This window comes from Cryptomeria japonica, chromosome 9 (assembly GCF_030272615.1).
Source record: "Cryptomeria japonica chromosome 9, Sugi_1.0, whole genome shotgun sequence".
In the NCBI taxonomy this organism is placed as follows: Eukaryota; Viridiplantae; Streptophyta; class Pinopsida; order Cupressales; family Cupressaceae; genus Cryptomeria; species Cryptomeria japonica.
In genome coordinates this window covers 323,587,697-323,876,054 of record NC_081413.1, presented here as the reverse complement: position 1 = coordinate 323,876,054, position 288,358 = coordinate 323,587,697, and the positions used below count along the sequence as shown (strand labels likewise).

The window sequence follows — 288,358 nt, the reverse complement described above, 5'->3', positions numbered from 1 at the left end:
ACACATATATAATCACTAGAGGGTGCCAAATCACATAACAAGACCTGATATCATAATAGCAATGAAATGACATAATAAAAAGTCCTATATATAATCACATAACAATTCTTGATGACATAATAACAAGTCTTGAAAAAATAATAATAAGGAAATGACATTAAAACAAGTCCAAATAACATAATAACAAAACAACATCACATATATAATCACTAGAGTGTACCAAATCACATAACACGACCTTATATCATAATAGCAACGAAATGACGTAATAAAAAGTCCTATATATAATCAAATAACAAGAAGTCCTATATATAATCACATAATAACAAGTCCCGGGATAACATAACAAGTGTCATCATAAACAGTCCATAATACAATAACATGACATGATCTAAAATATATAATCTAAGAACTCGCGTGCATCTCATCTGTAGTCCTCTTCACTCCACGTGAAGGTGGCTGAGATGAATCATCATGTTGCACATGGTCCTGAGATGCACCATCATGTGTGTGTGCAGTATCGGTGTCTCCACCCTCCTGTACATTATTAAAAGATTTTACATGAGAAGATTTAACATGAGAAGAAGTTACTTGCATAATTCACTTATAAAGTAATTAAATACTAAACATTTAAAATAAATTACCATACGACCATGCTCTACAATGCCCTCACTGGTACATGGAGGTCCACTATCATGAACAAGAAAAGTGGTTGTAGTCAAGTCCTGCAAAAAAAACATTGTACATCAATTTTGATAATCCCTATAAAAGCCAAGTACACAGTATAAAAAAATTAGAAATTATTTTTCTAATCATCACCACAAATGACAATGTCGATGGTTGCATCTGGCTCAATCCCATAGCCATACCAATACTGGTAGTGGTATCGACCTAAACAACATATATAAAGCATGAATCAAACTTGTATATATACATACATTATGAAGTATATACATAGACTACAAGTTTATCATAGAAAAGCATACATATGGTGTGTCATGTGCAGGCAAAGTAACTGATGGGTGAAGGCGTACATGTGATGCACCATCAAACAATCCAGAAGCCTACAATTGCAAAAAATAACGAACATGAATCAAAGTTGTACATAAATTAGTAAGCATATAAATACTTCAAATTAATGGATGAAAAACATACTAGTGGTATATGAGGTTGAGCCTCAGCGGTCGACGGGTCACGTGAAGAACTACCCACCTCGGTGCTACACGAAGCACCCTACAAAATTGAAAAAACATATCATACACATCATTACATTAAAAAATTTATTGTTTATTTTAAATGTACATATCAATACAATGTATCTAGATGAAAGTGCATACTGTAAATGGGGCACCAACATCTCTAGGTATCGAGGTAACACAGTGTCAGTTCCTCAATGACATGGTATGATCCACCCTCTGTTAAGAAAAAATTGACTCATGTTATGGTTCATATGTGTATATATAAGGAATTTAATATTGGACTGTAAATTATAAAAATAAATTTGTACCTCTATAAGATGATCATCGTCTGCCCACACGAGATCAACATATGAAGAGACGACATCAGCATGTGCAGCCCCCTGGACATCATCATAACCACCATGGGCAGCATCAGCATCATCAAAATCACCATCTCCTCCAGGGGTAGCCTCACTCTGTGGACCCGTACATACATTCTCGCAGCTCGTGCAAACATGTGCTAAGCTGGGGGCAGCCCTCACCTCGCGCAACTGTTGTACCAAATTGCCCAACAAGGCACTCAATGAACCAAGAGTAGAATCCACTGCTCGATGATGGGCAGGTGCTGGAACAACTGGTGCAGGAAGAGGAACCAAGGGATCATCGCGCACACGGTTTCTGACTCTGTTGCTCAATTTGGCCCCCGACCTATCCTAGGGCATGCCTCTCCCGACCCTCTGAAATGATCTAATATCAAAGTAATTGGGCTTTTTACCCAATTCAAATTCGGCCCATATTTTTTTCAAAAAATACATCGAGAACTCATGATTGGAGTGTGGAGTGTCTAGCTATGCATGGGTGCCTACACCATTGAATTGAGATTCGTGGCTTCTTCGGATCTATCTCTTCTCTCGTCTTAGGGTTCACAAAATATTGTTTCAAATCCATTTTTGTTATTTTTAATTCATTGACTTGTTTGTATGTTAGGCCATCAGCGTAAAATGCACGCAATCCCTCCTGCCAACTACGATAGCTATCCAGCTCACTATCTAAAGCCTGTACAAACTGTACAATCCCTTGCATACTATCTGCAAGGCGTAATGGCTGCAGAGGTGGATGAGGCTCACGTCTAATGGTATGGATATCTCTAATCAAAGAATCAATATTCCTCCTAATGGTCTGCCTCAACTGATCGGGTGGAAGTGGAGGTGGAGGTGGAGGTGGTGCTAGACCTAATAGCTCATCTATCTCAAACTCATCCATTCTGTGAAAATAATCTACATATATATACAAACATGAAAATTTACAATTACTATTTAATTTACATTTCACCTTCCAAAAAAACTTATAATTAAATACAATTTACCAACTTAAATATAAAAAAAGAAAACTCACATAGATCTATAATATTATTAATAGGTGGGTCTATTTTAATAATAAGCATCATTTAAGAAATATTATCCACTTAAATCAAAGTATAAGAATTATTCTACAAAATAAAACATCATAATGCCCATGCAACTCAAACAATATTTTTTAACATCTAAAGATGCATTAGTATAAGTTTCATAAAAATCATAAAAATAATCATGAGAGAGAGAGAGAGAGAGAGAGAGTTAATAGATAATGAATAAAATGACTCCACTGATTTAGATAATGAATAATCATCTCCTCTAGACTCCACTGAGGGCTCATTCTCGATTAAGATTTTTTTTCAGTTGGCATTTTGGGCCATCATGGTGCATTTGTATGTTTGTTATAGAGAGACGGATGATTACAATACCTATGATACTTGTACTTTGGGACCCATAATAGTTGACCATCTTGTCATGAGAGGCTTCTAATCATAGTTTAATGGTAGCGTTGTGTAGTTCATATTTTCAAAGAAGGTAACTTCCATGGAATTACAATTTAGTACCCTTGTAATATTTAACCATTATCGTCAATTAGGCTACCTCTTTGTATTTTCAACTTGATAGGAATCAATTCAACTACTCTCTTTTGGTTTTAACTAAATTCATTAAAGTCATAAGTTATATCTATGAACTTGTCAATACATGTACTGCTTTGTTGTGTTCTTTGCTAGAATCATGGGATGATTTAGTGATCACAACTAGTAGTACTACACTAAGTTGAAGCTTGAATAAATACTAGGTTCTCTACTCTTGGAGGAGTTAAAACAAAAAAAAAATCTATTTTTTTTAAAGGAGGCATTGGTTATTAGAGGAAGATAAAAGGATAAAGCAAAGAGAAAAAATAAGAAAAAGGACAAAGCTCCAAATCTAAAGTGAGATCTAAGTCTCTCAATAAAACCTATGTTAAGCTTTATAATTATGTCAAGAAAATCCACATAAAAATGAATGCAAGAAAAATATTACAAGAATGAATTAAATGATGATTTAGATTCAATAAATTATTAGGATGACAATAGTGATATAATTGTTATATATTTGGAATGCATATATGTGAGGATACATGGATGATTAAATATAGAGATTCTTTCCAAATGACATTCTATTTCTCATTGAGGCATAATTTTACATTTAGTGTAATATTTTTTACGTTTAAAAACATCTTTAGATGCACATTGTGACATTGGTAGAAGGTGGACTTTAGGAGTAGTTGAAATTTAGTATAATAATGTCATTTTAGAAACAATTGGGATACTTCACCAATAATGTCACTTTGATGACAAGTTGAATATTTGACAACTTTTTATGACACTTTAACAACACTTAATGTTATTTCAATAAGAGCTAACATTTAGTGGAAATCTATCACTTTGGTAGACATTGGACTTTATGGACATACTGCCTGTAGGTTGGAATTTAATATCTAGCATCTCAATGACTCAAATTTAGAAAAAATGCTTTCAACAACCATGTTTTCAAAGCAAAATAGGAATGGCTACAATTTTTTCTTTGCTGAGAAGTATAAACAATTGTTGCGTCTTGGCAAGGATAGGGAAATAACTAAAATGATTGGTGATTCGTGGAATAATCTAAAAGAAGAAGAAAAATCCATGTTTTCAACAACCATGTTTTCAAAGCGCAAAGTTTGGAAAGAAGAAAGTTTAGTAGTAGGATTGTTCCACATGTTATTAAAAATATAGGGACTTGCAAACTCAAATTGGATATGGGATGTTGACATTAGGAAGTCTAACATTGACTATGTATTTAGTCTATGTAGTGGTGCAATTAATTGGATGAGTAGGTGACAGGTTGTGGTTTCTCTTTCCACTATTAAGTCAAAGTATATGACATGTTATCATATTTGTAAATATATAGTATATCTTTAGAGATTGGGCTAAGTTAGGAAGTAGTGAGGATTAATTGTGATAGTTAGAGTATTATCAAATTTAAGAACCCTATTTTTCACACACGCAAAAAAGAACATTCATATTCATTATCATTTTAAAGTTCAATTTAAACATAAATTAAAGATCAAAACATAAATTAAACATCCAACTTTTACAAAAGAATACTATAATTAAATACAACATTTAGAAATATAAATTTAAACATTCAAACTTTACGCATGATTAAAATACAAAGAGAGAGAGGGGAAGAGTAGGTAATTTGAGATACACCGAGTTAGAGAGAGAATAGATAATTTGAGAGATAGAGAGTAGGTAATGATAGAGAGAGGGTAACGTGTGAAAGAGAGAGGGGGGTAATGTGTGTGTGTGAGAGAGAGAGAGAGAGGGGGGGAGGGTAATGTGTGTGTGAGAGAGAGAGGGGGATAATGAGAGAGAGAGAGAGAGTGTGTGTAATGACAAAGATGGCAACGTGTACGTGTGTGTGGGAGAGGGAAAGGGGGTTTATTATTGATTTTCATCTAGGGTTTATTGTTTGTTAATTTTTTAGGGTTTGTTGTTCGTTTATTTTCTAGGGTTTATTGTTCATTTTTTTCTATCTAGGGTTTAGTGTTCGTTTTTTTGTTAAGGGTTTATTGTTTGTTTTTTGTGTCTAATGTTTATTGTTCGTTTACGTTTTTGTTTTTTGTTTTTTTCCTATGGTTTTTACTATTCATGTTTTTTGCAATATTTAAAAACTAAAAACTATTTTAAACATGAAATAAAATAAAACAAAAAATGTTTTTCAAACTTTAAAACACTAAAATTAAAAAATTACAATAAATTAACCTTTTTTTATGAAAAATAATAACAATAAATTAACACTTTTTTATGAAAAATAATATAAATAAATAAAACAGAATATAAAAAATAAAACTACGTACCTAGAAAGAGATAAACAGTTGGGATGAAAAAAAGGGTGCCCGTGCTCCTCTGAAACGTTTACCCGTTTTTGAAATAGTGAAAATGATGGGAAATGGTTTTTAAAAAAAAAAATACATTCAAGAAACAGGCGCTCGTTTTTTAATGGCTCGGGCACCCAAAGCGAAACGGGTGCCCGATTTGCACCCGTTTCTAGCGAGCTCTTTTCCCAACCCGCGGACTTGCGCGGGATTGGGACCCAACTTTGTGCATTTACCCAAAAGATTAAATCAATGTACTTGTCCACTTTGCTGAAAAAGGATGGATTAATCAAACCAAAATTTCAAATTCTGAAGGATCAGGATTTCACTGATATTCTGGAGATGCCCGAGTTCGAGGATGATATGATTCGGTATGTGTTGAGCCGAGTCCATGGCAAGTTCTTGTGGCTTGACCGACCCTTCAAAATCACCAAGGAGGCTATTTGTTCTATTATCGGCTTACCCCAGGTCGGAGAGACACCGTGTAGGAGGAAGATTCCTAACAATGAAGTGAACAGGATAATCGGTGCCACCTTTGACAACCGGTCAATGCGGATTAGCACCATCAGGGATAAAGATGTTCAATTTGCAAGCATGGTAATCGGATACAAGATACCGAGATTCGATAAGATGCAAAGGGCCTTTGATATACCAGTAGGAAAACAAATTAAGGATGTCTTGAGGAATTTGGGATAGGATAGAGACTCCATTATGTGGGGTTATTTCAAAGCATTTCAAAAAGCAATGAAGAAGAGGGAAAGGATACCTAAGAATATAGTTGACAAATACTCTACCGACATATGCTTCATGGTGAAAAGGGATGAAACTTTAATGGAGGCAGTACAACCTAGAACTATTTGGGTTATTGAAATGGTCTATGAAGTTGATACACAGATCTTGGATCTTTATGCCAAGATGTTTATAGATGCCCTGATTTATGAGAAGGAGAAAACTTTTGGTACTGTAAAATAGAAGGAATCCGAAGTAAAGATAGGTTTCAATAAGAAGAAAAGGGAAGGACAAATAAAGAAGGTTGGACAGGTTGTCCAGAAGATGTCCTCTCAGATCAAACAAATCATTGGTTTAGCAGAGACATCTCCTTCGGCAACTATATAGGCTTCTCTGGAAGCAAGAACCGGCAAGGGTATATCAAAGAGAAAGAAACTGGAGACCTTTATTTCTCCTATTGAATCTAGTTCTCAGACTGAGGAAGAAACCCCAAAGATTCCTAAGATCTACATGAGGATTCAGAGGAAGAAGCCCGAGGAAACCAGAGTCCCTCCTTCGGAAGCTCAAAAGAAAATTTTGAAGGAGAGGAAGCCTACTGAGAAAAGGAAACCGACCAAGGCGTCTGCTCCCACCCTTGGTAAGAAGAAGAAATTAGATCTAGATAAAACTCTTGAATATGGTAAAAGTGTTAAGGTTATTGGTCCTCTTTCTGTTGCTGAATTAATTGATCAAATTAGAAAGGATGGTATTTTGAGTAACATACAACATTATTATGGTGATATGGATGATAAAGAGCAAAAGGAAACAGAGGAATCAATTTTGTTATACTTAGTCATATATAAGAAAGCTTTACTTGAGATTGAGAAGTAAATACCAGCAGATTTGCATAAAAAGTTAGATGCTAGGAGATTGTCTGCTATTGAGGAAGACAAACGCATAAAGGTTCAGGAATTATTAACTTTTTGTGGTGCTATAACTAAAGAAGAGATGCGACAGTGTCTAGATTTTGCTAACAAAACAATTTTCAGGAGTAGACACCGACATAGAAGTCTTATGGTGGGCAGAGTAAATGAGATTGTCAAGGATACTCATGAGGCTTGGGTTAAGTTCTTTGTTGATAAGCCAGGTTTCTTTATATCACCGAATACACCACCTAAGTCTGACATTCCAGACATCCCGGTTGATGCTAAGGGTTAAGGTATACTAGGTGGAGATCCATCGGTTTTAGAATAGAAAATAACTGAGGACAGTCCTCCGGCAGTAACACATGTAGAAAATGTAGAGATCAACATACCGATAGAAGATAATCCTCCTCCGATAATTAATGTTGACAGGATTGAAATTCATTAGGTAGAGGCTGCAGAAATAACTTCACCAAGGGGCGAAGCCACCAGTGCTGAGGAAAAGGTAAAGGATGCAGTTGATCAGAAGGTAGAGGAGAAAGGCCAGGATGAACAAACTGAAGTCAAGGTATCGACACCCTCACCGGCTGTTGGTCCCTCATTGTTGGCACTTGACTCATCCAGTCGAGAAGATTTTGGTCATTTTGGGAATAAGAATATTGAGCAACTGAGCAGTTTTGAATTGATGTTTGTTGCGGCTCATAAATTGAGGAAGGAAGGATCAGAGGATAAGTAGGTTATTGAGCAGGCTATTCCAATTTTATAGTAGCTTACACCGGAATGCAAGATAGATCAAGTTGCGATTCCATCCGGTAAATTGAAAGGTTTGACTGAGCACATTGCAAAAGAGTATAAAATGCTTCAACAAGTGTCAAACCAGCAGTTGGTGGAAAGGTATAATACAGCTAGAAAGGTCACCTGTGATAATATGATCACATTCGACAAAGCTAAGCTAACAGAAGAGATGACAAGCATTGGTGAAGCTCTTCATCAATGTAGTCGCATATACCGATCTTGCACTAACACAACAAAACTTACAACAAACCTGGATAATAAAGTTAAGGCGGATAAGGACAAGTTGGAACAACTTGTAGTCATTTTTTATGGTACTGAATCATTGACTAGCTCTGTTGATGGTCAAATTTTTCTTTTTTAGTCAGAAATTTCAGCCTTGGAGAAGGAAAAGGACAAAATAATCCGACGGGCCAGAGAATTGAGAGGTTTGGTAAGTCCCCAGCTTAATACTTTGTTACTTCATAAGTGGGAATGTATGGACCAGATGAATATGCCCACATCGACAACCCTAACAGAAGAAGAATTGCACGCTTACATTCTAAACAAGTTTGTATCAATTTTGGGAACTTTAAAATATGACTGGGATACTTATTTGGCATTTTTGAAGGGTGCTTATCCGGATATTTTCAAGTACATTTAGATCCAGTAATCACAATTTTGCTTTGTATAGAATTTCATTCATTTCTTATTTTTTGCCCCGACCTTTGGCATTGTTGTCAAAGGAGGAGAGGTGGATGTAAAAAATGTCAAGGGACATAAGAAGTAATGTTTAGCTCAGGGGGAGCAGCCTTCTGAGATTAGTTTTGGGAGATCAGTTTTTGGATAGAAACCGGTAGAACACTTTAACAATCAATTTTTCACATGAGTGTTGCCATCAATGCCAAAGTGGGAGATTGTTGGCAATTGACACTCATCCGAGTTATAGGTGTTGTCATTGATGGCAACACACTTCATGGGAGATCTAACAATCGATATAACTGACATTCACTTCATCGGCATTCAGGGAACCGACAGGCATGTAACCGGAAAACTTGGAACCGGTATTCTAAGGCCAACATAGGAGATTGATCCGAAAAGCGTGGTAACGGCAATGGTCATATTGTTTCATGTTTATATTTTTTTGGGGCCAACATATGTCTTATCATTTGTAATATGATTGTAAGCCGACATAAGGCATTTGTGTTTATTCATGTAAATGGGTATATAAATCAGTCTGGGTTAGGTCATTTTGTGGATATGATAGATAAGAGATGCAATAGGTTATGTGATGGTATGCGAGCAAAATCTTGATCGATATAATTCGAATGTAAAGAACTATAATCGGTCTTGATTATTTATGTAGAGGTTTGGGAAACGATCTAAGCTACCAGTAAGGGAGGTTATAGCATAACCGATACAGACAGTGCTTAAACCGGAACTCATCTAGCATAGCAGATGCACATTCTGAGTTCAATTTTTGTTTGCAATCTAATACTTTGGATCTGTAGTCAGTGAGGCTCTTTTTGTGATGAGCAGTGTGCTCTAGGCAGTGTGTCTTCCTGCATGTGCAGGCCCCTCTTGTAATATTTATTCAGTTGGCTAGTGGATAGATATTGTGGGTCACCAATACCACTGTGGTATTTCCTTTTTGAGTTTTTCCACGTATAAATCTTTGTGTTATGGTGTTGATTCATGTGGTTGCATTAATATTACTTGTTACTTTCTTTTATGTATATTGGTTAATAAGTGGATTTGTTAATAAGGCTAAAAATAATATAACTAGCAAAACACCGATTCACCCATTCCCTCTCAGTGTTCTTGGATTAAAACATCAACGAGATCTCCTATGTGGACAAATGAAACCCCCAATCAAACCTACCAAAACTAAGGGTAAAGGCTTGTAATATTGGATCATGTCAACCCATCTAACCTCTACACCAACAATTCTCTCATCATCAAATACTCTGCACAATATTGTTGTGCCTCCCATCTCATGATGATCATACTGCACTAACTCGCCACTAATCGGAATGCACAAAATCCTATAAACATCCTCGAGTGTAACGTTGATCTCACCAGTGGGCAAGTGAAAAGTGAACATTGTGGTCACTATGCCACCTCTCTGTGAGTGTTGTCAATAACCCCCTATTTATGTAATGTCTACCAAAATACCCTATAGAAAATAACTAATCTAACTAGCAGATAGAGAAAAAAATTTAAAACATCTACTATTGCAACATATTATTCTATAAGTACTCATAACATTAATCATATTACATGAATGCATAAACATCTTAAACGTAGTCATATTCTTAACAACATAATATGCAAGTGGAATAACATTACAGAACTATTATTTCCCTACGATACCTCAATGCCATTACTTAACTAACATTAACACATAAACACATCCATATATTATAATACCATTAACGTTCATTACATTTGTTCTCTAGTCCTTTTATTTCCCATTTAACCTTTAAGTTCATTTTAAAGCACCAAATCAAGTGTCCCTAATCCCATTAGAAATCCATCTAACATGATAATAATCTTTCCACACTAAGTATCACCTAATGCATTTCTAATTCATTTCCTTTAAGAATAACCATATAACCTACAAGCTACTTGTTCTTATCCATATTCTAAAGATTTTCATTAAGAACTTACTTCTTATTACCAACATAAATCTTTAACACTTTCACCACAATCATAGATGCACATAGGATAATCTAATAACAATACTCATTCATCTGATATTCTTTCCAATCTAGATTCACATACATAATGAATATCCAATTACAACATTATACTCCATTACAATACATCATGATCTCATCCTACTACAAGTCCAATTACATATGTTTACAAGGTACTAATTATATATATTCTTTTTTTACAATTACATTTATCTCATGATATAAAGTATGTAATTTCAATCTCAATTACATAGTTTATGCTCCAAAGATCCATCCACATGAATAAGAGATATGAATCCACATCCATGGACGCTAGCAACCAATGAAGAACATCCCAATGGAAGAAGACATCAAACCACCTGACCATGTGGAACCAATAAGGAACCACCCCCTGTGCTCAGAGATGACACAAGGTTCCAACTAACACTCTAGATCTAGATTGAAACTTAACATCCAAAGGACAAGAACTCACAATCATAGAAAGCAATCACATAATATTGCACCAAAACACAACACAAGGCTAATTCGAAATGCAATAAACTCCCCAAGGCATACCAAACATTCATAACATATGGGTCATGGACACCTGTAGGGAAAGAGTGTCATCACATGCTATCCTCACAAAAAAGGGGCCAAGCCACAACTTGATAGACATGTGCAGCCATCTCAACCTTAGAGCCAATCAAGGGAGTTTGGTTTACAATTGCAGTGGTCTTCCTATGCTCATCTTGAGTTACTACTCAAGGGATATGAGGTGGGGCCACAAACTATTACATTATCTTGATTATGTGAATTTTAATTACCCAACCCACTAATAAATTTATTTTAGTTATCACTTGCAAATTAAAGAAAAACTCTCCATGTGGCTCCATGATAGGTCTAGACCCTAAGCATCCTCTCAAGGAACCTCTTAGAATCCTATTGCTCATGACAACGGTCCTCCACATGAAAGAGCCCACTCCCCCTATCCATAGACCAAGACCTTAGGTTGAAACATGAATCACAATAACATCATGAAGGCTCTTAATGAGAATAAAATCACAACAACAACATTACTGATATAAATCTAAAACATAACAGGAGTTATAATGCCAACTTTCAAAACAAGAGCCTCCACAATCAAAAGCACAACAATAACAAGAGTAAGGCATACACCATTTTACTCAAAAATACACAAATATAATCATCAACAATGAGGTACATCCATCCCACTGGTGCTCATATACAATCAACCTCAACAACAAGGCATTCACCTTCTTGCTGAGATAATCAACATATGTGCACAATCCTCAACGACAAGGCACAAACCATCTTGTTGGAGCACAAATCAACAATAAAATGAATGATACTAAATAATAAACATCTCAAAGAAACTCAACACAATCACAAAAAGCCTTTAGTACAAGCTCGAATCCGAATAAGTGACCTCAGAAGGCAACACTAACAAAACTTGCAAAACAAAACAGTCTGGCACATCCAAAATGCATTTTAGTGCATGCATGGTATAGAATGGCACATCTAACCCTTTCTGTAGCGAATTGGATGCATTTTGTAGCACATCCACTCCATATGCCAAAAATAATGAAAAACGGAAGGATAAGGTGACGAAACCACCTAGAATTGACCATAGACTCACATAAGGACCCAAATTCACTTCCAGAAGATGTGGAAGGATAAAATAAAGCTAAATCAAAACACAAAAGATAAATGATTATACAAAAGAATTTAACTTCATTTCCCTACACCTCCTTTACATAGACATACTCAAATTTGCCCATAATTCAAAAGACAACTCCAAAAGATAAAATGAGGTAGGGAGAAGATTCATAATTTGTTCATCTGAATATCCACTCATGCTCAAGAGAAACTCGTGACCTCTCTCATCAATACATTCAAATCTATTTCTTCTGGTTCTAACCAATTAGGCAATAAAATGGCCCTCTTCATTTCATTTTCATATTGTGGATGCGTATGATCCTTGTCATCTAACACTTGATCAGGAATGAGGAAAATTTCACACTTCCTCATGAAATCCACTGACATTCTAGACCACATTCGTCTCTTTATTGCTTGCTCATCCATCAAGTCGGCCCAATAATCTTCTATGTCTACCTTGTGGATGAACTTTTCTCCCCTGATCCTTCCAACTTTCTTATCTGGATCAAACCTTTCTTTTGTATGTTGCAAATCAATAGAATGCAAGCTCCTCACTTGTTGTGTTAGCTGCTAAGGCGAATTGGCAAACCTTCAATGTCTTCCCAACTAAAATAGGAAATGACATGCCTGTTCTATGCTTTTCCTTCTGGATAGAATCAAACTCTAGAAGCTGTCTCACCACTTCCAACAAGATCACTCTATCAGAAGGATACCTAGAAAGCCTATAGGGTTTGGATTGAAATCTGTGAATCCTAAGGTATGTGAAAGTGGGAAACCTGTATATACCACGATCCATATTTCTCTATTAGCTCTATTGCCTCCTTGGACAACCTCCTATGAATTCCACCTTGCAACATTCGCATTATGTACATTGTGAATACATCGTTCGCTCTCTTATAATCTTCAATTCGATACATGTTCAACTATGGATAACACTCATAACTCCTAAATTGTCCTTGTCCATTCCCGACTTCACCGCTGAATATCAATCCCTTGTAAGTAACAAATCGTGCAAGCAAGTACGCCAAATAGGAAGTCATGGTGAATGATCTGGACCGTTTCACATTCCTCAACCGAAAATCCAAATTGTCACTTATGATTCTAGACCAATTAATCAGCATTCCTTTCAGACAATCTTGGATGAAATAGAATATCCATCCATCGTATATTGCACCCTACGGCATCCCCATCACTCGGTTAAGCAGGAATACTAAATCACTATATTCATCTTTGAAGTTTGTGCACATGAGTGTCTTGGGAGCCTTAGAATGATGAGTCCTAGGCTCAATCATCCACTCCTTGTTTACTATGGTCTTGCACGCATCCATCTTCTTCTTATACCGGTCTTCATATTCATCCTTAGTTATATCTTCCATGTCTGCTCCACGTGGAATTCCAAACACCTCAACAATCGCATCCTCAGCGAGGTAGGCAATGATGGCACCCTTGGGAATCTTGATCATTCAAGAGCGAGGATCATACCATCATGCACACTCCAGGATAAGCTAACTGCATTGTATGGATTGCGGAAATCCAGTGGCCTAATAAATACCACTCTTCATAATGTTCACATAAGCTAGGGAAGGAATCTAGCTTGCAATTTTGAACATATGCTGTCGCATTTGGCTGATGTTCAGGAAATGCATGTTCGTGTCTGTAACATCCTTCCATATGGATGACATCTTGGATTCTGGATAGAATCTCGTCTCAACAATCCTCTATTGTTCTCTCATTTCCTTGAGTCCGGACTTCGACATCGTACCTGTACGAAGCTACAAGTTAGAACTTCGAAAAATATTCTTGACAAAATTTTTGATTTCCTAATGATTTAGACAAATTTGGATATAGAAATCAGGAAACTAATCCACACTCTTAATAGATTTCAACAATAGAATGCAAAATGTGACAAGGTTAGGGTATAAAACCCTCATAAAATTTATTAAAATCAACAATTTTCAAACCAAAGTCTGAAGACATCTCCTTATACTTAGAAAATTTACCAAAATAGAGTGCAAAGGAGTCTACTGGATCAAACAATGACTACGAAATGGTGTGAAAGGTTATGTTTTCACACAAAATTATGTCTGAAGACACCTTCCGAGGTCAACAATGGCTACCAGCAAGTCTGAAGACAACCTGCAACTCACAAATTAATCCCTAAAAAACATGTTGCAATTACCCTAATGTGCACAAATTTGATGAAAATTGATTTTCCAAGGCAAACATGAGAAAATCTGAGTATGTATGTAGGGCTGGAAATGAAAACTTAGTCTGAAGGCAAGTCTGAAAGACTGAAAATGGAGTTTTCAGACTTACCAACACCCTTAGGAATGATAATAAACTCAGCAAATGGCCCCGGAATTAAGCAAAAATGTTTTCCAAATGAAATCGCCAAGTTAGGTAGGTGGCTGGAAATGATAGTTTTCTTAAGACAACCCCCCTAAAATGAAGTTTCAGACTTGCAACAACGTGTAAATGGTCTGAAAAATGCACAGAAAACTTCACAAAACTCCTCCAAATGCAAATTGCCTAGGTTGGAGTTGGTTGGTCAATGAAAAATTGTCTGAAAATTAATTACCATCCAACAATGGAGGTCACACAAGCTGCAATAATGACATCAAACTCAAATCTGGAAATTATCACAGCAAAGAATGATAATGGTAGCCACCAAGAATGAAGGATATCCACCACAAACAGCGCCAAATAATTTTTAACATAAAATCGCCCTCCTCCAACTATGGCGCCATCTCACCAAATTCACACAACGCTAGAAAAATCTGCAAGAATCTCCCTCCAATGGCAGCCAATACAAATCGCCTAAGGCTAGGAATGATAGAAACAAACAATGGCAACAACTTCAACCTTCAATGTGTCAACTTGACTCTTCAAAAAAAATCACTAGCTAGAGAAAAAGAATTGCCTTAACAAGCTCACACTTGGCAAATATAATAATATAATAATGTTGGCCTCTCTCTTTAAACTTGATTTTGCTTTTTACTTTCACCACACAAGCAATGTGGGATAAGACACTTGTACTTGTACTTATACTTGCCTGGCAAAAGTTGATTTGCTTCTAGAAGGTGAAAATTATTAAACGCTCATTGTAAATAATTTATTAATTGTTTTTATTTTTTAAATAATTGTTGCACTTTGTAAAAACAATTAAATTTGGGGCCCATTCATTTAAAATATTCCAAACTTTGAATCAAAATGGCCACTTGGGGAAAATCGATTTTAGTTGGGACAAAATGCCAATAAAAATCATTAAAAAATTATTAAATACCCCTTCAAGGGAAAATCGCACTATTTAGGGATAAAAATCCCATCAAAAATCTTCATCAACTTTGCACAATTGGGTCCAGGGGAAAATCGACCTCTATTGGGATAAAATTCCACCTAAAAATTCATCACTTCGCACAAAAAAACATCGTAGGGGAAAATCGACCCCAATTTGGACAGTCATCCAGACACAAAAATCATCAAAACATCTCTAGTGGAAATTCGCCTAGGGTCTGGAATGAATATCCGCATAAAAATCCACAAAGTCTCATCACAAAAGTCCTGGTGGAAAATCAATCCATGTCAGGAATCATCATAAAAGTCATCCACAACCTTATCAGCACTCCCAGTGGAAAAACATGAGCTATCAAGAAAATCTCCAACACAAACAAATTTTCAGTCATCTGGTGGAAAATCGCCTCCAGTATGGATTTTGAATGTTGGAAAAACAAGGCATGTCTGGATTCTAAAGGATATTCATGTCCAGTCTGGATTTTGAGTGGGGAAAATCATGGGTGTTCAGAAATATGAGGGGAAAAGCACCTCTAGTGTAGAATTTTGACCTTTTGACAATTAGAATATGGATTTTCATCTAAAAAATGATGACTTTTCCACTCAAAATCACTAGGAAACTTCAAAATTCAATAAAACTCACCTAGACTTAGACAAATTTACCAAAAATTTGAGTGAAACACAAGGAAACCTATAGGGTAAAGTGCAAAATCAACTTGAATATCTTCCTAGAAGTGAGTAAACAACTCCAAAAGGCCTTAGGACACCTTAGCATTTAAAAATCACCGACGTGGATGTTCAAAAACACGTTAACGCTCAAAAGGTCTACACAGAGACAAAATTAGGATCATTTAAAATCTCAACTTTACATGCTTGATCCTACAACTTCAAAAACCCTAAACAACAATTAGGCATGATCAAAAACTCCGAGACTTGGGCACGAGAACTCAAAATTGCCCACTATGCTGCCAAAACCCTAAACTAAACAATGCAGGAAACATGAGAAGAGGGGGTCCTCGTTTGCAATGGGGTGATGTGTGAAAAGGTCACAACAGGTTTGGGAGCTACTTGTTGTTGTTATTAGGTGTACTTGGACATGCATCTTCAGTTTGTGAAATTCATGGCTTTAGGGTGATATTGGAGAGTGGCATATCCAACTTTGTCATCACCAATTTGAAGATTTTAGTAATAAATCAGACTTTCATAATGTTGTAGTTAATGGGTATTGTTGCAATATATTTGTAATGTCATTTCATGAACTAGGTTGTTCATATTTTTGAAATATATTGTATCTACAATTCTAAAACTAAATATGAGTTATTTCAGTCATGTGGGTTTCCTGACCATTGTCATTTTCAGAGTTATTTAATTACTGCAAGTATTCTATTATCAAACATATATTCTCCACAGAAAATAAAACAAAAAAAACAAGGGTGCATATTACATGAGCAACATTTAGAACCAAGTTAAAACATTAGCGCTAGTTCATTACTTTAAGGATACCTTAAGCTCTATACAAATTCTTGACACACTTCAAGGTCCTATAAACTCAAAAAGAGGTAACCTTAACATGCGTAAACACTTTGTGATACAACACCAAACAAAGCGAGCGTACAGATGACAATAGTATCGAAAGAGAGATCACAACGTTCTCTGAAGAGTATCTTACTTATCATAGTGTTCTATGAAGAACCATGGATATGATAGTCATCAAGTTGTATCTATCAAATGTCATTCATAGTCTATTGAGACTACAGTCAATAGCACCAATAATTACAAATGATTGTCATGTCAAGTAAACCCAAGTCAAACAACCTATAGGAAGATAGTCATCTAATATGAATGGTGATGACAGTTTTAATGACCCATATGATATTTGATCAATGATAGTTGATTGTTGACACTTGGCATTATTATTATTTAACTTTAAAGTTTAATATATATCATGACATTCAAGTTTGACTAATATTTGGCTATTAATATGGTGGTGTATTTTGAACTTAATTACTACTACAAATATGTATATATTTCTAAATTTTATACGTTTTTGTATTGAGGAACCCAACCCCCAAAAATATTTTGACCAAACCTTCAAACTGAATCATCGAACACAAACCCAAATCAGTAACTTAGTCAAACAGATCTTCAAGCTCTGGTGCACAATAATTATGTAATGTCCCCTCTTTGAATACTAAAGAAAAAAAATAAGATCAAAATTAAAATATAATAAAAATTTAATTAAGTTTAATGAATGGTCAAAAGGTATGAAATGAAAAGTTGTGACTCCCTCAAACATGAGTTATAAAAGGAAGAAGAGAAATGTAATGTCCCCTTCTAGCCAGTGATCACTCCTAGTGGAGAATAGCCTATTCTAGAGGCTCATAGGCTATTTTTGGCAGAATTAGGGTTTCCATCTTCCAGAACGATATTGAGTGGGAAGTGGTTGGAGTTTGGGACTTCTGATTGTGGAGTTTTTTGGGGTTTTTAGAGAGCTTCGTAGTGATGATACATGCATTGTGTTCAGTTGAGGTTTGCATACTTACTATTTTTAGTAAATAAAATCAGAATAGCACATTTTTCTAGGTTTTTCAAGAGTTTTTCGGCAGTATGACATGCAACTTCATCTAACTAGTCTTTAGTGGACTTACTATCTTTAGTAAGTAGCAGTTGGTCTCAGTTTGTGCCCTAACAGAGTTGTGAGACACTTACTATTTTTAGCATGTTTTTCTTAGGATTTCAGTTGAGCCAGGCAGCATCGACTATTTTTGGCAGGTTTGGGATGACTCAGTGACTCAGTTCTATTTCTGGCAAGCAGAGTTGAGTTCAGAGTGCATTTTAATGGACTTAGTCATTTATCATTTAAATGACTTAGGTTAATATTAAATTTTTGGCATCACATATTATTGTTGAAATAATTGTTTAATTCTGGCATCCCTTTTGGGAAATATTTAGCAGAACTTTAGCCTAAGGTTGAATATTTTGATGCCACTAAGGGGAAAAATATGATTTTTGCCAAGTTAAAGATATTTTGGTTTGGACGCCCAAGTGTAATGCCATTTCATTTCATGGCAATTTGGAGGGAGTTGAATTTGAATTTGGGGCTCCAAAAAGTTATAAATAAGTGTACTGGGCTCTTGTTTTGATATCTTGAAGAAATCATATTGTTATGTTGCCGGAATGGTGAGTGAGTTGAGCTTCAGAGTTGTGTCTCCCTAGTTTAGCTAGTTTCGTACTTGAAACATAGTACCTAGCTGAGTGTTGGATTGTGGTGAAGTTTTTTGTGTACATTTTCAGATTTTGTTATGATATCTTGAAGAAATCATATTGTTATGTTGTCGGAATGGTGAGTGAACTTGAGCTTCGGAGTTGTGGCTCCCTAGTTTAGCCGGTTTCGTACTTGAAACGTAGTACCTAGCTGAGTGTTGGATTGTGGTGAAGTTTTATGTGTGCATTTTCAAATTTTTAGTGTGGTGTGGATTTCAGTGTTGCTGGTTTTTGGTGTGGTTGAAGTGAAGATTTGATCGTACCTGCCTATGCAATCGATCATTCTGGGTAATAGCTTGTTGGAAGCATGTCTAGAGAGCGACCATTCTTCTACCTTGGTGTTTTTGTTGGTGTACCTTCTAATTTTTTGCAGCAAATAGAACTTTCCAGCTGGGTCGTACCATCTCTTGGTTGTCTTGGGTTGCGTGTTGGTCGTTTGTGGTGTTTGTGGTGCAGGTTTGAGTCTTTGGTTGCATCGTCTTAGTCATAGCTTTCATTTGCTTCCATTTTTTTATCATTTTGAGTTGTTTTGGATTAGTTATGAGCATAATAGTGAATTTGGTAGTGGTTGTTTTCTGCGTGTTATGTGGACAGTAGATTGTAATTTCAGTTTAGTGATTATTGGTGTGTTATTTCTTTGTGGGTGGGTTTGAGTTTGTTAGTTGCGATAAGTTTGGATATATTCAGCAGTATTAGACAGCATAATCTCTCTTTCCTATGCATTGCATCTCTTATTTGTGCTTCATTGGTGGCCAAAGGCCAACTTGCTAGGTTCGGATTTGAGGAAGACTTGGAAACCTTTGGAGGTCGTAGAACCCATTGTTAAGGAGTTGATTACTCATACCTCATATCTGAAGCCAATCACATCGACCTTCAGATTTACATCAGTTGGGAGATGAGCCACGATTTGGCTCCCTTTGCCCTACATTAGCATCGGCATTTTGAGGAAAGGAAGGTGATCTCATCTAATGATGAATGGAGGTGTTTTGTAGTTGTTGTTGTAAGACTCCAGGTCTGAGACAGAGTCCGTACTCAGCCCCCAAACCCACAATATTGCTCACCTTGCACCATCTAGGCAACAATTTACATCTTGGAGAGCAGCGATAGCTAAAGAAAGGAAGGTCAATTCATTGGGAAAGTATTTTGAAGAGTTTTTGGGTGCATTCTATTGCATATCATTTTGAAGTAAACTTGTACCAGACCCTCATTGCCACGATTTTGCTCATAACCTTTGGTTTATGCATCGAACTTCCCATTTGATGGCAGCACTTTGTTTGGAGGGAGGTAACGAAGATGTCTAATGGTTAAGAGAGGGCTCTACTGCTGGTAATCTATTATTATTTGTCACATTTCAGTCTGAAGCAAGACTGTCCAATCTACCTACGATTTGCACATATCATCACTTAGAAGCAACGATCTCTTTCCCTACTTGGAGCGCTCCACTCCTAAGGTGACAGCGATAATCCTTGAAGCAAGGAAGGTTGTTGGAAGGACTAGAAACTATTAATTTCAGGTCCGAGCATACAAGAACAGGGGCGATTTTAATAAGGCACAATTCTGGCACAGGGAGGACTCCATTATTTGGATATTATTTGCTTCATCATTTCAGCACTGGATGAACACGACCTGATATTATTTGGTTTGAGTTTTTCTACTCCACTTGGCTTAATTCATGATTGTTTGTACGGCTGTGTTGTGACCATTTCACACATCGCCCCATTTAAATGGGGACCCCCTCTTTTCGCTTTTGTTTTGCCTGTTCTTCTCTCTGCTTTTAGGGTTTTGAGTGAGTGAGTGGTCTGTCTGGGCTAAGGCTAAACCTTAGGGGTTTCTTCCGAATATTTTTCAAGCTAAGTCCAGTCAAATTTTGGAAGTTATTTAAGCGTCCTCCCGAGGATTGAGATTGAGTTGAAGTAAGGTGAGTTTGTCAGGAAAGTCAGATAGGTCTCAGGTTAGGTCTAGTCAGGGTTTTTTGGGGTAAAATTCAAATTTTGTCTAAGTGTTAGCATTTTGAAAATGAAATTGTGTATTCTTGCCTAGGTAAATTTTGATCATTTTTCGGAGGCAAGATGATGCCTGAAACAGGAAAAGTGCTTCTGTCCCTCTCCAAGGGACCAGGGCGAATTTCATTCTAAGTGCAATTTCTTATTTTGCGAGAGCTTGCTAACTGATTCTTGACCTTGATGATGACCTAACTCTGCTTTGTGAAATGTTTGGAGACTTAAATTTTGAATGGATTAGCCAGAAAGGACAAAAGTGCTCCTGTCCCTCTCCAAGGGACCAGGGCGAAAATGTTATTTTACGCATATTTGTCACTGACTTTTCTATTTTGTTTTATGCAGGGTCTCCCGGAGTGATAATTGGACGTGACTTGATACTTTTGAAGATTTTGAAGGCACAAAAATGATGAATTTTTGAAGGTTAAAGGGAAAAGGCGCTCCTGTCCCTCACTAAGGGACTAGGGCGAAAAGACTTATTTGAGTCATTCCTGGCCTTGTTTGGTCAAAATTGAAACATCAAAGGCATGGTGGACGGCAAAATGAACGTGATAGAACATCCAGACTTGGTTAAAAACAAAGAAATGATGAAGTTTTTGCCTAGAAGGTCAAAAGTGCTCCTGTCCCTCACTGAAGGACCAGAGCGATTTTCTTTATATGCACAATTTTAGACCTTTATTGGACATTAACTTTTATTCATAGCATGAAGTAAGATGAAATCTTCCCTGGCAAAGGAATTTCGAGATAAAAAGTGAGACAATTTGGCTTAGAGGGCAAAAAGTGCTCCTGTCCCTCACTGAAGGACCGGAGCTTGATTTTCAAATTTGCACTGTTCTTGCAAGATCAAGACAATTTTATGATTTGAAGAGGTCAAGGGAAACATGATTTATCCATTGAATATAATTTAAGTGGTCCACAAAGGAGTAAATCAACCAAAGTGACAAAAAGTGCTCCTGTCCCTCACTAAAGGACCATGGCGTTGTTTCAAGTTTCTCCTCTTTGTTTGATATTTTATGGCAAAACTTGACTTGGATGGGAAGGACGAATGATGTTTTATGCCTTAGACGCAATTGAGGGTTTAAAGGACAAAGAAATACACCAAGATGTAAAAAAGTGCTCCTGTCCCTCTCCAAGGGTCCGGAGCGATTTTCCAAAAAGTGCAAATTTCTTGCAAAGCCAAGGTAAGTTTGTGATTGAAATGAATGGAAGAAGACATGATTAGACCATTGAAGATAATTTGGAAAGCTAGCAAAGGACGGATAAGCTTGAAATTGCAAAAGTGCTCCTGTCCCTCTCCAAGGGACCAGGGCGAAAAACATGTTATCTTGCTCTCCTCTCCAATTTTGGGCAAACCTAGGCCAAGGCGCAAGTTTGAAATGATGTTTAAAATGCTTCGAGGTGGAATTGAGATGCAAGAGTTGCAAATTTTGACGACAATTGGCAAAAGTGCTCCTGTCCCTCTCCAAGGGACCAGGGCGAAATTTCCAAATATGCCCATTTGCCTTACATTTTGAAATGCTATTTTTGTTTCCAGGACTCAAGAAGGAATGGGAAATGATGTTCTACGCCTTGAGGGTAATTTGAAGATTAATGTGATCAAGAATTTGCACAAGGACTCAAAAGTGCTCATGTCCCTCACTGAAGGACCAGAGCGATTTTTATAAAATCAACAATTTCCCTCTGAGATTATGCTAAGGCAAGGTTGTGCGAGATGGGAAGGATCTTCTAAAGCATGGTGAACAAAGATTTGACTTCAAAATTTGAGAATCCTAGCCTAAAAATGAAAAAGTGCTCCTGTCCTTCACTGGAGGACCAAGGCGAAAATCTTGGGAGAGCTTATTTTGCCTTGCAAAAACGAGTTAAGCATGCATGGAACAAGTGAAATAGATCATTGCTCACTCCACAACGAGAAATCGACAAATGAAGGACGAAGAAATAAGAGCAAAAGTGAAAGGCGCTCCTGTCCCTCACCCAGGGTCCAGGGCGAAAATGTTATAAGGCACGTCCTTTCTAAAAAATCAAGTGAATTAAACTCAAGACTCCAATTGAAAATGCCATTTTAAAATGCCTAGATGAAGTTTGAGCGTGAAAATGAGGAATGCAAGGCCTAGATTGAGAAAAGTGCTCCTATCCCTCTCCAAGGGACCAGAGCGAAGTCATTGGCATTTATTATTTTTTTGCCATATCCCAACATTGACATCCTCCAAATCACATTATATGCCAAAATCATCAACTTCGAAATATTTGAAAAAATTAATTTAATTGGCATTTAATAAAAGGCGCATGGCATTTAATAAATTAATTTTGAGCCTCAAAAAATCGATTTTTTATTATTAAGGCATTTAAAATTAATTTTTATTAAATTAAAATTGAAAATAGAGCGCTTGAGGTATTATTTTTATCTATTTTATTAAGTCGACCTCTTGTTTTTTGCAATTTTATTTATTTTTTGGCCTATTTTGCCAAGTCGGCCTATGGGGAGATGAAGTGACGAACGCCCTATATAATAGGGGTATTTTGAGCAATTTAATCCATCATTCATTCATTATTTCAAGTGCGAACTTGGAGAACAAGGAAGGAAGTGTGAAAGCTAGTCTATTTGGAGCGAATTATCTCAAGTGTTGAAGGCTAGAGGTGGTGGAGTTGATGCTTGTGAAGACTAAAGGAGGTGCATTTTGCTAAAGGAAGGACTTCGATCTACATTTTGCCAAGCGAATTCTCCTTATTTTTTTGAATCATTTTTTATAATTAATTCTGAAGTGGAGGTATGGTGAGATCATCCTAGTCCCAATGTTGAAATTTTGAATTTTGAACTTTAAGTTTTTGAAAATTGCGTAGTTAATTAGGAAATGATAACTCAAGATTTATCATGAAGTTTCCTAATTAATATCTTTTGTCTTCCTTTTTAATCTTCATTGCTACTCTCTTAAATATTTTACTCATTATGAAATGTTGTGTAGGTGTCAAGATGGGGACCCCAAAGGCAGGAGCATCCACGAGTCGTCCAGCTCTCATGAAGGAAGATCAGAGGAATGAAGAATTGGAGACCAAGATCATGTCAAAGTGGAGCTACATTGGAGATACCAACTTGGGAAACTTCAGTGTGAAGAAGTTTTGAGAGGTCCCTTACATTGGCAAGCCATCACCTGTCACAAAGAGAATAATTGAAAGTGGCATCATCAAGGCGGTCGGTTTCCCTCCAGCAGTCCAGTGCCATGAGCTGATGATCGAGTGTGCTCACCATTACGACCCACAATCAAGATCGATCGTATCCAAGGAAGGGAACACTTTGGCATACCTTTCAGAGGAGGCTATAAGTGAGGCTCTCCATCTTCCAGAGCATAAAGATATGATTTACAAAAGCCTAGAAGGAGCCAGGTCGATGTATGAAGATGATCCAGACTCTTGCTTGAGCATCATCAATAAGAATTGGTTACTCAAAAGTCGTCCTCGCCTGAGCAAGATTCCCAATACACCACATAGGATCGACTTCCAGGAGGAGTACAAAGATTTGATAACTTTGCTCAATCGAGTTACAGGGGCTCCTCAGGCCTTCTACTTTGAGAAGTGGATGTTCTACTTCATCCAAGTGATAGTTCAAGGAAAAGGAACGATTCATTGGGCTAGAATTATTAGCCATTGCTTGGATGTGCAGTTAAGAAGACTAAAGCCTACCAAGTCATTTCACATGAGCTCATATGTCATATATGCCTTGATCAGGAGTTTCGAATATGCAGGACTACCTCACAGAGGAGTGATCGGAAGAGGACCCGGAGAGGTGAAAGTTTGTGACTCTTAGTTCATTTTCATCATCCAACAGGAAGTGACTACAAGTTAGTCAATGATACCTTCACGATGAACATCACTAGGATATTGCAAGGCGAGATTCACAACCAACTATCTCAAGATGCACAAGAACTTATAAAGAGGTATGGTGCTTGGTTCATCCAGTTTCAAAAGTTTACTTATATCAGAGTTCATGGGTGTCCTTCACCTCCCTACATGTTGCCGAGGTATCCGACAGACAAGATAGTGCTACTTGAGGTGACTAGGCAGTTGGCAGACTATGCGAAGGCATTCAGACACAGGCATAGAAATGGAGTTGCCGTGCCCATCATATTGGGGAATTCAGTTGAGGTATGTCCTAATGCTCTAGCCTTGGATGATGTAGAGAGGGAGTTGGCCTCATATTCATTCACATCCTTTGCCTTGAGGGAGAATTTTGATCCTTGTGGGTATATAGAGGAGACATATGGTAGGAAGTACAAGCACGAATTTCAGGTAGAAGACTTTTGGATGAATCTCTCAAGTGATTTAGAAGTGAAAAGAAAGATGCATTCCAGATTACCTTTAGATTTTATCAGGAAATGCAAAGTTTACAGAGTGGCCGATCAAGCTCAGGACAGTGGCAGGCATCTCTAGTCATCCTATGACCGAGAGGACAAGGCAGTGAAGATAGATTGGAACGAGCCTAAGATTACAGACTTGAGAGCTTTGATGGCTCCAGTTTTGTCATGTACTCGCAGATGGGTGGATGTACAACATCAAAAGTTAAGAGAGCAGAACGTACCAATGACTTATACTTTGGAGGAAAGACCAGAAGAAAGAGGAGCAAGCGCAAGTGAAGACAATTCTCATCCTAGAGGCGCAAAGAGGAAAGAAAGACCCGAGAAAAGGGAACCCTCCAAGAAGAAGCAAGAGGCTAATCGAGATCGCTCATCAGGTACATCATCTCGACATGAGAAAAGGACAAGTCAAGTTGAAGGACAAGAGATGACGATGCCTGAGGTGGATGAATCTATGGAGTCAATAGTACAAAATGATAGACCTGAAAAGGGGAAGGCACCTCAGCATTCGTCAAGTCGATCTCCCCAAGCCAATGAGCTACATGAAGATAAGAATGATTATGAAGTGACATCTCCTCTCCGAGAAGACGAACCATTGCCTAAAGAAATACAAGTTAGAGAGACGAGATCCGCCATTCCAGATTCGTTGAAGGAGAGACTGACAAGGGTGATTGTGATCGAGGATGAAGATAATGTAATTGACTTAGAAAGCCTTGTAGGAAGTTCTCAGGAAGTAGCGGAGAAGAAGAAGGCCCCCAAGATGTCCAAGATGATCAGAGATGAGACAAGGTCTAGGAAGTTGCAGATAGCTACACCGGCAGTGGACAAGTATGAAGGTGAAATCCTTGCAGAAGAGTATGATGTAGAAACATTTGAACTTGGTCCACTCACTGCTGAGCAGGCACTGGATGAGGCAACCGATTCATTTGAAGTACTTAAAGACAAGCTTAAGGAAGAAATGGAAAAGAATAGAAAGTTTGAGAGAGAGAGAGGTGCTTGGAGAGGCTACTTTAGCCATCTCAATCAGCCCTTGGGACGTCAGGATCCGGCAGTGTCTCCTGTGCAAGCACTTCCCCTTGAATCAGTTGGCGAGGCAGAGAGGGTCAAGAGCTTGGTTCAGCTTATGAGCTCTTGGATTGACAAATCCCACACAGTTGCCGTTGAATTTGCAACAAGAATGATGCAGACAATCCACCGAGCTATCCAGGTCCTTGAGATCGTCCACAACCTAATGATAACAGTAGCCACTTTTACTCACACTAGAGATGTTATCATTCATGTTCTGCAAGTGATCAGGCAAACACCAAGGAAGATCCTAGCACAAGAAAAGATAATGGATGGAGGAGCTCATAATTTACTTCAGTGGTCAACTCTACTTCAGATGAAGGAGGTTCTTTTCAAGGACATCAGCACCAAATGCAATCAAGTTGAGGGCGTCATCCATCCAATTCAGGACAAGGTGTTTGAGGTGTTATGTACCATTCTTGGCAGAAGGATCGAAGTTGAGACAGATGTGGACCTTCAAGAGTTGGAAGAAAGGGTCAAGGTCATCTTTTGCAAGGATGAGAATGTCATCATAGATGAGCATCGAGATCTAATGTTCGCTACTATGCTCCTAATTGAGAAGATCAAAGAACTCGAACCTGGATGGGATGCGGCTCTTCTCAAGGCCTTTGATCAAGTTATCCACTTGGAGGAACGAATGAGGAATCTTCCCGAGATTCCTATTGCTAAGATTGAAGAAATTGTGTCCATATTCATTGCATATGCTAAGAAGGAACATTGGGAAGGAAATAAGGTTCTAGAAGAGAGGTTGTTGTAGATGATGTGGCACCTTAATTATCATTGGTCTATGTTTCCTAGATTTTTGTGCCAATTAAATATTTGGCAATGCATTTAATATTGTTCAACTAAAAAGGGAACTTTTTGTAATAAACCCTAATTAGGGTTTAGGTGTCAAAATCTCAGCCGTTCATCTTCTTTTGATCTGGGCCGTTCATTGTAATTGAGGATGCTATATATACCCTCACCCATTTTCATTTTGTCATTAGATATTAGAAATCAGATTTTAGATATTAGAGAGAAGAAAGTTATTTTGTAGCAAGATTGAGCATTGAAGAAAGAATTTCAAGCAATTGTTGTCTATTTTGGCTTTGAGATCAATAAAATATTGAAGTTATGATGTTTTATTGCAATTCTTGTGGCTATCTTCATGGTTGTTTACTTTCTTGAATCATTCTCAGTCGAAGTAGTATTTAAGTTTGAAGGACTAAGTGTTGAGCTTGATCTTTGGTGAGATTCACATTCCAAACCACTAGCTTCTTACTGATTGTAAGGACGCCTTGTGTGGTCAACTGGAGATATATAGATTGCTTGAACCTTCGATCATTATTGAACTATTGATATGTACCTTCATGGTAGTGTCTATAATTCTTGATGATTCGAAAAATCACTAATCACCTTAGAAGATCGCATCAATTCCAGTAAAGTTGTAATTCCTTGGCAATACTGAAATTGGTAGAATCTTACCAAGTCTAGCCTACATTGAGTCATTCTTAGGATTAGATTAGAATTCATCTCTTGCAAACCCTATCTTTTGATCTTTTTGAGAACTTGTTAGTTTTAGGAAATTTTGTTCCTAAAATTCGGAAACGTAAGGCCCCTTGATGAAACAACATTCACAACGACCACTGGTGCTTATCCACACGTAGAGACCCTACATCGAAGAACCTTGGAGTCATCCTGATTGATCCTTTTTTGCGACATCTTCAGCAATCAGAGGCTTTATTCAAGAGAGGATAAGGTACCCTTGGGTATTTTATTCTGTGTTTGATAGTGTACAAAATACACGTCAACAGGCTGTAACCTCAAAAACACCATGTCCCCTTCTTCAAATGATCTCTCCACACAGTTCTTATTAGCGTATGGTTTTTGTTGATTTTGGGCTTGCCGGATGTTCTCCTTCAAGGTCCTCATGATGTCAATATTCTGCTGCACAAAGTCTTTAGCTCCGGGTACTCTACTATCTTGGACAAGGTCACCAAATGGTGTGGCTTCATATCTATACAATGCTTTGAAGGGATTCATCCCCATGGACATGTGATGTGCATTATTATAATAGCAATATTCCCCAAGATGCAGCTACTTAGGCCATGCTTTCTGCTGCCCTATGACGTAGTTCCTTAGATACCCTTCTATCCATTTATTGACAATCTCGATTTGACCATCCGTTTGTGGGTGATAGCTGGTACTAGGTGTAAGTTCTATGCTTGCCAATCTGAAAAGTTCTTGGCAAAATTGGCTAAGAAATCAGCTGTCCCTGTCACTAACTATATTCCTTGGTAAACCATGAAGTCTAAAAACTTCATTAAAGAACATTTTTGCTGTTTGAACTCCGTTGTAGTTGGTAGAGATGGCAAAGAAGTGAGCAAATTTTGTAAGTCTATCTACTATGACATAAATACAATCCTTACCCTGCACCTTTGGTAGTCCGGTTATAAAATCCATGGAGATACTTTCCCACTTCTGGTTGGGAATGGGTAGCAGTTGTAGTAAGCCGACTGGGTGTCCTTGTTCCACCTTGTTTTGTTGGCAAGTAATACATTCTTGCACATGTTTGAGGACATTTTTCTTAAGTCCTTTCCATGAGTATCTTTCACGAATTTGCTTATACGTTTTGTGGTAACCTTGATGTCCTGCTAGGGGGTTATCATGGTACTCTCTCAAAATCTTCTCCTTCATCCTTGAATTAGTCAGAAGGTATACCCTGTTCTTGTATAGGATGATGTCTTCATTTACCTTGTATTCATCATTTGGCATTCTCTCTTCTAGGATTTCGTTGCCAAGGGAGTCTTTAGCATACTCTGTGAGGATGTCATTCTTCCATTCTTTCATGATGCTTGTAATGGTGTTCAAACATGGCCATCTTGATAATGCATCTGCTACTACATTTTGGGTGCCTTTAACATATTCAATGTCAAAGTCATAGGCTTGTATCCTACTTATCCACTTCTGTTGTCGGTCATTTAAATCCCTTTGATTCATAAAGTAGCGTAGACTATTGTGGTTAGTTTTAACAAGAAATTTTCCACATACAAGATATTGTCAAAATTTAGCTAAGGCGTGCATAATAGCTAACATCTCTTTGTCATAAATTGAATAGTGCTTTTCTATTTCAGTCAACTTCCTACTTTCAATTGCTATTGGGTGTCTTCTTTGCATGAGGACTGCTCCAATCCCCTCTCCCGATGCATCACATTGCATTTCAAATGGTAGGGTGAAATCGAGAATAGCTAGAACTGGACATGAACTCATAGTTTCCTTCAATTGGTCAAATGCTTCTTGTGCTATAACATTCCATGAGAAGGCTTCTCTCTTGGTTAGGTCTGTGAGGGGTGCTGCTATTTTGGAAAATCCTTTGACAAAACGTTGGTAATAGCTACATAAACCAATAAACCCCCTGAGTTGGGTCAAGGTTTTGGGTGTATAGCTTTGATCTTCTCCTCATCCACACTCACCCCTTCTTCATTGATCTTATGACCCAAGTAGAGTATCTCTTTCATACCAAATTTGCATTTTGACTCTTTGGCGTACAAAGATTCTTTCTCTAAGATGCTTAGGACTACCTCGACTTGTTGAAGGTGTTCTTCCCAAGTTTTGTTGTAAATGAGGATGTCATCAAAGAATACAAGTGAGAATTTCCTTAATGTTGGCCCAGTTTGCCGTTGCGTCAAAAGACTGATCTATCAACGCCCGAAACAAACTGTAGAGATATGGATCGCACAGGAGGCGATTAGTCCCTTGTCACGAATCCCGAGGGTAGCGCTGACCATTTTGCCAACAAGCTCCCCCTCAGCGTTACCCGAGGGGATTCGAACTCGTGACCCAACGCTCTAATACCATTTGTTGGCCCAGTTTGCCATTGCATCAAAAGACCGATCTATAAACACCCAATACAAACTGTAGAGATATGGATCGCATGAGAGGCGGTTAGTCCCTTGTCACGAATCCCGAGGGGAGCGTTGACCATTTTGCCAACACTTAATTGCTGACAGAAAACATGGTTCATACATGATTGGAAAGTAGCTAGTGCATTCGTAAGGCCACAGGGCATGACCAAAAATTCAAAGTGCCCATAGTGGCATCGGAAGGTTGTCTTGGGTACATCTTCCTTCCTCATTCTTATTTGGTGATAACCCGTTCATAGATAAATCTTGGTGAAATATTTTGCTCCATGAAGCTCATCGATCAATTCATCAACTCTTGGTATGGGGTACCTATTCTTGATGGTTCTTTTGTTGAGGGCGCGGTAGTCTATGCACATTCTCATGGTTCCGTCCTTTATCTTGACAAAGACAACGGATGATGCAAAGGAGTTGCAGCTCGGTTGAATGTATCCCATCTTAAGGAGTTCATTAATGGTCTTTTCAATCTCCTCTTTGAACCTTCGTGGATGTCTATAGGGAGTGGTAATCACTGGTTTGGCCCCTTCTTCGAGTTCTATGGAGTGTTCGAATCCTCTCCTTGGCAGAATCCCATCTGGAATGTCTTTAAAAACTCCCTTATGTCTTTTCAAGATGGGCTGGATGTCTATATGAACCAAAAGTGAGTTTGGACCAGATTTGTCTAAGGCCAAACATTGAGCAATCCATTCTCCTTGCCCATGTCGGATGATCATTTCTATATTTTTGCAAGAAACTCCATTTGGATCTCCATTAGGTAGGCCTTTTGATATTACTTCTTGTCCATCCTGCTGGAAACAAATCTCAAGATTTGGAAGGTCCATAGTGAAGCGACCCAACAAGCGGATCCAAGGTCTCCCTAGTATTATATCATTCTCCAAGGAAATTACGTAGAAGTCTCCTTTAACAATATGTTCTCCCACCTTATTTTCTAGTTGAGGCATAACCTTGGTGCAATGATTGATGGTTCCATCTGCCAAGGCCACCTTAAACCCCTCGAACTCTTCAGCTTTCAGCTTCCTTCTTACTACCAAGTTTCTGATAATGAAGTTGTGGGAAGGCCCACTATCCACCAAGGAGATTACCTTTTGTCCCTTGAGGGTTCCTTTGAATTTGAATGGTCTATCTTCACATTCGCTTAAAATTGCAGCTAATGTTCCATGTCCTTGCTCTTCCAACCTTGGTCTTTTGTATGAGTTCCCTTCTTCTTCGTCTTTTGACTCTTCCACTTGATGTAATTGCCCTCTCTTACACTGATGATCAGGTCTCCATGGTTGTTTGCACTTAGAATATAAGTTCTTTCTCCTCAATTCTTCCCTTTGCCCAACACTTTCCTTGTTTTGACATCTATGTCCAGATCTCCATGTCTCTTTGCAGAAATGGCATGGTATTCCTTTCTCCCCATGAGGTTCATCCTACGATCCCTTCTAGAATACGTCTTGGCAGGGCATGTATCTTGGTCTTTCTTTTGAGAAATTATCTTCAACCTTGATGGCCCTTTGTATTGCCTCACTTAAATTTTGAGGTTCCAACGGATTGACAATCTTCTTGATGGATTCTTTGAGCCCTTCTACAAATAACTAGGTGATCCTTCCTCGAGAGAGATTGGGGACCAAGACTGCCAAATTCTGAAATTCATTTGCATATTCTTCCACTGTCCCTCGTGTGAGTAACGTTAGCTCTTTGAAGTACCACTTTGGATGTCTTTGATCGAATCTTAAGATAAGCCTTTGAGTGAATTCGCCATATGTAGTAATCTTTCGGTGATCTTGAGTGACAAGACCATGGTGCCACCAATAATGTGCTATCCCTGTTAGATGAAGGGTAGCATTTGATGGCGTCCTCCTCCATCATTGGGTTGAGAGATAAATATGTATCCAATTTTTTAACCCACGATTGCGCTGACGGTTTTCTGGTCCCATCAAAGTGTGGTAATGTCATTTTACTCAACTTAGCGTTGAGATCTTTGTCGCAATGCTTCTTCCTCCTATTCAGGTTGGCTTGGGTCCTAACATCGTAATATTCTTTAAAAAAGGATGCACTCTTGTACTTTGGGGTCTAGCCTTGTATACATTGCTGCTATCTCATCAACATTTTCAGTTATTGGTGCCTCCACTTCTATCATAGGCTCTTCTCTTGGCAAGAATGTTGGCATAGTAGGTCTAAGGATGGACCCTTGGGATGATTGCTCATTTCCAGATTGGTTGGAGTGTGTGTCTCTTCCCAAGTTGGGATTGACCCTAGTATTGTTATCGCTCATGTTTTGAATGGCTCGGAGGATTAACTGATTTGTCTTCTCAAACTTGTCATTAGTTTGCTCCATGAATGTCTTCATTTCCTTTGCCAACTGCCCCGCCATAGCTGCTTGACCCTTCCTTCGCTGATATGTTTGCATTCACTAAATTTCCACAGGCTGGCAGGGTACTTTGCTCTGATACCACTATAATGTCCCTCTTCGGATTCTAACCTTTAATTGTCTACAATATGATGGGTCTGAATTCTGCAATAAATATTGGTTCCCGATACAATGGTTGGTCTAATAGATATCAATATGCAAATATAGAAATTCTTGAGGGAGAGGTTGCTGTCACAAGTCTGCAACTCGATAATGTCTATATGTATAGTGTCCCCAATGGATATGAATTAATAATATTTTAAGTCTATTTCATCATATACTACTGTTCTGATCATGTGTGCACATCTGATTATATTTTGTACTAAGCTTGTTCTGGATATTGGACTAACGTCGAATTATATCTCACCGTTGCTTTGCTGGGCTATGCAAATTGCCTCCGTGACAATAGAATATGAACATATAGTAACCCAGTGTTGTGCCAACCCTGGATGAGCAGGCTCTCGACTAATATTGTCTGTCCCACAATCACTGTGGCTGGAATGCTTTCTGAGCCTATGCCTTCAGCAGTAAGTCTACGTAAGTCTACGTTGATCTATGATGCCACATCTATGTTCTTAAATCCCGCTATATTCCTTGCTCAGTTTGGTAGCAATTTCCTCTTATTCTCCTTCCTCCTCCTTCCAACGATATTACTCCTCTTAAGTATTTGGGGATCCGAATGGTTGCATCCTTTCGTTATATCCCTGAATCGCATCTTTTGGTTTACGGAGTCATTAATCTTGTTGCATTCGTATTTCCTCATGACTACGTATGATCTAGACAAATTGTGTCTTTCATCCATAATCGTTGTTGCTAATTAATTGTTGCTAATCCGTCCCTATTTGACCCTGTCTACATTCTACGATCATGAATCCCGACAGCAAGGACTTGCGTGATTTGGTCTTCCGTAGGTTGTGATTGCCGATGACATCGTGGTTGATTCTACGTAGTGATTGATTTCGCATCGCATATTGTCTTTATTAGCGATGATCATGGTTAGGAAGTTAAGGGTAGTGTCGATGCAATGTATATATTTATGTCTGTGTGCTATGTCTTCTTCAACTTTGTCTCTTCTCAAAGACTTCACGAAGTTGATCAATTGCTTGTGGAGTGGGGACATGACATGAAGGGCGAAATCAAAATGCGTAAGTTTAAAAGACACGAACTATATTTCATGGCTTCGCATTTGAATGCTACGTGGGCACCCTCCTTATCAGAGTCCTCTTTTGTGATCACAGAAACTATCGGCAAAAAGACTTCGTTTTGTCGAACTTAGACTTTGCCTCAACTCCCTAAAGACGCCTGACTTTTCGCGGGATATTTTCGGCTTTCAAAGGCTTCGCGACTCGTCCCATTGCTCCTTACATTTTATGAAACAAAATGAACTCTTATCATTTGTTTAGATTTTTCAATTTATAAATGCGTTTTAGCCTCTTCGGCGTATTTATTGGGGGGTTTAGAAGGCGTTTCGATTTTACATACGAACTTTTATATTCGCATTTTGACCCCCTAAGCCAAATTCGGGATATTTCTGAGTGATTGCAAGGGTGGAGATGGCAAATTGTTTCGATTCAGAATGCCACAAACAATTTTTGGGAGCTTCAAATTAAATCGCGACCTCATTTCGGGATTCTGACAGCTTATGCAAAGGTTCAAGACAGACAAACAAACGGCCTCGCTCCTTTTTTTACCTCTGCGATTTTGCTTTGAAGCCCAAACTTTTCATATATTTCGACTCACCATTGTTGGCACTTTGGCGTTTTGGTTTTGTTGGCATAATCTTTGGGTTTTGCGAGGACGATATCAAAATGTCTTTGCTATAAAAAACGCAAACTTTACCTATGCATTTCACTTTAAACTGTGACTCTTTCAGGATTTCGTTCAACATGGCAGAGCATAATGGCAAGGAGAATGCATACATAAAAAAAATGTCGAACTTTATTTGCCTTGGCTTTCAACACTTTACCCTGGCCCTATTTTGGCATTTAGTTCGGCATTTGTGAAGGATTGATAAAGAAATTCTGACAGATTTCACTTTCCCTTAAACCTTTGACTTTCTCTTTGATTTTCCCAAAATGAGATTTCGGGGGTTTGCACTTTGAAAAGGTTTGATATTTCTTCGGGATGATTCTCGAGTTTTGCAAGCTACTGGGAGGCACCAAAAAGTTTAGTCCTGTATACAGAGCATTTCTTCTCTTGCACGGAAGCAAACTAGATGGGGGTCCCTATTGGAAAAGACAGGGTGGTGTGTGCATCGTGTTGTGCGTTCTGCACACACACCCCTGTTTCAGGAGACCCCGTCTTTTTTCTAGTCTGCCAGCCCCGAGTTTGGTGGACAGAGAGGGCAAGCAATGAAATCGCAAAATGACTTCTTAACCCGAAAATGAGAGCCTAGCTCACACAAATGCATCCAAAATCCCGACTTTCAAATCGAGCAAAACTCTCCAAATCGGCCAAAAGGGGACGAAATGAAGGAAAGGTGAATCTCGCAAAAGGCCCAGTTAGGCCGAAAAACCTCTGAATCTCGCGTTTTTTAACTTCCGTAAGCTAACGGAAAGAAGGCATCTAGGTTCCCCAAAATCCTTAATTTAGCCGAAAAGGAAGAGAGAAAGACTAAAATCGGTATTTTCGGGGCATTTGGCCAAAAATGAAAGAAACCCAAAGCGCACAATATCCTCCAAAGGGCCCGAAAAGGTAAAATCGCGCCATTCTACCCAAAAATGCCGAAAATAAATAAGGAGATTAAAGCTCTCAGAATCGAACAAAAGCTAAAACTTGCAAAACGGCTTATCAAGCCGAAAAGAACAGAACAAAGGTAAAACTCTTACATCGCCAAAATCCCCTTGCAAGCCGAAAAGGGGTGAAAATCTTTAAGTTCGCAATTCTCCTCGTTGAGCCGAAAAAGCACAAAGGCCCACAAATCGGCTTAAGGACCCAAAAATAGCCAAAAATTAAAAAAATCGTGAAGTTCAAAATTATGCAATTTGCCCTATTTGCTCGAAAAGTGGTAAGGGAGGGGAAAATTCGCATAAAGAGCCCTTAAGGCCGAAAAGACTTCAACAAATCACATTCACGTGAAATCTCCAAAAGAGCCGAAAAGGAGGTAAAGCACACAAAAAAGAAGAATAAGTCGAAAGTAATCAATGGATTCACATCGCGCAAAACAGCTTATTAGGCTGAAAAGGGTGAAACTGGCTTTAAACTCCGAAATGAACAAAGTTAAAAAGAGAGCTCTCAAACCAACTGATCAGGCCGAAAAATCTTAAGGCTTTCAAAATTCACAAAATCGGCTAACAAGCCGAAAAGGGAAAACAAGAAATGAAACAAAAAAAAACTCGCAAACCTCATAGAAGGTCGCTCAAAGATAAAATCGCCCAATAGGCCCAAAATTTGACTAAGTGTTTGCCACATATGGGTAAACGATTAAATGCAGAAAGTAAATTCACAGAACATAATGGAAATATATTAAATAACCAGTCTCTGTATTAATTCAACAGTCCATGTACATCAAGTGCTTATAACATTAAACCTAGATACGACTATCATAATGCCACTACGAAGGAACGGTATGCAATATATAATGCCCGAAGGGATGTGACCAACCGTCGCGTCCAACTGCCCTTCGAGACGACTAACTAACTGACTGCCGTAACTCATTATTACCGACGACAACATAAACATAATATGACAACATAACATAATGATTATTCCCGGCAACATCATCCCCCCCAAGAAAAGAAGAAGTCTCCAGACAACTAATACAAAATAGAGATGACATTAAACAGAACCAAGGTAGAGAACTACAGGAACTGCTAACGCTAGTCAAGCGTGGAACTCATACACCTGCTGCGTCCTCGCCTGAAAACCCTTTTTTGCTACCATCCGATGCTCAAGTGCGGATTTCACCATTAGTGCTTCCTTTGACATCACAGTCCTCCTGTGCCTAAACCAAACTTGTTTGCAAAACACGCTTTTCAGTCTCAGCCTCCACCAACTGCTACTCAAATGATATTGTCTCCCTAGCCAATTTGTCCTCGATAGCCACCCTGCCCTCTCGGCATCCAACTCCTAGGTACGTTGAGCTAAGTGTCACGCTACTACTGCCTCCAACCTAGTGGTCAGCTCCTCTCGAGCCCTCTGTGCATCCACCAAGGCAACCTCACGTCCAGCCAAGACATACTCCAAGTTCCTCAAAGCATACCATTCATGCCTGGAAGTGGCCACAACCCTCTGGCACAAAGGCTAGGAGACGCCTCAAATCCTCCATCACACTCCCCAAAGGCTGATAACTGAACTGAATAACTCCCTGGTGCGCTACGACTTCGCGTTCTTGCAATGCCTTCCTTCAAACTTTGTTTGTTTGCAACCTCCAAATCTGTCTCCCTCTTCGGCTTATGGCTTCCCCGCCAATTCTTAGCTTCAGGCTTCTTTCTCACTGTATGGAACAACCCCAACACTTACCGTGACTTCTCGGATGCCCTTCCCCCAACTCCAAAAACTGTATTGTAGCTCAAAAATAAACTGGGGTCTGGGGGCAATGCCCCCAGCGGGATCTGAGGCAGCGCCCCAGCGGGGTCAAGGGGCAACACCCCTCGCGGGGTCCATATGAAAGTCCATGGCGCACATTATTTATGTGATATTTTAAGATGCCAAAACCCTTCTTCTCCACTCTAATATTTTCAGCGTCCTGGCTCCAGACGTCATCGAATGATTTTTTCAATCTGGTCGTCGTTTTTTTTTTTTCCCTGTAATGTCCCCAATGGCACCCCAGCCATACAACCTTCCCGTACGGTCAACAACAGCACTGACACCTCCAATCGTACAACCACCTTCCCGTGCGGTCAACACCCTCCTTACCGTACAATCACCCCTCCATCGTACGGATCACACCGTATGGACAACATGACCAACCGTCCACACCGTACGGTCCTCCTTCCGCACACCCAACGCAGTTCAACCGTATGGGGGGTCCACCGTACGGTGGTATTCCATTGCAGGTGTCCTCCATCGCCAGTGGTCCATCGTACAGTGGTTCCACCGCACGTGGTCCAACATACGATGGTTCCACCGCACGGTAGTCTCACTTTGCGGTGGTTCCATCGTACGCTGGTCCCACCGCCACTTTCAAAGATTTTATTTTTTTAAATCCCTAATCTAGTCTTCGACTCAGGTCCATGCCTCTGGGATTGCCCTTTCTCGGTTTGCCTCGCCCGAGAGTCTCTCGCTTTGGTCTCATGCCGATCGAGTCACCTGCCCAGCCTCTCAGGTCCCCTTCCATCCTCTCGGGTCCCCCTCCGGACTCTCAAGTGTCCTTCCAGCCTCTCGGGTCCCCTGCGCGCTTCTCGTGGTAGTGTTTCAATTTGGACCCGTTGATGGCAAGTCTATTTTCAATGGCTATCCGAAGACCTGGAACCATAAATTCTATAAGAACCACGGTCGCCTTCCCATACATAAGAAGAAGAAGAATAATAAAGATTTTGAAGGTTGTGGCCTTCCACTCAGGGTTCCAATCGTTGCCGACACGAATGATCTTGGGATTATCTATGTCACCGAGGTTTGGGGCATCTCCCTTCCAATATTCTCTGTATTTCGGCAGGTACACATCCTTTGTTGCTTGCTCTGGTTCCTCTACTTCGAGCCTGAAGCTCTGGAACATTTCGTAATCCTCCATCTGCCAGTGGAAGAGCCCGTTCAATGACCCCATCTCATCCTTGGAACACTCTCCTAGTTTGAGAATCCCTTCATCGTTGGGCTCCCTGCAGCCCCGTCCTTCGTCCCTCAGGTCGCCTTCTCCTTCACCCTCCGATTTCGAAGATGATGCCAATTCCTCACTAACCAATTGCGTCCCAAGGTCTATGATAAACTTCCTTCCTCCATTCTCCATAGACAGAGTGTTCTTCTTCCAGTTGTGGGTGGCCTTGACTGCCACCAACCACCCTCTCCCTAAGATCGCATCATACCCTTTTTTCTTTAGTGGGATTACCACGAAGTCCAGTATGAAGGGTTGCATCCCGATGATAACTTGCTGGCCCATTAGTGTCCCGATGGGTTTGATTCCATGTTGATCTGCTCCCAGCCGATTGAATGTAGATGGCCACAACGTCGACTTCCCCAGCTTCCGCCAGGTTTCTTCTGGAAGAACATTCACTCCTGATCCACCATCGACGATGGTATTGGTTAGAATGGTGCCAAGGATACCCATCTCCACAATGGTCGGGTTCCTTCTAGTGTTAACTGCCAGCAGCATGGGGTCTATTGCAGACCCCCCAGAAACATCTGTGAGGTGGTTGGAATTGGTGTGTGGTTGGGAGAGATTATTCAGCAACGCCATTCATAATTGAGGCATCGTCTGGAGGAGGTCGTGTACCTTCACAAGCACCTCTAGTTTTAAAATTTGATTTAGTATAGCCTCCTCCGCCTCCGGTCGGCTGGAAGTACCCGTCATACCCTTTGCCTTCGCCCTTTCTCGTATCTCTTTCTCAATTTCTTCTCGTGCTTCCCGTACCATTCGCTTCTCCGTCTCCAGGTTTGGGCACATTGCGTGTCTGGCTTGGGCGCGGGTTATGGCCAACACTTCCTCTTCTTTGGTTTCCTCGATATTGAGCAAGTTGACGCCGGACTTCGAGCAGGTGGCGTCTTCGTGGTCTCCCGGTCCGCACCATTTGCACAAGTATTGTGTGGCCTCTCCCTTCGGACAGTCTCAGGCGAAGTGCCCCCACTGGTTGCACGCTCTGCATTGTACCATCGGTCAGCCTTTGGAGTCGTATTGGATCTGGCCCCTTGTATTGTTATTGTTGTTTCGTCCTCGCCACTGGTTATCTTAGTAGCCTCCCGATGTTGCATTGTTGTTTGCTTGCGAGCTGCCGGTACCGCCCAATGTAGTTGGTTGTTCTTGCGTAAGCAATACTTGTTGGTTTCGTGTTTTCATGTTGTAGGGGCATTCCCTGGTGGGATGCCCCATCAACTGGCACATATCACAATAGGCCTTTTGGCAGGAGCCTTTCGTGTGGCCGTCTGTCTTACATTCGGTGTACCAAAGCTCCCCTTCGTCGGTCTTGCTCAGACCTCCCTTCATAACCTTCAGCTCTTTCATCATCGTCAGCATGTCCTTCTGCAGGGCTTGCACCTTTTTGCCGAACTCGCCATCGCTGCTGCTTCCCTCGAAAGAGTCATCATCCTCGGACGAGCTATCCTTCTTCTTTTTCTTCTTGGATGTCTTGGTCTCGCTCTCGAGATCCATCGCTCTATTATATGCATCTTCGTACGAGGTTGGTGGAACAATTTTCATCTTCTTCCGAATGGAGTGTTTCAGTCCCTCAACGAACCATCTCTTTTTCAACCCATCCGTTGGTTGACTCCATTTTCCCCAACAGTTCCTTGAGTCGCCAACTATAGGCTCGGACAGTCTCGTTCTTGTTCTGCTTTGTGCCATAGATTTCGGCTACTATTTCATTGTCGTCTCTGAGGAGGCGAAACTCTATCCCAAACTCCTTCTTCAGGTTGGGCCATGTGCCAACTTTGGTCTTATCCATATCGGAGTACCAGTCGATGGCCACTCCCCTTAAAGTTGCTGGAAATTGTGTTACCTATTCGTCCTCGTCGGTAACACCGTTCGCTGACCATATGGTTTCGCAAGTACGGCAATGGCGGACGGGATCTTCCTTCCCTTCGCCATTGAACTTCGACAGCTTCTGCTTACTTGCCATCCCACCGCTGGGTCTCGCTCCTCTGGTGGCTTGTGTGCTTGTACGTGGTGATCCTCCGCCTCCACCTTCTATACCTGACCCTCCACTTGTGGGTCCTCCGAAGAAGGTTGTTGACCCCGAACCGAACAAATTGCCTCCCATATAGTACCCTTGTGCTCTCTCGGCACCGTAGGCCGTACCGTCACCTTTGGTCGTCTCCCTCCGGTTGTCCTCCGAAATGGACAAGTTCTTTAGTAGGTCTCTAGTAGCTTCGATCAGGTTTAGACTTCGCCTTGTTTGTTCCACCAACTCTTCACGACGTCTTACCCTACGGTGGTATTCTGGCGAACTGTAGAGTTCTCCTTCGGCACCCTCCGTGACTCCTAGGTTCCCTTCGGGCAACCCTACAACAGTGTAGAGAGTGTAATTCTCTCTGTCTATCTCTGCCTCCGCAACCTCCGTGATACCTCCTGGGTTCCCTTCGAGCAACCCCTCAGCCGGTCGTCCCTCGGCAAGCTGCCTTAGCCTACGCCTTCGTTCTATTTGTTGTCTAAGATTCAACACTCTTTGTGCCACTTCCCATTCGTCACTTTGTATCTTTTTATTTTTGTCCTTATTTAGTATATTTGGCATAAATCACTTCCATACATAGCAAGCACACACCATGTACACAAAAAAAAAACTTTTTTATTATTTTCCCTTTCGGCGACAATTTATCTCAACATTGTGCTGGGATTATTTCCCCTTCGCCTCTTGCCATCACGCTCTACGTCCCACGACGATTGTTCCGTTTGCGCGGCGTCGGCCTCTGGGTTAATCTCACCGACGGGTAGGCCCATCGTGTCCGTATGCCATCCGCTCCTTCCTTTCTCGAGTATGTCTAGGCAACGGCGCCAAATGTTTGCCACATACGGGTAAACGATTAAATGCAGAAAGTAAATCCACAGAACATAATGGAAATATATTAAATAACCAATCTCTGTATTAATTCAACAGTCCATGTACATCAAGTGCTTATAACATTAAACCCAGATACGACTATCATGATGCCACTACGAAGGAACGGTATGCAATATATAATACCCGAAGGGGTGCGACCAACCGTCACGTCCAACTGCCCTTCGGGATGACTAACTAACTGACTGTCGTAACTCATTATTACCGACGACAACATAAACATAATATGACAACATAACATAATGATTATTCCTGGCAACACTAAGGAGACAAGAAAACATTGAAATAAAGTCTCTCAAAAGGCCCCTTAAACCCGAAATTGCAAAGGAGGCCCTTTTTCACTTAAAATTTTTAAATCACTTAAAGCATGTAGAAGTCCCGAATTTCGTCTAAGAGAGCGAATCAAAATAAAGGAGCCCAACATCGTTTAAAATTTAATATGATTGTTAAATTAATTTATTTAATTTTTCAAAGTGATTATTAATTCAAGGTGAAATTGATTGCTTCCAGAATCAACGACGTCAAGGAAGAGCTAGAGCGTCAGCTCAGATTGGAGACCTGATCGCAATCTGCACCAAGGAGCAAAGATGCAAGAGCGCGAGATTGAAACCAAGCATTGGGAAGCGTGTCGCTGGACCCCAAATTGAACTCCACCACTGAGACCAAAGATCGAAGAACATTCAAAATGCAGCAAATGTGCATTCCCAGAAGGATACACTACTGGAAGAAATTCCCGAAATTCAGTTTAAAAGACTGAAACTATTTTATTGTAAAGAGTTGCTTGTGGATCCCACTCAAGATATTTTAAAACAAAGGGACACAGACCGGTTATGTCTAACTGCCAAATTGACCAAATTGAAGCCAAATAGTGGTAGGCAGTTGAGATAGTGGTTGGGGGGATAATTGAGAATTGAGTAGGCATGGATTAAAGTTGCCATGCTTCTAGAAGGCAGATTGCAACCCATGGATGCAGTCAATCCTGGCCTCTGGCTCAGTTTGCAAAATCTATAAAAGGCAGAGGCCTTTCTTTGGTAAGGGGTTAGAAAGTGAGATTATTGTTAGATTTTTAGATAGTTAGAATAGGTCAAATTGTAGAAGGTTAAATTTTAGGAGTAGCATAGAAATGTTGCAGAAATTGTTGTAATAGGCAGCTAGAATCAATATAATGGACATTGATTTGGTGTTTATCATCTCGGTTTTAGTCTGTTTTTATGGTTTCTTTCAGCAATTTAGATAGATCTTTCTTTTTGGGTGTGCAGGTATCTGATGGATTCAGGCTCATACCATTGAGGATATGTTGATTGCGTATCCTTGTGTATGGTTAGCATAAGCCTTAAATTGCATTTAGTTCAATTGCAGGTGTCTGTCTAAGCTGCGCCCGAATTGGGTGCTTAGCCATGCATTTGCAGTCTGAAAATCTTCCAAGTCCCCTTAAAGATTCCACCGTTCTTGCGAGGTTGTGAGCCATTCGGACCAAGCAAGGATTGGTTATGTTGAATCCATCTATCCACATACCAGTCTTGTTAATCTTAGGTCTCCTAAACCCTTCTCTTTTGCTTTTATTTCCCTGTCCAAGAATCGCAGCAGACCATCTTGTTGCAAAACGTAAGTCCCCTTGTGCTCCCAACAAAACACATCGACTGTTGAGTTATCCCGCAGTCAAGAACTGACAATTGGAACCTTGAGGTTGTCCCCTTTGATCGATTAAAAGCAGTATTAGGCCTTCCTTATATAAGAGAGGATAGGATACTCGGCGAGATCATTCTATTCTGTGTTGGCCGGATAGAGTGCTAGCAATGCAACTTTAGCCACGTCAACACATCGCACAACACCTTCCTCAACACTATCCTTCTTACAATCACTTGTTTCTCATGCATAATAGATAATGCTTAAGTGTATGTTCCTATAGAATATAAGATATGCTTGATTGTTTGAATCCCATCTTGTAGGAGGGCCTGGGGTGTAAGCGAAAGGGGTTTACAAGGGCTATTTAAGTCGTCCTAAAGTTGACCATAATGGCTCCCAAGACTAGAGGACACTTACGTAGAAGAGCCAAGGAACCCACTTACGACCTCCACCCAACTCCGCAAGATGGCACTTATCTTTAGGGAGATGAGACGTTGATGGGGAAAGCAGGTACAAGCAACCCACTAGGTAGGCCACCTTCGTGGATGTCCTTATTGACTGTCCACCGAGGCCAAGAGAGCTCTAGCATTCACTCCGCTCTTGGGCTTAGTGCAGAAATGGCTTTGGGTAGAACTATCATGTCTCTTCCTCTAAACCCTAATATGCTTGCATAATATTATTGATAGTATATGAATATGATGTGATCTTGTCTAACCCTAATGATTGAGTGTGTATATATATATGTTGCTTATGTTATGATTGTAGGATTCAAATCCAAGATCACACATTATTTAAAGAAATATTTGTTTGGTAAGATGTAACCCCGACCTTAATTTGTTGCAATTGTGATTCTAGCGCAAATTCTTGGTCAAATTAAGAAGGGGACATTACAGATTATTATGTCAAGTAGAAATGAATTCAATCATGGTGAATGTAAGTGTTGAATCATAGTTGATTGGATGGGGAAAACCTTCCATTCATCACCACTTGTGCAGCTTTCTTCAATTTATGGGATGGTGAGAACTCTCTTAAAATACACATCTCAAAGTCACTATCTATCTACATTCAATGTATGATGGAGTCAACATTGCTGTTGGGAGCCACAGTGCAGCAGATGGCATTCAAGAGAGAAGTAATAACTGGAATGCAGAAAGTATGTTCTTACCAAAAGGAGGTATTAGAAGCCATTGTGTAAATCTTGGAGAAAAAGATTTTGTTGAGGAGGCAGCTAGGTATAGGGTTGATTTGGAGATCTCCTCAATGTTTGTCGAGAACTTACTCAACAAGGGATAAGGAGATCAATAGAGTTCTAGGGAAGTACCTTATCTGGAAAACATTTAGAGCTGGACTGGATTCAGCAATAGACAATGCCATTATAGAAAGGTTTTACTGCCTTCCAATAACAGGATTTGAATTTCACCAGCTTGCTTCAGTCAATACTGTGAGGAGCATCAAAAAGCATCTAGAGGAACTCATACAAGAGGTGGCAGCAATGCAGAAGCATCTCTCTGTGGATGTTGGTAGATTCTTCCTATCAACTTGAACTCAATAGTCTTAAGCTTTTTCATCTAGAGAAATCTTCATTTCAACAAGAGTGCTTTAAAATCACATTAGTGAAAAAGACCATTAAGTTTTTAGCAAGGAGGGCAGCACTAGTGAAGAATAAGGATGGGTCTTATGGACCTGATTGCAGTAGTCTTCTTCAATTTCATCTGGAATCTCTAGTATGGGAGTTATGTTATAATTTATATACAAGTTTCTTCATTGGTGTATGGTCTGATAGATTATAATGTATGTGCCATAAAAATTGGCAGAGTTCAAGTCAGGGTCTGGGCATTTTGTCAATAGCTCGCCCAAGAGCATTGTGTAGAAATTTAGTATGTATGCTACAGGCAATATTTCATACATGCTACTGATCTTCTATGTATTTCTGCAGAATCGAATATTGCATTCCATACTTTGGAAGGATTTCTGATGTAATCTTTTTTATCTTTTGATATATAGATACAAAAGGAGAGGGCCCTGGTTCCTCATTTGATTGGATAAACAAAAATGTAGGTCTGCAATGTTTTGCCAATAAAGTGTAATTCAATGCATTGCAGAAATAATAGACATGACAGAATACATCATGACAGAATATAAAGGAACTCAGATCTTCATTGATTCATAATAATGTCAGTACAATGACAATGACCATACTAACTCTCTCCCCATGACCAAGGACTCGCTAATATATAAAGGTGACCGGTTAGTTACCCGGTGTCAACTGTCGACAACCGACGGGTTAACTGCCGTCATTAAGTCTAATTACATTAAATGTCTTATTGCTTAATTACCCGACAACATCATCCCCCCCAAAAAGAAATGTCGTCTCCGGACGATAGACAACAAAATGGGAATGATATGCCTACAACAGATAACAACTACGAACCCCACAAAATAACAACTACACACAAACTACTGAGGGGGTAAGGGAGGCGTCCCTGATGGTGGAGGGGCTGGGGCTGCTACTGCCAACTGCTCCCGAAGCTGTACCACCTGGTCGGTCCAGTATCGGAGGTCCTGCTCAGCCTACAACTGCCACTCCCGGGAACTCCTCACTCGAAACACTGCCTCCATCAATTCCTGATGCTTCGCCTCCAACTTGGCTGCCAGGGTAGCAACTCTCGATTCTGCTGAGGCTCTCTCATTTGACTGCACTGCCAACTCTGCCCTCACGGCACTCAATTCTCCTCTCACGGTGGCAAGGATCTCATCTGTACTCCTAGCATGGGTGCGCTGCTGCTCTAACTCTGTCTCCAATGCAGGGATGCGAGTGGCCAACTCCTTCTAAGCCCTATCCGCCCTGAGCTGAGTCTCTCGAAGCTCGAGATACCTATCTCGTACAGCCTGCTCAATCCGTCTGACCACAGACTGTGTCTGACTCCCTCCGGCCACCTCCTGGCTCTGCCACTCTGCTCGCATCTCTAGAAGATCAAGCGTCAGCCATCCATGCTGCTCAAACCACTGTTGAAATGCCACTGCTACTCCAGATGTAGCAAATGCAAGGAGTCTCCACAAAGTGAGCTGTCCGACAGACTCCTCTACTGTCGAGGCAACCAGTAACTGAACCTCCTCCTCCATCCTGGCTAAGAACTGCACCATGGCAGTAGGTCTCCCCTCTCCAATCCGTCCAACCTGATGCTGCTACTGCGGTGATACCGCCCCCTCCTCCACCAGCGGTGTCTTTCTATCGCTCTGCTTTCTAGTGCCACTGTCCAAGTCGATAACCCTTGGAGGTGAAGGAATACAAGGGTAGGAAGGTGTGGGTGGTGCCTGCCTGCGTGGGGATGAAGGTAGAGCCGCATATCTGTCTAGCCATGAATCAACATCGTCCCCCGCCGACCTCTCCTCAACCGTCCTCTGGGCCTCCTCTGTCCTAGGTTCCGTCAGGATGACAAGCATGCGTACTGGTGCACTCGCTGGTGTCGTCATCTTGGCTGTGACTGGCGATGGCTGGACTAGTGGAGGCCGAGGATGCATTTGACCAAACCCAGGTATGGGGATGGTAGAGATGGTACCCACTGTGACTCCAGATGATGCCAATGGTCCTCCCTCTCCTCCGACGGTCAGGAATGTTGGAGTAAATACCACCTGGTCGGTCCTGCCAGCTCCCCCTCCAGGCATTCCACGATGCCCCCTCGGTACACTTGCCAACGATACTGTCTGAGTGGTGGGGGTCTCCTGCGGCGGTACTGGCTACTCGATCTGTGAAAGCCTGAAGGTGCTATCTTCCTCTGAATCATCCGACCCCTCACTTTCGTCCTCACTAGTGCTATGTCGTCCTGAATCTGTGTCACTGGCCAACACCACTACGTGGACCGGTCTCCTCCTCTTCCTGCTAGTCTGTCCCTCGGCGGTAGTCAAAATATCCAGCTCTGACCAATAAAATATAGCTGGCTTAAGGGAGTCGATGCTATCCCGCGGCTGCCATCCTCTACGGTGTGGTGGCACCTGTACCCGCACGGAATCTAAAAATAATTCAATAGCATGATGTGACATATAAAATACTTTATGTTTCAGCATCATACAATTGTGGGCTCTGTCTGACAGTAAACTGGCCCAATCATACATCATGCCCTTTCTGAGTCCTGCCATCAATGCGATTATAGGTACTGCCGCGTCCGACACTCTACTGGCGCCAGTCAGCCTGCTCTGTACTACGTCAAGTAAACATTGCCAGATGCCATATTTTAAAAATGTCTTCTTCAGACCTCTTCCCTTCGGATCCAGAATGCGACTCCATTCTTCTGTAGTCAAGTTGTCCCTACACATTTCTTTTAATAGCTGGGTTCTTCTTTCCTTGGACAACTTTGTTACCTTTTTGTCAATCTTTTTACCCTTGTCAAGAATGCCAAATACTCTCTCAAAATCATCAGAGTTAAATGAAACAATGATGTCAGTGTGCTGGAAATTGAATGACGATGTGCGAAGTTCAGGATCATATGTTTTAATCATTTGTCGTAGGCAGGGTTTGAATTCCTTAATATTAAAAATGGGCATCTGAATAGCATCATGGACCCTAGCTCTTGCTAATTCAATTTTTACCTCAATATCTGACGGGCTCGTGGCATTTTCCCACCATTGCCTGCACACCGTTCCAACCAAACCCTCGAATAGAATTGTATCTGCGGTGACCTGCGTAACTCTTCCCTTTCCTGCATCCTGTGCAATTGCTTTGCCCTTGTCTTGGTCGCCCATTGCTACAGCAGGTTTCTTTCTGGCTTCCTTCTTGGTTTGCTCTTCTCTTTCTTGCAATTTCTTCCTCCAGTCTAGCTTTTTCAATCCCCTAGGTTCAGTCACCATTAATCAAAATAAAATAAAAATTCCTTGTCTGGGGTTCGATTTGTAATTGTTTCGAGTCTTAACTGTCTTTCGTTTTGTACGGATTGGCCTTGCTAATGTGGTACGGCTGATTTGATTGTACGGCTATCACCCGACAATTTTCTAACTGGCAAGTAGCTGATTTGTCCGTACGGACGTTTTTATAACCTGACAATTTTCTAACTTGGCAATTTCCTAAGTATTCATGCCATATAAAACACTTAATGACAAAAAAATAACTTTAACTTTTTTCTGTACGTCCCTTTTTTCTTTTTTTTTACTCAATTCCGTACGTCTGTACGGCCTTTCTGTACGACTGTACAGATTATTTTTTAAAAAAAAAAAATTAAAAAAAAATCAATTCTGTACGTCCGTACGGCCTTTTCTGTACGACCGTACGGATTTTTTTTTATTTTTAATCTTTTTAAATTTCTAATTTTTTTATAAAAAAAAAAATTCCATACCGCACGGCCGTACGGACCTACTGTACTATTATTTCCGTACGACAGCATTTTTATATTTTTTAATTTTCCGTTTTTTTTCCTACGGCACCATACGGGGTCATACGGACCTACCGTATGGTCATTTCCATACGACCGCACTTACTTGTCCGCCTGGGCGGACCTCGTCTCTTGCCTCCATTGGTGATAGATTTTCAACTTGGAGCCATTTACAGCATCAGGCACCTCCATCCCATCAATCGTCCACAGCTTGATGGCTTCGTTCGCGCCAACTTCGCGAATCTTAAAGGGACCTAGCCATTTTACCCTGAACTTGCTTGGCTTAATTTCGTTTCGACCATTAAACTTCAATACCAATTGCCCTGGGGTGAACTGTATCCTTCTTAAATGTTTGTCGTGCCAGGCTTTCCGTCGTTGCTGAGCTGTCTCCGTCGCCCACTGTGCCATCGTTCGTCTTTCATCTTGCTTATTCAGGGCGTATAGTCTCTCTCGGAGGCTTTCCATGTCGCCTAACCTATTGTCAATGGCAATTCTAAGACTTGGCACCATGAATTCCACTGGCACCACAACCTCCTGGCCGTACATTAATTGGAATGGTGTCTACCCAGTGGTTACCTTGTAAGTTGTTCGGTACGCCCAAAGTACCGACGGTAGATGCTCCTCCCAGTCTTCCTTCTCAACCCCGCAGGACTTATAAATTACTGACACCATGATTTTGTTGGTCGCCTCAGCCTGGCCGTTTGCCCGAGGATAGTACGGACTTGATAGAGAATGGAAAATTTTGAATTCGGTTGTCAACAACCGGATAATGTGGTTTACGAAGTCCCCTCCTCTTTCACTTGTCAACTGTATAGGTATTTCGTACCAGGTGATAATCTGTTCATAAATGAATCTCGTCGTACTAACGGCAGAATTGTCTGCCAAGGCCCTCGCTTCGACCCATTTGGTCAAGTATTCGGTCGCCACAACAATGTATCTACATCGTCGGGCCCAGCTTGGTTTCAACGGACCAATGAAGTCTAACCCCCATCTTTCGAACAGCTCTTGAGCATTTGACGAGTTGAGTGGCATAAAATCCCTCTTTAACGGTCGTCCAACACGTTGACATGTATCACAACTTGTCACCCATTCTCTGGCGTCATTATGCACTGTCGGCCACCATAAGCCTGCTAGTAAGACTTTCCTTGCCGTCGTGTCCGGTCCCATGTGTCCTCCTGCGACCCCTTCATGTGCTTATCTCAGGACTCTTGGGATTTCCTCTTCCAAGACGCATCGTCGTAAGATCTGGTCAGGTCCCATCTTGTAGAGAAGGCCATTTATAAGTTGGAACGTTCTGCTTCTTAGTACAAGTTTTCGTCTTTCCCCTGACGACATTTCCTTAGGAAATTTTGAAGTTGACAGGTATTCGCCCACACTCGTGTACCAGGCAGGAAGGACGGCAATGCGGAAGAGATGGGCGTCCGGAAAATCCTCGTTAACACCTTCAGCCGGCTCTCCAGACTTGATCCGTGATAGCTAGTCGGCGATGACATGGCTCTTGCCAGGTCTGACAATGATGTTGAATGTAAATTCTTGTAACAGCAACAGCCATCAGTTAATCCACCCCTGGATGATTGGCTTATTCACCAGGTACATCAATGCTTGGTGATCCACATAAAATGTGAATGGTGCCGCCAATAGGTAATGTCGGAATTTCTGGACGGAGTATACATCCCGAGGGCTTCTCTCTCCGTCGTGCTGTAATTCTTCTCTACTTTTGACAAGAGTCGGCTTGCAAAATACACTGGGTGGTCCAGCCCGTGGCTGCCAACCTGCGCCAGTGTGGCCCCTATGGCAAAGTTGGATGCGTCAACATGTACATGGAACTCTTTGTCCCAGTCTGGATATGTCAGGATTGGTGGACCTACCAACCATGACTTTAACTCCTAGAAAGCCTCTCCTTGGGCCGTCCCCCAGATGTACGGCTCCCCCCTTCGTGTCAGCATATCAAGTGGGTATGATACTTGGGCAAAGTTCTTAATAAACCGCCTATAATACCCAATGTGTCCAAGAAATGACTTGACGCCAGTGACATCGTCGGGCGCCTCCATCTCCACAATGACCCATACCTTGTCAAGGTCAGTCTTCAGTCCGGCCTTGCAGACGATGTGCCCTAGTAACTTGCCTTGAGGCACCATAAATCTGCATTTCTTGGGATTTAGGGTGAGGCGGGCTCGTCGGCATCTTTCCATGCATTCGCCAAGTGCGGCGAGATGTGCCTCTTCTGTGTTGTAAATGGACCAGTCGTCCAAGAATGCTTTGAAGTTTCCTACGGACATTTTGTCAAAAATATGGAGGATTATCCGTTGGAAGGTAGCTGGCGCGTTGCACAACCCGAATGGCATCCGGTTGTATGCATAGACGCCATCTTCTACGACAAAGGTGGTCTTCAATTTGTCCTCCTCTGCAATGGAAATTTGATTATATCCGGAGAATCCATCCATAAATGAATAAATTTCATGGCCCGCTACTTCCTCGAGGATGGTGTCTGTGAATGGTATGGGAAATGGATCTTTAATTGTGACAGCATTCAAACACCTGAAGTCTACACAGATTCTTATCTGATCGGCCTCCTTTTTCAAGGATATCACAATGGGTGATACCCATTCACTGGTCTGGACCTTGAAGATGATTCCTACTTCGAGCATGCGGTCAATTTCGTCATTTACCCTAGCGGCATAATTTTTGTTCATCCTGTATGGCCGCTTCCGTACAAGCATGGCTCCGGGAACCAAAGGGATCCGGTGTACACAAAGTTCTTGTGGTACCCCTTTGAGGTCTTTATACGTCCAAGCGAACACATCCTTGTACTCTAAAAATTTTGAACGTCACCGTCTTCAAGACCGGATTCCAGTCGTCGCCAACCAAAATATTTTTTTGTTCTGAAGTTTCTCCAAGATTTGTAATTTTAAGTGCGGATTCCTCGTACCTTATGGGCTTACTCTTGTCGAACTGGTGCGCTGGTGCGTCATCCATAGGGGCATCCCCTTCCTTGTATTGTCTGTACTCTGGCAGGAACTCGTTCTCGTCAAGTTCTTCTTCGATCTCCAACATATTGCACCCGTACAATAATTCATAGTCTTCCATTTGCCAATGGAAGAGCCCTCTCAAAGAATCCATCTCGTCCTCAGAACAGGCTTGAATTCCTAAGATGCCTTCGTCATTTGGTTCCCTGCCATCCTTCCCTTCGTCCGTACCGTCGTCCCCGTCGGACTCTGACTCTGATGCCAACTTTTCACTGACAAGTTGGGTTTTGAGGTCAATGATATATCTTCTGCCGGCCTTTTCCATGGACAAGGTGTTCTTTTTCCAATTGAGGTTTGCTTTTGCCACCACCAGCCAGCCTCTGCCAAGGATGGCATCATATCCCTTCTTCTTCAATGGGATGACCACAAAGTTCAAGATGAACGGCTATGTTCCGATCATTACTGGCTGCGCCATGAGTGTGCCAAGCGGCTTGATGCCGTGTTGGTCTGCTCCCAATAAATTAAAGGTGAACAGCCAGAGAGTAGGTTTGCCCAATTTTTTCCATGTTTCCTCTGGCAAAACATTTACTCCCGACCCGCCGTCGACAATGGTGTCGGTCAAGATGGTGCCCAGTATACCCATTTCCACCACTGCTAGGTGTCTACCATTGTTGATCGTCAGGGCTAATGGGTCTGTAGCTGTCTCGCCAAGGTTGTCCCTTCCATGTGTTGGTCGGCCGACTAGGGTTATCAGTACGGATTGCAGAAGTGTCGTCCACAAGTGTGACATACTTTCCAGGAGATCCTTCATTTTGACAGGTATCTCGACCTGTAGCAGTTGGTTTATAATATTTGTTTCTGCTTCAGAGCGAGAAGTACCTGCAAGCCTATGTGCATCCTTGTTCGTCGACATCTCCTTCTCCAGTTCCGCTTGTGCCTCCAGTGCCTTTCGTTTTTCCGTACGAGGATTTGGGTAAGTGGCCGCTTTCGTCTTGGATCTTGTTATGGCAAGCACATCCTCCGTTTCTACATTCAACAAATTCACTCCAGATTTCGGACAATTGCCATCATCATGGTCCCCCGGACCGCACCACTTGCAAAGTTTTTGTGGCACTTCCTTCGCCGTACAGTCCCTGGCAAAATGCCCCCATTGGTTGCAAGCCCGGCATTGTATCATCGGCCGCCCTTTAGCGTCGTATTGGATTGGGCTTCTATTATTAGTATTATTATTATTGCCTCTTCCTCCTCGCCTGTTGTTCCAATAGCCGCCAGACGACGCGTTGTTGATCGCAGGCTGGGACGTGTCGGCTGGCACAGACGGTTCCGTAAAGAGAACCTGTTGGTTACGGGTCCTCATATTGTACAGACACTCCTTGGTAAGGTGTCCGGCAATCTGACAAATATCACAAAATGCTTTCTTCAGACAAGACCCCTTGGTGTGTCCGTCGCTGCGGCAGTCCGTGCACCATAAATCCCCTTCGTCGGCTTTGCTTGTGCTTCCTTTGGTCGCCTTCATCTCTCTCATCATTCGCTCCATATCTTTCTGGAGAGCCCATACCTTCCGATTAGACTTGTCATCACTGCTACTGCTTTTGTCAGAAGAGGAATAGTCGTCTGACGAGGATTTCTTTTTCTTTTTCTTGGAGGTCTTCTACTCGCTTTCTAAATCCATTGCCCTATTATAGGCTTCAATATATGAAGAGGGAGGTACAATCTTCATTTTCCGTCTTCAGACCTTCCACAAACCACTGTTTTTTCAATCCGTCTGCGAGCTAGTTCTCCATTTTTCCTAGCAGCTCTTTGAGCTGCTGGCTGTAGGTTCGAACCGTCTCGTTCTTCCTCTGTTTCGTGCCGTAAATTTCGGCTATGATCTCATTATCGTCTCTTAGGAGACAAAACTCCGCTGGAAATTCCTTCTTCAAGTCAAGCCATGTGCTAATTTTAGCCTTCTCCGTATCGGAGAACCAGTCGATGGCCACACCCCTTAGGGTTGCGGGAAACTGTGTTACCCACTCGTCCTGATCGGTAACACCATTCGCTCCCCAAATTGTTTCACAAGTGCGATAGTGGCGGACAGGGTCTTCTTTCCCGTCCCCATGGAACTTTGGAAGTTTTTGTTTTTGCGCCATGCCTTGTCTTTTTACTACTGGTGGCTGTTGTCCTACTCCGGATGGGTTAGATCCTGTAAGAGGTGCGTGACCGTCGTGCCCCGGTGTCCCTCCAACACTCCTGGCAGCCTCGGTGTCTTCTCCCTCCCTTGCCTCCTCCCCACTCCGTGGAGTTTCCCTAGCCTCTGGTGTGCGTGACAAGTCCCTCAAGTCCCTCAACTGAGTTTTAGTACACTCTATCCTACGGCGGGTTTCCGCAAGTAACTCCTCCCAACTCCGTGGGTGGCCGTCGGCCTCACCGTCCCCTTCGAAGCGTTCCTCCTCCCTTCGCTTATACCTCTGTCGCCTTTCTGCTTGTTGTTCAAGGATCAAGGCACGTCGGGCTACTACACGTTCATCTATATACTCTTGCTTATTTTTGTCTTTATTCAATGTATTGGGCATTAATTCCCGTACGGCTTTATATATAACAACGACATATAAAAAGTAGAACACTTTTATTCATTCATCCTGTGGGATACAAGTCTATGTCAACAATATGACATAATTATTACAATTAGTGTTCTTTATTCCACCCCGTACGGCTCAAGGTTCAAGTGTCCCGTCGCATGGCATCCTGTTGCGCTTCCCAACGACGGTTGTTTTCTTCATACTGTAGGAGGATCTGTTGGCGTCGTTCTTCGCAAGCAATTTCCTCCAGGCGAGCCCGCTGTGCGAGTGAAGCTTGTGTGAGCAATCGGGGGAGGTGGTTCATCAATTGATTCACCACAGGGCTAACTTCCAATGTGGTCCACACAGCACTTGTTGGAACTTCCGCCTCCGTGGCCTCTCTTCGGACATAGGTTTCGATGGCCACCTAAAGCAGGATTGAAAATTCCCTCGTTGTAGTATCTTCTCCGTCGTAGAGCTCTGTTCGTGCGTCGTTCGCCTCAGGGCTAATCTCGCTCGCGGGTAGGCCCATCGCGTCCGTACGCCATCCGCTCCTTTTCCCGAGTCTGTCTAGGCAATGGCGCCAAATGTTTTGCCAATAAAGTGTAATTCAATGCATTGTAGAAATAATAGACATGACAGAATATAAAGGAACTCAGATCTTCATTGATTCATAATAATGTCAGTAAAATGACAATGACCATACTAACTCTCTCCCCATGACCAAGGACTCGCTAATATATAAAGGTGACCGGTCAGTTACCCGGTGTCAACTGTCGACAACCGACAGGTTAACTGCCGTCATTAACTCTAATTACATTAAATGTCTTATTGCTTAATTACCCGACAACATGCAACTTGAACTACATACATGAAATAGATTGGAACTAAATTTTGCCAAAGAGAAAATTATATTTGTTGACCTTCCAAATTAATGCAACATAGCATAACCATTAGCATTTATTGTAGATGCTGTCCCAGTAGAAATTACTCTCAAACTAGAAATTGCCCCTATTGTTTTTCTGATTCTGGAAAATAAAATAAAATAAGGGACTATCAAGAGCTCATGGTGGTAGGAGATCTAAACCTTGCTTGTATTTCTTGAAAAATAAAGTTAAGTGAGTATCAAGATTTGTAGTGCTTTGAGTTAGTCCATGCATATGTAGCCTAGCAGTAGGAGGTTTGTCTACATAGAGAAAGCACAGCTTCCATTCCCACTATGGTGCTCTTATGATGCTGTAATCAAATTAAATATGTATAAATCAGGGGAAATACTCTCCCTTGAATAAAAAGGGTCTTTCAATCGTGCTATTTGAAGTAGAAAGCAGTACAGTTCCATTACTGCCTTCACTTAGGTTTGTAGTAGGTGCATATTTTCATAGATTATAATGCAATCACATAAAGAGACAAATATGTAGCCAGGAAACCTTTTGACAGGCCAAATCCATTCTGAGGAACTTAAGGATACTTTCAAATACAATAATCTCAATGGCTACTTGAGTTTTGATCAATTGAATGATTTATTGTATAACTTCTTGGGCTTGATTGATGAGATAGGCTAATGAATTAGTTGTGTGCTTTGAGGGAATATCCATGTCAGCCAATTCAGAAAGACCAAAATAATTTTTAATTTTTTTTTGTTATTGCATTTAGAATTAAAAAAAGCAGCCTGGTTGCAGAGCCCTTATAACATTTTTAATTTGTCTTCGTCCCATTGATTTAGACAGTCTTTGTGTGATTCTAAGACATGAAAAAATCAATTATTATAGTAGTCAAATTTCATATCAATCAAAGACACTCGACTGTTGCGGTAGTCAAAGACAATAGTAAACCTGGTAAGCAAATTCATGCAAAGAATACCAGATGTGTACTCAGAAAGATGCAACTGAGTTGAACCACCAGATACATAAACAGCATTAACCTGCTTGAAGCAGTGACCAGCAATTTCAAGTTTGTCAATTACTGCTCTGTGAACCTGTAAACAAGAAAAGCCATTGAAATTTTTATAACAGGCATAAAAAATGATACAATTTCAAGTGCAAGAGTATTACTTGTTGATCTGCTAGGAAATTAAAATTATGTTGATATGAATACCGTATTTGCTTCTCCTGTTGAACTTATTCCTCTAATGTTTGTTTGCCCATCAGTCTGCAAATTTCCATACTTTTCTGCTTTTGAATGAAAGATGACATCAACTCCACTGCCTCCAGTATCAAGAAGTAATATTAACTGTTTTCCGTTGATCTTAGCAGATATATTTGGTACATTCTTAAGGAAGAAGATTCTCTGCAAAATATGTGGGAGAATTTATGACTATGGAAGCTATTGTTAAATTTGATTTTATGAATGTTCAGAACTTCAGACAGTAAAGCTGCTACCTTTCCAGAACAAAAATACAAGAGGAGCACAGTACTTATTAGAATACATATGGATGCGAGTTTAAATATTGAAATCATGCATACCTCCCATTTTAGAGGCTCCTGGCATTTGTCTTCATAGTGAGAAGTATCCAACAAAAAAAATTTGTCTTCTTTGCATGATATCTGTGATCACCATTTTGGTAAGAAATGAACTCTTCTTCTATCACAAACAAATTTTTTAATTACGGCATATGATATTTGTCATTTAAAAAACGGTCACATAAATAATGCCTACATACAAAATAAGCAATGTACTACTTAAAACTCACAATTTCTAATAAGTTTAGAAAATAAAGAAGCTGATATGGCAGACAATATAAATTGTAAGATCCACTTCAATACTGCATAAGCTTTCTTTCAAGTTCCATTTGGTAACAGAATTCTATATATTTTTCAGCATCTTGCTCATGTTCACAATTTGGTTACCATGTATGTTGAAAAAGGATGTCCCCTATAAAAGCTGAGCATGAACTCTTGGAAAGTTGCATCAGAACACACACACATACATATATATCTGAGCCAAACTGAGAGGTGTAACTGTTGATGTTGTGAAATAATATAAAATATGTCCAAGAGGCAGCACTGTCAGTTGTATTGCAGACTGTTATCAACATAAAAGTCTCACATCATGTTCTTGATCTAATGTACCTTCACTTTTGCACCTTGGCTAAGACAGACGAGACTTTTCTCATTAATATCTGCACTAAATGAGTAACATTCATCCGTATCTTTTTTTTGTAAATCAATTTCTACATATTGTAGCTGTTCCTTTCAGAAATCATATGCATTTGTGACACTACTTATGTGAACCTAACCACTATTCTGTACCATTTACATTATGTTTGCAGACAGAAAATTCAAAAAGAGGTGCATTGTGCAGACAAAAAGCCACATGAAAAAAGAAAAGAAAGTTGTGCTTTAATCACAACCAAGAGGGCCTTTTTGGAGCATTGAATTAAAAACTGCTACTGTGATTAGAGAAATAGAAATGATTTGCCTTTATTAGTCAGGTGAAAATTTCCATCAGCATGTTTTCGTGGCATCTATCATGATGTGCCTTTGGCATTTGTTGATTGCAAGATATCTTCCCAAGTAGTGAAACTGTGAATAAAAATAATATCATATTGATCTACCATCAGAAAAGACATCAAACATGTAGCTTGGAACTCATTTTTTCACTCTTTCCTTTCTCTTTTATTGTTCTTCTTGTCCATACAAACTGGTTGCAAATATGAGCGTCACCAAGAAGAGTTTAATCTTTCTTTAATGATTAGTTTTACTAATTTAGCTATTAATAGAATGTGTAAGTACTAGTGATGCTAGTAATGTTGATGACTAGAATGAAAGAACCTCAAAATATTTCTTTAATGATTAGTTCTTCTTGTTGTTTACCCCGTGGGGTGTGTTATTAATATTGCATATCAACAGTCAGATGATAACCATAGGATAGAATAGTAACCAGAAACTCAGAGCAATGCTTTTATTAATGCCAAAATGTCTAGTACAATAATCATTCTCTGCATCAGTGTCCCCAACAACAAGTACAAGAGCATATATAAAGACACGGTCGAGGGTTGCGGTTACCACCTGTGGGTAACCGTCGTGCAACGGACAACTACCCTCGACGACACTAACATACTTAACCAACGTAGCTTAACAAGTAGTACAAAGCCCATTTTACGACCAACACTTGTTATTCTACATTCACAAATGCTAGTAATGCTGATGACTAGAATGAAGGAACCTCGAAATATAATCAAACACAAACTTTGGAAAGAATATATGGATATGCAATATGAAGTGCAAGATAAGAGTGCACAGCCAATATAGAGGTAATAAAAATATTCTTAAGAAACTCAATGAAGAACAAAGAGATGAATCCTATTGGTATATCAAGAAAGAAGACTTATTAGGCAGCCATTAACTAAAAAGGCCAGGTATGTTAAAGAAACCAAATTCCATTAATGATGATAAAGAATAATGTTCTACTTATATGACTTGGGCTTTGTTGAAGCTATGGAGCAGTGCAGCTACCCTCAGTTGGAGGAGTTCACACAAGGTCGGCCCCAGCAATTTGAGTTAGCAATTTTTCTTAGGGCAGAAGATATTTCCACTTTCTGGAGGAAAGAGGACTGGATCATAGGTGACTTGTTGACAAGGCCAAGGAACTACAAAGCTATAACTATGCAGCAGAACTATCAACTGCAACACCATTCACCAGTCTGAGTGAAGAGATTTGCACTAGCTGTTTTATTTTGCATCTGGGAAACCTGAATCATGGAAATCCCCACATCCAACAATTGTTTTACACTACGGGGGAGTCTCTACAAAAGTGTAATACCCCTCCTCGGTTGAACTTATTAGACTCATATTTTACTATTGTTTACTTTCAGTGGATACATTACCATTATGTGTTATTCAGACTTATATGACATTATTTCATGCTTTATCTGGATAGGAGATGCATAATTTATTTACAGTATTTCAGTACTTGTGATTTGTGGTATTTTATGGATTAGTGTTATGTACTGACAATTTACTTTATCTATGCAAGGTGTAATTATATGTTGCGTGTCTATGAGTGTATTGGATGCGAGGGGACGATTTTCCTTCACTCACTCCGGTGAGACAGGGAACGTCGCGATTCTCTTTCATCGGTGTGCGTGCCGTGTATTCTATATTTGTATATATGCATATGTGGTTCAATGATGTAGGTCATTGCAGGTACAAGTACCGAGTAGGTATGGGGTATCGTCTCCACCTGGCTTCAGAGGTCTGAGCGTACCATATATTTGTCCGATGGAAGTGGAGGAGATAGTGGTTGACCCTAATCATACATCAATTACACTCTGTGAGTGTTGTCAGTTAGTCGTTCCTTCTGTTTTGTTCAGCAGTCGAGTTGGTTGGTCTAACTTTTTCAGAGTCCTTGTTTGGGTGTTCTCAGTTTGCCTGCCCTAGTAGATGTGATTTAATTATTTGAGTTCATGACGTCACGTTATAGTTAGCACATTTAATTTATGAAGTATAAATGCTTTAACGACGATGAATTTCATTAATTAAATAAAGTGCTTAAATCTAGTAGCAATTTGCATTAATTTAGAAATATAGTTTTATTTAAACTTTAGGGGTAAATAAATAAAATTAAATGTATTTATTGTACTCTAGATTTTTTTAAAATAAATTGGAAATAAATAAAATAAGTTAAATTACTTTCCTAAATATTGTTTTTAGAAAGTTATTTGATTGGGCATGAGAAAAGAATAAAAGAAAAGGCAAAGTGTTGTTCTTAGAATAATGCATTTTTACTTGCCTTTTTGGAAAATTAGAAAATAAACTGAAATGATTTTTAGTTTGAAAGAGGATTATTATTATTTTGGGGAGAGGAAAATATTTTTGGGGAAACCTAAAATGTTTAGGTGAAATAAAATCTTTATTTTTCATTAAGGGAGTTGGGGGGAAGGAAGCGGTTGTGTGTGAAAGAAATTGTTTTGAGATTTCTGAAATGCATGTTCTTGGAGAAGGCCAAGATTTTGGAGATTGTTTGGGAAGGAGGTTCTGATTTCAGGTTGGAAGCTTGATGCAGGATAGAAGCTCTCCAACAAATTTCTTCTTGGAAAGCTCTATAGGTTGGACAGCCTCTTCTTGTTGTTTTAAGAAAATCCATTTATTTCTACCCTTCTTCTGAATGTTGTTTGTTTAAAAAATAAAATAGATGATTAAATGCATGCAATATTGTTGGAATATTGGTTATGAAGTTATTGAAGATTTCAATCCATTTGGTTTTAAAAATAAAATGCAACTCCAGACCATTCCTTTTCATTTCATGTTCTTGGTTAGAATCTATTCCTGTTATATTTTTGGTTTATGAAAAGAATTCATTTCCTTGGTTATGGTAGATTAAAATTTGTGAAATTTGGGGAAAGTTATGCTGGCAAAATTTTGCCAAAATTCCCTGTGCATGAAAGTTTTCAAATTTGGAAGAAAAATTGGGTTTGCCAAAATATTTAGTTTCCAGCTATTTTGGTTTTGTTTTCGAATGAGATTGTCTAGATTTGGGTTTTCTCCTCTCTGTATTGTCTCAAAGATTGAGCCAGAGATTTAAATTATCTCTGTTATTTAATATAGTTGTTCATTTAATTTTATATATCTTTGTGTATTTAGTTGTTAATTTATTTAATTTACCTTGAGTTCTAAATTTAATTGTAAATTAAATTTAATTGGGTTAATGTTTTGAAATGGTTTCTTTTTTATTAAAATCATTTAATTTTTTTTAATTACTTTGGGGGAGGCGGAGCCTGCTACCCCACGGCAGCTACTACCGTAAGGTAGCAGCACTACCCCAAGGTAGCGACTGCTACCTACGGTAACAGTGCTACCGTAAGGTAGCCACTGCTACCGCAGGGTAGCACTCGCTACCATATGGTAGCAGGCTACCTTGCGGTTAGCCTTTAATTTATAATGTTTTTTTTTTTTTTTTTTAAATTGATTAAAAAAAATATATTTATATATGAATTTTAATATAAAGCATGTTTATGCTTTGGCAAGAATATTACTTTGTGTAATTTATTAAATGTTGGTAATGAAAAATTAAATCTTCATTTAGCATGTAGATTTTATTTATTGGAAAGTAAATCTTCATTTTTAGTATGTAAAATTTTATTATTGAAAATTAAATATTCATTTTAGTATGTATATTTTAAATATGATATAACTATATGGTGTATATTCAAAGAATATATATTTATGTAATTATATTATATTATTATATATTTTTCTAATTTGGAATATGATCTATGTTATGAAAACCATTAAATTAGGATATTTGGTAATTATTCTTAAACATATGACTAGGGGAAAATTATTTTAATGTGGTAAAATTTAGCTTTTTGGACAAATGACAATATGGAATTTCCTTTATTATATAGTTGTATTTTCATATTCTCTGAAGTAACTTTAATTGCAAGTTATTTATGCCTTGGCTGTTTAAGGAAAAGATTGCCTGGTTTAGAATCTCAGTGTAAATGTTAGTTGCAGTCAAAACTTTATTTCGTTGCAATTTTAGTTGTGTTGTCGTCTTGTCATAAATGGATATACCCCTTGGTCAGAGGTTGTTGAGTAAACCTGTCGATGTGAGCCATTGTGTATTTTATTCCATATGGTCAATCCTGGTTTATTGATAGTGTACCTTTCACCTCCTTTTGGTCAGGATTAATTATGGCGGTCAGTTTCGCCATAGTGTTCTCATATAGAGAAACCTTTCCTGTTAGTGTCCTATGAGAGAGAGTGGCTTTCGAGCAGGGGCCGCGCCCAAAGAGGATGGCAGGATAACCCCTCAAAAGTCAGTTTAAAAGTGATAACCTAATAATTGATTAGGGGGTGGGTAGCTAAAATATTAAATTAAGATAATGTGTCTCGCACATGGTTGAGTGATTGTATAGGCTCAGAATGTGGTGAGAAGGCCTGGAATGGCAAACCTACCACCTTGTCTTCACGAAGGGATTGGTAGGATCCGCATGATGCTTAAATGGAGCCAAGGGTTCGGGAGAGGTTACCAGGATAACCCAGGATGGGGGTTAGGACCTATGGAGGCCTACCTAGGGTAACCACCTTAAGCCATGCGATGAGATTCTCTCCTTAGAGTCACTAGTGTTTATGAGTTGAGTCACATGGGTTTGCGGAGTCATGTTATACTGTTGTACTTGTCTTGTTTTGCTTGCTTGAGGGTCTTCTGCTATCTCCTAGCACGGTGGGGTGGTTCCACTTTGGGATCACATGGTCGAGTGGTAGTGCCACTTCCCATCGGATATCCTTGATTGTATTTTCAGGCGAGGAAAGGCTTCGATGGTGTTTCTTGGTTCGTGGTTCATGTACCAGCTCATGTTCGTGATCATTTTTCAGTTGAGACCTTGCAGTCATTGTATCAAACATTTATGTAACCTTGGCATTGTAGCTTTTGTATTCCGTGGTATTTTTGGAAGCCATGTATTTATGGATATTGTAATATTATATCAGTGGAATGTATGTTAATTCAGTTGCTTTAATCTTTTGTATAAATGATCTATGGAAAAATAAATGCATTGGAATACTTTGATTCTTTCATTATGGAATTTAGATGTATGAGTATGTTTTTAATTTAAGCATTTAATTTTCCTAATTAGATGGACAATTGGATTAACCATGGTGTTAATATAATCTGCGAATTAATCTTCGTTGGTAACCCTTAAGAAATCATGTGTTAGACTTCCATTGTGTTATTAAACGTACAATTGTTATTATTAATGCACTTATTGTTTAAAAAAAAAATATTTCACCCTTTAGTTGCCTAGTTGTGTTGTTTTCCTTTAGGGTTTCTGGTGGGGCATTACATTTGGTATCATAGCCAAAGTTTCAACATTGGGTACTCTGGGTTGGTAGTGAGCCCATTCAGCTTGACCTTTTTGCTTAGGTCTTAATGTTTGTGTTTCCCTTGTTTTATCCTTGCCGTAGATCTGAACCGTTCTCTCTTTTGTAGTGCTAGGTCATGGCTAGGAAAGCTAGGGGAGGTGGTCGTACGAGTGGTCGCAATAGAGGCAGAGGTGGAGGACGGGGCCGTGGTTCTAACCATCACAATCCTTCACCACCACCCACTCATGTGAGTGTCGCGCCAGAACAGTCTGTTCATCAGGATTCACAGCATGCAGGAGAGCAGGTTCTCGAAAGGGAAGAGCTGAGACAGATTTTCCAGGAGGTTCTGGCCAAGTTAGGCCCCAGGCCTGAGGTTGATCAGCCTATTCATGCTCAGGTTGAGGAGTCGCATCAGCAGGTTCCAGAGGAGAGAGAGAGAGAGAGAGAGATCACCTAGGAGGAGGGAGATCCCAGCTGACCGAGATCCAGCTTCCTTGGGTCACATAAAGGACTTGATGAGGTCCAACCCTCCCTTCTTTGATGGTAAGGGTACCGGTCTCGAGGCAGAGACCTGGCTTATCAGTTTGGATCGGTGTTTCGCTATGTTCCCATACAGTAGCAACACCAAGGCGAGATGTGCTATTATGCGTCTCGATAGTTTTGCTTCGATCTGGTGGAGGTTAGAGGAGGAGAAGATCAGTGTGTGCATTAACACCGTATCATGGGAGATATTTCTGGAGATATTTCGGGCACGATTTCTCTCACCCCAGTGGAGGCAGACTCGGGCTGATGAGTTCTACGCTCTACATCAGTATGGTTTGTCAGTGGATCAGTTTGAGCACAGGTTCTATGAGCTTAAACAATATGCCGGAATTGGTAACGATGAGGCTATGCTTGTCCAGCACTTCTTGAGGGGTTTGAATGACCTCATCAGCAGAGGAGTGAGGGTGTTTGAGCCAGCTTCAGTTGAGATAGTCATGGCGAAAGCCAGATTGGTTGAGCAGAACCTTAGCCGTGCACTTGGTGGTCAGTCTGGTGTGCAGATAGGGAGTTCACCTTTCAGTGGGAACAGAGCTCGTGGGAATCAGTCCTAGTCACCAGCACCGTTTAGGACTCCTCAGGCACCCGCTAAGGGTGGATAGCAGCAGCAGCAGCAACCGTCGAGACCGAAACAGTTTCAGGGCCGACAGGGTGGCAACTCTCAGTATAGGAAGAACAGGAACTGGCAGAGGAGCAGATAGGGCCCTTCAGGGCAGTCCTAGCAGAGTGCATCTCACGCCCCTAGCCGAGGAAGTTTCCCGTAGTCTAGTGGGCCATCAGGTAGTAGAGGACCAGGTAGGGGAGCTTGCTTCTCTTGTGGGCAATTTGGTCACATAGCCGCGCAGTGCCCTCAGCGTTCCCACCATACAGGTAGTCAAAGGCCAGCAACATCAGAGCCTACAGTGGGAGATGCAGGTAGATCCCATAGAGTGTTTGCAGCGGTGGATGACCGCCAGGCTAATCATCAGGGTACAGTTATTGAGGCAGCAAGTGTGTTGTGTGGATTTCCTATCTCTGTACTTTTTGATTCCGGTGCTTTGGATTCTTTCATTTCTTCATCCATTGTGGAGCGGTGCGGACTCGCGTCTGCTAAGGAGGCGGATAGGTGGCAAGTAGAGTTGGCTACGGGTGTGCGTGTTTCCGTAGATGCCTTTATTCCCAATTGTGAGTTGAACCTTGGAACCGTAGTTACTTCAGTTGACCTTCAGGTCATTCCTTTGGGTTCTTATGGAGTTGTGCTAGGGATGGATTGGCTTTCATCTCACAGTGCTCGTGTGGACTGTCGCAAGAAGACAGTGGAGTGTTTAGATGACCTTGGCAGGGAAGTGGAGATTGTTGGAGTTCAGAGACCAATATCCCTATGTATGATTTCCGCTATTTAACTTAAGCGGTGCATGCAGAGAGGGTGTCATCTTTTTGCAGTTACTCTTGAGGATGTGGATGAAAAAGAGAGTCGAGAAATCACTCTTGTTGGTCACCCTATTCTTCAAGAGTATGCTGATGTGTTTCCGTTGGATATTCCTAGCATGCCTCCAAAGCAAGACATAGATTTTCGCATTGACTTGGTTCCTGGTGCAGAACCTATTTCAAGAGCTCCATATCGGATGACTACTCAGGAGTTGAGTGAGTTGAAGTTGCAGATAGAAGAATTGTTGGCCAAGGGATTCATTCGTCCTATTGTTTCCCCTTGGGGTGCGCCTGTTATCTTTGTTAAGAAGAAGGATGGTTCTCTTCGGTTATGCATTGATTACCGACAGCTGAATAAGGTAACCATCCGGAATCGATATCCATTGCCTCGTATAGATGATCTTTTCGATCAGGTAAAGGGAGCCAAGGTGTTCTCTAAGATTGATCTGAAATCTGGGTATCATCAGTTGCGCATTCAGGATGCAGACATTCATAAGACGGTGTTTCGTACTCGTTATGGTCACTGAGTTCACAATGGTGCCATTTGGGTTGACAAACGCGCCTTCAGTTTTCATGTGCCTCATGAATGGGGTTTTTCGCACCTACCTTGATTATTTTGTCCTTGTGTTCTTGGATGACATACTAATTTATTCTAGATCTATGGAAGATCATGAGGGTCACTTACATCAGGTGTTGCAATGCTTGAGAGAGAATCAACTTTATGCCAACTTGGCGAAGTGTGACTTCTTCCAGTCAGAGGTGAACTATCTTGGTCATGTGGTTTCGGGAGAAGGTGCATCCGTGGATCCTTCAAAGATCCAAGCCATTGTTGATTGGCCAGCGCCAACCAACGTTTCAGAAGTTCGGAGCTTTATGGGTTTAACCGGATATTACCGTCGCTTTCTTCAGGGCTTTTCCCGGATAGGACACCCGATTACTTCTCTTCAGAGGAAAGGCAAGAAATTTGTTTGGTCAGAGCAGTGTGAGTCAGCGTTTCGTACCTTGAAGGAACTCCTTGTCAGTGCTCCGATTTTGGCAGTCCCTGATCCATCCAGAGATTTTATGGTATGCACAGATGCCTCTTTGGAAGGTATAGGTGCAGTGCTTATGCAGGATGGACTTGTGGTTGCCTATGAGTCTCGCAAACTCAAGAACCACGAGTTGAACTATCCCGTTCATGATTTGGAGTTGGCAGCTGTAGTGCATGCTTTGGTTAGATGGCGGCATTTTCTGTTAGGGCGTCGGTTTGAGCTACATAGTGATCACCGCAGTTTGCAGTATATCTTCACGCAGCCGAACTTGAATGCTCGACAGCGGAGATGGATGGAATTCCTCTGCGAGTATGATTTTGAGGTGCGTTATATTCAGGGGAAAGAGAACATGGTGGCAGATGCTTTCAGTCGCAGGTGGCATGAAGTTTCAGCATTATCCCTTGGAGTAGACTTGAGAGGGAGAATTCTTGGAGTTCTTCCTCAGGATTCTTGGTATCAGGATGTTAGAGCCATGATAGAGTCCGGAAGGCCTTTAGAGGGTAGGTTTCCGGGATATAACCTTGAGGCAGATGGACTTCTTTGTCACCTTGGACGGATCTATGTACCTCCTTTGGAGGGTCTTCGCGTTTTGATCATGACTGAGGCCCATCGTGCACCTTATTCGGCACATCCAGGTGTCAAGAAGATGCACGCAGATCTTAGACAGATTTATCACTGGGCTGGTATGAAATGCGACATTGCTGATTTTGTGTCAAAGTGTTTAGAGTGTCAGCGGGTGAAGCCGGAGCATTAGCACCCGACAGGGCTTTTACAACCTAATTTGGTACCGGATTGGAAATGGGATATCATTTCCATGGATTTCATTGTTGGGTTGCCTGTCTCTTCGCGTCGTCATGATGCTATCATGGTCATTGTTGACAGATTGACAAAGGTTGCTCATTTTGTTCCTATTCGAGCTTCCTATACAGCAACTGTGGTGGCACGAGTCTTCTTGGAAGAAGTGGTGAGATTGCATGGGATTCCGAGGTGGATCATCTCTGATAGAGATCCTGTCTTTACCTCAGCATTGTGGACCTCACTTCAGCATGCTTTGGGGACTAAGTTGAACTTTAGTTCAGCGTATCACCCAGAGACAGATGGTCAAACCGAGCGAGTGAATCAGGTATTGGAGGACATGCTTCACATGTAAGTTATGGACCAGCAGTCGCGATGGGAGGATTATATTTATCTAGTGGAGTTTGCTTATAACAATGGATATCATAGCTCCATAGGTATGTCCCCCTTTTAGGCATTGTATGGTCGTCCTTGCCGCACTCCTTTGAGTTGGAATCGGCTAGAGGACAGGGTGCTTATAGGACCGGATATTCTTCGAGAGATGGAGCAGCAAGTCGAGCGGATTCGTGAGCATTGGGTAACTGCACAGGATAGGCAGAAGAAGTATGCAGATGCTCATAGGATAGATCGTCAGTTTTCTGTTGGCGACCGTGTGTTCTTTAGAGTGCATCCGCAGAAGAGTCCGATCCGTTATGGAAAGGGTTCTAAGTTGGCGCCTCGGTTTGTTGGCCGTTTTGAGATCCTTGAGAGGATAGGACCTGTTGCCTACCGTCTTGCCTTGCCACCGAGTCTATCCCGCATCCACGATGTCTTTCATGTTTCAATTCTTCGACCTTATCATCCTGATGTGACACATGTTCTTGATTGGAACTCTTTGCAGGTCGAGGACGGGCAGCCTTCCATGGAGCCCGTGCGCATTCTTCTGCGTCGGGATTTGACCCTCAGTGGTCGTACCATCGACTAGGTAAGGGTCAAATGGGACCCAAATGATGAGACCTCGGCGACTTGGGAGGATGCAACGAAGATGAGAGAGCTCTATCCTTATCTGTTTTAGGCTTCCAGGAGTAAGCCTAGTTTTGGGGGGGAGAATGTAATACCCCTCCTCGGTTGAACTTATTAGACTCATATTTTACTATTGTTTACTTTCAGTGGATACATTACCATTATGTGTTATTCAGACTTATATGACATTAATTCATGCTTTATCTGGATAGGAGATGCATAATTTATTTACAGTATTTCAGTACTTGTGATTTGTGGTATTTTATGGATTAGTGTTATGTACTGACACTTTACTTTATCTATGCAATGTGTAATTATATGTTGCGTGTATGCGAGTGTATTGAATGCGAGGGGTCGATTTTCCTTCACTCACTCTTGTGAGACATGGAACGTCGCGATTCTCCTTCACCGGTGTGCGTGTCATGTATTCTATATTTGTATATATGCATATGTGGTTCGATGATGCAGGTCATTGCAAGTACAAGTACTGGGTAGGTACGGGGTATCGTCTCCACTTGGCTTCACAGGTCTGAGCGTGCCTTATATTTGTCCAATGGAAGTGGAGGAGATAGTGGTTAACCCTAATCATACCTCAGTTACACTCTGTGAGTGTTGTCAGTTAGTCGTTCCTTCTATTTTGTTCAGCCGTCGAGTTGGTTGGTCTGACTTTTTCAGAGTCCTTGTTTGGGTGATCTCGGTTTTTGTGCCCTAGTAGATGTGATTTAATTATTTGAGTTCATGACGTCACGTTATAGTTAGCATATTTAATTTATGAAGTATAAATGCTTTAGCGACAATGAATTTCATTAATTAAATAAAGTGTTTAAATCTAGTAGCAATTTGCATTAATTTAGAAATATAGTTCTATTTAAACTTTAGGGGTAAATAAATAAAATTAAATGTATTTATTGTACTCTAGATTTTTTTTAAATAAACTGGAAATAAATAAAATAAATTAAATTACTTTCCTAAATATTCTTTTTAGAAAGTTATTTAATTGGACATGAGAAAAGAATAAAAGAAAAGGGAAAGTGTTGTTTTTAGAATAATGCAATTTTACTTGCCTTTTTGGAAAATTAGAAAATAAACTGAAATGATTTTTAGTTTGAAAGAGGATTATTATTATTTTGGGGAGAGGAAAATATTTTTGGGGAAACCTAAAAAGTTTAGGTGAAATAAAATCTTTATTTTTCATTCTGGGAGTTGAGGGGAAGGAGGCGACTGTGTGTGAAAGAAATTGTTTTGAGATTTCTGGAATGCATGTTCTTGGAGAAGGCCAAGATTTGGAGATTGTTTGGGAAGGAGGTTTTGATTTCAAGTTGGAAGCTTGTTGCAGGATAGAAGCTCTCCAACAAATTTCTTCCTAGAAAGCTCTACAGGTTGGACAGCCCCTTCTTGTTGTTTTAAGAGAATCCATTTATTTCTTCCCTTCTTCTGAATGTTGTTTGTTTATAAAATAAAAAAGAGGATTAAATGCGTGCAGTATTGTTGGAGTATCGGTTATGAAGTTATTGAAGATTTCAGTCCATTTGGTTTTAAAAATAAAATGCAACTCCAAACCATTCCTTTTCATTTCATGTTCTTGGCTAAAATCTATTCTGGTTATATTTTTGGTTTATGAAAATTATTTATTTCCTTGGTTATGGTAGATTAAAATTTCTGAAATTTGGGGAAAGTTATGCTGGCAAAATTTTGCCAAAATTCCCTGTGCATGAAAGTCTTCATATTTGGGAGATTAATTGGGTTTGCCAAAATATTTAGTTTCTAGCTATTTTGGTTTTGTTTTCGAATGAGATTGTCTAGATTTGGGTTTTCTCCTCTCTGTATTGTCTCAGAGATTGAGCCTGAGATTTAAATTATCTCTGTTATTTAATATAGCTGTTCATTAAATTTTATATATCTCTGTGTATTTAGTTGTTAATTTATTTAATTTACCTTGAGTTCTAAATTTAATTGGGTTAATGTTTTGAAATGGTTTTTTTTTTATTAAAATCATTTAATTTTTTTTTAATTACTTTGGGGGAGGCGGAACTTGCTACCCCACGGCAGCAGATGCTACCCATGGTAGCAGCTACTACCGTAAGGTAGCAGCGCTACCCCAAGGTAGTGACTGCTACCTACGGTAACAGTGCTACTGTAAGGTAGCTACTGCTACTATATGGTAGCAGTGCTACCGCAAGGTAGCACTCGCTACCATATGGTAGTAGGCTACCTTGCGGTTACCCTTTAATTTATAAAATTTTTTTCTTTTCTAAAAAATTTGATTAAAAAAAATATATTTATATATGAATTTTTATATAAAGCATGTTTATGCTTTGCCAAGAATATTATTTTGTGTAATTTATTAAGTGTTGGTAATGGAAAATTAAATCTTCATTTAGTATGTAGATTTTATTTATTGGAAAGTAAATCTTCATTTTTAGTATGTAAAATTTTATTATTGAAAATTAAATATTCATTTTAGTATGTATATTTTAAAAAAGATATAACTATATGGTGTATATTCGAAGAATATATATTCATGTAATTATATTATATTATTATATATATTTCTAATTGGGAATATGATCTACGTTATGAAAACCATTAAATTAGGATATTTGGTAATTATTCTTAAACATATGACTAGGGGAAAATTATTTTAATGTGGTAAAATTTAGCTTTTTGGACAAATGACAATATGGAATTTCCTTTATTATATAGTTGTATTTTCATATTCTCTGAAGTAACTTTAATTGCAAGTTATTTATGCCTTGGCTGTTTAAAGAAAAGATTGTCTGGTTTAGAATCTCAGTGTAAATGTTAGTTGTAGTCAAAACTTTATTTCGTTGCAATTTTAGTTGTGTTGTCGTCTTGTCGTAAATGGATATACCCCTTGGTCAGAGGTTGTTGAGTAAACCTGTCGATGTGAGCCATTGTGTATTTTATTCCATATGGTCAATCCTGGTTTATTGATAGTGTACCTTTCACCTCCTTTTGGTTAGGATTAGTTATGGCGGTCAGTTTCGCCATAGTGTTCTCATATAGAGAAACCTTTCCTGTTAGTGTCCTATGAGAGAGAGTGGCTTTCGAGCGGGGGCCGCGCCCAAAGAGGATGGCAGGATTACCCCTCAAAAGTCAGTTAAAAAGTGATAACCTAATAATTGATTAGGGGGTGGGTAGCTAAAATATTAAATTAAGATAATGTGCCTCGCACATGGTTGAGTGATTGTATAGGCTCAGAATGTGGTGAGAAGCCCTGGAATGGCAAACCTACCACCTTGTCTTCACGAAGGGATTGGTAGGATCCGCATGATGCTTAAATGGAGCCAAGGGTTCGGGAGAGGTTACCAGGATAACCCAGGATGGGGGTTAGGACCTATGGAGGCCTACCTAGGGTAACCACCTTAAGCCATGCGATGAGATTCTCTCCTTAGAGTCACTAGTGTTTATGAGTTGAGTCACATGGGTTTGCGGAGTCATGTTATACTGTTGTACTTGTCTTGTTTTGCTTGCTTGAGGGTCTTCTGCTATCTCCTAGCACAGTGGGGTGGTTCCACTTTGGGATCACATGGTCGAGTGGTAGTGCCACTTCCCATCGGATATCCTTGATTGTATCTTCAGGCGAGGAAAGGCTTCGATGGTGTTTCTTGGTTCGTGGTTCATGTACTAGCTCATGTTCGTGATCATTTTTCAGTTGAGACCTTGCGGTCATTATATCAGACATTTATGTAACCTTGGCATTGTAACTTTTGTATTCCGTGGTATTTTTGGAAGCCATGTATTTATGGATATTGTAATATTATATCAATGGAATGTATGTTAATCCAGTTGCTTTAATCTTTTGTATAAATGATCTATGGAAAAATAAATGCATTGGAATACTTTGATTCTTTCATTATGGAATTTAGATGTATGAGTATTTTTTTAATTTAAGCATTTAATTTTCCTAATTAGATGGACAATTGGATTAACCATGGTGTTAATATAATCTGCGAATTAATCTTCGTTGGTAACCCTTAGGAAATCATGTGTTAGACTTCCGTTGTGTTATTAAACGTGCAATTGTTATAATTAATGCACTTATCATTTAAAAAAAAATTATTTCACCCTTTAGTTGCCTAGTTGTGCTGTTTTCCTTTAGGGTTTCTGGTGGGGCATTACAAGAAAGATAATTCCTTTTTGGAGATAGCTGTGAACTGCTACTGCTACTACTAATGCTATGATAAATGCATGAAACAAACTAATTCTAGTGCCAATCTATTTCTTAACATGTCAGGGAAAAGAGTTCAGAGGATATAGTTTAAAGAGATAAAATAGAAGGGAGTACACTTCAAAGAATCATAATGAGGAGGCAATGCACTAGAAAAACTTGATCAATTGACTTTCTTTTCAATGTTTAACTTTCTATTCACTTTTAGGTGTAATAGGTAACCAATTGTAATGTCCCCTTCCTAATTTGTCCTAGAATCGCAATTGCAACAAATTAGGGTTAGGGTTACATATTACCAAGTAAAATATCTCTTTAAATAATGTGATTCTGAATTTGAATCTTGCAAGAAACATATACAATATATTTATAATTAATTACTAAGGTTAGACAAGATCACATTGCATATTATTATGCATGCATATTAGGTTTTGGAGGAAGAGACATGATAGGTCTGCCCGAAGCCATTTCTACATTAAGCCCAAGAGTGGATGTCTACTAGAGCCCTCTTTGCTTGTTTAACGGCTTGTACCTTCTTTCACCATCAATGTCTCATCTTCCTAAAGACAAGGGCCATCTTGCAGGGTTGGGTGGAGGTCGTAAAGGGCTTGCTTGCCTCTTCTATGTAAGTGCCCTCTTGTCCTAGGAGCCATTATGGTCAACTCTAGTATGGCCTACTTGCTTAGCCCTCTCATACCCTTTTTGCTTACACCCCAGGCCCTTCCTACAAGATGGGTTTCAGACAATCAGGCATATCTTATATTCTAGCATATAATCTTACACTTAAGCATTATCTATTACGCATAAGCAACATGTATATGTATACCCCAATTGATTATAAGAAGGAAACTGCTGAGGAGGGCAGATCTGATATAATATCAGTCTGTCGTATTATGCCCGATCTGAAAAATAAATTCGTTTGGTGTATATGTTGTTCAACTGCTATGAATCAATCTTAGACTTATGCACTCTTATGCTGAATGTTTTGATCTTTCTTGGTAATTGTATTTGTTTACTGAATGTGCTTTGATCTGATTGTACTTGAGTGATTCGATGATCCTAATTGATCTTCCTTGATGTAGGTATATTGCTTTCTGATTGTTTTTGATCTGTAGAATGTCTTAAGGAATGAATGTTCTTGACCGATTGCCTGATCATTACAGTGGTTGATGAGGTGTCAAACTATTGTTGGGGACTGCAGGTGGTATGGAACAATATATATTCTGAATCAGAGATCTTGTTTTTTATTTATGCTAATGATTCACCCCCCTTTCTCCAAGGAAGACCCAGCCTATATAGCCACTAGGGTTCCCTTGCTCATGGCAATGTTCCTTTAAAAGTACATAACTTTGTTAACACTAATTAATCCTTGTCTTTTGATAATAACAATTGATGCCTTAATCGCTGCATTTTATTGATCTTTGTCTTGTTAAGCACTGCACCTCCATCTAAACTCTATCGCTGCTCCGTATTGAATAATCCCATTCCTTCTGGAGGTAATCGTACCTGTCTATCTTAAATACACACCCTTTGTTATTATTCAAAGGAGAGTCAGCCCTGAGAATATACATATATATAGTTTTCAATTCAGTTACCAAGCAGGTCGGCCCTAATACCAATTAGTGTGATTTTGTTTATCTTATTATTGAGTCATCCTTTTATTAAATAATTGCTGTTGTTTTATTATTTATATATTATTTTTCTTATGCCTTTACTCCTGGTCGGCCCTATGTCTCCAGTCGCCTAGGGTTTATTAATTATAGGTCCAATTTTTGTGATCTGAATTGGCAGGGACATGACACCAAGGCCGGTTCAACCGCTTTTCACAATCTAACTAACAAGTGTACTTGCATTCAATCAAACAAAATTGACAAGATTGAGAGTATATGTTTACATAGATTAGCTTACTTCCACCTGAGGACTTGAGCATGCATTGAACACACAAATGCTTAAGGTCCGAGGACTCTCTTCAAGATGAGGTGGTGAGCAACAAAATATAGAGACATTGATGAAATGAATCAAAGATATATACAAAAGAATAAAGCCCATATTTATAAAAAGCAAACCATTCAATCACACCATTTGTAGTGATCCAAGCTGTAGAAGAAGTATAAGACATAAAGAAGATAGGGAATGGATAGCTGTGCTATGAATATCAAAAGAACAATTGAGATGTGACATAGAGGTAATTAGCAATTCCTCAACTTCAACTGATTTTTGTTGCTTGAATGCTTAGTGAAGATTTTTCTAAGTGAAAATGGTAAGCCGATAAGATAAAGCAAAGGAAAATTGTTAGATGAACTTGTGGATTCTAATTGGCTGCAATGATTGTTATCATCGTAATAAGATATTATTTTGTTGTGTGCTCGATAAGCATGGAATTCGAGATGCAGTGGGCATTTGGCATTTTTACTAGAAAACTTGAGTAGGCATACTTGAGCAGTAAGGAATTGTAAGCACACGAGTGGGAATGCAAACATGAGCAGATTGAAAGAGAACTTGTTAGGAGACTGTGCTTGAATGTTCTTTTCAAAATTTCTGCATCCTTGAAGATGTGTGTTAGTGGTGGGACCGCACACCATTGAATCTAGATTGGAGGAATGCACCCACCCCATAGGATTGAGAAGATTGATATTTGGCAGATTTTCTATCTAACAAGGTCCTTACGTGCCACTAGAATTTCCACTATTGTAATGTCCCAGATTGGGATTAACACGGAAATATTTAATTATGTATATTCTTTTATGATTTTGAAACAAATATTAAACTAAAATAGCAATAGTTGAACTAACAACTGATCACAAATGGTTGGAATTCACATAATTAAGCCTCATAATGTTAGATTACATCATTAAAATGCAATATGAATAGTAGATTCAAATAGCATGTTTCAAAATACACCAAATTAAATTACTAATTTATGATTGATTACATATGAATAGTAGATATAGCCCTAAGATGGCAAACAAGCTCAAATCTAAATTATGAAGAGCTTGAAATAATTATGACAGCAAGATTCCAAATGAAAATATCAATAGGAAACCCTCTGAAACTGATTTTTATTCACTTGCATCTGCTGAACAAATGGCAAATATTGATAACATAATGTTGGAAACACAGACTCAAAATTACCAATGACAAATATGCACTCACAAGATGTCAAAACAACTTATCTAATTTATTGATTAGTGGCTGGAAATAATCATAAATGCAATTGATATGGCCGCCCCTCACAGCTGAAACACTTCTATGACTGACTGGTACAGAAGCAATCAACAAGGTAGACCACTGGAAAATGAAGGTAACCATGCTGGACAGAAGCAATAATCCATCCTCAATGCAACCACCCCATGATGACAATAATAACAACAATAAATGTTGTTGTATAACGACAAAATATGTAGGTACACTCAAAACTCTAGCAATATTAATGACTTGTTTGCAAATAATAATCACTCCAAATCTGAAAAGTCAAATGATGCTCACAAATTCAGCTCAAATGCAATCCTCCAATGGACTCATCCAAAATGGAGATGAAGGTTTTCCTCCTCAAGTTTATAATAGAAATCCAAGCATCCTCCAAGATCTCCAATGTGCCAAGGGCTTTTGTCCTCAGATGAGAAAGATGAACACAATGCTCAAATTCCTAAAAGGTTGAAAGTGAAAATGATAAAATCCTCATCTTTGAATCCAAGCTCCCATTTTAAAAAGCTTTCCACTTGAGGATCATGAATTCAAATATTCAAATGTATTAAAAAATATTTTTTATTATTAGGCATTTGAACTTTTCTTAATTAATTGTAATAATATTATTAATCCATTTCTCTTTTCTAAATAGAAATACCAGGCCTGACTTAAAATAACATTATTATTTTCCTTGCTTTACCCTTTAGCCTACAAGAAATGTAGGATAAGCCAAAGGTCTACTTCATCGATCTAATTCTAAAAAAGGGACATGACAGTCCGCCTTCCTAAAACTTCTTTGCCCTCAAGAAACTATAAATTTAGATGATCAAGTATCTCCACAATATTGATGTGGCTAAAATCGTATTTCTACAACTCTATCCGGCCAAAGTAGAATAGAATGTTCTCGCTGAGTATCCTATCCTCTCTTGAATAAGGAATCCCTAATGTTGTTTTAGTTGATCAAAGGGGACAACCTCAAGGTTCCAAATGTGAGTTCATGACTGCGGGATAGCTCAACGATTTGATGTGTTGGGACTTACGTTTGCAACAAGTTGGTCTGCATCCTAAGATGCAGCGGGAAAAATAAATGCAAAAGGATAGGGTTAAGAGACCTAAAATTAACAAGACTGGTGTGTAAGTAAACGGATTCGACATAACCAATCCCTGCTTGGCCAAAATAACTCACAACCTCGCAAGAACAGTGCAATCTAGTGCATGCCTAAACACCCAATTTTGGCACAGCTCAGACGGACACCTACAATTGAACTAAGCATGATTTTAAAGGCTCAGACTAACCATACACAGGGATACACAATCAGCATATCCCTAATGGTATGAACCCAAATCCATCAAATACCTGCACACAAGAAAGGATCTATCTAAACCTGCTGAAGGAAACCATGCAAACAAAAGAAAACCAAAATAACAAACACCATACTTCAATGTTCATATATTGATTTTGGCTGTCATTACAACAATTTTTGCAGCAGTTCAACTCTATTCCTAGTAATCTAAATTCTAACCTTGTAACAATCTAACTAGAATCTAACCTTCTATAAAATCTCTAACCCTTTACAATGAGAGGCATCCTGCTTTTTATAGATTTTACAAATTGAACCAGAGGCCAAGATTGACCGCATCCAATAGTCTTGATCTGCCTTCTAGAACTTGGCAGCTTTAACCCATGCCCATTCAATCCTCAATTATCCCCCCAACCACCTTTTCAACTACCTAAAATTGTTTGGCATCAATTCAGGTCAATCCAGTAGTTGGAAATAATTGACTTGTGTCCCTTTGTTTTAAATTCATTAGACGGAGCCCATAGGTAGTCATGTACAATAAAACATTTCAATTTTGCAACTGATTTTCTAGAATTAATTCCAGCTGTGTTTCTGAGAATGCATATTTGTAGCATTTTGTGTGCTTTTTGTCTTCAATCTTGCTGGTTCAGGTGGTGGCGTGCTTCTCCGTGCTTCATTTTACGCTCTGCGATGCGTTCCTCATTGGCAAAGCTTTCGGCTTTTATCACGACCAGGTCCTCGATTTGCATTTCAGGCCTTCTCCTGGCTCTTTCAACGACGTCGTTGCCCTGCAAACCATCAATTCCAAAAGATCAATTATTTTTACAAATATTAAACTTTTTTGGCGATGTCGGGTTTAGCTTCGGCGAAAATGAAAAATGTTTGCCTTTAAAACAATATAACTTCCCCTTTTCAAAATTAGGGTTTTAAAATGCGACTTTTAAAACAAATACGCCAAGATTTGTTTTAAACGCCTCCTCTCTGATAGTGAAATTCGGCCATTGAGGGAAAAATGCGAACTTTCACTTGCAAACTCGGCCTGTTCAGAAGAAATGCGCGATTTTCACTTCCAAATGTCTCCCATTAATTTCACTTTTACCCTTCATCCTTTGGCTAGGAGGGAGATCGGCCATTTAAAGGAAAATGTGTGATTTAACTTGTTTTTTAGTTTTCGGCCTAATGAGCCTTAATGTGCGATTTGGCACCTATAGTTGAAGTCGTGCGATCTTACTCTTTTATGACTTTTTCGCTCTATGATCCCCTTTTGCACAACTTTTGACTTTTAGTCATCTTTGGCTAAATGAAGTTAATTTGTGCGATGTTCACTTCTTTACATTTCCGGCTTATGAGCTATATGGCGCAATTTTAGTCTTTTTAAGATTTTCGGCTAAGAGGATCTTTCAGCGAATTTAGAAACTTTTGAATGATATTCGGCCAACAAGAAAACCCTCCTGTGGGATTTGGAAGTTGTTGATCATTTTCGGCTTATGAGTGCCATTTGCACAATCTGGAGCTGAATGTTGCGATTTAGACTCTTCTTATTGTCGGCTTATGAGATGATATTGTGCACTTTAGAGTTTTGAATGCTTTTCTGACCATTGATCTTCTTGGCGCGATTTTGAAATTTGGCGTCTTTTTATTCTTTTCAACCTTTTAGATGTTGTTGCGCGACTTAGCTATTTGAAGTTTTTCGACTTATGAAGCCTTTGCGCAAATTTGAAGTTCTTTGTCATTTTCGGCATATTGAGCTGTTTTGCATGATTTTGAACTTTCTATCATTTTCGATTCAATGAAGATCCCTTTGCGCGATTTGAACTTTTCCGGCTAATAGCCTATATTCGCGCGATTCTGGCTTATTGCTCATTTTCATGAAAGGCTTATATTTTACTTTCCTTAGCCCTTGGACGCCTTCAGGTGAAACACAAGCATTGCCATTAAAATGCACGATCATTTTTTTCTGCAAAATTGCTTAGACACAGGCCAAATTTTGAACACCCCTCGAATCTCTTATTTCTCTCACGTGAGGGCTACAGGAGAGGGGGTCCCCTATCAAAGACAGGGAGGGTGTGCGATTCGCACAACACACACCTTCCCAACTGACATCCTCTATTGGGAGACTATTCCAACACACCAAGTACTCTATTATGCTCCTGTTTCTCAACATTTTCTTCTCCACATCCATGATAGCTTCAAGCACAAAAACCAACTTACCCTCATCATCAAGAGGAGGTAAGTTTGCTAAAGGAATGATATGCTTCCCAAGTGCCCTTTTGAGACATGAAACATGAATTACATTGTAGATCCTACCTTGTTCCAACAACTCAAGCTCATAAGAAAACTCTCCAATCCTCCTCAAGATCTTGTAAGGTCCATAGAAATGTGAATTCAGCTTTTTAGCTCCACTCCTTTTGGGGGAAAATTGTCTATAAGGCTGCAACCTCAAGAAAACTATATCCCCAACCTCAAAATCTCTCTCCAAAAGGTAGTGATTTGCATACATCTTTTACTGATTTTGTGCTTGTTGGAGATTCTCCTTAAATGCTCTCAAAATTTCTCGGCTTTGCTAAACCAAGTCTCTTTCCCCAAGCACTTGGCTATATAAGATAATCAATTTAGGAAAAATAAAGCGTCATATGCATACAAAGCTTTAAAATGGAGTCATACCTATAGACATGTGCTGTGAGGCGTTGTAGCAATTCTCTCCAAGATAGGGCCATTTGATTCATGCTAGTTGTTGTGTTGCTACATAATTCCTCAAATACCCTCAATCCATCTGTTAACAATTTTTATTTGCCCATTCAATTGAGGGTGATAGCTAGTTCTAGAAGTCAACTCTATATTTATTATTTATCGACAAAAGAGCTCATTGCAAAAAGCATTATGGAATCTACACAAACCAAGGCACTCAAGTATCATCATGCCAACATTATGAATCATGATGTAATGCCCATAGAATCTAGATCTTGTACATGTCAAATGAAACAACTCTTGCTAAAAATACCTATGGGATGTACTACCTCTCTCACCCATAATTTTATTCAATCCATGCAAATTGCAAAAGCCATCATCAGTAGTCCAGATGCTAGATGGATCCCATTTCATTCTGAAATTGCCACCTTTTTTTTTTTACACCACTTCGTTATTGCTATGAATGAAAGAATCAGGAACCTCTACTCAAGCATCATAGTAATATTTCGTGAATTCAAAAGGACCTTACAACTGTACTGTAGGCTGAAACCCTCAGAAAGTGGCATAAATCATATTGTATGCAGGCTGAAATGAAGTTCTAGCAGTCATAAATTATTTGAAAGCCTTTACAATTAGCACTATGCAAAATAAACCTTTTTAAATTTAAAATCCTCTAGTTGTAGATAACCAATAACAGCAATCCAAAGTCTGAAACTCTGTAAATCAGCAATATGAAGATGGTACACTGGCAGCAATATTGAAAATCTTTTACAAAAATCAATAACAATAGCAATAGGGAGGTCGAAAATAGCCAGTCGAGGATAAAAAACCCTTTAACAACAATAACAACATATCTACCTTAAAAATCAATAATCCTATAACTGATAACACTTGTATGGTTGCAAATGGTGAAATGTGTCGGTTGGAAACAACGATGACAACCCCAAAGATGGAACTGATGATGACAACAATCTCGGATATGTTTCTTTTACAACATAATTGCAATACACCATCACTAGTTTTCCCCATTATGTTTTGTTTGTAATCTTTTGCAAGAATAATCCATATTTGAAGTTATTCCACCAAGCCTATGCTATGCTACTCTGATATTATTGAAAACTCCTAAACCTGTTTTTGGTGACAATTACTTCTTCAATTGAAAAGATATCTCCAACATGTCTCTTCTCTATATCATGATGAAGTCCTCTACTCAATGGCAATCCTAGAGGCATAACATCAAACCCCATACTATACTGATCCAAATTTGACCAAATATTATCATGATAAAGTGTCTAACCTATGGATGAAATCATTGGTGTCACCAACTGATGAGTGTTCCAAGCTATTTGTTCTATACTCTTAGCTATGATGACTCTTGGGCCTCAAGATTGCAAAATCTATGGGAAACATCTCAGAAACTTGGAGACGGCAGTGATTCTCAAAAGGGGCGTCCCCCCATCCCCAATATGGTTGGGGACGTTTGTGATGTCCCCTAACCATCCCGGGGATGGCCAGCCATCCCCCTTTTCCCAACACATTTTTTAAAAAAAGACTCAAACGCTAAAAAAAACATTTTTTAATTTTATTAAAGGTCTGTAAAACTGGATTTTCACCAATATGATGGGTAAACATGTCCGAATCACTTCCAAAAGCACTTAGAAATAATGAGCAGCAGCCTAGTGATAAATTTCACAAACACTTAGAACTCGGTAGTGCGTAAAAAAGTGACTGCAGGACTACAATATTGGACTTCTCGCTGATATGAAAGGTTTACAGGTCTGAATCATAGCCAAAAGCACTCAGAAATATGAATAATAGCTTGGTAATGAATTTCACAAGCACCCAAAACTTTGTAGTACGTAAAGAAGCGGTTGTAGGTCATAATAGTAATGGAAGACTATCAAAATATCGTCCAACCAGAAAGAAACAATGAACTATATGCAAACAAGTGGTGGCATATTGACAATGAATTCTAAATTATGAATGCATATTGAGTATTGACAATGAATTCTGAACACAAATGTGCTATGTTAATGTTGTCTAATGTACATATACCTGCTTTATCCATGTTTTCATATGAATATAATGTGTATATACATGCTTTATCTATTTTTCATATGAACATTCAAAAATTTCCCTATATATTTTAAATTTTCCATATATTTTATATAGTCGTCCCCTTTGCCATCCCCCCATCGTCCCCGAAATTGGCAAAAAAATTTGCCATCCCGAAAAACTCGTCTAGTCATCCCCTATCATCCTTGTCCAGGAAACTCGAGGTAACATAGATTTTTCTTTGAATTTCAACTCTATATTGAGCTCTCCAATAGAATATAACCATTGCATGCCCAACACCATATTTGTCTCTCCTAGGTCCATGACATAGAATTCATCGCACAACTTGTAGTATCATTATGACAACAAGCTATTGTACTACAAATGGTGAAGTCATCTTGTAGTATCTCATCCTAAATGAATTCATCCAAGGGTCACAAACCTTTTTGTAGCTTGATTTAAAATACATCACTATGCCTAGTTAAAAAATCTCAAATAGCAAAATGACATCTATTTTGCTTACCACCTTCCAACATCAAGTATCTCATAGTTCACTATCCCTGCAATGCATCATAACTTCATCTTCAATTGCAGAATTAAGCTCTAAGGAGTGACCCATGAACTACAAGCATTGAACATTCATAACTCCATTAGAATTCACAACGTATTCTATATGATTCCCCATGAACTTTCTGTCATGTTCCTTTTTTCACGCAAAATTAATTAGAAGACCCTTAGCCAATTATTTTATTTCCCATAGGCTATTGGGGTATAAGGGAAATGATTTAATAATTAAACTTAAATTGTTCAAAAAGTAACTTTATGTTATATTCCTAGAAAGATAACTTATACTTTATTATTTGAAAACAGTTATAAAATGCTTCTAAGACAGGAGTTTGAAAGTTATATCAATTAAAAAGATTTTCTAGAAACTTTTCAAAAAAAATTTGGAGGGATAGAAAATAATACTATATTTCCTCAATGAGACTTCAAAAGAAGAAGATCATCCATTGTTATTGATATCAAACTCTATTTCAAAGCTTGGGTAATTTGCTCATTTTGACACTCAGGATGAAAACCCTCTTATTTATTCTTGGTGATTCCACTTAGGGGTCCTAGTTGTGCTAAAGATTGCAATTTATATTAACTTACAAATTATTATTTGAAGATCTTGAAGATATCCAATTTGTAATTCTTTTCTAATTCAGGTTTGATGTTTGTAGATTTATGTGAATTTGAAGATTTCATATTTGTCAAGTTTTGAATATTTTGAAATATTATGTGTTAGTGGCAAATCTTTTATTTTTGTCCAGCTATAATATTTTATTAATAAGTTAGAAAGGAGCCGTGCTTTTCATATTACTTATTTTGTTGGCCATACCTTTTTTTCTTGGAATGTCATACAAATTTTGAATGATATATATACTTGTGGCACCATACATGTTTAAGGCTGAAGGTAATTATAAATAAATATGTCTACCGGTCCTACCCTTTCAATGATAGAGTATGTCATACATAATGATAAGATTATAATATTTGTATGGAAGGCACCATACAAAGAGGGTCGATACTTTATAAAGGGGGAATCACAGCTATCAATATATTCTTGATAAGAAGTTTTAATATATTCCTACTAAAAGTTTCTGTAGCATACTTTCCCACCTATCATTCTATTCAAAAAGGGAGTTAATAGCATTTGTTTGGTTGTCGTAGAAATTTCATATTGTCATTTTTGTATTTAGTAGTTTCTGAAAACAATGAGATCGTAGCCTTCCAAGAATTAAATAATACTCTCCAAAGTTGTACAATATTTCTTATGCTATTGTACCACGGCCAGCATCATTAATAATCATCTAATATTTATGAAATATTATTTTTTGTTATTTTGCATCAGCCATACAAAGGTTTTATGATAGCAACCATCATTTGGCATTTACCTACTTCCAATCCTATTCATTGAAATTAGTTTGGACTCATTCTATGCCAGTTATTTTATGATTTATAGTAGTCATATTGTTGTCCTCATTTTTGTTTTCAAAAATATGGACTATTACATAGAAATTTTTATCAAAAAATGAAAATTTTACTCTAAGGCACGCTTCCCGAGGCAGAAGTTTGCTTCGCCCTTGGACTGGCTTAATCCTCAATCCATCCTCGAACCACGTTTCAAATTTCATCGCATTCTGGGTTCATTTGCTATGTTTTTCCCTCAATTTCGGGTTTTTTTCTCCCTAACTGCAGGTGGGAAATTTTCCTAAGTTGCAAGTTTATGTTTTCCTTTGTTTTAGTGTTTGTAGGGAAATTTTAAGTTAATTACAAGTGCACTTTATGAAAAATAGAACTTGTAACTTACTTTTTATTTCCCCCTTGTTGCTTTTTGGCTTTTTAAGTCATTGTAGGAACATTTTAAACATATTACAAGTGAACTTTAAATTATAAAGTTTAAATAAACTTGTAATTTATTTAAAAAGTTCCACTTAAGTGATTTTAAGTTATGGTAGGGGTTATTCTCCTCCATTACAAGTTTTATAAAGTCACTTTAAGTTGTAATAGGGATTTTTCATTTTATTTCCCTATTACAAGTTATTTTTGTGACTTGTAAAAGGAATTTTATTTTCCCTTTACTAGTCTTTTGTTGAGTTGTTTAAAACTTGTAGAGGGAGTTTTATTTCCCTTTTACATGTATTTTAAACTTGTAGTTTGCTCTCACAAACCCGATTTTGCCTTAATGCATGAAAAGTAAACATTTTTAAACTTGCAAATGGGTTTTAGAAACCTGATTTCATGTGTTCTTTGCAATTTTAAACTTGTTCTTCTTCCTCAAGAACCCGACCAGCTATAGAAGTTAATTTTGTTGAAGATTTCAAACGATTTTTGTGGAGAAATCTTAGGAGGAGGAAGGTGTTTTGGTTTTATACCTATTTTTATGCATCTTCAAACTCTTTTCATGCCATTTGGAAGACGTTTTGCTGGTTCAAAAGCATTCTAACAGCAAACACGTGTTTCATGAAATGCCACGATTTTCTTCTTGAAGTGCCACGAATCTTGGTTCTCCTAAGTCGTTTTGGCTTCTAGAACCTAGGTGTGGAGACTGAATTCATTATTTGACGGATTATTCATGCATTTGATAGGCGTTTTGCTGCATATGGCGTTTTGTTTTCAAAAACGTGACTAGGGTTTGGAGTTTAGTTTGTTGTCTTTTTTAAAGATTCTTTCTCTTCTCTCAAGGATTGCTTCTTGTTCTTAGGAGGTCGTTTTGTTGATCAAGGTATGTTTTCTTTCCTTGTTCTTGTTTTCTTTTCTTGTTTTAGTTTGTTTTGGTTTCCTTGATCAATTTGTATATATGTTAGTTTTGTGAGTTCTTGCCTAAAATCGGTTTTGTGAGAGATTTTCCCCTTTGTTCCAAGTTTGCAAAGCAATTTGCAAATTGCATTGTCTTTCCCCATTTTCCCTTTTTCCTTGCATTCGGGATTTAAAAACCCGATTGCAAGTGAGATGAAAATAGTTAATCTACCCCTTTGGTTGAAAAATCTTAACCATCTTTTGTTGAAATTTCAAGTTTCAAAGTTGGAAAAATGCTCATCTTTTCAAAATCGGGTTTTTAAAACCTAATTACAAGTTGAAAGTTTTTCCCATTTTCATCAAGATGATCTTCCCAAAATCTTTTCCTTGTTCACAAGCTTCATTCCCATCATTTCCCACATATCAAGATCCCTATTCCCACCATTTCATCCACTCATTTCACACCTTCATTCATTTTTCCTATTTAAAGTCTACTTGTAGCCAGCCATCCAGAACCCGAAATTGGTCCAAAATGCTCAAAAAACACTTGAAAATAAGTCTTAAAGGTCCAATTACAAGTGCAAACCTGTAGTTGCCCAGTACACATATGAAGTTGCATGTTTGTTCTCCACAATTACAAGTTAATGCTCTTGTTTTTCCCACACATGTAATGCAGCTTCCAAAACCCGAAATTCACTTGTGAGCCCATTTTTGCATCAATTTATCCCTTCCCTTGTCAATTCGGTTTGCACACACGATCTATCAAATCAATGGATTAAGGCATGAGCCTTATTTTGCAAACAGATTTCAATATTGGAGGATGATACAAAGAAGACATACAACAACAATTCATGGTTGAAAGCATAGAATGCTTTCAAGACAGAGATGGTCATGACATGAAAAGAGGAAGGCAGCCCTTTCCCTCCTGAAAAGCCAGTACTACCCTAAGCAAGAAGATAAGGTTGAAGTTCGTTGGCCAAGGACACAAAGATCATTAAGGATGAAAGTTCCCGTTCCGGTTCAAGATGTCTTCACTGATCCAGAATACTTCAAGTTCTAGCATCCTGAAGCAACATGAAGATCATCACAGACAAAAGATGTTGCAATTAGAGTCGTGTCTTTGGACACATAGAATAGTTTCAATTATGCATTTGTAGTTTTGTTTTGACAAATTACATGTAATGTCAAATTTGTAATTGCAAGTGTCACTTTCACTTGCACTTTTGTAAGAATGTAATTACATGTAAGGCAACTACAAGTTGAGTTAGATTAGGACTATAGTTGGAATAAGTCATAGTTAGTTATTGGATAAGTCTTGGTAGTTGAGAGAATTTCTCAAATTAGTTAGGATCCTCCCACCTTTTTTTCAAAACTCCTCTCCTATAAATACTTGAGGGAGTCTATTGTAATGGATATCTTTTGGCAATGCAACAAAATTCTGCCAGTTTGTATGTGCACTCTAAGACTTTGAGCTTAGATGTAAATCAGATTGTTTTCAATAAAAGAGACAAGTTGTGTTGAGACTTTGTGCCAATTCAAGTTGTTATGTGACAACATTTTCTGGAGTTGATTGTGATTTTTGTTCTATTGTTCAAGAGAGATTTAAATTCAATCTTGTAGACTTTGAGCTGCTAATTGTATTTAGAGTTATATGTTTGGTTTTTAGATTTGGTCTTGCAGACTTTGAGTTGCTTATCATATTTGAAGCTAGCGTAGAAAATTCAAAAGGGAAGATAGCTTGTAGACTTTGTGTTGCTTCTATTTTTAAGACTTGTGCATATAAGGTGAAGTGCAGCATGTAGTTAGACTTTGAGCTGCTACATATTGTGTTTGGTTACTAGAAAATCATCTACAAAGGTTGATAGGACAATAGAAGTGTTGAAGACTTTGTGTTTTCGTTTCTGATTTCCCGTCCCATGGAAGTGACGGAAGTCTTTGTGCCTTCATGGAAACTTTGCTTCCCTTTAAATTCCAAAAATCCTACAAAAAAGTCTCATTTCAATATTTGTTGTTATTTATTTCCAATTGCTATTACTTTTATGTGAAGAGAAAAGAGTATAGTTTTTCTTGAAAGAACAAGAAAGACTGTTGTCTCATCCATATTAGATTGGTTTAGTTTGTAGATAGGGGGAGTCTTCCTTAAATTAAGAGAATCATACTCACACACTGTGGCTGAAACCACAATTTTGCACATCCCCCAGGTGTACAAAATTTTCAACCAATACATATATTCAAATATTCAAATATTTTGAATATTAAATCAGCATTAACTAGCATTGCTTCATAATATCATTTTGTGTCATTCTCCACCAAATTTAAGTTTAGATTTGTAATTATTCTAGAACTTCCAAAATCAATTCCCACTCATTTTTAGTTATAGAATTTATTTTTCATTCTAAAAGGCTTGTCGCTTGTAACAGTTTTAGATTATATTTACATACACTGTAAGTTGTACAGCTTACCGGCAAAAAGCACATTAATATGATGTAATAAACACCCCTACTTTTTTAAAATTTTCCCACTAAAAATGAAATACAATGCAATGTCCTTATCACATTCTGATCACCCAGTTACTGAGAAGGGCAAGGTGAGAGCATACGGTGTATGGGACCACACCAACTATCTAGAATGCAGCAACTTGAAAGAAAACACACTAGGCGACAGCCCTGTTCTGCCCAAAAAAAATTTCTGTTTTTCCCTTAAGCATATTCTGAAACATTTGGCATGAAGATATAGTTACAGATTTTCAAGTTTGTGCTTGTTTTGAACATGATATATTTGCAAAATTGAAGAGTTTGTATTGGAGAAAACGAACAGATTCATATTGATAAATACTGGAAGGACAGATCTTTAAATGAATAACTCAAATAGATTGCAAGGTAAGTTCCACATCTCTGACCTTTAATTGCAGAACATTCCTTGCTCAGAACAGAAATGTAGTAGAAGTAAATTCAGAAGGGATAGCAGTCTTCACCATAATCCACACATAAGACCACATTGTAGCAGCAGCAATATTTATAGTTCAAGATGTGTTTATCTTCAGACCCATGTCTTAATCTGCAACTCAGGCAGCTACCAGCAGGGTGTTCTCAAATGCTAACTCCCTTTAATATTGTCACCGATGAAATTGTCTTGTCAATACAGATTTTTATCTGCCAAACATATACTTACATAGATTTGACACCAGCTGTAGCCGTATACAAATATAGCGTAATTTCCCCATTTTTACACCTTCCAATTCTGATAGGATTGGCCTGTTCCTGGAGGTTTCTAGTTTCTCCGAGAATGTTTTGGAGTTGTCTGACACTTTCTAGGGGGATTGTGGGCAACTGGTCCGAGACTTACTATTTTTATAAGTGCCAGTTTCAACACCATTTGGTCAGTTAGGAGTCTAATCTGACTTACTATTTTTAGAAGTTACTATTTATAGTAACTACTATTTCCAGTAGCTGATCATAGTTCAGTCTCCTCCCACCTTCAACATGCAACATCTTCAGTCAACAGGTTTTGTGTGTACCTTCCAGAGTTTTTTTAGGTCACTTTTGTTCATACTTACTAGTTATAGTAAGTCACAAGATGATCAATGAGTATCATGGCTATTTCTGGATAGTCAATTATTGCAGGAGTTGATAGCATCATGGTGACTAGAGTTTTATGAATATTATATTAAACAACATTTGAATTATAAAGTTCAATTAAATATTTAACTTTGTGTTATTTAATATAACAAAGTGACTTTACAAAGTAATGTAATAAAGTGACTTTATAAAAGTTATTTTAATGTAATAAAGTGACTCTATAAAAGTCATTTTATAGAGTGACTTTTAATGGTGCTTTGGGAGACATGGATATTATAAAGTATTAAAAGGAATTTTTATTTTAAAACATGCAAACCCTAATTAGGGTGTTGGGATAAAAGCATTGTAAAAAGCACTTGAGAGCTCATTTGACATATACTTGGGGTATTTTTTTTCTCTCTAAGAAGCTTGCAAGCTTTGGCTTTGATTTACGGGAAATTTGAGGATGGAAAGTCTTGGAGTTTCTCAATGGATTGGACAAAAACCCAACTCCATATTGAGAGGTGAATCCACCCAGGGTTCATCATTGAGTATATTTGCAGGTTTACATCATTCTGGAGCTTCAACCAGCTAGGTTTTGAAGTTTATTTGAAAGTGGAAGACATATTGCTTCAAATTTGGAGGTTTATTTGCCATATTTTCATAATAGCTTGGATGGCTAGAGTTTGGAGGCGAACGCCATGTTTTGGAAGGGTTTTATGTGATTGTTGGCATCTATCATCATTCAAATTTGTGTTTCAGAACTGGCAAAATTTATATCAGACCTGGGTGTGTGTAGAGTTGCTTGTAGACTGGCTCTTGAAGTTTCTTTAGCACTTTTTCATGTGTGTCTTAGTTTAGCTACTGCAGTAGTTATTTCTTTGGGCATAAACTCCAATGGATTCATTCATATAATTCATCTCTGAATTATGGTTTACTGGTGCAACTCAAACTCACTACTGTTATGAATTTCTGAGTATTGACTTCTAGTTTCAGACCTCATGATGTATTGAAAACTGCCATTATGATCTTTCAATGCAATCAAATTTATGCAGGAAGGTCAGCTATTGAACTTTGTTATGTTTATTTCAATTGGCACAAGTAATTAAGTTAATTTCAAATCTGATTTATTGAAGAAGGAAGCAAAATAGATTACATGCAAACAGTTTGTCAAAATTACAGTGAGTGGAAAGGCAAAAAATTATACCAAACAGGGGTAGGACATTACATTGGTATCAAAGCTTAAAAACCTGCCATCCTATGGAGTTTGTGAATGGTATAACAGATAGGAAAGATGAATACTTCTGGTAAGGCAATTTCTGAGCTGATAGAAGGACTCTTCGAACTTATGAAACACCCAGATATCAAGGGGTATGGTAAGACAGCGTATAAAAGAAAGTCTGAAAATAAAACATTAGAACCCAAGGCAAATGAAAAGTGTTCTTCCAATGAAAAAATTTAGAAGGGGAGCAAGAATGAGTTAAGGAGGCAAAATCTCTATTTCACCTGCAAAAGGGCCTAGGAGCCTAATCATTTGTACACAAGTGAAATGGTTAGAAGAGGGGAACAGGAAGATTTCCTATCTACTTCCAGAAACCTCTTGCCGTCATTTCAAAAGGTCCACCAAGAAATACATGAATCCAATACACATTTATTGCAGCAGAATGATCAATTGTTTAGAAAGCTGATCTTGAGGATAAAGTTGATTCTTCATGTATTCAAGCATGCACCATAAGAGAAGAGAACACTGTTGAGGGAGATAGGTTGCAGCAAACTGACATAATGATCTCTAAAGAGCAGGAATCAATTATTTTAGGTAATGATTGCACGAGTTTCTTGGTAGGAAACTTGGAGGTTGTGCTTGACAAAATCAGTGAAATGAAGGTTTTCATGGATGATGTTGTGTGTGCTTCTAACGCTGCCCCATCCTTTCTTCACGAGGAATGCATGTCATCATCAAGTGTGACATTTGAATATGAAACAATAGAGTCTACGTATGCTTTGATACAAAATGATGATGATGATGATGATGATTTTGTATTTGGAACTAATGCTGCCCTCAGCAAGTGTATAAAGAAGGTGGCATAGTAGATAGTCAAGTTCTTCAAGGACAACCAACCACATCATCATACAAATCTGATTTTGCTCATAAACCTGTTGGCTCGCATAATTTGGAGAATCAATTGAAAGCCACCGAAGAAAAGAAAGTTGCAGCTCTAAGACACTTTGGTGACACATATGGGATGTTTGAAGAGCACCTTTGGGAGGTCTAATTAGAGAAGAGACAAATGGGATTCAAAGAGGAATTTTAACATTTGCAAGTGATCAAGGGATGAAAACAATGAAATTAGATTATCTACATCTTCTTTCAGATTAAGATCATCTCCTCAATCTTACATTTATTCAGAGGCATTGGTGAAAAGGAAGAAATAGATACCCTTACCTTTGAGCTCTTGAAAACTAAGGACACCCTGGAGACTACCCAAGTGGAACTACGCAAAGCAGAAAATCAGGTAGATCAGCTCGGTTTAGAATTGATTTTGTCACATTCTCCTTTAGCCCAATCAGAAATCTCATCTTCTATGGCATCATCAACTAAGATGCAACACTCAAATACAACGAATTTGGAGGACCAACAGGTGATAGGAGTAGTTGATGAACTTCATGTTGGAGAGCTAGTACATGAAGATTCTGATTTCAGCCATGAGATTGTTGCCTTAACACATACGGCAGGTGAGCATGATACTGATTGTAAATCAGCAGTGGAGGAGGAAACTTCATATGTCATTGGCAATTAATGGTGGGGAAGCACATCAAGAGTTTTAACTCTTGAAAGTGAAGGAGAAAAATTCACAAGGAAGTTCAACTTGCAGCCATGAGGAAAAGGCTTTGATAGGGAATACATATGATTTTCGGCAAGTTACACCTCTTGGAGCATCTCTAGTTGCACAAACCTTAGCTCGTTTTGATATTGCAGATAAATCCATTGAGTACCTCATCTAGATATTTCGCTTTGATGAGGGATGAAACGGGCCAAGGGATGGGGTCTCAGCATCGAGTTTGCAAACACTTAGATGGGCACTAGAAGTGATAAAATCAAATTACTTGCAATTGCTTTTAGGTAGAGAATGTGCCATCATGTTTGCAAGGCAGCTATATAGAGCATTTGCAAGGAAAGAGGCACACGAAGCTACCTCAAGGGCTATAAAGATTGAACAAATTAATGGAGTTTATGATGTTGGGAGTAATGAAAAATCTGAGGGCAGCAGTGATTCCATTATCACTACAGAGTATACAAGATGATAATACAAGGGTAGAGCAGGATGAGTGTGTTTAAGATGGGCTTAGTAGGCAGATTGTGCATGATGATACAATCTTTTTTCTCAATGCTCTACATGGTGAGATTTCTAGCTCATGCAATGAGGTATGGAATCCTAGTATTGATTCCTAACTCAATGCTCTACATTCCGAATTGTCAAAGGAATCACCATCTTTCTCGCCTACATATTCCAACCACTACATTTTGATGCTTTCCCTGCACTCTCAGCCACACATGTGTCCTCTACACATCTGCCTCCAGAGTCTCCAACTCTCTAGATACTTTCAGGCTCTAACCCGTTCCTATGCTCCCTCCATCCGAGGGTTTGCGGTTTGGATCCCCTAATTCTTGGTTCCCTTGAGATGGATAAACGACGAAATATGTCTATGAGTTCAAGATTTCCCTCTTTGTACTCCTCATCCGACATTGACTGTACAGACAGATGGTCTAATCATCCAAATAGATTTTCCTCAAATGTTTCTCGTAATCTTCTTCTTCACTCTCTCTGTTCTACAATCCTAAAAGATCACTTGGTCTTGACCACCTTGTGGCCTCTTCTCGCCTTTGTCGAGATCTAAGGGCATGAATCACTCAAAGGTGACCCTATTTCTTTTAAGGCAATGGCACCAAATGTCAATTGCTATATGTGATAGATTAAATAAAGAAAGTAACAATAAAGATGCCAATGCATACCAAAATCAAGAGTAAAATATATCTTTACTCGCACATGGAATTATTACAAAGAAGAAGACCAGAGATGGTCAGCCAAGGATTACAGTTGATCCGACTCTACCATACTACCTTCCTCGACATACATAATATATTTAAAGGAACCGACGATTGCCAATAGGAACAAAAATATCAACTGATCGACGTTATAACTAACCAAGAATGACAAACAATTAAGACATTGTCGAATAACCAATATTATCAAACATAACAATAAATACTATAGGCTAACTACATTATTATTAAAACAATGAAATTTCCACAGTCCATGATGTTGCTAGCTTTGCTTTTTTGGATAAAATTGTGTAGAATTTTGATGCCCAACGTTTTGGATCAAACTCTATGATCCATCATCAGCGGAAAAAGCATGAGAAGAGAGAAGAAGTGAGATTTTTAGCAGACCTAGATCTCTAAATAAATGGAGGGGTTAGGAATCCCAACACCTTTTGAACTCTATGATCCATCATCAAGGGAAAAAGCATGAGAAGAGAGAAGTGATATTTTTGGCAGACCCAGATCTATCTAAAAAGGAGTCGGGATTTCTAACCCCCTCCATCTATTTAGAGATCTGGGTTTGTCAAAATTCTCGCTTCTTCTCTCTTCTCATGCTTTTTCGCTTAATGATGGATCATAGAGTTTGATCCGAAACAATGGGCGTCAAAATTCTACACAGTTTTATCCAGAAAAGCAAGCTAGCTACTGTATTATTGTCGAGCCGTAGGGGATTGCTAGCTGTCCCAAGGACAAAAGATGTTTAGTGCATATGCTTAGACTTCCCAAAGACATTTCTTGTTTTCAATTGATTTTGGGGATAGCAGGGGATGTTTCCAACCTGTTCCTGCACCCCTAGGATGTTTCTAAGTAGGGATGGCCCCAATTTGGTCTGGGATGTAAAGTCCCACCCCAAATGTGATCCAAACGTTTTTCCCTTTCAACAAAGTGTTTGGTTTCATAAATGCATAGTTTCAAGTAAATGATGTTGATTTACTAAATACCAAATATGTATTTCAATCACTTGTTTATTGCACGTCTGAGTTGTAGATCTTTTTCATGAACAAATCTATACTTGCAGATAATAATACTTTATTTGCAAAAGTTCATTCAATAAATGTATAGCTTGAAAGACCAACTCATTCAAATTCAAACAATTGCTACTCACATAGAGTTTCTGATCATTGCTTGTTGTAGCAGAAATATACTCTATCTAAAAATATGCTTGTCTTCAATAACAAAAACTTCAGCACATACAATGAATAATACAATATGTTATTCCAGTTGTTCTATAATGCATAAGAGAACATTACAATGAAAGAGAGACCACACACAACAAATAGGGAATGACACTTCCAACACCTTAATCTTCATCCACGTCCAAGCAAGAGAAGGGTCGACCAATGATAAATGTGCAGAGAAAGTCTCTACTTGCACAATTTGCAGACTCAAAAATCAATCGTAAGCTCAAAAACGTAGTAATATTGTTCCATGACCTCCAGTAGCCAAACACGACCCTGTTAATGCTCTTGCATCCAAGGGCAACGCCCACAACCTACTCAAATTTCTTCCAATAGCCCCAAATCCCAATGCACCTAAGGAAGAATGAAGAGATAGTTCAAATTGTCCCCAAATGGGGTCTCGACCTAAGTATCTATGCATTTGAAATCTTCTAGTTTCCTCCACGCTCCAACCAACATAATAGCTTTTGCATCCAACCACTCAAAAAACTCTCAATGGGTATGAATAATCATCCCCAAAAACTATTATTCAATCAACTTAAGCAAAAAAATTTAATTTTCATAACTTTGGCATCCAACACAAAGGCTCAATGAAAGAAATAGTCTTTAACCCTTTCTAACACTTAGCAAATAGCATTAAGAATGGCATCCCATATTTTCATCACTTGACTTGTCCACCCTTGTTGCCGAGTCCACGATAGATATTCTTGAGTGGATAATTAGTATTTACTTAATCACCCTTCCTTGCATAAGGCATGATTTTCAATGCACAAGACATAAGTGATTCAAAAAGAGATTTATTCCATAGATGATTCAACCTCACTTATTTAAATTTGAACATAATAATTCTTTCACTCCAATAAAACCAAAAAACCGTCACACCTTAGGCTAGAAGAAATCCTTCGCACAAACTCTTGAATTTGTCTTGATCAAAAGACTTCACAAGTTTCTAAAATCTTAACCAATCAATCCAAACCTAAAAATCCTCTTAATGCTCAATTGTGAATCCTAGCTGAGTTCATCTCTGAATCTATACCAAGAACAAGGATTTTCCATCCCCACTCCAACTTTAAATGCCTTGTCGATGCCTCTGTGGAACTACTCTAGTGAAGCACAAGGGTTTCCATCCTCGGCTCCAAAAACCTGAGGTTTTAGTCCCATAGGAAAAAGGCTCACAAACACAAACATTTAAATCTCAACAAAGAAAACAACAAGCTTCTAAATCTCCTATACATCTCCAAATGAGATCCCCAACCCTCTTTAATAACCTTCCCAAGAAACTTTTGGAAATAATAAATTGAAATCACTTTATAATTTAATTTATCTTTATTGCTCCCAAAAACTACTTTTTTTAAATATTAAACATTTTGACACTTTGTCACTTAAACCTTCACTTTATAAATAATTGATTAAAGTTGTGTTTTAATGTGCTTTATCGAACAACTTAAAATTAATTATTTTCCCGCACAACCATTGAGAGCATGGAAAAATGAAGAAACAATCCAAAACTAAAATCCGGGGGTGCCAACATACTTAGGAGTTCATTGAGAACCCAAAAATGGGGATATTACAACAGATGCATCCTCAAGCAACATAGGTTTTAACTTTTGAAACCAAACTCGCCTAGACTCGATGAGTTGTGAGCTAAGTCAAGCCTGGTGAGTCTTAGGGGCTCAGACTCAAGCTCAACCGAGTTTGGGACGGAATCAACAAGTCTGGGCGGGTCCAATCATGTAGACTCAGCTAGACTCAAAAAAGAAATTAAATGTCTCAAAATTTCAATGCTTCTTTGGTTTATGACATGCCCCCAGACTATACATAAAATATAACACTTAACTCCTGATCTTTTGTAATGTCCCCTTTTGAAATTTGCAATAATTTAGTCCAAAAACAACAATTCCAGCTTATAATGAGAAATGTAATATATTTATGAATAAAATTTAGTCAAACTAGAAATATTATATAATAATATTTGATTTATAATTCTAAGAACAGTTCAGGATGGAGAACTTATCTTGATAGTTTTCTGATTTGTATTGTGAATTATAGCAACTCCAAGGCATTGTGTAATAATACTTTGTCACTGCTAGGTTAATATAATTGCTGCTCTTATTAATGTCGCTGCCACTGCTGTATTTGGCGTTGATCTTTTTATCGCTGATGTTGGTCACTACTTTGCTATCCTGAGCGATTGCTTTCTTACTTTCCCGTAGATGTCTGAATACTATCCCCATATATTTCCTTCAATCCCCTAGCCATTACCTTTGAATCACGTAAGCATATCTTTTGATAGACATTACCATTTCATAATGAATCGCTGCCCGTGTCGATAAGAATTATTGATGACTAATATTAACCATTGCTGTCTTCAATAATTGTATTAATGCCTTGTGGACTAATCACATCCCATCAGAATCCCCATCTTATCTTTGGCGCTGCTTAATTTGTGTGATAATATCCAAATATTGTTGTCTATGATCCCTGTCCATGTTTTGTTGTTGACCGCTGTAATGGGAGTCTATAGAAGTGATTGTCTTTGTATTTATACTATTTTTTAATGAAGATGGAACAATACAAAAATAGCTTCAAACCCTCTAATGGTGGAATCAGAACTCTCGATAATTAGCTGCCTCCGTATTTACAATGATTGTCTAAGTCTTTCTTTATCAATTGTCCTTTGACAGCGTGTCATGTTATTTGCTCTAAGTATGATCAGTATGCAGTGAGGGTCGACTTTGTCCAATTGTGTTAAGCATGATGAGCTCTAATCATTTACTTAATCCCTCACAATGACTTCATTGTTCTTATCGATCAGTTGGTATGATAATTTGTTTGTTTATAGATTAAGCCTGGGCAATAAAGGTAAGATCGTGATAGATTAAATTCCCAAGGTGTTATTCCTGATATTTATTGCTGGATACTACACGTCCAGAACCACTGCCTTTTTTTCCTCCATGCTGTGGTAAATTCCCTTGCAAATGGATTCCAGATGTATTAATAAAATTTCATGCCTCCTTCGAACATGTGGAACTCTTCATTCCAAAGGTCGTACCTCTTCTTCTTGACAAGTCCGTTGCAATGCTATTACTTATTGCTTAATCACGATCTTAACTATGATCGTGTCTTTTCACATTTGATACGATTATGAGTGTTACTAAACCATAACCGATATTATAATGAGACCTTTATGAATAATGTTTTTTATCTTAATGGATAACATATGTCTTGTGTGTACGATGGGTGTCCCATGGAATGGCGTCTTGGCTCTCAGCTTAATGTTCTATAGGATTATCTCCACCGATGTCTTGTTGACTGTGAATACAAATTGGATCAGCTTGTAATCATCTCCATTCAGATATGTATTTAGTCTTCACCCATGTGTAATCTATCTATCAGCATACAATATTCATGTCTAATCTTGAGAATATGGATGATGGACTGGTAACGGTCTTGATGGTTCCTTGATATCATGCTCGTTCTTTTAATAATAAATTTAAATCTTTAATTAAAACTTATTTAATCATATATTGAATCTAATTGTTCTGAGGTCTTGAATGGGGATATGACATCTTTGTCTTCAAGTCAATCTCATTCTCTTCATCTGCATATATACATGAATTATGTTTTTCCCCTTTCTCATACTTTAATTATATTTCATGTATATATTGGTAGGATGTTTGAGAGTGGTTTCATATCTCTAGGAGTTATAATGCAGATTCTAGGTTTTAGAAGATCTTATAAATTTTCAGACTTAGACAAATTTTAGTAATCAGCAAGCTCCTATCAGCATTCTCTTGCTCTCTCTATCTCACTCACTTTACCTACCATGAAATCTACAGCTATCTCTCTCCCTATCATTCTTCCTCTATCCCCTCTACCTCTCTCTATCTCACTCTCTCCTCTCTCCCCCAAGATCTAGACCTATCTCTCTGCCTCTCTCTCTCACCTTCAGACCCTAGCGAGGGGTGCTACCCTCAACCTCATTTTGGTGTTGCCCCCAAACCCCCATCAAACTATAAATCTAAACAAGTAATAGACCAATGATAAGTCATTATCATAAAAATCTACATAATACACATCCCTTGTTGCAAATCTCTGCATATTCATAGTTAAAAAATATTATGGCTGGTACATCATTCAAGACCTACCTTAGACACCTTCATAGGAAGGATGCAGGCTCCTTTGAGCCAAAGACTTCTAGTTGTTGTTTTGACATTTGTTTGGAACTTTGATGTCGTGGATTTCATATTCCATGAGTTTTGTATACATTTGACAATATTTATATATCTAAGTGTGCTACTTCCTTCAGCTACAGTTTGCATTTATACTTATTTGAACAATGTATACTTGTGTATGTGATCAAATTAGGTTCTATTTGATGATGATATAGTGTCTTTAAGGTTTATTAAATAATGGGTGCATGAAACAAGTTTTAAATCCTTAAAAATCTCTAAGCTTCTTGGGTTTTTCACTTTGCCAAGTCTTCGCCAAGTTTTTTCTCCGAGTCTCAAGTCTAAGTCCAAGTAATGCTTACTGAGTCCAAGCCGAATCGGAGTTTCATTACTATGCTTTTGATATTAAAAACAAATAGCTCATTTTGCTTTAGTTATTTTATCTTTATGCAAAACTCCAAATAAATCAGAAAGCTTCCCCTATTAATTTGAAAAGAGGATTTCGTCATCAACTATTACATTTTGTGTTGTCATGAAAGTGACAATCTAAACATCAACAATGTGGTACATTGTTCCTTATTTCCTACCCTCATTCTAATTTAATAAATTTTGAAAAGGAAAAATGAAAAAATATAGGATTCTACTTTTTCACCATTTTTCATCTTCAAGTAGTACAAATTTATAGGCATAGAATTTGCTTCTTGATTCTTTGCCTTGTCCATAGTGTGCATCTTGTCTCATGCATCCTTAACACTTGTAGGATCTCAGTTATGAAGCTGGACCTAATCTATTACATAGAAGATAATATTCAGTTTGGCTTTCAAATTAGCCTTGTTGAGTCTCTGTTGCTGGCCAGCATTTGTAGCATGTCTAATGATGGTTTCATTGACAACTAGCAATAAAAATTCAAGATGAATATTGACTTTGTTTTTCTACTTTATTGCCTCTCAAAATTATGGAAATTTGGAAACAAAATTTTTGAGGCAGTAGTAGCCATGATACAACATAATGGCCTATTTGTTAAACTGTAAGATTCAAAACAAGACCCTTCTTGAGAATGTCTAAAAATGATAAGCTAAATATTATCAAAGTATCCAGCCCAAATCAGGAAACATAGAATTGATTGGAATCTCAGCCATTTTATAAAAAAAAAAAATTTAAAGATCATAAGAGCTGTATCGAAACACTTTCAAGAGATGGTTTACAATATTATTTGAGATGTCTTGGCAAATATTTGGCAAAACATTCCTCCCTGTGTCTGAGATATTGAAATAATTCAAATAACACAATTTTAGGGAGTGGTGATTGAAAATTTCGTAAACTAGGGAAGTTCATAAAATTGCAGTTTCAGCCACAATATGCGAGATTAAACCTCTCCTAATTATAGGGAAGGCTCCCTCCTTTTCTTACTACTCTTCTCTACTTAGAACACAATTTAACTATGAATCCTAATCTAAACTTGAGCAGTACATCATCTTATTCTTTTTTTTAGAACAGATGTTATTCTTTTCTCTTTTTTAAGAAAAGAAATTACAATTTGGAGTAGTAATGATTGATACAACTTTGAAGCCACTATGGAATAATTCAAAAAGTATGCTAATGAAAAATACAAATAACAAGAAGCAAAGTTTCTGTGAAGGTGCAAAGTCCTCTATTGCTTCTCCGAGATGAGAAAATACTAATAGTGTTCAAGCACAAAGTCTTACGATCACCATAATCCTATCAACCTTTTACAAATAACTCTTGCAACCCACGGTATTTTACCAACATAACAAGACAGAGAAAAGTCTTCATATTGGTATTTAATTACAATTTTAACAATCTTTACTTGAAATAACAAAATGAAGCTCAAAGTCTTCAAATAGCTATTTCTTGTACTAATCCTATTTCACAAACGCTGAAATGTAACACAAAGTTTACAAGACAAAATTTGTTCTACTCTTTAATACTATTTCTCCACAATGCTTTTACTTGATCAAAACAAGATTTAATAACAAGAAGGACGTAAGAACACTCTCACCCTATACCACAATGTATTCAACACAAAGGCTGAATGCCAAAGATGTCTTCATATTTGATCAAATTTGCAAAATTTTAAAATAACAATATGAACTCAAAGTATCACTTTGCTTTTCACTTCAGCAGAGTTTCGTTGCATAAAATTAAAGATGATAATTACAATGAGCAACCTCATATATATAGGTGAGGTGCAATGAGCTAATCTAAGAAATCTTCAACAAACTTTGACTAAGTCAAAAATGAGTCCTACTTGACTTGGAAGTTGTGCATATTCTAGATGCAAAAACATGACCACAAAATGACACTTGAAGTGTTGAATTCTAACTACAAAAATGCACCTACAACTTTAGAAATATGGAAACTACTAAGTGTCACCAGAAACTCCATTTTGATCTTGCTTCATGAATTCCTCGAACTTTTGCAGGGCTATCTGCATTTGTTCTTCATCAGGTCGTTGAGTATGCCTTTTGATAACTTTGACCTGAGTGATGGAATCTCCAAGGCTCACATAACACTTTTTGTGCTTCTTCAGAAGAGAAGCCAAGTTATCCAGATTGACTTGAATGTCTATTAACTTATCAATTGAAGATATTGAGAAAATTTCTTTGTCCACCTCTTCTCCAATGAGCAAGCTCAACTCTTTCATAATAACATCTTCACGAAGAGGCTTTTGATTTTTATCAAGGAATGTACAAGGAAGTGCTGATACCTTTTCAATGATTTCCTTCCCTTTGTCATTACATTCCTTTTGGTTCTTTCTCATATCCTTGATAAGCATTTCCAAGGTGTTCATTTGATGTTCTAACACTTCCCTTTGTTCAATGTGCATGTCCCTTGAAGAAAGCACTCCATTATCAACCAGAACATCTAATTGAAAATCTTCTAACTTCAACCATGAGTCGAAGTCCTTCTCTTGTGTTTCTAATTCCTGTGATAATAGATCCAATGTTTTATCTATCTCAAACTTGACACCCTCTAGATTGTTGATTAGGACAATTGTAGAACATATGAGATGTGTTCCTTGGCTCAGTATCATGTCCATCCATTCACCAACTAATCTCCCTTGTGAACTGACTTGCTCAACTTGCATGATAACCTATTTATCAATTGATGAGGTGACTAGTTCAATTATCTCTAAAGACTTTTTTATCTTGATCAATACATTGGTGAGTTGTTCCACTTGTTTCTTTAGTCTATCCTTCTTGATCGTTTCCTCATTATACCTTGCCACAAGATTATCAAAAGATGATTGAGCATCTTCTATTGTTCCTTCATGAGTTTGCTTACCCAATTCAATCTTGTTAATAACATAATTTGTGGGCCAAATCTTGTCTATATCTATATATGAAGGAGGCACTCCCAATTCTACATACTTGTTCTTTGACTTATCCACCTTTATCCTAGATAAGGTCTTAGCTTTCTTTGTAACCTTGGGTTTGACAAGAACTAACTGGCTAAAGTTGAAGTCATTTGGGGAGATGACCTGTTTCTTTCTCTTGGGGGTATTGGAGACTAGCCAAGGTGGAAAAGTTGAATCATCTTCTACTCGTGTGGCCAACACTTGAGATGAAAATTGTTGATTTTGTATGTTTGTGGTCACAATAGGAGTGTGAGTTACAATTGTTGGTGGGTTTTCAACAACTAAAACCTTGGGAGGAAGCTCAATTTCTGACATGAATTTATCTTAATCTTCTAACATAGAAGAGGACACTTCAGACAAATTTGGGAGGAATACATTCTCAATGTTATCCTGTGGGGTATCTAGAGCTGACTCACTGATTGTTGTAGAAGGAATGGTGTGAATCACTACACTAGGAGTCTCAGACGCATAAGAAATAGTGGAACCAAAAGGAATAGGATTAGAAACTGAAACTAGAGGGGGAGTTGTACCTGGAGCATCATGAGATGTAGGAGGGATGATTTCTTGTGTCCCTTTGGACTGGAAAGTACTAGGAATTTCTGGTAACCCCTCCTCATCATACTCCTCTTCTTTCTCTTTCTCTAACTCTCCCTCATCTTCTTGTTGTATCTCTTCCTCAAGCAACTCTTCTTCAGCTTTTGTCTCTATTTGAGTATCCTGAGCTAAGGATTCCCCTTGATTCTTATCTCTACCCTTTTCAGTAATGAATTTGAACTTAGGAGCCTTTGGAGCCAATGAGTCTTGCCTATTTTTGGTTCTTAAAATTGAAGTTTTTCCTACTGGCCCAGCAGTATCATCTTCTGATCTAGTTTGGAAAGGCTTCAATCGAATCCATTTTTGTGTCAACCAGACATTAGTATTGGCAAGAATATTTTGGAATCTGGCCCTTATTGAAATGTTTTCTTTCTGGGATCATTGGATGAGAGGAAAGAGTGAATCTACAACCTTATTCTTTTCATACATTGGGTCTAGAATGTTTCCATCATCTTCAAATCCTCTAGAATGTCAACAAGATTTAGGTTCTCAATTTGTTCCACAGTAACGCGGCAATAGTCAAGCCTTCTCATATCCTCTTCTGTCTACAATCAATCCAAATATACTCTACATGGCGAATGTGAGTATAACTCTGCTTAAGCTTGTTCTTCATACCTCTGTAGTCAAAATGTTTCCTAGCTTTGAAGGACCTCATTGTTACCTCATTGAATATCTCCCAATAGTGAGAGAGAACTTGAAACATGGCTTGTGTAAACCTAATTGTTGTTCATGCACTGCTACCATCTAACAAGCCAACTCCATGAGCAAAATTTTATCTGATGGGTACCTAGGAAGCATGAAGGGTTCATCATCATAGTGTTAAAGTTTCCATCAGATTAAATATGTGAGTAGTTTTTATTTTTTCTAATACTTGGTTCTCACTAAACTATATGACAATGAACCCTTGAGTGCAAGTTGTTGCTTATGTGAAGGGAACACAACTTAATGCATAACGTATTTGAGAGTCTGCTAAATGGAGGAGATCGATATCTGAAGGCTTGCACTTTCGATTATTGTACTTGCCAATTAAAATCGAACTCCATCATAATATATACCTTACGGTATAGGCATGTCAATGGACTCTCTTCATTGAGATGTCTCTATACCGAAAGTCATAATCCGATTTGCAAGACAACGATTCTCCTAATCGTTTGTTATCGGTTTAAACAATAGATAACGATTCCTCTAATCATTTGTTATCGGTTGACAGCAGTTAACGATTAGGAGAATCGTTAGTTATCACTGCTATCTACAAGTAATGATTCTCATAATCATTTTTGAAGGGAGATCGATTATTGTCGATATACACAACGATAAATTGATATCAAACTATTAATGTGGAGAATCGATTTATATTGATCATTTCCTTTGATCAATATAACCGATACTTATATAGATACGGTGCTCATATTCGATTTTGTATAAACAATGATAAATATAAATTATGTATATATAAATATTCATATATATAATAATAATAAGAACACTTTTTATTATTACATATATTAATATGTATATATTCATATCAACTATAATCAGCATTACTTATACATATGATTTTATGAGACTACTCTATAATGTCCCTACTAGGTTTCATTGTGGGGTTCATTCCATTGAAGTTACTTATGTCCACAATGGCCTTAGTTGAACTTGAGATTATCCATGTCCTTTTCAATTAATTGTGGGGCTTAGTTAAATTCTCTAGTGTAATGAATAGTTAGGCCTACAAGAGGTAATACATGAGCCTATTTTTGATAATGATCAGACTAATTGAGCTTAAATCATTGTATTTGAGTTTGTAGAGCAGACAAAAAGATGACTTTTATTGGAAAAGAAGTTACTAACACACCAAATGGTAATGAGTGTCAAGGGACATTCATCTTCAAACATGGGTCGGTGATGTTTTTCCCTTATCTTAACGATTGGCTTTGACAACTAGCTTGGATGGTTTTTGTGCACTTATTATCACTATGTGATGATCCTCAAAACTCAGCATAGTGCTATACTCACCTAGTATTATAATTGGAATATCTTCATGGTGTATCTCCAAACATAATTGTAATGTCCCTTATCGGACAATGTAAAGATTATGAGATAATTGACACTCGGTTCTTACAATAACCTAAGCATTTGGAGATGTAATCATATAATAGCAATATTGATTTGCACCCAGTACACCATTACTTGCTGTGACAATATTAATATTTCATGAACTATAGATTGATACTGACAATAGTAATATGAACAGTTGTTTCTTATTGGAAATATACAATATACACAATTCGATTACTGCTGTCCAAATCTGGGAATGATGTTCTATAGGGTGTTTAGTGCTGTAACTGCTGTGGCTGGACCTTTGCTTCAGACGTACAATGTTGGGTCCGAGACTTGATCCCTAGATTCTCTTATGTTGTAATCTAAAATCCTTTTATCCTTCTTTTTTCCGATACTCTACCCCCTTTCTTGGTGAGTCTGTGATTCTCCCTTAATATGCATCGAATGGCCATAATGTGAGAAGTTGTATCTCAACAGCCATGTCCCTTGCAAACAGACTTAATTAGTCTAATTGGACCTCTTCCATGTTTACTAACCATATCATTCATCAATTAATTAACTCTTGATCGAAATGTTTGCTTCTTCTTGGACAGCGATAGTCTTAACTACTGAATGTATGAAACATCCTAGGAATGCCTTTGGAGTTGGATGATGACATTTTCTTTTAGGCGGTTTGTTCTAGTGAATGGTTATTTCAGAGAGAATGTTAGTGTTGATATAGCGAAAAAGATCTTTGCAATGTCCCGTAATTATATTGACTTATGTTCGCTAAGTATGTATTGACCATCCTTTCACGTAACTGCGTAGTGAATCTTTTGTCTTAGGTATAGTATTGCTGCGTCAATTATTTATTCTTTGAGATAGCAGAAGTATGTATACGTTGAAGACTTGTTGTTACATTCCAATCGCTGGGATCATCTTCCTTATTCTCTTTTTGACTGGTTCGCAATAGACATTAATCTACAGGATCACCCATTTGGAGATAGTTGATATAATGATCATAAAGATTGTTTGATCTCTCTTCGAATCTGATTTACAAATTCGTCTCCATGGGAGACTTCTCGAATTTGAATGATCTCAGAGGGTAATGCTTATGGTAACTATCCTTAGTTCGGGAATGGGACATTACAAAATAGATGAAGATTGGATTGCATAAAGACCACATCCTTATCGTTCTCTGCATCCATAACTAAGTGGATGAATTATGTACTCCAATTTTACTTAGTTGAAGCACTGTAATATTATAAGATAAAACTATAAAGTTTAATAATAAATATTAATAAATATATTAATTAAAAAATAATAATATTTAATCATTACAAATAATCTTTGGTTTCATAATTATCATATTAATTACTAATAATCACTTTATTTAAGATATATATACATATAACGATCAAGGAGGGGATATGACAGTCTTATTATAATATTAATATTATTTTTATATTAATGAATGATTAATATTACTATTAATATTATTAATTACATAATAAATGATAATTTATTATTATGATGAAGAATCACAAAATCTATTATTGATTACATCACCAGGATGTGGGGTTATGACAACCCTCTCACTTTAGAGGAAAATTGTGAAGTCTCATAAATGAGACGATTTCCCCCATATTATTAAATGTTAATTAATAAATGTTTTAATTATCGTATTTATTTAATCACAATAATCTAATGTCCAAAGAGGGGTTATGACATACTCTGACCGAAGCTATAAAACATCAACACTCCCTCTTAGCTAAGGAGGAGGATTACAAGGTACTCATAGAAGAGCTACACATAGTGTAGTAGATATCATTATATGATATCAGGAGCAATGGTCTACAAGCATCAACACTTATGACACTCACCATAACTCAACATATCCAATATGGTATGTGCACTAGCATCAACCATATGATGCCTACCATAGGGATGTATAAAGATCATGGCATACTCACAGATATTAAGCACTTAACATCCACCATGACATATCTCAACAATTCAAGATATCAACCTTATGATATACAGTTGAAATTGTTTTAAGAGATATGCACTATCATGACATGTTCACAGATATCAACCATATGATATCTATCATGATAGATTGCAGAGTTATTGTAAAGTCGTCACCTTCCAATAACTACTAGAAATACAAGTGATTATCAATCAGAAGTCGTCACTTCTTAATGATGCACACAGGTGCCCATAATGACAAAAAGAGTTTATATTAAACATCTTTAGAATATATTAGTACAATAATAATGTTGAGACTTAAAACTCAGAACTTACATTTCAATCATACCAAGCTTACCTCTGAAGTGTTCTACCTTTGTTTTGGCGAGAGGCTTGGTAAGAATGTCTGTTGTTTGATCTTCAGTACTAATATACCTCAACTAAATTACCTTTCTCTCCACCATGTCTCTAACAGAGTGATAAGGTATTTCAAATGTTTGGATCTGTCATGAAATACTGGGTTTACTAAAAGCTTTATACAACTCTAGTTATCACAGTGGATGATAGTAGGATCTACGGATTGTCCAAACAATCCTACAAGGAGTTTTCTCAACCATACTGCTTCTCGTGCTCCCATAGATGCCGCAATGTACTCTGCTTCTAGGAGCTTTGAGCAACTAAAGATTGCTTTCTACTAAACCAAGATATCATATCTGATCCTCAACTGAAGCAGCACCCTAATGTGCTTTTACGATCTACCACACTTCCAGCCCAATCTGAGTTTGTATATCCGTATAAGTTTAGATATATATCTTTATACTTTAAGCCATATCCAATTGTTCCACGCAGATATCTCAAAATGTGTTTTGCTGCAGCTATATGTAACTGCTTCGGTTCACACATGAACTGACTGAGTGCATTCACAGCATAACAAATATCTGGTCTAGTATTGACCAAATATATCAATGATCCAATCATCTGCCGGTAGAGGGTGGAATCTGTTGATTCAAAACTTGCAGTTGCCTCTCTTAACTTGTGTAAGTTTGTTTCCATGGGAGTGGACATAGACTTACAATCCATCATTCCAAACCTTTTTAGAATGTCAATAATGTATTTCCCTTGATTTAGAATAATCTCATCAGTCTGCTGCCATACTTCTAAACCAAGAAAATAGTGTAGAAGCCCTAAGTCCTTCGTGTCAAATTCCACTTGAAGTAAAGGTTCAGATCTGCATTATTCTTTGAGAAGCCAAGCCCTGATAGATAGTGATCTATCCTTTCATACCAGGCCTGAGGAGCCTGTTTGAGCCCATATAAGGCTTTCTTCAATTTGCAAACATGAGAATGTTGTCCACGCACTACAAATCCTTCAAGTTGTTCCAGATAAACTTCCTCCTCTATTACACCGTTTAGAAATGCAATTTTTACATCCATTTGATCGATTTTCCGTCCTTTTGATGCAGCAATAGCAATCACAACTCTAACAGAAGTGTATCAGGCAACAGGAGCAAATGTTTCTTCATAATCAATTCCCTCTTTCTGAGAGAAACCTCTGGCAGCAAACCTAGCTTTGTATTTTCAATACTTCCATCTGCAGCATGTTTGATTTTGAAAAGCCACTTAGAAGACACTACTAATTTGTTCAAAGGCCTAGGCACAATGTCCCAAACATCATTCTTGAGAATAGACTTATACTCTTCTGTCATGGCTTCTTTCCAGGCTTGATGTTGAAAGGCTTCCTCAACAGTAGAAGGCTCTGATTTGTGATTTCACTCATTAGAGCAATATAGCTAGAGAATCTATTAGGTCTTTTACTTTCCCTGAAAGTTCCTTTTGGACCTGCATAATTTTCAGCCTCCTCAATCATCTTCTTGGCCCATAGTGGTTTTTTCTTAGTCACATTAGTGTCACTAGGTTCAACCATATAGTCCATAGGTTCAATGTGATTGTTGCCTTCAATTGATTCGTTAGTCTCACTTGGAATATCGGAGGAGTGATCCTTTTCACTGTATTGAGGGGATTCATCATTTATTTCATTAACATCCTTAGATCTTTTGAATGCAACATCCTCTTCAAATATTACATCCCTGCTTAGTTCAATTTGTTTTTGACTTGGAATATAGACCCTATAGGCTTTAGAAGTTTCACTATACCCAACAAAGATTCCCTTTTTCCCAAAGGGTTCTAATTTAGATCTTTTCTCCTTAGGGATGTGAATGTAAACAAGACAGCCAAAAATTCTTAAGTGACCTATGTCGGGTTTGATTCCTGTGAATGCTTCTTCAGGAGTTTTGTTATAAAGAAAGGAATGTGAACATCTGTTTTGGATATACACAGCAGCACTAGAGGCTTCAGCCCAGAATGAGGTATGAAGGTTTTGGTCATGCATCATGGCTTTGGTTGCTTCTACTATAGTTTTGTTTTTCCTTTCTGCTACCCCATTTTGTTGAGAGTTGTAAGGAATAGTGAACTCCCTCTTAATCCTAACATTATTACAAAAAAATTTAAAATTTTCAGAGATGTATTCCCCCCCATTATCTGATCTAAGGGTCTTTATACTTTTACTTGATATATTTTCTACTAAAGCCTTGAATTCCTTAAACCTTTTAAGGACTTCATCAGACTCTTTACACTTTAGAAAATATATCCATGTCTTCCTAGAATAACCATCTACAAAAATTAACATAATACAAAAATCCTCCTAAAGAGGGTACTAACATAGGTCCACATAAATCAAAATGAACAATTTCTAATACATTTTTGGATTTACTTTCACTATTATGAAATGTGCCCTAGGTATTTTTCCCTAAGGCACACCCTTTGCAAATTCCATCATGTTCTTGAGTCAGTTTAGGTATCCCTATCACCATTTTCTCTAGAGAGGGTAGAGCACGAAAACGAAGATGCCCTAATCTTCCATACCATAACTCACAAGTGTTAGAAGATTCATGAATAAGTGCTTCTGAAGGAGAGATGCAAAGTTTGTACAGGCTGTCAGGCACCCATGTCGAACTCCAATGGTGTGTGCCTTCTTGATGTTTGAGATCTTAGGCCAGGCTAAGACTTTTCAATCCATGAAGGTGATTCTATATCCTTTGTCTTCAAGAGCTAATATGGAAATTAGGTTGCGTTTGATGCCTGGCACAAATAGTACACCTATTAATTGAAGGGCAATGCCTGATTTTCGCTACAAGTTCCAATCCCATTCATTGGGTAGTTTGAATCATCCCCAATTGTGACTTCCTCATCAGATTTTTCTATCATAGTGTCTAAGTGCTTTTTGAATCTTGTTATATGTCGAGATGCCCCACCGTCTATTACCCAAGTATTAAGGCTGGTTGATACTTGACTGGATAGAGCTGAGTAGAATACAAGTCTTTCAAAGTCTGTGTTGGGCTCACTGACTTCAACAATCGAGGCTTGAGGCTTAGGTCTGTCAGGACACTTTACAGCAATGTGACCATATTTATCACATCTAAAGCATTGTACTTTAGATAGGACCCTCTTCCTTTTGAATGATTGCTTCCTAGTTGAGTCCTTACCTCTCCTCTTCTCGGAGTTATTCCTCTTTCCTCTTTTGTGAGACTGAGTGTTTAGGGCTTGCATCTCTTCATTTTGGGAGTTAATTCCAGTCCCTCTAGTGATCGATTTGGATTCTTCTTGTATACAATCAGTCTTCAACCGATCAAATTTGGGGAGTTTGGATCGAGCACTAATTCCTTGAATAAACGATTCCCAAGAAGTAGGAAGTCCGTTGAGTGCCAGCATTGTCAACTCCTTGCTATCGAATGTGTGACCAATAGTAGATAATTGGTTTCATAGCTCCGTTATCCTCATGAAATATGAAATGATAGTTTCACTTTAGTTCATTTTGATGTGGTGTAGTTATTGTTTTAGAGCAAGAACCCTACTAGTGTTATTTATCTCAAACATGTTCTCTAGTGTAGAAAACATTAGATAAGCAGTATCTAATTTTGAGATAATAGGAACAATATGATCTTTTACTCCATCCACCAATAGTTTCATAGCTTTATTATTATTTCTTGTCTATAGGAATTTTTCGTCTTATTCATCGGGCATGGGTAAGGCCTTTTCCACAAGAGTGTTTAATTCATGTTCCTTTAATGCGAGCATCATTCTAAACTTCCTAGATACAAAATTTGCAGCTCCTTCAAGTCGGTCCTCGGGTCTAACTCCATTCACCATTATGTCAAATATAGAATTCTAGAACTTTTAATGGAGATTCGTTGTTTCCCTTTTATAAATCTGATCGGATCTTTTCTTCAAACTAGCTCTGATACCATGTTAAAGTTTGGATCAGATTAGATATGTGAGCAGTTTTTATTTTTTCTAATACTTGGTTCTCACTAAACTATATGACAATGAACCCTTGAGTGCAGGTTGTTGCTTATGTGAAGGGAACACAACTTAATGCATAACGTATTTGAGAGTCTACTAAATGGAGGAGATCGATATCTGAAGGCTTGCACTTTCGATTACTGTACTTGCCTATTAAAAACAAACTCCGTCATAATATATACCTTACAGTATAGGCATGTCAATGGACAGCCATGCCTCTACGTACATGGAGACATGTTGATGAATTGAGATGTCTCTATACCGAAAGTCATAATCTGATTTGCAAGACAACGATTCTCCTAATCGTTTGTTATCGGTTTAAACAATAGACAACGATTCCTCTAATCGTTTGTTATTAGTTGACAGCAGTTAACGATTCTCCTAATCGTTAGTTATCACTATTATCTGCAAGTAACAATTCTCATAATTGTTTTTGAAGGGAAATCGATTATTGTCGATATACACAGCGATAAATTGATATCGAACTATTAATGTGGAGAATCAATTTATATTGATCATTTCCTTTGATCAATACAATCAATACTTATATAGATACGGTGCTCATATTCGATTTTGTATAAACAATGATAAATATAAATTATGTATATATAAATATTTATATATATAATAATAATAACACATTATTATTACATATATTAATATGTATATATTCATATCAACTATAATCAGCATTACTTATACATATGATTTTATGAGACTACTCCGACCGAAGCTATAAAACATCAACACATAGCATCCTAGTCTGAGATAAGTAAAAGTAGGGAATTGTACGAACATACACCCACACGGGTTCACCATGTTCCAAGCTTCATCTGAAACTCTCTTCTTCTAAAGTTCTTTATCAAACATGCACATATAATGACAAAAGAAAGCATCATTCACTCTCCTGAAATGGTGTAAACTGTTCTTTAGAGTCAATTGTGAGTAATATTGATATACAAGAATCTGACTCCTATCTCCTATGGTAGACAATCATGGAAAATGCATCGTTGAGGTTGTTGCACATACTAGGTATTAAGTCATATAGAACTTCAAAGTAGTAGGAACTTTGGTCAGTTCTTCACACAAAGCATCACTTATCTGCTTACCCTAATAGATCTTCTTCTTATTTTGCCGGATGATATGGATGTATTGATACATCCACTTATGATAAGTATCTGAAACAGGAAGTCCCTTTACTCTACTAAGAAGAGTAATCAAATCATTTACCTCCTTAATGAAGTCACTTCGATAAATAGTCTTAGGCCACCTTCCAATAGTAGGCCTTGGAGTCTTCAACCAATTATCATTGATACTTCTCCTACACTTATCTAAATTATTGTCATGGTATGCTTGTCTTGACTACATGTCAATATTGGCATATTGATCAATGTTTCGGCACTTGAAGATAGTGTCAAAGAAATCCTCATCCAACTTGATTATAGTCTTCTTCCCCTCTATGTCCTTCACGGACCTTCTTACTGGATCATACCTGTTAGCTAATGCTAACACAAACTCAAGATTCTGTGTTGATCAATGGTTGCCTCCATTTTGTAGTACTCTGGTGGCTCTTTGACTCTCTTTAGGAATTCCTCGAGATCTATGTGTCCTATCTCTGTATCCCTTATATTGTCAATATTAAATGACATAGATGAAGACGGGAAGATCGAATTAGGGTCTTGCTTCTTGAACTTCATAGCCTTTTTGCTTGGTGATGGCTCTCTCATCTAGCTGTGATTGCAACTGCAACATTTGAAAAAGATCACCACCATGCTTAGCTCATCAGAATCATCTTATTAGGGTTTCAAAAACCCTAACTTATGATAGAATAAGAATTCCTTTGAGTGTAAATAGGGTGTTTAGTCCTTGTGGTGAGGTTGGTAAACTCACGGATAAACAAAGATATCCCACACGTACCAACAATTCACGTAACAGAACATTAATATATATCAAAGCATGAATAACAATAACAGAATAGCTATGACAGAATAATGATATCTTATTGAATTCTCAAAATATGCCAGTACAATACCATCTTTGCCCAGATCCCATCCATAACATATATAGACTCGACGGTTGGCCAAGTTGCCAACCCTCACTAACTATCAACTACCCCACGGGAACCTTTCGGCGACTCAAACATAACCAAATATAAACACCCGACCCCACTATAAACTAACATGTGTTATTGACCCCTAACATCAGCCCCCCCAAAAAAAGTAGTCGTCTTCCAGATGACCGAGACAACAGGAGCTGGAATAATAAACAAAAGCCTAAGACCGAGAAGGGGGAGGAGGTGTCCCTGCGGTGGTCAAAGAGGAAGGTTGTTGCCCTGTCTAGAGTCTGAGGTGCTTCTCTGCTATCAATTGCCGCTCCCATGCCTTCTTGACCATGTGTGCGGCCTCCAATAGTTTTTTGTCCTTCTGTTCCATCTGTAGAGTAAGCTCAACCACCTGAGTACCTATACCTCCTTCTGCATGCTGCAACGGGCCTCATAAGTAGTCACCTTCGTTTCTAGCTCAATCCTCAGGTTCTTCTCCACTGCGGCTAACTTCACACGCTTCTCCCCTTCCTTCTCCAGTTTTGTTGCATACAGCCGCTGGGTCTGTTGCTCTATCTGACTCTGTCGCATCTGCAAGTAGACATCCCGGAAAGATCCTTCCATATTGCTCAAGGTGGCACCCAGGGTGCCCACTCCCTCCACCAGTCGCATGTGCGTCCACTCTTGTACCATCTTCGGCGTACTATTGTCTGGCCACCCCTACTGCTCAAAGTGGCATGCAAACTCGTCCGCACATCCGAAACTCATGAAGTGGCACAGCTTCTCAGTATCAGCTGAATTGCCGACATCCATCTGTCCAGTCAACTGTGCCATTCCACGTGCTATATCTGAAATCCCCTGTAGCTCCCCAAAGAACCGCTGGAGCGAGCCTGCTGGATCGCTAGGGTCTGGCGGAGTGAGGTAAAGACCTGCCAGTAGTCCTCCGGACCCGCTCTCCTCAACATCGATGATCTTCGAAAAATGTCCTCCACTTCTAGTTGCTCTATTCTGCTCCTTAGCAGACATCCTCTCATCCTAATCTGTAATAGGGGTGGTCCTATGTTGTGTCTAGCTCCGTCCAACTACCATGGCATGTGGTGAAGGCGAGGTGGGAGGGTGAGGTGTGAGTGCAAACTACCCCAGCCACCCGTCCAGAGATGCATCTATATCCTCGTCTATCAGTGTGTCTAGTACCACCAACTCCTCCAGACCATCTCCTGTCATCGGTACATCCCCCGACTCATCTCTCCCTGTTGGTACCATACTAGTACCCGGCGTACTAGTATCTGCCGCCAATATCCAGCGTACTAGTATCCGTCATGCCAATATCCAACATACTAGTACCCGTCTTACTAGTACCGATCTCTTGTAAGACTGCTTCTTCCTCTGGTACGGTCGTCCCCTGAACCATTACATCCAAACTATGTTGTACGACCTCCTCTGCCACCATACGGTCTGCCATTCTCCCACCACCTAGGTCACTACCCGTACAGTCAAGCCTACTGGTACGCGTTGTGGCTGGTACAACTTATGACTCGAGTACAGCCAGACTGATCTGTAGTAGTGACACTCGTCGTTGTACCGATGGTTCTCCTTCATCAATTCTCCTGAACAACACTCCTACTGGTCTTACGTCCCCTACGGGGCTGGCCACTGTAAGTGCTTCCTGTGGTACCAAGTGTGCTGAAGAGGACAATTTGGGGGGTGTGAATTTCACCCGCATGCTTTTCCACTATGCTCGCAGCCCTCCATGCTGCTCTTCCTCCTCCTCCCCTTCCTGTTGCTGTGATTCTACTTCCCCTTCCTCCTCTCCTGTCATGTGTGATGCCATACGGAATCCCTCATCTCCACTCTCCTCCTCCTCAGTTTCTTCGGCCTCCTCCTCGGAATCCTCGGTATTGCTATCATCTTCAACTTCAACGGACACGTCCAACTTCCTCCTGTTTGTCGGTTGCGTACCAAGAGCGTCCAGATGGGCATAATAGTACATGGACGGCTTATTGGGTTCCACCCTTCCATGCAGTTCGAAAGTACCCCACATTTCCGGCGGTACTTGCAAGCGTACGGCATCCAGGAATAGACTGATGGCGTGGTGGCACATGTAAAATGTCTTTTGTTCCAGCTTGAGGAAATCATGAATCCTCTCAGCTAAAAGCAGCCCCCAGTTGTAAACTTTACCACACTTAATGCCATTCATCAACCCTATCATCCAAATGGCTATATCAGATGCACGGCTGGCCCTTGTGAGCCGACTTTTTACCAAGTCCATCAGCATTCTCCATTCTCCTGGTGCGATAAAAGCACGCTTCAATCCCCTACTGTCAGACCAGGCACTCTTCCATTGCTCTTCTGTCAAGTCATCTCTGCATACCAAGTCCAACAGCCACTTCTTTTTCTCCTAGGTGAGCTTCTTGGTTGGTTTCGCTGCAAATGCTCCCTTCTCAGGTATACCAAATACCCTCCTGAAGTCTTCCGCCTTGAAGGACACCCGTACCGTGCAGCCCTGGAACTGAATGATGCAAGCCCTTTCCTAGCGGTTGTATCCAGACACCATGGTCCGCAACACCGGCTCAAATCCTTGATGTTGAATGTCAGCATCTGGATGGCATGGTCTACCTATGCTTTCCTAAGGGAGTCCTTTATCACATGGTCAGAAGGGGTTTCCTCCCACCAAGTACGGCATTCGCTGCCAGTCACGCTCTCAAAGGCTACATTCTCAGCAGTGATTCCCTCCGGATCCTTCTAAACTTTTGGCCTAATTTTGGCCTTCTTGCTGCTGTTGGCTAGGTCTGTAGCGATCATGGTTGCACTGTAACTGCTTTGCCATATTTTCCTGTTTTTGTCCAGTCCTTTACCATTATTATAACGGTCTGCAAGTGTGACCCACCAATTTGTACGGACCATTGGACCAACTATTGCCTCTACACCGTACGGATTAGTCCGTACACTTCCCTTCCCTGACCGTACGGCCTCTTCAACCTACGCTAACTCTGCACTCATCTCTACACGAGTGGCACGAATTTCTACATAGATACCCTCAATTTTTTTATGCAACTGCTCTCTGCGTGTACGGACGCCTGCCAGGAGGGGATTGTATGGATCATGCCCATACGGGATGCACGTTTTCTGGTCATACGGCCTTCCTCCTTTACTCGCTGATATCCGTACAAGATTGTACGGATTGGTTTCCTGTGATGCCGAGTGTGATGTTTTGTCGTACAGTATGTCTCCCCCATGCGTACGGATTCCTTGTCTCGCGGGCCGTACACCGTACGAAGTGTGCAAGACTTCCTTCTTCGTCGGTTGTACATCGTACGGATGATTAACGTATGCACGAGTTTCACAGTCTGTTGGCCGTGCGTCGTACTGATTCTTTTGTCTCGCCTGGTTGTGCACCGTACGGGCTATCCACGCTGTACGGATTTTCCGCTCCTCCTTTCTCAGGTCGTACATCGTACGATCTGTCAAGGCTGTACAGATTCTCTGGCTCTACTTCGCGAATTCCTTGTGTCTTGTCCTCTGTCGTCCGTACGGATGATGTGGTTTCTTCAGCTCGTGGTGGCCGTACGGTTTGTGCTTGGGCTGGTGTGAGGTGTATGGACCCATACAACCTTGCTTGGCACCTTCTTTTTTCTCTGAAATTTTCTCTTTGACAAGTTCTGCTACCTCGGATCTGATTTTGCCTGCGTGGTGTGTACAAAGGGCTCTTTGGAACTTCTTATAATCATTTGATCTTTCCAGGGTTAGGGTTAGGCATAAATATTTCAATAATTTTTTATAAAATAAGTGTTTTTTTATTAAATGTATTTTTCCCTTCCATTACTTTTGCTTTACATTTTAATTTTTTTATGCTTATCAACCCTGGCCCTTTTATTTCTTCCACGTACTTTTCATTTCTAACTTTTAGTACCCCCTTCTTTAACAATGGTTTTAAAGTCTTCAAGCAATAATATTTTTTAAATCCAACCTTTCGTACCTTCAACATACTAAGGTACCCCGGGGTCCGTTTTCGTCATGCATTCGGTCTTTTCTGATCTTCAGGATAGCTTGTTGCCTTTTCGGATGCCTCTAGATTTTTTCGCCGCCTCAGTTTCCTCTTTGTTGTACGGATACCTGATTTTTTCTTTGTTGTTCCCTTGCCACGCGTTATGTTTTCCTTCCATCTTTTATTTAGCCCTTTGTCAGTGTCTTCGCTTGCTATGTTCCTCTTTACACCCGAGGAACCACCCTAGGACCTTACCCTTATCTCTGAATCCTACAACCACATACATACGTTCGGCATCCTCCTGTAGCATTCTTGTGCACAACACGTCCCCACGTACACTAGGTCCCATATCTTGTCAACTAACGGAGCGGTCCCACCCCCTTATACCACCCGTCAATGTAGCGGCCTCTGTACTGTTGATACCATTTTACTCTTTCTCCGTCAACCTCCGGAGGTCCTGCAGGGTTAGGGATCACCCGGTATAACGAATTTGGTCTGGCTTCCAATTCGCCTGCCTGGGAGGCGATGATGAATAGGTCCTCTGTTTTCAGCACCATCGTTAAGCAGGGACCTAGAGTTGCCCCGTACTCCTCTAAGTCAAGTTCTTCCTCTAGGTCTACAAGTTCCTCCTCTTTATTTGCATTTTCAGCTTTCCTTCTGGCTTCGGCCTCTTCATCGATATCGTATGCTACGTACCCTTCTCGAAGACCCTCATATGGGGCTCGCTTCTTCCAATGTCCTGAAATCCATACCCATACAGCTAGATCCCCAAAATATGCATTTGTCAGGTGCTTGTGGGTCCTGGGAACCACAACACCTTCCACCCGCTTCGGCACAAGCCGTTCTTCCATGGCTGCAAGAGGCTTTCCCCAATCTTCATCTCTCTCGTAGGGTTCTGCTTTCACCACCGGGTCTTCATCGGCTTCCCTGCTATGGCCAATGGTTCAGCTCCCTTTTGTAGCGTATCTCAGCATGTGTATCCCGATCACAGGTTTGTTTCGTTCTTTGTAAACTTTCAGTTTTGAACCATTCATTGGGTCCCTAATTGGATTGTTATCCAGGGTGGATAGCTTCACCGCCCCATTCTTGCCGACCTCTCTAATCTTATAGGGTCCAAGCCAACGAACTTTAAACTACCCTGGTCAGAGTTCGTTCCGACCGTTATACTTCAAAACCAACTGCCTCGGACGGAAGTTGACCCGTCGTAGGTGCTTGTCTTGCGAGCACTTTTGTCGTCGTTGCGCTACCTCCATTGCTCATTGTGCCACCACCCCCTGTTCATCCAGTTTCACCAGGTTGTCAAGCCTTGCACTCAAGCTTTCTTCATCACTGAGTCTATTATGCACCGCCACCTGGAGGCTTGGTATGGTGTACTCAGCAGGTACAACTGCCTCTTGCCCGTACATGAGCTGGAACGAGGTATGCCTAGTAGTGACCTTGTAGGTTGTGCGGTAAGCCCACAGTGCGGCTGGTAGCCTTTCCTCCCAATCCTCCTGCTCCACCCCACGTGACTTATAAATTATTGACACCAATACCCTATTGGTTGCTTTTGCCTGTCCATTAGCTCGGGGGTAGTACGGACTAGAGAGATTGTTAAAGATTTTGAACTCTACAATCATGGTACGGATTACTTGGTTGACAAAGTGCACTCCCTTGTCACTGGTGATTTGAAGTGGTATCCCGTACCTAGTGACAATCTATTCATACAAGAACCGTGTCGTACTTAGAGCCATGTTATCTGGTAAGGCTTTGGCTTCTGCCCACTTAGTGAGGTATTCTGTGGCCACTACAATATATTTGCACCTGTGCATGCTACTCGGCTTCAAGGGTCCTACAAAGTCCAGACCCCACCGTTCAAATAGCTCCTGTGGCTGCGAGGGAAAGAGGGGCATGAAGTCCCGCTTGAGTGGCTTTCCTGCACGTTGGCAAGTGTCACACCCGACCACCCACTCCCGGGCGTCAGTGTGTAGAGTTGGCCACCACAGACCGGAAAAAAGTACTTTCCTCGCAATTGCATCTGGTCCTATGTGTTCGCCTGCTAAGTTGTCGTGTGCTTCCTTCAAGACACTAAGGATTTCCTCCTCCATAACACATCTTCTGAGGATTTGATTGGGGCCCATTTTATACAACAGGCCATTGATTAGTTGGAAAGTCTTACTCTTCAGCACCAGCTTCCGTCGTTCCCCCGAGGACATCTCCTTTGGGAATGTGGAAGTAGAGAGGTACTGGCCGATCTTTTCGTACCACAATGGTAGTACTGCAATCTAGAACAAGTGTGCATCTGGGAAGTCCTCGTTCACCCCTTCGGCCTGTTCCCCTGACCTGATCCTTGATAGTTGGTCAGCTATCACATGGGACTTACATGGCTACACAATAATGGTGAAGGTGAATTCTTGGAAGAGTAGTAGCCATCTACTTACTCGACCTTGGATAATTGGTTTATTTACCAAGTATATTAGTGCCTGATGGTCCACGTAAAACGTGAACGGAGTAGCCAACAGGTAGTGGCGAAACTTTTGTACCGAGTACCTCCCTCTCTGCTGTGTTGTAGTTTCATTCAGCCCTTGACAAAAGTCGGTTGGCGAAAAAAACGAAGTGATCCAGTCCTTGTGTCCCTACTTGTGCAAGGGTAGCACCAATCGCGAAGTTGGAGGCATCGACGTGTATGTGAAACTCTTTATTCCAATCCAAGTAAACTAGTATTGGTGCACTCACCAACCGATCTTTCAATTCCTTGAAGGCTCCTTCCTGCTTCGTACCCCATACGAACGACTCTCCCTTCCTTGTCAACTTGTCTAGGGACCAGGAGACTTGAGCAAAGCCTTTGATAAATCTCCGGTAGTAGCCAACGTGGCCTAAGAATGACTTTACCCCTGTTACATTCATCGGATTCTCCATGTTGACGATCACTCCTATCTTATCTGGGTCTGTCTTCAGAGCTTCTTTACAAACAATGTGGCCAAGAAGCTTTCCTTGCGGTACCATAAACCTGCACTTCCTCGAGTTAAGAGCTAGCCTAGCTTTCTGGCACCTCTCCATACATTCTACGAGTGCCTTTAGATGGGTGTCCTGATCACTGAAAATCGACCAATCATCCAAGAATGCCCTGAAGTTTCCTACGGACATTTTTTCAAAGATGTGTAACTGGAAGGTTGTCGGTGCATTACATAGCCCAAAGGGCATGCGGTTGTAGGCGTACACCCCCTCTTCCACCACGAATGTGGTCTTTAACTTGTCTTCTTCCGCAATACTTATCTGATTGTATCTCGAGAACCCATCCAGAAAGGTGTATATCTCGTGCCCAGCTACTTCTTCTAGAATGTTGTCAGTGAATGGGATTGGAAATGGATCTTTGATTGTTACTTCGTTTAGGTACCTAAAGTCTATCTAATTAGCCTCCTTCTTGAGAGAAATGACTATTGGGGAAACCCAGTCACTTGTTTCCACTTTGAATATGATCCCAGCCTCCAACATTTTGTTGATTTTCTCATTCACCTTGGCCGAAGTAATTCTTGTTCATCCTGTACAGTCTCCTCCATATAGGTTGGGCTCCTGGTACAAGGGATATGCGATGTACACACAATTCCAGTGGTACCCCCTTCAAGTCCTTGTATTCCAGAAATATCCTAAAGGCTGCCGCCTTCAATACGGGATTCCAGTCATCCCCTACGAGTATCACCTACGGGTCCTCGTCCTTGCCTAGATTGAGTTTTCTCACATCCCTTTCCTCGTACTTGATGCGTTTGTCTAGTTCGAACTGGTGGTCTAGTGTGTCATCCACCCGTGCCATCCCTTCCTAGTACCTACCGTACTCTGGGGGAAATGACTGCTCTTCCATAAGACCTCGTAGACCTCCATCTGCCAATGGAAGAGCTCGGCCAATGAACTAGTTCCATCTTCAGAGCATCCATCCAGTTCTAGCACTCCTTCCTTGTTGGGTTCCCTCCCACTTTGTCTCCTTCGGAACCCAACTCCCATCTATTTGAGTCCTCTGCGTCGGAGTCAGATGACGCAAGCTCTTCACTTACGGACTGATTCCTCAGGTCAATCACATACTTATGACCTCGATTGAGAGTGTATTCTTCTTCCAGTTATGATTGGCTCTAGCCATGATCAACCATCCCCTTCCCAGGAGGGCGTCGTACGCTTTTCTCTCCAGTGGAATGACTATGAAGTCCAGAAGGAATTGTTATGTCCTGATCACCACCTTTTGTGCCATTAGATTCCCGAGGGGTTTGATGTCATGCTGATCCGCATCGACAAGGTGGAGTGTCGGTGGCCAGAGGGTAGGCTTGCCAAGACCTCTCCAAGTTTCTTCCAATAGCACATTGACTCTAGACCCGCCATCCACAATGGTGTTTGTGAGCTTCTGTCCCATTATGTCCATCTCCACCACGGCAGGTTTTCATCCAATGCTTACGGTGAGCAGCATAGGGTCTATGAGATTCGTACCAGGTTCCTTCACTGGAGCCGTACTAGGTGGTTCTGTCGATCGGTGTTCCTGGTCGACGGTGATGTCACCGGCTGCATTTGTGAGGGCCATCCTCAACTGCGGCATGGTCTGTAGGAGGTCGGATACCCGTACGGGTATAGCGGTCTATAACATCTACTTAATGATAGTTTTTTCCGGTCCTGACCGAAGTGGGGTACTGGCAGCCGAATGCGAGGCCCTTCGTTCTTCTGCCATCGCACGTTCAATGTCTGCCCTAGCTTCCTGGAGTCTTTCCTTCTCCGTGCGAGGGTCAGGATACATGGCTTTCTTGTTTTGCAATCTTGTGATTGCCAGTACACCTTCCTCCGGCTCTTCTACCTCCAGCATATTTACCCCTTTTTGCTTTGGACACCTTGTGTCCTCCTGATTCCTCGAACCGCACCATTTGCACAACAAACTCGATGCGTCATCTCCATTTTGACACTCTCGCACAAAGTGACCCCATTCGTTGCATTTCCAGCATTGGATCATGGGTCGTCCTTTTGCGTCGTACTAAATTCTACTCGGCGTGTTATTGTTGGACCTGTTCTTACCCCGCCGATTGTTTCGATACCCTCCAAGAGAGGCGTCCGAGTTTGCTGCCGACTTCGAAGGTGTCGTTGGCGGTGTGACTTGGTCGGGTTGGGCGTAGAGCACTTGTGTACTCCATGCTTTCAAGTTGTACGGACATTCCTTAATGGAATGTCCTATTACTTGGCAGATGTCACAGAAGGCTTTTCGAGGGCAACTCCCCTTAGTGCGCCCTTTTGTCTTACAATCGGTGCACCATAGTTCCTTCCCTTCCTTGCCATTTTCTTTGTCAGCCTTTAGTTCTTTCATCATCCTCATCATATCCCTTCGGAGTGCTTGTACGGTCTTAGATTCCGCGTCGCTATCTTCATCCGTACTATCACCATCGCTCACCCAGCGTTTCCCTCGGGATGTCTTATTTTCACTCTCAATGTCCATCGCGCGGTTGTATGCTTCGTCATACGAGGGCAGAGGGACCACCTTCATCTTCCGTCTGAGAGACAGTACAAGTCCTTCAACAAACCATCTCTTCTTCAGGTCATCAGCCGGCTAGTTCTCCATCTTGTTGAGCAGTTCCCTCAGCTTTCTGTTATAGGCCCGCACACTTTCACTTTTTCCCTACTTGGTATTGTAAATTTCCGCCACTATTTCATTGTCATCCCGTAGGAGTTTGAACTCCTCTTGGAAAGCCTTCTTCAGATTGTTCCATGATGTCTTATACTGGGCATCTAGGTTCGTATACCAATCGATTGCTATTCCTCGCAGAGTGCCTGGAAATGCCTTCAACCAGCAATCCTGGTCGTCCTGGCCATTTGCCTCCCAAATGGTCACGCATGTCTTACAATGTCGTACGGGATCCTCCGACCCGTCCCCCATGAATCTTGGAAGCTTTTGTTTCTCTGGAGTGTGTGCCATCGTTTTTGTCCAGAGGGTTTTATGTAGCACTTGGAAGTTATTATATGCCCAGAAGGTATTATGTGTCTTTTGACCTGGTTGGACACTTCTCCGCAGGGCTTTGGTCACCCTCGCTCCTATAGTCCCTCCTTCCCGGGGTTTCTAGATCTGACCCTCCTATTTTGATTCCCTCTGACAAGGACAAATTGCTGATGCCAAATAATGTCGTTTCAAAAATATTGGCGATCTCTTCGTGCAAATCCCGTACCGCCTCCTCTCCTTGTTCAGAATACTCTGACGAGTTTCTCTACGACTCGGCTCCGAAGTCTTCTTCACTTGACATCGAGTGTGGGGCTTGGTCGGCAAGATCTTCCTCCGCTACGTCTGGAAGTGGCAGGTTCCTGGAGACCTCCTCCAACTCCTCCCACGTACACGGCCTTTATCTCTCCAGACTACGACTCCGACTCACACTCCGAATTCTTCTATGTTCCTCAGGGCTCTTTGAGTCAGCAACTTCCCTTAGCCGCCGTCTCTGCTCGGCTTGTTCTTTTATGCGGAGAGATCTCCGTACAGTTCCCTCTTCTACTCCTTTGGTGTAGTGGTATGTTTGTCTTTGTTTGGTCATAGGGGCATTAAGTGCCAGGGGTATGGCATTAGCTCGTCTCCCTTTCCTCTTCCTCCCTACGGTTCCACTCTTCGTACCTTTGGAGTACTTGTTGCCGACGGAGTTCCTATGCAGTTTCCTCCCTTCGGTCTTGGAGTGCAATCAGATTTCTGGTGAGCAACCTTGGAATACTTCCAAGCAGATCAAAGACGGGAGTGCTGACGGTGAGTTCACCACATACTGTGCCTTCAAAGATGGCTCTCTCCTGAGCCTCCCTCTGCATGTATTGCGTGACCGACACATCCCACAACTCTACCAAGTCTGTCGTCAACCGATCCTCTCGTGCCTCTTCCGCAGTACTTTCTTCGTGTGTGTCACTGTCTACGACAGTTAATTGTTGGTTGAATGGTCGACCCATTAATTCCTTCCGCCTGCAGCCATAGTTATCTCCAAGTTCATTCAGGCAGCGGCGCCAAAATGTTTAGTCCTTGTGGTGAGGTTGGTAAACTCATAGATAAACAGAGATATCCCACATGTACCAACAATTCATGTAACAGAACATTAATATATATCAAAGCATGAATAACAATAATAGAACAGCTATGACAGAATAATGATATCTTTATTGAATTCTCAAAATATGCTAGTACAATACCATCTTTGCCCAGGTTCCATCCATACCATATATAGACTCGACGGTTGGCCAAGTTGCCAACCGTCACTAACTACCAACTACCCCACAGGAACCTTTCGGCGACTCAAACATAACCAAACATAAACACCCGACCCCACTATAAACTAACATGTGTTATTGACCCCTAACATCAGGTTTGTAATCCGGGATTACAAACCCGATTTACACCTAACATTAGTGTAAACAAAGATAAGATGCATTTCAGATTTATAAGTCCGATTGGCATTTGAAAAGCTTCATAAAACAGCTTGGTGTAAATCAGGTTTGTAGACCCAATTTGCACCTTAGGAAAGTCAAATAAAGAAACCCGATTTTAACCACTGAAAAGGAGCAAAGGGAAACACACAATGTTTGGTGCATAACAAGGTCGTAAACCCGCCATACACCAAAGGGAAGAACCATGGTGTAGGTCAGGGTTACGGCCCCGACATACACCAACAAACAACAATTGTCAAAAACTATGTATAACATCAGTGTAGGGCAAGGCTATGGCCCCGACATACACTGAAAGGAAAGAGTTCGGTGTACGTCGGGGTCGTGACCCCATCATACACCAAAAACAAATGGTATGAAAATAATGTATGTCGGGTTTGTAATCACGGGACGCACATGTGAAATATGGTGTATGTCAGGGTTATAGGCCTGGCATCCACCATGTTCTACAAAACAAACTCAGCAAAGGGTGCTTCGAAAATGCACCAACAAAATTTGGAACATGGTGTATGACGGGCTGTAATCCACAGCATACACCATTTTCTAATGATATGAAAATAACATGAGTCTCTTGAGCAATCAGGAAGACATAAAGAAAGAGGGACAAGGAAACATACCCAAAAGGGTGGAATGGCTTCGGCCCTCACTGTGATTCCAAAATCCGCAAAAACCCTCGTTCATAAACAAGCAAATGATGACGAAAAAGGACTTTAAAGATATAAAAGAAAAAGAAATCAAAACGATTTTGAAAACTTAAGAACAATTAATATTCTAAGTCGTGCGAAATAAATATGCATTTCAGACTTATAAGTCCGATATGCACATTGAAAAGTTAGAAAACTCAAAAGAGTGCAATTCGGACCTCTAAGTCCATTTTGCACAAAAATGACCAAAAAGGTGTAATTCAGACTCATATGTCCGAATTGCAGCTTTGAAAGACTAGAAGGTGCAGTGTTGGAGTCAAACTCCGACCTTGCACAAAACAGACTAAAGTTGGTGAAATATCAGACTTAAAGTCCAATTTTGCACCAAAAGATAAAAAGACTTGTTTGATTAATTTTTTGAATTAACCAACAAAACTAGGATTGGGAAACGACTACAAAGATCCCCAAACACTAATGAGACAGACAAAATGCCTCGAAAAACGAACTAAAAGAGTTAAGAACGAATTCGAATAAAAATTTGTAGCGTTTATCCAGTTTTTGCTTCATAATCAAAAACAAGGATGACAAGAAGATATTTAGAAAACCATATAAAGTTCAAATTATTTAAATCTTAAGGGTTCTATTAAATTAATGAACTTAATAATATTATTGTCCTAAATATTTTCAACTTTATGATATCATGAAACTTTAAATTAAAAACCTTTTTCTCTGTCATGACTAACACCCTTCTTGAGGAGGAAGGAATCATGCAAATCACTGGGGAGATATTTGGATCTGCTGCACACACTCCCACTTTATCTTTTTCCAGAACTTTTTAAAAATTTATTGGGCTATACTCACAAGTCATAGGTCTACTCCTCTAAGAAAATTCTCAGACAAATCTGTAATTGCTGCAGTTGTTTACCCTCACAGGAACTGATGTGCCACATTAATCCAGTTTCCACAAAGGTCATACAATAGTTCTCCTCTGTTCTCCTTCAAGCTGTCTGAGGCTCTTCTACTCCAATAGCAAAATATTGGAATCAATACATAAGTACAACTGTAAACCCCTTCAAATAATCAACAAGGAGTACATGTTGAGAACAACTCGATATGGTTATAAACAGCCACATATTCCCTGAGTTGTGGTTAACAAAAAATATTCTATGGGTGTGCATTACAAACTACAGAAATAAAATTTTTAATAGGAAATATATTAACAACTTATGTACCTCAGTTTTGTGTATGATGTAGAAATTAATTTTTCCAAGTCTATTTGAATATTTTTTAGGAAATTTACATCAATTCAATTGGCCCCTAAGAAAAAGGAATCAAATACCTTGAAGCTGAAGATACAAGTAGCTGACCCAAGAAAGAAAGGACACTCAAAATCCTTGTCTCCAAGAAATTATGAGTAGAAGTTTGGGAACCAAGCCTTTGATAGATGTGTGTTGTACCTTAACATTCCATGTATCATAATTGAAAAGTGTGTCTAGACTCTATATGATAACAGTGACTAGTGCTCATCTAATGTATATATGTAACGACCACGTAATTATAGTGAGGAAGCTATTCTTGGCATGGCTCTTGGTGTATATATAGGATGTTATTTTTAATAGGAAATTATATGATAATTGAGAGTTAATTTATGTTCCAAAATCAAAACATATACGTACAAGGGGAAAATTTAGGCCTCGCCCAGAGGCTTCCAATGGGTTTTGGCATATTCAATCAATATTACCAACTGTTTTAGCCTCTTCAAATGTCTGTGATTCTTCAAACTCTTTAATAATTGTTTCCTGTTATCTTTGGCATTGGATTGCAATAAAACCAACAAAAACCTTTCACTTCTGCCTTATTGTGCATTCTCCAAGATATTAAGAAACTAACCCAATCTCTTTCAAACTATAAAAACCAGTTCATGTAATATAATCACTACCATACGTACCTTTACAATAGAATTATAAAAAACATCAAATCCACAAACTCCAACAATTGGTTCGACGTCAACTATAAAATTGTGAATGTCAACCTACAAAACCATAATTCAAGCAAGGGCATATGAGGAAAAGAACTTCATGGTACTATTGTGAATTCTCAAAAAAATTCAAAATGTGATGTTAGAACAAGGAATTGTTTATGAAATAACAAAGTTCATTTCATCTAAGTTTTATTTGCTCTAAGGCTCTTCTCCCATATATTGCATGGTGCATGTATCAACCAGCTTAGCATCTTTGTGAGCATCATGTGACAAGTTTTAGACTATAAATTATTCCAATAGACCAAACAAATATTATATTTCAGTCCTATTATGTCCTATCCCCAGATCAAAACAAGTAAACCAGTCCAGGAGTAAGCTCCTTATATTATATTTATAAAATATTAGTAGTCAGTATAATAAAAACCAAATATAATAAAATCATAAATTGAATACAATTGCTCAAATTCTAATCCATAATCCTTTTTATGTACATTCATGTTTGGTCATTCATAATTTATCAGTACTAATTACTGATTACTATTTACTAATTACTAATTGTTAGTTTAAAAACGAGCAGAGAAAACACATAATAATGAACAGAAAACAGTAGAAAGAATAATAGACACAACAAAGAACTCAAGACACAAGATTAACGTGGTTCACCACTAAGTGGCTACGTCCACCAGAAATGCAGGGAGGATTGTTATTAACCAATTTCCAATTACACAATACATTATGTATGGGCTGCACACAGCCATTTATATAAACATATCAAATATGAAATGAAGAGTCTTCTGGGGAAGACAAACAACCATGTGACTGTTGGGCTTCATATACCCAACAATCTCCCCCGTGAAGTCCAACTGGCACAACCTGTAACATTCCCTGCATCTCCATTCCAAGGCTCATACTACAACCAGCTCTTGAGAAGATTTTAATATCGCCAAACTCTGTTCATGAACAGTGCGAATTAATCTTCTCCAAGTCAGATCAGAGTTAAAAACATATTCTCTAACTACTTCATCTGGTAATTCATAATCAGGAACACTACTATCTGTCGATGCATAATACACTCCTCCATCAATGTCTCTTGCTCTTGTGCTCCCCCGTAACAGAATATCTAGATCACCATTATCATATTTTAATTCCTGAATATAAAACTTTCGTACAGGTGTGAATAGCCTACAAACGTCACTCCCAATTCTCACGATTGCCTCACTGAATGAATTTGTTGTATTTTGTGCAGAAACTTGTGCAGTACCTGCAATCAATGCATTCCACTCTGCCTCCACTGCTGCAATCCGCAACAATAAATCATCACTTTTGCAATCTGCTTGTTCTTCTTCAGGGTCATCCTCATTCGCTAGATTCGAGACTACATCCTCCTCACCCCGGGAGGCATCCTCCTCATCTTGGAAGGGAAACAAACCCATAGTTTTAAAACTCGTGGACTCGCCACGGACTCGCGAGTCCATGGGAGCCACGAGTCGACTCGCCAAGGACTCGCGAGGCGAGTCCTGGCAAGTCCATCTGAAAGACTCGCGAGTCTTTTGCATGGACTCGCGAGTCTTTCAGATGGACTCGCGCGACCCAGAAAAAATGTCATGCAAGCTTTAAAATTGAGTTTAACATGTGAAAAAATTTGGTCTCTCCCTTAGGATTCATATATGGAATATAACATTTAAGTATAAGTGACATTTCCTTTTATCTTTCTTCTTTCTTATACTTTAAGTTATATTCCATATATACTGTCAGGATGTTTGAGAGTGGTTTCGGACCTCCAGGAGTTATAATGCAAAATCTAGTTTTTGGAGGATTTTTCAATTTTCCAGACTTAGTCAGATTTCAGGATCAAGAAGACATTCCAGACTTAGCCAGATTTCAGGGCATTTGAAGATCAGGATGACATTCCAGACTTTAAGTTATATTCCATATATACTGTCAGGATGTTTGAGAGTGGTTTCGGACCTCCAGGAGTTATAATGCAAAATCTAGTTTTTGGAGGATTCTTCAATTTTCCAGACTTAGTCAAATTTCAGGATCCTTCGGCGATGCCCCTTGACCCCAACTTGGGGGCGTTGCCCCCAAACCCCCGTCGAAAAATATAGGGGGAAATTGCGCCGATGGAAGTAGGGAAAATTTAACCTCCGAGTCTGATTAGGCTCCATATAAAAGCATAATTAGCATTGAAGAAATCTTGGTATTATACATTTTAGAGTTGAAAGTTCGAAACTATGAGTATGTGACACGTGTAATGTTTCAATTATGGCTCTTATGTTCTCTAAATGCATTAATTTCTTTATGTTTTTTTGTAAAACTACGGTTTTTTTTTTTGCCGAGTCTTTGCCGAGTCTTTCACGAGTCTTTCACGAGTCCAAGTCCGAGTCCAAATTTTTGGTTTGCCGAGTCCGTGGCGAGTCCGAGTTTTTCAACTATGAACAAACCAATCTCTTGTTCAAACAGCGAATACAACAAGCCCTCTTCTTCTTCAGCCAAAGTCTCCTCCTTTTTCCAGCCATCTCACCAATGACATTTGGTTTCAACCTCCACTTGGACATCACTCTCTACCGAGTCTAGACTTCCAAGAAATTTTTCGATGACTGATTCGGCCTCATCATCTGAAACTTCAGCCTGTTTATTGATAACATAAAAGCACCCAACTCCAGGATCAACTATCCAATCGGATCCCATCTCTGCTCAAGCCAACCGTGGCTCTGATACCAATTGTTAGTTTAAAAACGAGCAGAGAAAACACATAATAATGAACAGAAAACAGCAGAAAGAATAATGGACACAACAAAGAACTCAAGACACAAGATTAACGTGGTTCACCACTAAGTGGCTACGTCCACCAGAAACGCAGGGAGGATTGTTATTAACCAATTTCCAATTACACAATAGATTATGTATGGGCTGCACACAGCCATTTATATAAACATATCAAATATGAAATGAAGAGTCTTCTGGGGAAGACAAACAGCCATGTGACTGTTGGGCTTCATATACCCAACACTAATTGCTAATTACTAATTACTGGTTGTGTAATAATTACTAATCCATGATTATATTTACTGATTACTAATCAGTAGTTGATTACATCATACACTAATTTAAAAATAATAAATAAACATCTATATGGTTCTCCCATGATAAAAGAATATTAACCAAAACAAAATGAATGATAATCAAAAGACAATCTGAAGTCACGATAACAAAAAGGGATAAGCAGCGCTTAAGGAGGGGAGGACGTGACTTTCATTACAGCCACGTCTCTTCCCAAGGGACCCTCTTATCATAATTAAGGGAAGCCCGATACCTCTCATGGGGAGGGAAGGAGGAAAAATAAGGGAGGAGGATATACGGTAACAAGAAAATAAAATCGCCCAGGGAGGTTAGAGGAATATACAGTGATTGCAAGCAAGGGAATTCTTAAGGCTGCCAACAGGGATAAATAGGAGCTAGCACTGACAGGTAAGCACTAAACTGACTCCTGATTTAACACTAGAATGTAATATATATATATATATATATATATGTTGAAATTTTATTCGTATATCATTAAATACAACTATTGTGTGTAATCCAAATAAAATGGATGGCATCAATATGATATTAATCTCTGAGGCAAATTATATATAATTATTTAAGCGAAATTAAAGTTACAATATTGTCAGACATAACATAGATATATCTGCACATAATCTCAGGAATACATAATACAATCAGATCCAGATTACATAAATTATGGTAATACTGTAAATTATTATAATAAAAGAATAACAAACTGATTATAGTGAGATAATGACAATAAGTGGTTAATACTAATGCAAAGTAATACTAACAGAAAACTTTGATGATAATCCAACACACAGCACTATGGAAATGTAATGTAAAATGGTAACCATGTCAGAAATAACTGACTATCATAATGTGATAAATTGAATAAGTATAATGAATGATTCATTTTACATGAGGGACTCTCTCTTGAGTACACCACTCCATAGTGGATGCCTAACACCTGCCACATAGAGCCAAGAGGGGTGAAGCATCTTCTCTTGGGCTTAACAAGAGAAGGTGGTTGTGATAAGGGCGAACGGCGATAGAACACCTCCTGGGTACGCCACTCCATGATGGATGCCTAACACCTGCCATATGGAGCCAAGGGGGATATGATATTCTGCCTTTGGGCCTAGGAGGATGGTTTCTTGGACATCCTATCCAGCTAATGGACTAAAGGAATTGATTAGTAACTGACTTACAAACTGGCTTTATATAGTAATCTGATCTCATCCAGGAAATATAATAATCTGATTATATTCAACAATTATAATTCTAACAGTCATTAATATAGCAGATTTGATATCATTTAATATAGTTCATATTTCAGTTTAAGTATTATTTCATATATGTTCTCTAATTTTGTTTCAAGAAAACAGTATACAAAGGTACGACTATAAAACCCAATTACTTATTTATAGGTTTGGCCAAGTTTAGGTTAAATTAAAGCGTAACTAATTAGGGGACATTACATATTAGTCAAGATTCAGGTTGAATTCGTAATTCACATAAGTACATATGTTCAAACTAAAAAATTGCAATCTTCTGAGGATTTATGATCACTTATCTCCAAAGGAAAAAATTAACAAACACAAGGATACAAGATTGATTCTATTTGCTACCAAAAACTATTTATTATTATTATCAAGATACACATACCATAAAGGCAAAATAGATGAGGAAAATCCGAAAAGACAAACAAAAAATGAGGAAACAAAGCATCTTACATTCTTTTGCAAACATACATTATTCTTATAAACCATGAATATTCACAGACCATGCTACAATAAATTCACCTCTTCTTCAATATTTTATTTGAAAACATGTTTTCAACAAGCCATAAGAACTAAATTACTGAAACTGAAATAATGTTCAAACTAGCTAATGTGTTGACAAGCTCAACTCTCAGCATACAAGTCTCAACACCAAGCAATATGTTGCTTTCTTGAATAAAAATTATATGAGAAAATTTAGAATGTATTATGTAATGTAGTTCCAAAAAAATTTGTGAATCTCATGACCCATACACAAATCTGAACTAATGGTTCGCAGAATCAAACTTGACAAAAACTCGACAAACACAATAAAAACGACTAGGCAAAAACTCAGTAGACCCAAAAATTTTGACTTGGCAAAAACTAAGGAACTTAAAAAATTGCTTAAATTTGAATTTCTTTAGAAACATAATTATTTTGCAAAATTCAATGACAAGATGTATGCTATGAGTCCATAAATGAGTACAAAAGTGTTTTCTATTAAATTTAAATTTTTTTTATACTAATTGAGAACAAAATCACATCATCATGTGTAATCCTGATGGTTGATACAACAGATAGCTGACAACTATTATGAATTTACGATAATTGCCTTTGAAAATATCATCATAATTCGTAAACTAAATATTAAAAAATGAAAATACAACATTTTAAATATTCATCTTCCCTAATCTAGTGAAAACTTGGGAAGAGATTGAGGTTCTAATCATTGGAGTCTATAGTGGCCCCTTACTTCGCATAGAAGGTTTTGGCTCAACTTGTATCCTACTAGTAGATAGCAATGACTTCTCAATCTCATCAACACCATCCGATCCTATATCTCCTATTGCACTTGCATCCACCAATTCATGCCTCTCAAAATCAAGAATCTCATCTTTAGTAAACAATGGACGCCACTCATACCACCCTATCCATTCACTGTAAGGATCAATCTCATCCAAATCAATGAGCTACTCTAATTTGTCCTCTAGCCTTCTTGTGTGAAGCTAAAGGTTGTATTGCACAAAGACAAGGTAATTGAAAAATTTTTTAGCTAATTTGTTCCTCTTCTTTGTCTGGATGGCCCTAAACAAATTCCAATTGTGCTCACCACTAGATACACTACAAGTTTGACACAAAATGTGAAGGGCAAACCTTTGGAGATCTAGGATATTTGCACTACAATCTATTCACCACGAATTGACAAAATAAAATATTGAAAAGTTACAAAGCAAAGTCAAAACATGTTTTATCAAATAATCAATAGTTGTCAACTTGAAATTTGTAACTTGTAAGATGCATGTGATATCTAGACTCCAAATTATATTACTTGGTGTCTAAGTTGTAGAGCCTACGAGGGTTGAGGAAGCTATCTGAGGAAGTTTGCCTATGTCCTCCACAAGAAGGTCGACGCAACGTACTGCACCAAGTCTCCAAAAGAGTGTCTAATGCTTGTCTTGGAGCAATCTTCCAGCAACCACATATGTTGTTGCATTATTAGTAATAATATGTCCACATTCTATATGCCCACTTACATGACAACTTCCTCAAACATTGGACACAATTTTTCTACATTTTTTTCTTTGTTAGAGGTAACAACCAATTTCAAAAAAATCACCTCACCATTTGAAGCTACCAAACAACTTATAATAGTGTACTTTTCCTATTTGTCCACCAATCTGAAAGAATAGTACCATATTTCTCCATTGCTTCTTTTGTTTCTTTGTCATAACCCCTCTTTGGACATTGGATTATTGTGATTAAATAAATACGATAATTAAAACATTTATTAATTAACATTTAATAATATTGGAAAATCGTCTCATTTATGAGACTTCACGATTTTCCTCTAAAGTGAGAGGGTTGTCATAACCTGTCATGTCCCTCCTTAATCATTATATACAACATAAATAAAGCAATAATTATTTATTAATGAAAAATTAAATAAAACTATTAAATACTTGATAATTTATTAAAAAATATTATTTAATTAATATTCATAAATAATAATATTCTGAAATATTCAAATAGAATAAATCAATATTATTGTAAACATTACACAAATGCTTATAACGACGTCTATATTAAGGAGAGACTTGAGAAGTCATTTGTTTAGAAACAACAATAAGCCATGAAACAAACAACCACTATTATGGAGTTTAATAATATGAAGACGATGATCTAAAAATATTTTTTGTTAATACAATAATGAACAAATTATAATATCGACTAATCAGTAATTAGTCTTGAAATAACAGTAATCGTCTCATCGATACCCTATTCTAAAGTGAAGAATCACTATTGAGAAGTGGATATCAATCTAAGGATACTAATCAAACAATCAATATTCCGGCGATTGTAGTTTGGAGAAGCGATTCTAATATGCATAGATGTTTCAAGGAGTACAATTCAGTTATGGATTAGTTTATCAGCAAGTGCAGAGATCATTATGCGATTTGGTTAGAAATAAGTAAATACAATAACCAGTTCAGCAACACACAGCCATGCCAGTGTTTTGATATGCGATCATATTGGAGTTTGGAATCAATTATTAGAGAGATATTAACAACACCACCATTACTAATAGTAGCGATCACATTAGAGATTTGTTTGTCAAATAATATGAGAAGACATCGACTCAATATAAGCAATTGTTTAAAATAATAGACACCTAACAAATGTCAGTAATTAATAAGTGAACAATTAATTCATAAAGGGAGTGCGATATTGATTATTCTTCAAGGGTAAATTAATGGGTACGACTCTTTACTAGTGAAGAGGCATGTCTCATTCGCATAAAGATATATTAAGGGGAAAGAAAAAAAAAGGACAAGGGTGGAACAAGAGTATGCCTAATAGGTCTGCCTCACATATGAAGCTTGATAATAATAAGTAGACGAATTTTAATGAAGTCTGATAATGAATTCTGATTATGTCTTTATGCAGAAATTTAATAATAACCGTAGCATAGACTGAAGTATAAATTAAAATAATACAGGATAATGGTAGACCAGATCGGGCATGCGTCAGATCTGTCTGCCATTACCAGCCACTAAACATATTACTAACTAGTGTTGTTTTAGAAGTGGTAGTATTAGTAAATTGGCAAATACATAATAATTAGCAATCTTATTTAATTCATATGTATATATATATATACTTAAATTATAATAAGGAATAATATAAGGACTGTAAATATAGATATTGAAAATAATAAATATTAATACAATGTAATTATGATTAATATAATACATTTAGACTAAATTACCGGTACTTCAAGTTTTGCCCCCAAATCCGGATACGATACGTATCGGATTCGGATTCGCCCTGAAATCCCTGTGGATTCAGACAGGGTACTGATTTTTGCCTCCTGAAACGTATCCATTTTTGGAATCACGATTCCAGATACATCCGGTGTAGACGTGGCGATTCCATAGGGTTTTTTTGACGAATCCGCATCGGTCACAAATTTCGAGGGTTTTTTCAAGGGTCGAATCATGTCTTTTCACGTTTTAAACCCTAAAGCAAAGCTAAAAGTTAAAAAACGCGAAACCATTCCACACCACGCACAGTGAAAAAGGAAAACCAAAAAACGCAGGTGAGAGGAGGCGCGACGACAAAGGTGAGAGGAGGTGCTACGGCAGGAGGCGTGACGGAGGCGCGACGACGACACAAAGCAGGCGAGACGGGAGGTGCCAGGGCAGCAGGGCGACGGCCAACGACCAGTGCCCATTCTTTCCGGCGCATCCTCCATTTTTTCAGGCTTCCCTGCAGGTTTTCAATTTTAAATTTTATTACAGTTTGTTAAAATAAAAATGAAAAATGAAAAATTAACAAACAAACTAACAAACAATTTAACAAACTATTAAACAAACTATAGTCTATAATAAATTTTGTAATTAAAAATTTAAATTTAATTACTTTCATTTTAAATAAATTATTAAATTTAATTTTATATATTTAACATTTAGAATCTATTGTTTACTATTAATTTATTAAATATTAATAATTATTTTTTAATTTGTTGTAGAAATCATAATGGCAACGACTACTAGCTCTACTCCTCAAAGCTCTACTCCTCAACGGACTTTCAAAACTGACCCAAATTCACCTTTATGGAAATATGTCAAAATAATAGACCAAGTAAAAGGTGGTGGAACATTTTTATGGATATGCAACTTCTATAGTACGAAAAAAACTAGCTCCTACAGTCGTGTCAAAGCCCATTTTTGTGCCATTCCCCAACAAGGAATCAAACCATGTCTAGGAAAGGATGGAAATGGGATGTCACCTCAAGAAATAGCAGGATATATTAGAGAGCAAGAGGAAGCAAATGCAAGAGTTGGTCGTGCCTCAAACCATCCTTTGTTGACAGGAAGAGGAAGTAAATCAAAGAGGCCCCCTACTTCTCCATCTTATAGCGATTTTCCTGATATCGTGGTAGAGCGCCACCCATTCTTGGACCCAATTAGTGAAGAACCTGTTATTGTGAAGAGAAGTAGGGGGCCATTAGAGAGAGCATTTAAGAATGATGCTAGAGAGATTGGTGATCAATCCATTGGAAGATGTCTATATGCAAACGGTTTGTCATTTAATGTGGTACGATCACCATATTGGCAGGATATGTTGAGAAAGGTAAATGAGGCTCCACAAGGGTACACAGGGCCAGGTTATGAGAAGGTTCGTAGCACCTTACTAGCAAAGGAGGTAAAAAACATAGACAATGCATTGGCTCCCATTAGAAATTCATGGAAACAAACAGGGGTGTCCATCATTTCAGATGGATGGAAGGATACCAAAAATCGACCATTAATTAATGTAATTGCAGTATGCCCTAAAGGGGCAATGTTTCTGAAAGCTGTGGATTGTGAGGGACAAGTGAAGGATGCACAATTTATTGCTAACATCCTTATACAATGCATTCAAGATGTGGGACCTCAAAATGTTGTCCAAGTAATAACGGACAATGCAAAGAATTGTAGAGCTGTAGGTATGTTGATTGAGACACGGTTTGAACACATATTTTGGACACGTTGTGCTGTCCACTCTCTCAACCTCATGCTACAAAAGATAGGCAGGAAAATACATTGGATCAAACAAATTTATGTTGAGGCTGAAGAGATCCAAATGTTCATCACAAACCATAACATGTCACAGGCCATTTTCAGATCATTTTCACAGTTGGAGTTGCTAAAGGTAATTGAAACACTTCAATTTTTAAAATCTACATTTCACTTTGATGGTTACTTAATTTTTATTTTTTTATCATGTCTTCTTTGTATTCTAATTTTTATTTTTAATTTTTTAATAGGTTGCCGAGACTCAATTTGCATCCAACACAATCGTCTTGAGGCAACTTGTGAAGGTGCGATAGCCACTTGCTAGCATGGTAATTAGTCAAAGTTGGTCCCTATGGAGGCAATCCAATACTGAAAGGGCAGCAAATGTAAAGCGCATGATCCTAGATGACACTTGGTGGGATCGAGTGGAATATCTTTTGAGTTTCACTGAGCCCATCATGAGTATGATCCGTTATACTGACATGGATCACCCATGTTTGGGAGAGGTATATGATGGCATTGACTCGATGACTGAGAAAATGAAAGCCATCATCAATGCAAAAGAGCAAGATCCCGAAGAAACTTTCTTCAAAGAGGTTCAATCAATTTGTGTTGAGCGGTGGAACAAAATGACCACCCCACTACATCTTCTTGCATTTGCATTGACTCCCAAATTTTATAGTGATGAAATGCTTGCTAAGCCATCAAGGGTACCACCATATAGAGATTCAGAAGTCAGTGAAGGGTGTAGGACAGCACTTACTAAACTCTTCCCCGATTCTGAAATGGAGGATTTAATGACAAGTGAGTTTGCTGATTTTGTAGCCTCCAATGGTCAAAGTGTTTCGAACAAGTATAAAAAGGATTCTCATGCTTGGTGGTACCTCAATGGCCATACATCACCAAACCTTCAAACTCTTGCAATCAAAGTTTTATCGCAAGTAAGTTTCTTAATTTTTATTGCTCTCTAAATTTAGATTTTTTACTATTTTATAATTGTCACCCTCTCACTTTGTGTCAATTATTCAATAGGTTGCTAGTTCCTCTTCATCTGAGCGAAATTGGAGCACATACTCCTTTATCCACTCAGTGAAACGCAACCGACTAGCAGCAAGTAAGGCGGAAGAGCTCGTTTATGTGCATTCAAACTTGCGCCTTCTTACTCATAAACAAAATAAGTATAAGGATGGGAGCACAAAGTTTTGGGATGTAGATCCAGAGCGAACTGATTTGGATTTTCCGGCTGCCACACAATCTTTACTTTCTGGGGAGTCTGATAGCCAATGTGCTGCTAGTGCAAGTGGCAATGAGGCTGCATGTGGTTCCAGCACTCTACCTACATCATCTAATGTCAATGATGATGTTGATCTTGATCTTCCTACTGACCCATATGATGCTATTGCTGATTATTAGTTGCGTTATTTTATTGTTGAACGGTTGAGCCAATGAACAATGAATTCGATATCTATCATAACATTCAAAGTTTGACAAATGGATATTTCATATTAGATTAGACTTATAGTAAATTTGTAATTTTGTTATAGTTATATCAATATGAATCATATATGATAGTTCCAAGTTTTGTTTAGCATATGGATGATATGTGGGATTCTAAATTTAATTTTTGTTTCTACTTATTAGACTGTATATATGTATATATTTATGATTTTTACATTTTTTTGTACGGACATACCCATACGTACCCAGCCCCCCTAAAAAAATTGTCATACCAGCGTACCGTACCCACGTACCCGTGCCCGTACCCGTACCGGCAACTTAGCATTTAGAAATTGCTCTGTAGTAATACTTGATAATTTATATAACTAGTAATTAATAAATAACGTAAATGATTTATAAATGAATCAGAACGAGATTAATTATTTAGTATGGTAAGTTAGCAATTATTTCATAGACTAAAGAAAGATAGTACATCACAGATTGGATTCATGTTAAGATAGACTTGCTGCTTGATCAAGTTAGTTTAAGTCGTAAGCACTTGAAAGTAGATTAATTATGGTTTAATTAGACCAAATCCTAGTAGGGGACATTACAAATGGTATCAGAGCTATGATCTTGCCATCCTGTAGGGTAAGATTGAATCAACGAATTATTCTACTCAATAAACAGAGGCAAATACCATGACCGATAAGCAACGAGGGTGCCATCTCGTAAGATGAATTTAAAATATATTATTATCAACCAAATAGATATTGAATGGGTATGACTTCAGAATAATTCAAATTAGAATAGTAGATAACTAGGCATATCCATGTAGAATTTAAAGTACTTAATATATATATATATATAATAATGTTGACCAAAAACAAATAAAAAAATAAAAAATAAAAATAATAAGCTGGCATTTAATTGAGAATAAATTAATCATTAATTCCATATGAACCATTAGTGAGGAAATGAGGTAGAGCAATGAGGTCAGCAGATGTTAGGCCTCTGTCAGGTACATCACCCACTATGGCGACTATAGGTCTGCCATTAGTGAGGCCAAGGGGGAGTAAACCACTCTTGGGCCTGATAAGCGCTACAGGCGTCTCATTGTGTCTAAATCCTTTTGATCTCACTGAGGAAGTGAATACGAAGAAGGCTAATGCATACACAAATATTTATTGAAACTACAAGTCAGTATTGAATAGCATTATTAATGTGATTTTAAGATCACAAGGATTAGTCCCATAAAGAAACCATGGGTTAATTATTAAGTAATGATGAATGGATAAATTGCATACCCAAACCCGGTAAGATACAAGGGAATAGAGCCATGGGATAGCAAGAACTAGGCCTCTGTCAGGTAGGCAACCCACTGTGGATGACCGAAAATCTGCCACAAGTTGGGCCAAGGGGGAGTGTACCACTCTTGGGCTTGATAAGCGCTACGGGCATCCTATTGCACCTACTTCTCCTTGGTCTCACTAGGGAATGAGTATGGAATTATCTCATTGATAACAGTATAATCTTAAAGAAATTGACTAATAATAGATGTATACTTCACACTCACCACTAGTGTGGGACAGAGATAGAGCAATGAGGTCAGCAGAAACTAGGCCTCTGTCAGGTAGGCAACCCGATGTGGATGACTGAAAGTCTGCCATCAATTGGGCCAAGGGGGAGTGTACCGCTCTTGGGCCTGATAAGCGCTACGGGCGTCTCGTTGTATCTAAATCTTTTCTCTTTCATTAAATGGCGAATAGGGAGTTAAGAATAGTCCATTTAAGTAATACTTGAGGCAAGTATCCAAACATTGTGCTATCTATCCTCTTTGTCGATATGGCTAATCAGACTCATTATATTTACTCCATTTGAAATTCTTAAATACTCTACCTGAGATCACAAACTAGATTGCGTTTTTTTTTTTTGCATCAAGTTGGTGTTGATTTGTGTTTCTACTCATAACAAGAAAGAAATTTCACAATGTGTGTATTCACATGTATACTTTGTGTTTGCATATATGTATGCTTCGTGTTTTCCATGTGTATGCTCTGTGCCTTCCTCGTGTATGCTTCGTGTTTCCCATGTATATGCTATGTGTTCTTTAACTCAAGTTGGTAGATGACTTAGTTGAGGAAATTAAAATAAACATTTGCTTGAGGACAAGCAAATTCGGGAAGGGCAAACTGTCATAACCCCTCTTTGGACATTGGATTATTGTGATTAAATAAATACGATAATTAAAACATTTATTAATTAACATTTAATAATATTGGAAAATCGTCTAATTTATGAGACTTCACGATTTTCCTCTAAAGTGAGAGGGTTGTCATAACCTGTCATGTCCCTCCTTAATCATTATATACAACATAAATAAAGCAATAATTATTTATTAATGAAAAATTAAATAAAACTATTAAATACTTAATAATTTATTAAAAAAATATTATTTAATTAATATTCATAAATAATAATATTCTGAAATATTCAAATAGAATAAATCAATATTATTGTAAACATTACACAAATGCTTATAACGACGTCTATATTAAGGAGAGACTTGAGAAGTCATTTGTTTAGAAGCAACAATAAGCCATGAAACAAACAACCACTACTATGGAGTTTAATAATATGAAGACAATGATCTAAAAATATTTTTTGTTAATACAATAATGAACAAATTATAATATCGACTAATCAGTAATTAGTCTTGAAATAACAGTAATCGTCTCATCGATACCCTATTCTAAAGTGAAGAATCACTATTGAGAAGTGGATATCAGTCAAAGGATACTAATCAAACAATCAATATTCCGGCGATTGTAGTTTGGAGAAGCGATTCTAATATGCATAGATGTTTCAAGGAGTACGATTCAGTTATGGATTAGTTTATCAGCAAGTACAGAGATCATTATGCGATTTGGTTAGAAATAAGTAAATACAATAACCAGTTCAGCAACACACAGCCATGCCAGTGTTTTGATATGCGATCATATTGGAGTTTGGAATCAATTATTTGAGAGATATTAACAACACCACCATTACTAATAGTAGCGATCACATTAGAGATTTGTTTGTCAAATAATATGAGAAGACATCGACTCAATATAAGCAATTGTTTAAAATAATAGACACCTAACAAATGTCAGTAATTAATAAGTGAACAATTAATTCATAAAGGGGGTGCGATATTGATTATTCTTCAAGGGTAAATTAATGGGTACGACTCTTTACTGGTGAAGAGGCATGTCTCATTCGCATAAAGATATAGTAAGGGGAAAGAAAAAAAAAGGACGAGGGTGGAACAAGAATATGCCTAATAGGTCTGCCTCACATATGAAGCTTGATAATAATAAGTAGACGAATTTTAATGAAGTCTGATAATGAATTCTGACTATGTCTTTATGCAGAATTTTAATAATAACCGTAGCATAGACTGAAGTATAAATTAAAATAATACAGGATAATGGTAGACCAGATCTGGCATGCGTCAGATCTGTCTGCCATTACCAGCCACTAAACATATTACTAACTAGTGTTGTTTTAGAAGTGGTAGTATTAGTAAATTGGCAGATACATAATAATTAGCAATCCTATATAATTCATATGTATATATATATATATACTTAAATTATAATAAGGAATAATATAAGGACTGTAAATATAGATATTGATAATAATAAATTAATACAATGTAATTATGATTAATATAATACATTTAGAAATTGCTCTGTAGTAATACTTGATAATTTATATAACTAGTAATTAATAAATAACGTAAATGATTTATAAATGAATCAGAACAAGATTAATTATTTAGTATGGTAAGTTAGCAATTACTTGATAGACTAAAGAAAGATAGTACATCACAGATTGGATTCATGTTAAGATAGACTTGCTGCTTGATCAAGTTAGTTTAAGTCGTAAGCACTTGAAAGTAGATTAATTATGGTTTAATTAGACCAAATCCTAGTAGGGGACATTACTTTCTTTCACTATTAGCTTTTTCACTTTCATTGCATTTGTGAGCAACCTACAAGGATAGTGAAATTTTAGTTTTTAAACAAAAAAGCTTAAACTCAACATAAATTACTATAAATTAATCAACTTAAGTTTAGCCTAAAATTTAACAGTAATTAACCAACCTCCCACTTAAGTCTTTACAAGAAGGTGCCTTGTAGCCTTTTCCCACAACTATAAATGCAGTTACCGAATTCTCCCAATAAGGACTACTTGCCACATTGAAAGGAATGTTGTTGAAGTACAAAAAATCAGCACATGCCTTATCTACTTGTTCATGCACCTCCCTATTCCACCCAATAGCTTCCAATGATAGTTGTGCTTCGGGTGTGTTTCTAGGCATAAATAAGCTATGTGGCATGCATGTCGGTGTAGGCACTAGCCTCTACTTGAAGTAGATGAAGTGGAAGCTGACATGCTTCAGATGCATGGACCACAAAAAGAGACCACTATGCCTTGACATGTCATATCTTCATGTGATTTTGCTTGCACTTGAGGACTATGACCAATAGCTATGGATGCTGCTATACTCACCCTTGTCATATCCCTTTATAGTTTTTTCTCTTCTGTCAATGCAAGGTGGGAATTCATCTCTCTTTTTATCTCTTCAATGGTATTGATATAGGGCTTGGCATAACAATGAGTAATGCTTCCATGTTATAAGGTTGTGCATCTCATGCAAACAATTATCCCAAGTATTGATCATTGTACTACATATTTCCAAGCAGGGTCTCCAACTCTAGTAGCATGAGTGTCTATTACCGTCGGCGGCACTAATTAGGCGGATCCTAGGCCTAAACCTGATCCAATAGCTTCTTTATTTGTCATTGTATGATGCATTTAACCTACACATACAAAATGAAAGCACAACTTATAATTTTTAAACACAAATTTAATATAAATCACTAAAAATCAGTAGAAAATTAGTTTAAATTGATATAAATTAATCTAAATCAATAAAAAATTAATATAATTTAAACATTTTATTCTAGAAAAATGTTAAAATCAAAAACACAACTTGTGTATGTAAAAGCATCACTTTTTCATTAAAAGAACATTTAAAAAATGATCAAAAAATGGTGATGAATTCAATTTTTGGAACTAAAATGCACAAATACTACTTAGTTTTAGCAATGATGATTTTTTTAAACTTAGACGCTAGATTTTGCAGCCAAAGTGAAGTAAAATGCTTAAAAATCAAAAAACAATTTATGACCCATGGTTCAAATTTGCCTTCCAAATTCGCCAAAAAACCCTTTCAGATCTTCTCATTGTAATGCAAGACTGTTGTTACTGTTGTGTTGAGACGTCCCTTGCTAATTCTGCCCTCAAATCACTGATTTCTACCCTTAGGAATTTTGTCAAACACTTGCCTTGCAAAATCTGAACTTGCTGATTGGTGATTCTTTTTGGTATTTTGTTTGCCCCGTGGGGTGTGTTAGTAATATTGCATATCAACAGTCAGATAATAACGATAGGATAGAATAGTAACCAGAAACTCAGCGCAATGCTTTCATTGATGCCAAAATGTCTAGTACAATAATCATTCTCTGCATTCGTGTCCCCGACAACAAGTACAAGAGCATATATAAAGACACGGTCGAGGTTGCGGTTACCACCCGTGGGGAACCATCGTGCAACGGACAACTACCCTCGACGACGCTAACATACTTAACCAACGTAGCTTAACAAGTAATACAAAGCCCATTTTACGACCAACATATTTCAATGAAGATAATGATAAATGCATTCAATGGACTCAAATGAACATATGCAAATGACTGAAATAAATTTAGGATGTAATTCAAGATATATATTATGCAATAAGATCGCTGATGTGCACCTACAGCCAAGGGACATTAATGCAAACACTTGGCAAACAATAACCTTTGTTCAATATTAAGTGTGCTGATGTACATACCCTTAAAGGTTATAAGTTCTGATACAAATCTGAAGCAATACTTTGACAAAATGGGCCTGCCACAAATCTGATCTGAGATTTCCTGTGATTAAGAACTGCTGATCAGTTCCAGAAATCTGATCAACAATGGCTGCAATAATGAAGCTACAGGTCTGCAATAGATGAGTCTTCAAATATGCTTCAAACCCTTGCACAAATCTGCTCCTTATGCTCAGATTGGACTCCTGGATGAAGCCCACACTATGGAAATGATTTAGCTGATCTCTCACAGCCTCAAGATTGCAATTACAAAAAATAATTTTCGTTCTTCAAAGCATTAAATGGCTGAAACCTTGGGTTTCTCTTCCACAGTCACAAATCCTCAAAAAGCATAGTCAAAATGATCAACAGCAATAATTAATTCAATTTGCTTGAAGGCTTTTATAGCATTCTCAAAGCTCGTCAATCCCTTCTAGAGACTTCTTATTCATTTAATATCATTTAAAATAATATTAAATGTGTGCAAATTGACTTTATAAAATACTTTAATATTTGGCCTCCAAAATATAATCCATTAATTGCACTTTAAGTCACTTAAATAAAGGGTCATGGCCCCGTTGAATATAAAGTGAACTTAAAACATTATAATTGCACTTTATAAATAATTATTAATAAAGTAATCATTATTTCTCAATTTTGTCCAAACTTGGGAGTTAACAAATGTGTCCACTGTGCACCGAACTGCCTTACTAAAAATAGTAAGGGTACCTCTCTATCAACCACTGACTTACTATAAATAGTAAATCCCTCATTATCTAATCAAACCAACTGTGCATTGCAATCATAGCCTATTTAGGTACCCTGCTATAAATAATAACCTTGACCTTCCTGAAATAGTCACTTATTATAAATAGTAAGTGTGCCAAACTGAACCAAACGAAGAGCAATCCTGAACACTTCTGACCTCCGGAATGGAAATAAGCCTCCTCACTGCCAACTAGGACCCTCTAACCATCAGTCTTAACCTACGAGGACCAATAATAGGCTAATCTAATCATAAACCATACCATCCCAAAAAGGGGACATTACAACCCGCCCTCCCTGAAATTGTTTGTCCCCAAGCAATCTCAGAAAAAAGATAACAAACTAGTCCACCCAGGTCCCAAGAGAAGAACTATGTAATGTCCCTGCTGATACCAACTAGTCCCTATAACACCAACATCAGAATAACTGATAGAACTTGCCGAACCAAATCAATACCAACAACTGGTGTTGCAAGAGGAGACAACTCAAAGGGAAGCAACTCAAAAGGCTGACAAAGTTTACTTCCCAAAACTGTGCAAGGTGAACTATCATACACACTATCTAACACATGTGCAACTAAACTATGAACCCGAAAGGGGTCATGCACATGAGGATCAAAAGTAAAACTGTAGGCAGGCCTGTGTAAACACCTGAAAACTCCTCAGTGAGCTCTATCTGAAATCCCGATGCACTGGAAGGATCCAAAACTTTGAATAGAAGCCTTCCAAGAAAACCACCCTCAGACTTCTATTGCTCAACTTTGATCTCAACTTCATGATGCCAAAAATGGTGAAGCCAACCAATGGAACCCACCCAAACTGCAGTGCTAACCCTATCATCACTCGAGTCCCAAAGCAAACTGAACTCACATCCATCTGCTATGTGGAGATACGAATCACAGAAAGTGTCTGCAACACCACAACTATCTCCAACCCCTACTAGACTCCCATGGATGTGTTGACTCTGCAAGTAATTCCCCACCGAAGATGGAGTCAAATACTTGCAACTACTGCTTCCATCTAATGAAGATGGTGAGTACCCATCCCACAAAGGATGGTACAACCTCAGAGCCAATCCACATAGATGCATCATCAAATCCTCCATGTGTGGATTGGAAAAGATGTGATGAATACTCCCTATGCAGTCACGATAAAAAGCTCCCACCTCAATCAATGGCCGACTGTCATAGTTTTGAATATAACCCCCATCATCTAACTCATCACCAACAACACCTACCGTGGATGTAACTACAGGAGAACCTGGTGCAGCATATGGTTCTCTGTTGCTCTCAACAAATGCACTCATCCCATCTGTGTCAACTGCACCTATAACTGTGATAGATGTAACCACATCCTCAACCTGCTCACAACCACAATCCATGGATATAAGATCATCACCAACTGCCACTGTAGAAGACTGTATTGTATCTGTAGCTGGTGAAGACTACGCCAAAGTCAACCAAACGATAACCTCCTCCAATCGCGACTGCGACTCCTAAAGGGCCAACTGGGCACTCTTCAATGAATCCATAGTCACCTCAAGCTCATGGGTGAGCTCGTCTACCTCCTCCTCCTTTCCCTTCAAGGCATCATAGCAAGTGCAATCCCACTCGAGAAGATAGTCTCTATCAGCCAATAACTGTAAATAGTTGCGTTCCATTATTCCAATGGCTTGTCGAAGTGCACAGAACTTTGCCAGGGAAAGGCCACTATCACCGTGCTCATCTGACATAGGAGTACCCCAACCAAACATAGCCAGCATCTGACAATCTACATCAATATGTTCTAATGTTGTAGCAATCATATTGTCATTAACCTTAAGTTGCCCTACCAGATGATGAGGACTCTAGCTTATGACTTGTTGACGTGTTTTTTATGACAGCGTCGAACACAGAATAAAGTTGCCTAATGGTCACTTCACTCTCTCTTGATCAAAGTACGATTGTGTGCTAAGATTGCAGGAAGATCAGACAATAGACTCCAAGGTTCCTTTACGCTACGGACGTGACTCAGTTCGCTGATGTGTTTGCTGGTAATCCAACGGGCCTTACGTTTGCATCATTCTTTCACTTCTTTGTTGTGGCTGGAACTCCATCATTAGATACAGCAATTTTGCGATGCTGCTGCTTCGAACGGACTAAAATGAACTGAAAATAAAAGGGAAAAGGGTTTAGAAGGATCTAAATCTACCCCTAAGGGCAGTGATATCAACAGTTAATGCTTCGGTGGACAAATTCCAAATAAACCAAACTCTGCTTCGCCAAGTTTAACTACAACTCCACAAGAACCCGTGCAATCTTCTGAGGATGATGAAGGATTTTCATATTGAGAAGGTGCATTTGAATACCCAACATGGCACAATCCAAACGACTATTCACAATCGAACTTAGCACAAATTTGGTGGCTCAGGCTAACTTTACACTGCAACTTACAATCAACAAGATGCAAAAAGTATGAAACATGGAAATTCATCGAACACCATTACATTCTCCATTGAAATCAAAGCACTTTATCTAACAACTAAGAAAATTAAATTCTACTCTAAGTGAGGAAGGTGAAACCATGCAAGTTTTGAAAAAATAACTTAAGTGGACACCATCAGAGAACAATGTTTCACTGTTATTTTCTCAAAAACTTATCGCAACAATTTCATACAAAGCTCCCTCCTGTTACAAATGAGGGGGGTCACCCCTTTATATAGGCCTCAAGCCATGACTACATGCCAAACCCTAATTAGGATTTCCCCAAAAGATTCCCCACACATGATGGAACAAGGTGGGAATCAACAATAAATGCCCCATAAAGCCCATATACAATTAATTACAATCCTGCCAAAAATGGCACCCAAAATAGCATCCATTGCGTATTAAATGTACCACCTCTTTCAAATTCGCCCAACATGTGTTGAATATTCATCCATGCAAAAATCACCCCATTATGTCATAAATTCTCCATCATTTCCACATGCGTCGGCTGCATGCAAAAGGAATCTGCCTTAAATTCAACATGCAATGACTGGGTCGCCATTTGGTCAAATATTCTGGTAATGAATACACCACCCTACTACCATACATTCAATAGATCCTCGCCTTGCAAGTGGACCCCGCCGTTGTATATCCGCTCCTGCACATCTAGAATTGTTGGAGAGAGAAAATTTGATTCCGGAAGAATTTTCTTGAAGTCTCTTCAACTTTCCTTGCTTTGGGAAGGTTTTCCATCAATTTTCACCATCTCCTACTTTTTAGGAAATTTTCACAAATTAGGGTTTCAAATCCAGGAGGGAGAGAATTCTCCTACGAATCCAAATCTATAAAAATTTTGAAATTTGGATGTGATTTGATACCCGAGAATGGATTTTTCAAAAAATTTCTCAAGGGGAAATTTCTTATTAAGTTCATCCCTAATTCCTTCCTTGCCTTAGAAATTTTCATTCTTAGACAAATTTCCTTAGTTTTTCGGCTTGAGCATGGAATTCATTTTGCATGGTGGAATTCATCATTTCATCATTGGCCATGGGAGTCTTCCAGTATCTTTTGGGCGTGAAATCATCTTGGAGTAGAAATTTCATCATCATTTAAACCTTCCTTTCCTGTCTTTGAACTTGGGCATTGAACTGGCTTGATGAAGGATTTCATCCTTTACACATTTTCCAAAGCCTAGGCATTTTGGCACCATTTCATATACATGGGCAGAATTTCACACTGAAGGAGGAATTCATACTTTGTTTGAATTATCCATCATCCCTTGAATTTGGCGCCCTATGACCTCCCCGGGTGGATTTTTGAGTTGCCCAAGGAATTCATACGTTTTACTATCTTCCATGACTTCTTGACTTTGGCACCCTCGTCCTTGCCTAGGCAGATTTCTCCACAGGGCGTGGAACTTACTCTTTTTCAAACTTTCCTTGAACACTTCATTCTGGCACCCTCCTTCACTACTACGCGCAATTTTCCTTAAGGCAAGGATTTTTTACTTTTTTTATGCTTTCCATGGACACCCTTGTTTGGCGCCATTCACCTGGCATGGGCGCAATTTCTTTATGAGGGAGGAATTCACTATTTCAAATCTTTCCAAGGCAGGAAGGGTTTGGCACTCCATTCCAAGCATGGGCGCTATTTGTTAGTTGCCAAGGAATTTCAACATTTTCTCCATTTCCAAGGCATCTTGAGTTTAGCGCATTCCTCCAGTCTAGGGTGCTATTTCACCTTTGGCATGGAATTCACTCTTTTTTCCATCTCTCCATGCACATCTCTTTTTCGCGCCCTTTCATGTCTCATTGCAGAATTTCTTCATAGGGGAGGAATTCATGATTTAAAGGATTTTCCTTCACTACCCCTCTTTAGCGCCCTCCCTGAGTGTTGGGCGGATTTTTGATGGTGAGGAGGAATTCACTATTTTTCCTTCCTTCCATGACACTTCAAATTTGGTGCCAACCTAAATGCTTGGGCGGATTTTGGCCATGCGGGAGGAGTCTTTGATGTTTTCTACCAATTCAGGACATATATATATATGAAATATAACATTTAAGTATATTCTTATACTTTAAGATATTTCATATATATTGGCAGGATGTTTGAGAGTGGTTTCAGGTCCCTAGGAATCATAATGCAAATTCTAGATTTTGGAAGATCTTTCAAATTTTCAAACTTGGTGAAATTTCAGGCCATTTTCGAATCAGGATGACATTGGTGGATTGATGTGAATTTCCAGACTTGGATGATTTTGCGTGCTTTCCTCTTCTAGAATAGGAGTTCCATACTTAACCATTTTTTTGATCCAACTTGTTTGCCTTCTGACTCTTCTGGATTTAGAAATGATCTTCAAGACCGTTCAGTCTTCAGCGTCTTTAGGGATGTTCAGTTTTCAGTGTTTTCCTATAAAGAACCTGCCAAAAATAGATTTTCCCAAATAGTAAGTGTTTCAAAATGTTAGGGTTTGGACAAATAGGTCAGGAAAGCACTTACTAAAAATAGTAAGTTTGATTTTTGGCAAAATGAAGACATTCTGGGAGTCAGTAAAATCCCTAAAAAATAGGAACTTTCTAAAAATAGAAAGTTGCTCTGTTTTGGCTCAAATTTTACTGGGAGGTTCCTTGAGGGGTCCTGATTCCAGTGATATGTTCATCTTTTCCAAAACCCTAACAGAAACCCCTAAAATCTAGGACTAAAGACAAACCATAAAATTGATGAAACGGGCCCTAGACTTCACCAAATTCACTCAAGGAAAAGCAGACTTAATCAATTTGACCCCCGAAGACTTGCGGAGCAGAGGGACTGACGACATTGCTGCCAAAAGACCCCAAAAACCAAAACAAAAGACCGAGTGGGGCTAAAAAGTAGGGGTCCCCATTTGCAATGGGGCGATGTGTGAAAACGTCACAACATGATTCCCATACAAGCTTTCTGATTCAACATCTGCACTATAATATGAGGCTGTATCTACATTACTCACCTCATGATAAGCAACATCATGCGTGCTATCATCAGTGCACACATCAACAACTAAGGTACTGCTGCTATGTACCTCAAAAGATGGCTCAACTGGTAAGGTAGAAGTTGTTGATATGACAGTATCTTCACACGCTTCCACCCTGTTGACGTGTATTTTGTACACTATCAAACACAATAAAATACCTAAAGGTACCTTATCCTCTCTTGAGTAAAGCCTCTGAATGCTGAAGATATCGCGAAAAGGATCAATCAGGGTGACTTCAAGGTTCTTTGCGATGTAGGATCTCTACGTGTGGATAAGCTCTCTGTGGTATGATGTGATTTGTTGGAATCACAAGGGGACTTACATTTGATGACTGAACTTCTGATTTGCTTTGAATATTGCTGGAACACAGGATTTTACTGCCTTAGATTTGAAAAAAAGGAAAAAAGACGAGGGCGAGGAAAGGATCTAATCCTAACACTAAGAATGTAGGAGCAATGAATGATCTTTGATGAAATTCTAACTAAGTCTTGTTTTGACATCCCAGGACCATCTCCACAAGGTTAGTGCGATCTTCAAAGGAAAGCTTTATGATGTTCAAATCATCACTATAGACACCATCAGGTTGATGCATATCAATGAAGAAGCGACAATTGAAGTTAAGCTTAAGCTGAATGATTCCAGTTGACTACACAAGGCAAATCTGCAATCAACAAACTGCTAGTAGTATGGATATACGAATTCCACCATCAATCAAGCACATTTCTTCCATTCATCTAATCATCTACCATCTAGGATTGAAGATTCAACAAGAAACCATGCATATTGCAAGAAACGACACACTTCACCATCACTTCAATGAAAATGGAGTTTGTTTACAATCAATGGCAACAATTTCTTGCCTTGTCCTCCTACTCTACTCTAATTGCTATTCTATCAACTAGTTAATCACCTTCTACTCACTAACTTCTCTCTAACTCTCTAACTTAATTTCTATTGCCTTTACAAAATGAAGAGTCGGGGCTTATATAGTGTCCTTAATACAATTCGATGGCTGAGATCAATTCGAGATCAATGGCCAAGATTCAATAATGAAAACCCTAATTAGGGTTTGTTACAACCATTACATAACATTTAATGCTTGACCAATGATAAAATTGCATTTATTGGACACATGTCCTCTCTGGAAAATTCAACCAATGGATAGTTGGGGTAGGTACATTGAAGTTTGTGCCACCTTCCATGAGTTAGGTACATTGAATCTGGACATGCTGAGGTGGACCACACCGACTGGAGAAGTGATGACTAGGATGCCACCTCGTCTAACACTTGTAACTTGGTAGATATTCAACTTGATGTTGTTGAGAAGCTAGCTTTAATTAATTCATCTGGAACTATCTGCTTCTTCAACGAACCCTTGCTCTGACTTCTTGTGTCCTTGATTTGCAGGATGATGATGTACCTTGCCTTGGAATACTGGACTGGAAGAGGTCGCCCTTGTTGATGTTTGATCGAAGAAAGCCATCCTTGTCGATGCTAGACTGGAGGAAGTTGCCCTTGTCCTTGCTTGATCTTCTTGGAGGAGACCATCCTTGATCTGGCTTGATTTTCCAACTCCGGGATCTCCATTTGATGCCTACACAAAATATTAAAGTTAGTCTTTTGAGCATCAAACCTCAAAGCATGAAATTTAAGACCTTTCAAAGGTAAAACTTAAGATATTAATTTGAAAAAAGTCATGATAAATCAAGAATTATACATTTTCAAATTAATCATGAATGGAAATTGGATTTTCAAGACTTAGATTTTACAGAATTGCAATGGGATCACAATAAGTCTTGAATAAGAACTTCAAAAAAGTAATTCTTCATACCTTCCCTTGAGTATTTAAGTACAAAACCTTGAAAAATGAAGGAAGAAGACCGGATTTTGCTGGGCAAGATTTATAGCCCTCCCTTGGATGAAGTACGCCTCCTCTAGCTTGAAAAAGAATAAACTCCACTAGCCTCTTCAAAAATCTGGAAATTAGCCTCCAATCTAGCAAGAAATTCGCCTCTCCAATAGCCTTCAAGATGAATTTCGCCCTCCTTAGTCTCCACACTTTTGCACTTTAGAAGGGATGAATGAATGATTTGAAATGTGAGGCAACACTCCTCAATATATAGAGCACTCACCTTCCACTTACCCATGAGGCCGACTGTTGACGTGTATTTTGTACACAATCATACACAGAATAAAATACCCAAGGGTACCTTATCCTCTCTTGAATAAAGTCTCTGATTGCTGAAGATGTCGCAAAAAAAGGATCAATCAGGGGGACTCCAATGTTCTTTTATGTAGGGTCTCTACGTGTGGATAAGCACCAGTGGTCGTTGTGATTGCTGTTTCATCAAGGGGACTTACGTATCCGAATTGCAGGAACAAGATTTCCTAATACTAATGAATTCCAAAAAAGATCAAAAGGGTAAGGCTTGCAAGAGATAAACTCTAATCTAATCCTAAGAATGACTCAATGTAGGCTAGACTCAGCAAGATTCTACCAACTTCAGTATTGCCAAGGAATTACAACTTTACTGAAACTGATGCGATCTTCTAAGGTGAATAATGATTTTCAAATCATCAAGAATCATAGACACTACCATGAAGGTACATATCAATGGCTCAATAATGAATGAAGGTTTATGCAATCCAAATATTTCTAGTCGACCACAGATCAATCAGTAAGAAGCTAGTGGTTTGGAGTATGAATCTCACCAAAGATCAAGCCCAACACTTAGTCCTTCAAATTTAAACACTACTTTGACTGAGAATGATTCAAGAGAATAAACAACCATGAAGATAACCACAAGAATTGCAATAAAACACCATAACTTCAATATTTTATTGATCTCAAAGCCATCATAAACAACAATTGTTTGAAATTCCTTCTTCAAAGCTCAATCTTGCTACAAAATAACTTGCTTCTCAAAAACTCTAACTATTTCTTATTGCTCTCTCTTAATTCTAATTTCTCCTATCTCTATCTATCTATATCTATGAAAATGAATGAGGGTATAAATAGCATCCTCAATTACAATGAACGGTCCAGATCAAAAGAAGATCAATGGCCAAGATTATGACACCTAAACCCTAATTAGGGTTTTATTACAAAAGTTCCCTTTTTATTGCACAACATTAAATGCATAGCCAAATATTAAATTTGGCACGAAAATCTAGGAAACATAGACCAATGACAATTAAGGTGCCACATCATCTATAACAACCTTTCTTCTAGAATCTTATTCCCTTTCCAATGCTCCTTCTTAGCATATGCAATGAATCTAGACACGATTCCTTTGATCTCAGCAATTGGAATCTCAGGAAGATTCTTCATTCGTTCCTCCAAGTGTATGACTTGATCGAAAGCCTTGAGCAGAGCAGTGTCCCATCCAGGTTCAAGTTCTTTGATCTTCTCAATCAGGAGCATGGTGGCAAACATCTGATCCCGCTGCTCATCTGTAATAACATTCTCATCTTTGCAAAAGATGACCTTGACTCTATCTTCTAATTCTTGCAAATCCACATCTGTCTCAACTGCAATCCTCCTGCCAAGAATAGTACATAATACTTCAAACACTTTGTCTTGGATTGGATGGATAATCTCTTCAACTTGATTGCATTTGTTACTGATGTCCTCAAAAAGAACTTCCTTCATCTGGAGTAAAGTTGACCATTGGAGTAAACTATGAGGTCCTCCATCTATTATCTTTTCTTGTGCTAAGACCTTCCTTGATGTTTGTCTGATTACTTGCAGGACAGGAATGATAACATCCTTAGTATGAGCAAAAGCAGCTCCAGTTATCATTAGGTTGTGGATGACCTCAAGAACCTGAATAGCTCGGTGAATGGTCTGCATCATCCTTGTTGCAAATTCAATAGCAACTGTATGGGATTTGTCAATCCAAGAGCTCATAAGCTGAACCAAACTCCTGACTCTCTCTGCCTCACCAACTGATTCAAGGGGAAGTGCCTGTGCAGGAGATACCGCTGGATCCTGACGCCTCAAAGGCTGATTGAGATGGCTAAAGTAGCCTCTCCAAGCACTGACCTCTCGCTCAAGCTTCCTATTCTTTTCCATTTCTTCTCTAAGCTTGTCCTTAAGTGCCTCAAATGAATTAGTGGCATCATCCAACGTCTGCTCGGCTGTGAGTGGACCAAGCTCAAATGTCTCTACATCATATTCCTCTGCGAGGATCTCACCTTCATACTTGTCCACTGCTGGTGTAGCTATCTGCAATTTCCTGGATCCTGTCTCATCTCTGATCATCTTGGACATCTTAGTAGCCTTCCTCCTCGCCAAAAACTTGTCCTCTAAGAAAATCGCTCTGGTCCCTTGGAGAGGGACAGGAGCGCCTTGGGCAATTTCATCAAGTTCTCGAGTTATTTACAACTTCGTTCTTTTTTGAGGCATTCCAAACATCTTTACCATCCTGCCCTTTGGCCTAGACTTAACCAAATTCGGAAGGGAATGCTAGATAATGTATATTTCGCCCTGGTCCTTGACTGAAGGACAGGAGCGATTTTGTATTTATTAGCTCAATTGTGTTTCGCCAACCTTCAAGATTATTTTCAACGGATTGGTTGGGTCGCCTTTCCTTCATCTCAAACTTGAAATTCACTTTTCCTTGGTCCAAAACTTGTCCTTTGAGAAAATCGCTCTGGTCCCTTGGAGAGGGACAGGAGCTATCTTTAAAATTCGCCCTGGTCCCTGACAGAGGGACAGGAGCGAACTTGACTTTTTGGGTAAATTTTCTCTTTCGGGATCCATTCAAGTTATATTCAATAGGCAAAACGCACCTTCCTTGATCTCTTCCACATTGCGAAATCATTTAATCCTGCAAGAATAAGGCAAACTTGGTGTTCGAGCTCCGGTCCTTCAGTGAGGGACAGGAGCGATTTTGTCATTTTAGCACATTTCCTTGTTTGCAAATTACTTCAAATTATCTTCAATGGATGAAACATGTCCTCCTTGATCTCTTCCAATCCAAAAATCGTCTTGGTCCTGCAAAGACATTGCAATTTTGAGAAACAAGCTCCGGTCCTTCAGTGAGGGACAGGAGCGATTTTTGTCCTTAAGGCCAGATGTTCAACTTTCATTGCAAACGACTAAGTCTGGATGCTCCATTAGGTTGATTTCATCTCTTATTGCGTCCTCGATGCCTTAATTTTGATCAACTAAGACCAAAAATGGTCTAAGTAGGCCATTTCGCCCTGGTCCTTGGGAGAGGGACAGGAGCGATTTAACCTTAAACTCTAAAAAAACTTGCCATTTTGAGTCTCAAAAAATCCTCAAAACCTTCAATTTATGCTCGACTGCATCTCCTGGCGACCCTGCACAAGACAAATGAAACAAGTCAATAACCAAGAGGTATAAAATACCAATTTCGCTCTGGTCCCTGGGTGAGGGACAGGAGCGATTTTGCCTCTATAGGCCAAAATATCAAGAATTTAGGCTTTCAGTCACTTCACAAGGCACAATTAGGTCATCTCCAAGGCCAGGGGTCACTTATCGAACTTTCTAAAATTTGGTCAAAATTCACCCGGACAAAATTGCACAATTCCATCATCAACACTTAGGTAAAATTTGAACTGGCTTTCAAAATTCCTACTGGACCTAGACAGACTTATCTGACATCCTGACAGACTCATCCTATTTCAAAATTGCAACCTACGCAAGGACACTCAGAAATCCTTCAAAATTTGACTGGACTTCGGCTTGAAAATATCAACAGGAAACCCTAAGGCCTAGCCCTGGTCCAGACGACTCACTCACTTACCCAAAACCCTAAAAGCAAAGAGAAGAACAGGCAAACCAAGCAAAAAAAAAGAGGGGGTCCCCATTTAAATGGGGCGATGTGTGAAATGGTCACAACACCGACCTAGCAAATAAGCCTTAAAAATGAAATGTAAAAAACACTAAGAAGAAGGCCGACTTGATAAATAAAGACAAAATAATGCCTTTCGCGCTCAATCTTTAATCTTTTAATTATTTAAATTAATTTTAATACCTCTAAGATGTTTATTTTGATTATTTCAAGGTACAAAATTAATTTATTAAATTGAAATGTCTTTAATTTAATGTGAATTTGATTTAATCTTCCAAAGGCTTCGAAGTGAGCAAATTTGGTGAATTTTAAGAATATCAACGCTCAAACAATGTCAAAATGAAGGATATCACCAATTTCGCCCTAGACCCTTGGAGAGGGACAGGAGCGCCTTTTCACTTTTGCTCTTATTCCTTCGTCCTTTTAATTGCCAACTCTCAATGTGGGGCAAGTGATGATCTCTTTCATCCATTCCATACATGTTTAACTTGTTTTTGCAAGGCGAAATAGGTGTTCCAAAGCTTTTCGCCCTGGTCCTTCAATGAAGGACAGGAGCGCTTTTTGTCTTCTAGGTTGATTTCCTCCTTTGTGGACCACTTAAATTATATTCAATGGATAAATCATGTTTTCTTTGGTCTCTTCAAATCATAAAATTGTCTTGATCCTGCAAGAACAGTGCAAATTTGAAAATCAAGCTCCGGTCCTTCAGTGAGGGACAGGAGCGCTTTTTGTATTTTAGGGTAGGATTCTCAAATTTTGAAGTCAAATCTTTGTTCACCATGCTTTAGAAGATCCTTCCCATCTCGCACAACCTTGCCTTAGCATAATCTCAGAGGGAAATTGTTGATTTCATAAAAATCGCCCTAGTCCTTCAGTGAGGGACAGGAGCGCTTTTGAGTCCTTGTGCAAATTCTTGATCACATTAATCTTCAAATTACCCTCCAAGCGTAGAATATCACATTTCACTCCTTCTTGAGTCTTGCAAACAAAAATAGCATCTCAAAATGTAAGGTAAATGGGCATATTTGGAGATTTCGCCCTGGTCCCTTGGAGAGGGACAAGAGCACTTTTGCCAATTGTCATCGAATTTTGCAAATCTTGCATCTCAATTCCACCTCGAAGCATTTAAAACATCATTTCAAACTTGCCTTGGCTTGGATTTGTCCCAATTTGGAGAGAAGAGCTAGATAATATGTTTTTCGCCATGGTCCCTTGGAGAGGGACAGGAGCACTTTTGCAATTTCAAGCTTATCCGTCCTTTGTTAGCTTTCCAAATTATCTTCAATGGGCTAATCATGCCTTATTCCATTCATTTCAATCACAAACTTGCCTTGTCTTTGCAGGAAATTTGCACTTTTTAGAAAATCGCTCTGGACCCTTGGAGAGGGACAGGAGCACTTTTTAGAAAACCGCTCTGGACCCTTGGAGAGGGACAGGAGCACTTTTTTACTTCATGGTATATTTCCTTGTCTTTTAAACCCTCAATCGCGTCTAAGGCATAAAACATCATTCGTCCTTCCCATCCAAGTCAAGTTTTGCCATAAAATCTCAAACAAAGAGGAGAAACTTGAAAAAACGCCATGGTCCTTCAGTGAGGGACAGGAGCACCTATTGTCACTTGGATTGATTTCCTCCCTTGTGGACCACTTAAATTATATTCAATGGACAAAACATGCTTCCCTTGACCTCTTCAAATCGTAAAATCACTTTAATCTTGCAAAAATAGTGCAAATTTGAAATTCAAGCTCCGGTCCTTCAGTGAGGGACAGGAGCGCTTTTTGCCACCATGATCAAAGTGTCTCACTTTTCATCTCAAAATTCCTTTTCTAGGGAAGATTTCATCTTACTTGACGCTATGAATAAGAGTTAATGTCCAAGAAAGGTCTAAAATTGTGCATATAAAGAAAATCGCTCTGGTCCTTCAGTGAGGGACAGGAACGCTTTTGACCTTCTAGGCAAAAACTCCATCATTTCATCGTCTTCGATCAAGTCTGGATGCTCTATCATGTTCATTTCGTCCTTCACCATGCCTTTGATGTCTCAATTTAGCCAAACAAGGTCAGGAATGACTCCAATAAGCTTTTTCGCCCAGGACCCTTGGTGAGGGACAGGAGCAAAATTTGACTTTTGAACTCTCTATCAGGATAATTTTTATGGAATATAACATTTAAGTATAAGAAAGACATTTCCTTCTATCTTATACTTTAAGTTATATTCCATATATACTTTCAGGATGTTTGAGAGTGGTTTCAGACCTCCAGGAGCTATATTGCAAAATCTAGTTTTTGGAGGCTTTTCAGTTTCCAGACTTAGTCAAATTTCAGGATCAGGACATTCCAGACTTAGCCAAATTTCAGGATCAGGACTCTCAAACTTAGCCAAAATTTCAGGATCAGGACATCACTCAAGCCGGACTTGCTATCCATGTGATCCCCGACAGCACTCAAAAATGCAAAGGCTAACGGACAAATCCCTAAAAGACCTAGAAAACAAACCCTAAAAAGCAAAAAAGTAGGGGTCCCCATTTGCAATGGGGCGATGTGTGAAAACGTCACAACACACCCCAAATGTAACTACATGTCCATCCAAGTCACGATCTTGGGATTTATTGCGAACCAATGAATTTTCTAATTTATTTTCCAAGGTCTGATTTGCAAAATCAGACTTGTCCTGGCATGAATTTGCATCATATAATTCATTTCTAACACCCAAATCTTGAGTGTCAACACTAGGGAACTCCATACATCCATCTTTCACACATGGAATGACGGTTACCTCATGATAGTGCACAGAATTCTGACTGCTGCTACAAAAATCAGAACTGTTAGAGCTTGTATCCTCTGCACATTCCTCATCTTTGACGCTTCCAACTTGCATGCCCACATTTTCGTCATTTACTAACACATCTACATCATGATCAAGCTCAATAGTTTGGCTGCAATGTAAATCAGCACGTGTATAAATCTTCTTAATCTCAATGGCTTCATCATGGGATCCTCTTTGTCCTTCCAAATGATGTGACTCATGAGTCCCATCATCTTCATGCAACAAGTGCATCTCCAAATCTGCCTCCTTCATGGCTTCCTCTTCAATGCATCCGAGGTCTTCATGAAGCTCCTTTACCTCATGATCAATGCATTGGTGGTTAGGCTCCCAAAAACCTTTGCAAGTGAAGCATAGACCTTGTCTCCTCATTTCATTCCTGCTCATTAAGGGAGTTCCTATAACCTGATCATTGAGCTTGGAAGTAGAACCACCTTCATAATCGGATTTAGTAGCTCTAGCATACCTTCTCACACTGTGCCCATGACTAAATGTTTTCCCTTTAGATGAAATTGCCACCTTATACACCCTCCTAATGTACTTTACTAGCCCAATCCTGTCAGGCCTCAAGATAACAAAAAAGTTCAGAAAATTATTAAGAGAGTACTTTTCTTTAAAAGCATCCGGCATATTCTGATAGTCTTCAAGGAGTCGAGGAGCTTCCTGTTCACATCTTTCCCCAATCTTGATGGCATCCTGTTCGATATCTTGCCTAGATTTCCGTACAATATTATAGTAACCCATAACTTGAACTTATGAGTGCTGGTTACTCAAAATGAACTATGCGAGCTCTATGAATTTTTAAATCAAACCCCAACAGGGTGGCAGGAAACTGCTACGATACCACTGAGATGTCCCTTGCTAATTCTGCCCTAAAATCACTGATTTCTACCCTTGGAATTTTGTCAAACTCTTGCCTTGCAAAATCTGAACTTGCTAATTGGTGATTCTTTTAGGTATTTCAATGAAGATAATGATAATATGAATTCAATAGACTCAAATGAACATATGCAAATCACTAAAATGAATTTAGGATGTAATACAAGGTATATATCAGAGTTCCCAAACTCGTCGCAAGTCAGGCGAGTTCGCCGAGTTGGCGAGTCGAGCCAAGCTCGGCGAGTTTTGCTGACTCGGGACTCGGACTCGGCGAGTTTTGACCATAACTCGCCTAACTAGCTCGGCGAGTTTTGCTGACTCGGGACTCGGACTTGGCGAGTTTTGACCATAACTCGCCTGACTAGCGAGTCAGGCGAGTTGTGGCAAAACTCGCCGAGTCCGAGCTCCAAGACTCGGCCACGACAGGTCAATGTTTTGACTTGAAAAAAACAAAAAAAACATGAAGTTGTCTCTCCATCAGGATTCATATATGGAATATAACATTTAAGTATAAGAATTCTCTTTCTTATACTTTAAGTTATATTCCATATATATTGTCAGGATGTTTGAGAGTGGTTTCGGACCTCCATGAGTTATAATGCAAAATCTAGTTTTTGGAGGATCCTTCAAATTTCTAGACTTAGTCAAATTTTAGGCCAATTCAGGATCAGGATGGCATTCCAGACTTTTAAGGCGAGTTCACTGTGACCTTGATGTAAGGGACGGGACCTAGGAGGACACTATGTATTCAACCAAGGTTTGATTTAGCAACTTTAAGCGTGACCGGATAGTACACAAAAACCCTAGGAATGATCCAAATAACCCCTAATCACTCAACTGACCTAACCTCCTTTACTCCACCTTGAGGAGATCCACCTGACTTGATGACCTTTGAGAAACTCAATCCCTTCAATGCAAAGGCTAAGACACTAAAACGACCAACAACAAAACTAAAAGAGCTAACCCTAGAAAGAAAAAAGTGGGGGTCTTCATTTGCAATGGGGCGATGTGTGAGTACCTCACAACAAGGATGTTTCTTAAAATTTTGAAAAAAGGGGGTGAGTTGGGGACATTTCCTACATGTCCCCACATCCCAAAAAATCCCCCCATGGAGCACAAGGTTATTTTTGGCAAGGGACATGTCTATGAGGAGCATATTTTCAAACCCTTCTAGCCTCACAATTCCCCCTTCCATCCAACATATATATAGCCTAAAAACTAAGAGGTCCAAGAAAGACCAAGGTCAACTATAGTCCCAAGGTAAAACCTAAGTTCAACAAGCACACTATTTAATGCTACCATCCACAAGCACCCCTTACAGTTTCCAAGTGAAGATGTTCATGATGTCTCATGTTGGTGCTCCCAAAATTTCAATTTGGCCAAAGAAAATACTAAACAAAAGCCCCAAACAAGTAGATACTCTACCAGCATGCCTTTCATGGCATAACAAGCTAGCACACATTATAATTGGGCTATATTCAATAATGGGTGCATGAAACAAGTTTTAAATCGTTAAAAATCTCTTAATTTTAAGGGTTTTTTTATTTTGCCGAATCCTAGCCGAGTTGTAGCCGAGTCATGAGTCGAGTCGGCCTTGCCGAGTTCGAGCCGAGTCCGAGTCTAGGAACTATGGTATATATAATGCAATAAAATCGCTGTTGTGCACCTACAGCCAAGGGACATTAATGCAAACATGGCAAACAATAACCTTTGTTCAATATTAAGTGTGCTAATGTACATACCCTTAAAGGTTATAAGTTCTGATACAAATCTGAAGCAATACTTTGACAAAGTCCACACCTATGATGCTCACATGGGCCTGCCACAAATCTGATCTGATATTTCCTGTGATTAAGAACTGTTGATCAGTTCCAGAAATCTGATCAACAATGGCTAAAATAATGAAGTTGCAGGTCTGCAATAGATGAGTCTTCAAATATGCTTCAAACACTTGCACAAATCTGCTCCTTATGCTCAGATTGGACTCCTGGATGAAGCCCACACTATGGCAATGATTCAGCTGCTCTATCACAGCCTCAAGATTGCAGTTACGATCAAGAGTTTCCGTTCTTCAAAGCATTAAATGGCTGAAACCCAAGGTTTCTCTTCCACAGTCACAAATCCCCAAAAAGCATAGTCAAAATGATCAACAACAATAATGAGTTCCATTTGCTTGAAGGCTTTTACAGCACTCTCAAAGCTCGTTGATCCGTTCTAGAGACTTCTTAATCATTTAATATCATTTAAAATAATATTAAATGTGTGCACATTGACTTTATAAAATACTTTAATATTTGGCCTCCAAAACATAATCCATTAATTGCACTTTAAGTCACTTAAATGAAGGGTCATGGCCCCATTGAATATAAAGTGAACTTAAAACATTATAATTGCACTTTATAAATAATTATTAATAAAGTAATCACTTTATTAATAATTAAAATTACATAACTCCACAAATAATCATTGTTTCTCATTTTCGTCTAAACCTGGGAGTTAACCAATGTGTCCACTATTGGTGCAGGGCACCTATCACTCCATGCAAATTTTGGTGTGTTCTTAAATCTTTTATGCATCTTTTCTATTGTAATAAGTGGACCAACCATTTGGGACTTAATGAAGTCATAGTTGAGTTGTCCAAGCTTCTGTTGTCTTCACGATATTGATATCCTAGAAAGATGTAATGTTGATGTTGTTCACAGGTCCACTACTCTAAGAATAGAGTAATCATGTAATAAGGGTGCAAGGCATTGTTTTAGCTCTCCTAGAATGCATAGAGGGCCTTTGGAGCCTTGGAGTACACTTGAGTGCAAGTTTGTATCCTAAGAATCAAAAAAAAGATGTAAAAATGCTAAGCAACATTTGCAACATTGAAAAAGTTGCACATTTTGTTGTTGGCGGTGAAGAAGTTGGTTCTAACCAACTGAATCGTGATGTTATAGGCAGAAGGCAACATCATTGTACGGATTGGAAGATTTTGGAATGCAAAGCAAGTTTTGGTTGTAAGAAAAAACCTTGTTTTACACCGTTTTCACTGTTCTTTCTTTGTTTTTGTTGTGTTGTACGGTCCAGTACGGACTTGTCAGAGGAACCTACTTGCAAAACATGAAGGATTGGTGAATCTACTTTCCAACAAGGTAGATTTCAAGGTCTGATTGTGTCTGGTTGCAGAGATTCCAACCATTCTCTGTGACTAGGTGCAAAACCCTTGTAAGCTAGGGTTTAAGCAAGAAATGGCTCTAACCTGAGCATCCACTAATGGCACCGGTTGAAATCACACTATCACTTCATCGCCAACTTCAAATTCTTTGTCTCCTCTTCTCATTTGCTTTCTCCTTATACTTGTTGTTCATGTCCTCCAAGTGTTGCTTGACTTGAATACATAAGTCATTCATGTGATCTGCAAATTCTTCCGCTTCTGAACTTCTCCAATCTCCACTGCTAATATCTCTTAACTCTGATATACCTCTAGGGTGTGCTCCGGTAACAATCTCAAAAGATGTCCTTTCGATACTCTTGTTTACTGAATTATTGTAGGCAAACTTTGCTTGTGCAAGAATCAAATCCCAACTTCCGGTTATGTCTCCAACTAAACATCTCTACAAATTTCCCAAGCTCTGGTTAACTACTTCTATCTATCCATCAATCTGCAGGTGAAAAGTAGAACTGAACTTCAAATCTATCTTCATCTTCTTCCAAAGTGTTCTTCAAAAATAACCAATAAACTTAGTGCCTCTGTCTGAAACTATGCTCTTAGGTAATCCATGCAATCTCACTACTTCCTTGAAAAATAGGTCTGCTATATGTAATACATCCGATGTTTTCTTACAAGGTATGAAATGAGCCATCTTCGAGAATCCATCCACTACCACAAATATAGAATCATTTCCTCTCTGCATTTTAGGCAATCCAAGTATGAAATCCATGCTTATATCCTCCCAAGGTCTTACCGGTACTGTCAAAGGTTTATACAATCCCACATTCTGACTACTACCCTTTGCAACTTTGACAAACTCTACAACTTTGCACATATTTCCTAACATCCTTAGGAATCTGGGGCCAAAAGTAATGCTCACTCACCACTGCTACTATTTTGTCAACACCGAAGTGTCTGGCTAATCCTCCACTATGTTTCTCCTTTATCAGATTCTCCCTCATAGAACTCTTAGGTATGCACAACTGTATTCCTCAAAATAACATCCCATCCTGAATGAAATAATCCAACTACTTGCTTCTATCTACCGTAACCGGTTCTCTACATGCTCTCCAAGGTTCTGCGAAATCCGAGTCATCATTATACAAGGTCTTCAATTCCTCAAATCCTAATACTGTTACTCTCATCTCTATCAACAAACTCCTTCTCCTACTCAATGCATCAACAACTTTGTTAGATTTCCCACTTCTATGCTTCAACACAAAGGTGTAACTCTGCAAAAGTTCTAGCCATCTCATATGTCTCTGATTCAACTTCCTCTGACTGTTCAAATACTGCAAAGCTTGATGATCCGTATACAACAAAAACTCCTTAGGCAACAGGTAATGTTTGTTGTGAAATATGGATCGAAGAATAATGACAGCGATTCTGGAAGACTGATTGCCGTGAGTTATTGATCGTCTCCATTATTGAATCCGGTTTAAATACAAGAGGAAAGGTTGCCTACGTACCAAGGCAACCATTCATAACAATTAGTTTGTTTATGTTTAATTTCCAAACTGTATGCTCTGTTAATATATCACTCTCCAAATAATAACCGATTTACCATCAATTAGATTCACGAGCGCTATATATTAACACTCCCTCTTAGCAGGAGTGGATCTAAGTAATTTTCTTGGGAGCATATTCTGTCATGACTTCCGACACAATTCGAGACAACATTTAATATAGTCTTGTCATGACAATAAACTGAATATCATGATATCCGGCTCAGTCCGGGACAGTCACTTAAGAAGTCAATCATGAGATGATCACATACTTTAGGATCAAGATATCCGGCACAGTCCGGGACAACAACTTAATATAGTCAATCTTGACACTTGGTCAACTATTGTCAAAATCGTCACCTTGAAATAGTAACCTTAAACATAAGAAAATCATCATCTTCTTGAACACAGTTAGAATATTGCAATATACATTTTATTTATTTATTCATGAACAAATTACACATGGTAGGAATTTCATCCTAATAATCTCAATTATAATCTAGTCATACCAAGTTTACTTCTGAAGTATTCTATCTTCAATCTTGCAAGTGGCTTGGTGAAGATATCAGCGTTTTGTTCTTCAGTACTGATGTACACTAGTTTTATGACGTTTCGATCTACCATATCTCTTATGTAGTGATAAGGGATCTCAATATGTTTGGATCGATTGTGAAAAACTGGATTTACTGAGAGCTTGATACAGCTCTGATTATCATAGTGAATTATTGTTGAATTCAAAGTTTTTCCAAATAATCCAAATAATAAATTTCTTAGCCATACCGCTTCACGAGCTCCCATGGAGGCTGCCATATATTCTGCTTCGGTGGAGCTTTGTGCAACTGCTGACTGTTTTCTGCTGAACCAAGATATCATAGCAGAACCAAGACTCAAGCAACACCCTGTACTACTTTTACGGTTAGTGGTACTTTCGGCCTAATCAGAATCAGAATATCCTTCAAGTTGAATCTCAACATTTTCATACTTTAAGCCAAGTCCGATTGTGCCTTGTAAATATCTTAGAATGTGTTTAGCAGCCATTAGATGTATCTTCTTAGGTTCACACATGAAGTGACTTAATACATTTGTAGCATAGCAGATATCAGGATGAGCATTTACCAAATACATGAGTGAGCCGACGATTTGTCTGTAGATTGTGGGATCTGTAGGTTCTGAATCTTCTACCTCAATTTTCAGCTTGTGCAAATTAGTTTCCATTGGTGTAGCTAATGGCTTACACCCCATCATCCCAAATCTAGTTAGAATATCTATGGTGTACTTTCCTTGATTTAGGAAGATGTAGTTTTTCTTCTGCCATACTTCTAATCCCAGAAAATAATGTAGAAGCCCTAGATCCTTCATATCAAATTCTGCTGCCAGATCTTGCTTACATTTCTCAATGAGATTATCCTCTCCTGTTATCAAAAGATCATCCACGTAAAGGACCAATATAATCATATTGCCATTTGAAGCCTTGAAGTAGATGTTGGGATCTGCTAGGTTCTTGGAGTACCCTAGTTTGGAGAGATAGTTGTCTATCCTTGCATACCAAGCCCTAGGTGCTTGTTTTAACCCATAGAGAGCTTTCTTTAGTTTACAAACATAGCAATTTTTATCACGTATAGTGAATCCTTTTGGTTGTTCTATATATACTTCTTCTTCAATTGAACCATTTAGGAAGGCAGTCTTTACGTCCATTTGGTGAATTTTCCATCCTTTGGATGCTGCAATTGCAATGATTGTTCTTACTAACGTATACCAGGCAACTGGGGCAAATGTCTCTTCATAATCAATTCCTGCTTTCTAAGAGAATCCCCTGGCCGCAAAGCGAGCTTTATGTTTTTCAATGCTGCCATCAGATGCATATTTGATCTTGAATAACCACTTGGATGAGACAACTGATTTGTCTTTTGGTCTAGGCACTATATCCCAAACATCATTCTTTAGTATAGATTGATATTCTTCAACCATAGCATCTTTCCAAGCCTGTTTTGATAAGGCTTCTTTGACATTTGTTGGTTCAGAATTTGTGAGTTCGGTTAGAAGTGCAGCATAACATTTTAGAGTTCTTGTTCTCTTATTTTCTTTGGAAATTTCATTTGGTTCTACATTATTCTCTTCAATCATTTTCCTTGCCCATAGAGGTCTTTTCTTGTTAATGAGTGTTTCAATATTTTCATCAACAAGAGGTTCAAAAGCTCTTATGATGTCCTCCCTCTCACTGTCTAAAGGTTCAGAATTTTCTATGATATTCTCCCTCTCAATCTCAGTTATGTGATCTTCTTCTTCTTTACTAATGTTATCATCTGTATATTCTCCCCCATTGTCGGATCTTAACACCTTAATTTTCTTCCCTGATTGGTTTTCTACTAGTACCTTGAATTCTTTGAACTTAGATAGTACTTCATTTGAGTCTTTGCACTTTAGAAAATACATCCATGTTTTTCGAGAGTAGTCGTCAACAAAGATTATGTAGTATGAGGATCCAGTTAGGGATGGTGTTGACATGGGGCCGCATAGGTCCAAGTGAATTAGTTCTAAGATAACTTTTGATTTGTGCTCGCTTGAGGGAAAAGAAACTTTCACATTCTTTCCCAAGGCACATCCTTTGCAAATGCCTGTGTGTTCAGATTTTAGTTGGGGCAGTCCTGAAGTAATCTTCTTTATGTTGGATAGAGCACTATATCTTAGGTGTCCTAATCTTTTGTGCCATAATTTATTATTATTTGAAACTTCAAGATTTAGTGCTTCCTTTTGATCACTGCATAGTTTGTATAGGCTACCATCTCTTGAACCTACTGTTATGGCATTTTTTATATTTGTATTTTTAGGCCAGAGTAGAACTTTATCTTCATTGAAGGTAACCCGATATCCTTGATCAGCTAGACTTGAGATTGAGACTATATTTCTTTTTATTCCAGGTACAAACAAAACATCCTTTAATTGTAGAGATACTCCATTTCTTCGTTTGATAGTACAGGTCCCAATTCCTTTCACAGGATATGTGGAGTTATCTCCAATAGTAACCTCTTCACTTGAGTGCCCGTCAAGTGTTTCAAACTGATTTCTGAATCCAATTATATGCCTTGATGCTCCACTGTCTACAATCCAAGTGTTTTTATTTGTATTTATTTCGCTTGATAGGGCTAAGAAGAAAAGTGAGTTTTCTCCTTTGACTTCGGCTAGAGTAGCTTGTGTTTTCTTCCTTTCTGGACAATTCCTGTGAGTGGGCCCATATTTGTCGCATTTGTAACACTGAATTTTAGACATATCTCTTTTCTAATGGCTTTTATTTCCTCTCTTCCGTTTGGAGAACTTTTTCTTTTTGTTGAAGGTGTTTGTATTAAGTGCTTGGATTTCTCCTTCTTTATTTGGCCCTAATCCTCTTGAGATTAGTCGAGATTCCTCTTGAATGCACTCATTCTTAAGTTGTTCAAATTTGGGTAAGGGGGGTGTTCTGCTAATACATTGAATGTAGGATTCCCATGAAATTGGTAATCCTCTTAGGGCTATGAGAGAGATTTCTTGATCATCTACCTCATTTCCAATAGTTTGTAATTGGTCTTTTACTTCAGATATCCTTGAAAAGCATGTAGATATTGTATCATCTTTATTCATCTTTATGTTTAAAAGTTGTTGTTTCAAGGTTAACATTCTGCTCGCATTGTTAACTTCATATGTATTTTTAATGGTTTTAAATACTTCATATGCTTTAGGCAGTCTGGCTATAGATGGAAGAATATGATCTTTGACTGAGTCAATAATTATTTTCTTTGCTTTATTATTACGCCTTTTCCAGGTAGGTTTCTCTTGTTCATCATTTGGCATGTCTAGATTTTCTTCTATGTAAGACTCTAATTCTAGTTCTTCAAGAATGGCAATGATTCGTATCTTCCAGGAAATGAAGTTGGAGGCTCCTTCAAGTCTATCTTCCACTCTCATATTACTTGACATTTTGAATATTTTCTTAGTCGGATATATCCTCTACGTATATAGCCTCTGCGTCGATTTGTTATTTACTTCCGATAAATGCTTATGAGTAATATGGCTGTCTAATTTATTCTCTTAATATGCTGGCTCTGATACCATGTTGTGAAATATGGATCGAAGAATAATGACAGCGATTCTGGAAGACTGATTGCCGTGAGTTATTGATCGTCTTCATCATTGAATCCGGTTTAAATACAAGAGGAAAGGTTGCCTACGTAGGGACATGTCCATACGTGGCAGTTGCCACGTATGGACATGCCCCTACGGAGGCAACCGTTCATAACAATTAGTTTGTTTATGTTTAATTTTCGAACTGTATGCTCTGTTAACATATCACTCTCCAGATAATAACCGATTTACCATCAATTAGATTCACGAGGGCTATATATTAACAATGTCTCCACTTCTTCATGGCTTGAATTATGGCATAAAATTCTTGATCATACACTAAATATCTCCTCCAGACATCATTCAATTTCTCACTGAAATAAGCTACTGCTCTCCCTTCCTGATTCAAGACTGCTCCTATTGTTGTTCCACTTGCATCACAATCCACTTGAAATACTTTATTGAAATCCGGGAAAGCTAACACAAGTTGCTCAGTCACTTTCCGCTTCAACGATTCAAAACTTTTATTTGCTCCGGTGGTCCACTTGAATTCCTTCCGATCTCCCCTCATTGTCTCAATCATAAGGTTACAAACTAAACTGAATTTTTTTATGAACTTCCGGTAGAAACTAGCCAATCCATGAAATGATCTTACCTCTACAATGTTTTTCGGTGTAGGCCACTCAACAATTGTTTTTACTTTCTCAGGGTCCATCTTCAAACCATCCTCAGATATCACAAATCTCAAATAGACTAATTCTTCCTTCATGAAAGGACACTTCTTAAGATTTATCAGCAACTTTTCTTCCCTCAACCTCTGCAAAACTTGTCTCAAATGCAACAAATGCTCCTCTTTTGTCTTACTAATCAGAATACCATCCAAATATACAATAACAAACTTACCCAAGAATTTCTTCAATACCTCATTCATCAACCTCATGAAAGTACTCGGTGCATTACTCAACCCAAAAGGCATCACCAACCATTCATTCAGTCCTTCATTTGTCTTGAATGTTGTCTTCCACTCATCTCCTTCTCTGATCCTGATTTGATGATATCCACTCTTCAAGTCTATCTTTGTAAAATATTTGGCTCCGCTCAAACAGTCCATTATGTCATCCATCCTAGGCAAAGGAAACCGGTATTTCACTGTGATCTTGTTTATTGCTCTGGAATCGGTACACATCCTCCATTCTCCATTCTACTTAGGTGCTAATATTGTTGGTACTGCACAAGGCCTCAGACTTTCTCTGATCAAACCTTTCTTCAACGGTTCAAAACTTTTGGTACTGCACTTGTCTATTCAAAACTTCATTCTCTGTCGATGTCATTCGGTGTGCAGCTTTGTTAGGTAAACTAGCTCCGGGAACCAGGTCCATGCAATGACAGATACTTCTCACAGGTGGTAATCCATCAGGCACATTATCTGAAATGATATCTTCATATTTTGTCAGCAAATCTTTTATCTCTTCCGGTTGTTCTTCTTCATGCTCCGGATTCTCAGTCTTTTTAAGAACTAAGGCAAAACACACATTCTCATGTCTCAATCCATCCAGGAATTTCCTTCCATCCACCAAACAGATTCTAGCATTCGTACAGACTTCACTCTTCAAAGGTTCCTCCAAGGGCAACAAGGTTTGGTTCATCCCATTGGCCACAATAGTGTATGTATTTTTCCTCCCATCATGTATTGCCTATCTATCAAACTGCCAAGGTCTACCCATCAAAAGTTGACAAATATCCATAGCCATAATATCATACAAGACTTCATCATGATAATTCCCAATTTTCAATTTCACCAAACATTGCTCACTTACTAACAACTTATGATCATCCTGAATCCATGCTATCTGATAAGGCTTAGGGTGTTTCAATCTTTCCAAATTCAACTTATTCATCATCTCTTCTAAAACAAGATTATCTGAACTACCACTATCAATGACAACTTTACAACACTTACCGGATACCTTACATCTGGTCATGAACAAATTCTTCCTCTGCAAGGGCTCTTCATCTCTCTCGGTATGACACAAAGCTCTATCATCAACAATTCTCCATCTTCCGCTTTATTAGCTGATCCGGTGGGGTTTTCTTCCACCACTATTGTTCTTCCGGTATTCTTTGTCTTCTTACACTCGAAAGCACGATGTCCTTCTCCTCCACACTTATAGCAAGTTCCTCTAAACACTCTTTTGTCTTGTCTTCTATCATCTTTTCCAAAATTCTCGTTCTAGTAACCATCCAGTTCTCTCCTCCGGTAGAAATTTCTATCATCTTTCCGGTATGAATTACCTTATTTGCTCACTTCTTTGTCATTGTTCTGATCCATACAGGTTCCTCTACCTCTGATATATCCTCTTCCTCCTTGAGATCTTCCTCCGGAAAACCTTCCACCTCTACTCATGTCTTATGTTTAGCTTCTCTTCTACTTTCAGGGCATACTGGTAAGCTTCTTCAACACTCTGCAATTTGATCAAATTGACTTCATCTTGTATAGACACCCGCAATCCATTCAAATATCTTGCAACTTGTTCAACTTCATCATCAACATGTCCGGATCTGATATTCAACTTGTAAAATGCTTCGGTGTACTCCACACTAGATTCCTTTTGTCTCAAATTCTACAACTTCCGAAACAGATTTACTTGATAATCAGCTGGCATAAATTTTGATTTCAACTTAGCAACCATCCGATCCCATGTCTTGATCTTCTCTTTACCTCTTCTCTATCTATCAACCTAAAAATGCTCCCACCAAAGAGATGCATGACCTTTCAACCAGGTACAGGCATATTTCACCTTCGTTTCTTCTGCAGTGTTTTCAAAATCAAAATATTTCTCCATCTCCGAGATCCAATCCATCAATTCATCCAAATCCAACTTTCCATCATATTCTGGTGGGGTAAAATGAGGTTTAGTATTCGCCCTACTCAAAACCCTCAAAAACCTTTCCTCATCCGGATCAACCACTGATGGGTTTACTTGTTTTGTCGGGGCTTCTTCTCCTTCATGTACACTTACATCTTCAATGTGTCGGCCTCTTCCCTGGGTTGTCTCCACGGCTTCCAACTGGGCTACAATTCCTCTCAACATTTCCATCAATGCAAGGTCTACATTCCCACGTGCTCCACCATTCCTATTTCCTCTTTGCGTCATCTTTACGCCAATCCTCTGCAGCTGCAGGTCGGATCCACAATCTACCACCCTACAACAAAAATTTCTCAGGACAACGCAATCTCCGGAATGAAAGCTTGCTCTAATACCACTTGAAGCAGTCACCGGCTAGGAGGGACCTCAAAGAGATCATTCCAAACCAGTCAGCAAGAGTAAACCCTATGGAAACACAAGGACATGATGGAGGCAATGCAGAACAAATTGAATTATGTCATGAAAATTGATTACAACCAACCGGTAGCAACCGGGTTACAGTAACCGGCTCACAGGCCTACTAAAACATGCTCAAAATACAGAACAAGTCACAACCGGGACCTCAAATCTTAAGATTTGTCTTCTATGCTCTATCTAACTCCTTCAATTACATTCTAATGCTCCATTACAATGATTTATACGATCCAAGGGGATCCAGTCGGCCCAAAAAGGGATCAAAACCCGAAGAACAAGACCTAACATGTAAAACCAACAAGGTCGGCCTCTGCCAAAGAAATTCCTTTGGAAAATCCAAAGGATGAAGTGTAGATCACGGGGAAAGGTCAGCCACACGCCAAGGAACATCGGAATCAACGCTCAGGGCTCCGCAAGCTACGGAAAGGATCCGGTAGATCACCAATGCAAATAAGTCCAGGCAACCGGTAACAGAAAACTGTCTCAGAAACCGGTAGCAATAACTTGTCGGAAAATTATCCAAATGCTCCACGGTTTGGGAATAAGGAACATGATCAAGTCTTCAAGCAGAATCCAACTCCACAGGTTCCGGTGAGCCAAATCCGAGAAACCCAGAAAGAAATGTTGAAACTACAAATAGAAAGCAAAACAGAAAAGAAATATTTTTGGTTGATGCAAGATTGCTATGAACCGGGGATGCTCCTGCATCAATTCCATTTATGATAGAGAGATGCTTGCCATAATGCATGCCCTTGCGAAGTTTAGGCAGTATCTTGTGGGGAGTAAGTTTGTTGTTAAGATTGATCACAACAGTCTTAAGCACTTCATGCATCAGAGGGACTTGAATGAGACACGGCAGAAATGGGTGAGTAAGCTACAGGCTTACGACTTTGACATTGAGTATGTCAAAGGGAGGAATAACATTGTGGTTGATGCTCTATCTAGAAGACCCCACTTGAGCTCTTTGTGTGAGCTTACTGCAAATTGGAGAGAGTTGTTGCTTGCTGATTATGCCAAAAATTAGTTTGCAACCAGCATTATTGAGGATACTTTTCATGGTGAAAGGTACAAATTGGTTGAGGGGCTGATCTTATACAAGGGAAGGATCCTCATTGTGGCTGAATCTAAGCTTAAGGAGAAGATTTTGCAGACCTTCCACGACATTCCCCTTGTTGATCACCAGGGTTATTTCAAGACCTAAAGGCAGATCCGAGAAAGATTTTCTTGGAAAGGGTTGAAAAATGATGTCTTGAGAGACATTAAGGAGTGTCACATATGTCAAAAGAACAAAAATGAGAACACTCTACCAACTGGTTTGCTACAACCTTTTCCCATTCCCAGTCAGAAATGGGAAAGTATATCCATGGACTTCATCACTGGGTTGCAACAAGCTCAGGGGAAGGATTGTATATATGTTGTGGTGGATAGATTGACTAAGTTTGTTCATTTCTTCGCCATCACCAACTCATTTACAGCAGCACAAGTTGCTGATGTGTTCTTTTGGGAGGGAGGTATTCAGGTTACCTTGAGTGCCGAAGAACACTGTAAGTGATAGGGACAGCAAGTTCCTAAGTGCTTTTTGGTAGATCTTCAGACTATGTGGTACTGTGCTCATTCCAAGCACAAGTTATCACCCTCAGACTAATGGGCAGATCGAGATAGTGAATAAGTGGTTAGAAGGATATCTCAGAAACTATGTCTCAGAGCAACAGAATGCATGGGTAAGATGGCTTCACCTAGGAGAGTATTGTTACAACTCCTCCTACCACATGTCCATCAGAATGTCACCATTCATGGCATTATATGGTTATGAAGCTCCTAGCTTCGCTGATTTGGCATCTGGTGACAACAAAACCCCTCAGGCGAAGGATATGATGTAGCAGAGTCAGGACATTTTGAGCTCTTTGAGGGATAATCTTCAGCATGCTCAGAATCAGCAGAAGTTGTATGCTGATCAGCAGTGGATTGAGTGCACCTTTGAGGTGGGCAACATGGTTTACTTGAGGCTCCAACCTTACAGACAATCTTCTCTCAAAAAGAGTGGAGCTGAGAAATTGAAGCCACGTTTCTATGGACCTTTCAGAGTCATTCAAAGAATTGGGGAAGTGGCATATGAGTTGGAACTCCGGGCGAGCAGCAAGATTCATAATGTATTTCATGTATCTCGCCTTAAGAAGGCTCTTGGGCATAGAGATAATGTTGTAGCTTCAGCAGAGTTGCCTCCACTTAATGAGGAGGGAGACTTGGTTTTGATTCCTGAAGCTATCATTGAATTCAAAGAGCGTTCTTTAAGAAAAAGGGTGATCAAGAAGTACATGATCAAATGGAAGAACTTACCCGTTGAGGATGCCACTTGGGACAATGAGGAGATTCTGCAGCATCCAACCTTGTGATTGCTTGAGGGCAAGCAAACTTGGGGAGGGCGAACTATAATGTCCCCCTCCAGCCAGTGATCACTCCTAGTGATGAATAGCCTATTCAGGAGGCTCGTAGGCCATTTTTGGCAAAATTAGGGTTTCCATCTTCCAAGAGGATTTTGAGTGGGAAGCAGTTGGAGTTTGGTAGAATGAATCAAAGTTTCCTTCTGGGTTTTCTATAAGCTTCGCAGTGGTATGACATGCAATCAGTTCAGGGGAGTTTGCAGAACTTACTATTTTTAGTAACTGGTTATCAGTTGTCATGATTACTGGGTGTTTCTAGGTTTCTCGAGCTGAGCTACAGGGTTCGAAGAACAATCTTTTTGGAGTTGTTTTCAGGACTTACTAATTTTAGTAAGTGTCATTTCAGGCAGTTCAATTGTGAGTTCTGACCCAGCTCAGTTTGATGGTTTCCAGCACTTCAATCCATCAGTTCAATCTGGCATAATCAATATTTGATTTTCAATGATTTATTAAATATTATTACTTTATGCTAAAGTTAATATTTAAAAGCTTTTGGACGACTTATGGAAAAAATACTTTGCACTTAAAAATATTATATTTTGCCTAAGCCAGTGGCATGAGAAAAAGGAGGCATTTTCATGAAGTTTATTATGTTTTTTAAGTTGTAAGTTTTACACCTAGGAAAGTTCGAACTTTTGCCTAGGAGTTGGACGCCTAACACATGAGGGAGTGGGAACTGAAATACAAATGCAGAAGTTGTGATTTGGATGCCATTTGGAACTGAATTTGGGGTCTCAGAATCTATAAATATGAGAGCTTGGTCTCTCATTTGGTATCTTGAACATTTTATAAAAAAGTGTTGTCGAATTTGTGTCAGACTATTGCTTCGAAGTTGAGTGCTTCCTAGCTTGTGCCAGTTTCGTGCTTGTGAGATAGTACCTACCTGTGGGAGAGCCTATTTCTCATCCAGAGGAATAGAATGAGCTTCATTGTGATGGATTTTGCTCTGGTGTTTTCAGTTTTCTGAGTGAGGGTGTGTTTTGGTGTGTTGCTGGTTGTGAAGTGGCTAAAGCAGTGTTTCGAATATACCTCCCTGCCTGTTGATTATTTCATTTTGGGCATTGGTTCTGATGTTTTCTACCACTATGGGGATGAGGTCCACCAATTTGCAGCTGCAAGTTTGCTGATTTGAATTTTATGTTGCAAATCGAACTTTTCAGCTGGGAAAGTCTTTCTTCATTTCTGCCTTGGGATGCGTGCTGCTGTTTTTTGGGCTTGCAGTTGCAGGTTTGAGGTTCTAAAATGTTCACTTAAGTCATTCCGTTCATTTGCTTTTGATTTGGTCTGATTCCGAGTAGATTTGAATTAGTTATGAGCATTTTGGTGTTTCTGGTAGTGGTTGTTATGCATTTTCAGAATTATGGACAGTAGTAGTTGTTTATGCTTGAGTTAGTTTTGATAATAGTTTTCAATTGTGATCAGCATTGTTCTTCTATTCTAATCTCTCCTCTCTATTTTGTAAGGTTGAATAGTAGTACTATCAACCACTTTTGGATTGTAAAGCATACCCCGCTGAAAAGTGGAAGAGGCTGGCTTGCCGCCTGCATTTGATATTTGTAATTCAGTCCTCTCACTGCATAAGCAGTCGAATGATGTATGTTTGTAATGGTCCTCCCGCTGCATAAGCAGTTGAGTGATATTTGTTGTAATGATCCTCCCACTGCACAAGCAGTTGAGTTGAGCTTGTTATGTGTGTTCAGTCCTCCCACTGAAATATTGCGGTAGAGTGATTCGTGCTTTGGAGTGTTTGTTCACTTGGCTAGTTTACCGCCAAGTTCCTTTGTTTACCCGCTAGATAAGCGAAAGGGGCTGGCTTGCCACCCATTATTGTAATCAGTACTTTCAGCAGTTTGTAACTAACGATCCCCTAATACCGTATGCTCTCACCATCCCAGTTTCGGCTCTCGGTGATCAAAAGGTGTAGGGTTCCTTCTTGCTGGTTTTGGATTTCTCATTCTAACCCTAATGGGTGTGGTTGTGTGTGTAATCTTGTTAAAAAACCAAAAAAACATTGTTGGGGATATTACACGTGGCATATTACACAAGTGAGTTATGAAATGTTCACAAATAGTTAACTAAGACCTTTTCACATGTTATGTCTTCAACATTCTAAATAAGACAAGAATGTCATTCATCTGGAAAAACAAGAAGATAAATGCAGCTGAAGACAACACGAAAAGACACTGCCCTCTTCAAAATCTCCAGGATGAACGAGAAACAAGAAAATAGAGATGAAGTAAAATAGGCACAGTTTGCTTGGAAAAACTTATCATTAAAAGAGTGATGTTTATTCCCACTATATTTATTGTCCTTAACGATGAATTCACCAGTTTGACAAAAAAAAAATGACAAGTAAAATAACTGTCTACAAGGACAAATTTCCCGTAGCTACTGAAACCTTTAATTTGAAGAGGTCCTCAATGCAAAAAGCTCATACCAATATTACTAATGTAGAAAACACAATCTAACTTTTATAAAGATAATAGAATAGAACCAACTATTCTTAGGAAAGAACAGCCAATCCTGTTGTGAATTTTAAACACTTCTATAGAGTGTAGATATCACCTATCAGACATAAAACACATGGAATAGTTACTACTTGATTCAAATTCTCACAGATCTTCCCAAAATTATGATACCAATATAAGGACTTAACGCCATGATCACTGTTGAACATAATCTATCTATCACTACTTATCAAGACTCTTTTTGGGAAATATAATGGAGTCATGAAAACTAAATGCTTTTATAGATACTTAATTAGACATGCCTGTATAAAATGCTAGTCATCATTTAGCAAACGTGGCCTCCTAAACATCAACAAAATATGCTACTGATTTCCAATAATAAATAATTCTCAACTAAAATCATTACTAATCAAAACCAAATGGTTGTACATCGACCAAAGTGCTCAATTATTTAACAATTTTTGCATAGCTATGGAAGGAATGATTCAAATAAATAGTCAATTGTGAAATTCAAAGTTGTGCAAAACCATAAAGAAACTACAAATGTCTATAAATGTTTAATTAAATGTTACCTTCACTACAAAATCTTACCTCCAGAAAAAATGGTGATTTAATTGTCAAAGGACCAAGCTGGAAATTCTTCCCACGGCAAAATCGACTTTTAACCTATAATATATTCATGCAAGAAGATATGTGAAGAAGGTAGCATACACAAATAAATAATTCTTGTAAACTAGTCTAGGATTTCAAAAAATCATTGAAACAATGTGATGCATCATGCAAGGCTATCATAGGTCATCACTACAGCTATACTAAATCATATCTAATGGAGTGAGTCATAATTGAATGAAACATACTACATCAATTCCTAGGCATCCATTGAAAGGCACGTTTCAAACAATTTAATTGTAAAGATATATTAAAAGCTAAGGTTGTTTTGGAAGGAAATGCTGCAAGCACTATTAAATGAGTAATTCATGCAGCCAAGTGTAGGTGGCCTAATGAATGGCAACCTTTCTTTTGCAGAAAGACTTCACTTCAGCTCTCTGAGACACTAATATGGGGTCTATTTCACAAACACAAACTGATTTAGAAAATAGGATCAAGAGATCAACACTATGAAGGAAAATTGTAAAACTAACTACTCAAACCTAACCTGATCAAGCTGCAAATTGGATCTGATTTCGAGGGATGTTCAATGATTCACATTACTGATTATAGTAGACTCTGTTGTCATGGTCCATAACTAGTTAAATTTTGTGTCAATGTCTGGTTTTGAGTGCCATTAGTTTCTCATTTATCCCCAAGTTGCATTATTGCTTGAAGCTGTATGGGCTTGAGCCTGCTCATGCATTCTATGATAAGTTATTGCTCGTGTGCCATATCAAGTAATCAGGATCTATCTCTGATCTTAGCAATTCCCTAAATAAGTTATATGACCAGTTTGTCAAGACTAAGCAGCATACCAGTCATCTTTTCATGTCTTCATCAACATGCTTTATTGAGATGTGGTGTGTTGACTGATGATTATGGAATAAACTGACTTGCTGGAGAGCTAATATTCTTCCCTCGTGGAATATGCAGAGCAAAATCTATAATGTCCATTTAGTCCATATTTTCACATGAAAATGTGAATATTTATTTTCAATCGTATGGTTTCCATCGCTTGGTCAATAGCAACATACTTTAGAATGGGAGAATAATTTCAAGTGTTACAATGTTATTACTATTTTAGTTATAATGTGTAAACCTCAGCCTTGTTCATATTACAAAGTTGGAAATGAAGAATAATGGTTGGTGCAAATGGGCTTGTCATATATGTGACACAGAAATCCACTAGCATCCATGCATCACTCCTCAATTGGTAACTATAGATTTTGGTAGTTGATGGTTTTGAATCCATAGATATGCCACAAATATGTATTTTGGCCCAAGGTTGCTGACATGGCAGAGATATGAATGGTTAGATTATCATGTGTTCATCTCACTTCAATGAATCCCATTCTTACTATAAAAAATTTAAGAATATATGTTATCATTTTATAAGATATGTTCCACAAAGTCACAAGATAGCAAGATATATGGGACAGATCTTGGACATGGAGGGACAAAGGCCCTTGTAAAGTCCACAATTTGGGACAAATCGATTTGTGAGCTTTTAGCTCAATTCTTGAAACCCGTAGGTTAATTGCTAAGAGAAAGAAGGGCTCCAAAGTTCTTGAAGGTTGTAGGTTTAGTAATTCAATATTTCTATTTTTGGCAATGAGCCTAATTGGTAGTATGGATTGCTATGACACTTTTAGAAGTATTTTCAGAATCCTAGAGTGTTCTCCAAACTTCTTGGAAAGCACATATATTTTTAGTAAGTCTAGTTGGCTTCCATCATCATCCTACATCTTCACTATCATCCTAGTGTGATCAAAGTTTGATTCCGATTCAGTTTCAGTGCTTTCTTCAACTTGGGTGAGTTATTGAATAATTAATTAATATTTCACTAATGTAGTCTAATGTTGAGAGGTAATAAAAGGACAAATAACTTTAATAGCTCATTGGAAAGGTAATGAATTGCTTTAAAAGTTGGACGCCTGGTTAAGGAGGCCTTTGCACACGAAATGTTATTATCATAGTTCTGAGACACAAACTCGTTGTGGACTTAGCGAGGGTGACTCAAATTAGGACTCAAGACTCAGCAAAAAAACTTGGCACAAGCTCGATAAAGACTCGACAAGTGAAAAACCAAGAAATTTAGAGATCTATAAGGATTTAAAACTTGCTCCATGCACCCTTTATTAATTAAACCTTAAGGACACAATAACAACATTAAGTATAAGCTAATTTGATCATATACACAAGTATACATCAATCACATAAGTAAAAACACAAATTGTAGTTAAAGGAAATAGCACACTCAAATATATAAGTATTCTCAATTGTATACAAAAATCACGAAATATGAAATCGATGACATCAAATGTTCCAAACAAATATCAAAACAATAACTAGAAGTCTATGGCTCGGAGGACCTTGGAACCCTCCTACAAAGGCATCTAAGGTAGCTCCTGGATGATGCACCAGCCATAATATTTTTTTCACTATGAATATGCAAAGATTTGCAACAAGAGATATGTATTATGTAGATTCTTATGATCATGACTCCTATTACTTGCTTAGAATAATAGTTTGATGGGGGTTTGGGGACAACACCAAAATGAGGTTGAGGGTAGCACCCCTCGCGGGGGTCTGAGAGTGAGAGAAAGGTAGAAAGATAGGCCTAGATCTTGGGGGAAAGAGGAGAGATTGAGATAGAGAGAGGTAGACAAGGGATAGAGGAAGAGGGATAGGGAGAGAGATAGATCTAGAGTTGAAGGCAGATAAAGTGAGTGAGATAGACAGAGCGAGAGAATGTTGATAGGAGCTTGCTCGTTACTAAAATTTGACTGTCTAAAAATTTATAAGATCTTCTAAAACCTATAATTTCCATCATAAGTTTTTCAACCTAGTAGCACTTTGAGTCTTCTTCAGGCATTCGAGGTGTTCTTGATGTTGATGAAACTTCTTGAAGAGGTCTTCCTTGTATCTTGTCCTTGGTGTTGAAATTTTCTCCTTGAGATCCTTGTTCCGATCTTCCTTCAACCTGGCCCATTTGATCTATTTCCTTACTCCCTGCAAAACAAACAATTGTGCATCAAACATGCATGATATATAACCTTATATAATCTCTTAATTTGACATAATCTCTGATTCTGATTTTATGCGATTTTCTCCAAATCTAATCAAAGAGAATTAATAAATTCATTGTGTGGAAGATAAGTTGAGTGCCCTAGGACAAATCTGGGCTGTCTTAAGGTGAATTCGCTGGTTGATAAGCTTGCTGGCTGAGCAAATTCGCTTCTCTTTGGTGCTCAAATGATGAATCTTGCCGGCTTCAAAAGATTAGACCTGCATCTCCAATGATGAAATTCGATCATATGCTGATGGAATTTGCTGATGTTTGGTGAAGTTCGCTGACCTGCTGTAGAAGTTCGCTCAACCTGCTCTCAAATTCGCATTTGAAAGAAGAAAATACTTGAATTGATGATTAAAATGAATATCTTGATCCTTCTTTTATATGCGATTTAGGGTAGAGATGTGTCTTTTGGGTAATAGGCCAACTTGATCTCAATAAAAATTGTCTTCCTTGATGCTGGCCGACTTCACAGATCATACTCTCCCTTCTTAGCAATTCGAATTTGAAATTGATCATGGCGCCAAAATGTTTGCCCTTGTTGAATTTTGCTTTGGGTCCTTGGGAAGAACATGAATCTTGAAATCAGTTCGCTCTAGGTCCTTTGGAAGGACAAGCCCTAAATCAAAATTTCACTCCATGACCCTTGGAAGGTACGCCATCTTCAAATCAGTTCGCTCTAGGTCCTTTGGAAGGACAAGGTCAAGCTCGCTCTAGGACCTTAGGAAGGACAAGATCAAGGTAGATAATTCGCTCCATGTCCTAAAATGAAAATTCCCTCTCCGTCCTTAGGAAGGTACACGTCCTTGGGAAAATATTCGCTCCATGTCCTTTGGAAGGACATGACCTATAATGAAAATTTACTCTTCGTCCTTAGGAAGGACGAGACCTATAATGAAAATTCGCTCTTCGTCCTTGGGAAGGACAAGACCTATAATGAAAATTCGCTCTTCGTCCTTGGGAAGGACATGACCTATAATGAAAATCCGCTCTTCATCCTTAGGAAGGACAGGACCTATAATGAAAATTCGCTCTTCGTCCTTAGGAAGGACAGGACCTATAATGAGAATTCGCTCTTCGTCATTAGGAAGGACGGGACCTATAATGAAAATTCGCTCTTCGTCCTTGGGAAGGACAGGACCTATAATGAAAATTCGCTCTTCGTCCCTTGGAAGGATGGTACCTAGAATGAAATTCGCTCAATGTCCTCTCCAAGGACAAGATCTAAAATAAGGAAGTTCGCTCTATGTCCTTTGGAAGGACAAGGTCTTGGTAAAGATTCATTTTAACACTTCTCCAAGGTACACATATCCAAGTTTGCTATGGACCCTTAGTAAGGACAAGGCATGAAGTTTGCCCTAGGACCTTTGGATGGACAAGACTTAAAGGAAAATTTTGCTCTAAGCCCTCTGGAAAGACATCAATTCAACATCCCCCTTAGGACCTATCCAAGGAATTTTGCTCAATGTCCTTAGGAAGGACATGATCTTGAAGATAAAATCGCTCTTGGACCGCAGCAAGGACAAGACTTTTGAGTTCACTTTAGGACCTTTCCAAGGACATGGCTTGAAATTCACCACTTTCTTTTACCTTATTGATTTGAGCCTTAAGTTTTCCAATCTCTCCACATGGAAGCATCATCAATTCGACCCTTAAGAACACCTATAGAGGAAATTCGCTCTCTGACCTTCGAAAGGACAAGACCTAAAACAAAAAATTTCTCTAGGACCTGAGCAAGGTACGGGGTCTCATGTCCTTAACATGGTATGGGGTCAAGGTACTTGGGCAAATTTTGCTCCTGCGAGGGAGCAAGGTACGCATCCTTAGGAAAGACTCTTGACTTAGTCCTTTCACCTGACTTTGCTTAGTTTGTTCAATCCTCAAGTCTTTCACCCATAGATCATTCTTGTTGCATGCTTGATGACTTACTTCACTCCACTCAGGAGACCAACCCGACATGATGACCCTCTAGATACTAGAGAAACTCTATCCCTTCAATGCAAAGACTAATAGCAAAGACTCTAAGACAACCTAGAAAGAGAAAAGTGGGGGTCCCCATTTGCAATGGGGCAATGTGTGAATACCTCACAACAGGTTCCTCATTGTATTTACACACTCTCATTTAATATATGATAAACATGCTCTTGTGCACTATTTTGTTTCACTAGTGGAAATTTCATTTTCATGCTTTCAAATTTTGGATTTCTCCAGCATTAAAAGCCTTCACTAAACCTCTTAAATTAGCATTCAAACCCTTTTTGAACAACTCTCTTTTCTGACATATCATGAACCATAACAGCAACCTTTTGGAACTCATTGATGTAAATATCAACATCACCATTTTGTCTAATCAATGCAATCTCACAAATTTACATCTCTACATCCTTCCAGTCAAATCTAGCAATCAATTTGCTTCTGAACTCATCATAGGACTAAATCAATGCATAGGACTAAATCAATGCATGGTTTTGTGTTACCAAACCATGATGCCACCACTCGTATGCTGATCCTTCCAAATATAAGGTTGCAAACTTAATTACCTCTTTCTTTTGGCATGGGTTTGAGATTCAAAAAGGTATCAAGTTTGTGTATGTGTTGTGCTTTTCCCACTACCATCAAAATTAGGACGAGTCAATTTACTCAAGGCATGTTGATAATCCATATGTGGGCCTCGAGATCTTTGTTCTTGTTGTGTCCTTTTCTTATCTTTCCACTGGTTCATGTATTGGTTTAATGTTATTTCCTACCTAATTTCATGAGGGAGTGTACGGTACTCATCATATACTGCAATTACCTCATCAACCAATGGCTGCTCCTCCTCAGGTTTTGCTGCTTCCTCTTCGTCCCTAGGTGTAAATGTAGGCAGCTGGAAAGGTCTAACTAAACCACCTAAACTGGCTCCTCTTGGAATGTTATTCCCTGCATTACTACCTTCCCCTGTAGTATTCTGATTTACACCAAGCAAATTCATATTCTGTGATATTTGACCAATGTTTTGATCAACTGCTATTGTGACTGCATCAATTGTTGCATCATTTGTTGTGGTCTCCATGCTAGATCATTCAATATGTTTTGTACACTATCCTGGTCAGCTCTCCTTTCAGTCCTATACCGAGCACTCTCATTACTTGAACCCACCATTGATTCAACTCCTTGTGAAACTCTAAGTGGTTGCCTTGCTGGTAATGTAGCTGAGAATGTATCCTCTCCTGGATATGGTTCTGAAAATTGAAATTGTTTTATTTTTTGCTCTCTTTTAGTGTTTCGTTTGATCCTGTCACTGGTGTACATAACCCTCTAGGCTGGCAGGATTTAGGCTCTGATAACACTGTACAACATTTATAACTCTATATATCTATGTTTTTTAATTCCTTCAGCTACAATTTACATTTCTACGCATGTGATGGATGTATGTTTATGTATGTGATCAAATTAGCTTCTATTTGATGATATTATAGTGTCTTTAAGCTTAATTCAATAATGGATGTATGAAACAAGTTTTAAATCATTAAAAATCTCTAAATTTCAAGGGTTTTTTTATTTTGCCAAGTCGTTGCCGAGTCATTGCTGAGTCTGAGCCAAGTCCCGAGCCGAGTTAGAGCCGAGTCCGAGTCTGGGAACTTTGCTGTATATCCCCGCTGATTTTAACTCAAAATTTTACGTTTTCCCCTTTTTAAATTTTATCCCTTTTAAGGATGGTTTGAAAGCTTTTACTCAATGTATGTGCAAGTTTAATGTAATTCCAAGACATTCATATGTATCATGATATTGCAACAAAGATTAAATTAATTTCTGATATTTAAAAATCAAAAGATAAACTTTATTGCAATCAAGATTAAATTAATTTCTGATATTTAAAAATCAAAAGATAAACTTTATTGCACACTATTTCCAAACTCAAGAATACAAGGAAATCTTTATGCTGACCTCAAAGCTAACTGATAAATCAGGAAAATACAATGATAATGCACAGTAATCACCCATGTAGGTTCCAGTTGCTTCGACAAATCAGAAGTCAGTCTTCATAATTTACCACGCCCAACAAAATATATTTTCCTTCCAAGACAGCAATGCCCAAGGTTCAAGTGCAATATTTATAGTAAAGACTCGGAGATATATAATACTTAAGCAATTTGTGGGGTCATGGGCTATATAGCAAGGGCTCAAATTTATTTCTTAAGTTATCAAAATGCAACAACTTCTAACATAAAGCTTAACACGTCCCAGGCAGAATGGGCAGGTTGGCTATTCTCATGTGTTCTCTAAACATCCAAATATCTACACCCAGCTTATATTTAACAGGCACTTGGTCGAGTGAGACTCCAACAACAAAGAAGGCGGCTCATCTTTATCTTCTACACCAACAATACTCCTGTTGTGGCTCATTCCACACCCCTGATTTGGCCCTCCCTTCATGCATCCATGCTCTATAGTTGGTGACTGGCCGAAAACGTCCCCTTTCTATTTAAAATGTGATCGCCCATCCTCTAATATAGAAGCGCTCAGATTTTAACATATACGTGAGCCAAGGTGGAATGATATTTGAAATGCCTTTGCATTTGCATGAATGAACTCATCCAGCAAGTGCAAGGAATAATAGTAGCATCGTAGAGTAAAATAAATTATTGTCAGCAATAAGTCACTATAATAATATTTCATTTATTTCACCAAATCCTTAATTTTCCCCCTTCAAATATTTTATTCTAATAATCTGATCAATATTCTGAATAATAAATCTCTTAAATTTGTCTTTGGAGAAGACATCGCAAATTTCACCAATAGAGTCCACTTGTGAATTCTGAGATGAATCCACACAATATGTTGGATTGGGTTTTCATCCAATCCACCAAGAAATCCCAAGGGTTTCTGTCCTCAGGCTTCCTGAACCTGTAAAACAAGCTCTCCAAATTCTCCCAATAAATTATTTCCAAAAAGATGATAATAATTTCCTTCACCACCTTTCGATTTTTAGTATATTTTGCTTTTTCCAAAGTGACTTTATTTAGTATTTTACCAAAGCATTTAATAAAGTCACTTTAATAAATAGACCAATTAATATGACTTAGGATAATTTAATATCTAATTAATTAAATTACACCTTTGTCTTTTCCCAGCTTAGCTTATAGGAATAAAATAAGCTAGTGGGCTCCACTAAGTTATCACTTGGAAAACATGGACATTCAAAAATCAAGGATCATGACAGAGATTCAAACTTGATAAAGCATGTAAGAATCAGCCATGGAAAAGCACTTTCATAACAAAACATGACATTTGCATTGATGAGGAAAAGGTGTTAGCTAAAGAATAACACTATGTAAAAAGACATAAGATACCATTAAAAACATGTAACATAAAAATAACATTAGTAGGGGCAGGGATTGTATAATTAGTAATGCCTAGAGATCTCTAAGACAAAACCTTAGTCATGAGAATAATTGAGCTCTAAAGATGCCTCCTGCTCACTAAGCAATAATCACACCAACTTTTTGCCCCTCTTTTCAAAAGAACTCCTAGTATTGTAAGAAATGGTGAAATCAATTTAAAAAGATATCTTGAGTCCAAGATTTGCCTAAATAGGGTCATGAAGTCAACTCAAAATGTTGGAGATAAGAAATATTAATACATTTAAATTTAGATGCATTTTAATTTGTAAAAATGTAGCTTGAAAGATAACTAAAGTTTCCAATAACACACTCTTATGCATATCTAATCAATAAAAATGAAGATTTGGTAAGCATTCACATTAGCTGATTAACATGCCCAATTACTTCTCTATATTTTAAATCATTTGATTTTAGTGTGTTCTTCATAAGTTCTCATATGACCATTTTATTTTAGTGGGAGGAAAAAGGATTACTATGTCAAACATATGAACCCTACATATGACCATACACAAAAGACCTACATAGGAATGGAAATAAAATGGAAAGCAAAAATGCTAATCGCTCAGATAAGAACAAGTTCGCACCTGCTTAGATGTGAGACCGGAAGATGGATGATACCCAAAGAGGAGTGGGCAGACAGACGGTGTAGATATTGCACTCAAGAAGCAATTGAGACAAAATGGCATTACATCATGGAATGTTCAGCTTACAAGGACATCCGGATCAATTATATTAAGACATTAAAAGGGAACAGCTTGGGTGATTTGTTCGAAGAAGAGAAGATAATAAGGGTTGCAGATTTTTTTGTCAAGATACACAGTTTAAGATCCAAGATGCAGAATGATGCAGGAGCATCGCGAGGATATTGAATCGGGAGTTGAACAGTCAGAAGTCGAATAGTCAGGAGAAATCGAGCAGCCAGAGGAGAAATTGAATCGGCTAGGCAAGCGGAGGCTTTAAAAAGCGAGTGAGCAGATTCATTTGAGAGAGGGATTTTTGTCGACAAGTTAGTATGTGAATACGGCAGAAGGAGGGAGGCTATCAGGCCACTCCACAGAAGCCAAATAAGTGTGTCTGAACAGTTGTTATTTGTAAACATCTAATACTGAATGTAACCTTCATCATATGTTGTGTATTAATAGAGTTAATCCTTTGGTGTTCACATGTTTTCATGTTGGTTATTATCAATGATTCCTGGACTCATGTAGGGGGTGTTTGATACAATCTGTTATCGATTCCTGTTATTCTTTTGTTCTATTCTTATCGCAAATATGTCAGAAAGTCTATGGATCTTGTTTGTTCCCCCTGAACTTCCTGTCATTATTGTCTGAAAACGGAGCATGTGGTTGAGTGTAGCTGAAGTCTACTATGTCAAGTAATTAGTCCGATAAAGTGCCATTGTTGTAAACAATCGACAAAGTTGTCATCTGGATAAGCTATACTGAAAAGACGTCATTATGGTAAAAAGTTGTCATTTCTGTTACCAGCATAGGTTAAAGCGATAGGGTATCACTGTTGCTATCGGGATAGTTTAGACTATCGGATTTACAAAATTTTGTTTGGTCGATTTTGAATGGTTATCCCAATAAGGTGTCTCTGTTGGGAAAAGTGGGATTGGCAGATGTTGTTTAGCCGACCATGGAGGGTTATTCCGATAGTTGTTCAAATGTCTTGTTCGGCATAAGCTATACCGAAATCAGTGTCATCGGGATAGGTTGTTCTATCGGGACTACTTGAAATTGTTGCTCTACCTTTATGTCTTATTCCGATGGGAGTTCAAGAGTTCATGTTCGAAATAGTTATTTTGATCCCTATCTTGCATCAATTGGAGTGGTTTAGCAAATCGGTAATGTTATTCCAATCTTTGTATTGCATCAAATTGGTATCAGAGCGAGAAGATCTTGAGTGTGTAGATAGATCGCCGAAGGAGGCAATCTACACCAGGACCTTGCTAAAAGGTTTGAGATTTTGTGTTGCTAAGTTCTTTGGTTGCAGATTGATCCATCAAGGCTACAGTAAGGAAGAGGTTTGTGTAGATGTGTGTGACAGACATGAAAGGTTTGTGGTACTGTCTCCAACAAGATGAAGTTGGGTAGAAAGTGCAGAGAGAGAGAGACCACTGAGGAAGGGTGGTAGTGCATCTTCCAGGATCTTGGATGGGTAAGATGGCAGTATATTGGTGATTGTGTGAGGAAGTAGCAGAAGGAGTGATGGATATTTGAAACCTTTGAGTTTGCGATCATGAGAGAGTTGCTATTACACCATTGATGAGAGTAGTTGAAAGGACAGTCATGTGTCCTTGTGAAGATGAAGTTGTGAACCTGTTGGAAGAGGCAAAGACAAAGGCATGAAGACAAGACGAGACTAAATGCAAGAAGACGAAGACAAGGCTAGGCAGATGAAGACTTATGAAGGATGAAGAAACAGTTAGAAGCAAGTGTTGACTAATAGCCCATGTGCAGGAGCACATGTTCTTTTGTCTCCTGGAGAGTTTGATGTAGGAGCATCGTGAGGATATTGGATCAGGAGTTGAACAGTCAGAAGTCGAACAGTCAAACGTCAAATAGTTAGGATAAATCAAGCGGCCAGAGGAGAAATTGAATCGACTAGGCAAGCGGAGGCTTTAAAAAGGGAGCGAGCAGATTCATTCGAGAGAGGGCTTTTTGCCAGCAAGTTAGTATGTGAATACAGCAGAAGGAGGGAGGCCGTCAGGCCACTCCACAGAGCCGAATAAGTGTGTCTGAACAGTTGTTATTTGTAAACATCTAATACTGAATGTAACCTCCATCATATGTTGTGTATTAATAGAGTTAATCCTTTGGTGTTCACATGTTTTCATGTCGGTTATTATCAATGATTCCTAGACTCATGTAGGGGGTGTTTAATACAATCTGTTATCGATTCATGTTATTCTTTTGTTCTATTCTTATCCCAAATCTGTCAGAAAGTCTGTGCATGCTGTTTGTTCCCCCTGAACTTCCTGTCATTATTGTCTGAAAATGGAGCATGTGGTTGAGTGAAGCTGAAGTCTACTATGTCAAGTAGTTAGTCCGATAAAGTGCCATTGTTGTAAACAGTCGACAAAGTTGTCATCGGGATAAGCTATACCGAAAAGACATCATTATGGTCAAATGTGGTCATTTATGTTATCGGCATAGGTTAAAGCGATAGGGTATCACTGTTGCTATTGGGATAGTTTAGACTATCAGATTTACAAAATTCTGTTTGGCCGATTTTGAATGGTTATCCCAATAAGGTGTCTCTATTGGGAAAAGTTGTCATCGAGATAAGTTATCCCGATAAAGGGTCATCGGAATAGTTTCTCTTATTGAGATTGGCAGATGCTGTTTAGCTGACTATGGAGGGTTATTCCGATAGTTGTTCAAATGTCTTGTTCGGCATAAGCTATACCAAAATCAATGTCATCGGGATAGGTTGTTCTATCGGAACTACTTGAAACTGTTACTCCGTCTTTATGTCTTATTCCGATGGGAGTTCAAGAGGTCATGTTCAGAATAGTTATTCTGATCCCTGTCTTGCATCAATTGGAGTGGTTTAGCAGATCGGTAATGTTATTCCAATCTCTGTATTGCATCACAGAAAGAAAAGGAAATATAGGTGGTGTTTTGGATGTACAGGTTTTCTTCGCTAGCTATCTGTGGGTCCCATAGGCTGCTTGGACTCGTGGACGTGATTAAAAACATTCGTTCACTTATTCATTCATTCATTCATTCATTCATTCATTCACTCATAAATAAATAAGAAAGAGAATGGTCATCTATTCTCACAATCACATGAGAATTTTCTACAAACAATCAACATGGACTTACTAAGAAATTAAAGTAGTGTGACCTCGATGATAACTCTGTATAGTGTGTGTAATTCATAAACAAAAGATAAAAGTTAGTCATGTGTTGAATAAATTAATAATTATATTAATGTGTTTAAGCTCCTTATTGTCACACATCATCAAATAAGCTTCTCAAGTCAATTTATATTCCACGATATTTATTTATAGAGAAGAAAAGGATTTGCCAACAATCTCACCAGACCATCAAAGCTTGTCATATACAATTCTCCAAAAGACTCCATGCAAAGTTGTTCGGCCTGTATCAAATTTTTATTTATAATTCACCTTGTATTAAATAATTGCCAATAAAATATACGTAGAGATGCATATTTCTTGATCCATAATAAACAACATCATCAGCATCGACATCAACACATAATTAATAATGCATACAACCGTATGATGTTTAGCAAAATTTGAAGAAATTTAAGAAAGAACATATATGGTAAACAAAAGAAATGATAAGAAATATTGTTATGGGTTGCTTTCTCAAATGTGAATCACACAAACAATGATTAGCCAAATCTCCCATAGTAACAAATGAAGTATCCAGATCCTAGGAATATCAAACCATTATGCTCTAACAGTTGGAATTTGAATGTGTTACACATGGAAGCACATCATTGTAACAATTACATTGTACATACAATTGAAGGTCAGAAATGCAAATGCTAAATAAAAGGATGTTACAAAATAATAGGAGCAGAATATGCATATGGAAATATTTTTAATTATATTAACTCTACAAATGATAAAGTTGTAATGTCACAACTCAATATGCATACACTGAGGGGTATTGTAAGATCTCTATTATCTATCATTAGAATCTTCCTAAAGGACATAAGTGAACTCCCTCAATTCATAAGTGGGTTGTCTATGTGATGCCATAAATTATATTGATATTGCAACTTGGGGAGAAAGGGTTGATGGTTTTCGAATATGAAGGCAAAACCCCTATCTACTCTGCTCTACCATTGCCTTCAATGATGTATATTTAGATATGTAGCAGCCATAGAAGATGAGTGAAAATAGTTGTAAGAGATGAAACAAGTTAGAATCTGATTATTGGCCTTCAATATATTACTGGCTGGTCTGTCATCAAAATGTGGGTTCATGTTCCACCATGGTGGGAAATAATGGTTCCCATTCATAGGCTATAAGATGTTACCCAACACCCCACAAGGTCAGTGCTTCTCAACCTCACAAGGATAACCCTTCAAGTTACAGTCAGTCTTCACCCCAAAGGAAATTGCCAATCTAGAAAGCAATTGTTTCATGTTGAAATCAGATGCCCAAAACATTCTAAGATACACAAATATTTTTAACAAAAAATATGCAGACACAATAAGACTATATCATGTGGGGATGAAAATTGGCATTGCAAACTCCTAAGCAACTTAGAAGTACCCATCAATAACTAACAATTATCCACAAAACATAAACATTAATATATTACTAACATTAAAATACCCACTAACATGACTAATGTTTTTATACAACATTACTAACACATAACAACAAACACACTTTTGGATCACAAGGACCAAAAAAGCCAAACAAAACCCACCTTGATCCAAAATGGGTAAACCAAAAAAGGTAGACCATTTTTTTATAATAGATTTGCCAAAGTCATGGAGAAGATCATCAATGTCAGCTTTCAAACTTCAAATTCTATTTAGTTTTTTATTTTCTTATATTAAAATTTGTTGATTTTATTAAATTTTGATATTTAGGTGTTAGAACCATAGGTTACGGTTCTACGATTGGAGGATAGAGATCAAAAACCCATGAAATATCTATATGAGGCCATGGATAAGGCCAAAGAGGCATTTAGCATTTGTATGGGTCAAACAAGACCAAATATGAACCCATATGGCACATAATTGATTAGAGGTGGAACCAATAACTCCACCAACATGTTGATGTTGCTGCCTACTATTTGAACCCCAAATTTTATTTATCCCCTACTTTCAAAGCCAATGCATAGGTTCTTCTTGGCCTCAACACATGTATGATAGATTGGTTGATGATGAGAACCTCTAAGACCTCATACTTGATGAGATATATACTTATAAGAAGACTGAGGAGGCATTGTTTTCTTCAAATTTTTGCATTTGTGGGAGAGCCACACTACAACCAAGTAAAAAAAACATATGTTTAAATTTTAATTTACCATTTATTTTAAATTTAATTTACTAATAAATGGAAAATTTTATCCTTGTAGATTTGTGGTAGGAAGTTATGGTTCTACAACACCTAATCTTCAAAAGCTTGTCATGGACCTTGTAGTGCTGTAATGTCCTAACCCAAATCGAGCACCATTATTTTCTCACCTTTTCCAACATGAGATATTTTGTCAAACAGTTTTCAGACTATGTGAGAATGATTAAGTTTGGTTGCAGGTTTGAAAGTTTAGATTTGTAATGATTTCATTCCACATAGAGAGAGCATAGCATAATAGAAATGAAGACTACAATGATACATTCAAAAGATGAAAAGAACCAACTTCTGTTACAGAGCTAATCCAACCATAAATTAATTGCAAGAAATTAGAGAGAATAATAAGATTGTTCCTAACCTTTTCTCAGATGTATGGTAATCCTTTGCTTACACACAAGAAGGCAACATTTTACATTAGAGGTTATAACCAGCTTAATGGACTGAATTGATGCTGATTATATCTCTTATTTTCCAACACCCTAACATATGCAAGAAGTCACAATGCTATAATCAAGATGAGATACCAGAATGGCATGAACGTTGTTGTTATCTTATGATGACCCCCACACATCACCCAACAACCACTTGACTATCCAAACTGCCCTGTTAAGGTATCCACACCCTACTATTTTCCTACACTAACCTCACACATTGTAATGTCCCCACTTTGGAATACAATTTAATGATATATAATAATAATAAAATTAAATTTAAAATATAAAAGATTATAATTCAACATAATTAAATTTTAATTAAGTTAATGAATGGTCAAAAGACATGAAATGAAAAGTTGTGACTCCCTCAAACATGAGATATAAAATGGAGAAGAGAATCTCATTTTGAGGGGGATAATATGGGAATCAGAAGTGCAGATCTGATTGTGAAAGATTCCGTCCCTTTCAAAGAGAAGAAATAATAAAGAGTTGCACTCTTTCAAAGGGTGCTAATGGTGAAAAGGTGTGTCTTTTGCCAAAGGGCATACATGATCAAGAGGTGTGACCTCTCCCTCACATTGGAGGATATAAAAGGAGAAAATCTCATTTGAGGAGGACATGCAAGGGATATCAATTTGGAGAATAATTTATTATTCTCAAAGGGCAGCAATGAAGAGTGATGACTCATTTCTTATGAAGAGGTGCGACTTCCCACAAATGAAGATATAAAGAAAAGATTAATTCAATTGAGAAGAGGGAATTGGAGGAATCGTCCATAAGATCAAGGAAAACAAGAAAGTCAATGGACCAATATCTAATATCAGAATCAATGAGGGTGATGTTGCCCGGAATAATCATTATGTTATGTTGTCATATTATGTTTATGTTGTCATCGGTAATAATGAGTTACGGCAATCAGTTGGTTAGTCATCCCGAAGGGCAGTTGGACGCGACGGTTGGTCGCACCCCTTCGGGTATTATATATTGCATACCGTTCCTTCGTAGTGGCATCATGATAGTTGTGTCTGATGTAATGTTATAAGCACCTGATGTACATGGACTGTTGAATTAATACAGAGACTAGTTATTTAATATATTTCCATTATGTTCTGTGCATTTACTTTCTGCATTTAATCGTTTACCCGTATGTGGCAAACATTTGGCGCCGTTGCCTAGACATACTCGGGAACGGAAGACGCGGATGGCGCACTGACACGATGGGCCTACCCATTGGTGAGATAAACCCAGAGGCCGACGACGTGCAAACAGAGCTCTACAATGGAGAAGACACTGCGATGAGGGAATTTTCAATTCTACTCCAGGTAGCCATCGAGACCTACGTCCGACGAGAGGCCACGGAGGCGGAAATCCCACCAAGTGTCGTGTGGACAGCGCTGGAGGTTAGCCCAGCAGTAAATCGGTTGATGAACCACCTTCCCCGGTTGCTTGCACAGGCATCGATGGCACAACAAGCTCGCCTGGAGAAAATTGCCCAGGAAGAGCGACACCAACAAATCCTTCAACAATACGAAGAAAGCAGCCGTCAGGAAGCGGAGCGGGATGGCACGAGGCCAGGAAGGAATTGAACCCTGAATCCCATAGGGATAAAGGAACATTCTATATTCAAATAAAGGTGTCATAATATTGACACGAGTTGTATTGACGAAATGAATTAGTGAAGGCGTGTTCTGGTTTATGTGTTGTGAATTATGGAAAATTAATGCCCAACCTATTAAATAAAGATAGAAATAAGAAAGCAAAAACGGACGAGTGGGAGGCCGCGCAGAGGGCCTTGATTCTGGAACAGCAAGTAGAACGTAGACGGAGGCTGAGGCAACTTGCCGTAGGACGACTTGCCGAATGGTGGCCCGAAGGGAACCAAGGACGTGTCACGGAGGGTGCAGAAGCCGAGGGAAATTTCTACTCGTCGCTAGAACACCGTAGGGTGAGAAGCCACGAAGAGTTTCTGGAAGAAACAAGGTTACGGAGGAATCTAGTCGAAGAGACCCAAGATCAATTTAGAAACTTATCCCTTACACCACGAAGTGAGGATCACCAGAGGGAGCCAGGAGTGGGTGCGGGTGAGAACGGAGGGGAGGACAACCGTACGGTTGTAGGTGCCTGTTGTGACCATTTCACACATCGCCCCATTGAATATGGGGACCCCCTCTTTTTTTTTTTTGCTCGTTTTTCGCTCGCTTTTAGGGTTTTGTTAGTCAGTTAGTTGTCTGGATTTAGGGTCAAGCCTTAGGGTTTTAATTGCCGTCTTTTCAGGCCAGAATCCAGTCAATTTTGAGAGCTTTTGAGCCTTCTCTCGTAGAATGCAAATTTTGACTGCAATGTTTTCGTCAAAATGGTCTATTTTCAATTGGAATTTTGAGTGCAGAGCTTAAATTTGTCTAAGTGTTGAAGGTGAAATGTGAATTTTGTCCAATTGACTAATTTTGACCAAATTTTGACCTTTTTGATTTTTGATCCTAGGCATTTGAAATGATTTGTTTTTGCCTCGTGAATTGATTAAACTTGTGAGATCATGTTATTTTGGCCTGTAAGAGCAATATCGCTCCTGTCCCTCAGTGAAGGACCGGAGCTCGTTTTCAAATATCTTACTGTCCCTGCAGAGTCAAAGTGAATTTCGAATTGCAAGTGATGAGGAAGGGCGTGATCTTTCCGTTGAATATAAATTGAAGAATTTTACGAACACGGAAGTGCCTCCAGGAGTCAAAATCGCTCCTGTCCCTCAGTGAAGGACCGGAGCTACAAATCAAATATTGTTTTGTCCTTGCAGGATTTTGACGACTTAACGATTTGAAGAGGTCCAAGGAGATATGTTTTATCAAATGAATATAACTTGAAGTGCCGACATGAAGGAGAGTGGTCCAGAATGCCAAAATTGCTCCTGTCCCTCAGGAAGGGACCAGGGCGAAGTACATTGTAGCTCCTGTCCCTCTCCCAGGGATCAGAGCGATATTCTTCATAGGGCATGTTCTGGACGAAAATCAAGCAAGTTATAAGTTTGAAGGCAAGAAACAGGGTGAAATGAACTCATTGAAGATAAATTGAAGATTACCAAATGTCAACAAGGGACCTCAAATGCCTAGTTCGCTCCTGTCCCTCAGGAAGGGACCAGAGCGATTTTTGTTGTAGATGATTTTCTCGCCAAATTACAACCGATCTCAAGGCATGAATGAATGAAAGGAGGCATTACGAGGTCATTGAAGATAAATTTTGAAGGTGATAAAGTGAAGTGAAGCCCACAAGAGCAAGATCGCTCCTGTCCCTCTCCAAGGGACCAGGGCGATATAATGGTTATATTGCCGTTCCTCCAAGTTCAGGACACTCCAAGGCGAAGAACAAGGTGGTGAGGACATTTTAAGACATCTCCATCAGGCAAGGATAGGCAACGTCAAAGATGCTATATGGAACGTGATGAACAAAGAACCTAGATCAAAAGTTCGCAAATTTGACCAAGGACACAAGGATCGCTCCTGTCCCTCTCCAAGGGACCAGAGCGATGTTTATTATATTAGCCAAATCCCTCAAAAATCACGTAAGGTCAAGGTTTTGCAAGGTCGTATGAGGTCCAAGGCATGATTAGAAGGTGATATACAAAGACTTCAAACGTTAAAAGATCCTCAAATTGAACACAGAAGCTATATCGCTCCTGTCCCTCTCCAAGGGACCAGGGCGATTTGTATGGGATCCTTCATTTTCCTTCAAATTCATGCCAAGTCAAGGTTTTTCGAGATCGCACAAGGTATAAGGTGTCTTTTGAAGATGATATGCAAGAGTTTTGAACGTTAAAGTGTTACCAATTTGTGCAAGGAACTCATATCGCTCCTGTCCTTTGGACAAGGACCAGAGCGATTTCATTAAAACATTCATGTTTCGTCAAAATCATGTCAAGGCAAGTTCATGCAAGATCAAGGACGTCCTTTAAGAGGCAATGAACGAAGAACCAAGTTTGAGAGGTGATGCATTTGGACTAGAGCTTCAAGATCGCTCCTGTCCCTCTCCAAGGGACAAGGGCGATAATCTTTCTAAAGTCTAAATACCTTGTAAAAGTCAAGTGGAACAAGCATGGAATGAACAAACAATGTTATTATTCGCCCTACAATGAAGATTAGAGATTAAAGATGCCAGGTCAAAGAGAAATTATGAGGATTGCTCCTGTCCCTCTCCAAGGGATCAGGGCGATATTTGCCAAGACACATGTTATCCTTTAAAGATCACGTCAAAATAAAATTGCACAAGGTCTAAAACGCCATTTGGAAGGCAATGAACGAAGAGTTAAAATCAAAAACGATGAATTTCAAGCTAGAAGACAAGGATAGCTCCTGTCCCTCTCCAAGGGACCAGGGCGATATCACATTTAAAGAACTTACTTCGCACAAACAAGTCAATCAAACTCGAAGGACCCAGCTAAAATGTCGATTTGAACGTGGAGATGAAGACTTTGGACGTCAAAAGTGCAAAGATTAAGACCAAATTGATGGATCGCTCCTGTCCCTCAGTCAGGGACCAGGGAGATGAGGTATGTATATTTCATTTTCAAATTTTGGCGCCCAAAACAAATGTTTTTTGAATTTATTTTAAATGCTAAATCGATAATTTTTGAAATTCAATAAATTAGCATTTAAATGTTGCGCTTAACATTTATTAATTATTTTGCCTTTAAAAAATCGAATTTGATAATTTAAAAACAAAGGCATTTAATTAATTATTAATTAAAAAATCAAAAGAGCGCTAAGATATGGAGGTCGGCCTTTATTACTTATTAAAAAATCATTTAAAAATTGCTTTATTTTACCAAAGTCGGCCTATATGGTGGTAAGAGGTGAGCGCTATAAAGGGGAGGTGAAAATCATTATTTTCACATTATCATTTTCATCTCATATGCGATCAAAGGAAAGTGCGAATTGATATCCAAGGTGGAGTGAATTTCATTCCAAGCAAGGTGGTGCGAACTTGAGGTTTCCATTTGTGCGAGCTTGTCAAATCCATTGGAGATCACGTCAAAAACTTGAAGGGTGGCGAACTTGATAAGAGGAACGTTGCTTTGCCAAGGATAGAGGAGATCACGTCAAAGACTCAAAAGGTGGCGAAATTGATATTTTAAAAGGAGAGATTGCGTTGAAGACTATTTATACGTCAATTTTGCCTAGGCGAATCCTTTTTATTTTGCATTCTAGAGTTAGCTCTCGATTTGAGGTATGGCGATTTGGTTTTATTGTTTTATTCGTTAATCGTCATAGTCTAAATTTTGAATTTTGGATTTTGAATTCCTAGCTCAATCGTTTTATTTTAGGAAATGATAACTCAAAGACTTATCATGAAGTTTCCTAAAATTTACTCTCTAATCTATGTTATTTATTGCAATATCTAGCTTCTTATTATGAAATGTTGTGTAGGTATGGCGACCCCGAAGGCGAGAGCATCCACCAGTCGTTCAGCTCTCATGAAAGAAGATCAAAAAACCGAAGAAGTGGAGACCAAGATCGTGTCGAAGTGGAGCAACATTGGAGATACAAACTTGGGTAACTTCAGCACGAAGAAGTTTCGAGAGGTCCCTTACATTGGCAAACCATCACCTGTCGCCCGGAGAATAATCGAGAGTGGCATCATTAAGGCGGCCGGCTTTCCTCCAGCTGTTCAGTGCCATGAGTTGATGATTGAGTGTGCTCGTCACTATGATCCACAGTCCAGAACGATCGTGTCCAATGAGGGAAACACTTTGGCGTACCTTTCAGAGGAAGCTATAAGTGAAGCTTTCCATCTTTCAGAGCACAGGGACATGATATACAAGAGCATAGAAGGAGCCAGATCAATGTACGAAGATGATCCAGATGCTTGTCTAAGCATTATCAATAAGAACTGGTTACTCAAGAGCCGTCCCCGTCTGAGCAAGGTCCCGAACACACCGCACGGGATTGATTTCCAGGAGGAGTACAGAGATTTGATTACCATGCTCAATCGAGTTACAGGAGCCCCTCATGCCTTCTATTTTGAGAAGTGGATGTTCTACTTCATCCAGGTGATTGTTCAAGGGAAAGGTACGATACATTGGGCTAGGATGATTAGCCATTGCTTGGACGTACAGTTGAGGAGACTCAAGGCTACTAAGTCCTTCCACATGAGTTCATATGTCATCTATGCCTTGATTAGGAGTGTTGAGTACGCAGGACTACCTCACAGAGGAGTGATTGGAAGAGGACCCAGCGAGGTCAGAGCTTGTGATTCCTATGCCTACTTGCATCATCCGCCAGGGAGCAACTACAAGCTAGTTAATGATACTTTCACGATGCACATCACAAGGACGTTGCAAGGTGGAATTCACAACAGATTATCTCAAGATGCACAAGAATTCATAAAAAGGTACGGTGCTTGGTTCATTCAGTTTCCCAAGTTTACTTATATTAGAGTGCATGGATGTCCTTTACCTCCATACATGTTGCCGAGATATCCGACAGACAGAATTGTGTTACTTGAAGTAACGAGACAGTTGGCAGCATATGTAAAGGCATTCAGACACAGACATCAGAATGGAGTTCCAGTACCTATCATTTTGGGTAATTCAGTTGAGGTATGTCCTAATGCTTTAGCTATGGATGACGCAGAGAAGGAGTTAGCCTTGTATTCTTTTCCATCTTTTGCTTTGAGAGAAAGCTTTGATCCACATGGACATTTAGAGGAGACAGTCAGCAGGAAATTTAGGCATGAGTACCAAATAGAAGATTTTATGATGAATCTCTTGGATGATCTTGAAGTGAAACGGAAAATGCATTCGAGATTGCCTTTGGATTTCATCAGGAAATGCAGGATTTACAGAGTGGCCGACCAAGCTCAAGACAGTGGCAGACATATCCAGTCTTCCTATGATCGAGAAAGCAAAACAATAAGGTTAGATTGGAATGAGCCCGAGGTCGTGGATTTAGATACTTTGATGGCACCAGTCTTGTCTTGTACTCGCAGATGGGTTGACATACAACATCAGAAGTTGAGAGAACAAGGCATAGCTATGACTTTCACTTTGGAAGAGAAACCAGCCGAAGGTGGAGCTAGTGTGAGTGAAGGCAATCCTAATCCTAGAAATTCAGGTGAAGGAAACCTTCGATGTGCCAGTGACGGCAATATCCATCCAAGAGGTTCGAAGAGGAAAGAGAGAATCTTCCAAGAAGAAACAAGAGGCTAACAGAGATCGATCATCCGGTACATCTTCTAGACCTGAGAAGAAAACAATTCAAGTGGAAGAATCCATGGAGTCTATGGTGCAAAACGATAGGCAGGAGGAAGGACAGGCACAGCATGGTTCACCAGATGGATCTCTCCAAGATTATGAGTTAGATGAAGATAAAGAAGACAATGAAATGACATCTCCTCCCAGACAAGAAGAAATAGTGCATAAAGAGATTCAAGTTCAAGAAACAAGATCGATTATCCCAGATTGGTTGAAGGAAAGATTAACCAAGGTGATCGTAGTAGAGGACGAGGATAGTGCAATTGATTTAGAGAGCCTTGTTGGACATTCCCATGAAGTAACAGAGAAGAGGAAGGCTACCAAGATGTCCAAGATGATTCGAGATGAGACTGGATCCAGGAAATTGCAGATAGCTACACCGGCAGTAGACAAATATGAAGGTGAGATCCTAGCAGAGGAATATGATATACAGACATTTGAGCTAGGACCATCTACAGCAGAGCAGACTTTAGATGATGCCACCGATTCATTTGAGGCATTGAAAGACAAGCTTAGAGAAGAAATGGAGAAGAACAGAAAGCTTGAGAGAGAGGTCGGTGCATGGAGGACTTATTTCAGTCACATCAATGAACCTTTGGGACGTCAGGATCCAGCTAGATCACCAGTGCAAGCACTTCCACTTCAATCAATCAATGAGGCAGAAAGATTCAGGAACATGGTCCAACGTACAAGTAATTGGATGGATAGATCTCATACAGTGGCCATAGAATTTGTAACGAGGATGATGAAGACTATTCATCAAGCTATCCAAGTTCTTGAGATAATCCACAATTTGATGATAACAGTAGCTGCATTTGCCCATACCAAGGATGTCATCATTCCTGTCTTGAAGGTAATTAGACACACATCAAGGAAAGTTTTAGCGCAAGAGAAGATCTTGGATGGAGAATCTCACAGTTTGTTTCAGTGGTCAACCTTACTCCATATGAAGAGTGTTTTCTTCGAGGACATTAGTGTTAGATGTGGCCAAGTTGAGGAGGTGATCAATCCGATCCAGGACAGAGTATTTGAGGTACTTCGTACCATTCTTGGCAGAAGGATCGAGGTCGAGACAGATGTGGATATGCAGGAATTAGAGGATAGAATCAAGGTCATCTTTTGCAAGGACGCAAATGTTACAGATGAGCAATATGATCAAATGTTTGCCACCATGCTCCTGATTGAAAGAACAAAGGAACTTGAATCTACTTGGGACGCAGCTCTTCTAGATGCATTCGATCAGGTCATCCACTTGGAAGAGAGTATGAAGAATCTTCCCGAGATTCCAATTGCAGAAATCGAAGGAATCGTGACAAGATTCATTGCATATGCCAAAAAAGAACATTGGAAAGGGAATAAGATTCTAGATGAAAGGTTGTTATAGATGACATGGCATCTTATTTGTCATTGGTTTATGTCTCCTAGGTTTTTGTGCCAAATTTAATATTTGGCTATGTATTTAATATTGTTCAGTAAAAAGGAGGCCATTTGTAACAAACCCTAATTAGGGTTTAGGTGTCATGATCTTGACCGTTGATCTACTTTCGATCTAGACCTTTCATTGTAATTGAGGATGCTATTTATACCCTCATTTTTCGTTTCATTTGGTAATAGTTAATAGTCAATAGTCAATAGTTAGATATCAAAGAGTTTGTTGTATTAGAGAGTTAGAAGCAATTTTATTTTGTAGCAAGATTGAGTTTTGAAGAGAGGAATTCAAGCAATTGTTGTACATGATGACTTGGAAATCAATAAAATATTGAAGTTATGGTGTTTTGTTGTAACTTTCTTGGTTATCTTCATGGTTGTTTGATTTTACTTGAATCATGCTCAATCAAGGTAGTGTGTTAGTTTGAAGGACATTGTGTGAGACTTGATCTTTGGTAGGATTCGTAATCCAAACCACTAGCTTCTTGCTGATTGTAGGAACGCCTTGCGTGGTCGACTGAAGAATACTTTGAGTCCCTTAATCTTCAATCATTATTGTATCTTAGATATGTACCTTCGTGGTAGTATCTTTGATCTTTGATGCATTGAATATCATTTTGTTACCTTAGAAGATCGCATCAATTTCAATAGAGTTGTTATCTTATGGCAAAATTGAAGTTGGTTGAATCTTGCCAAGTCTTGTCCATACGAAGTCATTCTTAGGGTTAGGCTAGATTAGACCTCTTTCAAACCCTACTCTTTTGTTTCTTTTTGAAAAGTTTCTTTAGTTTAGTAAAATCTTGAACTTTCAGAATGCGTAAGACCCCTTGAAGGAAACAGCAAATCACATCATACCGCTGGAAGCTTGTCCACACGTAGAGACCCTACTAACAGAACCTTGGAGTCTTCCTAACTGATCCTTTACGCGAATCTTCAGCAGTTAGAGACTATTTTCTCAAGAGAGGATAAGATGCCTATTGGTATTTTATTCTGTGTATGATGGTGTATAAAATACACATCAACAGTGCCACACACAACAGGCAAAGCACCGTACCTCCAGTCACCCACACACGACACACCACCGGTGCCGGAGGGAGCGGCGCACAGACGCAGCCACAGCCACCTCCAGGAAGACGACCCCCATCGATGGCGGGCAAACAAGAGTTGCCTAAATTCAACGGAGATGGCAACGATGACCATGTACGGCACTACCATACATGTGAGACAATATGGTCAGCCAACGGGGTAGTTGACAAAGCGGATTGGGTGGTGCAGTTCCCTGCCACCCTGAGAGGAGTAGCCATTGATTGGTACTCTGATGTGGATAAAGCAAAGGTAGAAACATGGGATGACCTACAGAAAGCTTTCGAGAAGGAGTTTCGACTCCTTCGAGATGATAATGAGATCGTGGCAGAGATATTAAGCACAAAGATGGGAAAGCACGAGACAGTGCGAACATACAGCCGACGGTTAAAGGAGTTACTGGGGAAGATGGAGAACCAGTTGACTGACGGACTAAAGAAGAGCTGGTTCGTGGAAGGGTTGCGGTCATCCCTGCGGAGAAAGATGAAAATTGTACCGCCCACCTCATACGATGACGCGTACAACCGTGCAATGGATTTGGAAAGTGAAGGCAAAACATCGCGGAAGAAAAAGAAGTCCTCTACAGAAGAGGAGTCCTCGAGAGAAAGCAGCAGTGACGAATCATCAAGTAAGAAGGTGCAACCTCTTCAAAAGGATATGCACCATATGTTGAAGGAATTTAAGAACATGAAAGGAAGCATGAGCAAAAACGAAGACGTGTGGTGCACTGATTGTAAGGAAGAAGGTCACACAAAAGGCACCTACCCGAAGAAGGCATTCTGCAAAATTTGCCAGATGTTGGGACACGTCATCAAAGAATGCCCTTACAACATGAAAACACGAAACCAACAAGTATTGCTTACATAGGAACAACCCACTACGTCAGGCGGTACTGGCAACTCCCAGGCGAACAACAATACAACATCGGGAGGCTACAGAGATAACCGGTGGGGAGGACGAAACAACAATAACAATACAAGGAGTCGGATCCAATACGACTCCAAAGGTCGACCAATGGTACAATGCAAAGCGTGCAACCAGTGGGGGCACTTTGCCCGAGATTGCCCGAAGGGAGAGACCACACAATATTTGTGCAAATGGTGCAGACCGGGAGACCACAAAGACGCCACCTGCCCGAAGTCCGACGTCAACTTGCTCAATATCGAGGAAACCAAAGAAGAGGAAGTGTTGGCCGTAACCCGCGCCCAAGCCAGACATGCAATGTGCCCAAACTCGGAGACGGAGAAGCGAAGGGTACGGGAAGCACGGGAAGAAATTGAGAAAGAGATACGAGAAAGGGCAAAGGCGAAGGGTACGGTGGGTACTTCCAGCCGACCGGAGGCGGAGGATGCTATACTAAATCAAATTTTAAAATTAAAACTGGGGGTGCCTGTGAAGGTACATGACCTCCTCCAGACGATGCCTCAATTACAAACGGCGTGGCTGAATAATCTCTCCCAACCATGCACCAATACCAACCACCGCACAGATGTTCCTAGGGGGTCTGCAATAGACCCCATGCTGCTGGCAGTTAACACTGGAAGGAACCCAGCCATTGTGGAGATGGGTATCCTTGGCACCATTCTAACCGATACCATCGTCGATGGTGGATCAGGAGTGAATGTTCTTCCAGAAGAAACCTAGCAGAAGCTGGGGAAGCCGACATTGTGGCCATCTACATTCAATCTACTGGGAGCAGATCAGCATGGAATCAAACCCATTGGAACACTGATGGGCCAACAAGTTACCATTAGGATGCAACCCTTCATACTAGACTTCGTGGTAATCCCACTAAAGAAAAAAGGGTATGATGCGATCTTAGGGAGAGGGTGGCTGGTGGCAACCAAGGCCACCCACAACTGGAAGAACACTCTGTCTATGGAGAATGGAGGAAGGAAGTTTATCATAGACCTCGGGACACAGTTGGTTAGTGAGGAACTGGCATCATCTTCGGAATCGGAGGGTGAAGGAGAAGGCGACCTGAGGAACGAAGGACGGGGCTGCAGGGAGCCCAACGACGAAGGGATTCTCAAACTAGGAGAGTGCTTCGAGGATGAGACAGGGTCATTGAACGAGCTCTTCCACTGGCAGATGGAGGATTACGAAATGTTCCAAAGCTATAGGCTCGAAGTAGAGGAACCAGAGCAAGCAACAGAGGAGGTGTACCTGCCGGAATACAGAGAATATTGGAAGGGAGACGCCCCAAACCTCGGTGACGTAGATAATCCGAAGATCATTCGTGTCGGCAACGATTGGAACCCTGTGTGGAAGGCCGCAGCCTTCAAAATCTTTATTATTCTTCTTCTTATGTACGGGAAGGAGACCGTGGTCCCTGTAGAATTTGTGGTTCCAGGTCTTCGGAGGGCCATTGAAAATAGACTTGCCACCAACGGGTCCAAATTGAAACCCTACCACGAGAAGCGCGCAGGGGACCCGAGAGGCCAGAAGGACACCCGAGAGTCCAAAGGAGAACCCGATAGGACGGAAGGGGACCTAAGAGGCCGGGCAAGCGACTCCAGAGGCACGGGAACGAAGCGGGAGACTCTCGAGCAAGGCAAACCGAGAAAGGGCGATCCCAGAGGCATGAAACTCGAGCCGAATCTGGACACTTAGAAGAAAATTTTAAATTAAAAAAATCCGTACAATCCGTACGGCATCGAAAAAAAAAAAAAACCACGATGGAATCACCGTACGGTGGCAACACCGACGGTGGAACCACCGTGCGGTGGCAACACCAACGATGGGGCCCCCGACGGTGGATCCACAATGCAGTGGCAACACCGGCGGTGGAACCACCGTGCGGTGGCAACACTGGTGGTGGGAATACCGACGGTGGGACCATCGTGCGATGGAAACCACGCAAGAAATAAAACACACAACAGCCCCAAACGCACAGGCACACAAACACGCACTCCGCCCAACAATGCAGCGCGCAAGCACAGGAAGGCATACGCAGCCATACACAGCCATCCAGGAGGTAGTTAAGCGTTCGGCGTGCAGAAGGAGGCTCGTACGATGTGTATGGTAAACGGTTGGTCGTGTATTCCGTATGGGGTGATCCGTACGGTAGAGGGGTGTTGACTGCACGAGAAGGTGGTCGTATGATTGGAGGTGTCAGTGTTGTTGTTGATCATACGGGGAGGTTGTATGGCCGGGGTGCCATCGGGGACATTACAGTGGAAAAAAAAACGACGACGACCAGATTGAAAAATCATTCAATGACATCTAGAGCCAGGACGCTGAAAATATTAGAGTGGAGAAGAAGGATGTTGACATCTTGAAATATCACAGAAATGATGCGTGCCATGGACTTTCGGGTGGTTCGGAGGGTTGTAAATTGGTGTTAGGGAGAGGGTTGCTGGTGGTAACCAAGGCCACCCACAACTGGAAGAAGAACACTCTGTCTATGGAGAATGGAGGAAGGAAGTTTATCATAGACCTCGAGACACAGATGGTTAGTGAGGAACTGGCATCTTCGGAATCGGAGGGTGAAGGAGAAGGCGACCTGATGAACGAAGGACGAGGCTGCAGGGAGCCCAACGACGAAGGGATTCTCAAACTAGGAGAGTGCTCCAAGGATGAGACAGGATCATTGAACGAGCTCTTCCACTGGCAGATGGAGGATTACGAAATGTTCCAAAGCTACAGGCTCGAACTAGAGGAACCAGAGCAAGCAACAGAGGAGGTATACCTGCCGGAATACAGAGAAGTCACTACACTTTTTATTTTTGAGCTACAATACACTTCTTGAGTTGGGCGAATGGCATCAGAGAAGTCACAGTAAGTGTTGGGTTGTCCCGTACTATGAGAAAGAAGCCTGAAGCTCAACATTGGCGAGAAGCCATACGTCGTAGAGGGAGACGGATTTGGAGGTTGCGAACAAACAAAGTCCAAGGGAAGGCATTGTAGGCACGCGAAATCATACGGCACCAGAGATTTATTCAGTTTAGTTATTAGCCTTTGGGGAGTGTGATGGAGGATTTGAGGTGTCTCCTAGCCTTTGTGCCAGAAGGTTGTGGCCACTTCTAGGCATGCATGGTACGCTTTGAGGCACTCGGAGTATGTCTCGACTGGACGTAAGGTTGTCTGGGTGGATGCACAGAGGGCTCAGGAGGAGCTGACCACCAGGTTGGAGGCAGTAGTAGCATGAGACTCAGCTCAGCGTACCCAGGTGTTGGATGTCGAGAGGGCAGCGCAGGTGGCTATCGAGGACAAATTGGCTAGGGAGACAGTATCATTTGAATAGCAGTTGGTGGAGGCTAAGACTAAAAAGCGTGTTTTGCAGACAAGTTTGGTTTAGGCACCGGAGGATTGTGATGTCAAGGAAAAAAAAAGAACTCCTTGCGGAAGCAATAATGGTGACATCCGCACTTGAGCATCAGATGGTAGCAGAAAAGGGTTTTCAGGCGAGGACGCAGCCGGTGTATAAGTTTCGGGCTCGACTGGTGTCAGCAGTTCTCTACCTTGGTTCTGTTTAATGTCATCTCTATTTTGTATTAAGTCGTCCGGAGACGACTTCTTTTCTTGGGGGGGATGATGTTGCCGGGAATAATCATTATGTTATGTTGTCATATTATGTTTATGTTGTCGTCGGTAATAAAGAGTTACGGCAGTCAGTTGGTTAGTCGTCTCGAAGGGCAGTTGGACGCGACGGTTGGTCGCACCCCTTCGGGTATTATATATTGCATACCGTTCCTTCGTAGTGGCATGATGATAGTTGTGTCTGATGTAATGTTATAAGCACTTGATGTACATGGACTGTTGAATTAATACAGAGACTGGTTATTTAATATATTTCCATTATGTTCTGTGCATTTACTTTCTGCATTTAATCGTTTACCCGTATGTGGCAAACAGGTGAAAAATAGCAGACTTTGATATTTACAAGCGTAACATTTAGGGCAATCCCAAAAGGGGACATTACAAGTGGTATCAGAGCCATGATTTTGCCAGCCTGGGGGATCATTTTACCATGGATTCAATTGATTATCATTCCAATTGAAAAGCAGAACTGTGCAAACTTAGTGAGCAGAATCAAAGGCAAATTGTAGCAGATCAAAGAGCAGAATTAATGGCAATTTGTAGTAGACCTAAGATCAGACTTAAGGAGCCTTTCTGAGCAGATTTAGCAGAACTTATGAGTCTAGAATATCAAAGTTCATATGCAGATTCTAAAGCAATTTATTGCAGACATTTTCCAGATTTATGGGCAGACATTTTCCAAACTTATGCACAGATTTGTGAGCAGATATTTAAAGGTTTAATAAGCAAATTATTTCAGACTTTCTGAGCAGATTTAGCAGACCTTATGAGTATAGAACATCAAAGTTCATAAGAAGATTCAGAAGCAATTTATTCCAGACATTTTCCAGATTTATTGGCAGACATTTTCCAGACTTTGCATAGATTTAAGCAGATTTGTGAGCAGATTGTATCAGACCCCCTTGAGCAGAGATTTTGAAGAACATTGAGCAGATTTTGAAGGTGTTTTGTTGTAGATCTTAAGGGCGAATATGCATAGACCTGTGTTGCATGGATGAATTGATTACCCCAAGGGATGGAACTGGTCATAGTTGGATGTTCTTGCCTCTTATGGGCCAAGTGATGAATTGATTACCCCAAGGGATGGAACTGGTCATAGTTGGACGTTCCTGTCTCTTGTAGGCCAAGTGATGAATTGATTACCCCAAGGGATGGAATTCGTCATAGTTGGACATCCTGCCTCTTGTGGGCCAAGTGATGAATTGATTACCTCAAGGGATGAAATTGGTCATAGTTGGACATTCCTACCTCTTGTGGGCCAAGTGATGAATTGATAACCCCGAGGGATGGAATTGGTCATAGTTGGACATTCCTGCCTCTTGTGGGCCAAGTGATGAATTAATTAGCCCAAGGGATGGAACTGGCCATAGTTGGACATTCCTACTTCTTGTGGATTGGTTACTCCAAGAGATGGTTCTAGTCTTAGTTGGACACTCTTGCCTCTCGTGGGTAAAATGATAGATTGATTAGCCCAAGAGCTGGTTCTGGTCCCAGTTGGATGCTCCTGTCTCTTGTGGATTGGTTACTCCGAGAAATGGTTCTGGTCCTAGTTGGACGATCCTGCCTCTCGTGGATAAAATGATAGATTGATTGGCCCAAGAGATGGATCTGGTCCTGGTTGGACTTCTTGTGAACCAAGTAAACTATATCTACATGTGTATGCTTGTATTTGAATATATCCATGTCTCTGCTTCGTGTATACTTCGTGTTTTTATGTGTATACTCTGTGTTGAGCATATTTACTACAAAATATTTATGATTACTGTTTTCTATCATTGTGAACTCTATTTTTTGGTTGACCTAAGAAGATGAGTTTATTTAGGAAAGAATATTCCAACTAAGGTCTTACATGTGTGTCATGCTTCTATTTACGATCAAAATTGATGAGAGAGAACTTGTCTTAAGATTAAATCTTCAGGGGTTGGTTAGGAATCCTTGCATTGGGATAATTTAGTTAAATTGATCATTGCTTGAGGACAACCAATCTTGAGTGGGGCGGGCTGTAATGTCCCCTTTTGAAATACAATTTAATGATATATAATAATAATAAAATTAAATTTAAAATATAAAAGAATATAATTGAATAATTAAATTTTAATTAAGTTAATCAATGGTCAAAAGACATGAAATGAAAAGTTGTGACTCCCTCAAACATGAGATATAAAAGGGAGAAGAGAATCTCATTTTGAGGGGGATAATATGGGAATCAGAAGTGCAGATCTGATTTAAATAAGAACTGCAGATCTGATTTAAATAAGAAGTGCAGATCTGATTGTGAAAGATTTTGTCCCTTTCAAAGGGCAGAAATAATAAAGAGTTGCACTCTTTCAAAGGGTGCTAATGGTGAAAGGGTGTGTCTTTTGACAAAGGGCATACATGATGGAGAGGTGTGACCTCTCCCTCACATTGGAGGATATAAAAGGAGAAAGTCTCATTTGAGGAGGACATGCAAGGGATATCAATTTGGAGAATAATTTATTATTCTCAAAGGGCAGCAATGAAGAGCAATGACTCATTTCTTATGAAGAGGTCTGACTTCCCATAAATGAAGATATAAAGAAGAGATTAATTCAATTGAGAAGGGGGAATTGGAAGAATCGTTCATAAGATCAAAGAAGACAAGAAAGTCAATGGACCAATATCTAATATCAGAATCAATGAGGGTGAAAAATAGAAGACTTTGATATTTACAAGGGCAACATTTAGGGTAATCCCAAAAGGGGACATTACACACATCAACCAACAAATCAATTTTTGTGCAGCATATAGCTCCAGGTAAGACCACATCTCATGTAAAGAGGTCAATATCTGAGCAAGAAACAAAATCGACCATCACAGTAGTTCATACTCACAACAAAATCAACACAAAATTACAAAAAGGCCAATAGCTAAGTATGGTCTTATATCGCCTTCAATGCTTCACCTTAATCTTCCACTTTGGAGAGCTACGGCTTCAAACTTCGGTTTGATCCCCTTCAAGCTTCAAATTCTAAGCTCCACAACTTAACCTAGGGGAAACTCAACAACTTGTCTTATTACTCCTTGGTACTTTGAAAGTTCAATATTTGCCAGTCCATATTACTCCTGAATTAACACTACACTCCAAAACTTTCCTTCATGTCATACACATACACTTCCAAAAAGAGTCATCAACTCCTTAAGACCCCGAAGTCTTCACACCTCAACCCAAACTATTTGCTTCACCTTCATTCTTGACGCTCCAAGTAGATTTTTCGTTTATTTAAAACTTAATAACCTTACGCAATCGTAATCAAACACCATAAGAAATTCATCCACTTTCCTTGATTTCCGTGATTGCCTCTTTGTCTCTCCCACATTTGTCCAAACACAAATGCATCCAAAAAATTTTCTTATCTAAAAACTCCCAAAGGTTGTGAATTTGATCAATTCGGCTACAGCTAACATAAGAGAGAGTCGACCAGCAAAGATCTCATCCCTGGAAAAAGTCCACAACTTTACCTCTAACTTTTTTTGAAACCTTTTGTCTTATTCCAGGACACCGAAGATTTAAACAACCCACACTTGGCAAATAGAGACAAATCAATTTTTTTGTCTTATCTGATTTTGTCTATTGTGAATCTTGACTTTTGGCTCCAAAATCTGACCTTGGGTTTCCAAACAATAAGATTAATTTATTTATTCTTAAAAACAACAACCACCAGACAGATACAAATATCCATAGCACATACACACTTAGCTCAAATAAACTTCACAAACCTGACAACTGAACTTATCACTTTCCAATCAGAATCCTACAAATACCTTTCCACACAAACCTGACAACTGAACTTATCACTTTCCAATCAGAATCCTACAAATACCTTTCCACACTAACTGAGAATCAAAGTGAATCTCACCGCAATAAACAAGGTGAATCTTTCACCACCATGCTCATTCTTCTAATCTTTCACCACCATGCTCATTCTTCTCCAAGAGGGTTTTCATCCTCTAGAAGGTTGAAACAACCAAACCTCAAACCCCTAGGATATCCAAAGAACATATCATAATCTTCCACACCCCCAAAATGAAAGCCAAAGCCCCAATATATAGAAACTTGTAATGTCCCCTTCCTAACCGATCAACAGGGTGAACCATTAGCCTAGTCAGTCTAGTTCCTGCAAGCTAATGGGTAAGCAAATAAGTAACTCAGGAGGCGTTCTACCTGGCTTGAGCATGATTTTATATTTTATGTGGTCTGATTTTATCTTTAGAAGGAATTTCTATGTAGGTGGGTAGGTGTGGGAAAGTGGATGGCATACATGGTTGGGTCTGTGAATGCTTTAGGAATTAATCCCTATTTTTGGTTAATTTGGATGAATAATTGTATGAACTATTAAAATATTAATATAAACTATCTTTTATCAATCATCAAAAAATTGTAGAAGATAAAGCTAGCTAACTAAATAATTAAAATAATTATTTAATTAAAAGAACTAGAAGAATAATTGAAAATGAATTAATTAAATAAATAAAAATCACTTAATTAATGTAATAAATAAAAATCACTTAATTAATGTGTGATGATAAATTAATTAAATCATCAAAGTTATTTAATTTATATTGGAAGAAATGAGATAATTAAAATTATTTAATTAAAGTGAAATGGATGGAAATTTGAATTTTTAATATAACTGAAGAAATAAAGTTAGCTTAATTAAATAATATAATTATTTAATTAATTTCGAAAAAATTCGAGGTGAATAATGATGCAAGTATGTGTAGGTCATTTTCAGTGTCTACATTTTGCCCCTCTTTAAGACAATGTGTTTTCAACACTATTTTAAAGAAAAAGTGAAAATTTTGAGAAAGTCATACCCCAGTGGACTGAGGGATGCTTTTGGGGTCCATTCTCCTCATTTGCACTCATCTTATTTTGAAGATTTGGAGAGCTCTTAGAGGTGTGGTGCACAGAGCAACGAGGACAACGGCAAGCATTCTGGAGGCAGATCTTTGTAATGTCCCCACTTTGATAATAGAATTTGATAATAAATAATAATAATAAAATTAAATAGAAAAAGAATAAAAATAAAATTTAAATTTAAATATAAAAGAATATAACTAAATATTGTTAATGCATGATAGCTTCGGTAAGATAAATGATTGAATGAGAGATAAATGAAGTCTCTCATTCAATCATTTATCCTATCGATAATTATGATGAAAAACTTCAAGCTATTAATCCTTCATTTGATAAACCATTCTTCATTTGTATATGATCAATCTACTTAGTTCGATCAAATGCTTAACTATCAATTATCATCCTATAGCATAGAATCCCGATTTAATATCAGTTACATTATTTGTGTTCACCGATTATTAAATCGGGTTAACCAATACAATCCGATTTATATCGGTTAACATATTTAATATAATGATTATCGGATTAGTATCGGATGTTAATATATGTTCACACCGATTAATATCGGGTAGCAAGGTAAACATACACCGATTGTTATCGGGTGCTAAGACAAGCATACACCGATTGTTATCGGGTGTTAAGATAAGCATCCACCAATTGTTATCGGGTGTTAATGTAAGCATACACCGATTGGTATCGGTTGTTAAATAAACACCGTTTATTATTACTGCGATTAGCAAAGGGGCACGATCAAGTAATGTCTTGATCGGTCATGTCTAAAAGACATGACTGGTCAAGGCATTGCTTGATCGTACCCAGCTTGCTATATATATCAAATGGCATTTGTGAGAAAGGACATCGAAATTAATAAATGTTCCTCTCACCTGCCATACAAAAGAAGATAGTCAGATTTATATTTTAAATCAGTAATACATAGAACAAGATAATATCAACTAGAATATAACTTTCATATTGAATGTAAATTGAACATCATTTATATGGTATCACAGCTATAGTTAAATCGAACCTGAGGCTGTTCAATTTTGTGAAAGATTCAAAGCAAGCATATATTCAGCATCACAATTCTTCTAATGGCTAGCGCTATCAGATTTGAAGATAGACTTGGAGGAGGTGATGACTTCTCAGCATGGAAGTTCAGAATTCAGATGATTCTAAAAGAAAATAAAGTCGAATCATTTGTAAAAACTGAAACTGCAGAACCTGAGACTGAACCTGACAAAACAGCTTGGAGAGAAGGAAATGACAAGGCCATCAAAATCATAGTTGATGGGGTAAGAAATAATATCATGCCCATCATAAGGAAACATGAAACAGCCTACAACATGTTCAAAGCACTTGAAGATGCATTTGAGATATCTAATGCCAGTGGAACCTTGGCTTTAAAAAGAGAAATAAATCACATAGCCATGATCAAAGAAGAATCAGTAAATGCTTACTTCATGCGAATATCAACCCTAAGGGATGAACTGGCAACCCTTGGATATGAGATCCAAAGCAAAGAATTAACACTCATTGCTCTAGATGGGTTGCCTAGCATATGGGAAACATTCGTCCAAGGCATCAGTGCAAGGGATGAATTTCCAAAATTCGATAGGCTAAAGGCTGACTATCTCCAAGAGGAATCAAGGCAAAATAAGAAAGGGATCAAGCAAAAGAATATAGATGAAGATCTCCAAGTTCTAAATACGAACTCAAACAAGAAAAGCAAGCAGAAACAACTCAGGAAGAGAAAAGGCCGTCACGGCAAGAACACCTTCAAAAAGGACCTCTCTCAGATTCAATGTTACAGATATGACAAATTTGGGCACTATGTTGCCAAATGTCCAGAAAGAGCTAAGCAAGCCACATTTGCCAAAACAGGAAAATCTAAAAGGGAAGAGGACCCCGAGAAGTATGTACTCTATTCAGCACTCACAAACCAAGCATCAAACAAAGTTAACTCCTAGGTGATCGGCAGTGGCTCATCTAGACACATTACAGGATTCAGAGAAGTGCTAGACTCCATGAAAGAGGAGAATGATGAGGAAGTAACTATCGAAGATGACTCTACACATCCAGTTAAAGGAGTTGGAACCTGCACCATCAAACTAAAGTCAGGTGTATCATTACAACTCAAAGGAGTACTATATGTTCCAGGCATCAAAAGAAATCTAGTCTCAATATCAGCACTGGAGGACAATGGATACAGAGTGATCTTCATGGACAATAGAGTATTGGCTTGGCCAAAGAATTCATCCATCAAGAAAGCTAAAATGACTGGTCAAAGACAAGACTACTTGTATGGGCTATGCACAGAGCCCAACTTAGTCCTAATCCATGAAACTACAAATGCTAATGAAATCTGGCATAGAAGACTAGGCCACCTAAATTTTAGAGCTTTATCATCAATGGGAGACCTTGTCACAGGTCTACCTAAGTTAAAGCAATATAATTCAGGGGCATGCAAAGGATGTGCCCTAGGTAAAAATACTAAGGGTGTTTTTCAGAATAGTACTAGAAAAACAAGTAAAATTTTAGAGTTAGTTCAATCTGATGTATGTGGACCCATGTCCGTACCTTCATTGGGGGGATTTTTGTATTGTGTAATATTATTTGATGACTACTCTAGGAAAACTTGGATCTACTTTCTGAAATGTAAAGAATCAGAAGAGATCCTTAGTAGGTTTAAAGAATTCAAATCACTAACAGAGAACTATTCAGGAAATAAAATTAAAACCCTAAGAACTGATAATGGGGGGGAATACACATTAGAATTATTTAAAGAGTTTTGTAAAAATTCAAGGACTAAGAGGGAGTTAACAATATCTTATAACCCTCAACAAAATGGGGTAGCTGAGAGGAAAAATAGGACAATCGTTGAAGCTGCCAAAGCTATGATTCTTAATCAGAATCTAAATGTCAATCTTTGGGCAAAAGCAACTAGCACTGCTGTATATATCCAAAACATATGTCCTCACTCCCATCTTGGAGATAAGACCCCTGAGGAAGTCTTTACTAAATCAAAACCTGATATTAGCCACCTTAGGATATTTGGATGTCCCATCTATATTCATGTACCTAGGGAGAAAAGATTAAAATTAGAGCCTTCTGGGAAAAGGGGAATTCTTGTAGGATATAGTGAAACCTCCAAAGCCTACAGGATCTATATACCTGGTCAAAAGAATATTGAACTAAGTAGGGATGTGATCTTTGAAGAAGACTTAGCCTTCAAAAAAGCCCACAGCTCTCTAGACCCTGAAGTCTATATCCCTACCCCTAGCATAGATAAAGATCCTACTCCTGAGCTTCAGAGGGACAATCCTGAGGAAACTATAAGTGAAACTCAAAGTCAACCTAGAGAAAACCGCAAGAAAAGACCACTACGGGCCACCAAGACTGTAGCAGAAGCTCAAAAGTTTGTTGCTCCTTCAGGGACCTTCAAGGAAAGAAAAAGGCCTAATAAATTCACTAGCTATGTTGCACTTATGAATGATCTCTCTAAAGCCGAACCAAACAATGTATCAGATGCACTTGAACATCAAGTATGGAAGGATGCCATGTCTGAAGAGTATCAGTCCATTATGAAAAATGATATTTGGGAGATTGTTCTTAGGCCAACAAAAAAATCTGTTGTCTCATCTAAATGGCTTTTTAAGATCAAACATGTTGCAGATGGCAGTATTGAAAAACACAAGGCCAGATTTGTGGCTAGAGGGTTCTCACAAAGGGAAGGAATAGATTATGAAGAAACTTTTGCACCTGTTGCCAGGTATACATCAGTAAGAGTTGTATTAGCCATTGCACCAGCAAAGGGGTGGATGGTACACCAGATGGATGTTAAGGCAGCATTTCTAAATGGTGAGATCTCAGAAGAAGTCTCCCTAGAGCAACTTGAAGGGTTTGAAATTTATGATGTTGGGTCTCATGTGTGTAGACTCAAGAAAGCTCTCTATGGGCTTAAACAGGCTCCCAGGTCCTGGTATGAAAGAATTGACACCTATCTCTCAGGACTAGGCTTCTCTAAGAATGATGCAGATCCTAATCTCTACTACAAAAGAAATAAAGGTGATATGCTAATATTGATTTTATATGTTGATGATTTATTAATCACAGGAAATGATCACCTTATAGATCAATGCAAGAAAGATCTATCCAAAGAATTTGATATGAAGGACTTGGGACTCCTTCATTCCTTCCTAGGATTGGAAGTATGGCAGAATTCTAACAACATTATACTCAACCAAGGAAAGTATACCTTGGACATTCTGAAGAGATTTGGAATGCTAAACTGTAGGCCTATGACCTCTCCTATGGAAACCAATTTACATAAACTTAAAGAAGCAGCAGCAGAGTCACAACCCACAGACCCTACTCAATATAGACAGATGATTGGATCCCTGATGTACTTGGTAAATACAAGACCAAATATTTGTTATGCAGTTAATGCTCTAAGTTAGTTTATGTGTGAACCTAAGGAGATACACCTGGTTGCAGTAAAACACATTATGAGATACCTACAAGGTACCCTAAACCTTGGTCTCAAATATGAGAAAGTTAATATAGACCTACATGGATTTACCGATTCAGATTGGGCTGGAAGTGTGACTGACAGAAAAAGCACTTCAGGGTGTTGCTTCAGTCTAGGTTCAGCTATGATATCTTCGATCAGTAGGAAGCAGTCTTCTGTAGCTCAAAGCTCCACCGAGGCCGAACACATTGTAGCTTCTATGGCTGCCTGAGAAGCAGTATGGCTTAGGAATCTGCTTGTGGGGTTGTTTGGAGAGCCTATGAAACCCACTATTATACATTGTGACAATCAGAGCTGCATAAAACTTTCAATAAATCCAGTGTTCCATGACAAATCCAAGCATATTGAGATTCCATACCACTATGTGCGAGATATCGTAGACAGGAATGTGATCCAATTAGAATATGTTTGTACAGGAGATCAAACTGCGGATATTTTGACCAACCCTCTTTCCAGAGTGAAGGTTGATCACTTTAGAAAAGGTTTAGGTATGATAGAAAGTTAATTTACTTTGTAAATCTATATTTGCATATCAATAAGATGTTTAATGTGCAAACTTCTTTGTCATGATAGGAGATTGGATTTTATCCCCTGAGTTCATATCTAAGAGGTGACGATCTCTCAAGATAATGAACACTTGTATGTAGACATTATAAGGTGACGATCTTATGATGTCCAAACCAATTATCATGCTGGATCTCTGGTGTGTCATGGATGTGCCATGATTGTGTTGTGGTAAAACACTTGTATAAGGTGTTAGTGCACATATCACAACTGGGATAAGATGAGAATTTAATCTTTCTCATATGATTATCCTTAGGTATTGCGTGTTTAGGCAATACTGATATCACATGCTTAGGTGATATCCTGTCATCACAAGATTGGCGTGATGGACATTTGTATCACGTGTTTAGGTGATACTTCATATCATGTGATTAGGTGATATGATTTTCTAGAGAGTTAGATTGTGTAAAGAATGTTGACTATCATTTGAATTATGATGCTTGATATATTATTTGCATTTATCTTACCTAGCTAAGAGGGAGTGTTAATGCATGATAGCTTCGATAAGATAAATGATTGAATGAGAGATAAATGAAGTCTCTCATTCAATCATTTATCCTATCGATAATTATGATGAAAAACTTCAAGCTATTAATCCTTCATTTGATAAACCATTCTTCATTTGTATATGATCAATCTACTTAGTTCGATCAAATGCTTAACTATCAATTATCATCCTATAGCATAGAATCCCGATTTAATATCAGTTACAATATTTGTGTTCACCGATTATTAAATCGGGTTAACCAATACAATCCGATTTATATCGGTTAACATATTTAATATAATGATTATCGGATTCGTATCGTATGTTAATATACGTTCGCACCGATTAATATCGGGTGGCAAGGTAAACATACACCGATTGTTATAGAGTGTTAAGATAAGCATCCACCGATTGTTATCGGGTGTTCATGTAAGCATACACCGATTGGTATCGGTTGTTAAATAAACACCGTTTATTATTACTGCGATTAGCAAAGGGGCACGATCAAGTAATGAAAAGACATGACCGGTCAAGGCATTGTTTGATCGTACCCAACTTGCTATATATATCAAATGGCATTTGTGAGAAAGGACATCGAAATTAATAAATGTTCCTCTCACCTGCCATACAAAAGAAGATAGTCCGATTTATATTTTAAATCAGTAATACATAGAACAAGATAATATCAACTAGAATATAACTTGCATATTGAATGTAACTTGAACATCATTTACAAATATAATTAAAGTTTAATTAAGTAAATGAATGGTCAAAAGGCATGAAATGATAAGTTGTGACTCCCCCAAATATGAGTTATAAAAGGGAGAAGAGGACTCAATCGAAGGGAGGATAATTTGGGAATCAGAATGCAGATCTGATATAAATAAGAAGGGCAGATCTGATTGTGAAAGGTTGTGCCCCTTTTAAAGTGCAGAAATAATGAAGAGTTGCATTCTTTCAAAGAGAGCCAATAGTGAAAGGGTGTGTCTCTTGCCAAAGGGCATACATGATGAAGAGGTGTGACCCCTCCCTCACATTGAGAGATATAAAGGAAAGGAATCAAAAGCATCTAGTGGGATCACCATCGATCAGATCAGATCAGAACTGTTATGAAGTTACAGACAGAGAATGAATCTGCACTAAAACTTGAAGGAAGAAGAACATCAAAGAAAGCAGGTTGAACTCACAGCAAGTAAGGAACTCTCTGTCGTATCCATGTTTAAGACATTAAGACATTCTGGTATGTGATCCTGTACACCATATTTCTACAGCATTATTTGCATGCCAATGACTGATAACAGTCCACTGTTATGTACATTTACACAGCATACTTTAGAGTCATTTATGGTTATATATTCTGGAAAAAGTAATGAAATATGTTGCTTTGCACATCTATATATATATTCTGGTTGGTTTATTATCAGACATGGTAGAAGAAGAATGAATGCAATAGGGAGAATGTCGTTAAGGGTCACCTCTAAGCACGCCACCTCATATGATGGCAGAGTCCACATGAGGCCAAAGGGGGGAGAAGGTGCTCTGCCTTTGGGCACCCTATTGAGGCAATCTCCATCCTCTCTATGATGATGATGATTCATATGAGCAGGAGAAGGTGACTTGATTGAGGGAGAACGGCATTAAGGACACCCTACCAAGTATGACTTGATTGAGGGAGAACGGCGATTAGGACATCCTATCAAGTACGGATAAGGGAGAATGGTTGTTGAGGACACCCTATTGAGTCATCCCTCCTAACTCACTTTATTTGGGATACTTCTACTTATGATCCATGTTTCTTTACATTTATATTTATGTAGCTTTCCTTTACTTTATTAATCATAGTTAGCTCTCTTTGATTTATGAATCATAGTTAATCTTCTTGTTTTACATAGTTAGCCTTCCTTCATTTTATCACGATCAGTTCATTCTTTACTTAGTATGTTTGTAATTAATCACTTATATGTTATAATTGGTAGACTATTTCCTAACTTGTTGTAGGGTTTCACTATTAAGAGTTAAAGGTACTCCAACTCATAACCCTCCTTTAATAACCAAGAATTATAATCTAGGGTAAACTAGGGTATTTTACAAAAAGGGACAATACAATCATTGGCAGCAAGGGTCCGGACGTATGGTCGGGTTCCTATAGTAACCTCCCTGGTATGTATCTAGTCCTTAGCTTGTCATTTTGTCTTTTATTAGCATTTGCTAAGCCCAAAATGAGGGCTTCATTTGCAAATGTGGGTTCGAGTCCCACTAAGCATGTCAAAATGTAAGACTAGATCTCAAAGCAACATGAATCATCAGCAGATTAACCATTAAATCCTCAAACTCAATAAACTATTATAATCTCTCAATAAAGCTTGTAAGATAAATGCATGAACGAACAAATAACATCAATGTAATTACCTTCATACACCTATCTTGCTTATCTCCATTGCCCTTTGAAGCTTTCTTTTAAAGAAAAGTATGTAGCTCTCAGATTTTTTCAAAGCACTATTCGCAGCGATCGCACAAAAGCCCAAAGTGATGCAGAAGCATCCAAGGGGTTGGGCAATCGTACAAATCCAAAAATATTTCATTTTCTTGCATAGTTAGAGTTTTTGCTTTAGGTTGATTTTTGTGTTTAATAAAGCCAGATTGTAAATATTTTGGCATGGTTTGTAATAGACCTTAGCAAACATTTTTATTGTAATTTGGTGGCAATTTAAATTGTTAAGATTTGAAAATTGCCAATATGGGCATTGGAAATTGGTGGACCCCACATACAACTTAATGGGAGCCAAATAAGGTGAAAATTCAAATTTACAGGAGTTATGCCTTATGACAATGCATTTAAGTCATTTTGGACATCCATGAAGGAGAATCTAGAAGTTTCCTTTGTGGGAGTCAACATATAGTGCTAGTGGCACAAATGGACTGCTAATTTGGCCATGGTGTAAGAAGTGGTGTAAGAGCTCTAATTGGAGATTCTAAATTCAAATTCAAATTCAAATTTGGATGAAAGTCAAAAATGGCATACCCTTTCTGGGATTCTAATTTCCTCAATTTCATTTGGGTTGGTGATATTGTGAAGTTGTGTTTTCATTTGTGATGACATAGTTTGCAGGTGAAGGGTTGGAGAGCTTGGAAACAAGGCTTTTGGAAGCCATATTGCTGCTGAAGTATCATGCTGCAGTTCTTACATCAGATTATATCAGATTACAGCATTTGAAATGGAAGCCAAAAGGCTTGATACTTCGTAATGAATCTATGTTAAAATTTTCGAAAGAAATTTCCATGTTTGTTTGAATATTCATGATGCTCTTTGCTCTTTAAATTTGCTGTTGTAAAATCAGGTTGGAGTGAGTTTGTTGAAGTGTTTATCAGCTTTCTTTAAGTGTATGAAACCTTTTGCATCACAAAGATTGTGGTCAAAGAAAAGAAACAAAAATGAGGGTCGATTTTATAGATTGTTTTAATATTGATCAATGGTGGAGAATGTTTGAGACAGATTTGAAGATCTATGGTCAGGAATGAATTCGAAATATCAATTGAGAAGATTGAGGACTTAATTGGTTGTGACGTTGCGTTAATTGAGTGAACTGAATGCATGATTTTAGTCAACTAGAATTGATTGATCAGAGAACTCGAAGTGAGTGGCAGTTAAGTTGTGAGTAGGAGATATTAAGGGAATCAAATAATTAAAAATTATTTAATCATGTGCATGTGGGGAAATTTAGAAAATGAATAATTGAATAAATTAAAACAATTTATTTAATTATAGAAGACAAAGTTAGCTAATTAAATAATAAAAATGATTTTTTAATTATAGTGGATTAGACATATAATTGAAGATGAATTCATTAATATATTAAAAATCATTTAATTAATGTGCGATGATAAATTAATTAAATAATCAAGGTTAATTAATTAATATTAGAAGAAATGAGATAATTAAACAAATAAAATTATTTAATTAAAATCAAATGGAGGGAAATTTGAATTTTGAATGTAATTCAAGAAATAAAGTTAGCTTAATTAAATGATTAAATTAATTAATTAATTTATAAAATTCGGGGTGAATAATAATACAGGTATGCGTAGGTCATTTTTTAGTGTCTAATCTACTTTAGCAGCACCCACACAATGGCAACAAACTTTTTTGAGTTTAGTCAAAGACAAAATTTATGATTTATAGTTTTCATTGATACTGAAACATGAAGTTCATATGCAATCAAAAGTTAAACTTGTTTTTTAGTCTATGATATGTATGAAACTTAAATTTTGATTTATATATGATGGATATCAGTAATATGTTCTACAAATTCAGTATATATGTTTGTTTTGAAGAATATTTTAAAATGTTTGATAAATTTGACGAGTTATTGCCAATTCTTTGCCGAGTGCCGAGTTTTTAAAAATTTTGGGCCAGCCAAGTTTTTGCTGAGTCCAAGTTTTTCAACTAAAAGGAGAGTTAAGAAAGAAGCAGCCCAATGCCAGCCCAACACCCTAAATTCAACCTTTAGTCAAAGAGGGAAATAAGATATAAAGTTAGCAAGGTTAGCCTTACATAGGTAAAATAAACTCTGAGAAACATGACAACTGATAGGTGCAGCTTGAGGTATATTTTGGTTGAAATCAAATTAATTAAGAACAAAAAAATTATATTGCAAGGTTGAAATTTACTAGTCATGTATTTACTTGGTTTGACAATAATGCTCATTCATTGGCTATGCAAAAATTACCAACAATTACTGTTGATTTGCAATATTTAGACAAAAAGAAGGCCACAGTGGTAGAAATTATAGAAGTATGTTTTGCAAGAAGGCTATCCAAATGAGATAAAAGACACAAGATTATGATATAATAACAAAGTACATTGGAGGGCTTCACAGTCACTTAAACAGGCCCATGTTGTTCCCCAAACCAAAGGACCTAAAAGACACATGTTCTTAAGACTGTTTTCCATAGATAGACAAGAATAAGATCGTTTCATCCTCTTCAAATGCACAAGAACAGCAAGATAATTCCAGCACAAAAGAAAATTAAATGGGAAGGTAAGCATAATGCTATGATAAATTTTCCAAAGAAAAAATCTATGGAAAACTGTGAGCATTCTGATATCGATGATCATACAGATGAAACATGCTCAAAATTACAAACAAAATTGCATCCTTATAAGAACAAAATGAATAAGGCTATTACTTCAAAAATAGATAAATTGAAAGAAATTTGCAAAAACATTGCAATATACCAATTTCATTACATATGTCAATAACAACTGCAAGAATAATCTATGGAATGCACCGACCTGTTTTTGGCAAATTCCCAACCCACTAGCACCTGTGTCCAAGAGAAAGTACCTACATCCAACATTAACAAATTGAACTCAACCTTTTGATCCAAGCTCTAGAATATACAAAAGCATGGTGATATAATAAAATGAGTCTTTGTCAAAAAGGTTTCCCTAACGTGAAAAACAATGCAGAAAACAAAAAGTAAAAAGCTATTGAATGTTCCTATCAAGATAAAAATTGATCGCCTTAAAACTCATTTCAAACATAAGACTAAAGAAAATTTGTTGGCCAGCAAGTTCAATCCAATTGTAAGAATGTTAACCTTTGCCATAACTATTGAGGAGACAAAGAATTCCAATTGCATCAAATCCCAGTTTCTTTAGGTTTCAAGACAATTCAAGGCAACTTCATCCTTGAATTCTAAGGCAATTAACACAGACAAATAAATCAAGAAAAGAATAACTCTATAATTCTAGACTGTATTTGTCATTTATATGCATGGTTTCTGTCAAATTTCATGACAGAATTTGGCTGTGTATGTAACTTTTTTGTGAATATTGTATTTATTCCATATATAAAAGAAGAAATAAATGAGTCCAAGATTTTTATTTCAACACGAATGGTAAAATTTTGATTAAAAGCATCGATTAAATTCTAACTCATAGTAGAAATTATCTAGATAAAATCACAAGTTATCGCAACTCAAACTGATCAGTGATCTGATCTGAATCAGATTACCACTTTTTTCCCCAGACTCTCACACAAATCCTTAAATTGCAATTTTATCGCAACTCAAACTGATCAGTGATCTGATCTGAATCTGATGGAAAAGTAGTCCACAAAATCCCAATTTAATCCTGATTTTCCATGACTACTTTTCCATTTTTATGAATTTTTCAGCATTTTTTATTTATCAACTAAATTCTGATTTATTGAGAAAACCTATCATTTTTTATTTGCTGATGCAATCCTGAGAAAGATTTTTGTTACAGCGGTCTAACTATTAATTGCTGAGAGTCATTCCAGAACAATAGTCTTCAGTGTGACCATCCAAATGCCAAAACACATTGATCATTGCCTACCATCGTCAGCTGGTATACTCACTGTTGTCTATGTTAAAGTTATCAAGCAAGAAAAATAAAAAAATGATTGATTTGGAAGTAAGTGTAAGCAAAGAATAGAAACAGGAGAAAGAAACATTGGAGGATCACACCTCATCTCATCAAGGATCTAGCAAAAACGAATTAACCCTAAGGAAGCTTGAGGGCGCATTGACTACCCGCATTCACCTATCAATATATTTGGCTCACCACTACCGTGATTTGAAGAGGCACAAATAGAAATGCCAAGAAAAAGGCAGGCACAGAATTCTTCAATGATACAAAAGACTACAAAAGAAAAACCAAGAAAAGAGGAATAAACAAGTGCAATATTGACAAAAGGATTTACTCATTTGGTTTGTATTGTGCTAATCTACCAGCAAAACGATTTATATAATCCTCCTTACAAGACTCCCTGAGTGAGATTCTACTAGAGTAGCCACAAAACAGAAGAAAACATCACCAACAAGCAACCAGAGGCCTTGTGGTATCTCTCTGACACACAGATCCAAGTCCAACTGATTCTTGGCAAGTATTCAACCAAGACTTGCAAACCTACTGAAACTTGCATGTTTTAGCAGAATCATGAGTTTAGCTCTTAGACTCATCCAAGTCTGGAAAAAACTGAAATCAACTTAGACGTTTTCTTAAAAAACAAAAATATGACATTTTTTCATATATTATATTTGTTAGCCAAGTTTTGGGTGAGTTTTCCCACTGAGTTCAAGTCAAAACACAGATTGATGAGTTTTTTTTAAGAGTCCAAGTCTCAATGCTATTGTATTTCTTACAAGAAAAGGGAGGAGATGATTTCCTGACCACTCAACTGAAGATAGTAAAAAAAAGGAACGACAAATGAAATAACAAAAGAAGATACAATAGTGTCACTATAAGAATTGATATAATCTTCGAAGGAGAGATAACCATTAGTGGGGAGAAGTGTATCATTTACAATAATGCAAATTAGTTTGACAATGGAAGCATTGTCAAGGACAAGGAAACTAGGACTGACAGTGTGCAGATTGTCAATGGCAGTGAGAGAAGGCCCAAGGAGACCAACAGTTCTCAATACCTAAACCAAACCATCAAGTGGTGTTTGATTAAGGCTAGATGTCAATGGCAACTTCAATCTTCAATTGTCATCTTGTGAAATCAGATTCTTATGACTTCTAGTGTGAACAATAAAGTGCACTGAATGTCTGTTGACCAAAATCTAAAAATGAATCAATCTCTCTACTTCTTTTGGCTTGTACTGGAAGAAGAAGCTATCTTTAAGGGTACTACAAGAGTGCTAAGCTCAAATTCCATTATCTTCTTACCTTTAGCCACTCCCACTGCCATAAAATTTGATGCTTGTATCTATGGAAGTAAGGTTCTCCAAGCCCAGCATTCCTCATATGAGTGACCATGGAAATTTAGTAAACTACACCACTTGTCACTCTTGGATTGATGACACAGACTTGTGACATATGTAGCAGCTTAGCATAGGATAAGACTATGCATATACATGATGATGACATGCTCAAGAAAAAAAAGAATGGTGTGCTAGTGTTTGTAACATACTCAAAACCTAGAAAAAATGTACAGATATTTACATGTGACCAAGTTTGCTCCTAAAATAACATAATGACGTGGAAGAAAATAAGAAACATTATGATATTGCTATCAGGATTCAACTATGTAGTTTTCAAGTCAAACTCATTGACTCATGTTTCATGAGTAGTGGTTCACAAGAACCCATCTCTCATGAGAATGAATGGTCCACTTAACACTCATTGCATCTAGGTGATGCTCACAAAGATGAAGCATTGGGCCTTCCCGGGAGATCACCCATCCCAGTAATACTCCAACTCAAGCGTGCTTAACCACCGAGTTTCCTCCAAGATTAAACCCACTTACCTTGCAAGCCCATTTGCAAAACCTTCAGCAAGTGTTGTGCCTTATGGACCATTCATTATAGAGCCCCTTTAGCTCATGTAATGTCCCCTTTTCTAGCACGCATTGTTGTCGGGAAATATGTATATCTTATGTTTTGGGAGTAATGTTATTTGTTAGTAGTTAGTTAGCCGACGGGTAGGTAGTTGGAGTCGTGATGGTTGTGTCGCACCCCTTCAGCTGTTACATATTGTACTACCTGCGGGTATTGAAGGATGTGATGTTTACGACAGATAATACTATGGACATTGAGTGCATTCTGAGTCATTAATGGAAAGCTTATTCTCATATTCATCTTGTACTTACATTGTTCATTTCTGCATTACTTTTCTACTCTTTCTGTTTACCCAGTGAGGCAAACATTTGGCGCCGTTGCCGATTTCAAACCTGGGAATGGGAGTAACCCATATGGCACGACAATAATGGGCCAACCCCTGGATGAAGGGACAAGCACCCCTGAGGGAGAAGAGCCGGAAGAATAGTTCGACGGAGAGAGAACACTAACGGTGGACTTCCGGTGCATCCTTCACGCAGCAATTGAAACCCACGTACGAAGGGAAGCCATGCAAGAAGACATGCCCAAAAGTGTTGTGTGGTCTGCCCTATCAGTGAGCCCTGCAGTGAACCAGTTGATGACCAACCTTCCCAATTTGTTGGCTCAAGCGTTTCTTGCTCTCCAGAACCGCCGAGAGGAAACCTATCGCGAAAACCGATGTCAACAGATCTTGCGGCAATACGAGGAGAGGTGTCGACAAGAGAAAGAGGAGCGTGATGAAACCCGACGAAGGACAAACAACCCCTGAACTACGAATGGAGAAATAAAGAAGAACACTGTCATAGTCATAGGAATTATGTTAACATACATTGTATACAAGAGAATGAATTAATAAGAAGGTGTTCTTGTTTTAAATGTGATATTTTGTTTCATCAGGCGGAATTAGAATTGACGCCCAATCTATTAAATAAGGACAAAAGTAAAAAGGAATATGTGGAAGAGGTTGAAGCAGCCCAACGAGCATTAATTGTCGAACAACAGGCCGAACGTAGGAGACGGTTAAAGAGAATTGCAGAGGAACTGAGCGGAAGGAACAACAAAAATGGCGAGGGCCAAGTCTCGAATCTAATTGAAACCACACGGAAGCAACTGGGGGACCTTTCCCTCACGTCGGAAGAAATTGGTGACGGGAGTACGGTAGAACCGTACACACCATTCAGACGAGAGGACGAGACCAGGAAGGAGGAGACCGAAACAAAGAAGTAGGAGATACTGGTGCAGCCGAAGGTGTCGGGAGGACACAGGGGCACAGTAGCAGAAGCAATATGTTCGGGTCGGGCTCAGCCATCCCTGGTAGTCAAGGCAGTCTGTTGGGACCCAACGGACCAGTTTCCGGAGCACCTGGCGGTAGTGGACCTGGAGGGCCGATCTCCGGAGGTATGAACCTTGGATGTTCCGGAGGGCGAGGCGGCGATAGTGGACCTGGAGGGCCAATCCCGGGAGGTACGAACCTTGGAGGTTCTAGAGGGCAAGGTGTGCCAAAGGTAAGAAGCGCGACGGCGAGTAAACAGAAGTCGCCCAAATTCAATGGAGATGGCAAAGATGACCCCATATGGCACTGTCGTACGTGTGAGACAATATGGTCAGCCAACCAGGTGGTTGACAAAGCGGATTGGGTGGTGCAGTTCCCTGCCACCCTGAGAGGGGTAGCCATTGATTGGTACTCTGATGTGGATAAAGCAAAGGTGGGAACATGGGATGACCTATAGAAAGCTTTCGAGACGGAGTTTCAACTCCTTCGAGATGATAATGAGATCGTGGAGGAGATATTAAGCACAAAGCAGGGAAAGCACGAGACAGTGCGAACATACAGCCAACGGTTAAAGGAGTTACTGGGGAAGATGGGAACCAGCTAGCTGACGAACTCAAGAAGAGGTGGTTCGTGGAAGGGTTGCGGTCATCCCTGCGGAGAAAGATAAAAATTGTACTGCCCACCTCATACGATGACGCATACAACCGCGCGATGGATTTGGAAAGTGAAGGCAAAACATCGCGGAAGAAAAAGGACAAGTCCTCTACAGAAGAGGAGTCCTCGGGAGAAAGCAGTAGTGATGAATCATCAAGTAAGAAGGTGCAAGCTCTTCAAAAGGATATGCACCGTATGTTGAAGGAATTTAGGAACATGAAAGGAAGCACGAGTAAAAACGAAGACGTGTGGTGCACGGAATGTAAGGAAGAAGGTCACACAAAAGGCACCTGCCCGAAGAAGGCATTCTGCGAAATTTGCCAAATGTTGGGACACGCCGTCAAAGAGTGTCCCTACAACATGAAAACAAAAGGGAACCAAGTATTCTTCGTGCAAGAGCAACCCTCACTGTCCGCAGCAGTGGGCTCCGCCCAGCCGCAAGCCGACGCCATTGCATCATTCGGTGGTTATAGAGGTAACCGAAGAGGAGGGAGAGGCAACAACAACAACAATCGGAGCAGAATGCAGTATGACAGTAAGGGGCGGCCAATAATTCCATGTCGTGCCTGCAACCAATGGGGGCACTTCGCTCGGGAGTGCCAGAATACTGAAACCCCCTAGAGCCTGTGTAGATGGTGCGGCCCCGGTGATCACAATGACACAAAATGTCCTAAGCCGAGGGTGAATCTGCTCAATATTGAGAAGACGGGCGAAGACAAAGAAGTATTGGCGATCACTCGCGTGCAGGCGAAGAAGGCAACATATCTCGACCCCCGCACAGAGAAGGAGAGACTGCGGGAGGCGAAGGCCGACATTGAACGGGAGATGGCAGCAGAAGGACGGAAGAACACGGAGATGATGAGTCCCTCAACCTGCCTGAAAGCGGAAAAGAATATCATTGGGCAAGTCTTGCAGATGGAGGTGCCGATAAAGGTAAAAGACCTTCTAGACTCCATGCCACATTTGAGGACTGCCATCCTCAGCAATGTGCTAAGCACCGCACACGCACCTTCGAGTGCACCGCAGGTGGAAGTTCCCGTCAGCCCTTCGACTGACACAATGTTACTAGCCTTGAACAGTGGTAAACACCCAGCTGTGGTAGAAATGGGCATCCTTGGGACCATTCTGAAGGACACCATTGTGGACGGAGGTGCTGGGGTGAATGTAGTACCAGAAGAGACATGGAAGAGGCTGGGAAACCCATCCTGTGGCCATCCACATTTAATCTGGTGGGATCCGACCAACACAGCATCAAGCCACTCAGCATATTGATGGTCCAGCAAGTGACAATTGGTACGCAACCCTTCCTGTTAGATTTTGTAGTTATTCCCCTGAAAAAGAAAGGCTATGACGCCATCCTGGGGAGAGTGTGGTTGATCACCGCGAGGGTAAACCATAACTGGAAGAAAAATACACTCTCCATGGAGAAGGGAGGGCGGAAATATATCATTGACCTACGGACCCAAGATGTTGGCGAAGAGCTCGCCTCTTCCGACTCGGACTCAAAGGACTCTAATAAATGGGAATGGGGTTCCGACGAAAGCAAAGGCAAGAACGCGATGGAGCCAACCAGTGAAGGGGTACTTGAATTGGAGGGATGTTCTGAAGATGAGGTGTGCTCACTCAACAGGCTCTTCCATTGGCAAATGGAGGACTACAAACTTTTTCAATGCAACATGTTGCAGATAGAGGAGCCCGCCGATCCAAAGGTCTTCCCTCCGGAATACAGAGAATATAAGGAGGGGGAAGCCCGAGTGGATGAGGCACCCGCACATTAGTTCGAGAAAGACAAGCCAATTTAATTTGAAGAGTCCAAGATGAAGGCAACAAACCTGGGAAAGGAGGAGGACCCACGGAATATATTAGTCAGGGATGACTGGGATCCCGTGCTGAAGGCCTTCAAAATATTTCTAGAGTTTAAAGACGTCTTCGCATGGACGTATAAAGACCTGAAGGGGGTACCTCCCGAACTGTGCATGCACCGCATCCCATTGGTACCCGGAGCCCAGCCTGTACGAAAAAGACCGTACAGGATGAACCGCAACTATGCAGCGCGGGTGAATGAAGAGATAGAAAAAATGCTGGAGGCCGGTATCATTTTCAAAGTACAGACAAGTGAATGGGTATCGCCCATAGTCATTTCATTAAAGAAGGAGGCTAACCAAATAAGGATTTGTGTGGACTTCTGGTGTCTCAATGCAGTTACGATTAAAGACCCCTTCCCAATTGTTGTGACGTTTTCACACATCGCCCCAATGCAAATGGGGACCCCTGCTTTTTGCCTTTTAGGGTTTGTTTTTAGGTCTTTTAGGGTTTTGTCCGTTAGTTGGCCTTTGCATTTTTTAGTGCTGTCAGGGAGATCAATAGGATAGCAGGTCCTGCTGGAGTGAAGTCCTGATCCTGAAAATTTGACTAAGTCTGGAAACTGAAAAAACCTCCAAAAACTAGATTTTGCAATATAACTCCTGGAGGTCTGAAACCACTCTCAAACATCCTGAAAGTATATATGGAATATAACTTACACTTATACTTAAATGTTATATTCCATAAAAATTATCCTGATAGAGAGATCAAAAAGTCAAATTTCGCTCCTGTCCTTCACTGAGGATCCAGAGCGAAAAGCGCTCCTGTCCCTCTCCAAGGGTCCAAGGCGAAGTGCTCCTGTCCCTCACCAAGGGTCCAGGGCGAAAAAACCTATTTGAGTCATTCCTGACCTTGTTTGGTCAAATTGAGACATCAAAGGCATGGTGGACGGCAAAATGAACGTGATAGAACATCCAGACTTGATCAAAGACAATGAAATGATGGAGTTTTTGCCTAGAAGGTTAAAAGCGCTCCTGTCCCTCACTGAAGGACCAGAGCGATTTTCTTTATATGCACAATTTTAGACCTTTTTTGGACATCAACTCTTATTCGTAGCGTGAAGTAAGATGGAATCTTCCCTAGCAAAGGAATTTCGAGATGAAAAGTGAGACAATTTGGCCTAGAAGGCAAAAAGTGCTCCTGTCCCTCACTAAAGGACCGGAGCTTGATTTTCAAATTTGCACTATTTTTGCAGGATCAAGACAATTTTACGATTTGAAGAGGTCAAGGGAGGCATGTTTTGTCCATTGAATATAATTTAAGTGGTCCACAAAGGAGTAAATCAACCCAAATGACAAAAAGTGCTCCTGTCCCTCACTGAAGGACCATGGCGCTTTTTCCAGTTTCTCCTCTTTGTTTGATATTTTATGGCAAAACTTGACTTGGATGGGAAGGACTAAGGATGTTTCATGCCTTGGATGCAATTGAGAGGTTTAAAGAACAAAGAAGTATGCCAAGATGTAAAAAGTGCTCTAGTCCCTCTCCAAGGGTCCAGAGCGATTTTCCAAAAAGTGCTCCTGTCCCTCTCCAAGGGTCTAGAGCGATTTTCCAAAAAGTGCTCCTGTCCCTCTCCAAGGGTCTAGAGCGATTTTCCAAAAAGTGCTAATTTCTTGCAAAGCCAAGGCAAGTTTGTGATTGAAATGAATGGAAGAGGACATGATTAGCCCGTTGAAGATAATTTGGAAGGCTAGCAAAGGACGGTTAGGCTTGAAATTGCAAAAGTGCTCTTGTCCCTCACCAAGGGACCAGGGCGAAAAACATGTTATCTAGCTTTTCTCTCCAATTTTGGACAAGTCTAGCCCAAGGCGCAAGTTTGGAAGGACGTTTAAAATGCTTCAAGGTGGAATTGAGATGCAAGAGTTGCAAATTTTGATGACAATTGGCAAAAGTGCTCCTGTCCCTCTCCAAGGGACCAAGGCGAAATCTCTAAATATGCCCATTTACCTTGCATTTTGAAAGGATATTTTTATTACCAAGGCTCAAAAAGGAGTGAAATATGATGTTCTACGCCTTGAGGGTAATTTGAAGATTAATGTGATCAAGAATTTGCACAAGGACTCAAAAAGTGCTCCGGTCCCTCACTGAAGGACCAGGGCGATTTTTATGAAAACAACAATCTCCCTTCGAGATTATGCTAAGGCAAGGTTGTGCGAGATGGGAAGGATCTTCTAAAGCATGATGAATAAAGGTTTGACTTCAAAAATTGAGAATCCTAGCCTAAAAATGAAAAAGCGCTCCTGTCCTTCACTGGAGGACCAGGGCGAAAATCTTGGGAGAGCTTATTTTGCCTTGCAAAAACGAGTTAAGCATGCATAGAATGAACGAAGCGATCATTGTTTGTCCCACAACGAAAGTTGGCAATTAAAGGACGAAGAAATAAGAGCAAAAGTGAAAATCGCTCCTGTCCCTCTCCAAGGGACCAAAGCGAAGTAAATGGCATTCTTTATTTTTTACCATATTTGGGCGTTAATATCCTCCAAATTGCATGAGATGCCAAACTTGCCAACTTCGAAATATTTGAAAAAATTAATTAAATTGGCATTTAATAAATTAATTTTGGGCCTCAAAAAATCGAATTTCTATTATAAAGGCATTTAAAATTAATTTTTGTGAAATTAAAAATTAAAAGTTGAGCGCACAAGGCATTATTTTGCCTTTATTTGACAAGTCGGCCTACTCCTTTTGAGGTTTTATTTATTATTTCACCTTTTATTTGCTAAGTCGGCCTCATGGGTAAGTAGAAGGTGAGCGCTCTATATATTGGAGGTGTTTTTTCACAATTTAAATCATTCAATCATCCTTTCAAGTGCGAGTTTGGAGAGCTAATTGAAGGTGCGAAATCTAGCTGGAGTGGAGCGAATTTCTACCAAGTGTGGAGACTAAGGTGGGCAAAATTCATATTGAAGGCCATTGGAGAGGCGAATTTATTGCTAGTTTGGAGGATAATTTCCAGATTTTTTGAAGATATTTGAAGGCGAATTTCCAGATCTTGAGGAAGCTAGTGGAAGGTGGAATTCTTTTCCAAGCTAGAGGAGGCACAATTTGTTCAAGAGAAGGCTTTGATCTACATTTTGCCTAGCGAATTTCATCTATTTTTGCATCATTTCTTAGAGTTTAATACTCAAGGGGAGGTATGGCGAAATCATCTTGACACCATTATTGAAGATTTGAATTTTGAACTTTTATTTTGAAAATTCTAAGTTTGGCATAGTTAATTAGGAAATGATAACTCAAGATTTATCATGAAGTTTCCTAATTAAAATCTTAAATCTTCCTTTTGAATCCTAATTACTACACCTCAAGATATATTATTAATTGTGAAATGTTGTGTAGGTATCAAGATGGCGACTCCCAAGCTCGAAAGATCTACAAGTCAGAAGGCTCTCCTCAGGGAAAATCAAGCCAGATCAAGGACGGTCTCCTCCAAGAAGATCAAGCAAGGACAAGGGCGACCTTCTTTAGTCTAGCATTGACAAGGACGGCCTTCTTCAGTCAAGCGTCATCAAGGGCGACTTCTCCAATCCAGCATTCCAAGGCGAGGTACATCAACATCCTGCACATCAAAGACAAAAGGAGTCAGAGCAAAGGGTTCGTTGAAGAAGCAGATAGTTTCAGAAGAATTAATTAAAGCTAGCTTCTCAACAACATCAAGTTGAATATCTACCAAGATACAAGTGTCAGACGAGGTGGCATCCTAGTCATCACTTCTCCAGTCAGTGTGGTCCACCTCAGCATGTCCAGATTCAATGTACCTAACTCATGGGAGATGGCACAAACTCCGATGTACCTACCTCGGCTATCCATTGGTCGATTTTTCCAGAGAAGACATGTGTCCAATTAATACAATTATTTCATTGGTCAAGCATTAAATGTTATGTAATGGTTGTAACAAACCCTAATTAGGGTTTTCATTGTAAGATCTTGGCCATTGATCTCGAATTGATCTAAGCCATCGAATTGTATTAAGGGCACTATATAAGCCCTGGCATTTCATTTGTAAAGGTAATATATAGAAGCAGTTAATAGAAGACAGATAGAGAGTAGTTACAAGGTGATTAGCTAGTTGATAGAATAGCAATTAGAGTAGAGTAGAGAGAGAAGGCAAAGATTGTTGCCAAGATGTTGTTGTAAAAGACTTGTAACTTCATTGAAGAAATGGTGAAATTTATGGGTCGATTCGACAATTTGCATGGTCTCTATACTTCTCGTATTTGATTTCGTGTTATTAGATGAGTGGAAGAAATGTGTTTGATTGATGGTGAAATTCGTATATCCATACTACTAGCAGTTTGTTGATTGCAGACTTGCCTTGTGTAGTCAACTGGAATCATTCAGCTTAAGCTTAACTTCAATTGTCGCTTCTTCATTGATATGCATCAACCTGATGGTGTCTATGCCTGCAGTGATGATTTGAACATCATAAAGCTTTCCTTCGAAGATCGCACTAACCTTGTGGAGATGGTCCTGGGATGTCAAAACAAGACCTAGTTAGAATTTCATCAAAGATCAATCATTGCTCCTACATTCCTTAGTATTAGGATTAGATTCTTTCCTCACCCTCATCTTTTTTTTCTTTTTCAAATCAAAGCTAGTAAGAGCCTGTGTTCCAGCAATATTCAAAGCAGATCAGACGTTCAATCATCAAATGTAAGTCCCCTTGTGATTCCAGCAAATCACATCATACCACAGAGAGCTTATCCACATGTAGAGATCCTACATACAAGAACCTTGAAGTCATCCCGATTGATCCTTTTCGCGACATCTTCAGCATTCGGAGGCTTTATTCAAGAGAGGATAAGGTACCCTTGGGTATTTTATTCTGTGTTTGATAGTGTACAAAATACACGTCAACACCAATCCCGTTTACGGACAGCATACTGGAGGAGGTGGCCGGCCATGAGATGTACTTGTTTATGTATGGAATCTCCGGATATAACCAGATCTCAATCGCCGAGGAAGATAAACTGAAGACCACCTTTGTGGTCGAAGCTGGTGTCTATGCATACAACCGGATGCCATACGGCCTATGCAATGCACCTGCAACATTCCAACGAATTATACTACACATATTTGACAAGATGTCGGTAGGGAATTTTAAAGCCTTCCTTGACGACTGGTCCATCTATAGCGGGCAAGATACGCATTTGGTAGCCCTCAGAGAGTGCATGGAGAGATGCCGAAGGGCAAGGTTGGCCCTTAATCCAAAAAAATGTCGATTTATGGTGCCACAAGGCAAATTGCTTGGGCACATTGTATTCAAAGCAGGTCTGAAGATGGACCCAGACAAAATACGGGTGATCGTAGAGATGGAGCCTCCTACGGATGTTTAAAGTCCTTCCTAGGCCATATCGGCTACTATAGGAGGTTCATAAAAAACTTTGCACAAATATCCCACCCCTTGGACAAGCTTACTCGCAAGGGTGAGCCGTACACCTGGGGGACCCCAGAGAGTGAAGCACTTGAGGAATTGAAGATGAGGCTGGCCCCATCCTCGCTTAACCCCAACTGGGACAGGGAGTTCCATGTCCATGTGGACACTTCAAACTTTGCGATCGGTGCCACATTGGCCCAAGTGGGAGATCACGGGTTGGATCATCCCGTCTATTTTGCCAGTAGACTGTTATCCAAAGCGGAGAAAAATTACCACACATCAGAACGGGAGGCATTGGGGATGATCTATGCGGTGCAAAAATTCAGACACTATCTGTTGGCAACACCGTTCACATTCTACGTAGACCATCAAGCCCTCATGTACTTGGTCAACAAGCCGATAATTCAGGGAAGGATTAGTCGATGGCTACTCTTGCTGCAAGAGTTTATGTTCACCATTATCGTGCGGCCTGGGAAAAGCCATGTGATAGTGGACCAATTATCACGCATAAAGTCAGGAGAACCAACGGAAGGGGTGAACGATGATTTTCCAGATGCCCACTTATTCCAAATTGCTGCATTGCCACCATGGTACACGGCCATCGAGGAGTATCTTTCTACTTCAGTCTTTCCGCCAGGCATTGTACCAGGAGAACGAAGGAAACTGGTTTTACGAAGTCGAACATTCCAACTGATCAATGGATTGTTATATAAGATGGGGCCGGATCAAATACTCAGAAGATGTGTGATGGAGGAGGAGGTGCCAGGAGTTCTCCGAGAGGCGCACGAAGGGCCAGCGGGGGGACACATGGGACCGGACACTACTGCAGGGAAGGTGCTACTCGCGGGCTTGTGGTGGCCCATGCTATATAATGATGCCCGAGAATGGGTTGTTGGTTGCGACACGTGCCAAAGGGTTGGGAAACCATTGAAGCGGGACTTTATGCAGCTCAACCCCTCGCACGCGCAGGAATTATTTGAACGATGGGGGTTGGACTTTGTCGGACCACTCAAAGTCAGCCGTGCTAGGCGGTGCAGATACGTTGTGGTAGCCACGGAATATTTGACTAAGTGGGTGGAAGCACGGGCCCTACCCGATAACTCGGCGGTGAGTACAGCCAGATTTATTTATGAGCAAATCATTACTCGTTATGGTATCCCCATGCAGCTGACGAGTGACCGAGGTGGCCATTTTGTCAACCATGTTATTAAGCTGCTCACGACAGAATTTAAGATCTTCCATTCTCTGTCGAGTCCTTACTACCCTCGAGCCAACGGGCAGGCGGAGGTCACGAACAAGATCCTTGTAGGAGTCATTTATAAGTCATGCGGGGTCGAAGGGGAAGATTGGGAAGAGAAGTTACCCTCCGTGTTGTGGGCTTACCACACGACCTACAAAGTGACTACGGAACAAACGCCCTTCCAACTTATGTATGGACAGAAAGCAGTGGTGCCCGCCGAATTCATGGTACCGAGTCTTCGTATTGCAATAGAAAATAGACTCGGCGATATGGAGAGCCTGAGGGAGCGACTTTATGCTCTGAATAAACTTGATGAGAAGCAGATGATGGCTCAGTGGGCAACCGAGACAACGCAGCAGAGGAGGAAGTTGTGGCACAATAAGCATCTAAAACGAATGAAGTTCACCCCAGGACAACTTGTGTTGAAATATAATGGGCGAAATGAAATTAAACCTGGAAAATTTAAAGTGAGGTGGCTAGGACCTTACAAAGTTCGCAAAGTCGCAGCAAATGGATTGGTTCGACTGTGGACATTGGACGACCGTGAAGTGACCGAAGCCGTGAACAGGGCCAAATTGAAGGTTTACCATGAACGGAGGGAACTTGGACCCTCCAATCAGGGTGTTTGAAAATTTGAAAAAAAAAAAAAAAAAAACACGGTGGAATCACCGAACGGTGGGACCACCGAACGGTGGGACCACCGACGGTGAAACCACTGTGCGGTGGCAACACCGACGGTGGAACCACCGTGCGGTGGATACCGCCGCCGCAAGGCATAAAGGCGTCGTCGTAAGACATAAAGGCAGCCCGCACGCAAGCATAGGGCAGGCACACGCAAAGCATACACAGCCATCCAGGAGGTAGTTAAGGGGGTTACGCAGGTGTTTCAAGACCATACGGCTATAACCAGAAATCAATTACAAGAGAAATTAATGGAGTCGGCTAGGAAACGGAGTTGGAAAAAGCAGTTGCAGGCTTCCTCTAGTGGCAGCCAGATGAATAAAAATACCAGGGTCCTGACGTCAGGCGTGCGTGTTGCAGGCAGCACAATGGATGTCAACCAAGTCAGAAGAAAAAGCAAAAAAACACCACAAACTACGGCAAGTGGAAAAAATACATTAACTCCTCAGAATATCACCTTCGAGGGACTGAACGGGTCTGAATGCAGGAACTGGTGGCAGAACACACCCGACGATGCTTTGGTGAAGCAGAACCTTCATAAGGCAGAAGTGGAGTGGGCTATCCGAATGCCCGTGTTTCCTATCCGAGAGTATGAGGGTGCCCTACGGTTCATGGTGGACACCTTTGATAAACACACACGGACAAGTACTTTTGAGTATCTCGGGAGGGATGTCACCATATCCTTCAAAGCTGTGGACTTTACCAGAGTGTTCGACATCCCAGGCAAACAAGGCAAGAAAATCGAGTTGAAGGCTAAGAAGATGAAGCGTGAGGAGAAAGAATATTGGATTAAATTAGTATCCAGAAACTTGACGACAGCGGAGCTGGATAGCGTGGCTAATGCCACGAAGGGACGAGGAATACGCAAGACCTTTGTTGCAGAGGGCCACTGGCGATGCATAATGGATGTCATTAAGAGCAGGTTGACGGGATCTGGTAGGGCGTCGGACATCGCCCTCCCTCAGATTAGGCTCATGAGCGGGCTTATGAACGGCATTGTGTACGATTGGGCTACGTTACTAGCAAAGAGAATGTGCGAGTTCTTGACGATGCAGCATCGCACGTTTTATATGCCCCATTATGCCATAGGACTGTTCTTGGAGGCCACATGGGAAGCAGTGCTGGAGGCAGAGTTGGAGGTACGGCCGCAGAGACCGTTGGCAGCAAGTGAGCCTCCTATCATGTATTGGAGACACCTTGACATTGGGCACTCTTCCGCGAGGCGAAAATGGATGGTAGAGAGGCCTCAGGGGAACCTGATAGTGGGAGGGAGACTTCCAATAGTACAGAGGATTCGGAAGCGGAGGATGAGGAGGATGATAGCAACAAGGCGACGGAGGAGAGGGTCCTTTTTGCCCCACCCTTGCTACCGATGGGCACACCTGTGATGTCATCTGGAGTGGGAGGCACCTCTATTCCGACATTTGGGCAGAGCCGCACGCCAGTTGCACTTGGCCCCATCCAGCAGCAAGTAGCATCACCTCCGCAAGGTCAAGCACCACCTTCGGGACCGCCCCTGGCAACGAAGGCACTTACCGAAGACATGGCGGAGTCGTGTACAGATGGGTCGCTGCATCGAGTAGTGGTAGATGAGGAGCAGGGACTGAGGGAGGTGGTTGATACAGAGCCTCAAGTTCAGTTGGATGTTGTTGGACCTGAGGCAGTGGTGACCGTTTCTGCCTCCTTGTTGGAGGAGCCCATGGCTATAGCGACACACACTCCGATCGTAGAGATGGAGAGAGTCCCGAGGATCCCTAGTACAGACCCGTCGGTAGTGGCTATGGAGAGCTGGCTGACTCAGCGATTTCAGATGACAATGGTACCACCCGTGGGAGCTGCTGTATTCTCACCATGTCGAGAGACTCCAGCTGAGGTAGTGGAATTGGACGATTCATCTGGCAAGGCACATGTACCAGCAGTTGGGAACGAGGCAGGAAAGGTCGTCTCTACCAACCAGGAGCAGGGGGATGCTACACCTCTAGTGGTGGAGGAGGTACCTTCATACCAGCAGGATGCGGCAGTATCGGTTCCGACAGAGACTTCTGAGTTACCCCTTGGCGCTCTTACACAGATGCCACTTCCATCACGGTCACAGCCTTCGGAGCAGGAGGGGGAAGACATTGAGGCCTATTTAGTTGACATGGTGACGAGGGGTAGGCGAGTGGTGACCACGGCCCAGACGCGAGCATTACAGCAGGTTGTGGTGGAGTTAGAGACGGTCCTACAATTTATGCGGGTGGGCTGCCCCGCAGCCTTTGCTACATGCTTTGAGTCTCCGGGATGGCCGCCTACTCAGACGGATGAGATGCTGCAGGCTTGGATTATACGTGAGCCCATTGTGGAGAATCGGGTGATGGCAATCGTCCGAGAGATTGAGTAGGTCTACCGAGACGCCTACTATGCATTAAGGCGTACGTAGCATGAGTCTGCAGTCCGCGAGGCTGCTCGAGTCGATTTGGAGATGGATGTGGCTAGTCAGCAAGCCTCGTGGACAGCAGAGAGGGCACAGTTGTTGGCACAGCTTGAGATGGCCCGAGCAGAGAAGGTTGAGGTGGAGACTCGCCTTTCGGCGGAGCAGAGTGTGAGGAGCCTCGTGCAGCAGGAGTTGGATGCAGTCACTGCCGAGAGGAGCCTGTTGCAGGTTCAATTGGTCTATATGATGGAGACAGCGGATACGAAAGAGGAGGAGTTACTGGAAGCCGTGCATATGGTGAAGACGGCTTTGGAGAAAGTGTTGGTGGCGGAGCGGGATGTGACTGCACGTACTCAGCAAGTTTATGAGCTCCACGCCCGCTTGGCGGCCCAAACACCGGCATCTCAGCCTTCTACTTCAGGGACGTAAGCCTATTTCTCTATGGCCCCATAGGCTAAACAAGACTTTTAAGGGATCTTGATGATATTTGGCCTAGACAGTTTCAGTTACAAGCGATTCTAAGGTGTTTTGATGCGTTTTTGGGATACTTACTATTTATAGTAAGTCAATTAGGCCAAGTCAGGATCATCAATGGTTCATGAATAATATCCTGTCAATGGTTATTGATGATATTGAGTTGAGATTTTAATAATCATTTGTGATTATATTTTAATTTATCAATAAAGTTAAGTTATAAAGTTAAATTAAAATATTTAACGTTATTGATGTGGGAACTTTAGTTAAAGGGAAAGTGATTTAAATATTAAAAGTTCCCTTTACTAAAGTATGTGGAGACATGAATGTTAAAGGAAAAAATTATATCTTTTATCCCACATTGGCTAGAAAGTGTGTGAGTTCTACCAGGAAAGTTATAAAAAGCTCTTAAGAGCTCATTTGTGGACATACTTGGTTATGTGATAATTTGATATTGGAATTTCTTCATAGTTGCTGGTGTGACAACAACAGCCATTTTCAAGGAGGAAAACGCTTGGGAATTTGTGGGTTGGACAGAAACCCAACTCCAAATAGAGAGGTGAATTCATTCAGAATTCATTTTTGGGTATTATTTGCAATGACATGAACAGTGCCATGAACAATGTGTGAATAGTAACATGAACAGTGCTACTACAGTGACATGAACAGTGCTTGCAGCAGGTTTAGATTTGTTTGAGCAAGGGTTTTCATTGCTAAGTTGTGCTAGGGTTTGGAAGAGATTTTGGAGAGTTTGGCATCACCAAATTGCAATCAGAATTGTATTTCAGACCTTCCAGTTATCTACCGACATCTCAGACTTGTTGGAGTCCAGATTTGAGTTTGTATCATCATCATATGGTCTTCTACATTGCTCAACTCATTGCCATTGGAGTTATGCATCATCCGGGTACGTTGTAATTGTTGAACACTCAAATACTTAGGGTTTGTACTTCTTGTTACAGTCTGATAATTACCTAATTTATTTGTAATCAGACCTTATATTTCACCAATAAAGGGTTCTTTGGTATTGTTTGACTTGTTTGTTATGTTCTCTCTTATTTGGCACATGTAATTGCAACACAATAACTGCAAAATTCAAACAAAAAAACTCAGAAATTCAGATCAGACCCAAAAAAATCAGAATTCAGAGGTTTGCATGCCAAGTATTTAACAAAATTCCAAACCATCAAAACTAAAAATTAAGGGCTGAATTAGCAGGGGGTCTTACAGCTCATCAATTGATAAGATTTTCCATAACATGTCAAATTATGATATTGCTATCAGGATTCAACTTATAATGAATGGTCCATAAGGCAAAACACTTGCTGAAAATCTTGCAAATGGGCTTGCAAGCTAAGTGGGTTTAATCTTGGAGGAAACTCTGTGGATAAGCGCGCTTGAGTTAGAGTAGTATTGGGATGGGTGAGCTCCCGAGAAGGCCTCTGTGAGCATCACCTAGATGCAATGAGTGCTAAGTGGAGCATTAATTCTCATGAGAGAGGGGTTCTTGTGAACCACTACTCATGAAACATGGGTCAATGAGTTTGACTCGAAAACTACACAGTCGAATCCTGATAGCAATATCATAATTTGACATGTTGTGGAAAATATCTCTTACTTATCAATTGATGAGCTAAAGGGGCTTTATAATGAATGGTCCATAAGGCACAACACTTGCCGAAGGTTTTGCAAATGGGGTTGCAAGCTAAGTGGGTTTAATCTTGGAGGAAACTTTGTGGTTAAGCACGCTTGAGTTGGAGTAGTACTAGGATGGGTGACCTCCCGAGAAGGCCCAATGCTTCATCTCTATGAGCATCACCTAGATGCAATGAGTGCTAAATGGACCATTCATTCTAATGAGAGATGGGTTCTTGTGAACCACTACTCTGAAACATGGGTCAATGAGTTTGACTCGAAAACTACGCAATTGAATCCTGATAGCAATATTATAATTTGACATGTTGTGGAAAATATATCCTACTTATCAATTGATGAGCTAAAGGGGCTCTATAATGAATGGTCCATAAGGCACAACACTTACTGAAGGTTTTGCAAATGGGGTTGCAAGCTGAGTGGGTTTAATCTTGGAGGAAACTGCGTCATTAAGCGTAATTGAGTTGGAGTAGTACTGGGATGGGTGACCTCCCGAGGAGACCCAATGCTTCACCTCTGTGAGCATCACCTAGATGCAATAAGTGCTAAGTGGACCATGCATTCTCATGAGAGATGAGTTCTTGTGAACCACTACTCATGAAACATGGGTCAATGAGTTTGACTCAAAAACTACACAGTTGAATCCTAAGATATCATAATTTGACATGTGGAAATATCTCCTACTTATCAATTGATGAGCTAAAGGGGATCTATAATGAATGGTCCATAAGGCACAACACTTGCTGAAGATTTCACAAATGGGGTTGCAAGCTAAGTGGGTTTAATCTTGGAGGAAACTCCATGGTTAAGCGTGCTTGAGTTGGAATAGTACTAGGATGGGTGACCTTCCGTGAAGGCCCAACGTTTCACCTCTGTAAGCATCGCCTAGATGCAATGAGTGCTAAGTGGGCCATTCATTCTCACGAGAGATGGGTTCTTGTGAGCCGCTATTCATGAAACATGCGTCAATGAGTTGACTCAAAAATTACATAGTTGAATCCTGATAGCAATATCATAATTTGACATGTTGTGGACAACATCTACTTATCAATAAGAAACATGTTCACATTTTCACTTCATTCATCATACATATCTACATACAAAAGAAAAACACATGATCAATGTGAAGAGCTTTGTATTAGTCGTGAACTGTTATATATGCTTATATTTCTTTGTCTATAATTGCTCAATATATAGCACCCATAGAGAACAATCATGGTTCAATAACAACATTTCAGATAACCTTTATGCACATAATCATACTCATTTATCAAAAATACAAATAACATCCATACATGTAGTGCATTGCTTTTAATTATTGCTTACTAACATGTGATAATTCAGCTGACTTGCATAGACAAATAAGCACAAAAAATTGTTTCTCAAATTTGATCTAGATGCTTAGATCATACAACACAGTTATGATAAAATGGCATACCCAATATCTTTACCATCAATCAATGGTCGAACAAGCAAGTGTCCACTTCTCGCACGAACCATCTACATCCATGGCAATAAACATAATAACTTTGAGAATTAAATTCTATTAACATAGGAGTCATTAATGAATTGAAAAGGAGCATTCATCATTTTATCCCCATACTGATTATATTATGATGAAAATATTGATCCAAAGGGAGATGTAGTAATATGGTTAGAAGATGTATGCAGTAGCTAACATTTCACAAGTGTGCACAATATTTGTGTAGCAGTTGTAGCTAGCATTTGACAATAAGTGCACACAATAATTTTGTAAAAGAAGTAAAAGAGTACTCATTATGACAATTGTAAGAGATCATGTGACCAAAGTTTGCTCATAAATTATATTACTATGTGCTTGTCTAATGATTTTTCATAAAGTATGTGTAGTGAGCCACTTATTCATCTAGAAACCATCACAAAGGCATCAAAGCTTTAATTTCAAATAGTCATGACCATGTTCCAAAATGGTTCAAGTGAGCAATAGAGAACAATTGTAAAATTTATCTTACAAGCACTAGCCTATAAATGCATTTTAAATGTTATTTCCAATGTTTTATATATGAACAATTCCAATCCATGAGTTGATCTATTAGTGATTTTTAATTTGAGAGTTGTACCAAAGCTGGTAAACCTTTTTTGGTTCCTTTTGTGACATTGAATCTTTATTATGAAACTTAATTTGCCACCAATTCCATCAGTAATTCCATTTATAGCATAGTTCCACAGAAATGGGGGGATGCAAAGACGCAGGGACGGGTTTTGAGGACGAGGGGACAAAGGGCTTAAATTTGGGGACGGTGAGGGGATGACAACAAAGCAGTGGTGGGGGGTTGTCGCTGATATAGAATTTGAGGTGAATTGAAATCCTCAAGACAAAACATGCAATATAACATCTATGTGAGTTCCCCATGAACGGCAAACAAGTTTTCATGAAGTTAAAGGTTGCAATCACTATGTAATGGCATGTGCCAAATAGCAAGTGATCAATAGAATCCCTGACAAAGGTGGCAGAGGTGGTGGTATTGTGGGGGGGACATTTCCCCCAAGTTCCCAAGTCTTGGAAACATCCCCATATAGGAGATGCAGGGTTTTTTGGGGGAGGACGAATCCCCGTGGAACAATGTTTTATAGTTTCTCTTTATTCTAAAATACAAATTTCCTACTTGATAGAGATTGTTTATAGTTATATTCATGATATTGTAACCATGAGGCAATTGGGCCGTTGAAGGCATGTGTGTTGGCTAAGACACAGTGGTGTTGTGGTAACCACCAAGATTCAAACTCTCATTGAGCTAGTGTGCTCATGTACTTAGTGTCCTTGGTGAGTTCTTGTTCTTGTGGCTTTGAACTTTGAACTGTGTTTCCATTGCAATAGGGAACCCCTGTTTGGCAAACCACCAATTTGACGAGTATATGCCCAAGTTTGCCTAAAAAATCAATAAAGTAATGAGCGCACACCACCAATAGCTAATACCCTACAAAATCATGTACAAGAATATGTACACCGATTTACAAAGATATTTAATGTATTAAACAAGTAGGGGAATCAACTAAACAACCACCTAGACTTAATTGCCTTACAAGTCTAACAGAATTCACACACTAAATAAAAAATTAAATATTATTTGCATAATTATTAAAATCTACCTTCAAAAGGTACAAATCTTGAAGGAGCCCTAAACTAATTTCTAAATTACTTATATCTATCTTATCTTCTCTATCCTTTGCTTCTATGTTACTTGGGTGATATGCTTCCTCTACTGAATCTTAAAGGTTCTTTGGATAATCTTCTCTCAACAACTTTGGAACTTGTTCTACAGCCCCATCATTTTCTACCCATTTCACAAGATGGGCAATATTTTCATCTCTTCCTTGTCTAACCCTTGCTTGTTGCAACTGGATGATTGCTTTTCTTCTCCTTACTATCCTCTTGCATGAAGACTTCATCTGTCATTCGCTCTACTTGAATTAGATCAAGTCTAGGGATCTTTAAACTCTTTGCATCCATGTGGATTATCTCTAGCTGCTCAAATGATAACTCGTCTTTTCTACATTCCTCCCCCTACTTTGCTTTCTTCAAGGACTTGGGGGAAACGTCCCCCCAGCACCACCACTTCAGCCACCTCTATTGGGGATGCTATCAAGTCACTTGCTATTCGACACATGCAATTACATACGAATTCCAACCTTTAACTTCATGAAAACTAGTTGGGCTTTCATGGGGTACTCACAATCTCACAAAGATGTTATATGACAGATTTTGCCTTGAAGGTTTCAATTCACCTCTGTTTTGATATCAAAACCGCCCCCCATCACCCCTTCGCCATTGTCATCCCATCGTCCCCTCACCGTCCCCAAATTTTGGCCCTTGGTCCTTCCATCCTTGAAACCTGGCCCCGCATACCCCTGTCCCCTCGTCAAGAAACTTCGTGGAACTATGAGTTAAATAAAACAAGGTCTTACTCAAGGGCTGCATTTTCTTCCACTTTATTCTCCTTCATGAAGAATTTACCTTCCATAAGCAATAAATGATCTATCTCTATTTCAAAGGCCTGTTCACACTATAATTTTACCATTTTATTCCCTTTCAAGGCAATCTTCTCTTCTCTCTTGAAATTCTTCATAATAGACTTAGGTTACTCCCAACCTCTTGTACTCTCTATCTACATATCAGCACTTCTAGTTGCCTCATTGATAAGCCTACTTCTTTATCCACTTTCATGGAGATTTTCTCAATACCCTCTTCTAGGAGAACTTATTTTGCTTTCTCCTACATATTCCTTTTCAGAACAATTTTATGTTTCACCCAAGGCAACTATTCCTATGACTTCTTGTCTTCTTCTATCATGCACTCAACTTTTCAAGCAATCCAATCAACAGTAGAAAAACCAAAAGATTTAGCATCTCCCATTTCCCTCATGATTACTCCAATGGTACCATCTTCTCCTTACAATAGAATAGCTGCAATCTCTCCTCCCACACAGTTCTTCAAAACCAAATTGAGTTATTCACAAGCAAACTTCACTCTCTCATTGCCTCTTGAGACAATATGTTCCAGTCCATGCTTAGGTCTTAGGAATTGAAGCTTTTTCAACCACGGTGTGTGCATCCATGGATGCACTATCTACTCCATCAACTTCAAAACCATATATTTTCATTTCTTCACCTTCTCTTTTCCTCTTTCTAGTCTCCTCTCTTCAAAAATGCTCCAAGATAATACTGCACTACTACACATTTGTGTGTGCAACCTCTACTCTGCTAGGGTCTATGGACATGGAGCAATGTTTGTGGGAATTACAGCGATAACCTCATATGCTAAAGAATGTGATCAAATGAGATAACTCCAAGGTTTACAATGCGAACAATCGACTTTATTGCTTGGGATAGCCTTGCTGGAATCACAAGGGACTTACATTTTGAACACAAATGGAACATAGAATCTTACCTATCTTTCTTAGAAAATAAAGACAAAAGGAGATAAGGGATAGGAGATCTAGTCTAATCCTAAGAAGGTAAGAGATGACTATTGACTTGGTGTAACCAAACCAATCTTTGCTTCGCCATGAGGAAACAACTACACAAAGATGGTGCAATCTCTTAAGGATAAGCGAATGATTTTCATATCACCTATGCACACCAATGTTATGAACAATGAGGATATAGAAATTGAAGTTAAGCTTTTAGATAGGTTCAATCTAACCACACACTACAATTTGCAATCAACAAATTCCAAATGGTATGAACACTAGGCTTCACCATTCATCAACAATAAAATCTTCCATTTATCTAACACATCTAAACTATGAGAAGTAGAGACCCTGCAACAAGTTGAAATAGAACACAACATCCACCATATCTTCAATGAAAATAGTATGTTTATTACAACAAGCCTTGGCAACAATCTCCTTACCTCCTACTCTACTCTAACTGCTAACTGCTATCTAACAACTATTGATCAACTACTAAATATTGTCTATTAACCTTTACAAATGAGAGAATTGAGCCTTATATAAAGGTCTCTTTACAATTCAGCGGCTCAAATTGATTCAAGATCAACGGTCGAGATTACAAGATAAAACCCTAATTAGGATTAGTTACAACTAACTTCCTTCGACCAATGATAAAATTGCAATATTTAGGACATATGTCCTTTCTTTGAATATTGATGAATGAATGATGAGGTTAAGTATGTGGAACAATTCCCAATGTAGTGCCATGTGTCACTTGCTCCTTCATGAGAAGAATCAGATTCACTGAACTTGGACATGCTAACTTGGCATAATCTAATTAGTTTGATAACGACTAAGCGCCACCTCAACTTACACCATGTAGATCATCACAAAGAAGTGTTTGTAATTGAGCAATATCTCTTGATACTCAACATTATCTAGTTGCTCAATGCGATGATGATGGGACATACTCCCAAATTGTATCATCTAGGTGATAAAATCAACTTTCTAATTTTGCTTAACTCTTTTGAAACTATCTACTTGATCACGCTTGCATTTCATATCCTATTGACATTTGGGAATCCACCTCCTTGTGTTGCACTTCATCCTAATGATGCATGTTTGATGCAAACTTTGTGATGACCATGCTTGATCTTCTTGTATATGATACCTTTAACCATGATCTCCTTGTAGCTCTAACCTTGATTCTTGGATTTCCGGAGGAAATTGAAGATTATAAAATTTCCTCATCTTCATGGTGATGTCTTGAATATGTGCTTCCCCTTGAGGTGACAGTTGAGTCTCTATCTTGATGTTGATCTGCCTCCTTCATGTGATGAAGTCCTAATGCTGATCGCTTTTGATGTTGCAATGATAGCCTCCATGATGTTGATTTGCCTTGGAGTGTAGATGCTCCTACTCACGATGGTTGAGTCCTCTTCTATCGTATGTTCGAAACATGCTTGAACCTTGATTTGTGCTCATCACCATGCACCACGCCTCCAACCTCAAACCTTACTAGGTCGCTTAGGATTATATTGCAATTTCTTGACTTCTTCCTTCATGCTGATGAACCTTCATATCCCCCGTTTGTATTGAGTATTGAAAAGGGCGATTTTGGGTGAATGTGAGTTGGGCGAACTTGTGCAAGGAAATGAAATGAAATGCAACGCCAAATGTGGATGAAATGGAATGGCATTTGGTTTGGGCGCATTTGGAGAGCATTTGAATTTGAATTTGAATTTGGCTGGCAAAAAGTTATAAATACAGGCCTTGGGCTCTCATTTGGTATCCATGAATATTTGTAATGAAGTGCTGCCAAATTGGTGCTAGAGTTGAGCTTCAAAGTTGAGAGCTTCCTAGCAACCATCAGTTTCGTACTTGAAAGACAGTGCCTAGCTGATTATTTGTGACTATCTTTCATCCAGAGAGATAGATTGTGCTGATCGAAGTGATTGGGAGATTTTCAGTTTTTGGTGTGTTGGGTATGTTTCCAGTTGCTGGTTTTTGAGTGTGCTGAAAGTGTTTTTTGCTCGTGGCTCCCTGTGTGCTTGACGTGTGGTTCTGGGTACCAGCTCCATTTCTTCCTATACCTTGGGCGATAAAGTTCACCATTGTGCGGATCTTGAAAACCTGATTTGGATTTTATGTAGCAAGTCGAACTTCCCAACAGGGTTGTCCCATTTCCTTGGCTGCCTCGGGTTGCGTGCTGATTGTTTGTGGTGTTTGTGGTGCAGGTTTGAGGTGCTATTTGTGTTGTCAATGCTATGTCTCTCATTTGCGTCTGTTTTTGTGCGATTCGGAGTTGATTTGGAGAAGTTATGAGCATTTTGGGGTGTCTATAGCTTGGTGGTCTGTGTGTTTTCTATGCATGTTATTAATTTTCAGAATTTCATAATTGTCTGTTAGAAAAGTTTTTTGGTGTGAGTAGTCTAAGTTGGTTGGGGAGTGATTATCTATTATTGTTGCAGCTATTGGACTTGTTATCAGCACTTGATTCTTCATTCTATATGATTTGTAATGCTGATTAGTAGTACTAACAACGAAGTTTTGTTATTTCTTAGTCCCACTACATAAGTGGAAGAGGCTGGCTATGCCGCCTATCTTTGGGATAGTGATATTTCATGTATTGATAATCCATAATGTGCATTGTAAAGCTAGTTAGTAGTACTAACAACTATCATTTGGATTATTGCTTGTAGTCCCACTGCGTAAGTGGAAGAGGCTGGCTTAGCCAACTATTTTGAATATTTTGTAATCTTGTCCTCCCGCTACATAAGCGGTTGAGTTGATTGTAATGTTATCCTCCCGCTGAATAAGCGGTGGAGTTGATAGTAAATTTCATTTCTAGTCCTCCCGCTGCATAAGCGATACAGTGATTGTTCTTCAAATTCTTGTATTATCCTTGGCTGGTTTACCGCCAAGTGATGTTCAATATTCTCCATATCTCGCTGAAAAGTGGAAGGGGTTGGCTTGTTTCCCAGATATTGTAAGCAGTTTTCAGTTATTGGCATCTAACGATCCCCTCAACACTATATGCTCTCACCCTCCCAGATTGAGCTCTCGGTGATCAGAAAGTGGAAGGGTTACTTTCAGTAGTATTGTGATTATCTTTCCTAACCTTAACAGGTGCATTGTAGTGTTTGATGTGTTTAAAAAATCAAAAAAAAAAGGGGGGATATTACATTGGGTGATCCTACAGGGTTGGTGCGCTTGAAAAGGTTGTAATTATTTTAACTGTGAGGCTGGATTAGGACAATCGATCCTAGCAGCATTTCTCACCATGGTTTTCCCACCTTGGGTTTCCACGTAAATCTTTTTGTTGCCTTTCATTGTGTGGTGTTTCATTTCAGTATTCAGTTAAGAGCAAAATATGAAAGATTTAATTGAACAAACTTTAACTGGATGAAAAGTTAAAACTTTAATTGGATGAAAAGTTAAATTTTATTTACTACTAATTCACCCCCACCCCCCTCCCTTCTCAGTAGTAAATCAATCTGTGTTCTATAGAAAATACATTAATGACACAGCATAAATTTAATTAATAGTATAGCAAAGCTTCCATCATTTTATTCTTAACTTCTAGTAATAAAAGGCAATACAGTGGTTTGTACACACAACTCACTACAATAATGTATTTACACATCAACAGAATCAAAAAAATTGCCCATTTAAATGACATTCTGCAACACATTATACATTAGAAAAAGATATCATCTTTATCATTGCAGTCTCTTGTAATGTCCCGTTTTTGCTAGCTTTAAAGAATAAATAATTAATAAATTAAATTATTCATTTATCTTTAAGTCATTTTTATTTTTATTTTAAATCATGCATGGCAAACTTTTTAATGTGATCGGCGATGCTAGCATGACACGCCCTCCGGCTCCACGTGAAACGCTTTTGACCCAGAGCTATGAACCGGTGAGGCCACAACCGGGGGACCTCATCCCCACACTTCACTTGTTCAAACCTGCGAGCACAACGGCCCAGGGAAGACACAAGGCCTGCGAGCACAATGGCCCAACAGGGGTTTGAACCTTGGTGGCCGTTATCTTTAAGTCATTTTAAGACAATTAATATTTAATTAATTATTTAATATAAAATGACTTTTCAAAGTTAAAAATCAATATATTATTAAAGTCACTTTATGATCTAAATATTAAATTATTTTAATTAAATATTTATTATTGAAACAGTTGCCAGATAAATTATTATAAGGTTTGATTCATTCGAAGAATTAATTTATGAGAAATATTGGATTTGGGGACGGAAACCCTTGAGCTTGGTTGGAGATTGGACGAAAACCCGATTTCTAGTTGGAAGTGCCAATCACGCATTTTACAATGTGCTTATAGGACGATTCAAATTTGTGAGTCTCCATTGGAGACAAATTTGCAATGTCAGCATATTTACAGGTATTTTATTATATTTGAGAATAAGGATGTATTCAAATGATTTATTGATTTAAGTCATTCCTTTACCTTGCGTGAGAAATATATTGAAGAGGCAATGACAATATTTTCTAGTGGCTGGCCATTAAGTTGGGAAATATTAATCATGGCAAATGACCTTATTGAAGCGGCTAATTTATATTGGCTCGAGATTTAATTGTTAATGATGGGCTATTATTATATGTTGGTGTGAGATCTTTCCTGCAGTTCAGTATAATATTATGGTGAGGGTCCCAATATTTATTTGGGCAATACTACTAAAGTTTGGCGTGTGAAATATTAATTATGCATTACTAATGTTTGTGATTGATATTGTAGTGTCAGGGAAATAGATTTTGGCATGATAATATTTCACCAGCCTGAGTAAAACTATGTGTGAAGGTCACTTATTTCTTATATTGTGGAGGCAATGGTAATATCTAGCACTGATTATTCCTTTCTTTCATTTGCCCGAGAGCTTCACTTGGGCATTAGAGGTACTTGAATATTAGTTCGGCTACCTAATATTATTATGCTATTTGTAAATTTAATAAGATTTAATATTGCATTCAACTATAACAAATGATATGTTTGTGCAGAAAAGTACTCACATTGAGACCTCCAATCTTGGAGCAGCTCTTTCTGAATAGAAAATTCCAAAGATTGATTATATTGCTACCACAGCCGTATCACATCTTGCCATTTATAATAAGTTCTCATTACTAGACGTTTGGAACCTGGCCATTTCTCTAAACTCGTCCTTGCCTGACATGGAGAGTATTATAGCAGAAGGGGTTGGTGGTTCTTATTTTGGTGAATAAGGGAAGAGTATTTGTGTTCGATTATTTTGATGAGGATTGGTCGAGTGTAACTGCAGAATCATCCTTAGTGGAGAGTGTATTGTGCGATTATTACTCCTTTCAGTTCCATGGAAGAATGGTTGATTTCGGTATGCCTTTATTTGGTGCTTGGTCCTCTTGGGAGTGATAACAATGCATGGATTCCCAAAACTCAGGAAGATCTGATGGTTGCTTGAAAAGAATATCAAAGACATGAAACTACAGGTTGCAGCACACAGGTTTGTGAGACAAATTCTTATTTCACATTTAGTATTCAGGATAGGAATGGAAGCCGTGGGATTGGGGTTTTGAATAAGCATTTCACTCTGAATAAGCATTTCTCAAATTATCAATCAGAAAAGATACTGCTATATGAGCATCACAAACTGAGAAGCTGGTGGCTGGATCAACATCTTTGCACAGAGATTATACCTCTGTCCTACAGCAAGAAGTACTTTGGAAGACCTTTCTTGGATTCCCTGCAGAATAAAGGTTATGACTTCCATTTATCAGTCTTTGTAGACAGTTCTTCTCAGTATTGTATCTTCATTTATGAATGAGCATCAGCATTATGTATCAAACACTGTTTCCGAACAGGGGTTAGTACTTGAATGCTTCTCTAGCATGCTTTGCTGTTTGTTATCATTTCAAATTACACTGTGCACCATAATTGTTACATATATGTGACTGCTGTCCAAAATTTCATTAAGTATTTCCTTAGTTTGAAACTCTTTAATCCAAAGTATGCAAACTATATGACTAAATGATAATAGGAAAGAAGTACAAGAATTGGGATGCAAATTGATCAGGTTATTACATCTCCTAAAAGCTAAACTGTGAACCTACATCTTTATGATAAAAGAGTCAAATGGTAAGTAGTGTAAGTATTTGATGTCATGATGTCCCTCGGCAGAGAAATTTGTATCTCTAGCTCAGTAAGCACAGAAGTATATCCTATTAGCATTCATCATATCAACTTCTAATACAAAGCTGCAGTTCATACATCAAAAACCAAATACCCAAATTTTGTTCCCAGTATAAGCATGGCAATAGCCGCAATACCATTCAACAGAAGGCTTATCTATATTCATGTCTCAAAAGAGATTGTGTCAAATGAAGTTCAAGTTCACCCATGCATGGAGAGAGTACTAGAAATACGCACCTTCACAGCAGGATCACAGTTGCTGTCTAAAGATGCCTGGGGATAGTATTTATTAGAACGTGGAACTATCGACGTCTTCGGAAATGCATACATATAGTCAGTTTCCACTTCATCTTTTGCACTGTTACCACCCCCGCTATTCAGTGTTGAATATTTTACAGTATAAGAATCTATCCCACCTTCAGCTGGGTAATGTACACATGAGTGTGGAAATTTGTGACTGAAACTAAGCTGCATAAGAATCGATATTCATCAGCAATTAGAAACTATTATAGGCACAAATTGTTAATTATAGGACAATCTCTTAATTTGAAACAGACCATACGACAAAATATCAAAAGATGTTGGACACAGAGATTCAGACCAATTAAACTTGCTGCAAACGTTAAGCACCATAAATCCAAATTTTCAGCATGATGCTGAACATTTGAAATACCAGTGCTTGCAAAAACAAAGTAACTTCTGGTTGAACGAAATATATTTTCAGTTATTGAAATGAAAAATACATTTTAGAGAGAATAGTTGAGATATTAATTGGCTACCCTACAATGAACTACTGAAATAAAACTCATAATCATAAGGAAAAAATGTTAGACCCAATTTTCAAATTGAAGTATTTAGCTCAAGTAGATGAAGAAAAATGAAACAAAAGTTAAAAAGAAATTATTGAACAAAATCATTATTATTTCATTACTTTTGTTTCTAGCTTTTACCTTTTGGCAGAAGTTTTTCTGGACACGGGCATACCCCATGTCATCTAACTCTCTTGTAATATATTTGCTACACCTATTCCATGATCAACAGATGGAGCTCAAAACAAAGGAAAAAAATCAATTATCATTTTATACAGCTCATGAAAATCATAGTCAAATTGGCAAGAAGGCTTGAACAACAGCCACATATATACTTGACCCAGATATTAGAAGCACACATTACTACAATATCTAAACCTGCAGTAATGCCAGTGTTACTGTAATGTACAACAAGATCAAATTTAATGCACTTCTATATGGCATAATTTCTCCAGAAGTATTCACAAACAAAATGGGACAAAAAAGGCACAACTCTCTCTTCCATACTAGATTAAGAATGAATTCACCCAAACAAAGTATTAACAATTTTGCAAAATTTCCTTAAAGATGATTCCTGTTGTGTGCTTTCAGATTATACCATGATTCCCTCACCCACTGAATGGACTGTGAAGACAACTAAAATTCCGTGTGCCATTTTCTGACAACCAAGATAATAGGACACATTTTCTAAAAAGTAAAGTCAATACCCCTAAGAGAAGCCAGGCAAAATCTCATGTTAAAGACCAAAAAACTCTCCACAGACCCGAATTATTAGTCCAACACTAATTCCCTTGGGAGGTCAATAAGTGATCTTTACATCAGCAAAAGATTGTTTTCCTGCATGTCAAATTGTTTCCTTGCGAGGCCACCAATGAAGCAGTAGCCAATTCGGCGTATGATAACCCACCTTGTGGAAGCCAACTGTAATGTCCCATTTTTGCTAGCATAAATTAATTAAATTATTATTTTGTCTTAAGTTATGTTAAGGCAATTAAAATTTAATTAATTATTATAAATTGATTTTTAGAGTTAATAATTAATATATTAATAGTCACTTTATAGTTTGAATGTTCAATTTAATATTTATTATTGGAAGTTTTCAACTACCAATGAATGGTTGCCCAAAATAAATTATAAAAAGGAACGTTTGGAGAGAAGGATTGGTCAGGAAAATTAATATCAGAAGATAACAGGAGAGCAGTTTGCTTTTAGAGAACCTGGGGATGAAAACCCTCGAGGTTGGATGGGTTGAATGGAAACTCAATGCTGTCAATTTGGGTGAATTCACTGCAGGATTCACATTGAGCTTCAATGACAGAATTTGGGAAGTCTCATTCAGAGAAAAAATTTTAGAGCGGAGAAATAAATCTTTAGAGCGAGTTGAAATATTGCATATTATGTTCTGGCCGATATTTTTTAATATCAACGTGTAAACATCTACGGAGACTGGTTTAATTGATTGCTATGATATATCAAAGCCGCAAGACAAGATGTATACTCTTGAAGGGCGTAAGTATTCTGAAGTTTAATATTTAAATCGGGACCCTAGACTGGACGACTTGTTCAATGAAAGCTATATTCCTTTGTATTAGCATAAGAAATTATGTGATGGAACAAATGATAGCTTCTTCATTGTACGAAGATTGGTTGGCATTTATACAATCGTATTGCTCTTGTGGTAGTAATGTGTGAAAGGAAAGCCAATGAACAGTAGGAACAACATTACTGTAGCTATCTATTTAAGACATTATCAAACATCCCTGAGTACTGGTGATATCATTTCCAAGATGCTTATTGTAAATGAATGGGTCTTGAGAGTGATTAATGCATATAAGTGCAACATCAATTTTCGGTGGAGTTAGCATATTATTTTGAAAACTATCACATTCAGAATTCAGTGAAATTCTTGTTCTGGTCGGTACTATTCCTATCTGGGAGGTGTTAAGGGTTGGAGGCTACAGCAACAAAGAAAAGATCAGTCAGTGACTCTTTTTAGAAGCACTAGCTATAATAAGCCTATTTTTATCATCCTTTTCCCTGAGTGACTTCATGATTTTCAACTTCCTTTCAATTTCAACAAGAGTTAGTCTGAAAGCTTCCAGACAAAAGTTTGTTGAATTTTTGCCTTCCATGATTTGGTCACTGAATAATGAAAACAATTTGTTGAAAATTCTGATTTGAAACTGAATAACTGCGACAAGATTTCCTTCCCAACAAATTGGCAGGATTTTAGGTCTAATACAAAATCCCCACCTCAATATCTCACCCAATTTTTTGTTCTCTATCAGTTGTTTATGTTCATACAATTTCAGTTTGTGGAAGAAATGATTTTTGTAGTTTATTTGCAGATTTATCTGATGGTATCCAAATGTATGCATTCATAGTGCAAGGGAACCAAACTGAAATAACACTAACTTCTGAGATAAAAATCAGAATAGGGTTTCGACTTACATAATATTTAAATCAAAAATACATCGATAATACATTTTCTTTCTAACCTCAGAATTGCTAGATGTTTTGGAAATACATTGATATTATGTACAACAGAGATTCAATGACTAGATAGCATATGGAAACCTCCACATCCTGGTATGAAGACAAACTACTGTAGCCATGGGCCACTGTTCACATCCACTGTAGCATCCAACAATGAACCAAAACTTCCCAACAAACACCACGACCTTCTTCACACTTCCATTATGCTCAGTCAATTACTCCAACAATGTCCAGCAACTAAGCTAGGACCCAAGCACCCAATAATTTCAATCACAGAGTGAATGTTTGGACTCACACCATGCCATGGCTTTGCCACTTTACCCTCCATGTTTTCATGCACCATCAGCTTATAATCACGTGCAGAAAGAAAAGGTTTGTTTATCTATCTCCACACACTTGGAAGTTTTGCCTTAGCGCTTGCAAAGACCCCCGACCTATGCCCTCAACCTCACGGCTTTTCTCTAACTTGGTGGCTAGCAAAAAACTCTCAGCTGCAATACTTTTTAATAGCTCCTCATTTCAAACGACCCTTCAAAATGCTCAAGCGGCAGCAAATAAGCCCAGATGGCTTGCACAAATATCCATGACCTCCACAAAACTCACAACTTGGTCACAATGAGAAAATCATCCAGCTATACCATAACTATCGACTCAAATATGATATCAATAGAATTGCTATCTTCACACCTTAGCCACCTGTTGACCATCAACCTTACTTTGCCAAAATAATATTTTATTCTTCAATACGTCCAAACTTCAAGCAATACAAGGCCCAGGTTCTAAGATTTAAATGATTAATCATTCCCGGCCAATATGAATCAAATCATTCAGCCCAAAATAATATTTTATTTACCAGCAATAAAATATTTGTTCTCCTGTGATAATAACTAATTCTGAATATGACACTAGAATAAACCCTTTTATGAAGATTTGGTGAATATCCCTGAATAATAATTTCTAAAATTTGTCTTCAAAGAAGACTTTGCAAATTTATTAATGAAGCCCACCTATCTCCCAAGAGTTTTTGCCTGGAGTTGAAGAATGAACCAGGTTCAATCACTGAAGACAAGATTTCATAAAATTATCCAACACACCAAATGACTTCATTCATCCTCCTATAATCTATACTGGAACTTTCTGGAAAGAATATAATTTAAATCCATTTTTTATAATAAGTTTCCGGGAGTACTTTTTTAATAAAATGACCAACTCATAAATTTCCCATTGGCATAATATAAAGTCACTTATAATACCGAGAAGCTTAGAACAATATAGAATTTAATTAATTAATTTTTTTACGATCTTTTTTAAATAATTAAAATTAGTCGTCTTTTAGTTTATTTATTTTTTGACAACTTAATTTTAATCATTTAATTATTTTCTAAGGTCAAATAAAAGGGGACATTACATCAGATGGACTCATAAGAGATCTCAATCAGATTGTGTTTGAGTAGGAAAGACCAGACCATGACCCGAAGGACTATGGCAGGAGGCACAAGGAAGTTGAATGCTTCTGAAGTTGTCTGTCATAACTGTGCTGATTAAAGAAGTTTAAAATGCCACTGATGCCACTCTTTGCGAGAATCTATAAACCAAATTCCAGACATTAGAGGCTGGTCAAGTCTACTTAACTTGCTACCCCTTGGTTAAGCTAAGTGAACTTGACTAGGGCGGAGATTCCAAGGTTAAGAATGCTTGAGCTTGAGTCATACTAAAATGAGTGACCTCCTAAGAAATTCTAGTGCCTCAACTCTATGAGATCACCAAGATGTAATGGCTGCTAAGTTTATAATCTCATGAGATATGGATCAATGAGCATTGACTCAAAACTAGGCAGTTAAATCCTGATAAATCATCTCTTGATCTGATACACGGTGAAAACAACACTTGTATGAAAATATTTGATATAAATCATTGATCTTGATTCTTTCTTGATAAGTCATTACTATTCAGATAATGTTGAAAACTGCAGGAAAAGAAAACAGTCAGCTTACAGCACCAGAATTCCAATCTTTGTATTCCCATCTATCATTCTTCCCAAGAACATTGAACTCTGTTGAGATGGGTAGCCAATTGCATGCATCAATGGTAATACGAGCCACAACCTGGAATGCCAAAGTAAAGCTTTGATTAAAATTGCATTCCAGCTATAATTTCACATCTCATTAACTATTTCACAATGGAATCATAAAGTTTAAGAGAGAAATTTGAAAATCACAGGACATGTGCGATCAGAGATCTCAGGAAAATGATCCTGGAAAGGAATTCAAAAGCATGTTAATAAGAGAGACCAATACTAGGAGGAAGTTCAAAATATATTGTCAAGATGCGCACACTCAGAGATCTCTGGAAAATGATCCTAGACAGAACTTTAAAACAATAGCATAGAGAACTAAACAACCAATGCGACTTATGTACTTAAAAAGGATACATCTGACGATGGTGTTTTGAAAAGAGATATATCTTCAATACTCGGGTGAGGAAATAATACTTTTCCGATCTTCTGCACTTGCTTGAAGGATTAATAATGATCAAATACAATACAACTTGTGTAATTGAATGATTCAGGGATGCATTTTTAATACTCAGTTGAAGAAAAGACACTTTCTGATCTTATGCACTTGGTCGAAGGGATAATAATACTCAAATATTGAGCTTTTCTAGAAATGAAGCCTTAATTTATATAATTACTTGTTAGTTGGAAATATACAAGTTTAAGTTGACCTTCTTTCTATTATGAAGTAGGTAGGCCCTTTGCTTCAGTTTTTTATTTATTTTTCATAATCATGATTGTCTTCACATAGTTGGACAAACATGGCTGTACCCAATATTTGACAAACATGGATGTATCACATATTGCCAGAATCCTCTCAAGTTCTACTTCCTTATATATTGATTCCATTTCATGGTTTAACTTTAAATTCTATTTTTCTCTGAATTTTCTGGAAGACTATTAACCGTATTTTAGGGCCAAACTGCTTTCTGAGTTTCACAAGACACCTTCCTTGAATAATAGCATGTATTATCTTATGTTTTCATGTTTCTTATTAAGTCACATCTGGACACCTCTTAGAAAAAAGCATAGGGAGGTTTCTATTGAATTTTACAATTCATCCCTAAATGGCTTCTTCAATGACTGATCTTGGATCCTAAATTTCAATAGAGTATAAATTTGACTTCCATTTAAAATCATATAAGTAGCCAGGACAATATATCTCATAAAAAACATTTTTTTCCATAAGCGCACTAGCAATAGTCATATATGGGATGAGGGATTATGTAAGACTGATACTCCAAAAGATACTAAAACGAATCATTACCTTTCTAAGGACAATAACGAACATTGGAAATTATAACAAACTCTCAAAAAGTTGCCTATTTTGTTGTGTAGAGAAGAACTGGAGTAGGCAAACCAAGTTTGGAATCTAAATCTGCACAAAAGATAACAATGCAATAGTGGAAATCAATTTCATTACCAGACATCATCAAATTTTTGGTGCAACAAAAATGCACCACTAAGGATTTTATTCTATAGTAGACATAATATTTCCAAACTTCATGAAAATGAGCTAGTTTAACTACCAATTTAAGGTTTGCAATTTGTATATTCTGGCTGTAACCATGTGTTGAGGTTGTCGTCAGACCATGAATTAAAAAAAGTTCAATGTAATAACATATTTTAGTAAAAACATGTGGTGAGTACATATTGATGTTGAAAATTCAAAAATATGCAATATGTTTACATTCTACGTTGACAAAGGAGTATAGGTACAGCATGTACAAATAAAAGTGTCCACTTTTTGCTCAAGATCAGCGCTTTCATGTGGCTTGGATATATCCATACAAAAAAATGAAAAACATAAAAATAAGCCAAATAATATAAAAATAAACGGCCTGCACAAGTAGCGGAGTTGGCTTAGGTCGTGGGTTTGCTCTCCATTGGTCTCGGGTTCGACTTCAAGGCCCGGACTCACCCGATGCACCTGGCTTGCAGGTGGCTTGGTACATCCCCAATGGACTAGTCTCACCTCAGCTCGCCCCTTCCTGATCCCCAACTTGGCAATAAGTAAAAGTCCAAGGTAAGGCGGGTTGGACACTGGGCTGGGTCGCGGGGATACCACTGGCGCAACAAATATATATATATATATATAAAAGAAAATAATAAAAGATTTCTGATGATTGATAATAAAAAATATCAAAATGAGTCATGGCTTGTGTTACATCATACAGGCTTACATTATCATTCAAGAAAGGAAAATGCTAAATTTTAATAATCAACTTAAGAACTATATGAAAAAATCATCATATTGCTTTGAATCAAAAGAACCGCAATCAGGAAATGATACATTAGAACCAGATGTCTTAGGACCATTGAAGCAAAAATCATGAACAAATCGTGTTTAATTGGGAAAATCGGAAATCGGCAGGGTTGCCAATTTTTTCCCCCAAAAAATCGTAGGTTTTCCCAAAATCGTTGTCCCACAATTTTCAATGTGTTTTGGTGTTTAAATGCCTTCAGTTATATCTCACATATATCTCTATTCAATTATATCCTAACCAGTGTTCCACGGGCGTCGGGGACGGGGGGGACGAGGGGACGCGGGAACGCGTCTCTGGGACGGGGGGACCAAGGGTCTAAATTTGGGGACGACGGGGGGACGGCGGCGGGACAACGGCGGGGGGGGTGGCGGGGTGGTGGTGCTCATATACTTATACATATACATATAGTACTTGAAAAACTAGTTTTGAAAAGATGTATAACAATATAACAGTATAAGAATTAGATTTCAAATGAAACTATAGGAAATAGTAAATACCAAGATTAGTAGATTACTTAGATTAGTGATACGTAACTAATTGCTAAAAGTAAATAAAATTTGACAAATGAAATTGTCAAATTGGAGATTTCAGATTTCTCATTTCTATCATATGAATATCGAAAAAGGAAAACGAAAATACGAATATCTGATGCCATTGCAAAGTCTATAAGAATAAAGATGATTACATGATTCATCATTACAATGAGTAGCCAAATACAAATACGTGTAGCAATAGCATTACAAAAGAGACTAGAGTCAAATACAAAATGACAAAACTGAAAACTCAAACTGTAGCTAATGGAGGCCTCTAATCATCTGCGAACTCCTCCTCACTGGAACTGCTGGACTCCTGAGGATCAAGGTCCCTCAAGCTCACACCAACTAGCCCTGCATCTGAAGTGGTAGGATCATCCTCATCAATCTGTGAAGGCTCCTCTGGCTCTACATCCCATCGTGCCGCTGGACTCTCCTTGTACATGAGTGTCTTGCGGTTAATGAGACGCAAAGCACTGTGTACAGCCACAAGCTTCTCTGCTCTCTTAGAGGTAAGTCTGTTCCTCTTAAGAGAGTGGATGAAGCTATATGTAGACCAGTTCCTCTCAGCAGCTGAAGAACTGGAAATCTGGGATAGCAGACGGATGGCTAGAGTGGTGGTCAAAGATTTCGGGCGATGACAGTTCCACCATAAAAGTGGGTCCTCATGTGCCATGTTGTCTATATCCATCTTTGCCGCATCTGAATAACCTCTAAGAGTGGCAAATCTTCCTGAATAACCTCTAAGAGTGGCAAATCTTCCCCACTCAGTGTGCATTGTGCTGGCATCTCTGGAATCAAACATCTTCTCTATGCACCTAAAGAAACCCGCCTTCACCTCATCATCCTGAATCGGTGTCAGTCTACCCGGTCTAGCCTTGTACCACTTAGGATTCAAGGCAAAGGCAGCCATATGCAAAGGAGTGTTCAACTTGTCCCATCTACGTTGAATGATAGGCTGGATTTGCTCATTGTAGAATGCTAAAGAGGGGTCCTTCACTCGCACAGCAACCCTCATCTGGTCAAGCATAGAGTCAATGCACTCATACACCTCTCCAAGGTTAGGTGCATCCCCATCCCCATATCTGATCACCTGGAATACTAGAGTAATGATAGAGACAATGTATTTCGCATCAGTCCAAAACACATCACTCTTCACTATCTCCTTCACCCTTCTCCCTTGCTCTTTCTTGGCCTCAACCCACCTATTCCACTCATTAGTCATAACCATGAGTTGCAATGCCTCTTGCAACTCAATCATTCTCTCCAAGAGAATGAAATAGTATGCATATCTAGTCTCAACTGGTTTCAAGAACTCCTTCTTCACGAAGGTCCTGAAGAGTGCATGTGAAGTGTGGTGGTTGCAGATAAACATCTGCACATCTCTCGCATCGGTGACCACTCCTCTAATCCAGTCTATCTTCCCCATGTCCTTGAGTGCATTGTTCATGGCATGCACACAACATGGGGTCCACCAAATGTGTCTATAGGCTGCCTCAACGAGTCTCCCTGCTGCTCTACACACATGGGCTGCATCTGTCACTACTTGGACCACATTTTGTGGCCCAACCTCCTCAATAGCCTCCCTGAGGACCTGAAACTGGAAATCAGCATCTTTACGATGCCCTGTACAATCAACTGCTCTAAGGAAGTATGGGCCCTCTGCACATGTGACCATGACGTTGATGAGTGGACGATGGCTAATGTTCACACCCCGATGCCACCCAACATGCCTTCATCTTCTCCATCAAAATATTGATCTTGGAATAGCTTTTATCCAAGATCGAGGTCCTCATTTTCGTCTCCCCTGGTGGCACATAAGATGGTCCTCCCTTGGCCACCATAGCCATCATCTCCCTATAATAAGGAGACCGTGTAACATGAAATGGAATGCCATTGGCAAAGAAGAAATTGCCAATGGATTCATCTATCTCATCTCTCAGCTGCACATTAAACATATCAGTAATGGGGTTGCTCTGTGCTGTCTGCAACTTACGTTTCCCAGCCCTGGCGGCAGTAGAAGTGGAAGTGGATGGAGATCCAAACATCATTCCTCTCGTCTACGAAGCATGAGAAGTATGAAGTGCTGCCCTAGCAGACAAAGTAGTAGGCATTGAAATATTTGTGTCATCTAGAACCCCCCAAATCCTGTTAAACTCAATTCTGTACTGTATATTTTTGACTTCCTCCAAAAACTTACAATGTTTCACACCTTTTCCTCTCCAAAACAGAAAGTGTGCATTCACCCTACTAATGCTACCGAACCATTCTGTGTCACAAATATTGCACTTCCACTTCCTTGTTCCCCCACTTGAATGTGATGCAATGCCTTGTACTGATATTCGTGAAGCAAACTGTTTTAGAGGAGACTTAGGATCAAAATGACCCCTAGCATATGGTGCCAACAACTCTGAAGGGCAACTTGTACTAGCTGGTGCACTTGCCATAGAGCTAGATTGGGCTCCAGGATCAGCCCCATGGTCACCCCCCTCATTTTCAGGTTCATATTCTGAATCATTCTCACTATGAGAATGGATTTCCATGTCATCTTCACTCATGCCTTGGGAGCTCATTGTGAAATTGACACTGCATTTCACAAAATAAAAATAAAATCAGCCTAGTTTAACAATATATTTTTAAATTTTTTTCCTATTCATCTCAAAATGAGATTTGATGTTGAATCTTGAGGGCAAAATGATGAATCATTTTGCCCTCAAGATTCAACATCAAATCTCATTTTGAGTCTTGAGATGAATAGGGAAAAAAAATCCAAAAAAGACATAGAACAATGAAAATCAGAAAATATTCAAAAAAAACAAGAAAAAGTTGAAAAACCCTACCTTGTGCTTGAAAAATCTCTCCAAAATGTAGAAGAATCTTCTTCTTCCTCTTCTTCTTGCTTCTTCTAGCTCCTATCACACTTGCAATCAGCTTTTCTCACCCCTTCAATCAGTCTTCTTCAAGTTTTTCCTCCTCTTTAGCTTGCTGGAAAAAAAAATCAGTTTACCAAAATGAGACAATGAGACCCCCAAAAGGCACATGTTTTTTAAAATGTTGCTTTTTTTGTTTGTTTAGGCGTGGGGACGCAGGAGACGCCCAGGCGTCTCCCAAGGAGATGCCCAGACGTCTCCGAGGAGACGTCTCCACGTCTCCACGTCTCCCTGGGAGACGCGGAGACGAGGAGACGTCTCCACGTCCTAGCGGCGATTGGGTGGCGGTGGCAGGACGGCGGGGGGCGTCGCGTCCCCGTCCCCCCGTCCCCGAGACGTCCCTGACGGGGGGACGCGCCCAAAAAGGGGGGGGACGCGTCCCCGTGGAATGGGGATCCTAACCAATTATATCTCACATATATCTCTATTCAATTATATCTCACATATATCTCTATTCAATTATATCTCACATATATCTCTATTCAATTATATATGCCTTCAATTATATCTCACATATATCTCTATTCAAGTATATCCTAGCCAATTATATCCTAGCCAATGATGTTATTGTGTCTAAAATCGTTGTCCCACATATATCTCTATTCAATTATATCCTAGCCATGAAAAGCTAGTATACATCTCTATTCAAATATTTTATCAACTCACAATACATACGTACGACTCACAAGAGAGATTCTCTATTGTGTCGTATGCATAGAAACGAGACTTGGACTCGACACAACCAATGCTAGCCTAAGCCAACTCCTCCCTTTGCCTCTTCTTTATTTTTTTCGAGTCTCAAATGTCTCTAATAGAACTTGGCACTCACGAATAGCCTCAGGAAGTGCTAGTGTGCAAGGCTCTGCATCATGGCCACGTATGCCGGCAAGGTGGTATTTCAGTCTATTTATGCCTCCATGAAAGATTGTTTTGCAAAATTTACATTTTGCCTCTTCTCTTTTTTACCCAGGAAAAGGTTCAGTATATTTCCAAGTTGGATCTTTTCTACCCGGGATTGTTCTACGAGGAGGAGTGGAACTAGACATTGTTTTCAAAAGTTGAAGGTTGCTGGAATAAGACACAATTACAAAAAAATGAATATTTGTACATTGTTAAATTATAAATTAATACAAAAAATAATGTAATAGCAATATTTTGATTTTGATACAAAAATCAATGTAATAGAATTTGTATTCAATTTTTTTCAAAGAAATCAGCAAACCTACCATGTAGATTGTTTTTTTCATTTCAAAACATTAAAAAATCAACAAACCCTACAATGTACTTTTTTTTTTTTCAAACATTAAAAAAAATGTACATTGTAGGGTTTGCTGATGTCTTTTAAGTTTTGAGAAAAAAAACAATATACATGGTAGAGTTTGCTGATTTCTTTGAAAGAAATGAATACATATTACAAATGTTTTTTAAAAAAATGTAAATTTTGCTTATAAAACACCAAAAAAATCAATCTTACCTCTTGTAAGAAGGTTGAAATGAAATGCAACCTCTTTCCAATCCTCTCTAACAAGCTTTTGATGCACCAAATGCAAGTATTAGACTGCCCCAATGTGATTTGTTGAAGAAATTTTACTCCTCCTTGCTGGTTGCCCTACTATGCTCTCTTCTTTTTCCTCACAATGCACTCTTCTCCTCCTATTTTTTCAATGAACATTGCATTTAAGTTCATAGATGTATGTCATGCTTCTAAGTTCTTTATTTAACGTTAAGAGATATCTATGACATGAGGCAAGCATTGGGACAACATAACTGAAGTGATGAGAAACGAGGATTAGAGAAAACTTGTCTTAAAATTACCAACCCTACAAAATTCTAATTCTTCATTTTGTTGATAACGCACTTTGGATCAAAAGATATATATATATATCCTGGTTCAAAATTGCAACCTGAGATAATATCAAAACTGTGCAGAAGCTAATTGCATCACAAGGAGGATCTAAGAATTACAAAACTCCCAAGGTTGGTTTAGGATACTCATGTTCATAAAAGATTCAATGGAAACTACATTGCTTGAGGACAAGCAATCTTGGGAAGGGCGGACTATCATGCCCCGTCAAATTCCAGGAACTTAGCAATTTAATTGAGAAAGATTAGATGATAAGCAGCAATTACAAGGAAAAGATGGTGACCTATTAAGGAACCGATTAGTCCAAAACAAAAGTCAGTAGTTAGCAAAACCAAGTAGTGCGACCTCAACCAAGGTGGCAGTTTAAAGAAATAACAAATGATTAATAAAAAATCCTAAGTTGACAATGTTATCTGTTAGGAGAGACAAAAAAGGAAAACGTGTTTAAGAGACATTTTGTTATAGACCGATCTAATAAACAAAAGGCAAAAGTATATTACATGAAAGGACGTGATTAGAAGACTATTCAAAAGGTGCAATGAATTTGCAGAGGTGAGAAGGTGCAATCTGCATTAATAATAGTTAAGGTGTAATTTAAAAGAAATGCAATGAAGAAAGTCATTAACCAAGAAGAAGACAAATCACTTCAAATCTGAAAGGGTATGTCTTTTAGACGAAAAGGTAATATAGAGATTAAAAAGGAGATTGAGGGAGGAGCAGATCAGATTTAGATAAGCATAAAAAGGCATTCGATCTGTTGGAAGAAATTAAGGACAAAGATACGGCTTATTACCATCAGCCGAATCTAGGAGGACTAATGTGAAATTATGGCATTAAGTGTGTATATATATATATATATATGGAAAGAACAGAAGAAGAAGAGCAATCAAATCAAGGGGGATTGATCAAGTAGGAATCTGAATAAATAAATAAATTCAGTCATACAATCCCTGTGCATTTTACAAGTGATTGGGTCTGATGCATAATGCATAGACCATGATATTACTGATTTGCTATTTTGTCATCCATATAGAAATGGATGTAATTAACATATTATTGTTAATACATATTTATATATAAATATCAATTACTATATATATAAGCATAATTAATAATGAATAAGATACCTTTTAAGCATCATCCAATTTTTCATTCTATTGCAGAGGGGAGATACGGCACATATAAGGAGGGCAAGTAGCCAAGGGTCCATCTGTGTTAAGCAGGGCTAGATGATGGATGTGTTTTCATACCCCTGAACTCCAAAGAGTTAAGCAGGAGGCAATGTAATGGTCAAACTCCCATGCCCCTAAACCTATTGGATAGGCTCAAACGCGTTTTGTATGATCTCCCACGGTACTTCACAATAGCAATGGATTGATTGGATGGAGCTCCAAAGGCATTAATTGAATATCATGAGCATGGAAATTATATGTGTACATTGTTGGATATTATATTTATTTTGTGTTACTAATCTAATTGCAGGCTCAAGATTAAGATACCAATTCAACAATACACATTTCCAAACATCATCCAAACCCTAATTAGGGAAATTTGGGGAAAATTGAGTAGGGGTCCCGTATGGGACATTACAAGAATAGGAAGAAATTGTAGCAACAAAAAGGGCAGGAGCTAAGGATCAAATTATAGCAACATTGGAGAAGATTCTCAATTATAGATTGAAAAATATTATAGAAAAGATTGAAGAGGTTTATAATAGCTGCCATTGTTTGCTGCAAATTCAGGACCAATGTAAAGTCAATGCTCCTATTTTGAAGCCCATATATGAAAGATGGCAGCCTCAGCATCATAAACTGAAAACATTGTGTCTTGTTACTCAACATAATCCAGATGCTCTACCAAGTTTGAAACCAGCAAAAAAGACAGTTAAGAAATTAAGATGATGATTGATGAATTCCAATTCATACCAAGAGCTGAGCAAAGAATAAAGTCAAATATTGATTTCTTCCACACCTTCCAACACTGGTCAATACCAGAAATATCGGACAAGAATTCACAGATTAAAAGTTTGGAAGATTGGAAAGAGGAATTTCATCAAGTGTTGCCTATGGTTTTACTGAGGTTAAATGATGGAAAACAACCAAATGTGCAGATGTTTAATTTCATTTTGGATAAGATTATTGAGTAGAAACAGGATATGCCAAATTCATTTTTGAAGTCAAGGCAGTGCTCGATAATAGACTGAGGGATCATTTGGCACATATGCCACAAATTCAGAATTTCCAATGGCCAAATGAATACACTATTTTTAGTGCCACAAAAAGTATTGCCCCACTTTGGAGGAATAATAAAGCAGAAAAGAGTGATGCATTTTGAATTATGCTTTACAATATGTATAACCTTGCAAGACCGGTGAGTAACGGGTATCTACTAAAATGAAAAGATAAATGAAGCATATTCAACTTGCATTTGAATTAGGCAATAGATTTCAGTGCCTTGGTCTCTCATATTTTTCTTGTTACATGTCAGCTTCCAGTTGTTATTCCAAGTTGTCTGCATCAGCAAAGGCAATTTGAAGAAGCTGAGTCATCAGCAAAGTTTGTGTTTTGAACTTTCCCAATGATTTTCCCTCCAATAAATGCAAACGGTTTTTGTCTTGTGTGCTTATAAAGATGCCTTTGGCATATTCTATGGTTATAATGAATTGTCAAATGAAAATGCGACACATGTAAATGGCCCGAAGCTTGTTTTGCTCCCTTGCAAATTATAGAAGGGAATCCAAGGCCAAATTTAGGGGTTCTAATGTTTTGATTTGAGCGGGTAGATAAAGCTAAGTGTCTAGCTACAGTCATAGAGAAGAGTTGCAGAAAGTTTGTATGTTCATGCTATAGATTCAGTCAATTTTGAAATAAATGAGCACACTACAAAATTATCTCCGAATTGTATTTTCAATTTTCATACATTTCAATATATCAAGCATACTTTGATTTGTCATTACAATTTCCTTGTAATTGTGTGATGTGTGTGATGGTTTCTTTTAAGGAAAGAATTGAATTCTGTGTACACATTACTGTGAATTTGAGGATATAATTGGTATCTGTAAGTAGAATTTTGTAGTGATTAGTGTTGACACATTTATGAAATGCATAAATGTTGAGATCTAAATGATTTGAGTTAATTCAATTGCATGAACATACTTATGATTTGTATCTTGACTCCATTTCCCTAGGAGCCTCAATCTGTCTAGTTGTTCTTATCTAGTTCAGAAACAATCTAAAATGATGAGCTCCTTTTAATTTCTTGTTGTCAAGTGTAGATTTAGTATAGGAATTTGTTCTCAATTGTGCAAATATAGATAAATAACCATGAATAGAGCCAGTTCGTGGTTGAATTATGTTGCCATGGTTAAGATCCATTGAGAACCATCTGCTTAATTGCAATATTTGCTAACATTTGCTAAAAATCAATTAATATTGTAAAGGGTGACCCCCTTGGTCTGGTAGAGTCAGAAGTGCAGGTTAGTTCAGTCTTGTAACTGCTGAATCTCATTTGTTTGCCACTGATTCTAAAATTTGTTGATAGAATATGGCTGATCGGCTGATCCTAAGGAGTTTTAGAAAATCTATTGGAAACACCAACAGGCTGCTTGAAGGAGCATGTTATTTTTAGTAAGTCACCCGGTTGCTTCAAATCATTGTCCTAAGACTTCAAGATTACTTTGGCACACCAAAAATGCCTCCAAACAACAATAATCTACCCTCAAACCCCAATCGACCTCCTCTCAAAACCCTCATGCCATTTCCAGGCAAGTAAAACCAGCTAGGAAGAATGTACGGCAAGCAACAATAGCCAACAATCTCCCAACTCCCTTCAAATTGATCCTCACCAATCAGATATGCAATAATCTCTAGCTAATCAAAATATGAAGCTTTACAATTAAGTCCAACTTTGAATCCTGAATGAAATCGCCAAGTAATCCTCCAAATTGGGTCTCTCACCAAGATGAACGATGCTCCTTGCAAGGGTTTTCATCCTCACAAAGGCACAGGACGAACAAGTTCAACCAGCAAAGAAGATTTTCAAAATTTACAACCAATCATATGAATGAGCTCATAAAACTTGCTTTTATATCTCTCCAAAAGCTATGCCCCTTTTGCCTTTTGCTTTTAATTTAGTTTTTAAATCTCCTTATATCTCCAAAGTGGCATCGCATTCTAGAAGGCCTCGATTTAAATACTTTATTATTTTGGATGCCCCTATAGTCCTTTATTAAATATATTAAAACAGCGATAAAGTTAAATCTTTAATTTAACTTTATAATTTAAGAACTTATCATTATTTAATTTAAAAGTATTGAATTATATCAAATATCAAGATATCATCATTAACTGTAATCACTGACCACTCTAAAAATAGCAATATAACAACTGGCTTAGTCGGTGCCTAGAACTGACTTACTAAAAATAGTATGGGAAAACCATCCAAATCTACTCCAAAAAGGGCGTTATGCACATCTTAACCACCTAAGCTTAACGAAACATTTGTCACTGTTGGATCAAACTATCATCATGACTTCCCTAACCCAACTTATTAGCCTATAGGTACCCGTTGAATAGGCTAATAGTTCATTAAACATGAAGTTATTAGGAAGGGGACATTACATTGGTGAATCAATTAGGGAATGGACATGGCATAGAAACAGGCATAGTTAATTGTGCAAATTATATTGACATTGATACACCCTTAGACCTTGCTTTTGTGAATCTATTAACCTCTACCTTCATCCTCCTCTAAATCTAGACACACCTTAACCCCATGTCCTATAATGCCACGAGATAACAATATATCTTGCTGTTGTTCCATCTAAATCTTACTTGCAAATACAGCATAATTGCATAGGTCTTCAAAACGGTGGAAGAGCACTCAAACAGGTTATGTGGCTGTTCTATTTCACCCACAGTACTCCAAACCCTAACGAGCCCCAAGCTATAGTTGAAACTCTAACATTTATTTCTTTCATTTGATGTTCACTACAATCATTGTTGCTGCCCATGTTGTTCTATGAAAAAATGATGCAAGTGCGAGCTAAAATTAGAAAAAGAAAAAAAATCAAACATTTCTTTATCAAAACTCTGAAAAAAACGAGAAAAAAAAACCGAAAAGATTCACTTACCTCTACTAGTTTTTCTATCTCATTTCTCACTGGTCACTAATGCTACCCTAGATTTGATCTCTCTAGCTGCACCTTCAAACCTTGATCAAAAATATTTTTTTCCTCCAACTTAGCTGCAAACCTTTTTGGCATGTAAAAATGAATTGGAATGGAAAAAAGAATCTTCTTTTACTTATTAAGGTCTGAGTGTGGTGCAGGGGCCCACAGAAAACACATAATTTTTTATTGATTTTACGCTCTCTTTTTTCAAAATATGCTTCTAACTGCAGCAGGGATGGCCAGCCATCCCCACATTTCTGGGATAAAGGCCCAAAAAAATTGATTGGGGATGACAGGGGGACATTTTCAAGGCATCCATAGTACAGGTACGTATCAAAAATTGCTAGGAATGCATCCCTGAGGAACATAGAAAATAAAAATCTTTGGCTCCTTATAAGGTTTTAGCAAAAGCAAGTAGATTGATATGGTTTGTCTATTAGGATATTTTAATAAAAATGAACACATAGTGGTGAATAGATTCCCTAAGGTTGTCATCGAAGGAGTTTTTAACAAAAGAAATCCGAATCGGATGGAACAAAACATCAAATAAATGAACAAATGCAAGATCAACTTGAATGCATGTCCAAAATATTACAAAGAAATAAAATAAAATAAAATATATTTTTAATTATGCAAGCCTAGGTGGTAAAAAGCATTAGAGAGAGAATATTATCTTGACAGATTTAACCCCGCATACAATCATCACCAAAAGGCTCATATAGGGACAAGCATCATTTGGAGTGCAAAGATGGTCTTAGCCCAATTGAGGACTAACTCACATCATCTTCAGTGTGAATAGATAAATGGAAGAGGCCAAAAGAAGAGTGGGAGGAGAGGGTGTGTGCCTTTTGCACAATCGAAGCAGTTGAGTCAGAGAAACACTTTATTTTAGAGTGTGAAGCTTACAGTGACATTCACACCAAATACACAGGTACTTTAGCTGTTGTTTCTTTATAGGATCTGTTCAAAGAAAAAAAAGGTTGAGAAAAATAAGAGAGCATCATTGATGCAGAAATCTGGAATGACAAGGTCAGTTGTCCCTTGGTCTGTCTTTGCTCTTGTGGACATTAAAAACCTTCTATTCCATTCTATTCAATGATCACAGTGTTAATTTGACATGTATGATTTTGCTATTATCTTTGAACAACTAATGTCATGAGAGACATCCAGATTTCCGTCACATGTCCCTAGCAAATAGGCAACATCCCTCAATGTCTTGAGAACATTAGAAAGTTCCCAAGTATCCCCTCTAAAACATATCCTAAAACATGAGATATAAATCCAGAAAAAAAGAGACCATGGGCAATACGCTCCCTCTATGTCCTACAGATGTTCTAGAACACCTCAAGAGACAATGGACACATTCCTGTCGAACACTGCATGTTTTTAGCTTACAGAAATTTCTCTTTTCCAAAGTATTCCTCCCACTATAAAGAAACATTTCATTGTACAACATATAATCCGATTTGTTATTTGCATAAACTGAACCATGATTGTAGATTTTTTGCGCCTTGTAATTTTTTTCAGACTAATGATAGCAAATGATGCTTTGGACATGCACGTGTGAATAGTATTAAAGTAATTCTAATTAGTTTTAATCATCAATGAATATTAGTAATATTCTTCAATTTCCCTCTCTCACGTGGATGCAATGCCTGCAAGAGGATAAAAATTCTCACAGAATGTAAAAAGACCAAAATATTTTTAAGGATTTTAACTCAGATTCCATATAACATAAGAAGAAGCAATCTATTTTTCATTACCTTCCTATCTCTTAAATGGACGCTCAAAACAAGCTCTCCAAACTGTTGTCTTAATGCTTTAAAAGAATCTTCTCCTTCAATTTGAATATCCAACCGATTTTGTGCATTATCTGTAAGCCAGAATCCTGTTCGAACAAATACAGCCAATTGAGCAATCTGCATTTCACACATATCAAAGTGAGAAATCAATATATGAAATGCCCAGCATTAAATTAAACAGAAAAATGGCTGATTACTATTATAATTCCTATGTAGCAAGGTATAAACACAAAATGAAATACAATCTCACAATAGCATCTTTAACAAAGGTTCTGTCCTTCATTCATGCGGATTAAAAGTTTTTCATATATCTTATGTCATGACTACTTCCCAGATTTCTTCACTTTCACACTGAACACTCAATGCTGCAGACATGGATTTCTTTCAAAATCGACATCACCAATGCTTTTGCTTTGAACCAGTAAACTAAGCAAGCAAATTCTTGACCTAAAACTTTCTAGATTCGACATTGTCCTTTTTTCATTTAAAGGCTGTCAGAAGATTTTACTTTTTTAGAACAACACTTAACATCCTCTTCCTGGCTGAGTACTTGCAAAGTTAATACCAAATATATAGCCACGTGCCAAGTATGACATATCTCTGCAGCTGTTCAAGATAATCTTTGGTCCAAGTTGCCTAACTATGCTTCATAGAAACTAAAAAATAAATAGAACATGTATTTAAAAGGTAAAATGCCTTGATATTAATAATGTGTGCTCTATTCTCCAATCAAGGGTTAGTAGTACCTAATAATAGAAGAGCAGAGAAATGAAGGATACCAATAGATAGAGTAAAATTGAATTTTAATGGGGCATTGAAAGGGAACCCAAGTATATTGGGTGCAGGTTTTATGCTTAGAGATTCTAAGGGTGATTTTGTTCTTGGGGGATTGAAACATTTAGCTATTGAGCTGAATGGAATCCTTTCATGCAGGTGTTCAAACAGTATATGTGGCAGGATATAGGAATTTAGTGGTAGAATGGGACTCACAAATAGTGGTAAATATCATGAATAAGACATTTTGGCCTAAATAGAAGCTCAGGACAATTTTAGAAGAAATTTCAAATGCAAAAAACATGTTTGATAGTTTTAAAGTAATGAAATGCTATAGAGAGCAAAATGGCATTGCAAACTGCTTGCCCAATCAAGGCATAAAGCAAATGGTATTATACATCTATTGAGAGTAGAGATATTAAGGATTGATTAGGTCTTTCTAATCTTCTCAATTATGATTGGACAACTTGAGCGTATTGGCTAAGATTTACAGCCATAGATGGTCATTATAGCACTTAAAGGTTAACTGGTATAAAGTATCAAAATTAATCAATATAAGACTATTCAAACATATTAGGTGGGGTGGTGACATTCGATGTCAATTTCACATGTGTGGTGGAGTCGTGTGCAGTATTTGTAAAGGGAAGATTAGGAATTGTGGTGGGATGTCTTTGCTTTGCCATCCATTTGGGAGTGTTTTACACAAGTACACCTAGGTCATTGCTAGGTTATATTGGAGTATTAATGTTTATGACAAGTGGCAGTAGCTCTAGAGACCCTCTTTGCCATGGTCATGTCTCTAGCCATAGGCTGAGAAAATATTTCAATTGCAATAGTGCTGGTCATATGAAGGCGATTAAAGCAACATGAGGATTTGGTGGAATAGATGAGAATGGTCAAACACAAAGAGAAGCCTCTATTTTAGAAGATTCTAAAAAGAAGTTAAAGTTGGTAGCTCATGATCTAGAGATCCAAGAGATTATTCAGGATCTCCTAGTTCAATTGTCACTAGTGGAGGGTGATGTACTAGAGGATAAGGTTCCACCCTAGTTAGAAAGTGGAAGGTTAAAATGAAAGAGGTTGGGGAAGACATTCGAACTACGCATGAGGAGATAAAAGCTCTAATGTTAGATGTCCAAATCCTTGAAGATTTTTGCTAGGTTCCTTAGATTTTAATGCAACATATGGTAGTGTCCCATCATAAAGGGTTAGTGGAGGTTTCTAACAAGTACACTACTTTTTTGCTACAAAAAAGCAAGCTGTAACATCCCCCTTTAATCCAGAGCATTGAGTCCTTGTTGATGGTTAGACAGGATTGAGTCATGTCTAAGCTTGTGTCAAAAATTAGCTGGGTTTGGGTCTTTCACTTAGAATAAGGCAACCTAGTCCTTTTGTTGAAGCCGCTTGATCCACTAGTTAGGAAGCAAATTTAAAGGGCCACTACATTTGAGTTGATCTCATCACTAGATGTCCCTCAAGTTACACCAAAAATCTGTGTTGGATATTCATCAGTTAACTACTTGTAGTTGGGGAGAGGTTTGTCAATTAGAGACTACTGATTGTGAAATTGATTGCCGCCAATTTTAGATTGCTAAGATGAAGAGTATAGGAAGTGTTGAGGAGTGAAAGAAAAGGCATCATTGAAAATTACAAACCAAAAAAAGTACATTATGTTTTCAAAAAATGGGCACTGCTGTAGCAGCTTGATACTTGAAACAAAACCTTTAGGCTCATCAAATCAATTCTCCTAAGGATGAACATTGAAACCCTCTAGGATGTTCAATAGTGCAAGGCAGCAGAAAGGTCAGTCTAGGGCATTTAATACTGCAAGGTGTCAACAAGAATGAGGCAAAGTTACTAGTATCAATGAGTAGATTATGTATTTTTCTTGAGTATATGTGTATTTGCATTAAAAACAAAAACAAAAAAGGAACATATATATCGGCTGTTAGAATATTTTATGGGTTTACTTATATGTGTATAGACTATACTGGTACATTAGTCTCAAAGCGATGATCTTGCTAACCTGTCTAAAACACACAAAAAGATATTGTAAAAACAAAATAAAACAGTATCCAAAATAAGAAAAACAAGTTATCAACATAGGGAACAAAGAGAGAAGAAAATCTCACACAAGGACAAACAATAGTAATTTTTCAAGGTGATCAAATCCTTAAAAGTTGGATAACAAATTATCAAACTCATCATCCAAAGTATACAGGGTAAGGAAACCAAGGAAACAATTCATGCCACTTTACCTACAAGAAATGGTGCACAAGGAGAGCCTTCATCTTCAACAACAAACTAGATCACCCAGTCAAAGTCAATTATAGGTACAAGGCCAACTAGGCTCACATCCTTGCAGAAAGAAGTCTCGTCTCTAGATGAAGATATGGACAATCAGCATAAGGTTTTGGATGCTCTTTGTAATGTCCCCTTTTCTGCTCTAGCTAGTTTTGGGGAATGTTGGCCAATTCTGAGACCCATTGGTCAGTCAGAAGTAGAAATTAGGGTTTCCAACTTTTGTGGAGGTTTGCAAGAGCCGTTTGATGATTGATGAGTTGGAATTCGACAATTCAGATTGTGGATTCTTTCTGGGTTTTTAGAGAGCTTCGCGATGGTGTGACATGCAACTGAATCTGAGGACTTTTCCAAACTTACTATTTTTAGTAAGTGGGGGTGAGGACAACTTACTTTTCTGGGTTTTCCTGGGCTTTCAAAGAGCCTCGTGATGGTGTAACATGCAAATGAATCTGAAGACATTTTCGGACTTACTATTTTTAGTAAGTTGCGACGGCTACTCAATATGTGGTTAAATTGCATTTGGACACACTATTTTTAGCAGTATGCTATTTTTAGTAAGTGACAGTTGCTTCCCGGTTTGTGCCCTAATGGAGTTTGGAGACACTTACTATTTTTAGTAAGTACTATTTTTAGGGTTTTGAGTTGAGCCAGTGCAGCACAGGCAATTTATGGCAGTCCAGCTTGGCATGATGATCCAAAGACTTAGTTCTATTTTCAGCAGGCTAGTTCAAATGGCTATTTCCGACAGGTCAGTTTGAGCAGTTTGTCTTCCAGCATTCTTGAAGCTTATTTTGGGCGATTTATGCTTGGAGAAAAGTGTTTTACAAATGAATTATTTTTAAGGCATGATGGACACCTTAGAAAAAAATATGTTAATTTTATGAAAATAATTCACTTCATTTCCTTGGATGCCATATCTCACTTTATGAATATTTCATAAAGTATATTTGCTACCTTGAGGGGGTCGATTTGAAGAATTAAGAATTATTTTTTACTTATGTTGAGTTGGACGTCCCTTTTGAAGTATTTTCTCATTAAAATTATATCCTACCAATTGACTTAATATTTGTCTATATGGGGCGGCCACTAAAGGGAGAAAATACTTGGGTTCTAAATGAAATATTATTATCCCTTGGGCGATTTGTGGAGGAAGTGAAATGAAATGAAATGAGTGCAAATTAAAGGAGATTTGAATGTGGATGTTTAATCCCATACTAGAGGGAAAGGAAGTTCGACTTGAGGAGAAAGCTATAAATATGCACCTTGGCCCTCATTTTTGGGGATCCAAGAACAATTTTATAATGAAATGCTGCCGAAATGCAAAGTGAAAGCTTCAGGGAATGCTTACCTCCTAGCCATAGCTTGATTTCTTGCTTGCAATACAACAACTAGTCAAGCCAGAGACTGCTCTTCATTCAGAGGAGTGGATTGAAGATAATGTTGCAAATTTATGTATTAGATTTCTAATTTTTGGGAGTGCTGTAGTGTGTTTCCAGGTTGCTGTTTTTCAGCGTAGCTGAAGCGTGTTTTCGTTCGTAGCTCCTTGTGTGTGTGTCAGATCATTCTAGGTATTCGCTCATTCATCTCCTATGTCATGGGCAATTCATCTTGTAAGTTTTCGTTGGTTTTCTTGGAGTATTAAATTTTATTATGCAAGTCAAATTTTTCTGCTGTAAACGCCTTATGCTAGGAGTGCTTTGGGTTGTATGCCATGGGTTTAGGCATTGTTAGTTGATGTCTTTCATTTCCATCCTTATTGTCATCATTATGTCTCTCATTTGCATCCATTTGGGGGTCATTCCGTTGAGTGTGAATAGAGTTACGTGCATTTTTCTGAGTTTTTAGGTTGTTGATCTGTGTGTTTCCAGCGTGTGGGTTGCATATCAAAATCTGAAAAATTGTTAGTTTGGAGTGTTTTCTTGTGTGGAGTTGGTTTTAGAGTGTGTGGGTTCTTTGGATTAGAGAGGAAGATCTTGGTAATTGTTTACAGCTATCGGTTCTATATTCTTATCTTCTATGATTCATATTGTAATGCTGGTAGTAGTACTAACAGCAATTTCTATTGATCTTTCTTAGACCCACTGCAAAGTGGAAGAGGCTGGCCTTGCCGCCTATCTTTTGGATAGTGATTTCTCTTAATTTGTAATCCATATTGTGCATTGTAAAGCTGGTTAGTAGTACTAACAGCTATCTAATTGGATTATTGCTCTTACTCGCACTACATAAGTGGAAGAGGTTGGCTTTGCCGCCTATTTTGAATATTGTAATACTGTCCTCCCTGTTGCATAAGCGGTCGAGTTGATTGTAATTTCATTTTAGTCCTCTCGCTGGATAAGCGGTAGAGATTGTTCTTCAGTTTCTTGTATTGTCCTTGGCTGGTTTACTGCCAAGTGATCTTGCATCTAACAATCCCCTCACACTGTATGCTCTCATCCTCCCAGATTGGCCTCTCGGTGATCAAAAGGTGGAAAGGGTTACTTTGAGCAGTATTAGGATTTCATTTTGCTAACCCTAACAGGTGTTTGTGTTGATTGTAAACTAAAAAAGTAGAAAAAAATAATGGGGAGTATTACTCTTCATGCAAAATTTCAGACAAAGAGTGCAGAATTTCGGGAAAATATTTTCTTCATGAATTTTGTATGCTGAAGTCAAAGACAAAAAGGAGAGATGCAAGTAAAACACCTCTATAAACGTAATTTGATGTAGAGACTCAGAATGAACGTATCGGTAGGAAGATTATTGTATATGCTCTGTAACTATCAGTAATTTTTATCAAAGGAAGGATAAAAAATTCAACAATTGTCACTTCTGGCTGGTTTTACCAAACCGGGGTTTCTAGATAAAAATCTTTAGCAACTTATGAACACAAGTTCCAACACTTTGTACATTCTTAACCATCAACTTGAGGTTTAATTCAAGTAGGACAGTCCTGGCATCTGCAAACACCCAACAAGTGGAGAAACCTGACAGATTAAGACGACATTTTCACCGCTAACTCTCAAAAGGTAGATATATAAGTTAATAATAATCGAAGGTGTGAAGTCAGGCAACTGAATTGGGAACTCTTGTCTACTGATGTAGATTGAAAGATACCCACCACTGAATGGATTGCTGATTTGTTTGTTTAATTCAGTTTTTTGGCCAGCGTATGTGTTTTTTTGGATTTTTGAAGTTAATGCTTGAAACTTGACAATGTAGAATGAATACAAATGCAATACATAAAGAAATACTGACTGGAATCAAATTTTCAGACTTCTGATTTATTTATCAGCAATGAATAATTTCAAAGAATAGTTAAATGCTATCATTCAAAGCCAAATTAACATACCAAGTGTCCTAAGCTTGCCTGGTAAGGCTTATTCTACTGCCTAAACTGAAGAATATGAAGAAACTGGAGCTTCCACAATGAGACAACAGCTCCAAAATGTTTTATTGACCCTAACATGAATTATCAAAAACAATTGATGAAGAAATATGCAGACCTAGATTGAATTCCAACTTCTTGCCAAGAGAAGCTCCAATTTGGTGTGCTCTTTACCCACTGATTTGCTCCTATAGCTCCAGTATGAATCAATTCTCCCAAACAAACACTGGAATTCTTCTTATTAGCCCCCTAACAATGATTTTTGTAACAAAAATTCTAGTTAAAACCCTCCAATTTATTTCTTTAGTGTCCTAGGCTATCTCCAAATGGTACGATTCAGCTGGAGGATGAATAGCTCAACCAAATTAATAAAATTGATGTCTGAAATGACTTCTAAACCTGCTATGATCTGAAAATCAAATTGTCTCCTTGCTGTAGCAGTTTCAAAACTCAGAAAATTGGCCCTTTTTGGCAAGATATGATCTTCCCAGACAAATAAATGTAGTGTAAAGTTCCCGACTGCTGAAGATCTCGCCTAAGGATCATTTTATAGAATATAACATTTAAGTATAAGTGACATTTCCTTATATCTTTCTTCTTTATTATACTTTAAGTTATATTCCATATATACTGTCAGGATGTTTGATAGTGGTTTCGGACCTACAGGAGTTATATTGCAAAATCTAGTTTTTGGAGGATTCTTCAGTTTACCAGACTTAGTCAAATTTCAGGATCAGGACATTCCAGACTTAGCCAAATTTCAGGGCATTTGAAGATCAGGATGACATTCCAGACTTCATCACTCACCAACTTGACCTAGCTCGGACCTTCAAGAATGATACTCACTCACCAAGCAAGACACAATTAGCAACAAGAGCAGAACCAGGCCCTAAGGAAGACTTTCAAAGAAACCCTAATTCTGGGGCCCCAAAGACTCACCTCGGCTCAAGCAGAGCCTGCCCTCCTAGTGATCCCCCTGGCGACACTCGAAAAGCAAAGGCTAAAAGACAAAACTCTAAAGCCTAGAAAGCAAAACCCCACAAAGCAAAAAAAGTAGGGGTCCCCATTTGCAATGGGGCGATGTGTGAATACGTCACAACATCTAGCGCCACCTTGAATAAATGTTCCCGAACATTTCAAAGATAAAGACTCAATTGACACTTAGATCTCTGGAAGATTCAACCCAACTTATCAGGTGACTAGAAAGTATACTCAAAGAAGAAGAAAAATCCCTAACCAGATCCAGACACTTAGTCTTTGATTCCCCAGGTGTGTGCAAGTGTATTCATTCCTCTCGACAAGACAATTATGACCTTCAAGCTACCCTGGCGATCGGCTACGTAGTATATCTGAACTTCATAAGCATCCTGGATAGAGCCTCGCTGCCAGTCAGACATCCATAGTCCCGACGAGGTTATCACCGCAATCTCACGAACATTGCTCCATTGCCAGTCGGGTGTCCATAGCCCCGATGGAGTTATCCGTATATTCCCGTTAGCCAATTTTGGTATTTCATTTCATTTTTTCTTGATTTTCTCTTTCATTTTCTCATTTTTTTCCTTTTGATATTGCTTTTTCATTCCGTCAATTCCTATGGCTCGTAAGCAGTGAAGCTTACTAGGGTTTGAGGATTGCGGTGGCGCTGAAGTCAGATTTTAGATTTTTCACCAATCACAGCTTTGCCTGAAAACCATAATGACTCGGAGTCTATTAATGTGTGAAGATATAGTAATCAACAGATGTCGACATCGAGATACAGAAAATGATTCCCTTCCAATTCAAGCACAAGTCCTGATCAGATGATAAAGTTGGAGAGGAACAACCTCGGATTCCAAGCACTTCATGAATAGATATCTAAGAAATGAGTCTAACATAAGATCCAGGATATTGCCAGTGTGTGAGCAACAACACAGACTCCTTTCTCACGAATGGAGGCTCCCACTCAAGACACCTAAACTAAACAGACGACCAACAAACCAAACTGAAAAGCAAACTAAGCTAAAGCGCACCAAAACGCAAACTACCTAAACTACCTAAGCCACACTAGATCATGAGTCAAATGACTCAAGGCAAATTAAGAACAAGGCTCAAAAACTTCTAACTAAAGAAACGAAAAGAAAACCTACTTCAAACCTATATACAAGACTTCCAGACTCAACACGACTCAAAGAAGCAAAATATATACATGACTTCACATGATTTCTCAGGTTGTGCAACAGGAGCATGGCAAACATGATGGTTCTCAGTTGGGCAAATTCATCCTTAAACACAAAAAAGCAAGTTCTCACCATGCATCTCTCATATTCAGGCAAATTTTCACTTAAAATGATCAACTGGGGTAATTCGTTATGACCATGATCAATCCAGATGCAAGTTGCTTTCCCAAAATCCCCATAATCAAAATCATAATAACTTTCAAGGCTAGGATTAAGGAAAGAGACAACCTGGCACATTTCAAGCTCAGACAGAACTGTATTGTCGGAAGCAAGGTCACCAGCTGCTTCAGGAGGTCATTGATGATGAACCATTCCACGAGCATTTGCAGTATGTTGGTCCTGATTTGGAAGTTCTTCTTGAAACAAGCCCAGCGCCCCTTCGAATAGCTCAGCATTCTTTGCTTTCACTGAGACGTCTTGCATAAACCAGGCATCTTCATGAAATTTTGTTAGCATATCCTCAAAAATGAGAGTCTCCTTGATGCATTGAGCTTCAAACATCTCCTCTGGTTGATCAAATATAATCTCTGGTGGCCTTTCTTCTTCAAGCATAGTCTCGAGAGGTCGAAGCTAATGACGGATCATATCACTCACAGTAACTTGCCTATCTTGAAAAAATTTGGGCAGTGATTCCACTTGTGTTTCCTCTACAAGATCTTTCACCTCTTCAAAAATCATGAGAGTGAGGACATCCTTGAGCGCCCCCTCAAATTGTTCTTCATATCTAAGCTCACTTATGATAATTTGTAGCTCTTTGTTTAATATGTCAACTTGATTGTCTTCTTTAAGAATGCCATTTGAGACCTCTTGCAATTCACTCTCAAGGATCTCCCTTTGTAGCATAAGTGAGAATTCCTCAAGGAATGAGTCATCTTCTTCTTTGATTGCTTGTTCAACTCTTGGATCTTCCTTTATCACTGCTTGAATATTCTCAACTGCTTCTTCAACTTTTGTCTCATGGTATTCTTTTTTAGGTGCAAGGCATGGCGATCTATCCACTGTAATACATTGTTCATCAGGTGCATATGTATCGTCAACGTACAACTGATCCTTCTCACAATCAGATGCTAGAGCAATGTCTTGTTCATAGGTTCTCCTGAATTCAGCTGCGAGATGTGCACCCCAAGATCTTCCTCGGACAAAGTTGGCATTCCAAACTGGTTTCTGACTTGATTGATAGCCATTTCACATACTGAGCAAGTAAATTCAGAGTGAGGTGAGTTGTGAATTCTACACCACAATGGTAGTAATGTGTTCTCTAAACGCATTTCACCATTCAAAATGAGCTGACTCTCGATCATCCACAAGAAGCTTAGAAGCTTAGAAGAGGATCCTTGCTCTCTGGGACATTGAAGCTGCCTTCTTCTGTTTCTGGCCTCGGGACATCCCAAAGGAAGATTTTTCCCTGTGCTGCCGATTCCATCCTTGATAAGTACTTCAAGCAATGCATTTCATCATGTTCCTCTGTCTCATGGACTCGACACTGCCCTAGTCTTGCAAACTCGAACAATCTGCGTGGATAAAGTTGTGTATCTAATCTCCACCATAGTCGAGGAAAAACAAATTGTTGCTCATCGTGAAACTGTTGTTGCCCCATTGAGAAATCTTTTCTTTTTTTTATTTTTTTTGGCTTTTCTATTTTCACTTTTTTTTTGGATTTTCTATTTTTCACTTTTTTTGGATTTTCCGGAATAAGAGAGATCTTGAATATCTCAAATTCAACTTGAACGTTCAACTAGTTCCAGCTTGCTTCCTTGTTTTCGCAAGTCCAACTGACGATCCAGCGATCACCTTCCTTCCTCTACACCACCTCTGTCGAGTGTTGAAGATGACTTTCCACTGATCTTCCTTGATTTCAAGAGTTTGCATTCGCTGTCAAGCACTGCTAATTTTGTTGAGCGTTCAGGTGTTTATCGCGATCAGACCCTCCTTCTAGCGCCAATTCTGTTGATGTGTCTTTTGTACACGACCAAACACAGAATAAAATAACTAAAGGTACCTTATCCTCTCTTGAACAAAGTTCCCGACTGCTGAAGATCTCGCCGAAGGATCATTTTATGGAATATAACATTTAAGTATAAGTGAAATTTCCTTGTATCTTTCTTCTTTCTTATACTTTAAGTTATATTCCATATATACTGTCAGGATATTTGAGAGCGGTTTCGGACCTCCAGGAGTTATATTGCAAAATCTAGTTTTTGGAGGATTCTTCAGTTTTCCAGACAGTCAAATTTGAGGATCAGGAAATTCCAGACTTAGCCAAATTTCAGGGCATTTGAAGATCAGGATGGCATTCCAGACTTCATCACTCACCAACTTGACCTAGCTTGGACCTTCAAGAATGATACTCACTCACCAAGCAAGACACAAAATTAGCAACAAGAGCAAAACCAGGCCCTAAGGAAGCCTTTCAAAGAAACCCTAATTCTGGGACCCCAAAGACTCACCTCGGCTCAAGCAGAGCCTGCCATCCTAGTGATCCCCCTAGCGACACTCGAAAAGCAAAGGCTAAAAGACAAAACTCTAAAACCTAGAAAGCAAAACCCCACAAAGCGAAAAAAGTAGGGGTCCCCATTTGCAATGGGGCGATGTGTGAATACGTCACAACAAGTTTATAGTGGCTTCAATCAATAGATTTGTAAATTGCGAAGTTTTCCTTGAGAAGATGCAAACTATTCTTAAAGACCATAAAGTAGCAACAGTAAGATATTTCGATGTCATCATCAAAACTGTTGTTGTTGCAAGGAATACAACAAGTCCAGATACTGATGAATTGCAGAGATCAATTAGCAAATTTCAAGCTTTCATAGCCAAGAATAGAGAAAAAAAAGAAGTGTCTACTAACACTTGATTTATGTCTTTGTTTTGTTGTTGACTGTTTTTTCCCTTTTTGACAAATTACATGTAATATCTAAACTTGTAATTACAAGTAGTCACATTACTTTTATTCTTGTAACTTGTAATTACATGTAAACAAATTACAAGTCGAAAGACAATAGGACTACAATTTGGAATAAGTCATAGATGTGGAATAAGTCATACTTAGTTGGACTTCTCCCACTTTTTGCTCTTAGCCGCTCTCCTATATATTGGAGGGTGTTCTATGTAATTTTTAATCTTTTGAGCAAGCAAGAAAACTCTGCAGAAAATTTACAGCGATACAGACTTTGTGTTTTATACTTGTAGATTGGATTCTCAAACAATATAAAGAACACATTTAAGTTTCAGACTTTGTGATGAGGCTTTGTTCATATATCTATTGTGTTCCTACGTCACAGTGATATATTTTTCTGCATATACTTGAGATTTTAGTAGGTTGTTTAAAAGAGCTTTGATCTAATTTCTTATAGACTTTGTGCTGCAAATATTGAAGATTAAATTAGCATAGGTAAGCGTTCATAATAGAGAGAGGTTACGAGACTTTGTGCTTGTTATTGTTCCTATTATAGTAGTTTGGAGTGCATCATATCAACAGACTGAGTTGTTGTATGTTGTATGTTGTTATCATACCAATCATTTTGGAAGGTAGATAAGACAATAGAAAAATGAAGACTTTGAGCTTTGCTTCTATATTTCCTTCCTAGGGAAGTGACAGCAGACATTGGGCTTTCACGTAAACTTCACTTCCTTTTATATAAGCATCTTTGTATTTGTTGAAATTTCTTAAATTTCTGTATTTGTCACTGTAATTACAGTTTCTTTTCTGAAAAGAGAAAGGAATATCATCTTTTCTGGAAAAAAAAAAAGAAAAGGATGTTGTCCCACCCAAGTTAGATTAATGTTTATATGTTTTAGTTAATTTGTAAAAGTAGGAAAGAGGGAGTCTTCCCTTAAAATTATGAAAGTTTTTAATCACACACTGTAGCTGAAACCAAAATTTTGTGTATCTTCAGAGGTGTACAAAATTTTCAACCAATAAAACGACTGAAACCATACTTTTGTATATCTTTAGAGGTGTACAAAATTTTCAACCAATAGTTTTATTGCCGTCTCTTGGGTTGCCGTCTCTTGGGGACTTACAACTTTATTATAATGTTCGAGATATTTCTGCTTTTAATAGCCTCAAAATTTCCACTTTCCTAGGCAAGGGTGCCAATTACACTTCAGATGCTCGAGGTGCATACCATTTCATCCGTTTTTTTTTCAGTAACAGTTTACTTTGATTACTCCATGCAGATTTTATTTTTTTTTAAATAATAATAAGCTTGTTCCAAACAAAGTGGCATATCTCCTAAGTTGAGGATTCTGCTATGCATAACTTTCAGAGTCCACAGTTGGATTGTTGGAAAACAGAGATATCAAAGAAAAGAACCTCTAAATCATCAAGCTCGAGTGCAGTTACACGACCAGCGAAATCTGCAAACCAAGGATTGTGTACTCCATCAAAACCCCATTCATACGTGATTTCTTGTCCTCCATACTTCTCATAAAACCGCCCGTCTGTGCACCATGACAGGCTCCATTCTCCTTCCATCCCAAAAAGGTACTGTTTTCCTGCAACATCAAAGCAACGCATCCTCAGATAGTTTTAAGTTTGCACTTGGAGAACTCAAACACCAAATTTATGAATTCATTTATTTCTATTCTATTCTATATATTCATGAAATTTTCTGATAAGAGGGAAGGGAGAACTGACCAGATACAGTAAAATGCTGATTTACATTGGAGCGGGATACTCCCGTAGCAAAAGATACCTTGTTGAGGCATTCCTCTACTAAGATTCTCTCACTATCACTTGCTCTAACAGCATTTCCAGCAGTAGCTCTAGTTGGAGATTGCTCGCAATGTATTACTACTCGCAATTTAGCGGGCCTTGAGGAGATGGTGCATGCCTTTCTAATAAGGCGGGGAGAAAAGCCTGAGAAACCTCTGTTTATTCCTCTTCCTTCTGAGACAAATACCCTCAAATTCCATGGACTCACACAGCACGTACCCATCTCCGGCACTTTGCTAATGTGAACAAGCGAATATCACATCTAATTTAATTATTTTATTTAATTGCTAGAACTGACGTATCAATTTTAATCCAAATCTATGTAAATGTAATTCTTGCTTTGGATGACATGGAAAATCGCGCACCCCTGCCCTTTTGATGGGGTTCGCAATTGTTTTTAAACATGTGTTAGGTTGATTGCAATCAGTCAAATTCTTATATTACTCGCTAGGGTAGCCTAATTAATTAATTGTTCTCTATCATAGATTATTATTTTATTTTAATTTATAAAATAAATTTGATGTTTATAAAGTTGTGATTTATATTTTGAAATTTATTATATTGTAGAAATATTCATGTATATTATAAGATTTTAAAATTATTGAAAAAGATTATGTATATTTTTTTCATGTGGAAAGAGGTGAAGTATATCACTTTAAGAAATGAATATGATAAGGAATGTGTAGAAATAGACAATGATTTAATTTTAAGTGCATATTTTGTAATGTCCCCGATATAATTAAATAGTCCATTTAAATAATTTATTGTACGGCCCCATACTTCATAATATATTTCGGGCCCCTTTAATTAATTAGTTAGTGTAGTCACATAAATCTGTCCACTTAATTAAATGAATACTTAGTATTTATTTGATTATTTAACCATCAATTAATAATTAATTAAATTAATATTTAATTAATTCATCTTAACGCTCTTCTCCTATTAATTATTTAATTAATAGGAGAAGAGCGTTAAGATGAATTAATTAAATATTAATTTAATTAATTATTAATTGATGGTTAAATAATCAAATAAATACTAAGTATTCATTTAATTAAGTGGACAGATTTATGTGACTACAGTTAGTTATAAACTTTTTTGGTGTCAGCCCGTTTGTAACCAATCAAGACAGCATTTTTGACTTCGATTGTGTGAAAGTTTTTTGCATCAACGTTTCGGATCACACTCCGTGATCCATCATCAGGATGAAGAGAGTCAAATAAGATGAAAAGTTGCAGACTTGTAACCCTTTAGGAAACTTCCTGGAGCCCATATATATGGCCGAGTTAGTCATTGTTGTAGGGATGAGAATTTGATATTTTGTTCTCTCATGTGCGAATTCCTGTTGGAGTTCTGGTATCCGCCATTTCAGAGGTGAAAGACCCTCCCTATTTGGTATTTGCAGTTTCGGTGAGATTCACCCCTCACCCTATTCTGTTTATTTGTACTCGTTCCAGATTTGGCAAATCTTGAATCTCATCATTGTTTATCACTCCAGTTGCATATTTGTTAATCTGATACATTCAGAATTTATTGCTTACGGAAGATCAACCCTTCACTGCACATTCACTGGAGCACATCATACACCTTACCTCCCACCGTACGCCATTCCTCCACCGTACGCCCATCGTACGCCTTACCTCCCACTGTATGCCCATCATATGCCTTACCCCCCACCATACGCCATTCCTCCATTGTATGTCATACCTCCACCGTACGCCTTATCCCCACCGTATGCCTTACCTCCCACCATACGCCCATCGTATGCCTTACCTCCACCATACGCCCTCACCTTCACCGTACGGTCACACCCACACGCTCTCAATATTGTCATACATTAGCAAGGGAACATTACAGTGGCATCAAAGCTTGTGATCTTGCCAACCTGTCGTATAGTGGATGCAAGTGTACACCCGAAGGAGGTACCATTCAGCCGATCGAATGGGGGAACCACAGGATCTTGCAATAGAAGTTATGGTGCTATTAAGGGAGCTAACCAAGCCAAGCTCGGCTCAACTATATCATAATCAAAGGGGAGTAACGACAACAAATCATGGAGGAAACCTTACGACAATTAGCCTTGGGAAAAAAGAATGGAGAACAAAATGGGCAGGGCGATGATTCAGTCACAGGAAGGTCAAACGTCCAACGCTCGCATTCACGACCGCTGATGCCGACTTTTCCTTAGAAATTAGAAGCACCTCGCGGGGAGAAAGAACTCACCTTCCAAGAGATGCAAGCACAGTTGAACCAAGATTGGAGGGATGCAAATCTTGAGGGGGACATATCCTTCAAGGATTATGTTGAGCTCTACATGAAATACTCAGGCGGTAGAAGTCGGGGCTATTATGGACACTATAACAATGACATCAAGCGAAAGGTTGGCAAGATCAACCTGTCATCCTTTGGTGGGACTGGAGCAACCTCGACACGAGCCTGGGTTCAAAAAGCAGATACCTACTTCCAACTCAACCTGATGCCTGAAGATGAAGCTATTAAGTTTTCAACACTCCACCTGGAAGGGGTCGCGCATGAATGGTGGCATCATGGAATGGTCACTCTCGACCATGACCAGATAAACTCCTATGCGGAGTTCACCGAGAAGCTCATAAATTGATTTGACAAGAAGGATCCAGAACTCAATTTCAAGGAGTTGGCGCAACTAAAGCAGTTGGGGCCTGTGGACAGTTACATCATAGAATTCCAGAGACTATCTGTTTTGGTAATAGACATCTCAGAGCAGAGATTGGTGGTCTTGTTCATGGACGGGTTGATGGAACCACTGAAAGGTTGGGTGAAAGGGTTCGATCCCAACACACTCTCTGAAGCGATTAAGAAGGCGCGTGACATGGCAACCTCATCTTCTTCCTCTGAGAGTTACTTGCATGACAAACCATCCCTAGCCCTGAGGAAGCCATCATTAGATGAAGCCACAAGGCAGGAACTCAGGATAAGGAAACTTTGCTTTACCTACAAGGAATCGTGGGGACCAGGACACCGATGCTTAGCCATTAAAGTGGTGTCCGACAGCGAAGAAGAGAATGAGGAAGATGGTCAGCAAAGCACGGGGGAGGCTAAAGAAAACATAGATCGTGTAGAGAGAATCTCAACACTGGTCCGTAGGGGAAGTACCATTGCCGCCCTAACTAGCACTCCTGAGTGCAGTGTGTTTCAAGTTTGTGGCACACTCCAAGGGCAACAGGTCATAGTCATGTTGGACAGTGGGGCCACTCAACTCTATCAACTCATCGCTCGTCACCAGGAGGGGTTTGCATACATAGGAGCATGAGGGGTTCGAAGTCAAGGTAGCGGGAGGAAATCTATTGTCATGTACTCATTTGGTTCCACATCTCGACATCACCATGGGAAACTACACAGTGACAGGCGATTTCTTCGTGATTGATTTGGATGATACAAATGCCATCTTGGGCATTCAATGGATGGAAACCCTTGACTAGTACACACAAAGCTTCAAGAGGATTGAATTCTCATTCAAAGTGGATGGCAAGAAGGTGGTACTAAGGGGAATGTCCAATGGCCGTGTGAGGGAAATTTCGGCAAGACGGATGGAGGCAATCTTCAGACATGATGACATCATCTGGGAGAGTGAACAAATTGGGGAGCATTGGAGTCTGCAATTGCTTGAGGGCAAGCAATTTTTGGGACGGGAGGACTGTAATGTCCCCGATATAATTAAATAGTCCATTTAAATAATTTATTGTACGGCCCCGTACTTCATAATATATTTCGGGCCCCTTTAATTAATTAGTTAATTATAAACTTTTTGGTGTGTGCCCATTTGTAACCCTTCGGGAAACTTCCTAGAGCCCATATATATGGCCGAGTTAGTCATTGTTGTAGGGATGCGAATTTGATATTTTGTTCTCTCATGTGCGAATTCCTGATGGAGTTCTGGTATCCGCCATTTCAGAGGTGAAAGACCCTCCCTATTTGGTATTTGTAGTTTCAGTGAGATTCACCCCTCACCCTATTCTATTTATTTGTACTCATTCCAGATTTGGCAAATCTTGAATCTCATCATTGTTTATCACTCTAGTTGCATATTTTTTAATCCCATACATTCAAAATTTATTGCTTACGAAAGATCAACCCTTCACCGCACATTCACTGGAGCACACCATACGCCTTACCTCCCACCGTATGCCATTCCTCCACTGTACGCCCACCGTACACCTTACCTCCCACCGTACGCCCATCGTATGCCTTACCTCCCACCGTACGCCATTCCTCCACCGTAAGCC

At 38.8% G+C, this 288,358-nt stretch overlaps 2 protein-coding genes and 1 long non-coding RNA gene across 4 annotated transcripts; all 3 read right to left on the bottom strand.

Moving 5' to 3' along the window:
* Positions 1–240: 240 nt before the first annotated feature.
* Positions 241–2,449, bottom strand: LOC131029806 (uncharacterized). Its single transcript, XR_009102828.2, has 7 exons — positions 1,508–2,449; positions 1,338–1,415; positions 1,156–1,233; positions 987–1,064; positions 820–891; positions 645–725; positions 241–537 (listed from the first exon to the last, which is right to left on the bottom strand). It is a non-coding gene; the product is annotated as an uncharacterized LOC131029806 (long non-coding RNA).
* A 45,730-nt stretch (positions 2,450–48,179) lies between these two features.
* On the bottom strand, positions 48,180–48,623 carry LOC131029788 (uncharacterized). The gene has a single exon (XM_057960432.1). The coding sequence runs from the start codon at positions 48,621–48,623 to the stop codon at positions 48,180–48,182; it is 444 nt and encodes a 147-aa protein (XP_057816415.1).
* A 6,372-nt stretch (positions 48,624–54,995) lies between these two features.
* Positions 54,996–284,441, bottom strand: LOC131029744 (uncharacterized). 2 transcript variants are annotated; one of them, XM_057960386.2, is made up of 13 exons: positions 284,019–284,437; positions 283,695–283,876; positions 270,686–270,841; positions 256,100–256,210; positions 251,038–251,268; positions 241,111–241,172; positions 220,996–221,047; positions 188,498–188,557; positions 175,934–176,008; positions 125,228–125,311; positions 56,043–56,123; positions 55,675–55,866; positions 54,996–55,555 (listed from the first exon to the last, which is right to left on the bottom strand). In XM_057960386.2, exons 1-13 carry the CDS (start codon positions 284,317–284,319, stop codon positions 55,337–55,339), a joined length of 1,806 nt encoding a protein of 601 aa, XP_057816369.1. In that variant the 5' UTR covers positions 284,320–284,437; the 3' UTR covers positions 54,996–55,336. The 2 variants fall into 2 exon arrangements, with proteins under 2 accessions (XP_057816369.1, XP_057816370.1); XM_057960387.2 differs by lacking the exon at positions 256,100–256,210 and having other exon boundaries at positions 284,019–284,441.
* Between the last annotated feature and the right edge of the window lie 3,917 nt (positions 284,442–288,358).

Coding starts and splice junctions, on each gene's coding strand:
- LOC131029788 (XM_057960432.1), bottom strand. CDS start 48,623: ATGTACGGCCAGGAGGTTGTGGTGCCAGTGGAATTCATGGTGCCAAGT.
- LOC131029744 (XM_057960386.2), bottom strand. CDS start 284,319: ATGGGTACGTGCTGTGTGAGTCCATGGAATTTGAGGGTATTTGTCTCA. Junction 256,211..270,685: donor TCCATTTAAGAGATAGGAAG/GTAATGAAAAAT, acceptor TTGGCATTCCAG/GTTGTGGCTCGTATTACCAT. Junction 125,312..175,933: donor AATCACCATTTTTTCTGGAG/GTAAGATTTTGT, acceptor ATGGTTTTGTAG/GTTGACATTCACAATTTTAT.